The following is a 270493-nucleotide window of genomic DNA, read 5'->3' on the forward strand; positions in this document are numbered from 1 at the left end:
GACCGCCGGCTTTCGGGAAGGGCACACCTCCGAGTTCAGACTGAGGAAGCCACCTTGTCACCTCCCAGTGGTGAAGCTTATCCTGTCCTCTAAGGCCGCCGGCCTCCTCCTACAGGTTAACTCCTCATGCTGTTTCAAGGGGAGACCACACAGATGGGACAGTGTGGTCCCTGCTCCAAAGACTAACATTTCGCCTTCATCGTCCTGGAGAGCGAGACGACACACATCAAACCAGCCCGTTTCCTTCCCTATGCGGGGCTCAACCCCACACTGACCCACTTTCTCCCCGATTCTAGCACATCCCAGGTCTCCACCAGGAGCACACGGAGCCGGCAAACGCACTCTCGCCCTCACCTGGGCCATCCTGGGGTGTCCAAGCCGCAGCCCCTGAAGGAGGGAGGTGAGCTGGTGGAGGGCTACTCCCCCTGGAGCTTCCCGTTGTCTCCACGTCCTTTTCATCCTTCCTGGGGCCGAGACTCCACTGCTGGGTGAAGGAAAGGTTAAACCAGTTGGGCAGCACCCCCATGCCCAACGGACTCTGAAACTGGGAAGCTTGGTGGCGGGAACAAAGCGGGTGTTTGTTGGGCTTTTCCCCTGCCTGGGAGGCTGATCTCAACCACGGCATTCCTGGGCTGGACAGACTCGGCTCAGAGCAGCCTCCCCACCGCTGCCAGCCGCTGCAAAAGCCACTGCCTCTCCACACGCCGTGCTTAGGGGACAGGTGGGGACATCCAGGCACTCCAGCCCAGCCTGAGCTCAGTGCAGAGGCATTAAAAATAAAGTCAAGCTCAAGAAGAGCTGGTTCTTAAACAGAGGAAGGGCTAGAGTCAGGTGTAAGATAGCGTGTCATGAACACTCGGCAAATAAATCAGACCAGACTGTCCGCCTGGGACCAGAACAGCTGCTTATCTGCAGACCATCTTTCCCCATGTGTCTCCTCCAGCTGTGGAGAGGAGCTAATCGGCAAGGAAGGTTTAGGGGAACATGTGATTGGTGAGGACAGAGCTGGAAATTAGGGATGGAAACACAGGTGCTCGGTGGGGGCAGGTCTGGGTGGGAACAGGACCCAGCAGCCCACAGCCACGAGGCAGGGACTCAGCACTCGGGCCTCAGCTCCAAGTGGTGCCCCACAGCCGATGAGGAAATGGACAAGTCAGAGTGGCATTTGTTTTTATTAGAAAACCCCATTTGGTAAGCACGTCCCTCACCCAGAACAGAGACTGGGTCCCCTCCAAGAGTCCCACAGCTTTCGTTTTACCTCCCCCCTCTCCTGAGGGGAGGGCAGGCGATGGGGCTGGTGTCAGGCAGTCCCCAGCACCCCCTCCTGCGCCCCTGGGAGCGTCACACTGCCGGCAGCACCCCCACAGCACCTCAGGGGCACGCCTGAAGGCCCTGCTGGCTCAAGGCTGTTGCCAACGGCAGTCCTGCTTGTATGGCTTCAGGAGGGGACCGAGCGGCTCTGGACTCCTGGGCCTGGCCCTTCACTCTGGTTGACAGCAGGGTGGGATCCAGGAGGCGGCCAGGCTGAGGGAGAGAGCTGCATCTGAGGTACCCTCTGGAGTCTAGAAAGCACCTGGATTTCTCGGGAAGGGAGGGCTGTGGGCGTTGCACTCAGTTCTTCTTGGCTTTGGGGGTGTCGTATTTCCGCTTGCTGGAGTACCACAGCAGCAGGGGGACTCCGATGGAGGGCAGGGTCATGACCCCGAAGGCTGCCCAGTCCAGCTGCGGAAGACAAAAGGCCTGTTTAGGGTCGGGGGCATGGCGCAGGGGGGCCAGGAGGCAGGCGCCAGACCAGAAAGGGAGCAGCCTGGCCCCAGATTCATGCAGAACCTCGGCGGGAGGCTCCGCTCCGACCACCCGATAGAGAATGGCTCTCTGAAGACCAACCCACCTCTGAAGCCGCGACGCCAAGGCCTCACCTGACCCAACCGGGACCAGAAGAGCAGCTTTTCCCTCCCAGGCGAGCTCTGAGGAGGGAGATGGCCAGGAGCTGCCCTGACAGTCAAGCCTGTGCTCTAACCCCACTTCTGCCTCTGCCCCGCCCCCATTCCTCCGCCTCACCGTCATGCTCTGGCCACATTAGACTACCTGCCATTCCTGGACTGTGCCGGGCTTTTTGTCGCTCGGAGCTGCTGCTCTGACTGGTTAAACATCACCTCCTCTAGAAAGGCCCCACACTGAGACCAGGCCAGATGTCCTGCCCCAGGACACCTCCCACGCCTTGTATATGATCTGTCACGCTCTTCCCCCTGACTTGTTCTGAGCCCCAAAGGTATTTAATGGAAGGGACTGTGTCTCGGTCACCACTTCCCGAAGCAAAGCACGGCACTGAGCACACAATTCGGACCTTCATAATATTCACTCAATGACTGAAGAAATGAATTTCCTCGTTCAGTGTGTTAGGCCAATCCTCAAAAAAGTCTTTCCTAGACCATGGCCAAGTTCCTTCCTCACCTTCCCAATGCTCTATGACTCTGAATCTAAGCAGATAGTCTTTTAAATCTCAAAATAGACCCAGGAATCCAAGGTGAGGCTCTACCCGAGGCTGAGAGAGAAATAGGGCAGTGTTTTGGTTCTGACAATTGTGATCTCATCACCAAAGCTCTCTAATCACGGTTAAATCAGGGTATCTGATGGCTGTATCACACACCAAAAAACAGATATGGCAAGAACCAACCAAGGACACAAATCTTCTAAGGAGGCTAAGAAGTCCCAGAAGCAGAAGGGTGTTCTAATCCCAGGGGGATGATAAGAGAACACTGTTCGGCTTACAAAGTGGGGCGAGAATCTTCGGTCAAACTCTCGCTGAGCCAGGATTCCTCCCTGCCCGGGGGCGCTGGTGAAGCCGATCTAGAAAGAAGAAAAAAAGGGCGTCAGGGCAAGTCCCACATTTTCTCATCTGAGAAGGGGCAGTCCCAGCCAGCCTACTTCAAACATTTGATTCTTAGAGCTTCAAAAGGAGGAAAAGCTTCTGAACGAGACGGAGCGGATGTTTCCTAGTGTGCTGTAAGGAGGAGAAAGTTTGGAGCCAGGAGACCTGATAAACACATCACGAGCATTTACTAAACAAGGCAGGCCAGGTATGCAGCCGGAATCCAAACCAAATCCTTCCCTGCCAGCCTCAGACTCTGGAAAGACTTGTTCACCACCTCTGCAGGGCCAAGTGTGGAATGGAATGGCTTGCATTTGGCAGTCATTGCATATCCGTCAAGTGGAAATACTCTTCTCGGATGAAATGAGAAGGATTCTGAAACGTAGAAAGCCCGATCGAAACGCACATTACTAGTGCACGGCTGAGTCTGGCCCACATTCCTTTGTCGTGGAGAAGCCAAGACTCGGAGGCCACAGCAAACAACTTTGCTCTAAAGTGGCAGCTGAGCCTTTGATTTCGTGTCTTTTAACCCATCAAATACCAGGTAGAAACAAAGAGCCCTAAAGTTGGTTCTGAAAGCAGAAATGATTCAAGTGTGAAAATGTCACTAGGCTGACAAAAATACAGTTCCACAAGGCTTATAAAAAAAGAACATTCAGAAAGTGCACTGAATGTGAGTGAATCTTCCATTTCTCTTAGTGGTTTAGTGGTTGACTGCTAAGTCCCTTCCCTGCTGGCACTCCCCAAGGAGCCTACAGCCCATTTGTATGGGGTCAGAGGGCGTTATACACTCATGACCTAAGCTTTTTGAGGGCTGGCACAGTGTCTCAAGCTTCTGGGTATTCCCTAGAGTCTAGCACATTGCAGGGGCTCAAGAAACGTCTGTTGACTTTACATCAATCAAAAAACTGCTTATTAGTGTGTTTCTATTATATACGGGGAATGGAGAGAAATCTAAGACACGGTCCCTGGCCTCGAGGAGTTTATAATTAAATTGGGAGGTGGGGGTGGGAGAGAGCTACACACAAGAAAGAAAACTACTGAGGACAGGAAATAATTAACGGTTCAAGTGGCATAGACTCTAAGCTGCAGAAGTTCAGACGCCCTCCATGGATGGTGATTGAGAGAACGAGGAGGAAAGAGCGGTATGAACTGTAAAAGGAGCCAGAGGAGCCAGAAACACGGAGTTGCAGCTCACAGCTGGGTCTCGAGAAGGCCTCGGATAATGACGTGAAGGAGGGAGTACTTCAAACAGAGAACAAGGGGGAAAGAACAGCACTGGGGGCGGAGAGCAGGAAGGGGTTTGGCCTTGTTAGGACGGAGGGTCTTTTCAAGTGGCAGAGAACAGCTGGACATTGGAGGGTCCGCAATGACAGGCAGAAAAGCTCGGCCTTGATGCAATAAGCAAGAGCATTCTAAGCAAGGGAAAGATGCAGAAACAGAGAAGACGGGGAATAACGTGAAAGCAACACAGAAGACGAATTGGAAGGGCAAGAACAGCAGTACACTGGGCAGTAAAAGACACATTCGATGAAAAGCAAAGCAGAAGGAACGGAGAGGAAGGGGTTCCCGCAGTACTCCCCTCCCGTCCATTTCAACTGCTTCATTCTAGGGCCCAACCACACTTCCTTCCTAAGGACAATGGCCCCAGTTTCTGGTCCTTCTTATCTTCCGCAGAGTTTAGTGGCTGCTTTGATAATTTTCTGCAAGAGGTTTCAAAGGAGAGCAGACCTGAGCGCTGTCAACTCACCACAACGGGCCCGTCCTCCTGGGCCAGGTAAGTAATGGTTGCTGAGGTGAAGTTGAAATAGCCAGCCTTGAGGGGACGCAGGACCACAGTGTGAGACACGTTGCTAGCACTGGCCCGAGACTTAAGGAAGGGAAACAGATGGAGCTCAAGTTGCAACAGCCTTTCAACCTGTGGACCAGATGCACCATTCACAAAAAGAGCTGCTGACCCATGTGGTGGTATCACACTTGGGTTACTCTGCAAGAATTATAAACGAAGACTTTTTTTAAGCCTAAAGTGCGGGGTACAATATGACGTCTTTCTAGCCAAGTTTTAAGGCTCTACGATGTACTCAGTATCGAGATTTTTGAAGTAAACTTTCAAAGCAATATTGTGTTATGGATGAAAAATTAATCATTTAAACTCACAGAAAATCTAAATATGTGCCGGCCCAGTGGCGCAGGCGGTTGGAGCACGGTGCTCCTAACACCCAAGGCTACTGGTTCGATTCCCACATAGGCCAGTAGGCTGCGCCCTCTGCAGCTGGGACTGTGAACAACAGCTCTCCCTGGACCTGGGCTGCCCTGAGCAGCTGGAGGTTGGCGTGAGCTGCAGCGGCCTGCTATGTGCTGCCATGAATGGCCGGTGGGCAGCAGCCAGCGTGAGCGGCTGTGAGCTGCTGTGAGCGGTTGACCGACGACTGGTGACTGACTGCCTCAGCAGGGGGGAGCGTAAGGCTCATAATACCAGCATGGGCCAGGGAGCTGTGTCCTACACAACTAGACTGAGAAACAACGGCTTGAAACGGAGTGTGTGGGGGGGGAGGCAGGAGAAGGGGGGAGGGGAAAAATCTAAATATACTTCCATTCACAGGGGGGTGGGGGGGAATCCTAATTCAAAACACTCAGGAAATAACTAACAGATCACAACGAGAGACTCACTGACCTAAGTAAAGAGATTTTAGAAGGTCACCCCTTAGCATCCAACTGAATTTCCTTTGAAAGCACCTTATATACCCTTGCCCAGCCAAACATCTTTCTAAGTGCCTACACCTTCCCAAGAGAGTATGCTTTGGGACCTTAGAACCTGAACTCCAGTAACCTCCTTCCTCAGGACTACCTAGATGGCGATCATACAACTGTCACCAGGCTCTCGTGCCCCGTCTTATCCACAGAGGTGACAGAAGAACAGCCACGCCCACCTGAACTATTTGAAGGGAGCCTGCGGCTTTGCTGGCCATGTCCCCTCCCCCGCTGCCAGCCTTCGTCACCCAGTGTGAAGAGGATACGGGGCAATCCGGTCCCATTTGACGTTGAGCATTCCAGACACGATGCCGAAGTCCTCTGGGGGGAAGGAGTCGTCGGATAATTCCACGTCTAACGCAGCACTAGAAGACGGAGGCAACAGGAAAGATCAGAAAGCTGTGGACGTGAAATTGAAGCCACCAGCAATCAAGTCTGCCTGCACGCCCTAAAAATTCAGAAGTACAAAAGACAGATTGAGACACACAGTAGCTTGGGTTGGTTGCACTGAAGAATCCAGGTCAAGAGCTGGATTCTATGTCCCCAAGACACCAAAATACTCAGGTATGTAGGAAAGAATGGGCTCAAACTCATTCCTGCCCCCGTTTCTGTGTGTGTGTGTGTGTGTGTGTGTGTGTGTGTGTAAGGAGAGAAGGACCCAAATGCATATGACAGAGAAAATTAAAGGGAACGAAATAAAGAAAAGGCAACCAAAATGCGTACAGGCTAATGAGACAAAGGAAGCAGACGCGCTGACCCAGGATGTGACAAAGGACCACACATTTTCTGCCTTCTCCTTTTCCTGTCCCTGTTTCAGCATGATTCTTGCAGCTCAGGTGAGAATGTCCTCCTCTTCCAAAATCAGGTCCAGCAGTATATTCATTCGCTCATGACATCTGTCAGTGGACGTCTCCCAAAGATAAACCCCTATTGGTCCCTGATCCCACCGGGGACATCTAAGAACCCTGAAAAGGGCCCCACCTGTAGCCCAGAGGCTCCTTACCTGGAGCCAACATTGTAGATGTTGTACTGCAAGGTCAGGTCTCTGCCCTCCACCGCGTATCTGTTCAGCAGTGACTTGGAGGCCAAAAGCCTGGCTCCTTCCTCTGCTTGAGTGACAGCAAATAGTGCCAAGGCCACAAATGCCAGCAGCCTCATCTGTGCAGAAAAAACGCCAAGTGAGCAGTCGATCCAAGCGTGTAAAATCACCAAAACCTCCTGACACTCCTCCAGGACAACGTCTATCAAAGCAGCAGCCCCTTCCACAGAGCAGTGCAGAGGCCACAGCGCCAGCATATCCGCCACCCTCTTTCTGCCAGGAGCCCGGGGTGCTCCCTAACTGGTGGGGTCTCCTGAGATGGATGACACCACGTGGCCAGAGCAGGGCTTTCTTCTGGTGGCCGATCTCGGACCTGCAGCCGCCTCCAGCTGTCCTTTACACAGGAGGCCCCTCGGCTGCTGCCGTCCCGCTGCCCTCTCGTCTTCTGCCCAGCTCCACTGGGACCCCCACCGCGCGCTCGCGGGGTCCTCCCTCCCACATCCCTTTCTGGGTCCCTCCGGGGGCTCAATCCGCTCTGCCCCTCCCCCCTCCCGCCAAGATGACACGTCCTCCCGCGGCGCCCTCTGCCCTGCCCGCCCGCCCCGAGCTGACCCTCAGCCGCTAACTGACGTGCGGACACGAGACTCTTCTCCCTCCGGCGAACACTCCTAAAACCTCGGGACTCACCGTGTTCAGCCCCAAAAGCCTTTCCGGAGCCACCAAGACCGGAAGCAAGCGTCAGCACCCGAAAGACCGGAAATAGGCTCTGGCCGGAAACTGGTACTCCGTCAGATGCCTTCTGGGAGTTGTAGTTCTGGGGCAAGCCCCACCTTTCCCTTTGTAGGGCCCGCCCGCCTCGGGAACGCGAGGCGCCTGGGACAGGCTTGGGTGTGCGTGCTCCTCGCTCTTGTTACTCGGCCCTCTTCAGTGGCCTTCGAAGCTGGCTCGCCCTTACGGTGTGTGACCAGCCCCTGAGGAGGTGCTCTGTGGCACTGCCACACCTAGAGGTTTGGATCTAGAATGTCGAATGTACTGTCGAACTAGGAATTAGAGAAAAGCTCTTTCTCTCAGGGCTGCCAGCCTTCTTCCTATTTCCAGGTGAGACACGTCGTCATCCCCTACACCCAGTAAGTCACCAAGCCGTGAGCTTTATTCAGAAGCCCTTTGAGGTGCCAAAAACGTAAATCTTTTCTTACTCGTTACTGTATGGTGTTTTTACTACAGTAGTTTTCTTATCTGATGTCTTTCTTTTTTTAAAAAAAGAAAAAAAGATTTTATTGGGGAAGGGGAACAGGACTTTATTGGGGAACAGTGTGTACTTAAAATCCCCTCTCTTCCGTTCTCTCCGCTTTCTTCCTCCCCAGTTTGGACAGGCTCTATCTAGCTGAGACACTTGGGTGAAGGGATAGATGGGATGGAAAACCAGTTCTAACTTCTCCACTATTCCTTCAACAAACACGTACTGATCACTGTCCCATGTGCCAGACACTATCCTAGGCCCTAGGGCCATAGCAGTGGCCGAAACAGACAAACCTCCCTTTCATTCGAAGGCAGTACCGCCCACCAGAACTTTCGGTGATGATGGAAACGTCCTGTAATACCTCCGCTGTCCAGTGCAGTAGCCACCAGCCACATGTAGCTGTTGAGCACGTGAATTGTGACTGGTGAGACTGGGGAACGGACTTTCTTAGTTCTATTTCATTTTAACTAATTTCAGCTTAAGCTGGAAGAGCCATAGGTGGCTATTGTATTGGACAGTACAGTTCTTGTATATTCTGACACATCTCTGGACTTGGGCTTTGAAATCCCAAAGCCCAGGGTTTCATAGCCAGAAAGACTTTTCTCTGCTTTTCTTCTGGAACAACACTTCTCTCCGTCACTGGGAGATGGATGAAGTGTTGTTCCAGAAGAAAAGCAGAGAAAAGGCACAGCTCCCAGCCAGTCCCCAGGAAATGCCGGCATCTTGGCTGACTCCACTGAATGCCTGAACCCAGGGAAGATACCTTCCTGGTGGCAGGTGCAGCTGGGGGTAGAAAGCACAGGGGATTCACCTTCTCCCTATCAAGTTTCCTGACTCATTAATGGGGAAGGAAGCTGAAATCCCCGTTGGAGGCCTCAAAGACATCCCACAGTAGGAGAGTGCGGTATGAAGGCCCTGGGTCCCCCTCAGCCCCTTCACCCTTTTGTTCCTCCCGACCCTCATCTCTAGTGACGAGGAGCTACGTTAGCAAACCAGCACAGCATCTTTGTGCTGGAGAGGCTGTCTCTATGAGCAAGAGAGCGCCTTGCTGGTTGGTTGGTTTGTAGGTGCCACTCTGAAGAAGACAAATCAGAAACAGTGATCACCCCGCCTCACCACAAGGGGCAGCAGCAGGAACAAGAGCCCAGTGGTGGGAAAGGGAAGGGTCCTTTGTGAGAAGGGACTTCAAGTGTCTACTCCAGGCTGACTCCAGAAGGCAACCTTTCGGAGGAAGTGAGCACGTGTACGTCTCCCTTCCCAGTCAAGGAGTCTGTGCATTAATAGCCAGCTCCTCATGGGTCTGTTTTCTTCCAGATACCCAGCTGTGCCCACCTGCTCATTCTTCCAGACACAAGGGGACACCTGGCAGTGTCGTCGTGCCCCTGCCATGTGTTCCCACACGGCCACCACACCCACCACACTGTAGTGAGATGACTTGTTGCCACCTCTGTCCCTTCACTGGATTGCGAGCATCTAGAGGGCGGGGACACACCCAAAGTTTGTGTCAGTTTGAGTGGCTACCCTAGAAATAAATACTCACAGGACAGAACTAAGCTGGGGCAGGAGGAGAAAATCATTGCTGCCGACCACGTAGTAGTCAGGTTTGGCTGGAAACAGGACAGGCTGGAAAAGAAGGCCGGGCTACAGAGCCCAGAACACTGCCGAGCACAGTAGGTGCTCAATCACTGCCCCCACACACATGACTGTTTTATTTTGGAAAACTTCAAACCTATAGAAACTTTAAAGAACGGTTCAATTAATAGCTGTCTACCTTTTACCTCGATTTGGCAGTTGCTCACATCTTGCCCATTTGCTTTCTCTCTATGTATAAATTACTGCATGTATGGATGTTATATACAGAGGGTGCCCAAAAAATGTATACACATTTTAAGAAAGGAAAAACTGTATTAAAATTGTAATATTCAATATGTACTGATCACAAAAGACGAATACAAGTCACCTTTGACTTCTGCAATTACAAGAGGTGCTCAAAGTGGTTGCCATCCGCATAATTTTAATACAGTGTTTTCCTTTAAAATGTGTATACATTTTTTGGCATCCTCTGTACATTATACCCATGTACAAACACTACACATTCACACATATATTTTGAACCATTTGATTGTAAGCTGCACATCACGACACTTCACCCCTGTGAGCTTCAGCACGTATGTCCCAGGTACGAGGACGTTCTCAGAACCGTAGTGACAATGCCACGCCCAGGAAGTATGACATTGCTCTGATGCTATTATCTAACATACGGCCCATATTCAACGTCCCCCCCCCCCCAAATGCCCTTGCTGACTCAAAAACAAACCTAGGACGCTGTCAGGATCATGCATTGTAGCTCGCATTAGATCGATACATGTGTGCAGGCCAGACCAAAGAAGCTTCGCCGGGGAGGCGTGGAGGGAAAAGAGCGATGCATGGAAGATGGACTCTTGGCTGCTGCCTCCCCACACGGAGCGGATGGGAGGCTCAGGCAGAGAGCTCCGGTTCGTGAAACGGACAGGGAAGGGTCCCCTCTAAGCCCGGGATCCCTTGAAGTCTCAGACAGACCCAGCCACCGGAACTGGATGCTGGACTATTTTGTGCTTCCTGCTGAATCTCTCTCCCGCACATGCGCATTCCCAGGTGGATGCTGAAATCTCCATCTGCTATGTCCTGAGGCCCTTTAGGGTTTTGGTCCCATTTTCAAAATTTGACCAATCTCTGTTCTTAAGCCCCATCTTCTTCCTATTTGCCCTGATGGCGGTTGAGGGGAGGGGGTTGAGCATATCCAGCCTCCTCTTTCTGAAAAATGAAACAGGTGTGCGTGTGCGCGCATGCGCGCGCGCTCTCCCATCCTTCACAGGAGCCTTTCTTGAACCCATGATCCTGGGACCCCACCCTCCCTATCGCTATGACAACCACTTCTGTGAGGACATGGGGGTTAGAGTGTGTGGTGAGGGAGGGCAGGGACACGCCAGAGTCTCATCGCACTGGTGATCCCAGAACCTTAGGATAATGATAAGGAAGGAGAATGTGTCTTCATCTTCCACTCTCAGGGTAAGAGGGCAGGATGGGACGCCGGCAGGAGCAGGGGCAGGGTGGTTCCGCTCCTGTGACCTGCGCTGCTCTTCACTGACCTCTCCCTCTGCTCCCCCTTAGGACACCAAAGAAGCCTGGGGAGGCTCAGGGACAAAAAGTGCCTCCTCTAGCAACTTGGATGTATCCTTGACGTCCATCCATAGCGTCGCTGATGACCCGGGCTACCAAGCGAGCCTGGAACTGACCAGTGTGAGTAGCCTGCTCCACACCCCTTCCTCCGCGTGCCCTACACCCATGTGGGCATTTTAGCTCACTGAGCTCCCCTAAGGTGTCCTGTGGCAATCTTCCGTATCTTCTCTACATCCTTCCAATTCACTGCTTTACTAAACATGGCTCAAATTTACTGCTTCCAGAAAAAAAGAATACCAGCAGTAATAGCAATCCCAACTTACCTTTATCGAGTACTCACTACATGCCACTTTACAAGAATTTCTCTCTCATTTGAACCTCATTACAACCCTATAAAGTAGATACTGTCATTCTCCCCATTTTTCAGATGAAGAAACTGAGGCACAGGCAAGTTAAGTAACTCTCCCAAGAGCATTTAAGAACGAAGCAAACACGCTAGTCTGAGCTGTTTGTCTGATTCAAGATCTCACGCACAGAGATAGCTACCCCAGTTATTACCACATTTTTATTAGTCCCCCGTGGTATTCTTTCAACATTTATATGCTGTTAAGCACACTTGATGTATAAACTCTTTGTTTGTTTATTTGGAGGAGGGTTGAAATGCTAGCCACGTTTTTTGTTATTGAGCTATAATTGACACACAATAAACCTCACATATTTAAAGTGTACTATTCGCTGTTTCGACATATGTGTGTATATATTTGTGAAGCCATTGCCACAATCAAGATAATAAACATATCTATCTCCCCCAAATATGAACAACAAGGATTTCTAGAACTGGTAAGTTAGAGGGTTATTATCTGCCGTCTAAAGTGAGTATTGAATCAAAGTATCTGCATCAGAACCCTTTCAAAATAATGAGCTCTCTTCTACGGCATTCAGAATATGCCTCTGTCCTTTGCAGACACCGCTTTGTAACTTCTCTTTAGTAATTTTAAATGAATATCTACTTCAAGCGGCACAGTCTTCGGTTATCTGTGCTTCCCACCCGTATGCACACGCGGGTGGGTGCTCGCCTTAAGTTCTCCTTCCCATCTGCCCCCCTCCGCCTCACTCCCCCACCCCACCGCTAGAAGTCCGGTGTGTCATGGGACGGGTCAATGGAGAGTAACTTCATTCCTCGCTCTTGCATTCCCCAAGGAAGAAGATGCCGGCCTTGCTCAGTCCAAGAGGCAGAAGCGGAACAAGGTTGTCGTTTTCCAGATGGGGAGAAGAAAAAAGAGGAAGGAGGAACACCAGGATGACACAGATGATGAGGACGAGAACTCCAAGGGGGCCCCGACCTCTTTGCAATCGCCTAGGATGAGCCAGAAGCCACACCTATACTCAAGGACGCGCCCACGGAGGCCCAGGGAGCACATGAGCGTCTTGGAAAGTAGCTTGAGCGAACCCACCTCCAAGACCCAGCCATGCCCCTGGAGTTTGGCCTGGTTCTGCCAATACCTGTGTAGCTGCTGCCACAGGAGGCATAAGTCGGTGGAGGGAAACGAGGCATTGGACTCCATAGGAAGGAGGGCTCTGGATGAGCGTGGCATGGTCCCAGGCTCCGTTTGTGAGCAAAGGTCGCAATGGGCCCCTGGGGAGACTCCAAGGGCAGGTCTGGGCAGAAGCCAGAACAGAGCGCGTCATCGTTCAGCGTGTACATAAAGCACATTTCGTTTTTGTGGATGGCATGTACGCGCCTGATGCTTCCAGGTTGTTTTCTTTCCTGCCTTTTGTTTTTGTAGATGTATCCACTTTCTTCCTACCCTTCTCCCTCTTTCTCTCTCTGAGCATCTTCTCATCTTGTCTAGCTCGGTATGAATTTCCATCTCTAAGACGCGGGGTTAGCCTGTGGGTGGCTGAGACCTTGAGAGGGAGGTTTGAGGCGGCTTTTTCAACCCTTGAGGCCTGGAACTCTGAGAAGCCCCCTGAAGAGAAAGAGTCTTGAAGTCACTAAGGGAAGAGGCTTCAGGCTTAATTTTTCAGGTTTTCAACTCCAGAGTTGTGTCATTTTCTTCCTAATGACTCTCAGCTCTAAAATAAAGCCTTTGAGCTTCTAATTGTATCAAACAGTAAGACAGGAACAAAGACTGTTTGCCCAAAGTGAATGCAGAAGCCATTTTTAAGGTTGTGATTGCCCCTAGCAACAAGAAGAGGGGCCTTTCTCCTCCTCCCCCCTCCCCCCTCCCCCACGCTAATAATTCCGAAGGAATGTCAGAGATCAGGGACTGTGGCCGTCTGAGGTCATGTTCCCAAGAAGCTGAGCCTGAGAGGGAGGGCCCTGTGCAGGTGAATTATTGAGAGAAGGCCCTGAGGAGGGAAGACAGTGAGGGAGCTGGGGAGGGTAGGGGACAAACTAAGCAAGAATGTGGTCTCTGAGTCCACCTTGGCCTGACCCCAGGGAACTCTGCAGCATGAGTTACACCTCTAAACTGGTCACACTTTTGAGGCAAACGTTTGGCCTTTTGTAAGCCCCTGTCCATCACTCACTGTGGGCTGCCCAAGGTTGGGTGGCGAAAAGTCTCCAGCAAGGCGGCCACCCTGTTGACTGAGGGTGGTTTTTGGGTGAAGAGGCTATCTGTGAGCGGTTAGCAATCACCCCAACAGCAGGGGGGAAGGGACGTATGGCCCAGTAAAGAGAATCTGGGCAGAGCACCGTGTGGGCAACTGTTATAAGTCATTGGGATGTATTGCATTTTGTAGTCTGTGGTTAATTTTTATAAATGTCCCATGTGTGCTTAAAAAGTGTATTATAATAAAGTGATAAAAATAAACCTACAAATGGGGGACAAAGGATGGCTCTTCCTTACAGAACTGCAACCAACAAATATGGAAGGAATGAAGTAAATAGAAAAGCACTATTAAAACACCAGTCACAATTATCGCAGCTAGACCCAACAATGGATGCTGAAAGTAGGGAGTGAACATTTGAGGAGAAACAGGATATTTGCATAGTCTCAAAGTATCTCCTTCAAGGTATTTGTTAAGTACAGAGGTAAAGGTAATAACCTTACAGAGGGGAAACCAGACACCACACCCTTTTAACCGAGTGGTCGAGGTGAGCATTACCTGTGTACCCTGATATCACATGCCGAAAAGGCACACCACTTCTGGGACATGCTTGTCAAAATGCAAAATCCATCTGAGCATGAGAAAACATCAGCCAAACCCACATTCGGGGATTTCATACTCATATCTCCACCTCCAATACATTACTACATATGTCATTCTAGCCTCACCCCCTTGCTTACCTGTGAACTCCAACAGTGAGACACCTGGCTCCCACCACCGACTCAATTGTTCAGTTCTAGTGTCCACGTAGAGTAACAGCTGTTAACAGTACATCCATGGGGCATGTACCTACTAGGCCATGTGCAGTTTCTCTTGCCTTTAGTCTTGCAAATTCCGCTCATTTCCGTTACTGAGGCCAGCACCCCCTCTTTCTCCCTTTGGTGACATTGTTTCATACCCTTGTGATACAGATTCTTTGGCTACCTTCTTCATTCCATCCTGGGATCTCCTCCCAAACGACATATTTTTTCAGTTTGCATATATTAAGAGTTATCCTCTGAGTTGTATGCTCCTTTGAACATAACTGTCTTTATTCTCTACTTGCTTTAAAACATTTTCCCTTTGCTTTTGGCGGAGTGCAAGTTCATTTTGACTCATTAGGCTTCCTGAATCTGTCAATTGATGGTTTTCATCAAGCCTAGATAATCCTGCCATTATTTCTTCCGATTGCTTCTTCCCTTCTCTCCTCTCCTGGGATGCCAATTAAACGTGAGCCCAACTTGGTCTTTTCTGTATTTCCCAGCCTCGTTATTATTCCAAGTTTCATTCTGTGTAGCTCTTCTGACCTATTTCTAGAACCCACCAATTCCTCCTTCAGTCATGTCTAATCTGCTGTTAAACTCATCTACCGTGTTTCCCCCAAAATAAGACCTAGCCAGACAATCAGCTCCAATGTGTTCTTTGGAGCAAAAATTACTATAAAACCTGGTCTTATATTAATTTTTGCTCCAAAAGACTCATTAGAACTGATTGTCCGGCTAGGTTTTATTTTCGGGGAAATATGGTATTGAGACCTTACTTTATTTTTCTAGCTACAATTCCTATTTGGTCCTTTTCTAACTGTGCTCTGTCCGTTTTTGTAGTTTCAGATAGCTGCTGAAATTTCCAAGCGTGGCTTTTATTTTGTTGAAACACTAAGCATCAGTGTTTTCATTTCTGCACAATTCCTATATATGGAATTGCCGTGGGTCTCCTTACTGTCATTTGTTTGCTTTCACTTATATTGCCTTATCTCTTTAAATGCTTCATTAATTTTTATTGTGGTTGATGCTGTAGTTGAAAAATTATTTATCACAATATTTTTGAGGTCTAGGTTGATGTTACAGTCAAGATTTCTACAAAGCATCTGGGATCCTCTGACTCCAAGTTTGAGGCTTGAGAACTACTGGACCCCCCAGAATGGTGGGAGACTAGGAGGCAGAATGGAATTGGCTGTTCCCTGATTCATCCTCTTTACTAGCATCCCCATCTTTAGCTGTCCTCAGATTCCAATTTTTTGTTCCTCTAGCTTCATCATTTGAGGCCCTTGAAACCCTCTCAGCAACATTTTCCCAGTGAGCCAAAGCCCCCAGGTCAAAGGCAGCCTATAGGTTTCTCTCTCTGGATTTCAAGCCAATCTTGGCCCTTTGATGCTTTTCAGATTTTTTTTTTCCTTTTTAAGTATGTCACCAGTTTTTAGAACTTGTAGCACGAGTTGGTCTGAAACACCCAGTCTACCATGATCTCTAGTGGAACCTTTTACCCACGGATCATTCATTATCACAGAACTCCAGCACACGACCTTACTGTACAACGGATAAAACCTCAGACATGAAGACTTCCTCAAATCCACACAGTCAGTGGTAGCAACAGGTTTAGTCTCAGGGCTCAAGACCAAGAATGACTAAACTCACCTGCATACGTTCTGGATGCAAAGGTTCGTTTTGCTCCTTTTGCTTGAGGGAAGGAGAGGACAGTCTTGCCCAAAGATCAGAGGATGGAAGTAATGACCTAGGAATATTCCCAACACCTTCATAGATTCCTCTCCCAGGCTGACCAATGGGGACGGGACTGGAAGAGCGCAATCCTTCCCATTCCTAAATCAGGAGCTATAGCCATCCCATGACCGCTTAGCCCTTAACCCTCAATGTTTCCTAGCACCGGTGGTAACTGAACCCAACTTCACATTCCCCTAGACCTACTTTATGAAAACCCTCTAGAACCAAGTCCTCTTCAGCCAGCCTCCTCCCACGCAAAACAAATACAAAGACACCCTCACAACAAAGACCACACCATTTATTTACAAAGGCCAGTGTGGGGGCTGAAGGAGGGAGGGAAGCCACGCAGACATCCTCTCTGGATTGCTTGGGACCCTTTCCCATGGGGAGGAAATTCTGTTCCTCGGGCCTCCATATTCTCAGCCGCGGGTCCTAACAGCCCTAACAGCCGGGCTAAGCAGCAGTGGAGGTGAAACAAGCCTCCTGTGCCCCAACAGAGCAATATCCAAATCCAGATCAAAGGCGCCACTGCCACCCTCTCCTTTCCTTGCTCAAACAGCACTTTCTGGCCTGGGGGAAACAGTGAAGAACTCAAAGGGCAGGGGCTCTGGAGGGAAAGACCCTCTACCATTCCCCGAAAGCAGTGAATGTAAGGGAGCTGGTCACAGCCCTGGCAGCTTCAGACGGGATATCCATACTATCCTTGGGTTACGCCACATCCAGGGGCCAAAGGGCCGAGCTCTCCGGGTGGTATGTATTATTGCCCGAGACTGGCCCTTCCGCCTACTTCTCTGGTGGGGGAGCTCTGAAGCAGACATCACCTAAGAATCCACCCTCCCACTTAACTCCCACACACGTGTGTGCATGCATGCACCACCAACCCCACACACACCCCAATCCACTTCATGTCTTTTGTGGGGGGCTCAAATCACTGGTACCTGAGGACACAGACAGGCCCTGGCTTCACGGAAATGTGTGTCAGATTGTACACGGCACATGTGTTTGAGGAAATGGAGCCAGTATGACCCCTTGTGAGCCACATGGTTTAGCTTCATTGAGCCCCTTTCAACTCCAGTTCCATAAGCATCTATCTCTAAGTGTCCTCTGCCAGGACTCTCCCGCCTGAAAGAGTAACTGGTGCTTCCGCTCCGTCAGTTCCGGCTGTTTTGCCCATTCCCTTCCTCCAAAAACCTCATGGCCTCTTCTGCACCAGCCTCCCCTGGGCTGGCCCAGGGCTTGTTAACTCCTGTTTGCAGGGCTGTCTTTATTTCCCTCTTCAGACAGGGAGACCAGGCATCTACCCTTGGGAGTCCCAACAGACCCCCTGAAAACGTGCTGACCAGACTAAGGGTGAGGAAGAACACCCCAGCCTGTTCCACCCGGCCCTCCTTCCGAGTATGACATCCTAGCGCTGGTTAGGCTGGGGCAGGGAGGGGCCGGGGAGAGAAAGAAGAGTTACCAGAAGTAAACACAAGAAGCAAACTCTAGTGATCCAGACAGAAGACCCTGTTCCAGTAAACCAGAGCGTGAGTCCCTCCTTCAACTCTGCACGGCCACTGAGAAGTTCAAAGACTGCAGGAGGCAGTTGTGGGGCCCATCAGCAAAAGTGTGAAAACCGTTTAAACAGCTCTGCTCAGGCAGAAGCAGGAGAGGAGAGTCTGTAAGAGAATGCAGAAGTAGAACCGAAGTTCTCAGAGCTACGGGGTCGGGGCCCACCGACGCCTCTAAAGCCACCCTGCTGTCTGGAAGGGACAGGGGAGAAGATGGAAGGGATAACGGGCTGAAGAGGGGAGGGAGGGGCTGACAGGAACCACTGGCTGGCATCCAGGCAGGGAGACCAGGAGGCAGGCCGCAGGATTAGGACAGCTGAGAGCCCAGGAGTCTCTCGATGGCCGCGTTGATGTCCCCTCCTGTGGCAATCAGGGCCTGTAGGTTGGCCTCGCGGTTGATGAAGCCCATGGCATTCAGTTGCTCGAGCTGCTGCTGGAATCTCACTTCTGGCGTCTGCACCTGCAGGGGACAGGCTTCGTGAAGTGGGCGCAAGACCGAGCGGGGCCTATTGGCAGCTGGGGGCTTCTGATGGAGAGAAGACAACCAGTAGGTCTTCTCGAACATCCTGAGTCAACCAGTGGGGCAGGGAGGCGTGGGTTGCAGACGGGCCAAGGAGCCCTGTGCCCCAAGTCACTAAACAACTGTGTAATAATAAGGCAGGGGTATCTTTGTTAAAATTTCAAAGTAACAGATAGGCCTCGATCAGCCTGTCTTCTTAATGGCTTTCCATCAACAGTCTGGAGGTTTTAACAGACACCCCAAAAGCTAAATGCTCTGCAGTCGATAAGGTGCATGCTGAACCCCTCCTGGCCACCATCACACATGCAGCCATCGGAAAGGCCAGGGAAGGGCCCCAGGAAAGACAGAACCTGTGTAATTTTAGCCAATCAACAAGCACAGTTATTAACAAAAAGAGAAGATTTTTCCTGTCTGACGCTCCTGTGAACGTCTCCTGGAAGTGTTTTCTGGGATGCTGAGGGAGGGCTAGCCCAGAGGACAGAAGACCCTCAGAGCTGGAAGGAGCTCAGACATCACAGGCCAGGTGGCCACTGACAGGAGAGTGCACTCCAGGGAGGGAAAGGACCTGCTGAGGGTCACAGAGGCCCTCTGACACAGAACAGAAGCGCCGTCCGGCCCTTTGTGCACCTTCTCAGTGCCATCCAAGGATTTAAGCCAGCTTAAACCCAGTCAGGCCTTGGCGATCACTTGGCCTGGCCCTAGCACAGACTGCCTCGCCCTGAGCTGGGCACACATTTCTGCCGAAAGGCTTTTCCCAGATGAGTCATGGAGGCCGGAGAAAGGTTAAGGGGCTCACCAAGGTCACCCTCACTCCTTCCCCATACACCTGGCCTTCACTTTGTGGCCCAGGGCTCTAGTCAGCTCACCTTCCAGAATCCTCCTCTCTAGTCTCAGGGATGGAGGCTGCTCTAATTAGCAAAAGAATCCTTTGATAGAAGCAGAAGTGGTATAAGACAGTGGTTAAAGTATAAATTCTGGAGCCGGCCTGCCTCGGTTTGAATCTTGGCTCCATTACGTACGTACCAGCGAGGAGCAAGCCACTGCACCTCTCTGGGCCTTCGTTTTCCCCTTTTGTAACCCAGAAATTATCACGAGGCAGTTGTGAGGAATAAAGGAATGAGAGCTTCTCCGTAAGCACATGGGAAGGGCTATTAGGATTCTCACCTCCATTTTACAGCTGTGGGAATGGAAGAGCCCCACCGGCAACTTGTCTAGGGCCGGAAAGTGCAGGCCAGGAGCTAACACCAGGTCTGGCTGACCAAAGCCTGCTCTCTATTGTGTCTCTGTTCTGCTGCGACCCCTGACACCGCCAGGCTGGAAGTGGCAGTCAGCCCCTGCCCCATGCCCTGTGTACCTGTGAGTTTCCACTTCCTGCCAAAAGCTGGATCATCTGCTGCATGAGCTGCTGCTGGGCGCTGGGAGCCCCAGCTGGAGAGGATGTGGCCGGCGGGGCTGGCGAGGAGGTGGGGGCCTCAGGCACAGGCCCCACGGTGCTGCCTGCCGAGGGCGCGGGCGTCCGGGACATCCCGAAGGAGCCGAGGCTGCGGGCAGGAGAGACCAAGAGGTGGGAGGTGGCCTCTGAGAAAGGGATGGGAACATGAGGTCCAGAAGGAAAAGCAGTTAGAGGAAACAGGAAAACGGACCCTCAGAGACACAATGGCTGGTCTGAGTGGTGGAGGGAGGGGTCGAGGGGAGCCGTGGCCAGAACCTCACTGCCCACCTGCCCCCACCCTCACCTGGGTACCAGCCCGGGGGCCTCGGTCTGCAAGGTCTGCAGCCCCTGCTGGATTTGCAGCAACGCCTGCATGGCACGGGGGTTGGTGAGGATGGAGAGAGACTCCGGGTTCTGCATCTAGTGGGGAAGGAGCAGAGAGGCAGTAGTGGGCAGGGGGCAGCCGCACCCTGAGGGCCCCCTGCAGGCCCACCCTCTGGGCTCAGGCGCCTCACTCACCTGCTGCAGGAAGACGGGGAGCTGCAGGCGGAGCTGCTCCTGCAGCTGGGGGTTCCCCGCAAACAGTGGCACGTTCACCATCATCTGCCAGGGTCAAGGTAGTCAGGGGAGGCCGGGGCCTACCCACCCTGGGAATTCCCCCACAGCCTCGCCTCGCTCAGCACCATTACCCCTGCAGGAGATCTGGCCAGACCCCTAAGTGTCCTGACAACCTAAGTGGGACAGTGAGAGGGAACAGAACACTCCAGGCAATGATGAGTGTCAGGAGCCAGGTTGCTCAGCCCTGCGTGTGATGATGACGAGGGCTGACAACCCCAAGGGCCCGGTGCCTACCCTGTGCCACGCTCAAAGCACTTCCTATGCACTGACTCCCATAATCCTCACCGGTCTATGAGGAACTGCTGCTATTACCAGTTTACAGACAAGGAAACTGGGAGGTTCCACGACTTGCTTAGCTCACACAGCTGGGAAGCAGGGGAGCCTGACCTACAGACACAGGCAGGCTGTGTCGGGGGTGTTTTGGCCCCGAGTAACCACACCCAATGCACACACACACCCCACCACCCCACCACCCCGGGGCCAGGTCCGTACCTGAGCGGCAAAGTCGGGGTTCTGGGCGAGCGTCTGCACCATGCTGCGCATGTAGGGGGCGGAGACCACGTTCTGCATCAGCTGGGGGTTCTCTGAGATCTGCTGCAGCAGGGCCTGCATTTCCGGGCTGTTGAACATCCCTACCCCAAGCAGGAAAAGAGAAACCAAACAGGAGAAAAGGGGTCCCGATGGAAACCAGCGGCCTCGCATCGGTCTACCTTCCTTTACACACTGAGTGGTGGCAAGACTCAGAAGGACAACGGTACAATGGCCACCCAGGTACCAGGCGTGGGCCAGGGCTCTCCTGACTCCAAGGTCCTCTCGCCCTGCTTTGGCCTGGCCCCTTTCCCATCTACCCTGCTAAGGCCGAGCCACTTGGAAACTGGGTCTGATTCCTGCCCCTCTGGATTGTTGCTGCCACGATAACATCCGACTCACAAAGGATCTGACGAAAATCACCAAGATCAATGGTTTTCGAACTTGTCTTAGTGGCAAAGACCCTTTCCTCAAACCAAATCCCACTCAGAAACCAAGTAAGTCAATGGTCTGGTTGGAGCCGGAGAAGGCCTGGAGCCTCTCTCACTTGGTCCTCCCTCATCCTGGAGATGGCCCAGACCCCCTGGGACTCAGGAGCACAGTTTGGAACCCAGGATCAGGTTCAAGTCCCCTATTTTATAAAAAAGGGAAGTGATGCACATAGAGGGAAAGGGACTTTCCCAACCGAGATGAGGTGTCCCCCAGGGTAGAGAAATCAGGGCATCTACCAAACACATCCCCAGGGTCATATGTAGAGTTCAGATAAATGGGGCAGGCCTCAGGGTTGAGCAGTGTGTAACCTGCACCTCTGTACAGGGCAGCCTACATATCCCTCTGCCCCAGCCTCACATGACCCCAGGTCTGCCCTGATTCCTCTCCCACACCCCCATTTCCCGTCATGCTGAAAGAGCTTAGGTGGGGTCTGGTTTATTCACGAGTCACTCCCGGGGTCACTCTGACTTAGGTCACTCCCGGGGACATCAGGACATGGCCAGAACCAACCGTCACCCTCTCAGGGGTGGGGCCATGACCCCAGGCTGCAGAGCCCGCTCTGTGGCTTCAATACAGTCTCACCTCTGTCTTCAATATTCTGGAGCACTGTGAACCCCATTCAGTCCTGGGCCTGAGGGACAGCCATGGGGACCCCACTAAGCTCCTTCCACCCCAGGACATACCTGACCCCAGGCTAGCCGCATTGATCCCAAAGGGGTTCGAGACTGTCGGGTGCACCTGGCTGGTCCCCGATCCTCCGGTGCCCTCCCCACCGGACCCGGGGGCCTGGGAGGTGGGGGGCGAGGGGCTCCAGGGGTTAGGGAGGGGCTCTCGATTCTCAGTCCGCAGAGGCTGGGAGGACGAGCTGTCGGAGTTCCCGGCCAGGGAAGAGAAGGGATTGTTGCCAAACTGGGAGGAGGGAAAGGTTTCGGGTTAAGGACTGAAACAAACCAGGGGCAAGGGCTCTGCCCTTTCTTTCCTCTCACCTGACAGCCTCCCCTTCCCCAGGAAAGGGAGAGAGATCTAAGAGCTCCGAGGCCCTCAGCTGGATGGGGAGCCCACAATGGGCAGCACCAGCCCCGTCCTGCAGGGTGGGAGCTGGCTGCTGCTAACGACTGACCCCTCCCGTCTTCCCAGTGGCTCTCAGCACGTGGTCTGCAGTCCCGTGTGCTCCAAAGGGCTTCACACCCACTCCCAGTGTGCAGGAGACCCTGGTCTTCCTCAGCTCCTCAGGGCTGGAGACAACGTGGGGCTCACCTTTGCACCCCGTTCCTGACACTCTAGGTGCTCAATGAGTAACTGTTGGCTTTTACATTAACCCTGAATTGCCCCAGCTTCCCCGTCCCCGACCACCTTGGTCCAATGGGACTCCCCAGAGCCTCTCCCTGAATGCCTGGGTCCCCTAGTGGGCTGCCCCTCCAGGGGCAAAATGGCACACATCCCCGGCTGAGCACGCCCTCCCTGGGTCTCCAATCTCCTCCTTCCCCTCCCTCCACGGCCTACCTCCCCGGACAGGCGGCTTCAGCTAAAGTCCCCCTCAGCACCAGCTCCCACTGTGTCACTCAGGGTCTGCACCCATCATATGGCGTGCTGTCCAAGGTGGCCCCTGGACCTCCCCTCCGGACCCGCCAGCTCCCAGGAAAGAAATCTGTCTAAGGGACGTCCCAGGCCCGTTTCCCCTCTCCTGAGTCCCCAGGTGGTCAGGACCTAAGCAGGTCTCTGAGCTGCCTCAGCGCCTCCCCACCATGGGGTTTCACATCCAGTCACGTTCCCTGTGTATTCAGAGTGGGTCACGGGAACCAGGGCTGATCAAGGATTGCCCTGCTCTGAGCTTGGTTCCTTTACCTCAGCAGATGCCAGGGTCTGGGCACCATAGCTTCAGTCTGTCCATTTCCAATTTCCTGTTCTGCTCACCGGCCTGGCACCCAACCCCTCCTAGTCCTGGGCCCTGTGTTCCTTCTCCTGGTGCACCCTAAGGACCAAATCTCTTCCTGAACTGCCTGTCGGCGTAACCGCTGCCATTTATTGAGCACCTACTATGTGCCTGCTACATTCATTTGAATGTTTACAGTATCCCTCTAATACACCAGTTCTCCAAGTGTGGTCCTAGGACCCCTGCAAGGTTCACAACTGTTTTTATAATTCCAAGATGTTATTTGCCATTTGCACTTTCCTCCTCCTGTGAGTACTGACTGGAGTTTTCCAAAAGCTATATAACGTGTGACAGCGCAACAGGGTGAATGCAGCATACCTGAGAATCCAGCTGTCTTATAGCTGCAAAAATGTAACGCAAGGTCCCTCTTTCCTCCGTAAAGTTATTTTCAAAAGAAAATGCTATTTATGTTCACATACAACGGATTTATTATTTTTAAATGAATTAATAGATATTTGTAAAATCTCTTCATTTTAATTTCAGACACAGTGAATACCAAAGCTCTCCGGGACCCGCAGTAATTCTTAAGAGTATAAAGGGACCCTGAGACGGAAATGACTGAGAACCACGGCTATAACATCCAGGCGCTGAGGCCCAGATCGGTAGGTCAGGCAACGCGCTCAGAATCCCATCACCAGGAAACGGTACCACAGGCATCTGAAGCCAGGTTTGCTGATGCCAAATGCTAAACCAGTTCTGTGCACTAAACCAGTGGTTCTCACACCTTAGGGTCCCTCAGAATTAGCTGGAGCGCTTGTTATAAGCCTCTCTCTCAATTACTTGCTTTTTTTTTTTTTTTTTTTTAGCTAGGTGAATGGGTTACTCTGATGTATATTTATTTTTAATTACTTAAATAGAATTTAAAATAAACCCAAAAAATCCTTTAAAAATTCAGAGTTGATCCCTACAAACAGTAATTTGAAAGAGCAATGCCAAAAGTAACGAAGATGCTATTGAAGATGATGGTGGGGTGGGTTTCATGCCACCGGGTGCCCAGGCTTATTAAGACGTGGTATCACTGCACCAACAGACAGACAGCCCAGTGGGGCTGAGTAGAGTCAGCAAGAAACATACTCATCTGTGGAGACCTGGTGCAGGACAGAGACAGCATGGGAATAGCATGGGCCACCCAAGACATGGTGTTTTTTCCTTTCCACAGCAAAAGAAATAACGTGAGCTGCCACCTTCCCACCTGAGTGCTGGTTAGGGGGTGTTCAGTTTGTGAAAATCCATCAAGCTGTATACTTATGATATGTGTATTTTCTGTCGCTGTTTTATCCTTCAATTAAATGTTTTTAAAACATTTAAACAGCAAATTAAAAATTATACGGGCAGCATGATACTATGTCTATAAGGTAGAAAAATATGCAAAACAATGCTATCGAGTATTTACAGCTACATGCATAGGTAATAAAAGAATCAAAATGACAAGCACCAACTCCGGGGTGGTAGTTAGCTGTGGAGGGAAAGAGAGCCGGACAATGGGAGAGGGCTAGGTGAAGGCTGCAATGCCATCTGTAGTGTCTTTTTTGCAAATATTAAATACGGCTAGGAAAATGTCCACAATAGCAACATTCATGACTTCTCAGGTAGGACAGAGGTGGTTGGTATATGAAAACAGAAGGTCTCTCTTGTATACTTTGAGCTCGTATACCTTTCCTTACTTTTAAAATAGCCTTTTGTTTCCACACACCTTTCAATTTTGAAACATGTAAGTGCATAAAGTATTCAGTGTAAAGTAAACTTTAAAAATAAAGAACCAAAAAAGGCCCTGAATCTATTAATACATATGGCAACACGGATACAGGGAAGGCTATTTTTATCTACATTGGTTATGCATTTGGAAAGAATTGATAAAGCATTTTTAAAAGCGCATATTCTCAGAGGCTGATTCCAGAGCTGGGGCTGGTAGGTAGCTCCAAGGTGAGGACCAGGAATCTCATCCTCAATAAGCTCTCCAGGTGACCCACCGCAGGTGACTCGGGGACCACACTTGAGACACTGTGCGAGGGTCAGCTGTTTGACCCCAAGCCCGCCCCACAACCTGTGAGCCTCTGGTGCAAGAGGTCTGTCAGGCCCATGGCAAATGCCCTGGGCTCTACACCTCACCCACTTCCCTGCGCAACGAACTCTGCTACCTTCAGCCCTTGTGCCTCAGCCCTGGACGACTTGGGACCATCCCTGGCTGTCACTGTGAGAACTGTTTTGGAGCCAAGGCCCACCCTTGGGGGGCTAGGGAAAGAAAGAGGAGTGGATAGCCCCCAGGCTCGCCTGTGTCAGGGGTAGGGAGTATGGAGCCCGATGCCCCTCACCACGCCCACCCCTACTTCCAGCCCCACCTGCTCCCGGGCGGCACTGAACATGGGCTCCTGGATATCCGTGTACATGCGGCGGAGAGCGTTGTAGCCCCCAGGTATGCTCTCCAGGTTGCTGAGGGCCCGGTCCTGGTTCCGCATCATCTCCTGCATCATGGCTGGATTCCGAGCAAGCTCCATCGTCTGGGGGAGAAGCGAGACAGAGGGCCCTGGAACCAGGAGTGTCGAGCCCACGAGGCCTGCATCAGGCGGGCGGGCCCAGCGCCTGCCTGAGGAACTTCTTCCCTGTGGGCATTCTGCTTGGCTTTTCCTAGCGAGGACAGTGATCCCAGAAGGGGTGAGGGCAGCAGCTGTCCTCCTGCAGGTCCAGGGGGTCCACAGAGTATTAGGGAGCACAAGAAAACTAAGCAAGAAGGGATCTGAGAAAGGGGAGGCTCAAGTGGGAATTCACATCCATCGAGCACCTATGATACACAGGCACTGCGTAAGTAATTTACAGAATTCAAGTCATTTAATGCCCACAATAACCATCCCAGGTAGATATTTATCTCCCTGTGTTGCAGATGAGAAAACAGGTTCAGTGACTCACTGCTGGGGACACACAGCCAGTCAGTGGTGGAGCCAGGTCTGTCCAACCAAGGCCATCCTGTGCTTCCGGTCAGTGACAGATTGGAGAGGGAAAGGGTTCACGCTAGGACAAAGCTACTAACACCCTCTCATCCCACCCCCAGGGCTCTGGCCTGACTAAAGACTGAGAAACAGGATGGAGGTTTTCTCTTTAGAGCCAATGGCTCACTCTCGATAAGGGGTGGTCTGTGTCAACTCCGGGGGACAGCAGTGCAGGAGAGAAAATGAGCATGACTTCTTCTTGTTCCCATGCAACTTGGAATGCCTTCCCTGTCCTTCTTCCCAAATTTGCTCCACACTTGCCTCTTCTAAGCACCCTACGTCTAAGATGAGACTCTGACTCGTAGTCCAGAAGCAGCCATCTGGAAGCATCCACTGAGTGACTGCCGGGACCCAGGCACTGTCCTGGACAGTGAAGAGGATACTTGCAAATCTCTGCCCTTATGGAACTTACCTTCTGCTGCGTCCAGCACGGTGTCTACAACTCAGCTGAGATAGTCTTTCCTTGTCCCCTGCTGGGCTGGGCCATGAGACGGAGCTCCCAGAGACCGACACAAAACTGCGTCCCCTGGGCCTCCCCTCCCCACCCAGCCCTGGGCAGCCACAGCACTCCCGGGACACTCTGTGATCTTTCACCCCCAGGCCTTTACACGTGCTGTCCCTCAGCCCTGGACACTCTTCTCTTTTTCTTCCTCTGGTTTATTCTTCCTTCTTTGGGTCTCAGCTTGGGTGACACTTCCTCTAGGAGGCTCCCTTGGAGCCCCAGGGTAGGATTAGGACCCCCCATGTGCTCCTCAGGGATCCCGTGACCAGCTCTGCGGTCGTGGCGACCACACTGTATTATAACTGCCTGCTGACTCGTCCCACTTCCTTTGACACCAGCAGCTCCTGCAAGGCCAGGCCGGTGTCTGCATCACTGGACTCCCAGTGTGCTACGGAACGCCTGCACACCCAGGTCAAGGCAGGACACGGTGGGACCAGGCCGGGCAGGCCCCGGAGTGCCGGACCCCCTGCCCCGCCGACGCCACACACGCACCCACCTGCCTCATGAGCTCGGGGTTATTGAGCATGTGGCTGATTTCGGGGTTGCGCTCCATCAGCTGCTGCATCTGGGGGTTGGCCATGATCATGTGACGCATCAGGTCGGGGTTGGACATCATGTCCTGGACCAGCGGGTTCTCCATGATCTGTGACAGCATCTCGGGGTTCGACATCAGCTGCCTCTGCATCTGCTGCTGCAGCTCCATGAAGTTGGCGGAGCCCAGGCCCAGGCTACCCAGGCCCAGGATGCCCCCAAAGCCAGCTGCGGGGAGGGCGGGGTCACAGTCGGCCACAGGAGCCCTGCCCCCACCTGGCCAGAGCCACCGAGTTCAGGTCTCCGGGATCCCCCCCCCCACCCCCCGCTTCTTGGTCTCCCTTTTCTAATCATCCCTGCTGCCCAGCCCAGACCCGCTGCTGGCAGAGATGTCAGCCTAGCGGGCTGAGCCCTCTGGTGGCAGAGGCTGGGAGCCAGGCACAGTCCTGACCACCGACGGCCTTCTGAGTGCCCCTAACTCCAATATGCTCACCCAGGGTCCCCCACATCCCCAGCGCTATTTCTCCCCTCACTCTGAACACTTAGCCATGCTTCCCTCCTCTGGGAAGCTCTCAGAGGCTAGCTTTCCTCCTCCATGTGGCTCAAGTACCCTCTCCCGATCAGACCCCTTGGTTGTCCCCCAACCCCCCAACAGGACAGTGTCCTCCTTCCTGAGGGCTTACAGAGTATGGATGCAGTAGCACTGGGAGGGCCCTCCCCAGTCCCTGGGGAGGGCCCCCCTCCACTGCTCCTCCGGCTTGCACTGCCAGCATCCGAAGTGGCACTGCCAGAGGTGGAGGGCTGGGCAGGGGTGGCAGGTGAGGCGGGTGTGGTGGAGGGTGCTGAGGCAGGGTCTGGAGTGGAGGGGGGAGAAGCAGTGGTGGCAGCCGGATCTTGAGCCCTGAGGACAGAGAAAGAAGATCCAAGCTTCCATGAAGGCGGGAAGAGGGAAGGCAACCCTCTCCGTGTTTGCTGTGCAGCTACTGCCCAAACCCACGCTGTGTCCTAAGCAACCCCGAGGCTGGGGTGGGGTGATGCCGGGGGGGCAGTTGTAAATCGGACAGAGGGAAGGAGCCAGCACCGGGTGTCTTCAGGGCATTCTGGGAGACCTAAGTCCCCTGCAGGTGAGATCACAGGCCTGCCTGGCAACCCACCCAGGAGCCACCTTCCACCGGCAGAGCTGAGTGATGGGCGAGAAAGTATCAGATGGGGCAAGGTGGGCCAATGAGAAGCTCGGCCTGCTCCTCTGCTGAACTTACTTCTGAGGGGTCTTGATGACCAGATGGACAGTGAGCCCATCCTTGATCCCGTGCTGGTCCAGTGTGTCCCCATCCTTGAGGATCTTGCCTGCGAAGATCAGGACCAGCTGATCCTGCTGGGCCTTAAACCTCCGTGAGATTTCCTCTTTGAACTGTGATCAAGAGGCAGAGGTCACTGTGGAGGCTGCCTGGGCTCCACCCATCAAGAGCCTCTGCCTTCTTCTGCTGCCACCTCTAGGTGTGGGCGGTCCACTCGCAGTCTTCACTCCATCTCTCCAACTGCCATAAGCAGCTCCTTTGTTAACCAAGGCGATGGACCAATGAGAGGCTCCTCCCTTAATCAGCCCAGGGCTTCCCACCCCAGGAAGCCCTTCTGCTACCTGTCCGTCCCCCCCAGTCCCTCTGCCCAGGTCCCTGAGGGTACTGCCTGGGCAGCACTCTTCAGCAGCCTTGGACCCAGGCCCAGTCTCCCTCAGCCTTCTCTTCTCAAACCCCCAGTTTCTCTTCCCTCTTCATTCCCAAAGTGCTTGTAACAACTACAACACAAGGAGCCCAGTTATTATACCGGCACCAACTATTCACGAGTTAAGAGTCTAGGTCCTATGAGATACACATTAGTCACCATCTCCATTAGGAAGACGAGGAAACTGAACAGCTGGGCAGGTAGGTGACTTGCACGCCCGCAGACCGGACTCAAGTCTCCACACCAAAGCCCAGGTTCTTAACCAAACACACTGCCTCTCAATTACAGCTGATTTCAAATCCAGCTTTGCAGGGAAAAGGATTTAAATTACGGAATATGGCCTTTTTATAAGGTTGGGGGTGGGGCGTGGGCAGCGAGGGTACTAAAGGCTGGCTTGGGAAGAGTTAGACGCCCAAATCTATCAGCGCCCCCAAACCAAACCTGCGCTCCAAAACCAGTGCACTTGCTAAGCCAGGCAGCTTCCAGATCCCTCCCTTCCAACCAGATGGCCTATCTTAAGCCCCGCCCATGTGAATTTCTGGAGCAGCCACAGGGGGGTGGCGAACCCAGGCAACGCTCCCTCATCGGATACGTTTTTATTGAGCACCTACTGCACACTGTGTAAATCCCGGAGGGCTGAGAACCAAACGTAACCACCTGGATTGGAAAGCGCAGGAAGGATCTGGGCAGAGGGAAATCCTCCCCCCACTGCCGGGGCGCCGAAGAAGGCGGGACGTCCTCCCAGGCGCACAGTAGGCGCCCGAGGTCTCCGCGGCGTCCCCCGCGCGCTCTCCCGGCTCAGCACCATGCCCGGCCCCCACTCTGCCTCGGCGCCCCGAACCCCTATAAGTAACACGGCGCAAGCCCAGGGTCCTTGCCCCTTCCCTGCGCAAGGTGTCCCCCTCCCCTCTCTCCACCACGCCCCCAGTCCAGGCCACAAGGCAAACCCCGGCCTCCCTTCCCCAACACGCGTGCCACGCTCCTCCAACTTACCCTCGCAGGACGCCCCTGACCCGCCTCTCCTCCCTTCTCGCTCCTCCGAGGGCCGCCTGGGCCCCCGCCCTCCTCTCCCAGGCCCTTCTTTGCGCCCGGCCGTCCCGAGCCACCCCCCTCTCTTCGCGGACCCCTCCTCCGCGCTCCCCCCGACGACCGTAGTACCTCCTTGACCGAGGCTCGATCGCAGATCACAATTTCCTCCTTGTCCTTGGGGGTCTTGACGGTGACCCGAATGGGGGGCCTCGTCTCAGCCCCGCTCGGCTCCGCCATGCCGCCGCCGCCACCCGGCCGCCCGCCAGCCCGCTCCGGCTCCTCCTCCTCCCCGCCCGCCCCGCCGGCCCGGCTAGGCTCCGGCGCCTCCAACACTCCCCTCTCCTCCCTCCCCTCCCCAAGGCTTCACCGCCCCCTCCGGACCAGCCGCAGCCACAGCGCCCCGGGCGGACTGGGGGGGCCACTGCAGCAGGGTCCGCCCAGGGCCGAGCCTGGGGTCCCGCAGCCTGGTCTGGGCCTCGCTGGGCGGCGGCCCCTGGGGCGCTCGGGACGGGGACGAGGCGAGTCCCTCACTGCTGGGGTGAGGGGCGAGCGCCCCACGGGAGACCACGGCCCATCCGAGCGGGCCAGAGCTGAGCCGAGGTCCCCTCCGGCCCAAAGCATCCCCTGCCCCCACCGCGGGTCACTCCCGCTCCGGGACAAAGGACTCTCTGTGTCGCCGCTTTATCTCCGTCCCCTGCGATAGCTGGTCTTTCTCGAGAAGCCCAAATCCTTCTCAGGCCTGGGGCCTCTGCCGACTGGGAGGATGCATTTTCCCACTTCTGGACGTCCACCTAAAATCTCATCTCTAGAACTGATTTCATTCCCCCGAGGATCGTGGCCTGAATGAACTCTATTAGGTACTGTTCCAGCGACCTGGGTTTTGCCTGCATGGCCTTCCCGAGCCTTGGTTTCCTCAATAGTATCTATGGCTTCATCTCACAGAATTGTGCATAATGTAGAAAATTGCTTTGAAAAGCAACCAAAGGTGTGCCTAACAAACACAGGGATTTTATTTTTCATTTTTTAAATTACTGAGTCGTGGATTGTCAAGCGGACATGACTTTTCTCTCCCCGAGGGGGTTAAATGTCCTTCCAATACCGCCAATGTCCTTTCACTCCCGCTCTTTTCCCCCACAACCGCGTGGTCTCAGTGGAAAGGCGAACTATCGTTCCCAGGATGCCTCACGAGGCCTCAAGGAACTACAATTCCCAGTCCCCTCCGCGGTGGAGCGGGGTTGAGTCACAAACTACGAAGTCAGGCGGAGAAACTACAACTCCCAGGGCGTTCCGGAGCAGCAGGTCAGCTGAGCCACCGGAAGGGGCCGGCGGAGGCCCGCAGGAGGCAACTCGGAGGTCTGGGTGCAAAAACCCAGGTTTGGGAGCTGCAGGCATGCTACGTCCCAAGGCTTTGACCCAGGTGCTGAGCCAAGCCAACACTGGAGGTGTCCAGAGCACCCTGTGAGTGCGGACCGAGGACCCGAGCGACGAGCACTGGAGTCGGGCAGCGCGCGGCTCTCCGAGGGAGGGGTGGGGACACATCTCCGGGAAGGGAGGAGGCAGAGTGGGCAGCCGCCTTGGAGGGCCCCTCTCGACAAGGGAAAGCGACGTGCTGGGTGCTCTGGGCACGTTCTAGGACACACTCAACCTAGACCCTTGCTTTCTAGAAGCGCCAGTGGCGGGAGCTGGGATGGGAACCCAGGACTCTTACTCCCCATCCTGAGCACGTCGCTGCCCCTTCCGGTTCCTCGCCAGGCTGCTGAATAACGAGGGATCTCTGCTGGCCTACTCTGGTTACGGGGACACTGACGCCCGGGTCACCGCCGCCATCGCCAGTAACATCTGGGCCGCCTACGACCGGAACGGGAACCAAGCGTTTAATGAAGACAATCTCAAATTCATCCTCATGGACTGCATGGTATGGAGAGGGAAGCCACTTCCTCTGTCCCCCAAGGGGATCCCCGGTCCCGGCTGGTTGGAGGGGCAGGATCTCGGGAAGAGTGCTAAGAGTTGGCCCGCAGCACCATTTATGATAGGCAGAAATCACAGTGGTGAGGAAGGAGCCCTGGACCCCGGGTCTGCCTGGGGTTCTGGTCTCAGCCAGCCACTTACCGTCTGTGGAACCTTGGGTAAGTTACTTAACCTCTCTGAGCTTCCTTATCTCCTCTCTGAGGTGGAAACAATAACCCCCAGTCCCCACCTCACAGGGCTGTTGTGAAGATGAACTAAAAGAGTGGGTATAAACTGTAGAGTGAGGTACACACAAAGTGCTGTCATGCCGGATTCACTGACTCACAGAACTATGAGAGTCTCCAGACCCTTGTTTAATCCCTTGAGGAAGAAAAAAATATGTCAGTTTAAAAAAATAAGATGTTAGTTTTCTAAAAACGCAATGGAGAAAAATAAAGCAAGGAAGTGAGATAAGGGTGGCACGCGCCAGGGACAATCTCACTGAAAAGGTGACATTTCATCACAGATTTAAGGAAGTTGGCAAGCCGTGTGGCTGTCTGGGGCATAAACATTTCTGATGGAGGGAACAGCAAGTGCAAAGGCCCTGAGGCAGAATGGTGCCTGGCCACAGATCAACAAGGTAGATGTGGCTGGAGTGGCATGAGAATGGGGGAAGGATCATAGGTGATGCCGGAGAGACAGCACAGGGTTCCTAACACACACTGGATACCTAGTGAAAGTTTGCTGAACTGAATGGAGAAGGCCGCAAGAATGAAGGGTTTCCACTGTAACTCAGCTACCTGCCCCTTCCTTGCCCCCAGCCCAGCCAAGGATGCATTCCAGCTCAACTCATTACTCCTGGGTGCCCAGCTCAGACCTAGTGCTATAGGGCAATAGCTTTCAAACATTTGACCACAACCCAGCCATAAGAAACACACGTGATGCCGGAGCCCAATACACACAATCACCCACTCAAACAAGTTCCCTTACTGCATGCAACGCACTTCTCTTCATTTCTCTTCTTTTCCTTCCTTTTTTCTTTTGATGCTAATCAACCTTCTTAATTAGTCTCCTAACCCGGACGTCAAGTGTACAGTTTGAAACACATTGCCATTGGAAAAGAGGACTAGGAGTGGGGTTTCTGCTCTCAAGCCCCTTATAGTGTCTTTGAGGTGAACCCATAATAATAACATCGCCCATTAGAATAGCCCAGAATTCCTTCCCGTGTGCTAGTACCCTCAGCAACTGGGATGAGGTAGGGGTTACAGAAAGAGAACCGAGTTTCTGGGAGATTGAGTTTTCTGGGGTGACTTGGTTCGTGGCTGTGCTGAGGCTGGAATCTGGGCACAGGACCCCATGTCCAGGGCTGCGGCCAAAGCCCCCAGCTGAAGCTCCCACCCTGCCCGGGGCGTGGAAGGAAGACAGTCTGTCTCACGAGGAGCCCGTAGGGAAAGGGGGCTCAGGGTGCCAAGCAGAGCCTCCCATCCCACGATGTCACCCCCACCAGGAGGGCCGTGTAGCCATCACGCGAGTGGCCAACCTACTGCTGTGTATGTATGCCAAGGAGACCGTCGGCTTCGGGATGCTCAAGGCCAAGGTCTGTGTGCTCATGGCTCCGCCACCTGGGCCCGGCCCCCGTGCTCCGTCAGTGTCCACTCCCGTCCCCACCGCCTTCCTGGGTCCTCATGTCACCCAGTCCCTGTCCACTGGGGCTGGGGGCTGGGTGCTCGGTATTGGGAGTCGACCTGGATTTGGGGTCCCTTTCGTGGCAGGCCACATGTGGGACGATTTCTCCTCCCCGTCCCGCAGGCCCAAGCCTTGGTGCAGTACCTGGAAGAACCCCTTACCCAGGTAGCAGCGTCGTAAGGGGCACTGGTGGAAGCTGGGGTCAGACAAGAGAGATGACCATTGGAGGGGCAGGGCCCCCTGGGGAATCCTTCCTGGAATGTGGGGGGAGGGGATGGACTTTGTTTTTTCCAAGAATAAATTTCAGTCCTGTCTTACGTCTTGGTTGCTTTCTTGGCTGGGAGGAGTCGGGATGGAAAGGAGCAGGACTGGCTTACAGGTTTCTTCATGTCCTGCTCCCCCACCAGGGTCTCCAGTGGAGTGGCCTCACCTGGCCCTCGCCACTCAGAATCTCACCCACCTGGTTGGCAAAATCTTGGAAGTGAGCTCCGAGGAACAGGGCCAGTGGGCGTCATATTGAACAAAGAGCATATAGAGCCAGGGAGTTCAGTGTCCGTAGGTCCCGACTTTGGCAGGGTTGCCTTTCCTACTCTTGGGGTTGGGAGCGGGCCACCCCTTTCCTCTCCAAGGCCTTCACATTCTGACGCGTACCTCCAGCTCTCAAAGCCCTCTGCAGACACCATTGCTTTCCGGCGATGCCTCAGGTCCTGGGCAGGGATCTGAAGAAACCAGAAGGCCTCTCAGGCCTTCGTCTCCGCACCCTGGCCCTACACTCGCACCCCTCACCCCACCTGGCTGTTTCTGTCCAGGTCTCCCCCTACCTGTGTCCTTAGAGCAGGTGTGGGTGGGAAGCTGCCAGCCCCTTTCCCAGTGCTGTAGAAAGGGACCCATTGCAGGGAAGCCTGTAGGTTGCAAGTTCCAGCTCCACCCAGGGTGAGAAACGCTGCCCCTCCCAGGCCCAGAGCTGTCTGGGAGGGGCAGGAGTTGCCGGGCCCAAGATGCAACTCCCAGAGCTCTGCGCACAGATGGGTGACTGCCACCCCATCAGCCCTTCCTCTGGGGCCCCCAGTAACCACCCACCAGAGGCTCTAAAGGAAAAGCAGGAGGCCAAGCCGGCTTCTGCTCCCTGAGGGGCCTTGTCACTTACTGGCGGCTGGGCCCCCCTGGGCTGCAGGTGCTACGAGCCTAGCGCCATGCACTCGGTCCTCAGCTGTCTCTCGGAAGGTCCTGTCTGCCCCAGCTTCCCCACTACCACCCCCTGGAGCCTGCTCACCTCATTGCGGGAGCCTAGGCTGAGAGCAGACACCCAACCTGTCTAACCTGTCTGACGTCATCGTCTCCACCCACCTGGGCCCCAGGTCTCCAGTGCCCTGCTCTTCCTGTTCTCAGCTTCCGTCCTCTCAGCTTCCTTACAGCACCCCTACCTGCCAGAGCGGAGCGTCCCCAGGCCTGGCCTGGCCTGACATAGGCCCTCAGTTCCTCTGGCTGCCCGGAAGTTCCTTTACCCCCAATGAGAGGAGGGGTGGATCCAGGTCTCAAGAGCTGAAGGTTGAAGGCACTGAGCCAACGCAGAGACAGTCACCTGTGTCCCGAAGACACTTGTACCCTCTTATGTGGAGCCGAGATGGGGAACGGGACCGAGGAAGATTATAACTTTGTCTTCAAGGGTGAGTTGGGGTTCGGAAAGAAAGAGGAGGCCAGAGAAACCCAGAAAGAGACCAACAGAGCCAGAGGCATAGCCTCCTATTTTGTTTTTAATCTCTAACCAGGAATCCACCCTCTTCCCCCCGCCCCCCACCCCCTGGGCTCATCTTTTGGATAAGAAAGAAAGCTGCAGGGAGCTGGGAAGGTCTGGTGTCTGGGGTGGCCCGAATGCTCTACTGTTGTAAATAATGTGTTCCTCTGTCCCTAATAGTGCCCGTGAGGCTCCTCTGCCCCGTTCCTAATGCCACATCCCTAGGAATAGTCAGCCACTGCAGCAGAAGGGGTGGAGGTCAGACTTCAGAGAGGACTTCCCTCAGGCAGACTTAAGGGGAGGAAAGTCATTTTTCTGGACAGATATACAGAAAAGGAGACAAAGGAGGGTCCCGCTCTGTCTGTCATGGGGCGAGGTGAAGATATAGGGAAGAGGTGGTGAATTGGGAGCAGGGGCTGACAGAACCCCGAGGGCTCCTGGGGCCGTGGCCTCCTCGGTCTGTCCCTTGGGACGTAATGCCAGGCACTGGGTTCAGCGTGGCTGTCCCTGAAAGTGTGCACGTGTCTTTCCTGCTCTTTATCTCAGCCTGCGTCCCGTCCCCCCCTCCCCCGTTGTTCGCCACCCCCACCTCCTCACCTCCTTCAGGGCAGGGGGGCTGGCGGGGCTCTGGTTCCCTGTCCAGCCACCCCACCCCACTGCCTCTCCCAGCCTCAGCCCCGCCCTCACTGGGGACTCAGGCAACTTGAGGTTGGGGAACCTGTACTCCCAGCATCTTTCCCAGGAAGAGAGACAGGGTAAAGGTTAGCAATAGTCTAGGACGATCACACTGTTTCCCCGAAAGTAAGACCTAGCGGGACAATCAGCTCTGATGTGTCTTTTGGAGCAAACGTTAATATAAGACTCAGTCTTATTTTACTATAAGACTGGGTCTTGTAATAATGTAATATAACTAATAAATATAATGTATTAATGTAATATAATGTATAATAATATAATAAATATAGCATAATAGCAGGTTTTATATTAATGTTTGCTCCAAAAGACTCAGTAGAGGTGATTGTCCAGCTAGGTCTTATTTTCGGGGAAACACGATAGTAACTACTGTTTATTGAACCCTTACCGTGTGGTAGCCACTGGCTCATTAGTCACCACAACAGCCCCCAAAGTTCTCTTTCATTTTGAAAGCGTAATGGTCAGGAGGCAGACTGCCTTCCGATTTCAGCCCTGCCACTTAATACCTACTGCAGGTTGGGGTCTCCAGAAGTTTGGGATGCAAGATGCTTATTACGGATCAACTCCAGTGAAAAGAAGGGGGAGGGAACAGGATTGGGCAGAGAGGGAAGTGAAAATGCAAGACAGGGTCACCAAGCCTTGGCCAATGGGCCGGGAGCCCCGTAATACCTTTGCCTTGCTGGGGCCCTGGATGCAGGCTGCCCAGGGGGCGTGACCTCAGGTGAGGCAGCTGTCTGCACGATGCAGGAGGAGGCAGGTGCTGGAGGAGCGGGCAGCTGGAGGCTGCCTGCTGACTGCACTCCCTGGGCTGGGGCAAGTCCTTCCTGGAGGACACATCTGGGCAGCACGCCTGTGTTTTTACCGCACTAGCTATGTTATCTTGCTCAAGTCATTTAACCCCCCCAAGCGCCTCCTTCCTTTGTCTGTAAAAATGCAGTGGTGGAACTAATGGTACTTGCCTGTGGCACTGTTGCGAGGATGAAGTGACTTCATATGTGGAAAGCCTCTGAGATAAATGTTAACAACTAGATCTCCATTTCACAGATGCAGATGAGAGACAGGTTATGTAGCTTACAAAAGGTCACACGGCATCACAAGCCCTAGTCTGTCTGACACCAAAGGCCTGAGGATAAGGCTAAGTGTTCACCCACTGGCCAGATGAGTGGGGATGAGCTTCCCGGCAGGGGAGAGGCAAGAACACACAGACACACAGACACACACACAGACACACACACACACACACACACACACACACACACACACACACACACACAGCCATACTGTTCCCAGCTCTTTCCTGCCTTACACAAATAAGTAATGCCTTAAGTTGGAGGCGGGTGCCTTTCTAGGTTTTATAAACAAGGAAACAAACCCAGAAAAGGTGAGCCACTTGCTCAAGGTCACGTAGCTAGTCAGAGGCCGAGTGGGAACCAGTCCCTGGGCACCAGCCTGCCTTCCCAGAACCACCCCGGGTGACTTCTTCTAGTCCTGCTGCTCAGCTCAGTGCCGGGCAGTGTGTGGGTCATGCTTACATCAGCACCCACTCAACCCCAGCGGCTCCCTGCCCCTGAAAACCTGAGGGTAACCGCACTGACCCACCAACCACAGTCATAGCAGTAACGGTTTTGCACGCTCACCACATCCTGGCAATGTCTCATTTACTTCTTGCAACAACCCACAAGACGGGTACTAGTGTTATTCCCATTTTTCGGATGAAAAAGGTCAGAGAGGTTAAATAACTTGCTGAGGGACACACACAGGTGGTGTAACACCCAGCCCCAGGGTCTTCACCTTGCAAGACTGACCCTGCTAGGGGACAACGGGATCATAGCTTCTTACACATTCACCTCCGGACGTGCCATGTGCCAAACTTGCTCCTCACCCACATTCCTAGTCACACCTCTGCTCCTGTGCAAACACACACCCCAGCCTCTCACTTGTGCTCCCAGCTCATGTACAGAGAAACAAGCACAACAACGTGTCCCCTAGCCGGGAATGTGCACCCTCCCCCAGGCCTGCCATCCCTGTGCAGTCACAGACCTCCCCACGCAACACCCACGAGCAGCCCCCAGACATCACTCAGCCCGGAACCCCAGGCTGACTGCAGCCTTGTCTCAATGGACAGACCTGGGAACTTGAAAGCACCAGACCCTTAGCCGCGTCCAGCTCCCAGCCCTTCTGCCTCGATGGACTCAGCAAGCCCAGCAGTGAGGAGCCCCAGCTCCCTCCTTGGTCTTCTGAACTCAGCTCCCCTTTGCTGGCGGGCAGACCCCGGGGCTCAGGCAGGCTTGGGCCATCTGCCCAGCTCAGCCCTTCTCTCTCCATTCTTCAGTGGTGCTGATCGGAGAGTCTGGCGTGGGCAAGACCAACCTGCTGTCCCGCTTCACGCGCAATGAGTTCAGCCACGACAGCCGCACCACCATCGGGGTGGAGTTCTCCACGCGCACTGTCATGTTGGGTACTGCTGCCATCAAGGCTCAGATCTGGGACACGGCTGGCCTGGAGCGGTACCGAGCCATCACCTCGGCGTGAGCCCCGGGCTGGGGGTGCTGGGGAGGTCAGGGGACACCTCCGGAGGACAGGTGGGGCACAGGAAGCAGGGCACACAGCCATGTGCTCCCTGCAGGGACCGCAGGTCGCCACAGCCCTGGCTGAGGACACACCAGTACTGTGAGCCACACAGAGTCTGAGGCCAGATCTAGTGATTCTGACCACTGGGACCCAAAACAAGAGTCGTTGCCACCACAGCCTCTGCTGTGTGCCCAGAAAGGCGCAGGCACCTCACATTGGGCATTTTATGCCATCCTCTGGGTACCATGGCCGTGAGGGGCTGCCATTACGAGGCCCAAGCCCGTGAATCCAGGTGGAGCTGGGATGGGGCAGGTCCGGGGACTGAGAGCGCCCTCACAAAGCACTGCAACCCTCACGGTCTAACCACCAAGGTGAAGGGCTGGACCCTCCACTGCATTTTACAAAGACTCAGAGGACACACCGGAAGTGTGTCCTGACAGACACCACAAGGAGAGTATCTCCCAGCCACTGTCAGACCACATGTGAGAAGGGGGGTCTGTGTGTGTGTGGTGGGGCAGCGCCTGCCAGGGGCTCTTAAGGGGTCGCTCACCTGACCTCTATGAGCCTCAGTGGACTGAGTCTTCAGTAAAATGGGAGCAGTTAGATGTCACCATCAGAAGAAGCTCCCGCTGGCTCGAGGACCCGGGCTAGGTGCTTGTGAGGACATGTCCAGTCAGGGCTACTGCTCGAGGGCAGTGTTTAGCTGGCCCTAGAAGGACGGCCACAGGAGCAGACGGGCCTGTGGGTCAGGCAGCCACGTGAGGCAGACCTTGGAGGTGGAGCATCCAGGAGCCCAGGTCCGTGCTGGTGGATGGCAGGGGCTAAGGTCAGAGCCAAGGACCTGAGGAGGCAGAGGGGCCGTGAGGAAGGAGGGAGCCAGTGGTTGTAGGGCAGGGAGGGGAGTCTTCAGAGGCTCCAAGACCCGTGTTCTGAAGGCTCCCAGTGTCAGACATGGGGTGGGCGTGGGGCCTCCGGCTGCCCTGTCCCGTGTTGGGTCTCTGGACCTCAGTTTTCTATTTCCCAGTCTCTGGTACTCATCTGTGGCTTTGCTTTGAGGGCTGTGCTCGGGCTGGGCCCAACCACCTGCCCTGGCGTCTGTCTACCCCTGTACCCCACACAGGTATTACCGTGGTGCTGTGGGGGCCCTCCTAGTGTTTGACCTAACCAAGCATCAGACCTACACTGTGCTGGAACGCTGGCTGAAGGAGCTCTACGACCACGCAGAGGCCACCATCGTCGTCATGCTGGTGGGCAACAAGAGTGACCTCAGCCAGGCTCGGGAGGTGCCCACCGACGAGGCCCGCATGTTTGCTGGTGAGGGCCTGCCGGGCCCCAGGCTGACCCCTCCCCCCGCCCGCCCAGCCCCCGGGCTGGCCTGCCCTTCCTCCATGTCCTGTTCCACAGGGCTTCCCAGCCCTTCCCCTGGTGACCCTGTGTCCCTCGCGCTGTCTCACCACTTGCCTGGAGATTGGTGTGATGGGCACTTCTTTATTTTAAGACAGTGCTCAGAGCTCAAATGTAGCATCAGCCATCTCCCATCACATTTCCCCCTGGAGTCCTCTGAGGTTTAGAGGCAGCAAGATACAGTGGTTAAGGGCACAGGCCGGGAGGCCCATGGCCCTGCCTGATGACGCTTGTCCAGTTACTAGACATAGGACACCAAGCAAGGTCTTTGTCATCCTCTGTGTTTCTGGGCCGCGGTTTCCTCCTCTAGAAAACGGGATAGTGTACAAACCTACCTCACAGGTGGTTTTATGAATTAAAGGAGCGTCACACGCCAAGGCTTAGCACACAGTGAACAGCAAGTGTCATTCCCTTCGCTTTTGACCCCACAATTACTGGTGTGTTTCCTTTCCTGACAGAAAACAATGGACTGTTGTTCCTGGAGACCTCAGCCCTGGACTCCACGAATGTGGAGCTGGCCTTCGAGACGGTCCTCAAAGGTCAGAGCCCCTGCCTCCATTGGGCACCCCATCGCACCCCTGAGGCCTCCATGGGCAGTGGAGGAACGCAGATGCCCAGCCTCGCCGCCCCCACTGCCTCCTCAGTCCCTCTGTGGACCCCCAGCCTCCTCAGAGCCTCCCTAGCACCCCCGGCCCCCCAGCCTGGAGCTTAGGGAAGGAACCAGAAGGCCATACTTCCTGGGGAGCCATCTTAGGCCCTCCCCACCCAGACAAGGGACGCGAACTCCACTGCCTTCGGGCAAAGCCTCCTCCAGGTGTGGCCAACCTGTACTCAGAACGTGGCATGTGGTGTGTGTACAGGACAGGGAGCACGGGCTCCACACCTTCTGACCTGACCCTTGCCCTCTGCGCCCTCAGAGATTTTTGCAAAGGTGTCCAAGCAGAGGCAGAACAGCATGCGGCCCAACGCCATCACCCTGGGCAGTGCCCAGGCTGGGCAGGAGCTCGGCCTTGGCGAGAAGAGATCCTGTTGCATCAACCTCTGACCTTCACCCCGGCCCCCAACCCCACTCCAGCTGCAGGACCTTCGCTGCCCTGTGGTTCCAGATGCCAGCCTGGCCAGTTCCCTGTTCACAGCCCTGCAGAGTTCTAAGCTCTTCACACCCCCATCTCTCTATTATCTGCCCTCCAACATGCAGACTAGGGCCCTCAAATAAACTGTTTTGTACCAACGCCTGGCTATGCTGCCTCCCTCAACTCTGGCCCCTCCCTCCCGCCTCACCCTCCTTCCATCTTCCCCACCATCCCCACTGCCCCCCAGGGCCAGCTGCCTCTGGAGTCCTGTGGTCTGGGGACAGTGCCAAAGGGGTGGGAGGTGCTCACCCTTCCCTCTGCCAACCCTCAGGGCAGGTGGGGGAGGGAGGACAGCATGGCACAGAGGGGGTATCTGGAAGGCGAGACAAAGGAAACCATCGGCGGGCACCATCTGGTGCCCAGGGCCCTGGTGCCAAGAACTGAGGTCACACCAATGCCAGGGGTGAGGGGAGGAGGCAGGGGAGACGTAAGAGAGAAGGGGGTGTCAGAGCCAGCCCAGTTTGTGTGTTGGGGTAAGAAGGGGGTTAAGCCTGGGCGGTGGGCGATCCAAGTCCTCCATCCAGTTTTCTGCCAGACCCAGAGAAGAGGGGGAGTGATGTGTAGAGAGGACTGAATCTGGTGGGAGTGAGTGGGGAGGGTCTGTCTGTCTCGGGCCCCTTCTCCAGTAAGCCCAGGAGCTGGCTGTCCAGGCAGGGTGTCGGGCACCCTGCCTTGCCTTCCCGTTTTGCAGGGTCTCGTGGAAGGGGGTCTGACTGCATCCCCAAGAAATAGAAGGGGTAAGTGGGGACTTGTGGAGAACAGACAAGAGGAGCCATCCATGGCCTCCGGGGTGAGCAGAGGCACCCAGGATTAGCCTGCAGAGAACCCCCAGCTACAATGCCCACATGCAGAGAGAAAAGCCAGAGCCTTAAGTAATAATACTTTTAATAAAATTAAGTTCTTAATAGCACATTTAATACATTAACCCTCCCCTTCTTGGTTTCTCTGCATTTTGTGCAACATCACTTTGACTCGGTTATTCATGGGTCCGTTGTTTCCCGCCTTTATTTTGCTTTTGAACTATTTTTCCTTGGTGGATTTGTATGTGTCCTCACTAGATGCCTCAGAATAAGTCTGACCACAATCCTACTCTACTTTCTACAGTGGAGAGACCATCCCCCCTGCCCCAGGGCTGTCTCCACCCACCCACCCTACCCCACCCGCACCCTCGAGTGGTGAAGGGGAGGCCCTCCCCACCCCAGACGCTACCTTCCCAAACTAGCGGGGTTTCTAGGACAAAAAGAGCAGGGGATAACCTGTCCGAGATGGGGCGAGAAGAGTACATTGGGGAGAGGGAGATGTTTGGGGTGTAGGGCCAGTCGGGGCTTGACAGTCATTGGTGTATTGGGGTAGGCTCTTCCTGCTGAAAGGAGAGCGGCCCCCTGCCCCCCTTGGATAGCCTCGAAGGCGGGGCCTGACATGATTGCAAGCTGGGGTTGGTAGAAGGCAAGTGCTTACAAAATTAGTTGATTTCTCACATGCAAAAGCCAAGCTCCCCAATTTTTGATGGGTGGGTGGTGTTCCCTCGAACCAGGGCTCGGTGGATGACCCCTCCCTGAACACTGACAGATGGAGGTGGAGGTCACCCAAAGTCTGTGCTGCCCCCACCCCTGCCTCTGCACCCCTGGCGGCCCCTTTTCCCAGGCCTTCAAGGACAGCGTCTCCACCTACCCCCTGTGGAAGTCCTTCTTGGAATCTTAACTCCTATGGGACAGTACAGCTTTTAAAGGGGAACAATTGAGATTCTTACTCCCACTGCTGCCAAAAGCCGAGTGGAATACTGGTGGGAACAGGGATGGGGGACAGACTCCCCCAGTGCCCTCCAAACTCTGAGGTGAGAAGTGTGTGCTTCCCGCCCGTGGCATGACCTGCCAGGCTCTTGAATTCATCCGTAGTGAAGTGGATTGAGGTCACACTTCAAGAAGGACTTCGTGTTAGGCCCGGGAGGTGGCTCAGGCGCATTGGAGCTGGCCAGTCTCCATCCTCCCAGAGAGCCCCAAGACTGGACATGTCACTTTGGAGTAAGGGCTGCCCAGCAGAAACAGGATAGCCAGGATGGCCCGCCCCCAGCTACTGGGGTGCGGGTGACGTGCTCTCCCCCTCGGCTGCCCCCATCTGGTTGAGATGAGCAACGTCCATCCTTTCAAAGACCCTGGGAACTGAGCCCCTCATGTTTGTCCCACAAGTTAAAAACCCAAGGATTCTCAGAACCAACCCCAGCAGACCGGAAGCTCCCACCCTGATATCTGAAGATGGGGTGACTCAGGGTGGGTCAGACACTTCCCTCCTCTATTTTCCTTTCCTTACTTTTATACATTCTACTGGACCCAGGGGCCCGCAATGCTACTAAACTTTAAGCTATCTGAATATCATCTACTAAGTAACTAGTAATTCTTTCTCTTTTTCTCTAGGATTATATGAAATAAATTTGAATTATTATTATTATTATTAATAATTATTATTTTGTAGTATTCTTTTCTTTTAAACCCCTCGGTTTCTTTCTTTTTCTTCTCTCTCATTTTTGGTTAAAAACAAAAACAAAAACAATTTCTCTGAAATCTCACACCTCTGAGGGTCCCGTAGACCTGCTAGGCCTGTTCTGGACTTGCCCTCCTCACTTGCCCCTGGGACAGGGCAGGGGAAGGGGGGGCACCCCAGGATCCTGTCCTCAGTCCTCCAGCTTCTTCCTTTCTTGTTAATCCCTTTCTTTGTTTGGCTCTGCCGGCTCCCCCGAGGGGGAGGGGGAGAGGGGAGGGGAGCCTGCGGAGTGAAATCCAATCCACTTACAGGGCCCCAGAGGGACCCGGCTCCCCTCGCCGGTCTCCACCATCCATCCCAGGATGCTCCCCCCGGAAAAGCAAATGACATTCCTCCCCAAAAAAAAGTGGGGGGAAAAAGGAACGTAAACCCGAACATATATTAAAAACACTTTTTTTTTTTAAGATTTAACTCTGAATACAAATGTATTTTTTTCTCTCCCTACATATATTCTAAACCTTCTAAAGTTTTTTTATTTTTTTTTAAGGATCACTTTATCATAAAATAAAATATCCTTTTCATATAATAAATTACCTAATAAAAAGTCTTTTTTTTTCATATTAGCCCAGGTTCTTTGCTACATTTATACGGTAATAAACGCCTTTATTAAAATAGAATATTAAATTATAAAGAACTGCTTTTTTTTTTTTTTTGCTAGTTTTGTTTTCTCTCCTTTGTGTTGGTCACCTATCTGGCTCCCTCTCACGCTCTCTTTCTCTCCTCTATTTTGTCTCTCACTATGTATGTTTTTTGTTGTTTCTAGGTTTGGCTCAATGAGTAAGGGTGGGATTAAGTTTTCCGAGCCCCCTAGTGTAACAGTCTTCTGCCTTTGTGGATAAGGAGTGGAGAGGGGGAGGGGGATCGACAGACATCCCATCCCCGCCCCCCCTCCCGCACGACCGAGGGTGCCCATTTGGTTTGGTTTCTATTGTACAGACATCTCAGGATGGCTCACATTGGCGGGAAGGAGGGAAGTTGTCACAGGCCAGTTCTCCTGGCTGTGACCTCCTTCCTCTCCCCTCCCTGGCTGGTGGTCTGGAGGGGAAGGCTGAGGAGAGGTAAGTGAATTCACAACAGGATGAAGGAGAGGAAATCCCCTCTGTACCCCCATCCCTGCACCCCCTCTCCATCCAGGAAGAATGGGACTCCAGAGCTTAAGTGCTCACGGATCACCTACAATAGTCCCACCCACTATATACAAGAATCTCCTGGGACCCCCAGGGACTCTCATCCCCCATCCTCTCCTGGCCCGGCCAGCGGAACCAGGAGGGTGGGAGGCTGGTGGCAGACCCAACTGAGCAGTAGGGAAGCAGCAAAGGGGATGTGAGGCCTATAACCCAAGGTTCTCCGAATGGGCCCTGCACTGACCCCTCTGCAGACCTGGCTTCTGTCCTCAGTCACAGTGGGTAGGGCAGAGACTCCATGATTTGCTCACTGATAAAGGTCAGGTCCAGGAAGTGGGGTGCTGCAGGGGAGGAGAGCCCTGCCCTCCAGCAGCTTCTCTCCTGCCTCAGGCCCTTCCTGCTCCTTGAAACAGCAGACCCACTACCCTGCTCTGCCCCTCCCACCGCCAGGGAATCCAGCCCAAGAACTGCTCCCTAAATGTAATGCCCAAAGATGATGAAGGTGGAGGGTTGGCCCTTTATGTACCCCAGTACTAGCCCCTCCTCAAATTTTCACTGAGCATGGGGATACATTCCATCAAGAATTCGAGGTGTTTCTTTGGAGGAGTTGGGGAGAGGGCGTCCAGATGACAGAAAATTAGGAGGACCACCAAAATGTCCCTCCCCTACTTCTCCCCAGGGGGATGGTATCCCCAAAGCTGGGCTGGAAGAGGCAGGAGGTAGGGGGGGAAGGAAAAAAGACAAAGAGCAAGACAGGGTGGGAGTGACAGCCGCCAAGGGGAAGCAAAGAGAAGAGCTCCGGAAAGAGCAAAAGAGAAAGGAAGAACCCAAACGGAGGAAAGATGGGGAGAGTGGAGGGAAAAGCTGAAGGGGCAGAGGGAGGCCCCTCCAGATTCCTCTAGCCCAGCTTTGTGGGGACAGACAAGTCTGAGCCCTTTATTGATTGGCATGCTTCCCCCACCCCCCACAATCTCTGTAGGCTTCTGAAAGGGCCCCAACCTCCTCCCCCTGTTGGAAACCCAGGAAGAATTCCCAAACAGGATATGGCAGCGGAGGGTCGAGGGTCACATTAGGAGGTCTGAGGTCAGGACCAGAGGGCTTGGGGATTAGAGCACCTCTAGATACACATGGTAATTCTCCCTCTCCCTCCCCTCCACAGAGGGAGGGGTAGTGTGACACACACCGGGAGGTGGACAGAGGGAGTCAGGATGCCTTAGCTGCCACCTCTGGCAAAACAAAAGTTTTTTAGCTGCTTCCAGATTGAAGGGTGTGTTGAGGTATCAGAGTTGTAACTCTAGTAAATTTTCGGTCTGGCCTCCTCCCAACCTTTCCAGGACAGACAGGGTGACCAGAGGCTCTGAAAGTGGCCCACCCTCCAGCCACCATCGCCTCCCTTTCCCCCTCCCCAGCGGCGAGTATCTCTAAGCACCTTGCCCTTCGAATTACTGATTTCCAAAAGGCCCTAGTGGAAAACAGCTCGGGGGGCGGGCCCCTGGGGAGTGGCCCCAGGAGGCACGGGGTGGGGGGGGCTTAGGAGAATATTCGGATGGCTTGTGTGGCTGTGATGTGGCAGACCGGACACTCCGGGTCCGTCCTCTCGCAGATGCGGACTGCACACTCCATGCAGAACAGGTTGTGTCCGCAGGGCACGAGGGCGGCAGTCACCTCACTCTCGAAGCACACCATGCAATCCCGCCCGCCGCCGGGGCTCCGCAGGCCGCCCCCACCGAGTTTGGAGAAGCCCTGCAGCGGCTCTCCGGGCGGGCGTCTCGGGAGTCCCGCCAGCTCGGAGGAGGTAGCGGGAGAGCGATGCGCTCCGGGAGGCCCGGCGCGCGCCTTGGCGGAAGCGGAAGAGGAGGAGGAGGCGGAGGAGAAGAGCACCGAGGTGGGCGTGGCGTTCTCCTGGCCCGCCCAGAGCGGGGGGCTGGTCTCGGCCACCCCGTAGTACACGTCCTGCTTGCCCACGCCGTAGCCAGGAAACAGGTACCCTCCGTAGCCAAAGTCCCCGCCCTGCTCGCCCAGGCGCGGGGCCTCAAAACCAGAGTCCACTGCGCACTCGCCGATGCAGCCCAGGCTGTTCTGGCGGAAGGTGGAGAGCGGCTTGCAGCCGGGCGGGTGCACCCGCCAGGCCTCGGAGTAGCGGCTGTCCAGCGCGGCGTCGGGGCTCCCCGCCAGAAAGTCGTTTTCATTGTTGTACTCGAGGATCTTGCCGGTGCGCACGGCGATGTGTGTCTCGATCTCCTCGCGCGCGCGCTCCACGTTGCCCGGGGCGCCCGTGATCTCGAACACCGGGTCGCGGTCGCGGCTTGGCGTGATAATGTACGTGTTGGTCTGCTGCTGGATTCGCTTAATGGTTGCCCCCTTGGGGCCCACCACCAGCCCCACCACGCGGTAGGGCACCCGCACGCGGATGGTCACCTGGCCCGGCAGGGCAGGCGCCACGCCAAAGGCGGCGCCCGACTTGTTGCGCGACGCGCGTATCATAGAGAAGTGCTCAGCTGCTGAGATGATTTCCCGTCGGGCTGTGGCGACGTCCTCCCGCCGCCCGGTCACCATGAACACTGGCTCCTCGCCCCGCACCGGAGTCTTGATGTAGGTGTTGGTCTTGGCCCTCAGGGCCTTAATCTTGCAGCCTGGGGTAGGTAGGGAAGGGGGTTGAGAAAGGAGCTCACGGTACAGGAAGGTTTGTGCTCCCACCCCCACCCCCCCAACCTCTCCATCTACCCTTTGAACCCCCCCCCATTTGAACAATCCACGCATCGTACCTCAGATGTACCCAACGCCTATCAACTACATTTCCAGATGTACCAGCTTTCCCTCGAATTCCGTTGAGGACCCTCCAAATTCATTCACTCCTTGAAACCCAGAAATAATCACCGAACCTCCCAGACAAGCTGCTAACCTCAAATCTATGCACTACCGTGTTTCCCCGAAAATAGACCTAGCCGGACAATCAGCTCTAATGCGTCCTTTGGAGCAAAAATTAATATAAGACCCGGTCTTATGTAATATAACACCGGGTCTTATATTAATTTTTGCTCCAAAAGACGCATTAGAGCTGATTGTCCTGCTAAGTTTTATTTTCGGGGAAACAGGGTAATTCCTTTCCAACCACGTGCAATTCCCTATATTTCTTTACTGATTCCTGGTTACTCACAAGCTTCCAAACCATTTAATCCCCCCCATCTGTCACTGACCCTGATCTTTCCACAGAACCCCAATGCACTCAGTAACCCCGCAATCTATACTCCTCACTTGACCTCCATTCATTAAAAGTGTCCTCCAAGTTAATCAGGGACTACTGACCCCCACCTGCTCTAGGACAGACAACCCCCCCACCCCTTCCACCCACTAGTGTTTCTCAAATTCAGCAACTTTGCAGCAAGTAGTGGCGTACGGGAGGCTGGGAAGGGCCTGAGAATCAGTTTCAAGAGGGAAAAGAGTATGAAGCTAATGACTCGTGAGGGAGAGCGCCAGGCCCCAGGGATACTTCTGCCACCCTGTCTCCTGGGAGCAGGAGAGCTGAGAGGGGCTGGCGGCTGATACGGGGAGGTAGAAGGTATTCTGGACCCACACTCCTGCTTTGAAGTAGGAGTGGGTTCAAGCTGGGAGACTGGGGAGAGAGGCAGGAAGAGAAAGAAAAAAGCCGAGACAAAGAGACAAAGAGGGAGAAGGGGAGAGAGAAGAGTGAGGGAGGCTGGGCGGGCCACACCATCTCCCAAGGTTGTAGACCTCGATGGCTGACTGGACAAGCCTCTCTCCTCTCCCACGTCCCCGTTCCCTGCCCCGAGCTTTGCACAGAGCCTCTCAGGCTTTCTCGCAGCACACATGCCACGTGTGTGAGTTTGCACACACACGGGCCTGAGCGTCATGCACTGTGTACCTTTCTCTAAACAATACTGGTGGGGCACTTGCACACACGCCTCACACTCACAGGCGGACTGCTTCTTCAACCTTCCCTCCACCCCGGGACTCCTCCACCCCTCCCCGCCCCAGCACAAACAGCACAGCCCATACCCGCCCCACAACTTTCACCCCATTCTCATATGGAGGGTTCGCACCCCTCTGCAGGTACAGACTCACCATCGCCTTGCTCACTCCCCGCCACACTACCCACCTATCCCCCCAAAACCAGGGCCACTAGGCCTCAGTGTTTGATTCTGCCCCAACGCTCCAGCCACAGGCCTGAAGGGAGCTCATTTTCTTTCTCTCCTTCCTCCACTCCAGATGGCTGCTCCAACCCTAGCACACTGGCCGATGTGACAACAGAGTGGGTTGGGGGCAGCTCCTCCTCCCCTTCAGGAGACCTCAGGAAGGAGAATTTGCTCCTCCCTTTTTGTCTTCAAACCTCTTGGCAGTTGAGAAGTCCTACCTGTTGTCGAGCTCACATCCTTGCTGCTTTAATGCCAGTAAGTGATTGTTCTATTTGTGAGGCATGGAGTATAGAGGACCAGTGACGTCCCCTCTCCTACAACTTCTACTCACATGGTGTCTGATAGCCACCTGGGTTCTGGCTTGAAGTTTTGGGAGAGCTGAGAGCCAGGTGCTTTTGGGGGGTGGGGTTGGGGTGAGGAGGACAGGCCAGGGCCTAAGAGGAAGGAGGAGAGCTGGCAGCCTGGAGGTGCAGAGTTGGTGGGGACCTCACCCTGGCTTTCGAAAGACGGAAGAAGCATCTCTTGAAGGGAAGACCCACTGGGCTTCACCTTCCTAGAGGTCAAATAGAGGAGCACTCACTGCAGGAGAAGGGAGTTTACACAACAGGGAGGATTTGAATATACTCAAGGAATGAGGGGGAAGCTTGTCCTCTCTGAGCAGGAGAAACCCCCCTACTTTTATGAGAGGCAGGCCCATCTGATGCGGAGGCAGAAGAGGGAAGAATGACTCCATGAAATTCCGGGGCCTCCCAAGACCACCCCCACACCCAAGAAAAGACATCAGTGTCCCCACCCAACTCCAGGGCTCTGGGTCCCCAGTTTCTGGCAACAAGAGGAAATCCAACTTTTTAAATCAGAAAGCTCAAGAGATGGAGTGCCCTGGGGGGACGAGGGCTGTGCAGGCCAGTGGCATCTATCTGCCCCTCCTCCACTCTGGGTCTCCCTGCAAAATCCCCCCCACCCCAGCACTCCAGGGGTACGAGGTGGGATGAGGGTTAGGGCCCCCTGGCTCTCCTCCCCTCTTCCCCTGCCAGCAGCCGGCCTCCTCCCTCACTCCCGGCCGGAATGCAGCTCCTCTATTGTTCCCCACTGTGGGACAGCTCCTCCCCTGCTCCTCCCCCACCCCACCTCCCCAGCCCGGCCCCCTAGCAATTTCCAAATCCCGCCCCCCCACTCCCCTTTGGGAAACCGGGAGAGGGAAGGGTCCCCAAGATCCCGTCTGCTCAATCTGGACCCTCACCAACACTCCCACCCCCACCCGCCCAGGGATGCTGGAGCGGAGGAGGGTGTGGTATCAGACAGACTACACTGGATTAATTCTACACCCCCACCAAAGGCACCCAGACAGGCCCTGCACCAAATGTCCAACTGAAGGTTTCTCGCCCCCCAGCATGCTCCCTCGAGCCCTGTCCCACTCTCTCACGACCAGAGACCCCTCTCCAGGCCTCTGGCCCCTGGCCGTGGCCAGCCCAGAACAAAAGCCTGAGGGAGGAGGAGAGGTCCACACCAGGACGTGGCACTTCGCTGGAGGCACCCCTTCCAAAACCCCACAGACCGTCCAACTTTGGTATGTGGGTGACCACAGGATCCCCTCCTCCCAAGAGCCCCCTCCCCATCTCCTCCCAAGGCTGGGACCCTCCCATGAGCCACACCCCCTTCCATTCCTACACTCAGCCCAACAAAGAGACAGATACTCAGTCTGGCTCCCTGGGCCAGGTCTCCCCCCAAAGTCTGTAACTCCAGGCGGCTGGGGGTCCCAGGGGTACCCCCTCCCCAGCCCACTAGCAGATGCCAGAGTAGGGGCTCTGAGTAACTCTTTGCACATTCCTCCAGTTTTTCTGGCTTTGAGTGGACACCCCCTCAGGACAGCCTCCCTGGTTTGGGAGTCCGATCCCCCTCCCTTTTCCCTCTCTCTAAGAGAGGATATTTCTTTGTCTAAGGGCAGGGCCCAGGGGGAGGAAGGATCTGGAGAACAGTCCCGACTGGGGGTAGCAGGGAACTTTGTGGCACTTGGAAATCAGGGTAGGGGGCGGGTCCCCCTTTGTGGGGAAGGGACAGAGCCAGAGGCGGACAAGGAGAGAGGAAATGAACTTTCCGCGCTAGGGATGGGGTGCCCCCATCCAGCCCCTCTCCGCGATGCCGCCTCCCGCTTACCTTGCCTGCCCACGATCTCGGCCACGTGCTCGGACGTGGGCACGGGTACACACTCCGTGGTGTTACTGCTGCCCTTCAGGCGCAGCTCGGCCTCTTTGTAGAGCACGCAGAGCTTGGCGTCGCTGGCCCCTTTGGGGGCGGTGGGGGGCTGGGGCGTCTGCGCCGCGGGGGCCGCCGTCGGGGCGGCCGGGGGCGCCGCGGGCGGCGGCGGCGGGGCCGGCTGCGGGGGGGCGGCCGGCTGCGCAGGGGCGCCGCCCCCCCCACCTCCCCCGTCCTCACCTGCCGTGGGGGCGGGGGGCTCCCCCAAACCCAGGAGGCAGAGTTGATCGAGAGCCAGCTGAAGGGCGCGCTCGTCTTCCAGCAGCCCTCGGTCCTTAGCGCTTCCCCCGAAACACCCTAGTTCTCCAAAGCCCCCATTTCTTTCCATTATTCCAGATACCACTAGACTAGGCATGGCGAAACAAAAGCTGGGGGAGAGAGAGAGAGGGAGAGAGAGAGAGGTGGTGGAAGGGAAAAGAGGAGAGAGGAGGGGAGGGGAGAGAGGAGAGGAGGGGGTGTGTGGGGAGGGGGGAACAAAGAACTGGGGAGGGGGGAAGAAAGCGAGATAGAAAGATAGACCCTCCCCCTAAGCCCCCCTCCCCAAACACCCTGTAACCCGACTCCCCTCGCCCCAGCCCCCGGGGTGGGGGTGGGGGGAAAGAGAAGCAAAACCAAGAAAGCAGATCTCCTCTCCTCTCCGGGGGTGACGGGGGGCGGGGGGCTGCGGGATCTCTGCCCCCACCCCTCCCGCCTCGGACCCGGGAGTCTCTAGACCCCGCCGTCCAGACGCCCCCCGTAGGCTCCCGCACCGAGCCCCAGTCCAGGAGCGTCGCTCAGTGGCCCCCAATAGAGCCCAGCCCCTTCCAGCGCTCAAACTCTTTTGTTTTAAATGAACTGGATGGAGCAGCATGGAACTGACGGGAGGGGGGCGCGCCGGGGGCGCCCGCGGCATGCCGGGAGTTGTAGTTTCCCGCCCTCGGGGGCGCGGGGACGAATTCCTTGACCCGAGGAGGATAGGGAATTGCCTTCGGTCTTTACCCGCGGCTCGGAGGCGAAGCTGGGGGTGGGATGAAAGCCTAGGTCCCTAATTTTTCCCAGGGGCGGGCGCGGGGAGAGGACTTAGTGTACAGAAACGCAACGGTTGAAAAAAGGCTAATGGAGGGCGTCCCCCTCCCAAGACGGGCTCCCTCGCGATCCCGGCCGGTCTCGGGTCCCTCTTTCTTATGGTAATGAGGGGGGACGAGAGGGCGGGGAGCGGTCCCGCCTGGGTCACTGCGGCTTTCTCGCTCCCCTCTCCCCCTCCCCGGCGCGCTCCCTCTCCGCTCCCCCTCCCGCGCTCCCAGAGTCGATCCGGCTCCGGGCCGCGGGGAGAGGCTCTCCGCAGAGCAGACAAAGCCCGCAGCCGTGATGCGGAGAGGACCCGGCTCTGCGCGCAGTGGGGGCCAGGATGGGGTGCCGGGCTGGAGGGTGGGACCCCCAGGCAAAGGACGGGGTCCCCTCATCCCCAAGCGGCAAGCCATCTCCCCTCATCCCCACCCGCCCCCCAGTCTCGGAGATCTGAGAGGCGCCGACTGGGAGGTGAGTTAGTTCACGGCCTTCTGATCAGTGGAGGGGAGCCGGGAGGACTGTAGAGTGATTGAGGTGAGAAGGATGAAAGGGTGGGGGGAGAGGAGAGAAGTGGGGGACAGAGTGGGGCGGCTGGGAAAGTCTTAAGGGCGTCATGTGACTGAACAGTTTGGGGTGAGAGCCATGAGCTTTGGGTGCCACAGAAGGAGGAAGGAGAGACCGGATTGACTGGGGACCCAGACTTCCTTCAGGCCTGGGCCATGCATACAACTTGAGGGCCATCTGTTCGTTAGCCCCCACCATCATTCCACTCCCCCATTGAAAACCCATTAATTCAGCTCCGACTCTGGAAATTTGGTGCAAGTAAAAATAAGTTTTGAAGGCATGAATTGGACACTTGGGCACTTTTGGAGGGAGTTTGGGGAAGTTGAAATGTAGTGCAAGCTTTTCTTCTCCCCTCCCCCCGTACCCTCACCATTTCTTTTGTCACCTTTTTATGCCTGAGTCTTTCCCAAGAGGAGAAAGGATGGGATTGTAGCCTAAGGGCTGGAGGTCAGACTTGAAGAACTTCGCACAAGAGTTTTATAAGAACGGGTGGGTGAGCTGCACTGGTAAGGTGTGCTTTTCTGGAGCGCTTGGAAACAAAAAATCTGAACTAGTTTGTGAGGTAAAGTCCTGCTTGGATGTGGGGGAACAGATGAGATGACCTCAGACCTGGCACGTTTGCGAAGCCCAGTTCCCTAAACTGCTTCTCGGAGAGAGTAAATTTGCACACCAATGGCAGGGTGGGAGCCAAAGGATCTCAGGAGGGCCTGGGGGTGCACGCTGCGGGGCTCTTGCTCCTTCGCTAGGCAGAAGATTTGGGGGGGGGGGAGCCATGACTGATGAAACACGGAAGGCCCCTGACTTGGGAAGGGTGCCCCCTGGATCAGGGATTTAACGTAAGATTCACGACAAACCTTATTGTGGGATTGGGTTCTTCCTACCACCTCCACGCAAGAGTGGGAGAGGAAGAAATGGAGAGACAAGGCCCGGTGGGAGTGGGCTGTTCCCTACTCTTATCCCCTCTCCTTCTGCCCCAGGACCCTGGATTGGGGGAGCTGTGGTACTGGGGCCAAGGGGCTCTCACTAGGGGAACGTTCTTACTTTGTGGACCAGGTGACTGTTTTTTCACATTAATAGAAATAGCAAACAGTGGCATAGGACTTACTGTGTGCCAGGCATTTTTTGTCACCAGCTGGTCTGAGCCTTCCTGTCCCCACCCAAATGAGATTTCCCCCTAGACACCCACCCCTGAATTTGCCCTGCTTCCACTTTCCTCCCCGCTAAGCTAATTAAAGCAGGAGGTTAATGACCAAAGAAGCCTTGGGGATTTGGCCAGGGTGGAAAACAAAGGACAGAAACAAGTGTGTAAGAGTGGGGAGGGGGCAGCTGCTGGCTAGGAAGGGGTAGACAAAGGCATGGGGTAGGGGAGATGGCGGTCCCTGCTGGGCCCACCTCATTGGTCCACAAGGACAAATCAGCCCCCTGGGTGCATTCATGCTCCCTGCTAGAGATCCAAGGCAGAGGCCACTCTGAACCCGAGTGGGAGTGTGGGACCTGTGTGAGCGAGCTTAGGTCTGTGGCTGTGGCACGGGTATACACGTGGGAGTGTGTGCCTGCAGACGGTGTGGGGCATGTCCACCCCCAACAGGGACCACCAGAGCGTCCAAGCAGCAGAGGAGCCCAAAGGTGGGCACCTTGAGGGGCCAGGTTCGGGGGCAGGGTTTTGATGAGTCCTTTCCTTGCTCCCACAGGCTGCTGGCCTCCTTTGTTCAGGGGACTCCCCTTCTCCACTCTCTGCCTTATGACCAGAAAGGTGTGTAGGTGACATATCTCTCCCCCTCAGGACCTTAGAGAACAGGACCGTGTCTCTCATGTTTGTCATTGTCCTGGCCCCCCAGTGCCCAGCCAGCACACAGCCCTGCCCACAGCAGAAGCTCAGTAAGCATGTGTTGACTGTAACAGTGTATTTGAAGCTTCGTGGTGTAAGAGGAAGGGGCAGGCCTCGAGCCAGACATGCTGCCTGTGGCTTCTACCCCTTGGGCAGTTATTTACTGCCGAGCCTCAATTTCCTCATCTCTAAAATGGAAATCATAAACTGAATGCCTGGCCTGATGCATGGCTCTCTTAGGTGTTTGATCAATGTTAGTTTCCTGGCCCTGGTTGCCCTCCCCTTACAGTTGGCTTTGGCTAGACTGTGGTCTTCATTAATTAATATTCATTCATTCATTCATTCATTCATTCAGCAAACTACTTCCTGTTGAGCTTTTACAATGTGCCAGGCACTGGAGGAGATCCTGACCCACCGTGAGTCTCTTGCAGTCAGTTCTAGATAGACTTGCAGTAATAAGACCATTTCAGACAAACAGCAGTAATCCCCAAAATAATTCCTATTGAGCACTGGAGTACAGGCAAACTCTGACACACACACACACACACACACACACACACACAGGGCTCCTGGCCTCAGGCCTGAGGAACAAAGGACGCTGTGGTGTTGTTCAGTTGGCTGTATGTGTGTCATTGTGCAAGGGTACGCGTGTGCACGCACAGGCCTGGTTGCAGGGCAGGAGTGGGGTGGGTGATCCAGACTGCTTGTCTGTGAAGAGCTGTGTCCCTTCTATTTTCTGAGCAAAACTGGGTGCCTAATATCTCCGAATAGACACCAGGTACCAAGTGAAGGGGGCACACACCTGATACTGCCCCTCCCTGCCCTATTCTAGGGAAGAAGAGAGGGAGGGAGACACAGGAGGCTGCCACCAAGTGCCCTACCAAGCTGGCTGGCCCTTCTAGAGGTTCTGTTACCCATGTCCATGTGTCCTAGTCAGCTGAACCTCCCCTCTTCTGCTTCATGGGGCTTCCATCTTCTTTTCTTAAATGCCCCCCTCCCTTACAGGATGTCCACTTTGCTCCTGAGAGTGCAGCCAGTTCTGTTGTTGGTACACACTCAGCTCATTCATTTCAATCAATGAGAATATATTGGAAATTCTGTAGGATGCACAAAAGAAATACCAAACCTGGTCTCTGCCCTCGGCAGGACAGAAACAAGTCTACCTGGCTCAGTGATCATGGGAGTCAATGTGAGAGCCAGATGGTCTTTGGGACTCGGAGGGCTACAGCAGTTGGAGGAGAGAGGAGATCACTGCCGGTCCTTCTGTTGTTACGGACCTGACCTCCAAGGGTTTCAAAGCCCAGCCTGAGCTTTGGACCTGGACAGACAAACACCTCTGCTCCTCCCCTGGGATCCCTCCAGCTCCCCCTACCAGGTCTCCTGCACTCTCTAATTTCCCCCGGGAGAGCAGCTCAGAGGGGTTGGGGCCAAGCTAGGGTCCCGCAGGACAGCTGGCTGACAGGAACTCTCTGGGACTCAGGGCTGGACCCAGGCGTCCCGGAGGCAGGTGATACCGGAGCTGTGACAGTTGGTCCCCAGATTCCTCACCCAGTGGCGCCAGCTCTGGTTTCGGGCTGGGGCGAGGGAGGGGGAGAGGCTCCTGCTGCCAGCCAGAGCAGGGTGCTGTCTTGGGGCAGGGAGGGGGAGGCAGTATACATGCCCTTGGTGGGTTGTTGTATATATAGTGCCTTCTCTGCTAGGCACTAACAGGAAACTGAGGCATGAGGCACAGCCTGGCACAGGTGAATTAACAGATATAAAAGACACACTCACTGTATACACTGTCTTAGGTGGACTCGAAGTTGAATGAATGAATGAATGAATGAGTTCATCAGTTACCTAATAGCCCAGAGGACCCTAGTCCTGTGACTCCTCTTTTGTGCCTTCTGTTCCATCATACTTCCTTTTTCAGGAAAGGAAAGAAGTCAGAGTGGGGCGGGAAGGGACTTGCCATTTCCTGAGTGCCTGCTCACTGCCAGGCTCTCTGGGCCTCCATAGCTTTGATCTCATTTAATCCTTGTCACAACTGTGAGGCTGGAATCGCCATCTTTGCTGAATACCAGAGACCTAAGGCTCAGAAAGGTTAAGTACCTTGCTCAGGTCACACAGCTGGGAAGTGGACACTCCAGTGTTCGAAGCCAGATCTGTCTGACTCCAGAGCCTAGGACCCCAGAGGTAAACAGTGACAGCCAGTGAATTTCTGGAGACCGACGAGGGAGTGGTCACTGATGCTGGAGCAGTTTGGAGAGGCTTCCTGGGTGAGGTAGGTCTGGAGTCCCTGAAGGATGAGTGAGGTTCACGCGAAGGGAAAGCACTGGTGGGATGAGTGGAGGTTGCCAGAGGTGCCCAGGGGGGCTTGCTGGTTGGGCGGGTGTCCCCTTTGCCTGGACCCTAAGAAACGGGACAGTTGGAGAAAAAAGTGCATTTGAACCTTGGCCACGAGGTGGCGCTGCAGGCCAACTGCTGGGAGCGGCTCCAGTCTAGGCTGCCACTCTGGGGCCCAGGTGCTTCTCTCCTGCCCAGCGAGGGCTCCCTGCCCAGCCCAGCCTCCTCAGGTGTCCTCTCAAGCTCCACTTTGCCCTTTTCTGGCAGGTCATCCAATATGTGGGAGACATCGAGGCTACCAGTCTACTCCTGACTCAGGATAAAAACCCAGGTGGCTGAGACCTGGACGTCCCCACGGTCTGACCAGCTCCCCAGGTTATCCTGAGCCCCCTCCAGCTGCCTAACGCTGGCTTCGCGTCCAGCTGCCCTCCTGAGTCCCCAGGAGACACTGTTCAAGGGACAGGCTAAGGAAACAGGCATTGAGTCCCACTACCTGAGTCTGAAGGGGAATAATAATAATACCTACCTAATCCACAGTTAAAATCTTTATCCAATAAATACTATATATTGAACACTTGCTGTGTTGGGCGATACACCACTGAACGAAACAGAAGGGAGGGGACAATAAAGAAGGAGATCATGTGACTTCTGGTAGTGGAAATCGCTATGGAGAAAAATAAAGCAGGACATGGGGGTAGAAAGGTGTGAGGTGGCGAATTTAGAAAGGTTACTCATATTGTGAGACTCTAACCAGACCTGTATAAAGCGCAGCGTGTCGGCTGTTGTTACCATTATTTTGTGCCCTTGGCTTCTGCCCCGTCCACTGCCGTGTCCCCTCTCCTCTGACCCACTTTCTCCATGCCTTCTCCCAGCGGTCCCCATGGGGAAGGCAGATGCTGGCTTGGTACCAGGAGTTTTTAGTCCCGGTGCTGCCACAACACTCCAGACCTGCTCTTCCCCCATTTCCGGTAAAGGATCTCCATCCACATGGGTGCTCGAGCCAGCAGTCAGGAGCCATCCATGATTCCTGCCTTTCCCCTCACTTCCTCCCATCCTGTCCATTAACCAGTCCGCTCCACTACACCTCAAAACACTTCCCAAGTCCAACAACTTCTCGCCTGCCCTGCTATCCCACACCACCATCATCTGCTGTCTGCAGTAGCCTCTAACTGGTCTCCCTCCTCTTCTCTCATCTCTCCTGCCCCCTCAAATCCATTCTCCACACAGTGGCCGGAGAGATCATTTGACAAAAAAATCTGACCATGAAACTCTCTCCCTTAAAACCTTGTGCCCTTAGATTCAAGCCCAAATGCCTTCGTGTGGTTTAGAATGTCCGTCACGTTCTGGCCCCAGCACACCTGTCCAGCTGACCCTGCCCTCCCTCCCATTCTCCACTCCAGTCACATGGGCCTTTTTTTTTTTTAGGGCTTTGAGCACACCGCGGCAATTAAAGGGCACCAGGTCCCAGAACTGGGTACAAGAGATAATTGGAGGTGCTGGGGAGGTAATGAGAGTGGGGAGCAGCTTAACCTCCGAGCCACAGGCTCCTGGGAGGGGCCTTGTACGAGAATATTGGACCTAGAAAGTGCCTTGGAGGCCCTCTGGCCCAAGCCACCCACCTGCAGTGGTGAGCTAGAGGTGCCTTACCCGTGCTGGTGAGAGCCCATGGTCCAACTTGAAACCAGCCATGGTGAGAGAATTTGCACCATCGAAATTGGCAATTGCCGCAAACCAGGGCTTTCCCCACAGGTTATTAAGCACATAGACGCACATCACTGTTCCACACTGTCCTGCCCCCACTTTACAGAGGAGGAAACTGAGGCCCAACGATGGGGAGTGATTTGTTCAGTATCACACGGTAATTTCCTTTTATTCATTCAGTTAATCCACACACATTTTTATGGAGTGCCTCCCCTCTGCCAGGCTGTGGAGAGACACTTCCCTTGTCCTGGGGGGCTTTCAGTGAGTGGGTTATAGCTCGCAGAAAGTGGACACTGGCTTTGACAGCACTGTGGGCTAGGTGCTTGTGGAGGGTAAATGCTGGCTGCCACAGCGGACTCAGGAGGGCCACGGAGGGCCGTTGCGTGGTCAGGTCGCCTAAGCTCAGCTCTGGAGGATGAGTGGGGGACAGCCAAGATGAGGGGGCAGAGAGGGTCCCTGGCAGGGAGAACAGTGCCTGAAGGCCTGTGGGTGGAGGGGCCCTGGCCGGAGCACTTGACCCGCGTATCTAGACTCCCCTGCCCTCTCAAGGAAGGGCATGCTACTGCCAAGGCTCCGTGATTCAGGGGAGGGGTTCACCCGCTGGCAGATCCCTCCTGAGCCACACCAGTCAGAAGTCCTGCCAGTGAATTCGCACCAGTACTGCGTTCCTGCCACGTATGGGTTCAGGCTGGGTGCTGGAGAGAGGACACTATGACCGGTGCCGCTTACTGCCTATTCCCTAGAAGTACCCCCATACCGCCCCCGGGGGTAACTGCGCATCTCCCTGGCCGCCTTCGCAGACTTCAAGGTCTGTTGTTTGGCCCAAGCCCTGACCTCAGACCTGTGTAAAGGGACCAGCTACTCCCAGTTTCTGGGCCTAGCCTTCTTCCCACACTGACCAGGGCCTTCTCAGAGCTGGGGCTGCGACCGATCTCAGGTTTCATCCGGCTTGATCTCTGACCCTGCTGGTCCCTCCCACTTCCAAACTCTATTCGCTCCCTGGCGTTTCTCCTCCCTCCCTGGGCGCTTCTTTCCGGCGCCTTTGCCCTAGTCCCTGTGCCCAGGCTCCGAGCTTTCCATGTCTGCGGTTTCCTCCGCCGGATCACGCGTGCCCCTCCCTTACCGTGGGAGTGTGGATTCCTCCAAACCTGGGCCGCAGGTGAGCGGGCGGCGCCTGTGCGGATCACTTACTGTCTCTGAACCTGTTCTCCCGTCTGTAACACGAAGATAATAGGAGCAGTTACCTCATGGGGTTGTGTGGTTAGTGGGAAGAGGCATGTAAGTGCTGACATGGCACCTAGTACACAGAAAGCGCTTAATAAATGTTGGTTTTATTATTCAGGGCTTAGGCATCCCGCCCCCGGGGAGGCCGCTGCAAACCCGCAGCCTGGGTCGGGTGCCTGGTCCTCTGCCATCCTCCCCCGCCCCCAGCTGCCCCTTTTGGAGGCACTCGTGATTTAATTGCTGGTTCCATGAGGACACACAGATGGTGAATATCTGTGATTGAACGGATGAACAAATGGTGTGGATGGCTGTCCCCTGAGAGGACACAGAGCCAGGGCCTTCTGCCACTCTGGACTAGTCTGGACACGGCCACCGTTAAGGGGGGGGGGGGCGGTCCCCCCGGCCAGCAGGTGGCGCCAGCGCCCGCCGGTCTCTGCCCGCGGCCACCTCCCTTGCCCTGGCCGGTCTCACAGCCTCGGGCTGCGTTTGAGCGGGCGGGTGAGCTGGCTGGGCTCCTGACCGGCAGCCAGGCTGCCGCGCTCACCGCCCCTGCCCCTGGACAGATGTTTTCCTAAGGGGGTGCCCTGCCTAACTTGACAGCGAAGGGAGTGGGGGCCCTGGCTCAGGGGCTGGGGGCACAGACCACGGAGTGGGGACAGGCTGACAGTATCTTAGGGACCTGAAACGAGAAGCGGTTCAATCAATGAGTCAAAAGCTGAGATCTAGGAACCAGACACAGCGTGGGGGACAATGTGGTGAAATCAATCAGCGGAGGAGGCCCGGTTTCTATGACAATGGTAGTGTTTGTGGCAAGCCGGGGACTCCTGGGTCCCCAGGGCCTGTGAACAGTGATTCACCACAGGAAAGGGAAGGCTGCTGCAGAGGGACTGGGTAATGGGTGCTGGGTGCCCGGGACCGGATGCCCTGTGGTTCCTGGGTGCTCAGCCACACTCCCCCAAGCCCAGCCCCGGAGCCCGTACCCTGCCAGGTGTAGGACGGAACTGGGTTCTCTGCCCTCTCACTGTGCATGCATCTCACTTATTGTTCCCGACGACCCTGCTGGGTTACTGTCACCCCATTTTATAGACGAGGCCCAGGGTGACAGGTAGGACATGAGTGGCAGAGGCAGGATTAGAACCCAGGCTCGCCTGACGCTAACCATGCTTGTGAAGACTCACAGAGCAGGAAAGGAAGAACAAAGGCATGGAAGTTAGAGTGTGGCCAAGACCCAGCTCCCCACGCCTCCCTGCTGGCCCAACACTGGCGGGTCGGAGGCTGCCAGAATGCGTGGCCTGATGTGGGCCAGAACTGTGACCCAGCCCAGCTCTCACTCTCCTCCACCCTCCCCCGTAGTTTTCTTTGTGTTCCGGCCCTGGAGGCAGGAGTGTGTGTGTGTGTGTGATGTCTGTCCTGCAACTCCCCCGCTAGAGCCTGGGAGTTGCCATCCTCCAGGCCAGGGAGTTGCCTGGCCTCCCCCAGTTGCCGTCAGGATGGTTTCATTCTTGTTGAGCTATGGGGCCCCCAACTTTCAGTATGAAAGGGGTATCCCCATCCTCCCCCCCCAGGCCCTGATGGCATGCAGGAGGAAAGCCCAGCCCTCACCAGCTCTGCCCTTGTAGCAGAGGGTGGAAGCAGGAAGGGCCGTGGAAATCTTCCCGTCCAGTCCACTTGTTCTGTAGATGGAGAAACTGAGGCCCATCGGCGGGAAACAGTCTCTCCAGGGCTACAGAGTAAATTCGTGCTTACTCCCAGGGCCCTCCCACCGAGCCCGTCTCCTGGCTTTTGAATTTGGCCCTGGGTTCTCCGGAACAGTCAGGCAGGTGAACAGAAGGAGACAGCAGGTTACAAGGGACAACCTAGCATAGTGGAGCAGTTCGTTTACCTGCCGTGTTACATCGGGAATAACGGAGGTGCCATCAACCGATTTATCCCATATGTACATCAAGGGTACGAGATCTGGGGTCAAAGTGGACTCTGATTTCGGGCAAATCACTTGCTGTCCCTGAGCCCCAGTGATGATGAGGGGTACCCTACCTCCAGGGTTGTGGGTAGTGGGGATGGGATGGTGGCCAAGTACTTGTGAATTATGAGGTGATGCGAATGCTCTTGTCTAGGGGCCTAGGAGACTGAGCTGCCCTGCAGTGCGGGTGGGGGACAAACAGGTGCTTGGCCCTTGACCCTTGGGAGAGCAAAGAAAGAATGTGAACTGGGACAATGTCAATACAAGTAGCAGTTCTGTTCCCTGGGGGAGGGGAAGGTGGGCAGCAGGTGCCTGGAGATCGCAGTGGAGGGGAGCCCAGAGGCCAAGGAAGCTGAGCACTATTCTCTTGCTCCCTAATTGGGCTTAATTGCCTCTTTGTCATCAGCAATTAGGAGGCTGCATCAATTAGCTCAGGGAGGGTGACAGCTCAGCTGGGGCTGGTCAGGGCTCCCCTACAGGAGGGGAGGGAGGCAGGCCAGTGAAGGGTGACCCTGGGGAGAAGGTGCCCGCTGCCCAGCCCCACACCACTCAGCCCCTTCAGGAGCCTCCAGGCCTCCCACTTGGACCATGGCATCTCTGACCTCAGTTTACCCACTCTCACTGGCTTCCGGACTTTTCTGCCCAGACATATGGGATCAGGCCTGGCTCTCCCACTAGCTGCTTGGCGACTTTGGAGTTGACAGCTGTGGGGTCAAGGTTGGGAGTGTGGGTTCCAAAGCCAGGTCTCTGGGGTTTGAATCCCAGCTCCGCCACTTACTGGTCGTGTGACCTTGGACCCACTGGGCTTTGTTTTCTCACCGTAGCATGGAGCCGGCAGTAAGTGGCTTCAGTGCAGCGTCCTGGTGAGGGTCGGGTGGATAACATACCTGCAATACCTAGAACAGTGTGGCATCGTGCGTGGTTAGCTGTTATCATAATTCTCACTCCAAGCCTCAGCTGCTTCATCTATAAGATGACAGACTGAAGTGGTGGGTACCGAAAATGCCCAGGTCCCACCCCAGACCAATTACTGAATCAACATATCTGAGCTTTGGGCGCTGGCAGTTTGGAAAGCCCCCTCCCCCAAGTGGTGTTGATGCCCAGTGAGGGTTGAGACCACTGGATGTGTGGTCTCTGAGGTTCCCCCCAGCCCTGACCCCTGAAAACTCTCCAGTAACCCCCTTCCCCAGCCCCCAGCACAGCGGCCCCCTGTCCTGGACCACACAGGACCCTCTGCACAGCCCTGGAGGTGCCACAGTTTGAATGAGATCCCATTACTACCTGTGTGGCCCGAAGCAGGTCCCTCCCACTCACCTGGACTAAGTCCTCTATAAAACGAGAATATTGACCTAGCTATGCTTACTCCAGGGCTGCCTGGAGATAATGTTTCAGTAGTGATACAACCTGCTATAAAGGCAGACAATTGTACTGTTCCTTCCCTCAATAAACATTCATTAAGGGCCTAACCTATGCCCATCTCCTCCTGTACACGCAATGGCTGCAGGGTTTCGGCCTCCTGGACAGGTCTGTCCTGATCCCTCAGACAAGTCAGGTTCTCCGGCCAAGCTCTCTTGTTAGCTCCTGCTCTAGGTATCAAATGAGCCATGAATGGAAAGAACCTAGAGCAAGCCACGACACATAGTGTGTGCTGTATAAACAGTAGCTGTTGTCACCGCTGGTGGGACCGTGTGCCCCAGGCTGGGTGTGGAGACATGTGGAGTCAGGGCACATGTACTGCTCTGATGAAGGCAAACAGTGAGGGCCGTGTGGAGGAAACGGACACTCGCATCAGGCGCTGAAGAGTGGGGTGTGGAATAAGTGGAGGGAGAAGCTGAGCACTTTGAGGGTGCTGATTCATGATGGAGGCATGGTGACATGGTCAACACAAGCATGACCAGAGCCCCTCCTGTGTCCCAGGCGCTGTGCTGGGGGCTGGGAAGACAGAAGCGGGCCAGACGCCCCAACCTCCACCCTCAGGGCGCTCCCCTAATGGGGGAATCAGAGGTGTACAGACAGCGTCACTACAGGATGACGAAGGGTGTTGGCTTAAGGGCAACACTGGTCCAGTCTTGGTGGCACCTGTAGCTGCGCCTGGGGCATGAGGAGGAGTTGGTCAGCAGTAAAGTGTGCGGCGTTAGCTTAGACGTAAGGCGAGAGGTGGTGCTTGCTGCCATCCGCAGGCTGAGGGCGGAGGCCGGAGACGGCACGGCCGGTCGTGGAGGGCTTGACAAGCCCACTCACGGATCCGGACCCCGTCCCGAATACAGTGGGATGCTCTGTTAGTCTGAAGTCTGGTGGAAACATGCCGAGGGTGACATTTTGGAAAGATGGCTGTGGTTCAGGGTGGAGAAGGGATTGGAGCGGAGGCAGGGAAGAGGCAGGGAGGCGCCTGCTGTCACCCAGGGGTTCTGGTGAGCGGACGGGAGCTGGAGGCAGTGTGCAGAATGGAGACAGATTGTGGAGGTAGACCCCGCAGGACTTGGGGACTCACTGGCCTAGGGAGCTGGAGGGAGAGGCTAAGGAAGGAGGAGCAGAGGGGGCGGGGGGCTGGGGAGGCCTGGAGACTCCATCTTGGACACCCAAGCAAGGATGACGAGTATGGAAGCTCTGGAATCACCCCTGGGAATGCCTGGAGTCCTGTTCCAGGAACTCTGGAGTGGAAGGGCCACTCGTCCTGGCCCAGTCCCCCTCTGAGGGACAAGCTGGGAATTCTTGGCCCAGAGACACCCTGTCGGGTGGGACACTCCCTGGTTCAAAGGAACGGGTGTGCCCTTGCCTGTTCCACAAAAGTCTGGGGGCTGGGGGGAGCAGTGGAGATGGCTGAGTTCAGAGAGCTCCCCACACCACCCCCTCCCAGCCCCGGGCTCAGTGGCAGCCCTGGGTGGGGTTCCAAAGAGGAGGCCAGAAGGCCAGCTCTTGTCCTGGCATGTGGTGGCCATCCCAGTTTCGGTGGTACTGGTGTGAGTGGAGTCTACTCCCACCCTTCACTTGGGCTGGTGTTTGGAAGTTGAATGCCCCCCCCCAGGTGACCACAGGGGACAATCCCTGCAGCCTTGTGTGCCCTGCCCAGCACACTTCTCCATCTCCGGCCCCTCCCTTGGCGCCTCTCAACCTCCTTCTGCTGCTCTTTTCCCTCCCTCATTAAGCTTGGTCTGTGAGAATATGATTTGAATTAACTCGGGAGAAAAAATCACAGAAACCAGGAAAGGGGGGCCATGGGGAGGGGGCAGTGAGTCATGTTTCCATGTATATTTTTCAAACTTTCCGATGAGAGTTTGGAAAACAACACTCTTGTGGTTGCCAGCTTGGACCTGGCTCTCCAGGGGTCCCTCGTTCTGTCACTAGAGGTCTTCCTTACCTGCTGTGCCCTGGCCCACCCTTCAGGTCTGCTCTGGGGTGCCCCACCCCTCTGGCCTGGCTCATGTTGTTATGGGATCCTGGAGAAGTCCCTCTTCTGGTGTCGCTTCACAGTGACAGCCCTCTGTCTGCCCCCATTCAGGGTGGCAGCCACTCTGGCCAACCCTTCGACCTTTGAGAACCCCCATCAGCACCGGGGAGCCTGGGCTCCAGGACCCTCCTCTCAGCCCCAGCAGCTTCCGCTCTGTGCCTTCCCATTTCTGTGCCCCAATTTCCAGAGGGCCTGTGGCAGAGGGTGAGAACCTGTGGACCCCCAGGGAGAAGCCCTGCAGAGCAGAGACTTACCCTGAGGAGGTGGGTAAGGAAGGGGACCTGTGAGTCCCCCCTGTGTGACGGACACATCTTGGGCCCTAGGAAGGGGTGTCTTTCTGCACATGGAAATGGAGGCTGTGCCAGGGGAATGGATGGGAACCTGAAGGCTGGTTGGGGAGGGCAGCCCATGCCCCTGCCAGCCCCCCTCGCAGGCGCTGAGCCCTTCCAGCCTCCCCAAAGCTCCCATCTGCTTCCTTGGGGGTCCTGGACTAGTTCTCCTCCCCCTCCCAGCTTCTGACTAATCCTTCCTGGCAGCTCAGCCTGCCCACTGTGCCCATGCCAAAGACAGCCCATGTCACATGGGCCACATCTGGCTCCATCAGAGCACACCCTCCTCTCCTCTGCCCCTCCCCCTCCTCTGCCCAGGGGCCAGGGCAGGGAGTGCCCCTGCGGACCCCTCTTCTCTGGGCCCATCAGCCCCCCACCTGCTCCTTCACTGCCTCTGATGGACTCCCGCCTTTCCGCCACCTCATCCGCTCTTCCATTCTCCGTCTCCTGGACATCTTGACTCCCTCCTTCAGCATCTCTTTCCTCACTGTATCCTGATTCTTTGGACCTTTCCACCCCCACTGACCAGCGGATTGGGAAGTGGGTGTTTTGCCAAGAGCTGTCCTGGGGGTGGGGGGGAAACGCCTGGCAGCCCAGGGATTAAATCCCACCTAGCCCAGCCTTCTGGCCTGTTGGGTGGGTAGAGGTGACCCCAAGATACATGAAGAGACATAGCTGAGCCGACCGGGCCAGTACGGATGGTTCACTCAGCCTCCAAGCTTTCTCTTGTGAGGGATGGGGAGGAGCCTCCAAGGCCTCCAGCTACTGGCCTCCCTCCTCCTTCCTCCCTGCTTAGCAACCGTTGCCAGGTAAATATTTGCCCCACCAGGATCTGGGGCTGGAGCGCTGGTGTCTGTCCGGGCAGCTGCCCCTCTCCTCAATTCCTGGGCCTCCCCTCTGCCCAGCTCCCCACTCTCTGGCCCCCTGGCTTAGACTCCAGATGTGATTCCAAACCCCTTCAAAACTCAGTTCTTCCTCCTTCGTGGTATTATCTCCCCAATCTCCTCCCTTTACCCACCCTTATCTCTCCCTTCATCCCACTTTCCCGCTGCGTTCTACCCTTCATGGTTCATCCTCCACCCAGAGCCACTAAGGTGCCTGAGTGAGACCCCACCCCTGAGCCAGACAGGTCCCCTGCCTCTCCCCGACCCCATCCCACTGGGAGCCCAGCCTGGTTATCACTCCTGGCAATCGTTGGTGCTCAGAGCCCCAGGACCTCACCTCTGCCCCAACAGGAAATATACCTCCACCCCTAAGCTTTAGCTCAGCTCCCTGGAGCGGCAGGGGAGACAGGTGAGGTAATGTGGGATGTTTTGATGGACATGGTATTGGTCCTCCTTCCCAGGCCAGGAAGCTCTGCTTCAGGAAGCCAGCACCATTTTCATCTCCGCTGGGGGTAGGATGGAGGGAACCTTGGCCAAGAGGAAACAGATGCCCCCTGGGCCCCTCCCGGGGCCTGTGCATCCTGTCCTTTCCAGCCAGGCCCCGCTGCCCCACCCGTTTTCCCATTACCTGTCCCTGTCATAAAGAGCCCCTCAGCGGTCAAGAGCCAAAGTGAGGTGGATTCTCAGAGTGCCCTGTAAACTTTGGACTGACGGGGCAAAGAGGAATCTGGGAGTTGGGCTGAGTCAGGTCGCGAAGTGAAGGGCTGGCCTGCAGGATGCCGCAAGACTCCTCCTAGCGCCGAAGTTCTGGCTTCCCCGCAACGCATGAAGCGCTGGCGCTGGGCAGTCCCTTCCCCATCCCACAGTCCCTCCCTCCAGGCGCTCCTGATGGGGCAGAGCCCCTGCCTAGCCACCTGCCACCCGCCACTTCTCCAGAAAGTGCCCCTTGCTCCGCCCCACCCCTCCGGACGTCTGCTTCACCACCACCCTCCCGTAAGAGTTCTTTCCCAGTTGACTCCTGTGGCCTGAGGAGCTTGGGGATTGCAGGGGCTGGGGACGGGCATATTCATTAGGAAGCGAAGGCGGGTGAAGCTGCAGAGCCCCCACTGCACAGGCCCTTCCAGGACCCAGTGAGAAGCCTGCCCTGCCACGTTGCCATGTGCCCCTGTAAAATTTGTAAAAGATAGCCTCATATTTTTAAAAGAGGGCCTCCCCACAGAAACTGGACGGACTCCTGGGGAGACCAACTGTCCCGGCTGGTCGGGGACTGGCCCGGTTTTAGCACAGAAAGGCCTTGTACCTGGGAACTCCCCAGGGCTCGGCAAACCCGGACAGCTGACCACTCTGGTTTCAGGCCCCACAAACGTTTGCCCGGCACCTGGATGTGGGGAGGGTGAAAGGGGAACCTCTCTGCCTCACTTCCTGGAAGTGTGCAGGGACAAGGGGTTTGGGGACCCGTTCCTCCAGCCACTTGCCTGGAGTTGTGGCGCTTCTGTTTGTTTCCTTGGCAACAGGGAGAGGAAACCCCCATTTAGGAGTCCAGGGAGGCCCCAGCAACCACACACACACACAGAAACACATGCAGACTCGCAGGCGGCCGCCCACACGCGGCGCCTGCGTCAGCACCCTCCGGCAGCGCTGCCCGCCTCCAGGACGACAGCTCCCACTGCTGTGCGGGAGGGGGATGGGGGGAAGGGGGCGGTGCGGCGCGTCCACATGGCCCCGCCCACGGCCCCGCTGCCCCGCCCCTTCCCACCCCTACCTGCCCTCCCCCACCGCCACCAGGTCGGGCGGGGCCAAAGCTGGGGGATGGAGAGGAGAGAAGGGGATGTCACTGCTGCCTCTCTGTTCCACTGGCTCTGCTCTGGTGTGTATTGTGGCAGGACTGCGTTCTGTAGTGTGCATTGTGACCGTTCTGAGCATGAGACTCACGGGAGGGGGGCGCGGTCGTGGGCCAACTGGTTATCAGGTAACACTGATAACAGCAGGGGGGAGGGGTTGGAATGTTGGGAAGGAGCTACTGGCCTCCAGGATTTTGCTGCTGGGTTGGTCTTCTTGGGGTCTGGGCAGAAGAGAGGTGGGTGTAGCAGGCAGACGTGGAGTTTCGGGCCTGCTTCTGTCACTTGTCAGCTGTGTGACATTGAGAAAGGGGCCCAGCCTCAGTGTCCTCATGTGTACTAGGGGGGTCACAGTGCTCGCTCTGTGCACCTCAGAGAGACTTGAGAGGATTAAGTTAGTGATCTTGACTGTGAAAGGGTCGCCAGGGAGAGACCTGCCAGGCGCCAGCCAGGTGTTATCCAGCCGTTTCCGGCCGGCTGGAGCAGTGAGGGAAGACAACCACTCTGGCTGATGGCCCATCCTAGTAACGTTCATCCTAGTAACTCCTAGTAACCTTCATGCGGGTTGCTTAAGATGGGCTAGCCCCTTCAGATCTGCCCACAGTGATGTCTCTTGTGACAGTGTGACATGTGGTCAGAGTGCTATTTGGGGGGTTCTGGGCAGGCCCGGCTGTGTGACCTTGGGCAGGTCTTTTCTCCTCTGGCCTCAGAAGCCCACTTGTAAAGAGAGGGGCTTCTTTCCCAGAGCCCTGGAGGCCTCCTGCATGGCAGGCAGGGGCCCCCAAACCTCCCTACTAGAGAGACTTGACCTCTGTCATTTAGTACGTTGGGCTTTACGGGTGAGATGAGGGGTTCTCTGGCTTTACAAATGGCTTTTGATCACCCGCTCCTTCTAAGAGCCTTCCCCACTGAGCTAAACTGAGCTAATCGCTCTGAACCTGCATGATTCCTCCTTGCTGAATCTGGGTGGGAAGAAGGCAGTCTACTCCGCTGTGCAACCTCATGCCAACCACTCAACCTCTCGGAGCTTTGGGTTCTTGGCATCTAAAATGCAGACAATCCTACGTACCTCATAAGTAAGGCTGAGGTGAAAATGAAATAGGATCCCCTACAGGCAGCCCCTAGCCCGGTGCCTGGTACATGGCAGCCACCTAAAGGACAGGCAAGTCCTTCCACTTTCAAGGTTATGACCATCACCTGTGCATGGGGCATGAGTGACTCAGCACTTTAACAGTTGTTTTGTCCCGACCCTGTGATCAAAGGATGAACAAGACAGGGACCCTCCCTCAAGAACTAAGTCACAGTAAAGGCATTCCCAAACCATGGCCTTGACTGTCCAAATCACCCCACTCCCTAGACCCGCCTCCAAAAGTCACCCCTTGCCAGCCCTATGGGGGAGTAGAACTGGCTCCCCAATGGCCTAGGACCCATTTGAGGTCTCCCTCCCACCCCACCTGTCCAGGATTACAGCCTGTGGGTACCATCTGGGCATTCAGTCAGGACAGCCTGTGTTAAAATTCCAGTTCTGCTCTCAACCATGGGACCTTAGACAAGTGGTTCTCAACTGGGGGAGATTTGGCCTCCCAGGGGACACTTGGCAATGTCTGAAGACATATTTGATTGTCATGAGGGGCAGAGGTGCTACTGGCATCTAGTGGGTAGAGACCAGGGATGCTGCAAAGCATCCCCCTGTGCACAGACCGTCCCCCCACCAAAGAATTATCTGGTATCAATAGCGCCAGAGTAGAGAGACCCTGCCTTAAAAGAACGCGTTTCCTCGTCGGTCATATGGGGCTAATGCGGGCTAATGCGGTATGTACGTTGTAGAGCTGTTGTGTAGGGTCAACAAGTTAACGCGGATCCCATTTGCCTGATAACAGGGCTAACAGGTCCTCATACCTACTCCCTGCATGAGTCAGGCTGCCTCTGGAATCCCTCCTGGTCTCATCCTTCTGCTAAGCCCGCTCCGTTGGCCTTGCCTCTTGCCAGGCCAGCGCCTCTGCGTCCTTGCTTGTTGGTCTCCATGCCCCCCTTCTCTCCTTCCTGACCCCAGCCTTCTCAAGCAGCCAGAATCTTACCCTCAGACCCCGTCGCATGCAGCCCCAGCTCCTGCCTCTCCATGTCTCCCGGCCTGCCCTTCCCACACTGCCCCGCCTCACCTCTGCTGGCTGCCCAGCCTCTGCCCAGCCTGTGTCCAGACTTCCTCTGGGCCCCAGTCCACCCCAGCACCTCCCACGCCTCCCGCCAAAGTGGCATGAGATAGTGAAGCACATCTTGGATTTGGACCAGGCTGCCTGGTCCAAGTCTGAGCTTGGCCTATTACTTACTGTCTAGTCTTGGGAAAGTCAGCCTCACCTGTAAAACGGGGACATCCGCTCCGACCCATGAGGTAGTTTTGGGGACCAACCTGAGAATGTAGGTGAAAGCATATAGGTCCTGCTTTATATTTTTATTTTCGTAGTGCTTACCACCTTCTAACAAACTGTAATGTTGTCTATTTATTGCCTATCTCCCTCCATTAGAATGTCACCTCCAAGAGGACAGGGATTTTTGTCTGTTTTATTCACTATTGTATGCTAGTGTCTAGAGCAGTGGGTGGCACATAGTAGGCGTTCAATAAATATTTGTTGGATGAGTGAATTCTCTGTCTCTCTATAAGGCACTTCTATAAAGTCCCTCACTCTACCTCTTCTAAGGACCCTCCTTTCAAATGCTTGTAACTTAATCATTGCAGTATCCCCATTTTATAGATAAGGAAACTGAGGCTGAAAGAAATGCAGTAACTTGCCCAGAGTCACTCTCCTGAAAGTGGCAGGGCCAGATGCATTTGTTCATTTCAAAACACTGAGCACCTCCTGTGCGCCAGGCGTTGGGCCAGTTGTTGGGGACACAGATAACCAAGACTTGGCCCCTTCTGTCCCCACAGCACTTTTGGGAGGAAGGGTCCTCGAGGGAGGCCCAGGATGCTGTGGAAACATTGGAGGGCCCCCCTCCAAGGTCACTGGTCTTCAAGACAAGAGCTCCTTCACTGCCCAAACCATCCCTTGGACTCACCCACTATGTTCTGATTATGCTCCAGCTCCCAGGCTTCTGGAACCCATTTAGAATTCATTTGGCAGGTCAGGGTCCTATACTGCCCTTTAGCCACTGTGCTTGGTCCTGCCTTTTCCTGTGTTTTTCCCACCAGCGAGCAACTGCCTTGAGACCAAGCAGAGTAGCCACTCTGGCCAGATGAGGAAACTGAAGCCCAGAGAAGTCAGTAGCAGATGTATTATCTGTCACATAGTAGGTGAGCGGCAGGACTGGGACCTGGGGTCCACCCAGTCCCAACTTGCCACGCTCCCCCCAGCAGGCTCCGTCCTCTGAACTGGCCTCTTCCACTTTCTCCTGCTTCTCTGGGACTGGGGACCTGTACCCTGGCAGGGGGAGAGCAGACGTGGGATCCAGAGTTAGGACTGAGTATTCAGGAGAAAGGCCAGCTTTGAAGCTCAGATTTAGGATTGAGGTCATTTTCGTGGTGGTGAGGCCCGGGACTCTGGAAAGGGCCTAGAGTGAAATTTGGGGTGGGGTTCCTCCCACCTCTCTTCTGCCTCTTTACCCCAAAGATGAGGAGGTCCGGGATAGGAAAAGTTAAGTGTGGTTTTGCTTCCCCAGCCAAGAGGGGAAGCCAGACCAGGGGGGGGGGGGCCGGGCGGGGGGGGGGGCGGGCGCGCTGTGAGTGTGGTGGGGGCTGAGGCAGTGGGACTGCAGGAGCCCTGCCCCTCACATTTCACTGGCTCTCCCACCCCCTCCTCCACTCCTGGTTTGGGAAACAGAAGAGGGAGAAGCAGAACAAGACTGTTTTGTCTGGGGAGCCCAGGGTGGGTGCCACACCCTGGGAGAGAGGTAACTGAGTCCTGGGTCCCTCACATGGGTGCATCCTGGATGCTCTGCACTGCGCAGGACCCTCCTAGAGCTGGGAACCTGAGCATCCCCGCCCTTCCTGAGGCCCCTCCCTAAACACTCAGAGCCCTTGCCTTAAGCCCACTGCAGCCCCTCTCGTCCATCTGAGGCCAGCTCCAGAACCCACAACAGAGGGCCTGACCAACTCTGCTTCCTTTGCATATTACAGAAACCCTGGTTCCTCATCAGAATAAGTTGTGGGTTGCCAGGGGCAGGGCACCCATGGCTTCCAGAGCCTCAGCTCTGCCACCTCTTAGAAAAGATAATGTGGCTGGTGGGGCCAGACCCAGGATTAGGGGACGAGAGTGGAAGACTGACCAAAGGGGTCCTTGGTGAGGACCAAGGATGGAGGCTGTGGAGCCTGGGGTGCGGGCCTGGGGACCTGGGTGATCCTGTTTTGTGCGAGGGCCTGGCCCCTCCCCAGAGCCAGCTGTGAAGTAGACCTGGCTGGGCAGGAATGTAGATAAGTGCAGTGCTGGCCTTTGCATCCAGCAAGGTTGTGGGGGCTTTGCTGTCCCTGTTCCCCACTAACCCCTTTCTGGATGAAACCAGGATGGAAACTCACCACTGGCCATCCAGCCCCCTGCTCTGCTCCCATTTTCAGGCCCCTTTAGGAACCACAAAAATCTAGGACCTGATGTCCTGGCAACGTGATGAGTGCACACACAGCTCTGGTATCTGTTTTAAATTATCCATTAAAATAAGTACAGTCCTGGAAAAAGAAAAAAAATCAGTACAGCCCTGGATTTGGCAGGGTGGGGTAAGCGGTAGGAGGGACTGAAGGGGGAGGGTCCTACACAGCCTCTTTTCCCAATTGCTTGGGTCCAAAGGAAGGTGGTCAGGGGATGGACCTCAGAATCTGGAACTTCGCTGTGTGCCCCCAGGGATTCCTTCCCCACCCCACCCTGGCATTCTGAGATGGCAGCTTTGAATGGGCTGCCCACGTGTGTGTGGGGGGGTAGGGGTGACTCACTATTACTATGGGGAGGAAAGGGGGAGCTGGTGGTGGAAGAGTGAGTCACCCCGATGGGCACCAGCCTCAGCCCTCCCCCCCCCTTTCCTGGATCTGTCTGCCTAGCGCCCTCCCTTGCTTTACATCCACTTTCCCTCTCCCTCCACCCCCACCTTTCGCCCACCCACTCTCGCCCCTTGGCTCTGCCCTTTACCCCCAAGGCCTGGGGCAGTGGGGGCAGGCTTGCAGCCGGGAGCGCTGAGCAAGCGGGAACCAAAACGCGAGCTTCAGCGAAGCCCCGGGCAGACTGAGGTGCGAGGGAGAGGGTGGGGCTCCCCTCCGCCCGGGCTGGGCTGTCCTCTGCTCTGCTCGCCACTCCCGCCCCAACCCCATGGGTATGCGACGGCTCCTTTAAGAGCAGTGGCCCCTCCTCCCATTCCCAGGACCTATTAGAGCCTTTGCCCAGACGCCGGTGACTCAGTGTTCGCGGGAGCGCCGCAGCCACTGCAGCCAACCCGGATCCCACGTCAGACAGCGCCGGGCCCAGATCCCCACGCCTGCCAGGAGCAAGCTGAGAGCCTGCCGGCCGGCGCGCTCCGACCCCGACCCCGGCCCCGGCCCCGGCCCGCCTCTGTCCTTCGTCCCGAGCCCCGCGCCCTTCCCGGGATCCCTGCCCCGCGGGCAGCACTGCCACCCTGCCGGCCATGGAGACTCCGTCCCAGCGGCGCGCCACCCGCAGCGGGGCGCAGGCCAGCTCCACCCCGCTGTCGCCTACCCGCATCACGCGGCTGCAGGAGAAGGAGGACCTGCAGGAGCTCAATGACCGCCTGGCCGTCTACATCGACCGCGTGCGCTCGCTGGAGACGGAGAACGCAGGTCTGCGCCTTCGCATCACCGAGTCGGAGGAGGTGGTCAGCCGCGAGGTGTCCGGCATCAAGGCCGCGTACGAGGCCGAGCTCGGTGATGCCCGCAAGACCCTCGACTCGGTGGCCAAGGAGCGCGCCCGCCTGCAGCTGGAGCTGAGCAAAGTGCGCGAGGAGTTCAAGGAGCTTAAAGCGCGGTGAGTGGGACCAGGTGGCCGCACGCCCAGGTGGTGGTGTGTGGGCGGACTGGTCACCCCTGCCCGGCCCCAGGAGGCTGATAACTTTGCCATATAGTCTCCTCCCTCCCCGGAACTGCCCCTAGCGGGTGACTGGCAGTGCCAAGGGAAATCGGCAGGACAGGACAGAGAAGGGAGGGGTCTCTGGGAGATGGGTATCCAAGCGTGAGGGCATCAGGGCCAAGGAGGGGTTGGTGGTAGGCCCGTTCAGTCAGGGGAAGGTTTGCCAGCCATTTGGAGCGGCGGGGAGGGACTTGAGCAAAGCAGAACTGACCCCACCAAGTCTAAGAAGTCTGGGCACCGCAGGACACATTGCAGTGGGTGAAAGGGTCCAGTTAGAACTTTCTTGGCACGCTTGGCACAGTGCCAGTTTTGCCCAGCCTGGGTCTGAATACATGAGGTCCACTAAGACAAACTCCCAAGTTGGCAGATGTCCACTGGTGCTGGAGAGAGGTCACCAAGTCAGGGTGACAACCCCCACACACACACCGCAGGGGCATGGAGGTGGCCCCGTTGGCCCGGCCCTATCTGGGTTCTTTCTAAGACCTGGGAAACTCTCCTTCACTCGCTGCATTTCTGGGACCTTCCCTGGACTGACAGCACCCCCAAACAGCTCCAGGAGAGTGGATCCCAGCTCAGGCTCCCCCGCAGCTCCCACAGCCCTTGGCCTGCTTGGCCCAGGAATGCAAGGGAGGGAGGCAGAGGCTCCCACTCAGGAAGTTGTGTTGTGCCCAGGTCTGGCTGCCCGGGCGGGCAGCTTCCCCGCCCTCTGCCTGGTGTCTTGGAGGGTTTAGGGCTCTGTCCCTCTCGGTCTCCCCCTCTTGGGGTGAGCCACTTTCATTTTCCCAGCCAGGCCCAACCGCTTTTCCTCTGTCCCATCCTCTCAGTCTGACTTTTTTGGTCTTGGCCTTAATAAACCGGGAATACAGTGACATTTTTGAAATCCAGCCGTTGGAAGCTTTAGGCCACTCCTCCCTCACCCATCCCGGCCCGGCCCCACCCTACCCCACCCTACTTGACTCCACCCTCTTCTAAAAAGACCTTTGGAGCCTGGAAGTTTAGCCCCTCTACAGCCCCCCAGGAATTTGGTTTCCTCCTGTCTGCTGCCCTTTTCGCCATGAAGACCTAACCCAAAGAGAACTAATGGTGCTTGCAGACCCGCGGTTGTGGGGGCCCTATGGTTTGACTTCCCCTTATCTTCTCCAAACTTTTGCTCTTAGCTCTCTAGACACCCCTTCACCAGCCCCCAGCCCAGGGGGCGTGTGGCGGATCCATGTCTTGTAAAGAGTAGTGAGTTGCTAGTTGTGTGGGGAGATGGGCTTTTATTCCTGTTGAAAGGGGTCGCTCCTGTCTTTTTCACTAGTGATGTGGACAATTTAGTTAGTAGGACAGACAGGAGGTAAGCTGGGGGAGTCCCACAGAGTGTCAGTGTTCGAAACCTGTCCACTCAACCACCTTCGCAGAGCCCGGCGAAGGGCTTTCCTGGCTGATGGGGGAAGCTAAGCCAGCCACAGCAGTCTGTCTCCCCTGCCTTCTGGTGCAGCTGTCCAGGCCTGGGACACCAGGCGGGGGTGTGCGCACGTGGGGTAGGGGCGGGGGTGGCGTGTGTACATGTTATATTTAGCCACCTGCCTCTCTTCTCCCCCACTGATCCTGGCTGGGGAGGCTGGGCTTCCGGCAAAGGGGGGTGGATTTGCACACCTGGATCCTAGGCTGATGGGCGGCGGCAGGGTGGAGACAAAGAGGGCTCAGACTGGGGTGACAGTCACCTTCTGTGTTCCCAGTGGGAGGAGCTAGGATTTGTTGCTCCCTTTCGCATCTGCTGTGCTCAGGGTGAGGTGGAGAAGAGTAGAATGAAGAATTTGGAAGAGGAGGAGAGGCCTGTCTTGTCCCAATTTCTCCCATTAAAACCTGGAGAGAAGGTGTTTAATTAGAGCTCCAAGTTCAGGGCAAGGTTTGTGTTGGGATACAGAGCTGTCTGTAAGCTCCTGTGGTCCGGCCTGGGTACCTCGACCACACCCAGGGGTTTGGGATGCCCTCTTATTGAGCTGGATTGTGGGCTCCAAGCAGCACCACTCCCCCCACAAACACACATACGCACATTCTTTCTATCCTGGAGCCGAAGTGTAGGGAGAACTGGGAAGGCCTGCCTGGGGTCCAGGCTTGGAGCAGGGCCCCACCCCAGGCAAGACAGCTGGGTGGGTGACTCAGCCTGCCCCCCTCCCTCCTGCCCTGGTGGCTTTACAAGAGACAGCAGATGTCTCAGAGGGAGGGATGGGGGCTTGAATATCTGCATCCCCGCCCTTCCCCCTGCTCCCCACTCCCCACAGTGATGTCCTGGGATCCTTTCCTGTCTCCTTCCTTGGGACCTCTGTGGTGGTCTGGAGCCAGGACTCCGGACGGGCAGTGTGCACAAGTGTCCTAGAGCTGAGGCCAGAGTTACGGGCTTGGGCTGCAGGACGGTGCCTGGCTCTTCCCGTGCGGAACTGGTGGAGGAAGGGTGAGTCAGAAGTGGGGAGCTCCCAGGCCCACAAAGCAGAAGCACCTCTTCCCACCGGACGAGGCCCCCGTGCTTGACAACTTCCTGGATTGCCCACCTCAGGCAACAGCCTGGTGGGGACAGGCAGTGGGCACAGGCCCAGGTCCATCCACACTCTCTCATCAGGGTATGAACAGAGAGGTGCAGAGACTTGTTCTATGTCACACAGCAAGGGAGTGACAAGTGAAGACTGGAGCCCAGGTCCACGTCTGACTTCCAGTTGAGTGCTCATACCATTAAACCTACCCCTCTCACTTGGGGAACAGGTTGCAGGGTCGGGAGGGTGGAGTGGGGTGGCTGAGGCTCCCTCCTGCTCTGGACCAGTGACGCCTCAGCGCTCTGCCATCGTTCTGCCAGGGCTTGTTAACACTTGGTCAGCGGCTTTTGTACCTGGAAAGACCCAGGATCCCGTCAGGCCATGGATCTGAAAACAGAGCTCTGGGAGGGGAGCCTGGTGATTCCCAGCTTGGGACTTGTCCGCACAATTGTCTGCTTGGGTCTGAAAGAGGCTGTGCCTTTGATGGAGGCCTTTGAGGATACCTGGGCCCCAGTCCTCACCTGAGGGAGCCTCCTGATGTCATCTCTGCCCCCCCGCCCTGCTCCCCCAAGTCCACATTCCGATTCAAAGGGCAAGAAGAAGGTGAGCTAAATCCGGGGCTGAGCAGTACTTCAGGAGCCCAAGAGAAGCAAGAGATAATAATTCCTCCGAGGGCCCCGACAGCCTTCCCGTGATCAGGACCCCTGGGTAGCACTTCCCTGGCCTCCAGGAAGTCTGAGACTCACTCTTGTTTGGGATGTGTCCATTGTCCCCATTCCCAGTCCCACCCCCAGTGATTCAGTAGCTCAGTGTCAGGGCTGAAGCCAGGGACAGCTGGGAGAACAACTGGTAGAGACGACTTCACCTACCAACAGTGCCCTCTTCTGTCCTCTGCCTCACCCCCTCCTCCCCCAGCCCCTTGCCACCTCCAGCAGCTGCAGCAGCCAAGACCAGGTCTAGCTCAGAGGCCCAGACACCAGCATAGCTCATCTGATTCCTACCTGCCTGGGCCCCAGTATACTGATGGGGACACAGGCCAAGCTCTAATACCTTGGAGCTATCCATAGAGAGGCTAGGGGAGGTTTTAGGGTCTCACCCCTGAATGAGGTTGGTCACCAACCAAATGACAGGTAGTGTGAGGCAGTGGAAACAGCCCTGGCCCTGGGTGGCCTTCATTCTAGGCTCGGCCCTGCCACTAAATTGCTGTGTGACCTTGAGCAAATCACCTCCCCTCTCTGGGTTTCCTTAGCAATAAAAGGAAGGGGATAGAGCAGGTCTCCAGAGATCCCTCAGCTTCCAAAGTAGTACCGTGGCCCCCAAAGTGAACAAACAGTCCTCTAACATGCCAGGCTATAAATATTAAAATCAAAAGTAATGCATGTGAATATAATTAACAGCCAATGCTATTGTCAATAGAAATATTTCCCACAAGCTATGGGATTAAAAGTACTAAGGCTCTCTCTGTCTCTAAGAAAGTTTATTAGAAATGGTTAGTTATGCTATTACACTCTTGGCTTAGACTTTGCTTTTATTGCTTGTAGCAAAGGACAGTTCAGGGCAGTGCGAAGGGCTGTTTCACGAAGGAGAAAGAATGTCCCATTGACCTGTCTTGGGAAGGGAGGGAGGCCCTGGGAAAGGCAGGGCTGTTAGCTTACCGCCGGCCAGAATTAGACAGCATGTTTCTGGAGTCGGACGAGGGGCGGCATGACCTTGAGCTGCCCACCTCCAGCCCTCGCTGCACCCATGCTGTGGCTGGGCTGTGTGAGGAGGTCTCGGCCCTTACCAATCCCTCAAGGAGGACAGTTTGGGAAGGAGGCGGGCCTGGGGGCCTCCCCGTCCCTTTGTGGGAGAGGAAGCCCAAATCCTGCCTGTGGAAGCCAGGAATACTTCTGGCTGGGATCCCAGGCCCAGCCCAGGGGCTGAGTCACGGTATAGGGCAGAGTGGGGAGCGAACAGGAGACCCGGAGCTTGTTCAGTCCAAGAAAATGAAAGGGTGGCCTTTTCTTGAAACTAGGGTGGGTGTTCTTGCTGAAGGGATGAGGGTGTAAGTCAGACGGGGGACACATGGAGGGGGGCCAGGACATATGAGTCCCTTTGGGGCTGGCTTAGGGGAACTGGAGACCCTTGGTTTCGAGGGGCCTGGTTCTGGGCAGTGGAGAGGAGGCAGCTCAGGATTGCCGAGGCCCCCTCCCCCCCCCACTTTCCCCTTTCTCTGACACGCTAAGCTGCCACCCTCTGCCGGCTGGGGAGAGAGCTGCAGCTTCCTAGGCTGGAGCTGGAAGGAGCTGGAATGCAGTGAGACCAGAACTCCTACATCCGCCCTCCCCCACCTCCGTCCTTGATCTTGGGGTGCAGCCCATCCCCTCCCACTGCAGTCAGCGTTCATAACCAGGAGCCACCAGATGGAGGGTTAATATGTCCTGAGAAGGGACTGCCGAGTCGCCTTCTTGTGGGTGTACCCTAAGTGTCCCTGCCTTTGGCCAGTGGGCCCCCCACGGGGCGGCCATCCCGCCCCACTCCATGGCCCCACTTTTGGTCTGTCCCCAGGCCTCACCCCTGCATTTTTGTGACAACACAGGAGTGCTTTCTGGAGAGAAGGGCCAAGAAGAAGGAAAGTGGTGTTTGGCAGGGGACCCTGAGGGAGCGGGTGGTCAGGACGCCAGCCGCCTGTTGCCCATAACCCTGGTTTCTTGGCCGGTGGCTGCAGGCAGCTCCCACCTCTGTACCCTGCCACATTGGTATCCCCAGCAGCTATGCCTCAGGCCGGGCCCCCTGCCAGGCCCCGCGTTTGCACTTGTCACCAGACCCCTGTCCCCCTTCTCAGCACCCATACCCCCATTCCAACCCTCCCTCTGCTTGGATTAAGACCCAGTTTTGTCTGAGGAGAGGACAGCTGAGAGCCTGGTGGCTCTGAAAGGGGATCAGATGGGCCTCAGGCCCCGACCATGTGTAGCGGCTGTCACACCCAAGAGAGGCGTGTGGAAGCAGGGCCATGGCTGCTGTGGGTGCGTGTGCTCGAGTGCGGAGGTCGGCAGTGGGGGGGGGTCCGTGGGGGGCTACCATATACTTTCTGGGTGTAAGACATTCGGACCCTCACAGGGTGGAGTTCAGGGGGGGCTCGAGGTCCTAGAACACCTGCCCTCACTTCCTCTTTTTAAGAACTCCTTTCCAGGGAGGGAAGGTGCCTTGAATACCAGAGCTGAACGGGGAAGCCAGATGTCCCAGGCTTCCCACATCCGGCCCTGACCTGAAAGTGAGGGCAGACCCACAGACCAGCCAAGAAACCAAGCCGTGGTTCCTTTTGGGGATGGGGGACGTCAGACCTCATGGCTTTGTTGTGGGAGTGTGTTTGAGGCTGGCTTCTCTGGGCCTCTGTGACACTCTCACTGGGGTGTCTCAGTCAGCAAGGCAGAGGTCGCCGCCACGTGTCCCAGCCTCTCTTCCTGGGTGTCTCCGCGCCACCCTCTTCGCCCTGTCCGTGTTCTGTCCTGTGTGCTGTGAGTGTCCGGAGGTGACTGGGTGGGCAGGTTTTTCATGTCAGAGCCTGCCCTTCTCCAGGCCTCGGTTTCCCCATCTATAAATGTGCAGGACTTGGCCCAGGAGGAGGTCCCTCTAGAGGCCTTGAGCATATGAACCTCCTGGTGTCAGGGCATCAGGGGACAGACAGAAAAAGCCCCAGAGACACAATGTAACTGCAAACAATAAGCCAGTAGATAAAACAACACTTGACTGCTTGGGGAAGGGGAGCCAGGGGGCTGGCTGAGGGGGTATTTGGATAAATGGAGGGAGGGTGGGAGGGGCGGAGGGAAGGGAGATATATTCCAAGGGAGCAGTGGCTGGACCCTGCAGGAGGCTTGGGGTGGCCACAGGAGCTGCCCCATCACCAGGCAGGAAGTCAGCCTGGCCAGAGGTCTAGAGGCTGGGGATAGGGGAGAGCTGTCCCTCAGCCAGCGACCCACCGAGCCAGCCCAGCCACAGGGGGCGCCCTTTCCTGTGAGGCAGGGATGCAGGGCTCAGACCTGTGCTCTCCTGCCCCCTGGGGACCACCTCTTGCCCAGGGTCTGCGAGCAGCCATGGGGAACTCCGTTGGTCTGGTGGTCGGTGAGGCCGAGGGCCAGAGGTGTGGCCTGCAAGGGAACTGGGATGGGTCTGAGGGAGCCCCCTTGGCCATTTTCCCCTCCACTTCTTATTTTAGCCCCTTTATCTCTGCTCCCCTGTCTCTTCCTCAGCCCAGGCAGGAAATGGGGGCCCTCCCTGGGGCCTAGCAAGTTGCTCCCAGCCACTGGGCCCAAACAAGCCTGCTGAGGCTCTGGCTTCCATATCTGGCATCGAGCTGGGCTGAGGAGTGTGACTCAGCGGGCGGGCCAGTGCCTGGCCCGGTGCCCATCCAGCCCCTTTGCTGCGCTGGGCGCCTTTCTTCCCCAAAAGCAGCCCCCAGAGTGCTGGCCTGCAGAGGCCTGGAGCCGGGCTTCCCCGTCCCGCCAGCCTCAGCCCCGCAGGCCCCCGGCTCCCCTGTCTACCCTATTCTTGTCCTCACAGCTGCCTTGCCCTCCACCCCCCCCCCACTGTCTTCCCTCCTTCAGAGATCAGATCTGCCAGCTGTGGGAAGAGTTAGCAACAGGATGCCCAGCCCTTCTTGTCTCATGGGGTGGTAGGGATGGGCCAGTCCTGTGCTTGAGGAACCTGCAGACGACAGGGAAAGAGTGGCCCCCCTCGCCACCCCCCCACCGGCATGGCACGGGGCCTGGGGCAGGACGTGGGCAAAGCCAGCGTCTCCCCTGTGGACACTAGAGGATTTCCCGACCCCTGCCCGGCTATTGTCGGCCTGGGGATGACTCACCTGTGGGGCCCGTTTCCCACCCTGCCCAGCTCCCCTCGCCTGCCCCACCCAGTCAGCACGTGCCCAGCTCTCCCACCGCCAACCCCCAGAGGACTCCGGCCCAGCCAGGCAGCACCACCACCCTGGGCGGAAACCCTGGCCGATGTGTGTGGGGTCCTGGCTGGGTCTGAAGACCCCAGCTAGGGAGGGGCTGGGCGGGCGAGCCCGAGGAGGATGTAGGGGAGCCATCTCGGGGAGTGCGTGTGGCTCGCTGGCCACAGAGCGCCCGAGGTCTGAGTCATAAGCCATGAATGATAGTGGCTTCTTCCCCCACAGACGGGAGCTCCCCACATCTGGCCAAGAAAACCGCAGAGGCTGTTCTCGCTCCTCTGTGCTCATCGTCTCCCTGTGTGTGAGCCTGTGTCTCAGCCCTGGAACGGCCCCCAGGCGGGAGAGCAAAGCAGCCCCCTTAATTTCTTCGGAGACCATTATAGCGTGACAGGTGCTGAAGCAGCACTTGGTCCCAGTGGGGTCCCGACTTGCTGCCGGACACAGCTCTCCCTGCCTCATTTTCCCCAACCACATAGCAATAGCCTCTGTCTTGTAGGGAGGCTGTGAAGACCACGTTAACAGTGTAAGGTTTAGGGCAGCACCTGGTACCTGTATATGTGTTCACCGTTTTATTATTATTAATGATCATTATTATTACCACCACCCAACCTTTGGGAGCAGCAGGAAGGGAAGAGATTAGACAGTCCTGTACCCGTTCGACTGTAAGCTCCCGGAGGGCAGGGAGCGTGCACCTCTGTTCCCCGCGCGCGCTCGCTGTCAGCCTGGCACAGCCACGGAAGGGGTGTGTCCAAGCAGGACTCCCGGAGTTCCCCTTCTGGTGTCTGGGGAGGCAGGACTGGGGAAGAGACGCCCTTGGGCTGCCTCCTGAAAGCCTCGCTTTTCCTGCTTCTCCCAGCTCAGGCTGGCTCTGCCTCTCTCTAGACCTGTGGCTCAGGAAGCAGTGAAGTGGGGGGGGGGGGAGTCCTGGTCAGCAGCCAGAATTGACCATGCCCCTGTCCCTGTCATGCCTGACACGGGGCCCTTTACCTTTCTCCTCCGTGCCTCAGTGTCCTCATCTGAGGAAGGAGGGGGTGGCGCTGAACCCTCTCCAAGCTGCTTCCAGTTCTCTAAATTCTGGGAGCCCCTGTACTGCCGGCTGCGGTGGTTAGCCTGCAGGGCGGAGGGGCTGCCTCTGGGAGCCCTTGCCGGCTGGGAATCAACCCAAGGAGCTCAGGGTCCATGCCTGCCGCATCGCTTCCCTTTACCAGAGGTTTTTCTTCTTTCTCCTCCTCCCCCTGCAGCTGCCTCAGCTTCGGAAAAGTTCTGAAGTCATGGAAAGTTGGGGCTGTGCTCCCAGCCAGGCGCGGGCCGGATGGCAGCCAAAACCTGAGCTGGGTTTTGACTTTATTTTTAGCTTTTCTGGCTGAGCCGGAGGAGGGGAAACGTCCTCCAGTTCTGGAAGGGCCTCTTTTTTACAGGAGACAGACCCTGTTGCATTAAACAGCTTGTTCTGAGGTGTGGCCAGAGGCCTGGACAGGAACAGGCATGCCAGCTGGGGCAGCCTGTCTGACGTCACTCTGTCCCCTCCCAGTGGAGACCGGCCGAAGGGGAGGTGGCTCCTGTCTGAAGCCTCCTCAGGTGGCAGAGCACGGCTTCAGTCTTGGCCTGGCCTGAGCGTCCAAGTCTGTCCTCCCGCCTGCTCCACAGTGAATCGTTAGGTCTCCTGGAGCTTAGCAGTCCTGCGGCAGCAGAAGCATGTTGGCAGCGCCACTTTTCTCCTTTCCAGGATAGAATTTTTCCCCTGCCCACGTTTGGTTTTCCTTTCCCCCCATCTGCTGTGGTGGGCTTGCACTGAAGGACTGATGTGTTACAGATGGCAGCTGGGACCAGGCCCCACGGCTCTCCCCCCACCCTCTGGGTCTCCCGCTTTCCCTCACCAGACACTGGCGAAGGGATCGTCACATCTGGAGAGTTCTTAGGTTCTTCAGAGGTTTTTAAGAAAATAGGCCCCCTCTGTTTCTCCAGTTCACTATTCAGCAAAAATAATCAGAGGCCCAGAAACGGGGGGAGTGGCAGAGGCAGCCCCGGTTCGCTGGGTTCTAGCTAAGGCTTTACCCTGTTTGAGGGGTGAGGAGGTTCAAGGCTGGGGTGCAGGTGGGCCAGGAGGTGTGGGGGCTGTATCTGCAGCCAGATGCTGAGGCTTGTGGTGGACGGGTGGGGCTCGGCATTCTCTGGGCTCTGATGAAGTCCAGATGGGGGATGGGGGAGGCTGGAAGCCCTGTGCCCCACCCAGAATAGGAGACCCAGACTGTATCTGAGAAAGGGAAGGCTCCATGCCACGCCTGGTTACCCTCATCCCAGGTCTCTCTGACCTCTCACCAGACTCTCCCGCCCCACAGTCCCGAGAGTGTAAAAGGGACTAGGAGAGGTGACTGACACCGTTGGGGCTCAAACTGAGAAGCGGTAGGGACACATAGACCCCAGGGCTGGGAACCTGGCTGTCTGGATCTCTGCTGGGACGGAGGCTTGGCTGAATAAAAAGCGGGTGGAGTCTGGGAGGAGAAGGTTCAGGCCCTGTGTGGGAAGGGGCAGGAGACAAAGGTGGCCCTGTCTCTTTGGGAAGGAATGGGAGGGGAGAGGGAAAAGCATTCATCTCACGGGACCAAGCTTTGCCCTTGGCCCCAGGCACGTTCCTGAGCACTGAGTCATGGGAAGGGTGGAGAAGCAGGAAAGGGGTTTGGGGGACCTTGGGGAAAGTGGGAGTCCAGCCCCAGAGGCTGGCAGATGCAGACAAATCCAAACCCAGGACGCCCTCTGCTGGCAGTTGGAGGCACAGCAGAGCTGACCGGCCTCTCCCTGGGGAACCTGGCTCTCTACGGACACAGACTCCTCCCCTTCAACCCGCTCTTCCCTTGCTTCTTTAGCAATACAAAGAAGGAGGGAGACCTGCTGGCTGCCCAGGCCCGGCTCAAGGACCTGGAGGCTTTGCTCAACTCCAAGGAGGCCGCACTGAGCACCGCCCTCAGCGAGAAGCGCACGCTGGAGAATGAGCTTCATGACCTGCGGGGCCAAGTGGCCAAGGTGAGGCCACCTCCCCAGGCGCCGCCGGGACCCCGCCTGACACCCAGCACCACCACCACACACATGCATACTCACTCTGCTTCCCCAGTTGCTCTCAGGAGGTGCCTGGTCTGACCTGTCCCCGGGTCTCAGAGCCATTCACCGGCCCTCGCATCACTGCACCTCTCCAGACCACACTCTTTCTGCCTAGCACACTGAAGTTAAAATAATCCACAAGCCATTTCCATTTAACTGCAATGATTTGTGCCTGGCCCTGGATGCCTCCCGGGCCACCCTCATAGAGAGCAGTGACCTCGCTGGGGGCAGGAGAGGAGCGTGGGCCATCCACAGAGACCCGCCGGGAGCTGGCGGTACATCACAGGCGGGACACACGTTCTTAATGCTTGGCGTGTGTATGGTGGTCTTTACTTTCAAAACACTCTGCTGTCTATTCTATCCTCTAACCTCTCATGTCCCAAGCTGGGGACCAGAATCAAAGCTGCTGGCTTGTTCCCAGTTTCACAGCCTTCTGTGCACAGAGCCGGGCCAGCACTAGTCAACTGCCCAGCTTCCGTCCTGGGCTCTCTGCCCTCCCAGGCTCTGCCACCACAATACACCATGGACAGACCGTTAGATGCCAGCAGGTTGACTACAGAACCAAGCCTGGGCCGTTCTCTTCCGAGTCCTTGCCTCTGGTTCCACCCTGCCCCCAGCCCTTCCCAGCAGTACTGGCCAGCCTGTGCTTTCTAGATGAAGATCTAAGAAGGGGCCCCCCCGTGCTCAAACTCCAAAGGGTCTTTTCAGGGCACATAAGGGCGCACCTCTTCATGATCCAGCCCGACCACATCCTTCAGGCGTCAGCGGGACTGCCCCTCCTGAAGACCCCAAAGGGCACGTGTCCCTTCAGACCTCCGTGCCTTTGCCCCTGTTCTCTTCTGCCCTGCAGTCACGGCAGTGTCCCTCCCCAGGTCCCACTCACCTGTCCTTCAGGTCTCAGCCTCTTGGAGCCCTTCCCAAACCCTCCTCTACTGTCCCAGGCACACTTTGGTTCTGGACTTCGGACATACCTCCTTTATGGCAACTGCTGTGGTATGCCAGAGAGAGCAGATGCTATCTCCCCTCTGAGCGCAGTACCTCCCGGAGTGGCTGCTGCGAGTGAGGACACAGCACTACCTCTGTGGGCATCCAAGGCTCTCTCTCCTCTGTCACACATAGAAAGGGATGCACTGGGGGCAGCCCACTTCTCGGCCTCCTTCCAGCTCTGATGTCCTCTGACCCCTCTGCCCGACCTCTGTCCCCTCCTCTCAGCTTGAAGCAGCCCTGGGTGAGGCCAAGAAGCAGCTTCAGGACGAGATGCTGCGGCGGGTCGATGCTGAGAACAGGCTGCAGACTCTGAAGGAGGAACTGGACTTCCAGAAGAACATCTACAGCGAGGTGGGTCCTGCAGGCCCCACGTTCGGGGCTGGGGGCTCAGTATGTGCAGGGCTCGTGCCAGTGGGTGAGTGTGGAGGCAGCTAGCACCCAGCTCCCCGGTCACAGTGGGGCAGACTGGGTGGGGGGCTTGGCCACCTGGGTCCTAGCCTCCGAGCCTACTTCTGACTTTGGTTCCAGGAGCTCCGTGAGACCAAGCGCCGCCATGAGACCCGGCTGGTGGAGATTGATAACGGGAAGCAGCGTGAGTTTGAGAGCCGGCTGTCGGACGCCCTGCAGGAGCTGCGGGCCCAGCATGAAGAGCAGGTGGACCAGTACAAGAAGGAGCTGGAGAAGACCTACTCTGCCAAGGTGCCGCCCCGCCCACCGGGGCTGGGGGGGGGGGCAGGGTGCCCAGGCCTCTGCAGCCCTAACCCAGTGCCCTGCCCTCCAGCTGGATAACGCCAGGCAGTCGGCTGAGAGGAACAGCAACCTGGTGGGGGCAGCCCACGAGGAGCTGCAGCAGTCCCGCATTCGCATCGACAGCCTGTCGGCCCAGCTCAGCCAGCTGCAGAAGCAGGTGCCGCCCCGCCTCACCCCTTCCCCAGTGGGCCAATAGTCTGGGCAGGATGTAGGCAGGGAGGGGAGAGGGACAGAGGGGAGGGGAGAGGGACAGAACGCAGCCCCCTCGGCAGACGGAGAAAGGGCCTAGGATTTGCACTCAGGTGACCTGTTTGCTGTTCCTCCTCTTATCTCACCTGTGTGACCTTCACTGCTCAGAGCCTCGGTTTCCCATTTCAATATGGAGATCATTGTTGTCCTCCCAAACTCATAGTCCCCCCACCAGACTCAGTGCGAGGCATAAAAAGCATCATTAGTCTGGCTGGCTGTGCCATTTGTGACAGGAAGAAATAGATTTTAGCCTCAGAACAAGACATTTCTGTTAGATTTTGGGGAGGCTTCCAGTCGCCAGCCCAGGCCACGTTAGAGCCAGTGATAGGCCCTTATGTGGCCCTGGAGATCCTGGGGACAGGCGGTGGCTGGGTGTCCCCCCTCCCTCTGCATACTCGGGGCCCTTGGGAGCTCACCAGCGCCCCCCTGTCCGCCGCACCCAGCTGACAGCCAAGGAGGCGAAGCTGCGGGACCTGGAGGATTCGCTGTCCAGGGAGCGGGACACCAGCCGGCGGCTGCTGGCTGAGAAGGAGCGGGAGATGGCGGACATGCGGGCAAGGATGCAGCAGCAGCTGGACGAGTACCAGGAGCTGCTGGACATCAAGCTGGCGCTGGACATGGAGATCCACGCCTACCGCAAGCTGCTGGAGGGCGAGGAGGAGAGGTGGGTTGCGGAGGCCTCGGGTGCTCCCAGCCGCCTGTGGCCCGCCCGCCGCTGTGGCCCTGACGAGCCCCCCACTTTGTCTCCTGCCCCCAGGCTCCGCCTGTCCCCCAGCCCCACCTCGCAGCGCAGCCGTGGCCGTGCCTCCTCCCACTCATCCCAGACGCAGGGTGGGAGCAGCGTCACCAAGAAGCGCAAGCTGGAGACCGAGAGCCGCAGCAGCTTCTCGCAGCACGCGCGCACCAGCGGGCGCGTGGCGGTGGAGGAGGTGGACGAGGATGGCAAGTTCGTGCGCCTGCGCAATAAGTCCAACGAGGTAGGTGGTGCGCCCGCCGGGTGGGAGGGCCTGGCAGCTGCGAGTGGGGAACCCCGTGGGAGGGGGGAGCCTTGCTGACAGGCTGACCCGGGTGAGCGTGCGTACCTCCCACACACTGCAGCCCTGAAGTTATTTCATACCTCGAGTACCAACCAGTCTCCACGGCTGTGAAATGGGGGTGAACAGTAGTCCCCAACTCCTTGTGGGGGAGTGTACCCCGCACAGCAGGGGTGTCACAGGATGCGGCTGGGGGGCAAGGGCAGTGCAGGGCTGGGGGCAGTGCCTCCGACTGTGCCTGCCTGCACCCTTGAGCCAGAGGAAGCCCGGGGCCGGGACCAGCATCCCCCACCTTCCCCTTCTGTCCCCTCCCGGCAGGACCAGGCCATGGGCAACTGGCAGATCAAGCGCCAGAACGGAGATGAGCCCTTGCTGACCTACCGTTTCCCACCAAAGTTCACCCTAAAGGCTGGCCAGGTGGTGACGGTAAGTGGTGGGCTGTTTGGACTCGGGGTGGCCTGAGGTGGGGCGGGGTGGCCTGACGATGGTGCGCTGGACTGAACGCCCTTCTGGATCCCTCCGTCCCCAGATCTGGGCTGCAGGAGCTGGGGCCACTCACAGCCCCCCCACCGACTTGGTGTGGAAGGCGCAGAACACCTGGGGCTGCGGGAACAGCCTGCGCACGGCGCTCATCAGCTCCAGTGGGGAGGTGAGTATGCTGCGGCCGGCCTATCGTGGGCACTGGGCGAGGCCACCCCTGGTGACCACAGCCCCTCACCCAGGGACACCAATTCAGGGCTACTTTCTCCCAGCTCTGTGGTGCAGGCCCTGGGCCCCAAACTCTCCCCCCAGTGGGCAAACCAGAAGATGCGCCCCCAGCTGCCTGAGGGTGGGGGTTAGACAGGGGGATTGTTCCAGGCGGGACCGCAGTCATACCCACCCCATTTGGCGGTGTCCCTCTGGCTCCAGCAGCACAGAGGACAAGTAAGTGCAGGATGGACTAGGGGCAGGCCACAGGCCAGGCCTAGCGGTCCCTGTGAGTGGATACACTGCACGCCCCCCGGCCCACCCCTGACCCTTGGGCCTGGTCCTCGTCCCCGGCAGGAGGTGGCCATGCGCAAGCTGGTGCGCTCAGTGACTGTGGTCGACGATGACGACGAGGATGAGGATGGCGATGACCTGATCCATCACCACCACGTGAGTGGCAGCCGCCGCTGAGGCCGAGCCCACACTGGGCTCCCAGCCAGGCCAGGGGGCAGCCTCTCCCCGGCCTCCCCATGCCAAAAGTATTTTCATTAAAGAATGTTTTGGAACTTCACTTGCTGCCCTGGCTTTTCTTCTCTCTCCTCCCCATACCTTGAACAGGGAACCCAGGTGTCTGGGTGCCCTACTCTGGTAAGGACGGGAGTGGGAACTCTCTGATGCCATAGATGATTCTGTGGGAGCAGTGGACAAGGGTCTGGATCAGTCTCGGGACTGGGACGGGAGGACAGACGTGGGGCGCACAGCCCTGCCTCTCTCCCCCCATTTCTGTTGCATGCGTTGCCGTTCTTGGTCCTCCCAATTCCTGTGGCATGCCTGTCCTCTCTTCCCCCATTCTTGCAAGAACTTTCTCTGTCCGTCCCCACCTCCCCAGTTGATTTGGCACACCTGCGGCCCTCCAAGCTTGCTCGTTCTCCTTCCGCTCTTAAGCTTAGAATAGCTGGGCAGAATCAAAGCCACCATCTCAGTTCCCTTCCCCACGTCTTCCTGGCCCTTCTCCCTTTCACGTCCTCCTGTCCCATCCTCCCAGCCCAGCCTCCCAAACCCTGCCGCCCTCCCTCGGGTCCCTTGAGCACAGAGCCCCACCTTCCTGTCTGGTGGAGGCTGCCGGAGCCCTGTGTGAGGCCTGGGCGGTCAGTCTCGCCTTAGCCGTGTCTCCCTCCTCAGGGCTCCCACTGCAGCGGCTCGGGGGACCCGGCCGAGTACAACCTGCGCTCACGCACTGTACTGTGCGGGACGTGCGGGCAGCCCGCCGACAAGGCGTCTGCCAGCAGCTCAGGAGCCCAGGTGGGCGGATCCATCTCCTCTGGCTCTTCTGCCTCCAGTGTCACAGTCACTCGCAGCTACCGCAGTGTGGGGGGCAGTGGGGGTGGCAGCTTCGGGGACAACCTGGTCACCCGCTCCTACCTCCTGGGCAACTCCAGTCCCCGAAACCAGGTGAGTTGTCCCTTTGCCTCCACACCACACTCTGGTCCTTGAGGGTTAGGACACGGTGGCCCGGTGAGGGGGACAGCCTTCTCTTCCGCACCCCGGTGGAGTGGGAGCCTCCCCCATGCAGCCCGAGATCCCAGACAGTCCACTCCTGCGTCTTGCCCCTCCTGTCTGAGCCCCAGACAGGAGGGCAGGCAGGGGCAGGGCTGAGGGTTGGGGGTGAGGGTAGAGGGCCAGGCACTGCAGCTCACACCTCCCTCTCCTCTCTTCTCTCTTAGAGCCCCCAGAACTGCAGCATCATGTAATCTGGGACCTGCCAGGCAGAGGTGGGGGTGGAGGCCCCCTGCTTCCTCCTCACCTCTTGCCCACCCCCTCCCTGCTCGTCATGGGATGGGGGTTGAAGCCAAAGAAAAATACCCCTTTGGTTTTTTTTCTTCTATGTTTTTTTTTTTCTAAGAGAGGTTATTTTCTACAGTGATTTTATACTGAAGGAAAAACACAAGCAAAAAAAAAAAAAGCATCTATCTCAATGCACTCTTCCTTTACCTTCTTCCGTGAAACTCCATATCTGCCTTAAAAACCAAAGAGGGCTTCTTCCAGGAGCCAAGGGACAGGGGTGCTTTTGCAGAGCCGAGTTTCTGCTTTTCTGCCCTGCCTGCTGCCTTCCTCCCACCCCCGCCCCCCGGGACCCCAAGAACATGGTGCCTGAGAGGCAGGTGTGGAGTCTTTTTAAGCCAGCCTCCAAGGGAGAAGGGCTGAGCCAGGTCCCTGGGCCGCCCCATCGGTCCAGCGCTCGTGGCTGAGGCCCTTCTGCCTGCCTTTCCTTCCCCCCAGTCTCACCCCTGCCCCAGCCCCGGGGGGCTTGATTCTCCCAGATACCAGCTGTGCTTGCTTTTTCTGTATTTTATATAGACAAGAGATGGGGATGAGGTGGGGGTGAATGGAGCGGGGAGAAACGTGAGTTTGAGCCTGCTTTCACCCAGCTTTAGAGCCAGATGAGTTCTGCCCAGTCACTGGAGGTCGAGGTCAAGTGGGTGCAGGAAAGGAGGGACAAGGAGACTTACTGGAAGGGGTGGGAGCCTGCGGGGCCACACCCCTGAGAGGAAGGTGAGCAGTGGTGGAGGGTGAGTGGCAGTGGTTTTTGGCAAACACTAAGGATCCCCTTGCCTCCACATTTCCCATCTGCACCCTTTATCTTCGCCCCGAAAAAATACACTAGTTGTTTTTACCCCTGGCTGCTGTGGTGTCTTTGTTGGTGGGCGTCACCGTGTGTTCTGAGGGACAGACATACAAGTTTGCGGTCACCCACGTGCGGATGCTTGCTGCTGCCCAGCCTCACCCCTGCTCTAGGGGGACAAGATGCAGCTTTCTGAGCACCTCTGGGTACATATCTGTGGTGACTGGTGGGAAGAGGCTGTGACGGAAGCAATGTCCACCCATGTGGGGGCTCTCCCTGTGGAATCCCTCAAAGGTGGAGCCCGTAGGAGGCCCTTTCCTTCCTAACTTCCTCCCACCAGCACACGCTGGATCCTGAGCTCAGCACGAGTACGCTATGGACCCAGTCTGAGCATGGTGCCATCTGGGGGAGTAGAAACTAGTTGAGGGCCATGGGGAAGGAGTGGGGCTGACTGCAAACAAGTAGACGATGTCCCTCTGCCACTCTGCTCAGCTAGGGGGTAGGAGATGAACAAGACAACATGATGGGTGTCCTCAGGGAACTTACAGTCCGGAAAACGTGGACTGCTGTAGACCAGGGTGTGTCAGGCGGAGCAGGAGCCTGGCGTGGGGTGGGCGTTATAATCTTGGGGAAATGAGCCCGGACTGAAGGAAAGGGCCCCAGACGGGGGAAAAGCTGCGGTGCCAACCTTTCTGTGGCCCTTTATAGATTGTAAAGCTTCTGCACTGTCCCTTTGCCCTTCGTACTGTCCTGTCCCCTTTGCCCCTGGAACTGGGGCTCAGTTAACTTGCCCAAGGCCACACAGCTAGTAGGTGGCAGAGATCCCACGGGTTCTGGCTGCAGACTCGTGCTCCAGTGACGTCATACTCCCCCTCTGAACAAAAAGTCGTGATGATAAAATAGTTTACAGTCCCTGGGGCAGAGGAGTTGAGCCAGCAGTCACGTCAGTGAGAAAAAGCATGCCTGAGATTATGGGAAAGCAGATTGGAAAAAGCAAAATGAATGAGAGGAGAAGAACCTCTGAAGTCATGCTGGAAACACCTGACCCCCCACGGGCTGGGAAAGGGGTCCCTGCCTGAGGTGGGCAGCATTAAAGAAGGAAACGCTCTCCCAGCCCTGGGCGCATCAGCAAAGGGAGAGAGTTCCACCTGAGGGCGTCTACATGCACTTCCCGGTCCGGGCACCTGGGGGCGCCAGAGCCTCACCCACGGCCCGCCAGGCGTCCGCGCATCCCGGGCACCGCGGTGCGGACCCCGGGCTGGGGAGCACCCGGACCGCGGGAGAGGTCCCGGCTCTTGAGGAGGGCGGAAGGACTAAGCAAGTCCGCAGAAACTGCTGCGAGCTGGTCACGTGGCGCAGCTGGGGCGTCTGCACACGTGGTCACCTCACAGGACACTCACGACGCAACTCAGCACTCAGCAGACTACATGTGATTATTTAAAAAAAATTTTTTTGGAGGGTGGGGGTTAGAATACAACACATACTCTGTAGTAAGATTGAGAAAAAAGTCATCCCTTTTCAATCGCCCAGAGGCAACCACTGATGGCTTTGCTTCCAGGCATTTTTTCCCTGAGATCTCACTGTGGCTGAAATTTGGATTCTCAGTTAACATGCCTCAGGACTTTCCAGTGTTATTTCAAAGTTTATAAATATGGCTTTAAAAATAACTCTTTTTTTTTCTCTTTCGTGTAAGGAATACTTTGCTATTACAGAGAGGGTAGAAAAGGGCAAGAAAAAATAATAGCCATCTGTACTTCCACTACTCAGCCATAACCTCCCTCCTTTCAGTAGGAGGCTTCGAGAATTTTTTTATTTTTTTCAATTTTCAAATGTATGCATACATTTACAATTTTCTCCTGGGTGTTACAAATAACTTCCTGGAATGTACATGTTTGCATGTATCTCTGGGAATTTCTGTGAAATACATTCCAAGAAGGGGACTGGCTGAGTCAAAGGTATACACTGATAAAGGCCATTAATAATATTGCTGAGAATCATCCAAGTGACAAGTGGACTCTTGTCACTGTCACGGCAGCAGGGCTCACTTCCCTCCATACTCCTCCCAATACAAGTTTTGTCAGTTTTAATCTTTGCCAATTTGATAGGAAAACAATGATCTTTCATGATCGTTTCAAATTACATTTCTCTGAAGAGAAGTTGACTTTTTCCCCCCATTAATGGGTTTTGCTTATTTGCATTTATTCTAGTGTAACATGTTTCTATTCCTTTTGCTCATTTTTTAATTGGCAAGATTATCTTCATGTGGGTTCTTAAGATCATGTTTTGCCAATATTCCATAAAGGATGTTTATGATAGAAACGTACTTTTTCATGGCTGAATGTTTATACAACACCCCGTTTAACCAATCCCCTTGGGACAGTTCACTGACTCTCAGTTTTATGTAAATAACACTGCAGTGAATACTTTTTCTTTAAATATCTCAGGTAATAGGATGGAATCCTGATTATTCCCCTGCCAAACAGTCTTGCTTTAAATTCACAGCCTGCTACTCCGGTCCCTAGCCCCATGTCCCCTTGCTTCAGGTGACTGTTTCCCACCTTCTCTTCTCTCTTCACACTTCCCTTCCTCACTCTCACTATTGATCTGCTTCCTTCATTCCACAGAGACTGCTTTTGTCAAGGTCCCCAAGCCCTGCACTGCTGGCCCAGTGGTGACTTCCTCACCTTTCTTGACCTTGTGTGACCTTGTGTGTGTTCTTCCTCTTCTCCCTGACCTCTGACAGATGGTGTGCCCCTGGGCTCCACTGTCCTCTTCTCTGTCTCCACTGGGCCCTGAGAGACTCCCTCCAGGCTTATGGCTTTAAATACTGTCCGTGCAGTACTTGGGACTCCCAAGTTTACAGTCCAGCCCATTCCTTTGTCCTGAACTCCAGACACAAATACCTACTTAATAGTCTAATGGCATCCCGAAGGAACATGTCCGAAACCGGCATCCTGAGTTCTCCCCACCCGCACCGCCTGAATCTTCTCTGCCTGTACTCTCCCCCCCAGTGCAGTACCCGACAACATAGTAGGCCCTTTATACGTACTGTTAAGGCATAGACTCGGAATCACTCGGCCAGAATGGAACCTGAGTGAGTGAGACCTGTTGTCCCGTCGCTTCCAGAGATGGAGCCAATTCGACCACTAGGGGGCGAGCTCACCTTTTAAGTGAGGCGGCTGGGACCTGCCGGTGGTGGCATCCAGGACCCCTGACTGCCAGGCGATACTGTGGCGACTCAGAATACTGTGGGAGGACCCAGGAGCGCTTTACGGAGGAAGGGGTTCTTTGGGGGTGGGTATGAAAGGACGGGAAGAGTTCTATCGGGTAGAAATGAGAGGAAATATTCCAGGCAGGAGACATAAACTGAAACTTGCGGACAGGCAGGGTCCGGGTGGACTGGGGAAGAGCCTTCCATGCTGAAGAGATGGGTGGGGGCCAAGGAGTTGGGGATGAATGCCTGCCGTGGGCACCGGGGAGCCAGCGGGGACCTTAAGCCATGGAGTGATGAGAACTGAAGTTTTCTGAGGCTTGCTGTCCGTCTGTCTGCTGTCGTTTGGGTTCCATTTCTCTGTCTCTCTCCTTAGGAAACAAGGCTTGGAGAGGCCCTCGGGAGGTGCCTCCGCTCCTATGCCCGCGAGGGGCTCTGAGGTGCTGGTCTCCCTTCCCCCTCTGGGGCCAGGCCTCAGGGCCTTAAAATCCGTGGGCTAATTCTCCCTGCGCAGTACCAGTCAGTGCCAGCTGGCAGCTCTCACTGGAGCCTGAGGTGGCAGGAATATGGGGGAGGGGGAGGAAGTGGGCAGGGGCCCAAGGGGAATAGGGGCCAGGATCCCAGGAGGTGGTAGTGAGAAGCTGGGTGGCCAACGTGGGGCTCACATGGGATGAGGAAAAGGCTAGACTGAGGAGTCTGGGGCGTAGAAGAGGCATCATACCCCCCACTCTGGCCCTCCTGCCTCTGGCAAACCTAATCCTCTCCCCACCACCCACTTTCCTCTGTACCCACCCCCTTAAACTGCCCCTTGCTAATTCATCTTGGTCCCTTTAAGAGCTGCCTGGGAACTGGGGCACCGGAGGGGGCTGGCAAGAGGGGGCTGGCAGGGCCCCCACTGCTCCCCCTGACATGCCCGCCTCTGCTCCGCCCCCCACCCCTACTGACTCTGCTGGAAGTCTTGGACACCAGGGTTAGGGTCTCCACCGCTGGGCTGGGGGTAAGGCTTGAAGGTGGTGGGGAAGGGGGGCTGTGGTCCCTGGGTTGGGAGGGGGGCTGCGGGATGCCAGGTTCCTAGCACTGTGGATATGGGGTGTCTGCGTGCCACCTTCCGCGGATAATGTGGGGGCCCTGGCTGGGTGGTCCTCTGGCCTCAGACTGGGGGAAGGAGGGAGAACTTTGAGGGACAGAACCTAGGGACACAGGATGTGTGGGTCCCCTCACCCTGCACTCCCCCATCTCATTTTCCTGGGACCCTCATTTGCTAAACTTCATCAGCCACTTCCTGCCCCTCCCACAATAAAAGACAGAGGGCTCCCACACCTCATCTTCCCACAGGTGGGGAAACTGAGGCTCAGCAAAGCAGAGGAAATGGAATTGAGTGTGAGGCCGCAACAGAAACAGGGATTAGACGACAGAAAGGTGCCGTGTCCTCCCCCCCAGAGAACTGGACACAGGGGACCTGGGTGTCTAGCTCCCCCCAGCAAGTTTCTCACGACAGCCACAGCTACCACCCAGCCTAGGTGGCCACTCCCTCAGCAGGACAGCTTAGAGCCTTCCAAGGTCAAGGCCCAGAGAGGCTCCCAGAAGCCCAGCTGGGTAACCTGGGGTGACGTGGAGCCAGGGGAAGCCTGGAGGCCGCCTTACTTTACTGCCTTGGATTATTCAGAAATGCAGCCTCTCCCAAGTCTGCCACAGACACAGGGTCCAATCCCCTACAGGGAGGGAAGGCGGTGGGGGTGGGGCCAAGGGCTTCCCAGGATGTGAAGTCTATCTGCAGTCATTCCTTCCCGACAACTCTAGTTCGCTTTTCCTCTACCCATCCCCCCACCCCCATCCCCCCACCCCCGCTGACCTTGATTCCAAACGCTTCCTTCCCCTCCTACCCTGTGTCCCAATCCTGGGGGGAGGGGGGAAGGGGTCTGAACAAGCAGGCCCAAAGGCGTAGGGGATGAAGGCAGAGAGGATGGAGTCAGGAGCGGTGGCGGATGTGACTTCAGAGTTCAGTTCTGCTTTCAGTACATGCCTTGCCCTCTTTGCTCAACCCCCACCCCACCCCAGACCTAAAAGGGAACCAGACGGTGGCCTGCGAAACCCTCTGCCCAGGGCTGGCACCAGCACACTAACTTCTTCCCCAAATACTATTGAGTCTAGAGATGAGCCATGTGGCTCCCAGGTGGGCTGCAAAGAGATTCTTCTACCTATGTGAATCAGAGACGGCAAGTACCCTGCCCAGGATCACACAGCAAGTTACAGATAGCCCGTCCTGGGATCCGGACCTCTTGCTTCCCAGCCCCTTTTTCACAAACTTCTCATACGTGGGGAGAGGCCAAACTGGAAGGGGTTTTTTCAACTCCTCTTGTTACCAGTGAAGAAGTTAAGAGTCCAGCGAGGACAGGAGAGGCTGGGGCAGCTCAGGGTAGGGCTGGGAGAGGATGCAAGGCCCAGCTCCCAGAGCTCCCAGACAGATCCCTGCCCTCCTCTGCTCCCTCACGGATGGGAAAGGACCCAGCTCAGACTTGTCTCTTGTTTTATCCCTCTCTGGTCTAGACCTTTGGAGTCTGCCCTCCATCCCTCTTTTATTTTGGCCCAAACATTCCCCTCCCAATAGGTCTCAGAGCATTTGTGAAAGAAGGCTTCTGGAGAAGCCATGTTCTTGGGAAGGCAGCCGAGGAACGAACGGCAGGATGGGAACCTGACCCCCCACACAGAAGTCAGGTTACTGTTACCAGAAGAGGGCTTAGGCTTCTGGACAGAGAAGAGACCATGTCTCTTGGCTTATTTGCATAGATATTTATGTGTTCGTTTGCTTCCTTTCTGGCAAACTCAGTTTGCATGGTGTCAGGCTGGCTGGCTTCCAGGTGTGACCACCCTACATAGATGCAGGGAAAAGGGAAGCCCAGAGGAACCAACCAGAAGGGGAATTGGCCCCAGCTGACCCTGAGCCCAGCTGGGGGACATGGAGCTGTGGTGCCCGCCTACTGGTGGGTGAGGGAGCTGAACAATGGCCCCCAGGGGCTAGGGTGGCCCTCCTGCCTCCTCCACGTCAGGAGCCCCACCGCCTCCACATGTGGATCCAGGAGTCACAAGAGGTGGGGCGCAGGGGGACACGGGTAGGAGGAGGAAGAATATGGGGAGATTCTAGTCCCTCCCACTTAGAGATGCAGTTGCCATGGCAACTGAGGACCAGTGAGGCGGGATGGGGTTGGGGATGGGGGCGGGGGTGTGGCGGGATGAAGCACCAGGAGACCCAAAGCCTGGCATTCCAGGGGGAGGGAACCGCGGCGGCACCCCCACGCTCCAGGTAAGGGAGCAGGAGAGCTGACAGTGCTGAAAGGAGAGGGAGGGCCATTGTCTGGCGCTGGCTTTGCCCTGAGGAGGGGGCAGACAGACGGGGTCGGGCTATTGTGTGTGGTAGTCAGCTCAGCCTTCCAGCACTAGTCAGACTGGAGGAGGAAGCCTGGGAGACGCTGGGTAAGGGGTTGGGGGATTGGGCTGGGCGGGCGGCGAGAAGGCGGGGAGACCGCGGGGTGGGGGGTGCCGGGGGAGTAGAGGCTTGGGAACATCCCTAGTGCCTTGCACACAGTGGGCACTTAATAAATATAAGTTGCTTTGACTTGCTTGTGACCATAAAAGGAGGGCAACGAGGGGCAGAGCAGGTGGGACTGGCGAAGGGGAGCCGGGAAGCTGAGTTTCCCAGGACTGAGCTCTCTGGGGCTGCCCCTGAGGCTGGAAGGGAGAGGAGATAGGGAACATGGGCCTGCTGGGTCATCGGTGAAGCCTGGAGTGGCTTCTCTCCTGGCTCCAGGAGCCCCTCCCTCAGTGAGGTACCCAGGTTCCCTGGGGCGAGCATGGGGGAGGGTTGGAGACTGATGTGGCCATCTCCCCTCCCACCCCTACCCCCACATCTGAACCCCTACCCTGGGCCAGAAAGCCTGGAAGGAAGGGGCCAGGTCTGTTGTGGTCTAGGGGCCTTGGGGGCGGCGTCCCCCAGCAGGGGGACCTTGGAGCAGGGGGCGGGGTTGGAGCCAGCAGTGTTGTCACGAGGATGCCCTCGCTGGGCTCCAGGGCGTGGGGACAAAGGAGCTGGGAAGCCCCCACAACATCTGACCCCTTCCCACCCCCAGGTCACCTGAACCAAACAAGACACTTCCCCTCCCTGGCCTTGTTTCCTCATTTGTACCGTGAGGAGATGGGACCCCACTGCTCAGAGCTAGTGCGCTGTGGCCACGACCTGCCATAGCATTTGTGCAGTCCAGTGCATGATGAAAACATGGGGCCCTTGTTCAAAAGGATCCAGACAGTCGCAGTGGAGCGTTAGACGCAGCGTGGGCCCTCCTGAGCGCAGGGCCTTGTGTGGCTGCTCAGGACATGTGCCCATGAAGCCAGCCCTGGCTGTGGGCTCTGCCAGCTCAAGGGAGGGCGGCAGTGCGACTTTGGGTCTGACTCCAGAGGCTCTGATGCAAGAGGAGCAGTGGGTAGGGGGCAGGGGGCTGGACCAGGAGGTCCCGTGGAGGCCGGGGGGTGGTACCCGGGAAGGCTCCGGTGCCTGATGGATGCCCTTTACCCACAGAGGTTTCTGTTCCCTCTTGAGTCAGGAATCACCCCAGAGATACTGTTTCTCAGCCCAGAGGACCTAGAGCTTTCCGCCCTCCGCCCTCCACAATTGCCTTCTCCATCCAAGAGGCTACATGGCCTGGACTAGGGCAGGAGCGGGACTCCAGAGAAGCAGTGTAGCTAAGGGGCGAGCTCGGAATGAGGCCCAAATCACATTCCTCACCTGTGAAATGGGAGCCTGGTGGTACCTACCTGCTAAAGGAGCTGGGCAGACCAGAGCCTGATAATCCTGACAATTCATTGGCTGGAAGGCTGGGGCCAGGAGAATCCCTGGGTCTCTGCAGAAGGAGGAACTAGGGGCAGGGCCTTCATCCAACACTTTCAGAGCTGGAACAGGGAGCAGGGCGTGAGGCTTCCTCCTCACCCCCCAACACAACTCCTCCCAGCGACCCAGATAAGCCAATCGTTCAAGCAGAGAGGCCCAGGGGCAGGGTAGGTCCCCAAATGTGAGCTGGGGCTGGGGACACACAGAAGGTGGGGTCCTGGTGGGAGTGTCCCTCGACTCTGAGAGTCAGGAAGACTTTCCCTGGGGGGCGTGTCCCTGGCTTCTCCCCAGGACCTGGCAATCAGCCTCTGCCAGAGTCTGGGGGAGTCTTAGGCAAGTCTTGACAGAAACAGTTGTCAGGAGGGGTCTGGCTGAGACCACCCCCAGGGAAATGGAAGAAAAGTGGCAGCAGAGGGAGAAGGACAGGAGGCTGAGCAGCCTTGGACAAGGAATTCTTCTCAGGCACAGCCGGGCGGTCACATAGCCCTGCAGGCTGATGCTGAGGCAAGAGGGACGGACGTCACACTACAGAAAGGACTTCTTGGCAATGAGGGCTGTACCTTTAAGAAGGAGGTGGGTGATTTATTAGAGTCAGATCCGCCCTGGGATGGCTGTGCCCTTTGAGCCCCAGTCTCAGTCTCGCAGGTCGGGCTGAGTGGGAGCAAACTACCCCCTTTGTAGGTCACGGAGCCCTGGGTGCTAGAGGCCTCATTAACCCTGCTTTATGAGGTGCCCCCTGGAGCTTCAGCGGGGGCTGAGCAGCCACCACTGGGGGTTGGGTGCCTCAGAAGCATGTTCCACAAGTGTGAGCTCGGGTGGGAAATTTTCTGGGCCTCCCACTGGCCTGATGCTGCCCTAGAGTGATGGAGGCCAGACCACAGGGGGACTCCCTCCGCAAGCCGTAAATAAGAGCCTAACGCAATTAGACGATGGCCCCACTGGAGGGGGAAGTTTGAAGGTTACACCAGTGCAGGGACTTTCAAGCAGGTAGGAGTGGAAAGACCCCACCTTGTGGTTGAGTGAAAAGAGGAATATGAAAGACCGTGTCATCTCCTGCCTGGGAATCTTCATTAAGAGGAGAAACCTTACTAGTTAGACGGGATGTGACATGACAGAACAAGGGAATGGTTGAAATGACCTAGAAACTTTCTGTCCTTTAAAACTTTCGGGAAAGAGGGAGGTGAGAAGAGGGGGAAAGAGAGGCGTGTCTCCTTGTATTCCCCTCCCAGTCTGCCAACTTCCGCCAAGCCTGGGATTTGTCAGAACTCGAGAGGTGGAAAATCTGGTTTCCCTTTCCCTAGAGCTCCCAGTGCTGGCTTTGGCATGATGGGTACCTGGAGGGTCTCACTCTCGGCCCAGCCGGGCTGAGCCTCTGTCCCCGGCCTCCTCCGGGGTCTGGGAACCCCCTCTCACTTTCGTTCTCGGATGGCACCTCCGCCCGAGTCCAGACACCTGGGTTCTGCACTCTGGCTCGCTCGAGGGTATGTGTGAGATGACCTGGGTGGCTGGAGGCTGGCGGTCCGAGGGAAGAGAGACCAGGGAGAGGGTGGGCAGCTGCAGAGGCTGGGAGACAGCCAGTCACTCCATGCCCTGGGCCACTCCCTGGGCAATGCTGTGAGCTAGCCTGGCGGGCTAGACACTCATGGCCTCCCTGCCAGAAGAGGGCCAGGTAGGCCTGAGTGTCCATGACCGGAGCCCAGCTGGGGCTGGGGCCAGGTCAGACCAGCTGAAGCACACCTGATCTGCCTGCCTAGGTCAGCAAAGGGCAGGGGTGAGTATGAAGGTCAGGGTGTCAACAGACCTGAAAGTGCCGGGAGTGGCGGGTCTGAGGAATCCACACTTTGAGTGTGAGGAGCAGAACTCCCGGGAAGCCCCCTGCCTGGGCGCGGGCAGTGGTTTGGGCTCTGGGCTATGGGAGGAAGGAAGGCAAAGGGTAGGAAGCCAGAAGGACTTCTGTGAGTGAAGTGCGAAAGGCAGAGAGGGGCTGTGTGTAAAAAGAGACCAGAGGGCAGGATGGGTCTCAAGGGACTCCTACCCAGAGGGGAGGGGAAGGCTGCAGCCTGTACTGACATGGAAGTGAGACTCCCTGATGGGAGGAAACCAGCCCTCCCCAGCACCTCCCTACAACACTTCTGCTGCCTGGGGCTCTCCGATTGGTCCCCAGGGGGGATGTGGTAAGGACCTTGCCCAGAGAGTGTTATTTCTTCAGGGCCATCTGGTGACAGTGTCTGGCTCAGCATGGCACTTCCAGCCCTGGGCCTGGACCCGTGGAGTCTCCTGGGCCTTTTCCTCTTCCAACTACTCCTGCTGCTGCTGCCGCCGTCCCCTGCAGGGGCAGGTGGGCAGGGGCCCGTACCCAGGCTCAGATACTACGCAGGTAAGTGTTTGATGGCCAGGAAGTATGGGGATGTCATCAGCCGAGGGGTGTGGAGGAAGGAGAGAGGAATGGTGGGAGGGGACAAAAACAGACGTGGAGAAGTCGAGAGATATGCCAGGGAGAGAGGGTCTCAGACAGAGACACAGCCAGAAAGAGAAGGTTGGATTGAGATAGGAGTGAGAGACCAAACCACGTGGGACAAAGACTGAGCACAGAGAGGAGAGGGGCCAGGGGCACCGTTCCTTCTGGTTCTCCAAAATTGCTGATTTTCATTTCCCTCCTTAAATGTCACGGATATCAAGTGGCACCTCAAACCCGTAACTGCTTTCACAGCCCCAGGTGCCCCCAAAGCCAAGGCCCATGCCACAAGGTCATCTGTGGACCTGCTGGCCCAGAACACAGCGGGCCCATGCCATCCACACAGACCATGCTGGACACACAGACTATGTCCAGTACTGTGGACACCAGCGATACAAGAACTTAGGGTGGCCTGGCTGGGGGACAGGCCCCAGGACCCTGGAGGCACAGCTTGGCTGGTTTCTTACTGAGGCTATGGGGCCCTCTCGCCTCCAGGGAGAAGATTCAGAAGGACACGGGTCCTATAGGAGTTGTAGGGGAGGGGCTCCTGGCACCGCTGTGTCTGTAGCATCTTCCAGGGGCAACGTGGTAAAGGCAATGCATGTCACCCCTGGATGGGGAGGCCCGTCTGTGTTGGGTGCTGGGATTACGGATGTGAACAGGACTCGGCCCCTGCCCTCAACCTGCTCAGAGCCCCAAGGGGAAGCAGATGGGCAGTCAGTCATGCTGCAGGGTGATCAATTCCGTAACGGGGGTTTATACAGTTCTGGGGGTCTGTCCCTTCTGGCCCCTTGCCACACACGATCCCCCAGCCCCCGTCTCGGTCCTAAGACTCTGAGCCTCCAGAGGTTGCAGCCTGGCAGCATTCTAACTAATGCAAATAAGCAGATGTGCCCAGGAGAGAGGAGTTGAGGGGCTCCCTGCCCCTTGCTGATAGTGGGACGGGAGCACCCCCATCACTACACCAAGGTGATGGAGAGGAACTAGATGAGTCATCGGGGCTCCCCTCCCCTCGCAGGCATGGCCACTGGACCTTTGAGGAAAAATGTTTCCTTTCTGATCAGCCTGTGGCAGTCAGTGTAGTAGTGGAAATTTCCTACAGGGGAGGGGAAGGGAGTGGGGTTGGTGAGTGGGACCCGATAACCCACCCACAGTGACGCTGACTCACAGTCCTATCTGTCTGTGTCCGCTTTCCTGTCTGTGGCTGCCAACACCTTCTTATCTATCTGCCTTCAGCTCCCCCCCCATCAGGGACCAGCGTGTCCTCACCCAGCACAGCCCCCACCCCCTCAGCATCCATTGAGCCTCACTCTATTTCTGGTCCCTTTGTCTACCTCCTGGGTGTGGGCTGCTCTCCCCCAGCCCCAGGCTGTCATTGCCCTGTCTCTGGCTCCCTCTCCTCTCTGCGGTGGGCTCAACACACAAAGCTATGGCTGCCAGCGGGGTGGGGTGAGGGGGGGAGCTGCTGATCAAGAGTGGGTCCAGCGGCCAAGGCCTGGGGAGCACACTCGTCCAGGCCTTCCCTTCCCCCCACTGTCACCTCAGAAATCAGCTGCCTGCCCACCAGTTCCTCATCACTCACCCCTTCTCGCCGCCTCCCAACAGGTGACGGACGCAGGGTTCTTAGCCTCTTCCAACAGAAGGGCCTCCAGGATTTTGACACTCTGCTGTTGAGTGCTGATGAAGACACTCTCTATGTGGGGGTCCGAGAGGCCATTCTGGCCTTGGACATCCAGGATCCAGGGGTGCCAAGGCTGAAGAAAATGGTGAGGAGGCCGGGGGTCAAAGGCGTGGGCTGGGAGTGAGGAGGGGCCAGCAGCTGCCCCCACGCCTGGGTGGCCTCAGGGTGAATCACCACACGTTGCGGTTATCCACCCAGTGACCTTTGAACAACATGAGTGTGAACCCTGCAGGTCCACTTATACGCAGATTTTTTTCAATAAACATACAGTTGGCCCTCTGTATCCCTGGAGTTCCCATCCACGATTCAACCAACCATGGGTGCGGGGGGCCAACTGTAAACATTGTTTTTCCCTCTTTTATAAGAGAGACTGGGGCATCCACGGGGGTCCTGGGATCAATCCCCCGTGGATACCGAGGGACGACTGTAGTTAAGTTTTGGGGAGTCAAAAGTTATACGTGGATTTTCAACTGCTTAGGTGGTTGGTGCCCCCAACGCCAATGTTATTCGATTGTCAACTGTCTTCAGCGATAACCATCAATGCTGGTTATATATAGCTGGTCTGTGTAACACAGGACGTACTATAGCGGCCTCACTGCTCATTGGTATGAGTACTGGTTGACTAATGCCAGTTGCTAAAACGGCTGATATGGACCCATGAGAGACGCATCGACTCAAATTGTGTTAATAATGTGCTATCCACCCACTGGAGAAATCCGTGGGGCTTCTGTGTTCAAGTATAGTCGCCCTACTAATGGCAATCACGTGAGGGAAAAGGAAGAGGAAGGAAAAAGGGGAGGGGGGAGCTAGCAATTCTGGAGCATCATGGAGATACGGGTTAAAAATGCAAATGCTGATTCCCTAAAGCGTGGCCCAGAAACTGACACGTTTAAGAATTTCCCCAGGAAATACGTGGTTTGACAACTCTGCTGCTTGTATGCCACGCCTTGCCTTAGGTGATCTGCCTATGCCCCTGGGTTGTGCCCTCCAGAAGCCTGTGAAATTGATCTTGGTCTCTCAGCCAGTAAGTGCCTGAGCCTAGACGCAAACTCAGGTCTGATTCCACAGGCCACATTCTAGCAGCACGGAGCTGTGTCCTAATGAATATCAGTATCATCAGAGTAAGAGCCCTCGTCACCAAGTGATGTCATTCTAGCCCATCAGCCAGTCACCAGCCACCATGCCTCCTGGTGATCTCACAGCAGAGCCAGGGAGGGGGTGGTAGGTCAAAACTAGAGCTGAACACCTCATGTCCTTTCCTCTCTCCCCTCCCAACTCCCCACTTCAGATATCCTGGCCGGCCAGTGATAGAAAAAAGAATGACTGTGCCTTGAAGAGGAAAAGCAATGAGGTAAGCTGAGGTGGGGTACAGGGGCTTGTGTCCCAAGACCATCACTGAGGTCCCCAGACCTCAGGCAGGGCAGGCAGCAGAGATGATGTATGGTTCCAATCTTCATCCTGTCCTCTGAAGACACACAGGGACCACATCAGCAATGCCCAGCCCTTCTCCACACTAGGAAGTGAGGGGGCAGACTCTGGGGGCCCAGGAGTTTGGGGCAAGTGGCCTGGAGGCCTGAATTCTCTGTCTCCCCTAGACACAGTGTTTCAACTTCATTCGTGTCCTGGTCCCCCTCAATGGCACTCACCTCTACGCCTGCGGCACCTTCGCCTTCAGCCCTGCCTGTGTCTTCATTGTGAGTTCCCTGGCACCCACCTTGCTCGGGCCCCACGCTTCCGCCCTTATACCTACTCCCAGCCCATCCTCTGCTGCTCTGGAAACCTCTGGCCTTCCAGATGCAGAACCCTTGGGCGCTTCCTGGCCCTGGACCAACTTCCCCTACGTCCCTTTCCTTTCTTCCCTCACACCCCTAATTTCCCACACGTGAGACTCTGGTGTTCTAGCCCCCCAACTTCCCGCCCCCCCAGGAACTCCGAGATTCCGACCTGTTGCCCATCTCTGAGGACAAGGTTGTGGAGGGGAAAGGCCAAAGCCCCTTTGACCCCGCCCACAAGCACACAGCTGTCTTGGTAGGTGAGTATCACGTTCCCTGGTCCATCCCAACACCTGCTTTCCCAGGTCACTCTGTGACATGGAATCTGACAGAGGCAGGGGAAGCCAGGAGCCTCAGACATAAGGTCAGAGGGAGAATCGGGCACCCCAACCACTAGCTCCTGCTGAAGCTGCCACAAAGGAGGCGGAGAGAGATGGATGTGGAGAGATACACAGCGGCAGGAGGGCCTGGGAGGGCAGAGAAGAGGCCAGGCCTGAGATGCAGCCATCAGTTCAACAAATAGGCGTTGTGTGAATACCTCCTGGTGCTCAGGCCTTGTGCTAAGAACTGTGGGGTTACAGAGAAGTCACGGCCCCGTGCCCTCCCGGCACAAACCGTTAGACTTCCCACCCTGGCTTCTTGGAGGAGGTAACCTTTGGCTTTTGAATGGGACCTTGAAACACAGGGAGATGGATAGGAAAGGTGTGCCAGGGAGAGAAGGGGAGGACCCAAATATGGAAGCAGAAAACACAGCTGCCTCCTGGGAACAATGAGTGATTCTACTTGGCAAGCTGTTCAGCTGGGTGTGTGGGGGAGCAGCCAGAACCAGGCTGGACAAGGCCAAGACGGCTGGCCATTTGCTGCCAGCAGAGGACCTAAGACGCGTGCTCAGTGGGGGGCTGTGATCTGGACTTTGGGCTCCACAGGAAGGCGAAGAACAAATGAAGAAGGCCAGAGATTAGTGAGAATGCTGCCCTCCTCCCCCAGGCAGGTCTGAGGCGGGCAGGGCACCCTCCACCTGATAAGGTCTCCCTGCTCTCCCCCCATCTAGACGGAACGCTCTATTCGGGCACCATGAACAACTTCCTGGGCAGTGAGCCCATCCTGATGCGCACGCTGGGATCCCAGCCTGTCCTCAAGACCGACAATTTCCTGCGCTGGCTGCAACGTAAGGACCTGAGCCCCAGCCAGCACTGGTCTGGCCCCCTGCCCCGAGTCCCGTCGGCTCTCATTTGTTGAGGGCATACTATGTTCACGGCACCGGGGTACAGCCGGGAAAAACACGAAGCTCCCATCCTCGTGAAACTTTCGCCTTTCATAAATATAAAAGTACCAGCCCGCATGGCTACCCTCGACCGGCGGGGGACCCGAGGCACCCTGTCTCCGGCCTCCAGAGCCAACCCCAGGGTTTTCACCGAGGGGAGCCCAGAGCATCCAGGGGTTTCATCCCTAAGCCTGCCTGCCCCTCCCCTGCAGCGGACGCCTCCTTCGTGGCAGCCTTCCCTTCGACCCAGGTCGTCTACTTCTTCTTCGAGGAGACAGCCAGCGAGTTCGAGTTCTTCTACAAGCTCCACACATCGCGGGTGGCCAGAGTCTGCAAGGTCGGTCTCCTGGGCGGGAGGCGGGGCTGGCCGTGAAGCCAATGGGAGAAGGGGAAGGCGTGTCAGGGGGCGGGGACACGCCCGCAGGTCTGGGGTGGCCCTTGACTCAGCCGGTGCCCCTAGAACGATATGGGCGGGGACAAGTTGCTGCAGAAGAAGTGGACCACCTTCCTGAAGGCCCAGCTGCTCTGTGCCGAGCCCGGGCAGCTGCCCTTCAACATCATCCGCCACGCTGTCCTGGTGCCGGGCGATTCCTCCACTGCTGCCCACGTCTATGCAGTCTTCAGCTCTCAGTGGTGAGCGGCGGGGCGGGAACGCAGGGGGGGCGGCTGGATGCAGCATCTGGGGCCAGCACCTGTGCTGTCCTGGTTCGACGAACACACACCACGCACTTCACATAGGAAGGCATTCGATGCGTGCCCTTCATGTAGATGGGAAAAATAAAGTTCAGAAAGGGTCTTATTAGTTTATATCCTGCCTGCTTCCGAAAAAGATAGGAGGCCGCTTACAAAAGGCAACCCTTAAAAGAAAAGAAAATCAATAAGGAAAGGGGAATAAAAGGAGAACAAGAGAAGCCAAGGATAAGATCAGCCCATTACAAATAGTTGTCATTTATACAGTCTCTGGCTGCTGGTCACAAATTTAGCTCTGAGCTTCCTAATGGCCAGAGCAAAGAGGGAAACACATCATAAGATAAAAAAAATGTAGCCATTGCTTGGAGGCTAAGAAAGGTTAACTGGTTTGCTGTGATCTGGCCCCATGGTGTTTTAGATACCTGCTGACAGCATGTCAGGTACCAAAGATACCTGGTGTAAGCAGGGTCTGGTATCTTTGGCATCCAGAACTGACAACTTCGTGTGCCACGGTCAGCTTAAAGAGAAAAAGAAAGACAGACCTTCTGTTTCCACAGACCAGGGCTGAGGAATAAAAACAGTCTTGTCGTCAGGCTCTGGTTGGTTCTCCCTTAGGTCCCGTAAAGGACCAGGACTCCACGGGACCTAAGGCAGGAGGGCCTCATCGGGAGCCTGTCAGGGGCTGGTCACACTGCCCCTCCCATGGGTCCTGAGCCCCAGTTAATTCTCATTAAGGATGGTCACACTTCAAATCCTTAGAGGGGTCAGAGTCTGGGGCCCTCCAGCCCTATTACCATAGCTGGGGGGAGGAGAGGCGGCTGGAGGCTGGCCCATCCCTCCACGCTCCTGCCCTCCTGGGGTTTTTCACCAAGGGTGGGCCAGGGATGGGGCATGCAGCAGAGGAGATCCAGACAATGTCCATTCTGGCTGTCCCCAGGCAGATCGGCGGAACCAGCAGCTCCGCAGTCTGTGCCTTTTCTCTCAAGGACATCGAGGATGTCTTTGAAGGGAAATACAAGGAGTTGAACAAAGAGACTTCACGCTGGACCACTGATGGGTTTGCCGATGGGATCAGTCCGCGGCCGGGCAGCGTGAGTACCACTCCCCACACTGAGCAAAGCCCCGCCTCCACAGAGACACACACAGAGTGAGCTTGTCAAAGCACCTATGGTGGCGTCCTAAGTGCCCAATAAATGTTAGTGCTACCTCTCAGTCCCTTCTTCTCAGATATACACCGAGTCCAGCTGCCCACATTCCACAGGTGTGCAGCCCCACCCCCACCCCACCTAAGTACACACCTAACACCTGGGTGTCTCACTGAGGGAACAAGGGAGAAAGACCGTGTGGGGCCTCTTTCCCTGCATGTCTTATTTCACTTTTGTCTTGGGTCAGAGTTGTGTATTTACACCCTAAAGAATCACGTGCTTCTACATGGTTGGTTACAAAAAAAACAGCTCCATTCTGCGCCCTCCGCTTTTTCCTCTCTAGGGACAACCATTTTCAACTCGCTTGGCTGGTTCTTTTGGTATTTATCTCCAAATGTCTAAATAATATACTTTTATTGCTACTTCTGGACGTTTCCGTTTCAGGCAGTATCTATTGAATTCCCATTCAGGAAGGTGAGGCTTTAACTTTGCTCCCCGGCCTCCACCCCTCTCCCCAGGGGTGTTCTGGAGCTGGCTTGTAGCAACTAGCAAGAACTCTCCTTGCACAGTTCTCTCCAAATTCATGTCCAGTGATATTCATTACATCGGTAGGTTGAAATCGGCCACGGTGGGAAGTCCACAAAGACTACAAATCAGGGTCCCCCCAGCGCCCGCCCCAGAGCTGCCTGTCAGCACACCAGTGCACCCAGCCCTCATCTCCAGCACAGTTTTATAGTAATTTCGGTTAGAGCAATATTTATATTAGGACTCATTATTCACAGGTCAGCCAAGTAGTGAGCCAGGCCATAATTACTTCTGCTTTTGCATAATTTTTTATTTTCTCTGGGGTTAGGAATTATCTTGATTTTTTTTTTTGCTTGCTTTGTTTTCTAAGCTCTTATCTTCCCCCCCCCTTTTCTTCCACCCACTCCCCCCCACTCCGGTTCAAGCTGTTGTTTCTTAGTCTAGTTGTGTAGGACACAGCTCCCTGGCCCACGCTGGTTTTATGAGCCTTGCGCTCCCCTCGACTGAGGCAGTCGGTCACCAGTGGTCGGTTGGCCGTAAGCTCTTATCTTTAATTTAACCCCAAACTCTTCTCAATTATCTGAATCTCCTCTGAGACAGACCCGGTAGGTATTCTAATGGTTTCCTCTTCCTGGAGACCCTGCCTGCCTGCCACAGTCTGGCCCGGGCTCCCTGCATCCGGGCACCGCTGCCGTCCTAGACTCTCTGTCATCATTCTGGACATTCCCTTTGCATCTTCTTTGTGATGATGTTTCTTGCATCCCTTGGCTGCTGCTGCTGCTTCTTCTTTTATTTTCTGTCTTAAAGCCTCCGTAGATTCCTGGAAAGGGATATATCATGGTAAAATCCTTTGAGACCGTGAATGTCTGAAAATGTCTGTATTCTGCTTTCACATTTAACAGTTTGGCTCGGTACATGTCAGTCCAGACTAGAAATACTCTTCCCTCAAAACTTTGAAGGCTTGTCTACCATTTTCTGGCTTCCAGCCCTGCTGTTGAAAAGTCCAAAGCTATCTTTTTACATCTGTATTAAACCTATGGGGGTGACATTGCTTGTTAGTCCAAACCTATTCTGATCCCTGACTCTTTGAATGTCACCTGTTTGGTTGTGGGTTTTTTTCCTCACTGGAATCTTGTAATGCCTTTTCTTGGTCCCCGGCTGCTCTAAAATTTCACAATCTGGTGCGTTGGTGGGGCTCTGTCCATATACTGTACTGCATGTTCAGTCTGCCCTTTCAGCATGGAAGTTTACTTCCTTCGGTTCTAAGAAGTGTTCTCAAACTACTTCCTCCTATTTCCTTTTCATTCAACAAATATTTTTTGAGGTTACATGCCACTGCTCTAGGTACTGGGTACACAGCTGTGAACAAAACAGACCAAAGTCCCTCAAGGAGCTGACATGCCAGAGTTAGAATGTTTTCTCACTGCTTTCTGGACCTCCTAGATTGGTTCTCTAACTTTTTAAATCTTTTCCTATTTTCCAAGGCTTTGGTTTTGTTGTGCTTTTTGGGAGAGTGTCTCAATTTTATCTTCTGATCCTCCTATCAGATTTTTAATTTCTGCTAAAATATGTAATTTCCTACCTTTTTTGAGCTTTAAATATCTCTTGTAAAAATTTTCTATGATGGAGAATTTCAATATACAAAGTAGACAGAAGAGCATACTGGATCTCCATAGAGCCATCAGCCAGCTTCAACTCACAGCCAATCAAACCTGTTTCATCTATACCCCACCCACTTCCTCCCTTGCTATTTTGAAGCAAATTCTGGACTCATATAATCGCACCTGTAGCTTCCCAGGGCTGCCGTAACAAATGACAAACTTGGTGGCTGAAACCAACAGAAATTTATTCTAGATTTCTGGAGGTCAGGCATTCAAATTCAAGGTGTCAGCAGGGCTGGCTCCTTCTAGAATCTTGAGGAAAAATCTGTTCCAGGCCTCTGTCCTAGCTCCTGGTTGGCTGCTGGCCGTCCTAGCTATTGCTTGGCTGGTAGATGCATCATCACTCCACTCTCTGCTTCTGTCGTCACTTTAGCTTTTCCTGTGTGTGTCTCTTCCGCTTCTCTTAGACACTTATCATTTGATTTAGAGCCCATAGTAGTCCAGAATGAGCTGATCTCGAGATTTTAAATTGTATCTGCAGAGACCCTTTTTGCAAATCAAGTCACATTCACAGGTTTTAGATGGACGTTTTTTGGGGGGTAGGGCACCATTCAACCCATTATATCACCGATAAATATTGTAGCATGTGTCTCCAAAAGATAAGGGTTTAAAAAATACCCATAGTACCGTTATCACACCCAAAAAGTAACTCCTTAGTAACTCCTTAACCTAATATGCATTTCTAACAGCCTCATAGATGTCATAAGAGTATTTTTTAGTTTGTTTATTTGAATCAAAATCCAAATAAGATCGATAAATTTGGATCGGTTGTTCTTTTAAGTTTCTTTTCATTTAGCTGTTCCCTTTCTAGCTTCTTTTTGTCTCTTGCAATTGATTTGTCATGTAGAATTTTCCACCATCTGGATCTTGATTTTGCATGGCGGTGCTGGAGTTTAAGTGTGTTTTGTAAATCGGTACTTGGATCTAGAAACTTGATCAGTTTGGTTTCAGAGGCCAGGCTACTTTGTCGTCCTGGGTCCTTTCTTTAGGACGTACGTATGTCCAGCTGCCCTCGTGAAGTCAGAACCCCTGTTCTGTAGCTTTCTGGTCTTGTCTCATCGTTCCACCATCTTCACTTCTCTCTCTTAAGATAGTAATGATACTTGGCTGGAAGTTTCTTGTTCTCTGAAACAGTTCTGTTTTCTCTTAGATTTTTGTTTGTTCATTTTTTCTGTTTCCTTTGTCCTCTTTCTTGATCCTGGTTCATGCCTTTAAAACAATCCCTTTGGGAGGGAAGTGAGAGCAGGTGCATGAGCCGATTCTGGCATCAGAACGAGACACACATTATTACCTCACTCTACAAATGAGGAAATTGCAGCTCATGGGGTGAGGTAACTCGTCTGAGGACACAGCGTAGGTGACAGAGTTGGGGCCGGTCCTAAGACAGCGCTCGCGCATGTGGAGGGCAAGGGTGCTGACCAAAGAGCGGGACACAGGTGTCACAGGGCCGCAGCATGCTGGTGTTGGCAGGGCCTTTAGAGAACAGCCGGTTCAACCCCTCTTTTTGTGGGTGAGATGAAGGAGGCCCAGGGGGAGGAGACTCTCCCCGAGTCACGCAGCAAGTCCGTGCAAAATCGTGATGAGACACGCTCCCTGCCGCAGCACCCCCTTCTGTGACATCTTTTATTCAGTCATGACTCAGCAGACATGTATTGCATGCCAGCTGTGTGCCAGGTCCTGTGCTGAGCCGGGGCTGCAGACGTGAGTAAAACATGGTGCTGGCCTGCAAAGTCATCGTCGTCGTCGTCCCCTCACTTCCTACTTTCTGTCACAACTCCTCCTCCGTGAAGGTGAGAAGGAGGAAGGTCAGAACAGCGGACATTTACTGAGCCCTTAATTCACTCAATCACTGTTCCAGTGACTTTTCGTGTGTTTTCCATTTCGTCCTCACGGCAGGCCTGACATGGGTTGGCAGTGTGCCCATGTCACTGTTCAGGACCCTCGGGCATGCAGAGGCTGGAATTCCAGGCCAGGCAGCTCTGGAGTCCCACCTTTAACCACCATTTGGAGATGAGGGCTGCCATGAAGGAGGGCAGCAGAGGAGATTAGCAGAGGAGGGAGGAGAGAGAGAAGAGGTAATGGGGGAGCTTCAGGGACGGAGAAGCTGACCCGACCTGTCTCCTTCCCCCTTCAGTGCTCGGTGGGCCCGTCCTCTGATAAAGCCTTGACCTTCATGAAGGACCATTTCCTGATGGATGGGCAGGTGGTGGCGAAGCCCCTGCTAGTGAAGTCCGGGGTGGAGTACACACGACTTGCGGTGGAGACAGCCCAGGGCCTCGATGGGCACACCTACCTGGTCATGTACCTGGGCACCAGTGAGTAAATGCTCCAGGACACCCCCCAGGGGACGAGGGCAGGAGCTGCAACTCCGGTTGAGGGGGAAACCTTTGAGTTCATTCACTCATACGTTCATTCAACAAGTGTTTTCTGAGCACCTACTATGTGCCTGGCACCCTGCTGGGCTCTGAAAATACAGTGGGGAGACAAAACAATACAGTCCCAGTGCTTTCTGGTTGGGGAGGGACACACAAGGCCTTTGGTGGCCTTAGCCAGGGCTGTTTATCTTCTGGGGGAAGAGGTGGACAGTGAGAGATAGAGGAGCTGCACACAGCAAGTCCACAGGTGACTCTTCCGGAAGCTTGGCTGAAGGGGGCACCTGGTGGATGGCATGGGGTTCAAACAGCATTCTCTTCTTAAACATGGGACAGCTTGTCACAAGGGGCTAGTTGGCAGGGGAAGTTGCAGAGGGAGCAGGAAGCCAGAGTTCAGGGACTGGCCCAAACAGGAGAGCCACGTCCCTGCTGGGGTGGGCGAGCAGGGGTGAGACGGGTGGGCAGGAAGCAGAGGGCACCTCATGTGAAGGCCTTTGTGTTCTCTCTGAAGGAGGGATGAGCTGGGAATGAGGGGCAGACAAGGCAGGAGGTTTGAGGAGAGCAGTGGATTCAAATGGTCATTGTGGGCAGGGGGACGGAGCACAGCGGGGACGTGGAAGATTGCCGAGCGTGCATTTGGAGGGCCTGGTGAGGTGGTGACCTTGACCTTAGTGGAGGAAACGTACCAGGTTCATTCATTCTTTTAGGATCTTTACAAGGCATCCTATGTGCCTATGTAGGATATACACAGACAGAAAGCTTCACCTTGTGGAGTGCCTGGAGACAGGAAACTCACTGACTCAGTGACGTAGGATGTGATGCGATTAGAAACCCAGTCCAGCTTCGGGGCAGGGGTGGAGGGATTGGCACTGCCAGTCAGGGAACAATCCCTGGAATACCTTTGAGTAGAAATACTTGGTGGAGGTGAGGGAGGCTGGTGATGGGATTTTCCACAGAAGCGCTCAACTGACCACGGCCCTGTGTCCACCGAGATCGTGGACAGTTGGGTCGCCAATGGTGTTCCATCTTCATGGCACAGAGGGAAACGGTCTGGCAGATCTGTGTCCAGTGGACATGGAACTTCAGAAAGACCTTTCTGACAGCTGAGAGGCCATCTGTGGTCGTGGAGGGGGAAGAGGGGTGTGTAGTTGAGGTGAGGCAAGTTCAGCGCTCTGTCTCCACAGCCACAGGGTCCCTGCACAAGGCTGTGGTGAGTGGGGACGGCAGGGCCCATCTGGTGGAGGAGATCCAGCTGTTTCCTGACCCTGAACCTGTTCGCAACCTGCAGCTGGCCCCCACCCAGGTGGGAAGGGACCCAATGGGGCGGGCGTGGGGTGCTGGGTCCTGGCCTGGCCTGGCCGGAGCGCCCTGACACTCTCCATCTCTCTTCCAGGGTGCACTGTTTGCAGGCTTCTCAGGAGGCGTCTTGAGGATTCCCCGAGCCAACTGTAGTGTCTACAAGAGCTGTATGGACTGTGTCCTTGCCCGGGACCCCCACTGCGCCTGGGACCCTGAGTCCCGAATGTGCCGCCTCCTGCCCACCTCCGTCCCGTGAGTGCCAGTCCTGGATGGCGCTGGGCCCTTTCTGCCCAGCCTGGGTTCCTGTCCCTCCAAGTCCCTGCTCCTGTGGGGGGCTCCTCCAGAGGTGGGGTTGCGCCCAGCAGTTGTGAAGCTGTTCCAGCGTCCTGGGTTTCTCTCCTCTCTGTCCTACCTGTGTTCCCACCATCCCCTTCTTTCCCACTCCGCCTTCCCTCCTCTTCTCACTTTGTCTGTTTCAATGGGTGATTGTGGTTTCCCTGCCTTCTCAGGAAGTCCTGGGGCCAGGACATGGAGCAAGGGAATCCACAGTGGCTGTGTGCCAGCGGCCCCATAGGCAGGAGCCTGCGGTCTCAGAGCCGCCCCCAGATCAGTAAGTGTGGCACCAGGGGCAATGCCAGGGCTCGGGAGGACTTCCGGGCAGCGGTGGGCGTTCTCGCCTCAGTTTCCTCGCCCAGCATCTGCCTGGCTTGAGCTCCTGGAGGTGGGATGGATTCAGTACCTGGCTGTAGGCAGAGGGGACAGGAATGCTATACTGGGATTCAGGATGGCGGGTAAAGTGGGTTTTGGTGTCAGAGCTGGAGTCGGATGGGCTGGAGGTTAGTTTGGGCTCCAGACTGGAGATAGGGATGGGGTCAGAGTTGAGTTTGAGAGTCGAGATGGCAGTTGGAGACGAGAGTTGGGAATCCGTGTGTAGGGCAGACGCTCTCCGGCCTTGCTTCTCCCCCACCACCCTTAACCTTTGTCCCTTTTCCTTCACCTGCAGTTAAAGAAGTTCTTGCTGCCCCCAACTCCATCCTGGAGCTGCCCTGCCCCCGCCTCTCCGCCCTGGCCTCTTACCGCTGGAGTCGGGGGACAGCTATGGACCTGGGAGCCTCTTCTGTGGTCTATAATGGCTCCCTCCTGCTGGTACTGCACGACGGGGTGGGGGGCCTCTATCAGTGCTGGGCCACCGAGAATGGCTTCTCATACCCCGTGGTCTCCTACTGGGTGGGCCTCCAGGACCAGCCCCCGGCCCTGGATCCTGAACTGGCGGGCATCCCCCGGGAGCGCGTGGAGACCCCGCTGACCAAGGTCAGGGGCGGGGCCACCCTGGCTGCCCAGCGTTCCTACTGGCCCCACTTCCTCACCGTCACCGTGCTGCTCACCTTAGTGCTTTCAGGAGCCCTCATCTTCCTCCTCTCTTCCCCACTGGGGGCACTCCGCGCCCGGGGCAAGGTCCAGGGCTGTGGGACCCTGCCCCCCGGGGAGAAGGCCCCATTGAGCAGGGAGCAGCTCCAACCTCCCAAGGAATGCAGGACCTCTGCCAGTGACATGGATACGAACAACTGCCTGGGCACCGAGGTGGCTTAACCTCTAGGCATAGGCTGGGCTGTGCAGTCGGGCATGGCGCCTGGCCGTGCTGACGGGGCGGCCTGAGGCAGTGCACACCTGACTGGGATGGGACTTGTACAACACACCACCTTCCTCCCACAAGAGGAGCCCCTCCACCCTGAGCCACCAACGGCACTCAGCGGCTGGGCACAGAGGCTGGCTCCCCGTGGGACTCCCTTCTGCCAAGCACATGAGCTCTCCAAGGGGGGCTGCCCGGACCTGGACCTGGGCTGTGACAGGAGGCGCTGGAGAGCATCCTTCGGTTCTGGCCATTCCAGGACCCTCTGCAAACTTATGCTCCAGGAAACCCTAGAACGTCTGATTGTTGCAGGACCCAGTGACAATCAACACCAGACATCTGAACAACCACAAGACAGCATGTCGCACCTGGGGACTCCACTCGGATGGCAGCGCCACCTCAGACACCAAACTCCCCTCTCCCAGGGTTCTTCAGGGAGATGTCCCCTCCTGCTCCCATTTTCAGCTGTGCACCACTGACTCCCGGGAAGTCCTTCCTGGAGTCTGAGCACCTTTCTTCTTGCTTCAGTTGGGGGAGCTTGTGATCCATTCTAGCCTGGCTAGAATGGCAGGAGTATCTGAGCCTTGTTCACACTGATCCTTTGACCTCTCTCCTCTCCCCTCTCCTTTGTTTTGGGATTCCAAAAACTACTTCTCACAGACAGTTTATTTTTTATTAAAAATACAAAGTTTACGACCGGTGCTGTTCTTGTTGAAGCAGAATGCTCCAGCAGAGGACTGCGAGATGGAAGGAGACCAGTATCTGAGCACATCAGTGGGAAGAGGGCTAGGTTGGCGGGGTGCTTGTCCCCTAAACTTCTGCCCTGCTAGCTCCCCTTAAAACCAGAGGAAGTGCCCTTCCCCCACTCCGGCCACTGCTAGAGTGGTCAGACTGCCTTTCGCACTAACATCTGTGCTGACCAGCTTCAGCTTGTGTCTGCTGGCCAGGCGACACCTCATCCATCGCTGGGTGATGGTTTGGCAGGTGTCCTCACAGTTGCTGTCCCCAGCTCTCCCACATTTCTCGTGATTCTAACTCAACCCCCCTTCTCCACTCCAGCTGTTGGTTCCAACTCCTGGTGGATTAATTTATAGAAAGCCCATGCAGCCTCCCCCACCTGGCCTGGCCACATCCTTCTCGGTAGCTGACAATCAGTGTGCTGTCCACACCCCCACACCACCTTCCCCCCTCCCTCCTGTCACAAAGGCACATGTGCCTCTTCCCACCCAAGCCGAGCAGTGCCTTTGCCTCCTGCTCTCCGCAGAGAGCCCAGCATTTTCCCCTCAGTTCACCACTCCCTCTGCTTAATCTCCCCTCTCCTACCCTCAGGCGGACTCTGTAGGAAAATACGCAAACAATAACCTCCCCAACTCCACCCTTTCAATCTACCCCCCATCCTGCTCTTTCCTGTGACCACCAAACACCAGAGAGGGTCCGTGCTGGCTGCCTCCCCACCCCCTACCCCTACCCCCAATCCCCCCAAACCCCCCACACACACACCACAGTGTCAACCTCACCCTCGTGTATCTACTGTGGTCTGGTTGTTTTCCCCACCTCTGCTCAGACGACTCTCCCCAATTACCCATAAGCCCCTGACCACCATGATTTCTATGTAGCCTGTACACCTTAGCCACCCTAATCTCACAAGTCTCTGATACTGTGGCTTTTTTTTTTTTTAGTTTTTAAAAAAGTTTGAATTGTGGTAAGAAGCACATACTATAAATGTATCCTCTTGGCCATTTGAAAGTGTACAGTTCATAGTGTTAAGTGTAGTCACTTTGTTGCGCAACAGTTCTCTAGAAGGTCTCCATCCTGCAGAACTGAAAGTCTGTACCCACCAGACAGCAGCTCCCAGTCCCCTCCCCCAGCCCTGGCAACCGCCATGCCATGCTGCTCCCTGTGACGTGAGGTCCCTCATGTCAGTGGAATCACGCAGTATCCGTTCTTCTGTGACTGGCCTGTTCCACTCAGCATAATGTCCTCAAGGTTTAGCTACGTTGTAGCCTGTGACAGGCTTTCCTTCCTTTTTGGAGGCTGAATAATACTCCATGGTGTGCAGAGACCCCAGTTTCTTTACCCACGCCCCTGCTGTCGGACATGTAGGTTGTTTCTTGTCTTGGCAGTTGTGGATATGCCACAGTGGGCGTGAGGCACATGTGTCTTCCAGAGCCTGTCTGCCGTGGCTCCTTGATTGGAGTTCCTCGGCTTTTCTAGTTTTCTCCCCTGCTGGCCCCTTTGTCTCTGCCCATTACCCACTACACTTTCACCCCAAGGCCTGGCTTTTGTTTTCCAAGCCCCCTTTCCAAACTTCCTTTCTGGTGTCTCCCCGATGACCGAGAAGGCCAGGGGCTATGGGGCAGCGTGGGGCAGTGGAAAGGGCACCGGCCCAGGGCTCCTAGGGCCTTCCCGGCCGTTAGCCTTTCCAGTCTGCACCTCGTTTGTTCACCTGTCAGAAGAAAGGAACACAGGAAGCTTTCTGCTTTAAGCACTGCGGACCCTTCCCTGCCCTCCCCTTCTCCACCTCCCCCAGCGACTCTGCAGCGCTGCTCCCTGTCACATACAATTCAGAGGTGCTCTCCTCCGCACCTCTCTCCAGCCTGCCCCAGACTGGCTGATGACTCTGCCCAGTTTCCCCAGCACTCACTGGCGGTGTCACTCAGGAGGAATTTAGTCCCAATCATAATGGTACACGTGCTTCCCCGGCTGGACTGTCCCCACCCTGGGAACAGGAGGTATCCTGACCCCATCACTGTGAGGGAGGCAGGCGCTACAGTGACAGGGGCCCCTGTAAATGCCTGCCATTCATGACAGAAAAGCCTCGGTCAGTCTCTCCCTATGCAACCTCTCTGCAGCCTTTGACCTTGGTGACAGTTCCGTCAGGTACCACCTGTCCTTTTGACTCTGGTTGCAGTGCTCTTGCTTCCCTTCCTACCTCACTGGCCACTGCTTCTGTCTCCTCCAAGTGCGTCTTCTCTTGTCCCCCTTAAAAGTCCCCTTGGACATGTCCTCTATGCCTGTTGCCCCCTGCACACACACCATCACCACACCTGTTAGCCAAGGATGTCTGTCCGTTCATTCAGCAGACACTCAGTACCTGTGATGGTTCCAGACCTGACCTAGAGAGCTGGGGAGACACCTGAATAAGACCTGCTTCCGGCCCTGGCAGGGCTTGCCTTCCAGCCATAGGGACGGGCTGACAACAGTCAGAGCCCAGCTGGGCTGGTGGGGAGGCACTGGGGACAGTGTACCCCTGGCTCAGGCTTCTTGCCTCCCTCTCTAGCACACCCCAATGGCCTGCCTCACCTCCAGCTCCTCCCTGCACACCTTGGCACCACTGCAGTCTCTGTGCCCTCCATGCAGTATCACGGAAACCTTTCCTGGGTGCCCAGCATTATCCCAGGCCTCGGTGACACAGACATGAATAACCATCTCTCCTCAGGAGCTAATAGTGAGGCCCCTTTGGGCGTGCTACTTCTTCCACCTGGAACGTGGTCCCCTGTGCATTCCTCTCTAACCTCCCACACCACACGGAGTCAGTGCCCTGTGCACGCCTCAGTGTAACCCTCTGTATACAGTGTTGCCGTGTCATTGTGTGTCTGTGTGCCTCGCATTCTGAGTATTGTGATTCGAAAGTAGCAGAAGCAAGAGTGGAGCAAAGAAGCCAGTGACAAAGCTACTGGAACAATCCAGGTGAGAGATAATGGTGGCTGGGACCGAGGTGGTCGTATGGAGGTAGTGGGAAGTGGTCAAGCTCTGGACATATTGTTAAGTTAAGGCCAATGGTATTTGATTATGGGTTGCATGGGACATGTGAGAAAAAGAGAACATTGAAGGATGGCTCCCAGGTTTTTGGTCTGGGCAAATGGAAGGGATGGAGTTGCCAATGAACTGAAATGAGGAAGACAGCGGGTAGGTGAGACTTGGGGGAAGAACAGGCATTCCATTTTTGACATGCTAATTATCTGCCAGGGTTCTCCAGTATATATCCTTCAAGGAATTGGTTATGCCATTGTGGAGGCTGGCACATCTGAACTTTGTAGGGCAGGTGTGCTGTCTGGAAATTCTGGGGGCAGGAGCTGATACTGAAGTCTTGATGCAGAATTTCCTCCTCAGCGAAACCTCAATTTTGCCCTAAAGACCTCTCGACTAATTAGATGAAACCCATCTACCTTAACAAGCTAATCTCTTTTACTTGAAGTCAACTGATTGTACATGTCAACCACACCTACAAAGTACCTTCACCGCAAGGATAGGTATTAGTGTTTGATTGAATAACTAGGTATGCTAGCCTGGTGAGACTGACACGAAACTAACCATTACACCAAATTCGAAATATCCACTAGATGTTTTGAAGCAGTGTAAACACAAATCAGCAGGGATCTATCCCAGAGGTATCATTTTTTCCCCCAATTTTTTTTATTGTAGTAAAACACACATAACATTTGCTATTAGTGATGTTTAGTCATTCACAATATTGTACAATCATCACCACTCTGTAGCTCCAGAATATTTTCATCACCCCCAAATGAAACTCTTTACTAATTAAGCAGTCATTCCGCATTCTTTGTCTCTCCCCCCACCCCAGTGCCTCGCAATCACTAATCTGCTTTCTGTCTCTATAGATTTGTCTATTCTGCGTATTTCATATAAATGGAATCACACAATATGTGACTTGTGTCTGGATTACTTAGCATAATGGTTTCAAGGTTCATCCATGTTGTAGGTGTGTCAGTACTTCATTCCTTTTTATTACTGAATAATATTCCCTTGTGTGGGTGTGTACCACCACCTGTTTCTTTTTGGCGACTGCGAATAGCGCTGTTATAAACATTCGTGTACAGCTGGGGTTTGAACACTTGTTTTCAGTTCTTTGGGGGTATATATTCAGAGTGAAATTGCCTGGTTATATGGTAATTTTGTTTGCTTTATTGAGGAACCACTAATCTAGTTTCCAGCACGGCTGCACGATTTGCGGCTGCACCATTTTCATTCCCACAAGCAATGTCTGAGGGCTCCATTTTCTCCACATCCTCGTTGACACTTGCTGTTTCCTGGGTTTCTGTTTGTTTTAATTTCAGCCGTCCTCATGGGTGTGAAGTGGAGCTCATTACGGTTTTGATTTGCATTTCCCTAATGACTAATGATACTGAGTACCTTTTCATGTGTTTGTCGGCCATTTGTACATGTTTTTTGGAGAAATGTCTATTCAAGTCCTTTGCCCATTTTTAAATTGGGTCGTTTGTCTTTCTGCTGTTGAGTTGCAGAAATACCTGTTTTGAAATGAATTGACTCCACTCCAGGTCTCCCAGTCCCTCATTTAAAGAGCTCTTCCTCTTGTTTTAAACCCATGTACAGGCAAATCGCTTCAGAGTTGAAAGAGACTCTAAATGTCACTTACTCCACTTCCAGGGTGTCCCCTATTCCTGCCATTTCTTGAGTTCCCAAGACTCCAAATTGGTTGTCTGCCCTTAGTTCCCCCTGCAGCGCATCGGCCTCTACTATTTGGGGGTCATAGATGAGAAAAGTTACACGAAAATTACAGATTAAATTTGAACCTAAGGATTCTAACAGACCCCAAACACAAGGTGACCCGTTTAGAACTGGATCGTCAAGAAGCACCGGGTGACTCGCTTGTCGCGCATTAGAAGGACACGCACGCGCCGTAGAGCGGAGGGCACGGCGAAGCGAATGGAGGCGTGGCCTATGCCCGGACTCAAGATGGCCGCCAGGACCATCTACCCCAGCTCCCGGGCCGGGAGGAGAGGCTCAAAAGCTCAGACGCTATTGGTGCAGTTGCCCACCGTTCATCCTCGGGGGGCGGGAGTGATTGCGCCCCAACTTCCGGTTCCGGCAGTGCCCGGAGTCCTGCCGAGATGGAGGAAGATGCGACCCGAGGCCGGCAGTCTCTGGGAGCAGAGGCTAGAGTGGGAGTTGCGGCCTAGAGGCCTGGGCTGGGAGTTCGCCTCAGACGCGGCGGGACCGCCCTGATCTGAGAAGGTGAGAAACCACTGGTTTGGGGTGCCTGAGGACTAAGGTCTCCGAGGACCTGGACCTGTCAAGGGGGCGACGTGCGGCTGCAGTGTCCCGCTGCAGTTCCGCGGGAGCCTGCCACGCAGTTGTGGGGATGAAGGACGACTGTAACGAGGCATCTCTTCCTGGCGGAGGCGCATGAGGTTCGCCGAAGCTGGCGATTGGCATGTCCGAGGACCCAGAGGCTGTGCGGGGCAGGACAGACGTTGTATGAAGGGGGGTGTCCTGTGGAGTAGGTGGAGAGGATTGTCATGTGGTGCCTGTGATGAGGCGTCACGTGGGTACCTACTGAGCACCAGAGCAAGGCTGGTTGGGAATGTCACCGAATCCCAGGAGGGCGGTATCCCCAGGGACCTCCCCTAAGGAAATGCGTGTTCATTAGACAGGGGGGCAAGCGTGTAAATGTATTCACAATCATGTCGGTAGCTCCAGAATGCAGAGCGCTGCTGCACATGTCCTAGGGAGAACAGAGGAACAGGAGGAGGAAGCAAAGATCTCGTCTGCAGCTGAGAAATGGGGCCCAATCCCCAGGGGTGTCTTGTTGGGAGTTACAGAAGGTGACGTAGTTTGGTAGGGGTGGTTGACTGTGATCTGCATGAGTCCAGTCGTCATCCCTGGGCCCAGCACTGGTGACCAGTCAGGGTGGAGTCAGGGCTCCTAACCCAGTCATAACGGTCCTGGACTTGCAGGGTGGTTGTTATCATTGTTACAATACTGACCGTCCTTCATATTTAAAGCAGTGCTTCCTAAACTGATACACATGGTAATCGCTCCGGATCTTGTTAAAATGCTGGCTCGTATTCAGCAGATGAGCGTGCGTTCTGAAATTCTGCATTTCTCGCCCATGCTGCCGGTCTGTGCAGCAGGCTGAGTAGCGAGGATGTGGAGCAGCTGTGTAGGAGAGCTTGCTGCAGTGCCGGCTCTCTGCTGCTAACGAGGGCTTCCACACACGTTAGCTCACATGAGTTGCACCACACTGCTCTACAGTCGTGCACTGCATGTTTCTGTCAACAACGGACTGCATGTATGACGGGGCTCCCATAAGACTGTCCTGGAGCTGGAAACTTCCTGTCGCCCAGTGACCGCGTACCTGTCCTGACACGTGCCTGGTGACGCTGTGCAGACAAACCTACGCGCTGCCCGTTGTATAAAGTACAGCACACACAGTCATGTACAGCACGTACTACTTGGTAATGAACAAGTGTTACTGGTTTATGTGTTTACTACACTATACTTTTTAATCGTTTTAGACTGTACTCTTTCTACTTATAGAAAAGAAAGTTTGCAGAAACAGCGTGCTGTGTCACGCCAGCAGCAGCCTCACACATCACGTGTTGTTTTGTAAATGTAGTGTAGCCTGTGTACCGTGTGGGTACAGTCTGCAGTAGTTACAGTCGGCCCAGGCCGTCACACCCACTCCCCACTCCCTCACTGACCCCCAGAGCAGCTTCCGTTCCTGCAGGCTCCATCCGTGGGGAGTGCCCTGTCCAGGTGTGCCGTTCTATTGTATAACGTAGCTTTACTGTAGCTTTTCTACGCTTAGACACACAACTACTCACCATTGTGTTCCGCTTGCCTATAGTATTAGTACAGTGACCTGCTGTACAGGCTTGTAGCCCGGGAGCAATAGGCCACACCGCGGGCATGGCCTGGGTGTGCAGCAGGTTACGCCACCTGGGTGTGTGTGAGGGCCTCTGATGTTCGCACGGTGACCAAAGCGCCCAATGACACATTTCTCAGAGTGTATCCTTCTCGTTAAGGGGTGTGTGACTGTAGAGCTGTAGCAGGCTTTATTAGCCCCATCTCACAGATGAGGAAACAATGTCACTGACGTAACTTGGTTCTAGTCGTACCAGTAAGTGATGGAACTGGAACTCAAACCTGAGTGTCCTGATTACTCTTGTTCCTTCCACTGCGTGACCTTGCCTTCGAGGTGACACTGCCTTGTCTGAACCAGAATCTTATCTCAAAACCTGGTAAATAGTCGAGTGTGACTTTTCTGGTACAAAGTGGAAGAAGAGCAGCGGTGTCCCGGGCCCACCGCTTGTGTCCCTTTGCACGTGTGGGCTTGGTAGTGGGGTTCTGCCTCTGACATCCCATTTGATGACCTGAGGCCATCGTAGGTCGTGTCGGGCCCCCATAGGCAGCACTTCAGCCTTTGTGCCCCATTAGTGTTAAAAGATGGGGGTAGCTCAGGACTGCAGCCAGGCACACAAACGGGGGTCTGGGAAGAGCCGTGATGAGGTGGCCTGATCGAGTTGGGAGGGCAGGCTAGAGGAAGTCTGCAACACGTGTCTGCAAGGAGGGCTTTCCCGAAGGTCAGACAGGAGCTGGTGGTGATAGTTCAGCAGGAGCGTTGGGGGTCACATAACAACAAAGAGCAGGTTGAGATCCCCCCTTCTAGGAGCAGCCCCACCTTTTGAAGGGATAGCGGGGTGGTGGTGGTGGATGCTATGCCCTCTTCTCCTTCACTAGAGGCTTATCCCTCTGAAGCATGCTCCTTAGTGGCTTCTCCTGTCACCATGGCAATGGCGGGAGATCCCTGCCCCAGCCTTGGAGAGTCCCCCCTTTCTTCTGGGAATTTAAAATAAGATTGGCACATGTCAGAGACGGAGCAAAGTGGGCACTGGCTCCTGCCTTAGGATTTCTCATCCGGAGATGTCGGTGCTGCGTGATTCAGCTTGACAAGTTGAGGTGGTGCCCCCGAAACCGGTCCTGGAACAGAACCCTTTGTTCTGTCTCTGCATGCTGCTTAGCACACGGTTTGCATGAGCCCTGCAGGAGGCCGTCCTGCCTGGGCCCTGTGGTATTTGTCTTGTGCAACAGTGTGCCTGCCCAGGCGCTCAGCTCGCTCACTCCACAAGCACAGAGAAAGCAGAGGCAGCTCTTGATGTTTCTGGAACAAAGCTGAGAGAACTCCCTGGGCACCGGAGGGGCCAGGAGGTTGTCTTATCCCTGGGTGACCAGCAGTCATGAGGGCATGCATTCTGCCTCCCGTGTGGGAACGGCAGCTTTAGAGCGAGCAGTGACTGGTGCTGGAGCTGCCCAACTCCCAGGGTAGAAGGTGGAGTAGAGAATTCTTGGCTCTGATCCTGCCTCCACCACTGACCAGCTGCGTGACCTTGGGCCTGTTCCTGTTAATGTATCTGACCTTCCATTTCCTCGTTTAGCAGAAGTGTCTAACTACACAGGTTAAGTTGTGAGCATCACAGGAGGTAATAGGTACGTGCTCAGTAAATCCTAGTCTTGCTGCATCTCAGTTGGAACTGGATGACAGTCACTGGGGGCAGGGGAGACAGTGACCACCTGCTCTTGAAGGTCCTTAAAGGACACATTGCCCCACTGGACTTGGTGGATGGCCAATGCTGAGGCTGGGGAGGAAGGGCCACCTCTGCCCACAGCAAGTGGCACATGAGTGTTCCAGGGATTCTCCTGGAACCCCGCCTCTAGCTCATTTTCCACAGCCTAGATTCTCCATCCTGGCCAACCCACTTGTTCCAAGCCATTGTTCTTTTCCTTTCACTGTCTGCATGCATTCCCCACTTCATTCAGACTGCTTCGTCCTCCTCCAGGAAGCCTGACTTGGTTACACCTACCTCACATGCCTCAGCGTGCACTGCAGGTCTCCTGTCCTTTCATGAATGTGATAGTCCAGCTCAGGGAATTCTAGAACGCTAACCGTGCTTCCCCCACTGACTTCCATGGTAAATGGTAAACCAAGAAGCTACTCCGGCTAGCTGAGACCTTTGGCTGGGGAAGGTGGTTGAAGATGGACTCTGATGAAACACTTGACATGAGGTTTGTCAAGTCACTGTCACCAGGACTGCTTGTGGAGAATGTCTCGGCCCTCTAGAGGTGTCCCTGTGATGCGGCCACCTCCCTTCCCAGCCCTTGGGGATTTCTCTGAAAGCCTGGGGAGTCCCTGACTTTTCACTTCTTGGAATTGAACTTCCCACCTTTCCCCTTCTGGCTGAGAATGTCCAGTGTCCTATACAGGAGCACATTCCATTGTTACCGAGTATGTACGATACAGGACGTCCTCTCGTGGGACAGCTCCCGGCTTGGTAGTTATTATGTTAGAAAACATAACCGTTTGTTTAACACACGACAGGAGGGCCACATGTACAGGGTCACATGTACGTTCATTTACCCTGGTTTCTCTGGAGCTGAAATCCAGTCCCCAGAGGGATAGTGTGTCTCCTGGAACAGACTGTGAGTTTCTCGAAGGCAGAGTGTGTCCTCTGTGTTACGTGACTCTCCCTTCGTGTGTGGGACTGAGGTTATTATGATTTACCTCCTTAGGGATGAAAGGGACCAAGGTGTTCTCTACCCTGTAGTTCTCAAGACCCATCAGGTGGTTCTGTCCTTTCTAGAGTGAGTTATCTAATAACCAAAGAGGACTCTGACCTTTGCCTCATTCCTAATGTTCTAACTCCTTTCATTGGAGGGAGGGGAGGTGTATGTGTGTAGTGTGCGCGCGCATGCGTGACCCCCGTGGTGTGAAAGCCCCACTTAATTTCTTCCCCACACTTTCTCCTGAAGCGGACAGGAGAAAATGTAAGTGTGTGGTGCGTGTGGGCTGGGGGGCTCAGAGGGGCCAGCTGGAAACCAGAAGTCAGGTCAGGCGAGTCAGCTGGGAAGGTGCCGAGAGGCGCCCGCTGAGGGTGCAGGGCCAGAGGCAGGGCCTCCTCATTGGCCTGGAGCCTCAAACGTGGAGCGCTTCCTCCTCGATGCCACTGGTGACACCCCCTCGGCCTGCTGACCGGCCTCGCATCCTGCCAGGCAGTCGGTCTGTGCGCAGGACCCTGCGCGCTGCCTGGCAGGCGGGGGCCATGACGCCAGGAGCCGGGCAGAGGCCGACACCGCAATGATGGGGAAGGGAGCCGAGGCGCCAGTGGGGGCCGGGGAGTCACAGGTGAGGAGCGGCTTCTGGACTTAGAAGGACGGATAGCGGGAGGGCGGGGGCCGCGCAGCCAGGCCCGTGTCCCGGCGCTGAGCCCGGCTCTCACCCGCCCCATCCCAGGGCCCCGGCGCCATGGAGGACAAGCGCAACATCCCGATCATCGAGTGGGAGCACCTGGACAAGCGGAAGTTCTACGTGCTGGGCGTGGCCATGACCATGGCCATCCGCGTGAGCGTGTACCCCTTCACCCTCATCCGCACGCGGCTGCAGGTGCAGAAGGGCCGCAGCCTGTACCAGGGCACGGCGGACGCCTTCATCAAGATCCTGCGCGCGGACGGCGTGGCCGGCCTGTACCGGGGCTTCCTGGTCAACACCTTCACCCTCATCTCCGGCCAGTGCTACGTCACCACCTACGAGCTCACCCGGAAGTTTGTGGCCGACTACAGCCAGAGCAACACGGTCAAGTCGCTGGTGGCCGGGGGCTCGGCCTCGCTGGTGGCCCAGAGCATCACGGTGCCCATCGACGTGGTGTCGCAGCACCTCATGATGCAGCGCCAGGGCGAGACCGCGGGCCGCTTCCAGGTGCGGGGCAGCGCCCAGGGACACGGCGTGATCGCCTTCGGCCAAACCAAGGACATCATCAGGCAGATCCTGCGGGCCGACGGGCTCCGGGGCTTCTACCGCGGCTACGTGGCGTCCCTGCTCACCTACATCCCCAACAGCGCCGTCTGGTGGCCCTTCTATCACTTCTACGCAGGTGCGCGGGGCCAGGGGGGGCCGGAGGGCGCGCCCACTCGTGGTGCGAGGTGCGGTGGGAGGCCGACTGGGAGCAGGGGCGGTTCACTCACAAACAGCCGACCCCAGAGGCATCCAGGATGACCAGGACCCGGGCCTTGCCGTGGAGGAGCTTATGTTAGAGTCGGGGCATCAGACAAGCAGAGCCGGGCATCTTAAGGCAGCGGTAACACTTGCCTTGGAGTGATTCGTGTGGGCCTTAGCGCTGTAAATAAAAGGGGAAAGGCCTTTTATTTTTTAACGCGTATTTTTCCAGCTCTGCTGAGAGAGAATTGACGCGAAAGGTTCTTGGAAGGGGGAGGAAACTAACATCTGTTGCATACCCACGATGTGCCAGGCTGTGACCACTGTGTGTCTCGGTCTGGGGAGGCAAAGTGCTCAGTAAGTGTTTGCTGAGTGAGTAGACTGGTTCTCATCACTCCCTTTGGTTAAAATACACCCATGCTGACGTATGGGCCTTTAGAATAAGATCGAATGCGTCCCACAGAGCACAGGTGTAGACGATCCGTCTGCTTCTCCAGCCCCATCTCGTGCTGCTCTCCCTTCCCTCACTCTGGGCCACTGTCACTGTCTCTCTCTCGGTGCCTGAAGCTCACCAAGCTCTGTTCGCACCTCAGAGCCTTTGCAGACAGGGCTCCTCCTCCTGGAATACGTTTCCCGGTTCTTGCTCTCGTGGCTGGGTCCTTGTCAGGCCTCCGGCCTTAGCTTCCATGCCACCTTTGCAAAGAGGGCTTTTTTAACTCCCCAGCTGGAAAGAGGACAGTTTCTGTTTTCTGTTTCAGCACCTTACTACTTCACAGCACTTGTCATGACTGGTATTTACTTCATTCCCACTCCCAGCTCCTTAATTAGACTCTTAAGTTCCATGAAGGCATTTCCCATCTATTTCTGTTTTATATCTAGTGCTTATCTCAGTGGCTGGCATTAGGAAGCATTAAATAAATATTGATTTTTATGGCTTGTCCAAAGTCATTTAGCCAGGAGGGACTTAAGTCAGATAGTAGGTGCCCAGTAAACATTTGTTAAATAAATACTGGAGAAAGACAGACCTCCGTTCCCCACCTTCTTGCCTTCGGTCTTTCCATCCTCTCCTAAGCCCCAGGAAGGTGGCCTGTGTGCGTGACTAGACTTGGAGTCTGGATCCTGCTGCAGCTCGCAGGCCTGGGGCCAGTGCAGACAGGCCCACGGAGGCTGGCAGTGCCAGGCCAGACTCTACCCTTTAATGGTTGCAAAGTGCTTGCTTTTAAGAGAAACAGGATGCCCGTGAGGTGGAGCCACCAATTCACTTTGTTTGTATGCTGCCCCTGGGGAGAAAGTGATTACAGATCTGGGAAGGGAAGAGCCACTGCCACGTGGCTCACTTCTGCCCTGCCAACCCCCACCATACTATTTGTCTTTGGTTGCTTGACTACAAATTACCCAAACATGAGAGAAGTCTTAAAGGTATTATGGCAGCTGAAGTGTAGAGAGAGAGGAATCCTTGAGCGTAAAAGCCCGAGTCCTTGCGATGGCCTCAGGGTCCTAAGTGGCAAGCCTCTTTGAGCTCATCCACTATTCTGCTCTCTCACATTCTGCTCCAGGCACACTGGCCTTGCTGCTCCTGGAAGACTTCAGCTGTGCACCTCAGGGCCTTTGCACAGGATAGTCTCTGCTTGGAAAGTTCTTTCCCCAGAGCCATATGGCCTGCACTCTCCTTCGGGTCTTTGCTCAAGCTGCACCTTCTTGAGAGGCTTCCATGACAACCTTATTTAACATGGCAGCCCTTTCATCCCCTATCCTTGCCATTTCCTGTCTCCCTTTCTGGCTCTGTTTTCATCTATAGCTAGCACACGTCACCTTCTGCTATAGCTATGTATTTTGCTTGCTTATGTATTGCCTGTCTGTAAACTTCATAGGAAGGTGGGATTTGAGGCTCTTTCATTCACTGTTACACTCTCAGAACCCAGGGGCACTGGCTTATGGTCGCCTCTCAGTCTGTCTTTGTTGAATGAGTGAACGAACTTGTCTTTCGCCTCCGGAGAGTGAAGCAAAACACTCAACTGCAGGTGAACTTCCTAGTGGTACTGGGACGGGTGAACCTGGGAACTATCCCGTCTTCACCAGCATTCTGGAAAATGATTTTTTCTTTCTTAATAAAAGCTAGAGAAAAGTCCTCCCTATAGGATATGACTTTCCCTTGTAATTGTTGTTATTGGTAAAATCATTCACGTGGATTCAAAGCTGAAAAGGTAGGAAAACGTATGTCATGAAAAGGCTCCTCCTCCACCAGTCACCCAGCTCCCTTCCTTAGGGACAGTCAGGGTCACCGCTTTTTAATGTGTCCTATCAGTTACTCAGTGCAGGTAGTAGAAAATAATGTAGTGTGTGCTTTTCCAGCCTAGGAGTCGGGAGGAGTAGAGCAACTGTGTAGGATTTTCCCATCAGGGAGGATTTCTGTCCATGGGATATGAAGGGAGTCAGCAAGCAAAGAGGTTTTTGTTTTTGATTTTTTGAAAAACTTTTCTTTATTTTAAGTGTGTTTTTCCAGGCCCCATCAGCTCCAAGTCGAGTAGTTGTTTCAGTCTAGTTGTGGAGGGTGCAGCTCACGGTGGCCCATGTGGGATGGAGCCGGCAACCTTGTTGTAAGAGCACCGCACTCTAACCAACTGAGCTAACGGGCCGTCCCCCAGCAAAGAGGTTTTGAAATCCCTCCTCCAGAGGAATTTTGTCCAGAATCAGTGATATAACCAGTACTGGAAGAGGCCTGAGATTTAAAATTTCTCTTGGTTCAGAAGGAAGCAAAGAGGAAAAGAGATGGGAGTTACTGCGGGTGGGACGTCTTAGGTGGCTAAGGCGGAAGGCTTGCCCTCGTTGGCAGCAGCAGTGTGAGGACCGACAGGCTGGGGCCCCATGTCTTAAGGCGCTGTCTTCCCTCCCTCCAGAGCAGCTCTCGTGCCTCTGCCCTAAGGAGTGTCCTCACATTGTCTTTCAAGCCATCTCAGGCCCCCTGGCTGCCGCCACTGCTTCCATCCTCACCAATCCCATGGACGTCATCCGAACCCGAGTGCAGGTAAGACCAGCCTCCTCCTCCCACGCGGGCCGTTAGCAGCGTGATATTCAGGCCCGGCCTCCTCGCCCTGACCTCTGTGTCCTGGTCGTCCAGGCCCCTTCTGTGTGTTACGATGTACCATCTAGAGACCAGCCGAGCACTCTGAGGGACCTCGCGTGTTTCTCTCATCCTGTCTGCTGCCTTGCAGGCCGCTGGGAATTCTTACTGCTTCCAGCCTTTCATTCCGTTAGCATAGCCTGTCAGCCCCCTTTTCCGGTCTTGCAGATTTGTGGTGGTGATTAGAAATACCGACTTCAGTTAACTTCCTAAGTCTGTCTGGTTTCTCCGTGGGGCTATGAGCTTTCTACAGTGACAGTGACTGTTCTGGAACAGGTTTCACAGATGGTACTGTGCGCACGCAGCAGGAACGCTGACGAGCCCTTGGTGGTGGTGTCCAGAAGTTACAGTCCGTCTTCAGTTAGCTCAAAAACACTTTCACAGCACCTAGTGTGAGGAAATGGAATCTGAACGATGCTATGTAATATATGCATTTTATATTTTAATATACAGCAGCTTTTGCTGAATAAAGCTTTAGGTCAAGAGAATGGGGGGTTTTAATGTCTGATTTGGGTAGCTGAAGAGGAAAGCTGTCCAGGAGAGGGGGGTCATTTGGTTATGATGAGGAACGGAGGGAAGGAAAACGACCTTAGCAGGTTGGGGGCAGTCAGTTTCTATGATACACAGTGTGGGGGTGGAGGCGGCGGGTAAATCGAGGTATTTTTGCCTCTGGAAGAGAGTGCCCTCTCTCCTACCACACACATTTGAAAATGAATAAATTGGCATCTGATTGGTTTGCAAGTACCAAAGTGCGCAGGTTCCGTCCTCATTCTCTCCTGAGCCCTGTTCTGGGTGTCCCCAAGGAGATCAGAGAAAGGACAGGTCTCTACGTGGAGGTGCTCCCAGGCCACAGGAGACAGGGCGTAGCTAGAGGGCCCTTGCGAGGCCGTGGATCCGTGGGAAGCCAGGGCAGCAGGGTGGTCAGATGAAAGGACTGAGAGGCCGAGGGAGCGTGGAGTGGGCAGGTGCTGAGCCTGGATGGGGTCACCTGTGACGCTCACAGCACAGGGGACGGGACGGGCTCTCCTGCCTTGGCTGAGGGCTGGAGCGTGGGGTCTAAAGGTGGAGTTTGGTGGCAGGGCGTGAGGGATGGGGAAGGTTGAGAAGAGGAGTTCTCTGCCTCAGCAAGGCTCTCACTGTGACAGTGAAGACAGGTGCTTGGGGGCCGACAGTGTCGGAGGGGAGGGCTCTAGCCATGGGGGTTCGAGGGATTGAGGTGACCAGTCAAAATCAGACTGGCGGAGGATCTTAGCTGCAGGTGACTGAATCCAGCCTCCCCGAGGTGGGAGGGAAACACCCAGTCCACACTTACAAGTATTCTTTTGTTTACCGCTCAGAACAGCCACACGGCATAGGAACGACCATCACTGCTTTACAGGTGCAGAGTTAAGGAAGTAAATCACCTGAGGTTATGCTGCTAGTAAACTAAATGACTGTGCTCGGAAGCACAGGCAAGCCCCAACTCCCAAGTGCCGTTTCCCCGACTCCTGCCTAAGGCAGGGGAGACCCAGCAGGGGCTCTGACTGCAGACTGTGACCTCTGCTGTGTTGATGGTTCCAGGTCGAGGGCAAGAACTCCATCATCCTGACCTTCCGACAGCTCATGGCAGAAGAGGGACCCTGGGGCCTCATGAAGGGCCTCTCAGCCAGAATCATCTCAGCCACGCCCTCCACCATTGTCATTGTGGTGGGCTACGAGAGCCTCAAGAAGCTCAGCCTGCGACCCGAGCTGGTGGACTCCAGACACTGGTAACCGCGGTGAGAGAGAAGCCTGCTGCCCTCCACACTGCCCCGGGCTGGGGCAGAGGACGGGGGGCATCTTCTCCAAGTGCCCCCCACACAGCTAGCCCTGCCCGGGGCCAGGTACCCTTCCGGGACAGGCACGGAAGCTGAGCTGCTCTGGCTGGAGAGGCGCCCACCTGGTTCTTTTTCATTTTTTTTGCCAAATGGCTCCCTCCCTCAGTCCCTGTACTCGTTCTTGCCCTAAGGAAACCTGCCCTCCTCACCAGCCCCACTTCACGCCTGCCCTGCCGACCCTTCGTCTGACTCTCCCCGTGTCCCTGACATCGTGAGTGGAGCTGTACGTGGGGCTTGCTCACTCCCACTGGTTCTTCCCCCTGGGCCTCCAGCCCCGGTTCTAAGCAGTTGCCGCCAGCCCTTTCCTGCTTCATCTTGTAGGTGTGCTTGTTTGTATTTTGGGCCTGAGCTGCCCACCAGACGACTCTGCTTTTCCCTGCCACTAGGGGACAAGGTACGCTTGTGCAGGGAGTAACAGCCGCAAAAAACCTCTGGTTCGCCAGAGCTCTCGTCCTCTCTGTGGAGAGTTACTAGGTTGGGGAGAAATGTCGATACTTTATTTTGTGTGTATATATTTTTTTAACATCTGTGAACTAGGCTATTGTCTTTGTCCTGCTAAACACCCATCCTGCAGTCAGAGCCCACCCCCTCCTCAGACAGGTGGAAAATGTAATGTAGCTTTTCCCTCCGGCCCAGTTCCCTGTGCCTTCCATGTCCCTCGCGTCCCAGCAGTCCCAGGACACATGAGCTGGGGCTTCCCCTGGCCCAGATGGCTGCTGTGCTGGGCGCAGTTCTCAGTAGGGCAGGCTATCTGGGGCACACAGGGCTTGGAGCACTGCCCTGAAGTCAGGTTGAGAGGAGCTGGTTTGGAAAGCAACAAGAGGGTCTGTGTGCCCAGCCCTGCTGGGCCAGGCCTAGGAGAGGGCATGGGTCCTCAAGCCCAGGCAGTCATGACATGACAGACATACACCCCAGTCACTTGGACTCATGGAAACGGACGTTGTCTCCGGATGGGAATTTCTGGGATGTGGAACTGCTTGTTTTTCTTCTCCCCGATGTGAAGTCTTCCTGGGCACCGTACCCGCTAGAAGGCCACTTGGAAGATGGTACAGAGGGGGTCAGCAAGTCACCTAACACCAGGACCACTGCGTTTACCAGCCTGATACTGCCGAGATTACCTGTCGAGCTCAGGAGCTAGGGGATGAGCACTCCTCTGTCCTCACCCGCCCACCTCAGCTGCCAAGCCTGTGTTGCAGGTAGAGGTGCTGCGTAAGGGATGAGAAGGCCTATCAACGCCTGCACTTCTCCTTGAGACATTTGACCTGGATGACCTTCCAGACCTTACTGGTCCCACCCCCTGGGAAAGGCCATGGTGCCCATGTGAAAGGTGCTAGCTACCTGAAGCCTTGCCATTTCTTATGGCTGTCCCATTCTGTCACCCTGGCCACATCAGAATCTGAAAACCACATTTCTCTACCTTCAACCACCACCACTGCCCGTCTTGGTATTTTATCTTTGAGGGTTATTTTCCCTTTAACTTATTTTTGTCTGTCTCTTATTGCACTTTATCAAGAGTCCTCCCATTTCTGTCCATAAATGGTCATCCAAAGGGTTGGGCCCACAGATCACTCGGCATCTTCCTGCCCCTGTCACCCCTTTACCCTAAGAACCACCAACATATGGAAGCCAAGGACCCCTCCTTTCTTGAAGCTCACTCTACTGATACATTTGGAGATTGGTTTTCTCAGCACCTTCCCCTCCCTAGAGACTTGTCTTCAGTCCTTCCCCACTTTGGCCTAGTGGGTACAGAGTCAGGGGCAGCAGGTCGTCTCCTGCCTCTCGCGTAGGATGTTTCTGCCTCTCAGACGCCTTTCCTTCTGTTTTCTCACAGTATTTCAGTCTTTCACTCACTTTCTGTGTGCCTCCCTCCCTCCCCCTCACACGCAGTTTGAGAGGATAGTCTGCGTATAGTGACAGACCCCTGGCCCCTACTTGCCCATGGAACACTAGTGGACGGGATTGGTTGCAATGACAGTGCCGTAGTGGGGATGGGACAGTGGGCTTCCGTTTCCCCAGGACCACAGACCAGACCAGCTGGAAGCTGTGATATATTATATTGGCCAAAACTCCAAGAGACTTGGGAGACCGGGCAAGACAGGAAAGCTGCTAGGAGTATCCAGGGACGGGAATGGAAATGCCGAGGCGGTGAACATTTGATCAAATGGACTCTTGTGAATATTAACAGTGAACATTCACTGTTACACTGTACGAAGTCTCTGAAGTGTAATTAAACGTTTTTATTGAGCCCCTGAGCTTTGGCGCGCGCTTCCTTCGCCGGCCTGCCAGACGGTACTTAAGCTCTATCACAGCTCTCCTCCCACCTGTGCACAGCCCTCCGCCGCCGGCACTTTCCCCTCCCCGTCGGTGGCTCGGTGATGGACATTCCGCTGCTTCCAATCGGGGGCGTCCAGCGCCGGGAGCAGCCAATCGGGGACTCCGGTGGGCGGGGCGGCCGGGCCAGTTCGATTTGGCGGTTCACTTCAACATGGCGGAAGCGAGTGATGTTAATGTAGGCGGCGGCTGTGAGGAGAAAGGGCCCGAGGGGTCGTCCCCGGAATCGGTGCCCCCCGACATGACCATTTCGAGGGTGAAGCTCCTCGACACCACGGTGGACACTTTCCTGCAGAAGCTGGTCGCCGCAGGCAGGTAAGGTGGAGGAAGTGAGGCTGCGAGCAAGTCTCCCAGCGGGACCGGCCAAGAGGAGCGGGTTTGGCCCGCCGGCGTGGAAATCCCGCGAGACCAGGGCGGTAACCCGACCGGCAGCCCAGTCACGTGGGACGCGGTGTCCGAGGGTTGGGCGGCCGGCTGACGGCGCGCTGTCCGTCCCGGAGCCTCCGGGACTCACGTGACGTGTGCCCAGGTATGGCGTGTGGCCAGGTAAGGCCGCCCACCTGGACCGCCCACCTGCCTGCCCTGTGCGCAGCCGGGAGGAGAGACGCGGGCTCTGGAGTGAGGTCAGGGGTCAGCTCACGGCGCAGCGTCACGTGAGCAGGGCTCCCGCTCTGCGCCCGGCCCCTCAGCAGTGAGACGGCAACAGGAGGACCCTTCTCCGAGGGTGGATTTGAGAATCACAATAAATGAGTAGATCCGCGGGGAGCGCTTAGGACAGGGCCTGCAACTAGAGTTTGATTTCTCCTGGGAGGAACCCCTTCCCTGCGTGGTTGTGGGGCCTAAATGTGTTACCGTAGAGACACTTTCCTGCCTTGGTTTTTATTTTATACAACAGTGTTATAACGGTATCGGGCGCTTCAGAGGAACAGTTTTGCCCGTGGTCCCAGCGCCGAGCGCTTTAATGCCGAAACACACATGAGAACGTCCAGGGTTTGGCCGCCGCCTTTTCCCCATCGGCCCCGAAGTTCTGTCCTTCGACCTCATCAAGACGCCCATCTCCTCTGGGTTTCTTCCCGCCCTCCTTTCCTCCTGAGCCCTTACGATCCATTTCTTCACGCATTAATTCCCTCAGCATATGTCTCAGTGCCTCGTCCGCTGGGCACCTGGTCAGGCGCCGGGCGCTGGCTCAGCAGACAGGCCCCGACTCGGAGCTTACATTCAATGGCTAGAGACGTGCAATGAATACAACAGTCAGAGCTTGGTGAGGCCGTTAGCAGGTGATGTGCCGGCAACTTGGCAGAAAGGAGAACACTAGGATGGTTAGGGGAGCCTACGCTGAGGACATGGAGCTGAAACTTGAAGAACCAGAGAAAGAACTAGAGAAAACGCATCTCGGCAAGGGGACAGCTTGTGCCGAGGCCCTGGGAGCGTCAGGGCATCTGGAAACCGCAGAGGCAGTGGCCACAGCATAGTGCTCAGAGGGAGAGTGAAATCAGAGGAGGCTGGACAGGCAGGTAACAGCCTTACCCTGCAGGGCCTAGTTTCCATATAATGAATTTGAGAAAAGAACGCATTCTTTTTATGGACCATTCATGACACATTATTACGTCAAGGTACGTTCCCTCCCTTGATTGGTTGATTCTTCCCTACGCGTTCTTGCCCTCCTCTTCCCTCCTCGACACCCGGCTTTCTGTTGGCTGTATGTCCTCCATTTATTCACTTGTTCACGTACCCATATTTATCGACCATCTGCAATGTCCCAGGCTCTGTTCTAGGAGCTGGACATGGAGCAGTGATCAAGACAGAAAGGTCCCTGCCTTCGGGGTGTAGAGAAAAATCAGGGTAAGGAAATAGGGAGCAGTGGGGAGAGGCTCCGGGTTAGGGTGAGTGCAAGGAAGTGACATTTGAATGTTTCTGTGTAAAATATGTTGTTTTGTCGTATATGTTTTAAGTTTATATGAAAGATGATTGTGCTGTCTTTTTTCACTCCACACCATTATTTTTTTTAAAGAAGATCTAACCATACCCTGTAAGCGCATGTAGATCAGAGCTTCTCAGGACCTGCCATCCGTGATAAGCACGCAGCACTCACCCACTACCTCTCGTGGACGCCTAGTTATGCCAGGGTGAATACCCTTGTACATCCCCTCTCGAACGAGTGCTAGAATTTCTGTGAGGTCGGGAACGGAGAGGGCTGTGTTTCGTCAGACTGCTCTCCAGAAAAGCTGTTCCTCTCTCCAGCATCCTCGCCATCTCTGGGCATCTGCCATTCTAACCCCTGCTGCTTTGAAGGTGTGAAACGGTATCTGTTATTTGAATTGGCATGTTATTGGTTTGGGTATTTCCTGTTGTACTTGGTAGTCAGTTGGTTTCCTCTTCTGTGAACTGCCTACTCATTTCCTCCAGCTTTTTTTTTTCAGACCCCCCTCCTTTTTTTTTTCAGTTGGCGTTTTTATCTTGATTTCCTGGAATTCCTGGTATAGTCTAGAAATCAATCGCTTGTCAGTTTTAGACTGAAGATTTCTTTCTGTCTATGAGGTGTTAACTTTGTCTGTAATGTCCTCTAAGGAACAGAAATCTTCATTCAGGTAAAAAAAAAACAAAACAACAGATTGTGTAGTTGTTTGCACTTTACACCAGGAGGATAAAGCAGAAAGAGAAAAGCGGTCATCCTGGGGACCCCCCCCCAGTCTGGATGGATCCCCATGACGCTCCTTTCTCAGCCTCCAGACTAACTCAGCATTCCTCAGTGATAATAAATTAAGTATCGCCTAATAATTTATTTTTTAAGCCCTTCCTTTTCATGTAATTATACTTTTCCCCTATGGTTTGTGCTTTTGGGATCTTGCTTATAGAGGCTTTCCCCACACCTAGATCACAGAGAGAATCTCTCATGTTTTCTTCTGTTGGCTATTTATCATCTTACTCTCTACTGAAAATCTTTCATCTGCCTGGATTAAGGTGTAAGGGGGTGGTCTCGGCCAGTCTCATTTTTCTAGCTTTCCCAGTCACTGTCACCTAAACAGTTCATCCGTCCTCATTGCTCTCCGGAGCCCCCATCTGTCGGATGGCTGGGCCTCTCTTCTGCCCCACTGAGCCCTTTGCCTGTCTTTGTGCCGGTCACTGGGTTCTTACCACCAGGCCTTTGGAACAAACCTTAAGTGTGGTTGTCGTGCAGGGCGGCCTGCGGGGTCTCTGGTCCCGCTCCCCACATAAGAACGCAGGACACGGTGAGGCCAAAAATGAACACCCACGGAGCCACAAGTAGGGGAGTCATATCACTATATGCTCGCTGGCGGCATCTGCCTCTCTGCAATCCGCTCTTACTAGCTCAGCCACCATCTTCTTGCTAGCCCCCCATTTTCCTGCTAGCGTAGCCACAGCAGTTAGTGGCCAATGGCTCACTGGTTACAGCTGACAGCCAACTAGCCACAGCTGATGGCCATCCAATCACAGTTGATGGCCATTTACTACCTGAGCCAACACCTTTCTATGTGAGGCCGAGAGCCTGGAAACTGCTTTCTGGGGCTCTGCCCCCACATTCCACCCCTATAGGCTCTCGCCTCACAATCTACGCGACAAGCGTCTTCCGCGAGGAGCCCTGTGCGAGGAGCCTGGAGGTGAATGCAGTATCCTGGACACAGCCAGGGCACTCAGGGCACTGCCACTCTCTCTGGGCCCCTCAGGGTACCCTGCTGGAACAACAGCGGCTCACAGTCAAGGTGCTTACATAGTCTCGATGGCGGCCAGTCAAGACACAAAAGCAAACCTCCGCCAGTTCCACCACATGGTGGTATGTTCCCAATCAAACAATCAAGCTGTCCATTAAATTGGGGATAGAAGGCAATTCCCCATAGTCCATAGTCATTCGCCAGGGCTGTCCTAGGGGTGAGGGACGACCTTGACCCTCACCCTCAGCTCCCACAGAGGACTCAGCAAGCGTTTCCTCCTGGGACTACAAGTCCTGCATCCAGGCTGCCTCAGCAAGCACTTCCCAGCCCGCAGGGCCGCAACAACCTTAGCTTTCTCCGGCCTATGCTGGTTGGGGAACCGTCCATGTCTTCCCACCTCTCCACGGGGGTCCAGCTCTCCAGCAGCTGCTCCTCCTCGTCTTTCTGAGACTGAGTGTTCATACGCACAAACTGCTCCCCCACCCTTCGGGGAGCTTTGGCTGGCACCGTACCCTGCTCGTTGCGCCATTTGTCGTGCAGGGTGCCAGGCGGGGTCTCTGCTCCCGCTCCCCACATAAGAACGCAGGACACAGTGAGGCCAAAAAGGAACACCCACGGAGCCATAAGTAGGGGAGTCATATCACTATATTCTCGCTGGTGGCATCTGCCTCTGCAATCCGCTCTTGTTAGCTCAGCCACCATCTTGCTAGCCCCCATTTTTCTGCTAGCGTAGCCACAGCAGTTATATTAGTGGCCAATGGCTCACTGGTTACAGCTGACAGCCAACTAGCCACAGCTGATGGCCATCCAATCACAGTTGATGGCCATTTACTACCTGAGCCAACACCTGTCTATGTGAGGCCAAGAGCCTGGAAACTGCTTTTTGGGGTTCTGTCCCCACACTCCACCCCTACAGGCTCTCGCCTCACAATCTACGCGACAAGCATCTTCCGCGAGGGGCCCTGTGCGAGGAGCCTGGAGGTGAATGCAATATCCTGGACACAGCCAGGCTCTCTGGGCACAGCCAGGGTTTCTCAGGGCACCACCAGTCCTTCTGGGCACAGCCAGACTTCCTGGGCTTCTTAGGGTACCACCAGTCTCCCCGGACACAGCCAGGGTTTCTCAGGGCACCACCAGTCCTTCTGGGCACAGCCAGACTTCCTGGGCTTCTTAGGGTACCACCAGTCTCCCCGGACAGCCAGGGTTTCTCAGGGCACCACCAGTCCTTCTGGGCACAGCCAGACTTCCTGGACTTCTTAGGGTACCACCAGTCTCCCCGGACACAACCAGGATTTCTCAGGGCACCGTCACTCTCGGCTCAGCCAGACTTTCTGGGCTCAGCCAGGGCACTCAGGGCACTGCCACCCTCTCTGGGCCTCTCAGGGTACCCTGCTGGAACAACAGCGGCTCACAATCAAGGTGCTTACATATTCTCGATGGTGGCCGGTCAAGACACAAAAGCAAATATCCCCCAGTTCCACTACATGGTGGTATGTTCCCAAGCAAACAGTCAAGCTGTCCATTAAATTAGGGATAGAAGGCAATTCCCCATAGTCCATAGTCATTCGCCAGGGCTGTCCTGGGGGTGAGGGATGACCTTGACCTCACCCTCAGCTCCCATGGAGGACTCAGCAAGCCTTTCCTCCTGGGACTACAAGTTCTGCATCCAGGCTGCCTCAGCAAGCACTTCGCAGCCCACAGGGCCACAATGACCTTTGCTTTCTCCGGCCTATGCTGGTTGGGGAACCGTCCATGTCTTCCCACCTCTCCACGGGGGTCCGTCCAGCTCTCGGGCAGCTGCTCCTCCTGGTCTTCCTGAGACTGAGTGTTCATACACACAAACTGCTCCACCGTCCTTTGGAGAGCTTTGGCTGGCACCGTACCCTGCTCGCTGCGCCATTTGTCGTGCAGGGTGCCAGGCAGGGTCTCAGCTCCCGCTCCCCACATAAGAACGCAGGACATGGTGAGGCGAAAAAGGAACACCCACGGAGCCAAAGGCAGGGGAGTCATATCACTATATTCTCGCTGGTGGCATCCGCCTCTCTGCAGTCCGCGCTTGCTAGCTCAGCCACCATCTTGCTAGCCCCCATTTTCCTGCTAGCGTAGCCACAGCAGTTATATTAGTGGCCAATGGCTCACTGGTTACAGCTGACGGCCAACTAGCCACAGCTGATGGCCATCCAATCACAGTTGATGGCCATTTACTAGCTGAGCCAGCACCTTTCAGCGTGAGGCCGAGAGCCTGGAAACTGCTTTCTGGGGCTCTGTCCCCACAGTGGTACAAACGAACCCCCCTCTTCCCCAGCTGTTTGGATACCTTGGTTTCCTTTTTATTTTTTTTTAAAGATTTTATTGGGGAACAGTATGTACTTCCAGTACTTTACCAGATCCAGTTGTCCTTTCAATCTTAGTTGTGGAGGGCGCAGCTCAGCTCCAGGTCCAGTTGCCGTTGCTAGTTGCAGGGGGCTCAGCCCACCATCCCTTGCGGGAGTCGAACCGGCAACCCTGTTGTTAAGAGCTCCCACTCCAACCAACTGAGCCACCAGGCCGCCCCCAAGCTTTTGTCTAGATCTCAATTTCTCTGCCCCATTTCTTTATTGGGACGGAAGCGCCAGTCCCCGTCTGCCCTCTAGTGGACAGTGTGTGAAATAGGCGTTCAGTTGGGCCAGAAGCCCGTTCCTATGGTGAGGAGGGCAAGCCTTGCTCCTTTAGCCCAGCCATGCTGGCTCCTGTTTACTGGTCCAGCCTCCCACCTTTCCGTGCCTGCAGTCTGTCTGCACATAAACCGCTGGACTGACAAATCAACAAATCACCAGAGCTCAATCTGGGCTCGATTTTTTTTTTTAAGTTTTATTAGGGAATACTTGGGGACAGTGTGTTTCTCTAGGGCCCATCAATTTAGTTGTGGAGGGCGCAGCTCAGCTCCAAGTCCACTTACTGTTTTCAATCTTTAGTTGCAGAGGGCACAGCCCATCCCACGCAGGAACTGAACCGGCAACCTTGTTGAGAGCTCGCGCTCTAACCAGCTGAGCCATCTGGCGGCCCTTCCCGAAGCTCAGCTGCAGCTCGTTGTCTTCAGTCTAGTTGTGGAGGGCGAGCTCACTGGCCCATGCGGGAATCGAACCGGCACCCCTGTTAAGAGCTCCCCCTCCAACCAACTGAGCCATCCAGCCGCCCCTGGGCTCGATATTTTGAAGTCATTTTTTTTTTTTTAAGTTATGTGATAATTCACAGTGAGTTTTTAGTGCAGGAAATGAAATGTTTTATCACTGAGTTCAAAACCAGTGAGGGTGTGTCAGCGCATAATAAGTATTCAAGAGAAAACAATTGGTTTAAATCAGTTGATGTAGTCATCTTGGTTTTGAAACTTGGTAACTGCAGTTTTTAAAAGCTGCTTTTAATGAATGATAAATGTAGCATGGTGAGCGAGGGGCACACTCCAGCAGGAGCCAGTGCGTTCTTCCTGCAGCTGGGGCCTGTTCTGCACACGTGACTGTCCCCAAGGTGCCTTTTACCGAGCACTTGCCTTCCGCAGGGGAGGACACGTCTCAAGTGTGGGGCGCCCCGGGCCTGAGCGCCCTGCACTTCCGAGGGGCAGGGCTCTGAAGCTGGCGAGAGCAGCGGCAGCCCCGGGCGTTCAGCGCCCCTGCCCCGGGCGTGTGCGAAGCGCTTCCGTAACCTCATTTACTCCTCACGAGGCTCATGATTTACACAGCAGATGAGGGACTGGGGCTTGTAGGGGGAAAGAAAGTGGCCAGGGCCCCTCAGCTGATGAGGGGTGTGGTGAACTAAACTTCTAGCAGTAAGCGTCTCACAGTCCGTGGAAGTCAGGTCACTGTGCTGGGCGCCTGTGACATAGGTGCCCGCTGCTGGGGCTCCACATCCACAAACACTGGGGGGAAGGTGAGGAATCGCTTTGCTTCCCCGGTGCTCCCTGGCGCTGGCCTCGGCTGGCCGCCTGCCCTCCTTGTCTTTGCAGCATGTGGCCCTTCACTTTCACTGCATCCTCAGACCCCACGGGGGACAGCAGAGTTCCTGAGCAGCACTGGTGGCGGTTTGCCTCCCCCCCCCCCCGCCCTGGGCCGTGAGCGGCCCGCTGCCCAAACTGAACTGAGAGGTGCCCAGCTCAGACCCCTTGCCTGTCATGTGGGCTGGGAGGAGGGACAGGATCTTCCACGTCCAAGCCAAACCATTTCAAGCCACAATTACCCGGTTTCGACTTCAGCCGCACTTGCTCAGGCGTCACGCGTCCTCCCATGTCCTTCCATGCAGCCACAGACTGCCTGGCTGCTGGGCCAGCAGCAGAACAAGACGTCTGGGGCTCTGCTGAGGGTGAAAGGCCCATTGTCTGTTCTTTGTATTGTCCTTTGGGGCCTCGGTTTAGCCTCCAGGGTGGACTCAGATCAAATCTGTACCATCCAAGGTGAGCGACTGTCACCCTCTCCCAGAGGCGTGCTGCTGAAGGCTTGCGAGCAGCTCTCCACGAATAAAGCCAGCCCCTCAGCTTAAAGATGACCCATGGTTCAGTCTCGGCCCCGTAACCCCCAGCAGCAGCCTCCACAAGTGTCATCACCGCATTCACGCGAGGGTCTCTGCCTGCTGCCATGTCTACAGCAGCGCTGGGGGCCGTGCCACCCCCTGCCTGGTGGGTGACACGGGTACTCAGTGGGCGATCGTGGAAGGGCAGGGCGTGAGAGACAGAGAAGCGTGTGAGCAAAGGGGAGGAGGAAGAGAAGACGGCTGGGAGAGTCATTAACTTCCAGGATTCTTTGTCCAGCAACAGCCATTGGGAGTGTGCTGGGTACCCTTTGACTTTTCCAGCTACCAGGGACGTGTCAGTCAAGTGCTCTCGGCTGCCATGACAGACGCCTGATTTGAAATGGCGTGAACAATGAGGAAATCCGTTACCTCACTAGCAAGACGATGTCTTTGGAGACCCCCAATACTTGCCTCTTTCTGCTCTGCCTCCTCCTGAGGGATAAACTATGCCAGGCCAGGGCCCGCAGCCGCTGGGCGCTGGAGGCATCCCCTGGGTACGGTCCCGTCCCAGGGAAAGGGCACGTTCCTTCTGGGGCTCTTTGTAGGAGCAAGGAAACCTCACAGAGGCCACATACCCATCCTAGTCCAGGCCTGCAAGGCGCCTGGGGTGCCTGAGGGCGTCACAGTGTGGTACCCAGACCAGCAGCGCCCAGGAGCTTGTTAGAGACGGGTCGGGCCCAGGGATCTGTGTTTTAACAGGCCCTGCTGCTGGTTCAATGGTCAGTGAAGTTCAAGCATCAGAAATGTGGCTGCATTAATGGTCACCTGAACTCGGCTGGGACTCTGCGGAGGGAACGCGGGGGCCTGGTAGGCGGGAGCCGTCCCCTGTGACTGGCTGGTGTTGCAGATGAGACGCGTTGCGTCCCTGCGTCCACCCGGGACGATGCCAGCCGAGACCCTATGATGAGAGCCGGGGTGCCCAAGCATGAGCGCTGCCTGGTGACTGGCCGCCTTTGACTCCCCGCTTTGTCTCCCCCGCTCCAGCTACCAGAGATTCACCGACTGTTACAAGCGCTTCTACCAGTTGCAGCCGGAGGTCACACGGCGCATCTACGACAAGTTGGTAACCCAGTTGCAGACATCTATCCAGGTGAGTGGCAAGAAGCCCAGCGGGTACTGTTGGCTTGCGTCCTGCCGCCAGCCTGCCAGCCCCCTGAAGGCAGGGCCTCTACCGTCCGCCCTCGGGGTCCTGCTGTCCCTAGAAGTGTCCTTCGTGTCCAGCAGGCTGCAGTGACAGATGTCCCTTCAAATGACTGGGTGTCTTCAGTGACCTTTCTGTCATTGTCCTGGATGGGAATTGAGTGTTGACATGTTGTGTGCCCACCAGCCCTGTGAGGTCAGCGAGGGCACGGGAGTCACTCTTCTTGTGTCTCCAGTGCCTGGTGCCTGACCCAGAGGGGCGTTTCGCTAGTTGTTGAATTCATGGGACTGTGCACTAGAGGGGACCCAGAAAGGATCTGTGTCCCTTGGTCCCAGAGGAGAGTGAAACCCCTGCTGTCACACTCCAGGATGGGTCCGTGTGGTCGGGACGCAGTGCCCGGTGAGGGTGGCACCGAGGCCCACTGCAGACGCTCTAAGTGTTGTCATCTTCGCCTTTATGCTGTGAAGTCACACGTGGGCAGGTGGGTGTTTGTCTGAGGACACAGCAGCACTGAGCTGGCTCCGACCTGGCCGCGCGCTGTTGGCAGTTTCGCATGTTTCCGCTCGGGGCTTGTGGGCACCATTCCGCTTCCTCCTCGCCCTTCAGGAGGAGGTCTCTGACATCAAAGCGGAGGGGAACCTGGAGGCTGTCCTGAACGCCCTGGATACCATTGTGGAAGAAGGCCGAGGCCGCAAGGAGCCGGCCTGGTGAGAACAGTGACACCACGGTGCCCTCTGGGGAGGGGAGCCCCAGCAAGCGCGCATCGTCCAGGGCTTTGAGGTGGGCTGAGGCGGCCTTCCTGGGGAGGCTGCTGCCGGACCCCTCTGGCCCGTGGAGAAGGGGCAGGGAGGGCGGGAGGAGGCTGAAGAGCGGGCGTGGGGTTGCGTCCATGAGGCTGGCCCGGGCCGCTGGCTGCTCTGCCAAGTGTCAGCCATGACGACACACAAAGGCCCCCTGTCCTGCTGGAGTTGGAGGCAGAATCCTCACCGATGCGCCCTGCCCCCTCCAGGCGCCCCAGTGGCATCCCGGACAAGGACCTGTGCAGTGTCACCGTGCCCTGCCTCCTGCGTCAGCGGGACGCCCTGCAGCGCCGGCTGCAGAGACAGGAGGCCGAGAACAGGCAGCTGGCGGACGCCGTCCTGGCTGGGCGACGGCAGGTGCAGGAGCTACAGCTACAGGGCCAGGCCCGGTGGCAGGCCTGGCAGGTGGGTGTCCCAGCCCTGCCCTCAGGCACTGTCCCCTGGTGCAGCAGAGGAGACAGCAGGCCCGGAGAGAACAAGTGACTTGCCCAAGGGGCCGGCAGCTCCGTGTCTAGTTCCTTCACCACACATGCAATGTGGTGGCCTCGGGGGCTTCCCATTGAAAACGTCCTGCATGCAACATGCGTCCTTTCAGGGTGGACTGAAGTTTTGAAAGCGGCCAAGGTCACTTGGGGCCAAGTTGGTGAGTAAGGGGAAGAGGGTGCTCAGGCCGCTGGCAGACGGCAGGTGTGGCCGCAGTGTGTGACATGCGTTTGCTTCCTGGCTCACAGTGCGGTTCCAGAAGACGGTTTCTAGGAGGGCCTGAGCAGCGGCACCCCTCTCGGTTCACCCCTCATCTCACGTCTAGCTTACAGCCATTCGATGGCTCCCTTCCTGGGGCAGACCCTCCTGTTCCCAGGGGGATGGGCCCCAAATCCACAGCTCTTGGATTCCTTGGGCATCTCTTCCAAGGCCCGGCAGCTGAGCCTCAGGACCCCATCCCGGCCTCAGCAGGGCCCCGAGGCTTGGGCAGCGGCAGGAGGCTCACTCTGCCCTTCTCGTCCCCATATCACAGACCGGCCCTGGGGGCCTGAGTGGCAGCAGCAAGACGACCAAAGCCCTCAGCCTGGTGCTGTCTTGTGGGGTGGCTCCCGCAGCTCAGAGTTGTGTCTTGGGCATTTGTGGGGCCACCCCGCTGAGTCCCCTGGCCAGATGCTGCTATGCCATTGCTATTCCGTCACCATGAGACCCCAGTCACTCCTGTCTGGGCCCTGGCTTCCAAGTTGGCCAAATGATGACGCACAGGGCCCTGGCCGCTCAGCCCCCTGCTCTCAGGGCCGCCCTTGCCATGGCAGCTCCAGGCCCATCGGCTGATGGCTGCAGAGAGCACTTCTACGCCAGTACCTGTGTCTGGCCCAGCAGAAGTCCACTCACTGCACTCGAGACGTTCCTGTTAGATAGTGTGGTGGGCGCCGAGACGGAAGGAGACACTTTGGGGGCCCTGGGGAGGCCCTGGCTGGGTGGCCAAGGCACCGGCCTGCCGTAGACACCTGCTGAGTGGGGGACTTGTCAGTGCCTGCTGGGCCTGGGGAAGTGGCCCTGGAGGGGAGGCCGTGCAGGGGAAGGCTGTGGGGCATCTCCCTCCCAGCCTGTCTCTCCGCTCCCATTGATGGCAGGCTCTACACAAAGGACGCAAGGAGCTGGTGGCCGTGCTGAAGGAGCCCGAGTGAGAGCCGCGGGGACCCGGAGAAAAAGGCGCCTCTGAGATCAGCTGAAACGGTGCCCGGTCCCTAAGCAGTGATGGAATAAGTTGGGGGACCAGCCTGCGCAGGCCCCAGTGCCTTGGGGCTCCTGGGGGGTCACACATGCGCTACCTTCAGATCCCATCCTGTCGTCTTCTAATGGGGCGATCAGCTCCCAGCCTGGGAAGCCGGCCCCTGCCTCGCTCCTCTGGGTCCCCCTCCCCCTGTTCCCGAGCCTTCCCTCCGGCCTGGCCTGGGGAATCTGCCACTGATTGCCCCCTTGCCGGCCAGCCCCAGGCCCCTGGCCGTGCTCTGCCCACATCCTCACATCCTTAAATAAACTTCCTCCACTCACTACACTGTAATCTGTGGACGCTGCTTCCGCCGGGGCCTTGCGGCCGCGGCCCCTCCTGGGCTCCCCGGGGTCTCGGCTGCAGTCCAGAGCCTCCAGGCTCAGTGGGGTGGTGGGGGTGAAGCCCCTTGGCACAGAAACCAGAACCCCGGGGTTCCCTGAGGTGAGGACCAGCTTCCAGGTGGTGTCCCTGTTCAACCCAGACCCCCCTTCAATTTGATGGTTTGAGTTAATTCTGAGGAGAGCTCCAAGGGGGGCCTCGGTGTTCACAGAGCAGATGGGCTTCTGGTTTCCCAGGCAGCCTGGGCCAGCGGGTATGGGGGTTCAGCAAAGGTGGGAAAAGTGCTTCCTCCAGACCAGCGGGCAGAGGGGACGGGAGGGGAGGCGTGGGGCAAAACGTTCTTCCCTCGTGAGGCTCTCCCCCTAACTGGAAACAGGCTTCGTTGGGTCTGTGGGAGCCCTGGGGACACTCAGAATTCAGGTGGCCCCTGCTCACCACCCCCACCTGGCCCCCTGCATCGAGCCCATGGCTCTCCTCTGCCCTGCAGCTACAGCATCCACACATCCAGCTGCCCCCTCGCCCCCCACAGGCCCTGGGGTGGGATGGCGGGTGCTGTCAGGTGAGTAGGTGGGGAGAGGTCACCCTGCCTCCTCTCCAGGCTCAGCTGTGGGACAGGCTTTTTCAGGCTGGATGTTTCCCCTGGAGGACAGGTCCCCAAGGTTGTTCCCACCAGGATCGGGGGTCAGGAGCCCTCAAAGGCCCTGGGAGGGGCATGGGATGGGGGTCCCCATCACACTGACCCCCTTGCCTGCCCCAGACTCAGGCTGTCCTTATCTCTTGCTGGCCCCACCTCTGTTGGCTTTGGGCTACCCAGCCCTTCCTCCTGGCTTGACAGACCAGCCGCCCCCACGGGCCCCGCCAGGCCTGCGGCCGGTCTCGCAGGGTGAACGAGGACACGGCCGGCACTCCCTCCCTGGGGTTTGGCTCCTGCCCACGGCTGACAGTGGAAATCACAGTATGCTGCAATCTGTTAGGCCTCTAGGGCCCCACACCCGTCCCCTGCTGAGGGAGTGGGGGGCTGGGCACCCAGAGGCTGGCTGCCCGCCCACCCTGCGCCCTCACTTCCCCGGGGCCTGCCCTAACTCCAACCACAACATCCTTTGGGGTTTGGCCTGTAGAGCCGGGCGGATGACCCCCAAATAGCCCTGGCAGAGTCCCCTGTGACCCGCCTGCACCGTGGTCAGCCCCCCGCCCAGCCTTTGGGGTCCAGCCCGGAGGGTATAAATGGAGCTGGAGGCTGCGGACGCAGGCCAGCTGAATCCCAGCAGCCGCCGCCGAGACACCATGAGGCCCCTGATGACCCTCGCCTTGCTGGCCCTGGCCGTACTCTGCCTCGCTGGCCAGGCAGGTGAGTGTCCCCCACTCTGCCTGGCCGAGGAGGAGGGGGGCTGCGAGGGGAGAGTGCCTGGCCTCCCCAATAGCCCTCCCTCAGGCTCAGCCCCATGCTAGAGGCAGGAGAGGGCCTGGGCGTGAGCAGGGCTGAACCAGGCTGCTTTCCTTTGCAGGTGCAAAGCCGAGCCGTGCAGAGTCCAGCCGAGGAGCAGGTAGGATGCAGGCCTGAAAATGGCCGTGTGCCCGTCACCCAATGGGGCTGCCCACCCCGGTCCCCAGCCGCAGCCCTCCTGCCAGGCTTTCAGCCTGCTCCCCACCTTGTGCCCCCAAACTGACAGCCGCCCGACCCCTGGCCTCTCTCCGCAGCCTTCGTGTCCAGGCAGGAGGGCAGTGAGGTGGTCAAGAGACTCCGTCGCTACGTGGACCAGGGGCTGGGGTGAGAGGAAGAGCTGGGAGTATTGGGAGGGGAGGAGGGCCTTCTGGGGGGGGGGGCGGGGGGCTGATGCCGCTGTGTGGGACTCTCAGAGCCCCAGGCCCCTACCCGGACCCCCTGGAGCCCAAGAGGGAGGTGTGCGAGCTCAACCCCGACTGCGACGAGCTGGCAGACCACATCGGCTTCCAGGAGGCTTACGCGCGTTTCTACGGAACCGCCTAGAGCTGCCGCCCGCCCCGCCGCCTGCCCACGGGCACCCGCTGCCTCCCCTCACCCTCACCTCACCCCTGCCCTACCAGTGTGGGGTCCCCACCGGCCCAGCTACTCTAGAATAAATCCAGAAGAGGAACTGGGGGGCTCCGCCTCTTTGTGCGTCTTAGGGTGGTGCCGGGAGGACGGCGCCGCCGCGGGTTGTACGTCCTCAGTCCGAGTGCTTCCCAAAGCGCTGGGTGTTTTTATTTGTACCTGCCTCGCTCCAGAAGCATTGAAGGTGGCTTTCTAAAGTTTAGGGTCCCCGCTCTAGCCCAGCACCCTCCCCCCCACCTCAGCCCACTGCACTGTCGGTGACACACCAGAAGGTCTGCACGCCCTGCGCTCACGGCCCTGCGCTCACTGCCGTGACCAGGACAGACTCGGGGCCCAGGCAAAGAGCTGCCAGCAGGCGGCACTGCCTGGTTGGGGGCGGGGGCGACAGTGGGCCCCTCACCCCAGTTAGCAGCGATCAGGGCAGGCCTGGGTTAGTTGTGTTAGTTCGTCCCTGGAGCAGCAGACAGGGGACCCGATGCAAGCCCCCACACCTGCCCGTCCCAGTGTCGGGGGGCTCCTGCCTGGACACACGACGTCCCCTCTCAGACCCTCAGCACTTGCCCAGCACCACCAAGCGCACCTCACTGACCCTCCTGCTCTCTGCGCCCCCTCTCCCGTCCTCTGCACTCTCCTCAGTCACTCGGTTCCAGGCCCAGAGGCGCCCCCACATTTCAGGTCTGGGTCTGGGCTCCTCCCCGGCACCAGGGCCTGGCCCCTGCCTCCCTCCAGGGCAGCCTCAGAGATGGGCTCACTGTTGCTTGGCCTTCGTGCCCCCCTCCAGCGGGGCACCCTGCAGCAGGGGACAGGTGCTGGGGGCCCGGAACAGAGAGGCTGAGAAGGCCGCGATGATGAGCAGGTTCCCGGCCACCGCCAAGCCCAGCGTGGCGACGGTGCCCGCCAGGCCCAGCGGGGGGTCCTGCGTGGCCAGCCAGGCTCGGCGAGACCCCATGTCAGCCAGCACGGCCTCCAGCTGGAAGTGGGTGCCCAGCACCGCACAGACGTGGAAGAGCTGGTGGCTGTGGCCTGTGGGAGGGTGGGCACGTCAGGGCACACACCCCATGCCCCAGGCAGCCCCTCCTCTGGGCCTGCTACTACCCCAACATTAGGAAGAAGGAAGCCTGACTCCCAGTTACCGGGAGGAGAGAATGAGCGGACAGGCGTGAAACACAAAACCCCTGGCACCCAGGCTACTAGTTTTGCCGTCATGCACAAAGTGGAGGGTGGGCCTGGACCCCGAGGTCCCCCAGGATGTCCTCTGGCCATAGTGGCCTCTCTGCTCTGGGGAGCTGTCTCCCCGCGCCCCCTCCCAGGCCGGGCCTGCTCTCACCAATGAAGTCAAAGCGTCCAGGTGCCAGCCGCTCGGGCAGGTGGGAGGTGAAGAGGAAGCCGGTGAGCAGAGCACACACAAGGTGGTAGCCGTGGCTGGAGCTCAGCGCCTCCTGCCCACAGCTGTGGCCCCCGCCCCAGCACAGTCCCAGCTGCCGAAGGAAAGGCCGGGCTGAGCAGGAGGGGCTGGGGCAGTGGCCGTGGTGAGGGGGGCAGCAGGGATCCAGGGACCTTACCCGGTAGAAGAGTGGGAGGTTGTCGAACAGGAAGGGATAGGCGAAGGCGCCCGTGCGGAGGACCTTACTGAGCCCAGGGCTCTCCAGCTCGGGGAACCTGGGGAGCAGGAGGTAAAGCTGGTCACCACGCTGCTGCTGGGGTGCGGTCAGAGGAAGAGGGAACGCCAACGGAGCTCAGTGGCTCTGCCAGCCCTTCATGAGCAGCTGCACTTGAGCTACGTAAATGACCACACCTGTGAAGGGGCTAAAGCCGTCCGCCCCTTAGGTGGCTGGGAGAACGGAAGGAGACAGTGCAGATACGGTGCTAGCGCCAGGCTCGCGCTGGCTGGCCGGCTTGGGCGATCCCCGGGGCCCTGTCCTGTCCCTTCGCCCTCCCCTTCACCGCTGGCCAAGAACCCACCGGGAGTAACAGGAGAGGCCAGTGCACAGGAAGGAGTTGAGTGCGGCGGCGGGCACAAACAGCTGGTGCAGGCGGCCGTGCAGCCAGGAGGCCGGCATGGAGTAGGCGGCATAGGGGAAGGCGCAGCCTGGGGAGCAGGGGGCGGGGCCGGAGCTGAAGCCCGAAGGGCGCACCCTTCCCCGCACCCCGTGCCGCCCGCCCGCGCGCGGCCGCCCCCGCCCCGCCGCCCGCGGGGCTCACCCAGGCTGTAGAGGCTGAGCGCGCCATAGTCCAGGAAGTAGCAGATGTGGCGCGCGCGGGGCGACATGGAGCTGAAGGTGTGCGCGCAGCACGACGCGAAAGGGTAGAGGCAGGTGGGCAGCAGGAAGACGAGCAGCGGCCAGTGGTAGGGCTCCGCCCGGAAGCCCGGGCCCCCCGCGAGCGCCAGTAGGCGCCACAGGAAGTACCTGCGGCGGCGGCACGTGCTCAGCTCGCGCCGCAGCCCGTCTGAGCACCCTCTGAGCGGGGACAGCCTCCCTCACCAGGTGGGCAGGAAGTGAGTCCAGATGTTGACCGTCTCGTTGGTCATCTGGAAGGAGCTGAGGACACAGTCCAAGGCCGAGCTGGTGGGGCGGCGGTAGCCAGATATGATGCCGTCTTCCCAGAACACCTGGGGCAGTGGTGGGCGGGAGAGGGGGTCACTGTGTACTGTGCCGGGCCCTCCCTCCGCGAGCGCTGGGGGAGCCGGCCTGAGGACAGTGGGCGGGAGGTCACAGGGGCCCCAAAGCCGACTGCCATCTTAGCACAGGGTCCGGCACCCAGAGAGCAGATGAGGAGCAAGAGCCAGCGCAGGGGCCCACATAGGATGGCGGCCTGAGCGGGCACAGGCCGGGCGCTCTGGGAAGGGGCTCTGAGGAGCAGTCTGGCCTGGGGGGCGGGTCAGCAGCCGGCTCCCCGGGCGCAGAGGCAGCTCTCACTGCCATGGGAGGGATAGGAGTCAGCCTGCAGGAGGGGCTTCCCTCGGTGCTAAGAGGGCCTCTGCCCCAGTCAGTCCCTGGGGCAGTCGGTGTTGGAGGGTGTAGCCCCTCACCCGGGGGACCTGGTGGACTCGAAGGAGCTGGGGTAGCTTGAGGCTGAGCATGGTGGCCCGGCACCTCCACGTTGACCTAGAGACAGAGTGAAGGGGTGCGGACCAGGATCAGGTATCTGCTCCCATCCACAGGCCCCTTATCACCAGGTCCAGGCGCGGCCTGACCAGTACCAGGGTGGGCTGTGCGCGCATGCGTGCGTGCGTGTGGTAGCTGGCCACCAAGCTGCTTCCTTCAGGCCAGGGGAGGCTGGCCCAGCTTCCTGACCCCTCCCCATCCTAGCCTGGGGGCATCCGGTCACCCTCAGTGAGTAACCCCGGACCCCGGGTCCGGGACCCCATCCCCCAGTTCTGTCTCAGAAGCCTGCCTCTCCGAGGTCCGCACTGAGCGCTTAAGCCCACCCACCACCAGCGGAAAGCCCTCGGTCCACGGTGCGCGGGGAGAGTTCCCGGGGACGCCAGATGCCCGCCCGTGGGGCACGGAATTAGGGGGACGCCTGGCTCTTTGGGGACTACCCTTGTGCCCCCCCTGACCCCATGGCCCTCTCAGCCCCAGACCTGTGTGCTGCGTCCGGTGGCTGCGGCCGCTCAGGCCCTCTCCCAGGCACATTCCTTGGCACAAGTGGAGGGGCGGGGCCCGCTAGGCAGGGAGCCGCCGGCGGACAAGGGACTAGGACACGCCCCCACCTCCCGGGGCCAGAACTTCCAAGCAACTCTGCGGCCTAGCCCCGCCCCTCTTCCTGCCGCCAGTCGGTCCCCTGAGCCTCTGCTCCTGTCATTCTACAGTTCGGGGACCCTCTGCGCGAGGTGGGTGCTGGGGGCCTGGCTGGGAACAAGACAGACTCACCCGGTCCCTAGTCCTTGCACCCCGGCTGAGCTTTAAGACAGATAGGGCCTCGAAAGGTATCCCCCTGCCCTTCCCAGGAGCAGGATGGGGGCGCTCCCACCCGTGCGGAGTGCTGCCCAGCGACCTGGGGAAGGGCGGGCAGGATGCTGGCTGGGCTCTAGCCCCCCCTCAGGGTCCCTTCCCTTAGCTTAAGGCCTCTAGACTAGAATGTGTAGTCTCCCATCTGCTGTAGCCTTGCAGATGGGGGAGGGGCTGCCCCAGCTTGTTCCCCCGCAACGGGGGCAGAGCCCCAGGTGAGCTTCCTTACCCAGAGCTTGGCTGACGCTCCTAAGCTGGTGGGTCAGCAGGCCCGGGGTGCTCCAGCCGCCAGGCCAGCAGCAGGGAGAGGAAAGTGGCAGGCCAGCCGGCCAGGCCTGGGCGGGGTGTGGGAGACAAAGGGGAGCCAGGGAACAATCCCAGCCTTGTGCAGCCTCCAGGGAGCAGCGCGGGGTGGCCCAGGCCCATTAGCAGGCAGCTCACTCGGCCGCCTCCACACAGCAGCCCCTCCAGCCTGACCCAAGCGGAGATCAGACTGGCCGGCACAGGCTGGGGCGCTAGCCAGGGCCCGGGCTCCCCCAGACCGGGCTGTCCCCGTCCAGCATTCCCAGTTGGGGGTGTCTGCCTGTGGCTGGGTGGACAATTCCCAATCCCGGCCTTGGACTTCAGAAACCACCCGTCCCTCTGCTTCACTGCCTCTGTCCAGGGCAAAGGCCTCTAGCGTGTTGATTGTGCCTCAAGGGACCTGCCAGGTTCACTGTGATACACTCAAGGTGCCAGGCCTTGCAGAAGGACAGGCTGAGGATTTGGGCTGGCTTTGAGGCCCACCCCGTATCCCCCGGAGGCCGTTCTGATTCCATCGACCCAGCTGGAGACTGCAGAACGGCCCCTGGTAGCTCCGAGGCCTCAAAGCCCTGTTCTCACCGTCACCTGAAGGCACCGGCTCAACACACACGGCCAAGGGGCTCGACAGGCTGTCACAAAACCACCTCTGGGTGGTTCGCTGCAATCGCCAACTTGCAGCTTCAATGGGCCCCTCATAGGAACCTTTCCAAAGGCCGCTCTAGCAGGCCGTTCCCACCCCCGAGACTGGACAGACACCAGGACACACAGTGGGCTTCGGGGTCTTTTATTATAAAGTGATGCTTGTCTCAGTCCCTGCCAGCTTGTCCCAGGCGCCGTCTCGGAGGAAGGAGGCAGGAAGCCTGCTCCTGAGAACCTGGGAAGCTGGACTAGCGCTGGGGGTGGGGACAGAGCTGAGACCCCCAGCCCAGCCCAGCCCAAGGGGGGGCCCAGGCAATCCTGGCCCAAGTGCCACCCACAGCCCTGCCCACTGCCCTGAGCCACTCGTGCTCTGCTCCCCAGTCACCTCCCTTCCGGAAGCGAGCCCACGCTCAGCTCCACCGCGGGGCTGGGGAAGCCCAAGTAGGGGAGCCCCCTGACCGGCCACTTCCAGGGGCCTCTCCTTGATCCTGTCGGGGTGGTGGCCTCACTGCACCCCCTCTCCTCTCACTGGCACCCCCCGTCCCAGCACAGCAGCCAAGAGCACAAAGCGGTGACTGGGACTGTTGGGCACAGGACTCGAGCACACAGGCCAGTCTGCCCGCGGCCCTTGCTGGGGCCGCCCCCTGCCCTGGGAGCGAGACGGGGGCAGAGGCAGAGGGGGGCGACTGCTATTGGTGCAGCCAGCTCCAGGTCCCTCTCCCTCAAGGGTCCCCAAGGCCCCAGAGCTGCCCAGCCCCTGCAGGGAAGTGGGGACAGGTGGTCTTTCAGGGAAGGGTCTGCAGAGCCACCCAGCTATGTGGGGTTACCCACTTCTCCCCCAGGGCTGGTGGCTGCAAACTCCTAGTCCCAACCACCTCGTGTCCTGGGGGAGGGAGGAGGCCCCTTTGCTGTCCCTTCCCCTCAGAGGTCCGAGAACCCTTCCAATGACACGTAGACACCCATGCCTGCCACCTGCCCCTGGGGACTGCAGGGGGTTGAGGCAGGAAGGCTGACTAGGACCCACAGGCCTCTCCTGCCCCAAGCACCTTCCTCAGTTCCTGACATCATCTTGGCAACCGGGGACCGCACCCCCCCGGAGCCCTCCCTCAGCCTGCGTGCTGCGGGGCTTCCCTCCTTAGTGCGTGCTGAGTCTGCGTGCGGTGGGGTGACTACAGGTGGCGGTCCTGGCTGCCAGGGAGGGCAGGAAAGATCTGGAGTCAGCCCCACTGCAGGGCCTGGGGGTCAGTCTCAACCAATCTCCTTCCACTGCTTGTAGAAGTCCAGAACGTTCTTGATGTCCACACTGGCGTGTGCAGCGGCCTGCAAAGCTGCCTGTGCACAGGGGTGGGACAGATGGGGACAGTCTGAGCTCCTGTCCTTGCGGGCAGGCTGGGGAAAAGGGGCATGACAGAGGAAGGGGTCCCCTCCTCCGTGACCCACCTGCATCGGGCCTGACAGCGCGCTGGGGTTGTCCAGTGGAAGGCCAGTGACAATGGTCACCATGCCACTTGGGTCCTCCTCCCCGGCCCCCTGGGCCAGAGTCAGCTGTTTGCAGCTGTCCAGGATCTTATAGAGGGCCCTGGTGGGGAGAGGAGGGAGGCCAGTCGGCATGAGCTCGGCCGAAACGCCAGGCCTCCCAGGACAGAAGCTGGGGACAGGAACGGGGAGGGCACCAACTGAGTGACAGAAACCAGGCAGCCAGGGCTGCAGCGGGTCAAGCCAGCACCGGAGATGGGCTGTGGGGAGCGGGCTGGCAAGAGCCCAAGCACCTCCGGGCCCTGGGCGGGTCAGCCACCAGTTTCAGAATTCGCTGGCCCTGTCCCCCTGTCCTGTCCCCTATGTGTGTGTGTGGTGGGGGGGAAGGCAGAGAGGCGGGGCTAAAACTACCAGGCATCTGCATCCTGCCTCTTCAGCTTGTGCCGCTCAAAGCTCTTCCCCACCTCCTTCTGGCAGCGAATGTACCTGCAAAGGACACGGGGGAGTGAAGATGGGGGGCAGAGGAGGGCGGGCGCCCCACACAAAGCGGACCATTGTGGCTCAGAGGCCTGGTTTTAGGGGGCGGGAGGGGGCACGTCTCTCCCATCACTGGGAGCCATTTCGCAGTTTGCTGGCCTCTGAGCCCAGCTCGCTTTCCTCCGATAACATCGAGTCCTGGCTCCTCCCGGGGGAGGGGCTGGGAGCCAGGAGCAGATGCTTTCCAAGCCACGCTTCTGGGGACAAGGCCCAGACAAGCGGGCTTTGTGCAGCTTCCTGGCCAGGCAAGGCCGGTGGCTGGTGGGGGGTCAGCCAGCAGGGAGGCCAGAAGGAAAGGCCTGAGTGGGGCCCTCAGCTCACGGTGGGGGGTGGGAAGCCCCCACAGCCCCAGGAAGGCACGCCTGCCCACCCTGCAGACCTGACCGTGTCTGCGTCCCAACCCTAACGCCAGAGAAACCCCTGTAAAGGTGCCCACGGGATGGGCAGGGGGGGTGTCCGCTCCCCTGCCCTCCCCGCAGTGAGGCAGAGGGACAGTAGGTCAGAGACCCCACAGGGTTCCTGGCTCTTCAGGTCACTTCTTTTTCAGCACCTAAGACCTGGACTTCTAATTATATCTTTGGTTCCCCCCCAGGCAGTAAACAAACCTTGAGCAGGGACCTACCTACAGCTAGTGTGTGTCACGCACAGGTAACAAGGAACACACAGCACCCGTGGTCTGGGAGCCGGTCGGGACTCAGCAGGCCTACACTCACCTGTTTCCTTTTTTAAACTCTGCCTCCAGGTATCGGATGCCATCTCGTGCGCCCGGGTGCTCCTTCTTCAGCAAATCCAGGCCGTCGATCACTGGTGGGCAAGGCGGGGCGGGGAAGGACAGGACAGGGAGCTCAGACTGCGGTGGCCGGGGCTCTGCTGGGGACCTGCACTCGCCCAGCCCTGCGGGACGAGAGGGCCGCTGCCTCCCCCAGGGCGCCCGGTCCTTCCACAGTGACCTGCCCGCCACGTGCTGGGCAGTTTCCCAAGTGCTTTCTTTCCCTGAGATGTGCCATGTTTCTCCAACCATCCTGAGTCGGGGACTGAGCGAGGCTCAGCAGACCGTCGTGCCATTTCATGGATGAAGGGGCTGAGCTTCAGAGGAGCAAGGACTCGACCAAGGCCGCTGTGTGAACGGCCCAGAGAAGGGTCCCAGCCCAAGCCCAGAGTGTCCCCCACATCCCCAACACGCTCACCTGTCCGTGGGATGATGACAATGAAACGGCCGCTGGCGGCCAGCTGGCGGATGACAGGCAGGTGCTGGCACAGGGCCTGGGTGTCGGGGACGAGGTAGGGGGACATGGCTGACTGCGCCTCGGGCTGCTGCAGGCTCCCCTCCAGCTGAGACACCTCGAGCTGGTGAGAGAAGGCAGCAGATGGAGCAGCCGGCAGGGAGGGCGGGGCTCAAGGGGGCTCTTATGGGGGCGCTTCCTGCTGCCAAAGGGCACAGGGGGCTCCTCCTGCCAGTGGCCTTGGAGGGAAGTAGAAACAAGGCTTAAGGGAACAAGATGAGGAAGAGAGACGTGGAGGCAGCAAGAGGATCCACGGAGAAGGGGCGTAGGGACCAGGCTCTGAGAGGCCAGGAGGGGGCGGGTCTGAGCCGGGGGGGCGGGGCTCCACCGGGCCTTTGGGCAATGAAGGTAAGAAGAGCAGGAGCAGCATCTGGGTCTGCCACCGTCCTACCTGAAGTCGTCCTACCTGAAGTCGTAGCTGGGCCATGTCTCTCATCAGCCTGTTCCTCCGAGCTTCCTCCTGTGCCTATGAGGGGAAAATCAGCGCTGAGCTCAGGCTGGGCCAACTTCCTGGGGTCACACTCCTTTCTCCAGCAATCAAGACGGAGAGGAATTCTGGGACTGAAGTAGACTTGGCCCTATTCAGCCAGCTCTCTAGCGGCCTGGTGTCTAGCACGCCCACCCTCAGCCCTGCGCTGCTTTTCCTCGGTCTCTGGATGAGGCTGAATTCCTTAACACAGTGGACAGGGAGGGCTTCCAGGTGGGGACGTACCCTACAGGACGTGGGGGGCCACTGCAGGCTCTGTGACGAGTGACTGGCGTCATCGGGGTGGTGCTTTAAAATGAGAACGTGGGAGTGCCACCTCGTTCTGAGCATGAGGCCACCAAGCAGAGTCCCTCTGAGGGACCCTACAGAATAACTGACTAATACTCTTCGGAGAGACCAAGGGACTTTCACGGGCTGAGGGACACTAACTAAGGGCACACACAGCCAGAGGCAGGCGGGACTCTGGCAGAGGAAACAGCCAGCAGTGGGGAAACCAGTGCGACGCCCTGCCGTCCCTCCTCACTGGTTCTCACACTCACACACCGGCTGTGCAAGGTTCACCCCATCCTGCACACTGCCGTGTCCCCTTCAGGCATCCTGGCCACAGCCCCCAGGAGGCCCACTGCCCCACAGCCCTGGGCAGACCAGCGAGGATGTGCGGTGCCCTCTCCTCCCTGCATAAAGCCAGCCCGGAAATCTTCCTTTTCAGCTGGAATTGGAGTCCTGACCCCGTGTTCCAGAGAGGGGCTGGGGCACTAGGGTAAGTCCCCCAGAGACCCACGCAGGTGCGTGGGGTCCACCTGGGCCCAGGAGCAGCAGCTGCTACCCAGGCTCTGCTACCGCTGGCCCCGCAGTTAGAGACGTGGGCCAGCGCGCTCCTTGGGGACCCCGAGGTCTTGCAGGGGAGAGACGCTGGAGCCCCAAGCAGGAGCAGCGGCCTCGGGCGCCCACCTGCCCTGCTGAGCCCTCTCCTCTGTCACCCTGCACTTCCTCGTCTATAAAACGAGGGTGTCAGCACCACCTCACAGGGCTGCTGCAACGGTGAAATGACATGTCCGTGCCAACCAGGCTTGGCACACAGAACTCTTGGTAAGTGACAGATGAGCAGGAACGGCCCCAGCCGGCCACGGCCACGGCCAGCTTGGCCTGTGCTGTCCAGCACCACACGGGAGGGCTTCGCACGTACCCCTGCCCCCCAGGAGGAGTCAAGAACTTAGGCTGGGGGAACGCCTACAAAACCTCTTGCACTTTTGCAGCCCTGTGATTAACTTCCCCGTAATGATTTTTGTAACCCCCTGTGTTTTCCCCTACAAAACAATAAAGGCCTTAACACAAAAGGTTTTTTAACAAAATGTCCTTGCTTTTAAGACAGCCAGGAAGGGGGTTTCTGGGGAGACGGTGCCCTCCCAGCCCAACAGACCACCCGCGGGAAGGGGTGCTCAGAGAGGGGGGCCCCAGGAAGAACACAGGAGGGGACTGGCTTGGGGTGAAGACGAGCCTGGGGCTTGCCGAGCTGCATGTGCTGTGCCTCCGGGTCAGACACCCCCAACACATCGGTGCCAGCTGCGCCCAGGGCTGTGCCAACCCCACTGTGGAAGCCAGGCTGCTGCCGCCAAGTGTTGGCCTCAGAGAGAAAGGCCCGTCTTGTTCGCTCTGCAGCCCCAGCGCCTGGGGTACAGCCGGGTCTGAGCAGGGCAGACGTGCAGTGAGTGTGAACGGAGGACTTACTGAGTGTACAGGAGCGAGCACAGGCCACACCCTCCTCGCGGGCCTCTGTGGGACGGACACCAGTGCCCCTCCACTGCATTCCAGCTTGTCTCCGCCCCTCTGAGCACACACCCGAGATCACGTGCCAGGCACTCACTCACTCTATCATCACGACAGTCCCTAAAGCTGATTCTAATGTAGCTGAGCAAGGTAGGTGACTCCTCCATGCACAGACCAGGAAGTGACAGACGGCCCTCAGCCCCAGCAGTGGACACAGGTCCGGTGCCAGGCTGCCAGGCTGCTTTGCTCCCAGCCCCCCCCCCAGTGCCCGGCCACATCACACTCCCAAGCCTGGCCCGGCTCCTCGGTGCACACGGTGGGTGTGTCACGGTGACTCACCATGCGGAGCTGGGCCTGCGCTTGCTGCAGCAGGCCATCCTGCTCAGACGGGGCTGCACTCACGAAGATGCCCACGGCCGGGCTGAACTGTAGGACGCTGCCCTGCAGGCGGGCGACGAAGTGGCCGAAGCTGCGGATGCAGCAGACGCGCACAACCGCCTGTGGGGACATGCGAGCCGGCCGCTGAGCGGGTGCCACTGCCAGGGCCCCTGCCACCTGCCTCCCTGCCCCTCAGCGAGTGGCGCTCCTCGGGAAGGCTGGTGGCCTGCGGTGGGCATGGAGATGCCGAGGCCCAGAGCCGGGCACCGGGCTGGAGGGGGGTACCTGGCTCCTGCTGCCACCTCCCCACATCTGTTCCTCATGTGCAAAATGGGGGACAAGACGGTATCAACCCCTCCATCTTAGTCAGTAGACCCCTTCTTCCCCATCAGCTGCAACCCTATGCAGAACCCTCATATGTTAACCAGACTACAGCCAAGCTGCTCTGGCTGGAAAGGAGGCCGGGGGGGCCTGCTTGCCTCTCCAGCTGCCCCCAGATGGCCCATGTGCTGACAGACTCAAGGGTGAAAGTCACTGGACCAAGTCGGCAGCACGTTCCCTTCCAGCTCTAACTTTGCTGCTTCCCACTCAGCTCAGAGGAGGCTGGGCCCACAGCAGAAAAGATGGAAGATTTCAAAGCCCTAATAACCCACGTGCTCTGGTCCCCACAAAAGGGGCCTAAAGAGCGAGGCTTGTTCTACAACAGCAGACCCGTGCAGGGCAGCCACCCTGCCAAGAAGGAAGGCAGCTCAGACGGCTCCGTGAGTGAAAGGACGCACAGCCTGCAGCCCGAGGGGGGGCCGCCTGAGCCGGCTCTGCTGCCGTGGACTGATAGCAGCGCCTGGCCCGACACACCAGGGCCTCACCTCCTCTAAGGTGCTGAGCAGCGGCCGTTCCGAGCCAAAGTGAAAGCGCCGGTGCGCAGCCCGCAGGGGAGGCAGGTTCCGAAGGGCCGTGTCCTCTGGGAGCAGCAGGCTGGAGGGGGCGTCAGGCAGGTCACAGCCCTCAAGGAAATCCTGGACCTCGGGACACAGGGCCAGGCCTGGGGAGAAAGAGGACCCTTGAGACCACGCCCTGGGGGAGGCCCCAGGCTGATGAGACAGAATGGGGAGGGATGGAGGGAGGAAAGGAAAGAGAGACACATGGGGCCGCCAGGCGGAGCTCGGGAAGCGTGGAGCAGGAAGGCCGGGGGAGCAAGGCAGGTGGGGGGACCAGGACTGGGAAGGCCCCCGACTGCAGGGCAAGCACATTGGATGGGAGTGAGGAGGGGCCTCAGACAGAGGAACGAACAGCCCTGGCAGAAGGTGCTGGGACGGGAGGTTTCCAGCTCGAGATCAAGAACGGTTCCCCACGAGCAGGGCACCAGCGCGGCACCAGCGCCCGGGGCTGGCTTTCAGGCCGCTGCTCTGCCCTGCCACTGCCTCCCCTGGGAGCACCCCCACAGGCCAGGCCACCTGCCCACGTGGGGCGGTGTTGGGGTGAGAAACCCGAGAGGCCAAGGCCACAATGACCGCTGTGTGTGGCAGGCTGGGTGGTGAATGCCATTAACCTCCTTACCCCAAGGGCTGGGTCACCAGGAAGGGGGACAGGCTCCGTGGGGCCAATGAGGGCAGGGAGGAGAGCAGTGCCACGGCCGCACTCACTCACCAGACTCCTGGAGCTCGCCAGCCGCTGGTAACAGGTTCAGCAACACAGACAGGCGGTTCCACAGACTCTGAGAGCTCTGGGGGGGGGAGGGGACAGCGTGGGGTGACGGTGAGCCAGAGCACTACACTTGGGGGCCTGGGGCCCTGGTCACCAGCCTGGAGGGACTGATAAGAAGTGAACAATAGAGGCCCGGGGGCAGTGGGGAACCTGGGAACAGGGGGCCGGTCCAGTGAGGAAGGAGGGCAGCCTTCAGCGTCAGCAGAAGGCCTCCCAGGAAGAGGAGGCGTGGCCACAGCAGGGACTATCCTGACCTTGGTGGTGGCCTCTCCCCACCGAGCCCCGTTTTCCCTCCGCCCTCCATGCCCACGGCTCTGTCTTAGCACGCTCCCCAATGACTAAGTGCATGAGTAACTAGACTGTCACCACCATGAGCACACACCCAGGGTGTGCCTGGCCCTGAGCACTGTCACCTGGGGAAGGGGACGACCCGCCGGGAGAAGGGACCTCCGCACAGGGCAGGTGTGCTCCTGGAGGAGAAACACTGAAACCAGCCTCCAGGCGCCAGGGGCTCCCCCCGGAAACTCCGGACCCGGGGAGAAGGCTGCCATCGCCCCAACCAGTGGCTCAGGCTGTGGGCGAGGCACCTCCACAACGGACTGGAAGCCCCAATGCTCCCCAGACCGGTCACTGCCGTCAGTGCTCAGCGTCCCCTCCTTTCTCGGGACTGAACACACAACACATGGTCAGCACGACTCCTAATGGCAGGTGCTACGCCTGGCGCTGGGGGTACAGAGCAGGCCATGCAGCTCCCCTTCCCACCCACACAATTTGCATCGCAGGCCACAGGCTCCTCCAGGGCAGAGGTCAAGCCTGCTCTTCCTGGAGAGGGGGAACCCAGCGCAGAGCAGTGTGGCCGGAACTGCCATCCTGGCCAGACCATCCCTGCTGCCGCGCCCCCGCTGGCACCTGCCCAAGGGCAGGGGCCGGAGCGACCCACCTGCGCACACACGATGATGAGGTCGGGGTTGGTCCGCAGCCAGTCCAGGAAGACTTTGACGGCGGGGAGCAGGCCTTCGGCCACGAGCACCTGCAGCTTCTCCCGGACGCTGTGCTCATTTCGACAGGAGCGCCCGCTGGACTCACTGCCCTCGGACTCAGAGCTGTCCTCCGAGGCTGGGGTGGGGACAGGGCACCAGGCTAAGCGACCAAGGGCACATGGTGACAGCTCAGCTGTGCGCGGGGAGCATGCCCGCCCTGACCCGACTGCTGAGCTCTCGGGGGGAAGATGAGATCCCCTCAGACCCTGGCCCCGTTTCTCCAGGCCCACTAGCGTCTAACTGGTGACTTAAGCGAAGAGCCTGGCGCCGTTCTCAAACACGATTCTCTTAGACGCGTGCTGACGTGTGAGGCTGCCCTACAGCTGTGCTTCCCGGGGCGGGAGGCAGGGCAGGCGGGAGGGGCCGCAGCGGCAGGAGGGGGCAACAGGCACAGGAGCCACTTCCAGCTCCCGGCTCCTGTTCCACGGCTCAGAACACAGCAGGCCGCCCCACCTCCGAGCACCAGCGTCATTTCTTCTATTCATTCACTATTTCCTAAGTGCCCCACTCCCTATGCCAGGCGCTGAGGCCAAAACAGGCTGTCCTGCTCTCAAGAGGCTCTCAGGCTAGCTGGGGAGACAGACAAGTCACAAGTTCACGTGACTGGGAAAGGGCTGGAAGCTGTGAGGTGCAGAGGCTATGGGAGCCCACAGGAAGGGACAGTCACCTCGCCCTGGAAGTCCCAGACAAAGTGACTTTTCAGCTAAAATTTACAGGGCAAGTAAGAATCAGCAAGCGGCAGGCTCGGAGCGAGAGAAGTGTGACCAGGGCAGTGCCAGGCACAGTGGCGAGCGACAAGGCCACCAAGAGGCTCCGCCAATGCTGGCTGCCGGCGACAGGTGTCCCCTCCACAGGGAAGACCCTCAGAGAGGAGTCTTACTCCAACCCACCTGCCCTGGTTGCTGCTGGCTTTTCTAGCTCAGGAGCTGTGGGACCTGGGATGGCCCCGGGGAGGAAGTCATGTGGGGAGGCCGCCCCACACCCACTGGGCAGGGTGCAGGGGGAGGAACGAAACCAGGAGAGCAGGACGGCTGGGAGCTGGGGAGGACAGCGGGGTCGGAGGTCCCCCGAGGCCCCGTACCTGGGTCTGTGGGCTTGTCCACATCCCCGTTGACACAGGGCGAGCGGGGCTCGGAGGGCGGAAGCCCCAGGGAGCTGAAGCTGGGCGCCAGCCGGAAGCAGCGCTTGGGCTGGAACATCTGTGTGGACATGGCTCGCAGGCTGCTGGCGATGCTCGCCTCGCTGGGGCCCACAGGGCCGTTCACGGCCTCGGGAGCCTCGGGCCTGGCCCGCGGGGGCTCCAGGGCTGGGGACCGTGTCCCCTCCTCGTCCCCCATGTCTTCTAGGTCCGATCGGGACTCCTGGCTGTTCATTTCCGAGTCTGTCTCGGCATCAAAGGCCGTGCCCCCGCCTTCAAGGCTCTTGTCCGAGCCACTGTCGGAGCCCTCGCTGGCCCGGGCTGAGTCGCGGCTCGAGTCCGAGTCAAAGCCCTCACTCAGGTCACTGTCGTCCCCGGCTTTGGGCAGATGGCGGCGGCGACGGAGGCAGGACAGGCGGGAGAATTTCCGGCTCCTTCTGAGCTCGCCTGCTTGAGGTGCTGCGGGAGGGGGCTCGGCCCCTGGGCCGTCTTCCTTCTCCAAGGGCTCCTTGCCCTCCGGCTCGTCTGTGTTTGAAACAGGCTAGTCAGGAAGCTGGAAGGTGTCCCAGACCCTGCTCCCATGCGCCCACCCCGCCCGGCCCCCGCCCCGCCCCTCACCGCGCCCCCCACACCTGGGCCATCACTCTGCAAAGCCGGGACGGGGTTCTCGCCGTCCTCCAGCTCCGCCTGCAGCCGCATGTTCACATGGTTGACCAGGTGGGAGAAGAGGGCCAGCGTGAAAGCGATGGCCGCGCTGTACTGCTTGGACCCTAGAGCCAGGGGAGCAGGCGTCAGGGCCCAGCCTGAGGACGTCGCACCCTCAGCGTTAAGGCCACACCCTGTCCCAGCTCTGCCATCATCCTGCTCTCGACGTGCCAGCTCGCGGTGCTTCCTCAGCGCCCTCCCGGCCCGTCTCATCTGCCCTGGCTTTGACACGGGCCCCTCCCAAAACCCAGCACCTCCACATCCAACTGGCTCCACACACACCCGCCAGCGGGGTTCTGCAGAGCAGACGCTTGTATCTGCCCGGGCCGGCCTGGCCGTGCATTTGTGGGAGGGTGAGGAGGGGACGCAGGGGGCCGCTGCCTTTGTTCACTCACAGGCAGCTCACTCGTGGCGAGGGCCCTGGGCCCGGGCCCTGCCTGCCCACAGCCAGCGGGGCCGCAGCAGCGAGGCTCCCAGAGGCACCGGGAGAGGTACCTGCTCTCTTGAGGCTGTGCACGCCCATAAGGCAGATGAGCACCATCTGAAAGATGAGAAGGTCCGGGAGGAACGCATATCCACTCTCGTGCTCCTCGTCCTCCTCACTGGCCAGGCTGAGGTTGGGTGAGGAGGGCAGGTAGAAGAGACAGAGGTTGAAGTCCTCCAGGACCGACTGGCAAAGCGACGTCAGCTCCGAGTCCACAGAGCTAGGGAGGGGTGGGAGTAACAGGGGGTCAGTGATGGCGGCAGGGGCGGGCGAGAAGAGGGGGGTACGGGATTCAGACACAAGACTGCGGGGTCCTGCGGGGAGACCAGAGAGCGCAGCAGGGGGACGCAGGGCTGGGCTGATCCCCAAGCACACAGGACAGCACGGGGAGGGCAGGCGCGGAGGGGGCTGCCGTGCTCCTCCCGCTCAGACGCTCCTTCCACGTCCAGGGAGAGCCCACTCTGCGCCAGAGGAGAGCTGCCCAGAGAGCGGGCACAGAACCCTTGGGCGAGACGGGGAGGGGTGTCAAGACAGGCTAACTGGCTGGAAGAGGTGTGCCCCAGAAACAGAAGCTGGCACCCCGTCTCGGCTCAGCCCATGGCCCACAGATGGTGGCTGACGCCCCGCCCCCCACTCACCTGCTCTGGGGCTGCAGCAGGCTTTGCAGATACATAAAGCTCACCAGCAACCGCTTAATGTCTTTGCATCTGAAATGAGGAGCCCAGGGGACGGTGAGTGGCCTGAGTCCCCGGGTCCCACAGCACCAACTGCAGAAGGGGGGCTGCTCCCTCCCACAGCCTCACCGCTTCCTGCTGGGGGACAGCTTCCGGGTCTCGCACTTCTTCAGCTGGTGGTACATTTTGGCAGCTTTGTCATACAGCCGCTTGAGGTTCCCACAGGCCCCCTCAAAGGACACTTCCGACTGGATGCTGAAGGAGACAGAGGCGGGCTGCTGAGTCTTGGCAGGGCAGACGGGGGAGGGGAAATGTCGGTGGCCCTACCAGGGCTCTAGGGAACAGGGCTGCGGTAGGTAGGGCTGCCCCAGCCGCCCCTTCCACACACACTCGGGTGGAAGCCCTCTCCCAAGAAAACACACACAGTAACCTCCGGATTCATCAGTGAGGATGACGCCTACATCTCCTGTGCATCTAGGAAGGAGACAAGCAATCCTACTCTGTTACAAACTTAACTTAGTTACCAGCCCTGAAATACACTCTTCTTTTTTAAGCATCTAGCACTTAGGAGGTAGCGTTTAACAAGCACCTCCTCTCTGCAAGGACATATACATACACTATTTCAGCTGAGCCTCACAACGGTCATTCAAACGCAAATATATACTGAGCACCCACTATGTGTCAGGCGCTGCACCCCACTACTGTCCACATACACAGATGAGGAAACGGGGCCCGGGAGAGCGAGCATTGTCCGGGTGACACAGCTAACACAGGGCAGAGCCGGGCCGCCCCCCCAAGTCTGGCTCCACCGTAACAGTGCGCTGTACATTTAAACCTTTTTTCTCTTCAACAACTTTTTAATTATGAAAAGCAAGGTACAGAAAAGAAGAAATACGTCTGTGGTGAATTAAAGGTAGCCACAAATTCTTGGCTACTCCTTCCACTGAGAGTGGGCTGTCTCCTGGGACCATGAAATCTTGGGCAGGGGGCTGGGAGGGCCACACAACTGCTTTGACCAGCAGGATATTGAACAAGTGACTGGCAGATTCTACTCCCCAGGCTCCCGGGTTGCTATGCACTGGGGGGTGGGGTGGGGTGGTGTGTGTGTGTGTGTCTCTGTCACCATGTCAGAAGGCCGTCTGCCCTGAGGAAGAGGCCACAGGGGGAGATTGAGACCAGTGACAGGGTCCAGCTGAGACCTCCAGGGCTGCTGAGCCCCAGTGACTAACCTCAGGCTGTGCCACCAAGAGAGCGGCCCCACGGAGCCCTGCCAGACGCCTGAACCCCAGACCACGAGACAGGTGAGTTAGGGCGCAGGGTAGGACTTATGCATAGCGGGTACCCCCCGAATGGGGATATGCTGGGCTCTTTGGAAGTGACTCACCCTAAATCATGGTGTGAATGTGATGGGGGGGGGGGGGGTCCAGGACAAGCCAATGAGTGGTGGGAAAGAGGCAACAGAAGGTAAAAAGCCTGGTAACTGGACTGAGAGGTAAATACAGCGGCACGAGGGGCCAGTCTGTACTGATCAGAAAAGAAGGGGCACCCTGGGAGCGAACACCCCACTCGTACAGGGACCAGGTTTCCTGACCAGGTGAGCCCAGGATCGTGGAATCCTGGTCAGAACCCAGCGTTTCTCATTCCGCTCTGACCACCTGCGCTATGAAGACCACATCGTCCCTTTGCTCTGAAGTCCAACTCACGACACAACCTCTTCTGAGAATGACGTGGTCCTCACGTAGGCATGAGCCCTCATCAGGGGGCCAGAGTGCGTCTCCCAGCTCCCTGGCCGTTCTTAGTCACAATCAACAGCACCCCGGTTCACCTGTCAGTCTCATGTGCATGTGGGGATGGGGACTCAGTGCCCTGAGCCTAATCAACTTCGGGCGCCCTGAAAAGAATGCTTCTTCTCCCCAGAGCTGAGTGTCAGACTGGGGAAGCTGTGACCCGCCTGCTGTTATGCTGGCCCCCCAAACTGTCATCCCCTCGAGACACTCAAGCTCTACAATCCGAGGTTCTGGTCAGAGGCTACTCTGGTAACATGTTCTCAACTCTCAAACTGACTTCCTCCTTCAACACAGCCGTCCCGTATTTTGCATGAGGTAGCGGACGGCAGTGTCGGCTGCCCACGCCTACAAATGCAGGTGGCTGTGTAAACAGCAGCAGGGCTGTGTGGGGAAGGACCCCGCAATCTTAGCCTTCCCCTCCCTACTTCAGCCAGGAGCTAGCGGAGGGAGGGAGGGAGGAGAGAAAGGAGTCGGGGCGCGAGCGCAGGGCTGGGGCGAGCCAAGCACCCCGTTCTCACCAGCGCAGGTAGCAGTACATGGCTTCCACGCTGTAGTACTTGCTGCCGGCAAGCGTGCCCAGCTGGTTGAAGGGCATTCCTGGAGAGAAAGAGAAGCCCCACGCCTGGAGCCATAGACACATGCGAAGCTGCCTGGCCCGACCACAGCGCGGCATCAGAGAACCCGTGGGAGCAGAGCTGGGGCTGCGGCCACAGACTCCCCTCCGATCAGTCTGTTCCTGCCCGGCCTGCAGCTCTGACGGGCACCATTCCTTCAGCGGCAGCTGTGGCTCCCCCAAGGCTGACAGCTGCACGGGGCCATCCTGCCCCCCAGCCTGGTCCCTCACTCTGAGCTCTCCTTCCTACACGCCGCTCCCATCTGTCCCTGCGACAGAGCCCAGTCCCTTCTCTCCCTCAGCCTCCTGTGGGCAGATGACACTGTCTCCCCTTTCTATACAGACCTCAGCGACAGGGACGCCACCTCTCCCTTCCTTCCCTTCTGCCTCCCTCCTTCTCAGTTCAGGACTTTCCCCTTTCTCTTCCCCTTCTACCATCTTCCAAGGGTGCGTTACAAGGCAGAGGATGCACCACAAGCGACCAGGGGAGTCAGGACGGCCTGCCTGCCACCTCAATGGCGTCGTCCTCCTCCTGGAAAATGCTGCTGGGCTGGGAGGCCCCAGAGGGGCTGCACTTACCAATCTGGGGGGCTACCGACAGGGCTTGGTAGTAAAACCTCTCAGCCAGCAGCTCAGTGTCCACGCCAGCCAGTTCATTCTGATACCGGGCTGCAGGGGACAGAGGAGGAAGACACATGGCCCACGTTTCAGGAGAACCTCCCCTCACCTGGGCGTCCACTCCGAGGAGCTGTAACAGGAGCCCGGGCAGGAGACACCTGAGCCAGGAAGCAGGCTGCTTGGGCCTCTGGCACAGCCTTAAATCTGCATGGCTGCTGTTCAACTCTCTCCCTCGTGCTAAGTTTGAGACATAGAGTATTTAGTGTTTGGGAAGTAAATAGGCCCTTCTTAGTGATGTCCTCCTGGTGAAGGGGGCCGCAGGAGCACGTCACGGCTAAGGGCACCGGGGGGTGGCTGAGGGAAGCACTGTCTGCGCTCACTGCCTGGGGGCCCGCAGGAGCTGGGGCGGGAGGGGACGGAGGCCAGCACCCAGCCCGAGGACCATGCTTGTCTGTCAGGACTGCGACCTGGGGCCATGGAGAGCGGGAGAAGGTGCTTTTCCACTGAGAAACATTGTCAGGCAGGAAGTCCTCCCTGAGGCCTGCTCTCACTTCCTCTAGGAGTCCATGGAGAGAACAGAAAACCCCAAAGGAGGAGAAACTGGTATCTTCCCAAACCACTACTAAGACGGAGTTATCACCCTGACTTTCCCAAAGCTCGGACACTTTCCTGCTTCCTGTACTCACTGATTCTCTCCAGCTCACGGAAGAGCAATGAAAAGGAGGGAACTCTGCTTCAGCAGATGAAATGGAAAGTTCTCAGAGGCCAAACCACGCCTCCTGCTCCCCAGCCCCGTGAAGGGTGGCACCTACAATGGAAGCAGCTGGGGCCTGTCCTGCAGCCCCGACAACAGAGAGAACGGAAGGTGGAGACTTACACAAATCGCCCAGGTACACCAGACATCGGTGGCATGCCATCTGTGCCCAGTCCATCTCCTTCCCGGAGGCAGACACTGGCTTCTTGCATCCTGAGAGAGAGGGGGACAGATCCGTGAGCCCACGCCTGGCCCCCTACCTGCGGGGAGACACCTTTCCTGGGTGGAGAAAGGAACAAGCCAGGGTTGGTCTTGGAACAGCATCTTATGAGACAGAGCAGACTCCTTCACGGTACAGGAAGGAACTGGACGGGAAGGGCTGGGGTCCTCAACCCAGGACGGTTCCCTGGGGGAAAGTCACACGGACGTCATCATAGGGAGGCTTCTAGAAAGAAAGAGGACCTGAGGCCCAAGTGTCAGGACAGTCGCAGGTGCGGGGGCAGAAGCTCCCACATAAGGAGGAAGGTCAGGGTGAGGACGGGATGTGAAGGAAGCCCTGCTCCAGGGACGAGGACCGCAGAGGACACCACGGCCGCTGCCTGGAGCTTGCCCGTGACGGAGACAAGGCGTGCTGGCCATGCCCGAGGATGGGGTGCCTGGGTTCACACCTCCGTGTAAGTTCAGTCAGAGGAGTATTGGGGGGCAGCTCCCGTGTGCTGGGCCCTGCCTCGTGTCTTCCAGTGTCACCCTGGCTGGGCCTCGCAGCGACCCCGCGAGGTGGCCCTTCACTGTCCCTCTCACCCACTCCCACTGTACAGCTGAGGAAATCGGTCACACAGCAGGGAAGGTCCAAGGGCAGCCTGGCTCTGGAGACAACCCTCGATTCTACCCCACCTCGCAGCCGCTTTCCTGGGTGTGCAGCCCCCATTTGAGTGTTTGCTAGAGAGACACCTCTTAGCTGGCCGAATGGAGAAAACAACAGAAGGACAAAAACTGGAGATCCGGGGAATCAACCTTTGAAGTAAGTAAGGGCCCTTAATCCTTTTTTAGGTGCTGGATCCTCGAGCCATCTGGTATAAAGCCTACGAACGCTGTCTCTGATGAATGCTGTTTTGTTTGAAATGCACAAAATGCAGTGTTGTGCTTCTGTCCAGAGACTGCGTCCAGGCCGTGCAAGGACACAACCCGGCCTCTGAGCTGCATCCATGTCCGGGTGAGGGCGGGGCGTGGGGCTGAGGGGGGAGTGGGGCTGAGGGGGCGTGGCGTGGCTGGGGCAGGGCGTGCAGAGCAGGAGTTGGAGGAGGGGAGGAACCCTAAAGGGTGGCCGAGCACCCCTAAAGCACCTCCATCTCTGACGCAGTGTCTATGCCCTGGTGAGGGCTGGGCCTGGAGCTGGCGTGTGGGGCGCAGGGCCTGGAGAGCAAGGGTTGGGAGAAGGGGAGGGGATCTAAAGGGTGGCACAGCTTAAGGAAAGCCCCCAACCAGAAGCGGAGGCCGAGTACGGCTGCCAGCACAACGGTCAGGTGGCTGGAGAGACTACCCTATGTTGGAAGAGTGTCCACAATGTCAATGTCAATACTTTCATCAAACCCTGGGAAACAACCTCTGAAGTTAAAGGAACAGTGCCAGCCAAATCCAACTGGGAGAAGAAACAAATGCCTAGTGCCAGACCTAGTCTTGTTCATTCCATCCGTCCCGACTCCGCATCCGCCTGCAATCCCAGATCAACGCAGGCCTGTCTCCCCTTAAGACCTTCACCCGAATGCATACGCTTGTTTGCATAAACCCAAACCGCACGACATCTGTAAGTCTTGCGAGAATCCTGCCCTCCTGGCGGGTCCCAAGCTGCAGGGCCGAGCTGAGGGCCGAGAGGACGGAGTGGAGGCCCAGGTGCTGGCTGCTCCAGCCCCCCTGCGAGACGTCACTGACCTATGAGGGGGTCGGTCACGTGGGTCCAGTCAATGCAGCACTGCAGCTCCAGCTGGTAGTGGGACTGGATATAGAGGAGGAGATGCTGGTAGAAGCCGATCCCTGCGACCAGGTGTGTCCTGTAGGCACATTCCAAGGTGCTCCGGCTGTGGATATGCTGGGACAGGAGGGGAAGGCGTGGCTGACGACAAGCTCGGGGGACCGTTCCCCCTCCCTAACCCTTTTCATCTCACGAGGAAATGAACTTCTCTTCTTGGCTCTGGCACTCGCCCCCTGTCCCCTCCTCCCTCCCAGGAATCACGTCGCACCCTTAGGTCTCCCCATCTGGGTTCGGCATCCCTCCTTCCGCAACCCGAATTCCGCCAGATGCCGCCATCTCTTCCTGGGCCCCATCTCCAGCCACGCACGCGCTGGCCCTTCCTTCCTTAGCTGCCCCTCGCCGAGCCCTGGCCTCGCCCACCTTCTTGTTGGTCTTGATGAGCTGGATGACCTCGTAGTACACCTTCCTCCACAGCAGCTCCTCGGCCTTCCTCCCATAGTCCACCGGGTGCAGGAACATCAGCTTGACGCACAGCTCACGCAGCCTGCAGGGGCGCAGCAGGCTGAGGGGCTGCCCAGGCCTCGCGGGGCACCTGCCAACACCCGCCACACACACTCCCCGGCCTCCCCAGAGACAGGCAGGGTCAGTCAGTGTGACCGGACGCAGCAGTCCCGGCAGGCACGAGGCACCCCAAAACATAGACGGGAGCAGTGAGAATGATAATTAAGGACCTGCACTTTCTCCCCTGCAGCCTACCCTCCTTTTGTCTCTGCCTTTGTATCCCCTCCTTCTTTCCTTTCATTATCAGTATGGCCGCTTCCCCAACTCAAATGGCACCAGTCTACCAATGTGTAAGCTGCACACAGAGGGAGGGACCCCGCCTCCTCCTAGGAGGGCCAGAGACGTCCTAGCCCCTCACTGTACACGGGGTCGGGAGGTGAGAGAACGCGTGTTCACAGGTGACAGCGTTTCTAGAGGCCAGGAGGTATGGGAACACGCGTCCACAGGTGCCAGGGTTCCTTTCGGGGGAAGAGAGGTAGGGGAGCTGTAAGGGCCTGTGGTTCGTGTCCAGCTCACTTGTTCCGCAGGCTAATGCTCTCTGCTTTGAACACGTCTTGATAAGCGGTTTTGTTGCAAAGGATGAGATCAAGTCGATGCACGGCGTCCACCACAGCCCTGCAGGGAGACACAGGCCGCTGAGCCGCGAGCACGGCCCACCCAGGACGCTGATGCTGAACCCAGAGCAACGGCGCACGAATCAGGCTGGGGACAAGAAGGCAGCAGGCCGAGCTCTGCACCAAACAGGATGAACCGTCTCCATCCTCATGCAGCAGCCGCCCCCAGGGGACAGCTGGCCACGAGGGAGACATTTCCGATGGTCACAACTGGGACGCGAGTGGTAAGGGGGAGGAGTGGCTGGCGGCATTTAGTGGGTGCGCCAGACACCCCACAGTACTCGGGACAGCCCACCACAGTACCTACCCCGCCCAAAACATCGACAGTGCCAAGGACGAGGAACCCTGCGACACGGGAAGTGGACTCTCCCAGGGGAAAAAGCACAGGCAGAAAATCTAGGGTTGGAGCCCTGGCTGTGCCTCCCTAACTCTGTAACTTGGGGCAAATTACTCTTTAAGCCTTAGTTACCACACCCACAGCACTGGAGATAATAATATATGCAGTTACTGCAGAGGCTGTCGTGAGGATTAAATAATCTATAGACAACACTGGTATATGGCGGGCAGTCAACTAGTGAAGGAATGAATGAATGATTACGGAAGGGCTTCTTATCTCTGACATAAAGGAGTGGCATTCCTAGTGTGGAGTTCTGCTTTGGAATAGTGGGTCTGGGAAAGCGGGGTGGGGGTTCCTGAGCTGCTTCATCATAAGGGCTCCTGGATTCTGCTGAACGAACTATTGGTTTAGTACAGAGTGTAGGCTCTGGCTCTAATTCTCACCAGCTACGTGGTCCTGGGCAAAATAGCTATCTAACTTCCTTATGCCTCAGTTCTTCCATCTATAAAATGGGAATAACGTTATCATCTATTTTGTGGGGATTAAAGTGGCTAATGCAGAAAGCACTCATGACAGTGGCCCATACATAGCAAGTGCCCAGTAAGTCTGACCTTCACCCTTCTTGTTATAAAGCTGAGGAGGAGAGACCAGACGCTAAGCGAAAAGGCCAAGGAAATTCGGTGGATGGCTAAGACGTTCCAGAGGTAGGTGTCATCTCTGGAGGGTAAAATCCAGAGGGTGACAGCAGCTGTGACAACACGTGAATCAGGCACAGCTCTGGACACAAAAGCAACCAGTACCCAGGGAGTGATGATTCCCAGAACAGTCCGGATCGTTCCAGAAGACTGAAACGTGCTGCTGGACTGGGGAAAGTGGGCCACAGCAGGCGGGCGCCCTGTGGGGGCTCAGGGCGTACAGTACTAAAAGCTGCCCTATACAGGGCAGAGTGACAGTGAGTGGAATGGCAATCAGGCCTTCTCACAAGCAGTCCTGAGAGCTCAGCACTTCTCCAACCAGGCTGGGCTGCCCAGAGGTGGGAGCCAAGCCCTGTAGCCAGCCTGACCCTGGATGCCAGGGGCACAGGCAGTCGTCAGGGATTTATTCTATGCCAGCTGAGTCCCCAGGGCAGGGCTTTTAACTTCAGTGTCTGTAGACAGATGTGGGCGGGTGTGTGTGTGTGTTTCTGGACAGGCTCCAGAGTGCTCCCTCCATTCTAAAGGTTAATAACCACTATTCTGGGAAGTTCTAACTGCAAATTCTTAAACCTGCGAGGATGCAGCACTGTTTGCTCCATTCCCCATCAGGCCATAAGCTCCTCCACTCGACTGTAATCTCCTGTAGAACAAAATCCACGAAAACTGTCTTGTGTCTCATTCACTACTGTACTCCCAGGCCTAGAACAGTGTCAAAAAAGAAAACTGTTTTTAAAAACCAGTTCGTTGGCCTAGTTAATTGGTGCTTGTGTCCCTTTCAGCATCCCTTCTCCAGCTGCCTGTCTTCTGAGGAGCTGAAAACATTTCAGAATTTCATTTCTGTAAGCCGTTAGATTGTGGGAAAGTCCCAAATTTACTGAAGCTCAGAGTGAAACAGTTCCAGTCTCACAACACACACTTATGTGGGGCAGAGACACAAGACCTCCCTCCCCCAGTTCCTTCTCCACCCACCCGTGCTATAATAAATTATAAAAACAGAGACCCGCTGCCTCCAATTCCCACCCTGCTCAAAGCCGACAACACACGACTGCAGGCAGACTGCCACGAGCACACATGTCAGCCACACATCGGCTTAAGCCAATCAGTCCTGTGCAGGTAGTGGCTTGAAGAAAATACTAGATTTGAGAGTGATCAGGATGATCAGAGCCTTTACCAAAGCTGGAGACAAGCAAGGCATCTTGCAGACACTGCCCACGCTGTCTGACAGGCAGCTCTGACACACGTGCCACCTGGGGGCAGCCCGCAGTGGGAGCCCAGGGGCTGCGGGGCTGGATCACTTTTCTATTTTGGGCGCAGCCCACTCAAAGGAGGAAAAGACAACATGCTCTTGACTCTTTCACTGCCAAGACAGGGCCTAGGCTCCGAAGGTCGATCTCTCGTGCAAACACTTCTGTTCAACAGAGCCTGAGCCGAAGGAAACCGCAATCCTTACTCTGCACCAGAAAGGAGAAAACCCAACCGGAGTCTCTATGCTTCATTCTATTTCCATCCAGTGCTAGAGCCCATGTTCCAGCTGCCCAACACAAAATATCCTTGACCCAGGGTGGGAAGAACGCATCCTGGCCGGCTCCCAACAGAGGACTGAAGGGCTACAGACGCCGAGGAGGAGCGTGAGGTGCACTGCGGAAACCAGAAGCCAAGACTGGAGGTGGCCTGGCAAAGGACTAGAGTCATGAGGCTCGGGGGAAGGCAGAAGTCGAGTCCCCAGGTGCCCTGAAATGGGCTCCCGGGAACTGAGGACACTGGACTGCAAGTCCTGCAGGGCCCTTTCAGTGCAACAGTCTTCCAGCCTCTTTCCTTCCATTCAGAATCCCAAAACTTTGGGCCATCAGGGACTTCAGGGCGTAGCAAACCCAAACCTCTCCTTTTAAGGACGAGGAAGCCCAGGCCCAAGGTCACACCGTGAGAGGCGGCAAGGAAGGACCTGCCCTGGCTCTCGGTTTCAGTCCTCGGGCTTCCGAGGGCTCATCCCTTCCGGGTTTCCCTCCACCTCTGGCTCCACCCTCACCTCCCCAACCCCTGCAGCCCTCAAGCGCCCCCCTTTGTTGACCCCCAAACCGCAGAGCTCGGTGCCCGCCCCAAGTTCCCCGCTGTGGGGATCCCTCCCTCCACGTGCTTCCTTCCCAACCTCCCACCCACCCAATCGCTTCGTTCAGCTCCGTCCCGGTTTACGGGGCCCCCCACCCGCTCCCTCCAAAACTGCACCCTCCTCCACCGCCCGCGCCCCAGCCCGGCACCCGGGCCCCGCCCGCCTGGAGGCCCCGCCCCTCGCTGTCCCCCCACTTCCCTGCGCGACTGCACTCACGCCGCGGCCCCTCTCACCGGTAAAGCCGCTTGGTGTGGAGGACCTTTGCTTCGGGCTCGCTGCTCTCCCCTGGGGGGGGGCCTTGGCTCATGGTGCCCGGGCCCGGGGGCGGCTTCCGGTCACAGGCCCCCGCCGCCCACCGCTACCTCCACCACTGCCGTCTCCGGCCGTAGCCGCAGCCGCCACCGCCGCCGGCCCTGCTCGGCCGCCATCGCTGAGGCGGCTGCCCGCGACTCCGCCCCCGCCTGCCAAGTCTCGCGATAGCAGCTGCGCAGCGGCGGGCCAGTGGCCTGCTGCCCCCAAATCTCGCGAAACTCGCTTTCCCTCCCGGGAAGTTGCCAGAACTAACTCTGGGCAGCATGGCCTCTTTCCGGCTTCTTCAAGCCCTTGCGAAAAACTTTATTGACAAAGCTGCTAGAGAACGGACAGTGGGCCCAGCGAGAAGGGTGAAGCTAAGCTCAATGGGGCAAATGGGCTCATGCTTAGGAGCCGGGAGCGGATTCTGCTTTGTCCTACGGTGGTCATTTATAATCCATCCTTCTGCCCCTTCACCTCCCCTCACTCCATTTGAGTCGAGTCTCTTTCAGACTACGGTCAGAATTTTTTAGAAAAAAAAATTTCACGAAACTCAAATGCCTTTAGTGGTGAGGTCCCGCAGGAATGAGAAGCCACTCTCTCACTCACGTTTCTGCCCCCTGGTCGACCCATTGAAAAGGTCACCTTGGATTCCTATTGCTCTCTTGGTAAAAAGCAAGGTATTTGGGGGTGGGGGGCTGTGTACACGTTGAAATGGGAACATCTGCCCCTGTGCTGCTGGTTCCAGCCACCGTCCTTCTTTCTGTTTCTGAAACTGCCAGTCTTTCTCGCTCTGGCCTTTCACTTGCTGTTCCACTGCCTGCAACACTCACCCTCCTCATTCCCTTCATTTCTCAGCTCAAAAGGCACCTTGGCAGAGGTTTTCCCTATTGAAATTGTCTCATTTACTGAGTCGCTAGGCTTCTTTATTATCTGTGACCCCAAGAGAACGAGCCCCTCAAGGACCGAGCCCTTGCCTGTTATCTTGTTGTCTCTGGAGTCTGTGCCTAGACCAGTGCCTGGCTAATAACAGGTGCTCAGTAAATGTGAATAAAGTGTAGAAATTCCATCTCTTTTCTGGGTGTTCCAACCTACTCCAAGCAGCCTGTGATGCACAAACCCCATGGTCCCCCTCTGTTTTCCTGAGCAGGGAACCCCTACACATGCCATTTGCCTAGAACACACGCTCACTCCCATGCCCAGCTGCACCCCCACTTTCAGAAAGGATGGCAGGCGACCTCTAAGGCTTTTTCTGTCGGCAGATTTAGCAGGGCGGGGCCTGCCCCTTTAAGCTGGGCCCCACCTGCTCCGGTCAGACTGGTTTGGAGACACAGGTAAAGGGAGGGAGACCAGAGGGATACTTGCAGAGCCAGCAGGGAGCTGGGCAGCTCCTTCCCGGACACTGTGGGGACTGGGGACCCTGCGTCTCTCTCCAGATGGAAAGTAAGAGGGTGTCGGGCCCAAATGGCAAGGGGTAGGGAGCCATTGTGGAGGTGGAGGGAGGGGGTGAGCCCCATCAAGAAGCCGAGAGACGGAGAACGGACGGGACGGCAGGGAAGGGAGACACTGGAGAGGAGGCATGGGGAACAGCCATGATAGGACCGAGAAGTCAGAATGGACAGACCCAGGCCCTCTGCAGATGGATGAGGTGGGCTAGTGAGGAGTTTGGCAACTGCCCGTGTACCCAGACTGGAGACGAAAGAACAGGCTGCACTGCTATGCCAGTTCCTCAGGACAGATTTGTTGGCAAATGCCTGGGATCGGTTACCAGGAGGGTTCCAAGCAGGAATCTGCAGGGAAAGCGAGGTTTGAAGGTGAGGGGGCAGCTTCTCTGTCCACAAGGAGGTCCTTAGTGGGAAGGCAGCTCTTGGCAAAATTCTAGGCACCTCCTCTCCCTCCCATTCCTGCACGAAGGTGGCCATGACCCCAGGGGTTTTGGTGGAGGGGAGCAGAAGGCGTGGGTGGGGACTGGCTGAGGCCACAGCTGCCAAGACCTATGCCCCCTGACTCACCCGCTCCTGCTGGCTGGCGTTTGATGTCGGAAGGGTGTCTCCATTTCAGCTGCTCACGTCTCTCCTTCCTCACTGTTTCAACACCTTCCTGCATGCCATGTTCTCCCCAAGGTCCCAGAAGGGGCTCAAGCCCATGGTGCCAACTGCCCTGGACAGTTCCAGCTCTGTCAACCCATCCTAAGGGCCAGAGGACGGAGCTTCTGACAGAGCTTTCCTGTTAACCTCCAGGGTGACATGACCTCACGGTAGACCCCAGAACTGAGGTCCCAGGATGACAGAGCCCGAGACCCTGGCCCTGCTGGAAGTGAAGGGGCCAGAGGCCCAGGAGAAGAGCTCACCCCAAGCCTTGGTCCCCAATGGCCGGCAGCCAGAAGGGGAAAGTGGGGCCGAGCCCCCCGGCGCTGAGCCCTCCAGCGTGGGATCTTCAGCTGGGTCTCCCACAGCTGGAGAGGGGACAGAGGATGGTCTGGACAGCACAGTAAGCGAGGCTGCCACCTTGCCCTGGGGGACTGGCCCCCAGGCCACTGCCCCGTTCCCGGACCCCCCCGGTTGGCGGGACATGGGGCCTGAGCTCCTGGAGTCTGAGCCGCCTGGCAAACCAGAGGAGCTGCGTGACGATGACGTAGACCTGCTGCCTGGGAAGGCGCCACGGGCCTTTGTGCCCATTGACCTGCAGTGCATCGAGCGGCGGCCCCAGGAGGACCTCGCTGTGCGCTGTGAGGCCGGCGCGGCAGAGCGCCGCCGGAACTTCCTGCCCACCCGAGCCACCCCTCCGGAGCCCTCAGAGCGCAAGTGGGCCGAGGCTGTGGTGAGGCCGCCCAGCCGCTCCTGTGGGGGCTGCGGGGGCCACGAGGGGCTGCGGGCTGTGGCCTCCGTGGCAGCCGCCCTGGTCCTCTTCCCCTGCCTGCTGTACGGGGCGTACGCCTTCCTGCCCTTCGATGCCCCTCGGCTGCCCACCATGAGTTCCCGCCTCGTCTACACACTACGCTGCGGGGTCTTCGCCACCTTCCCCATTGTGCTGGGTGAGACTGGGCCCTGTGAGAAGGAAGGGGCATCTGGGAGCTGGACTCGAGGGCAAGGCCTGCCTGGCTGGGGAGCAGAAGTTTCCCTTTACTGAGGCTGGACCCTCGGGGCCTGGCTCGCTCTGCCACCCTGTGTGCCTGCCCCTCCCAGGACCCCAAGCCCCACTGTGGAGACCCATGCCCATGAGCTCTCCACCATGCACCCTGCCCCCGCTGCCTGCCTCGTGCTCTCTGACCCTGCGTCTCCACCCCTGCCAGGCCTCCTGGTGTACGGGCTGAGTCTGCTGTGCTTTTCTGCCCTGCGGCCCTTTGGGGAGCCCCGGCGGGAGGTGGAGATCCACCGGCAGTACGTGGCCCAGTCGGTCCAGCTCTTCATCCTCTACTTCTTCAACCTGGCCGTGCTGTCCACCTACCTGCCCCAGGACACCCTCAAACTGCTCCCTCTGCTCACTGGCCTCTTCGCCATCTCCCGGTGAGCTGGGGCTGGGGGTGGGGCACAGGGGAGGTAATGGCGCTAGAGGGACCCAGGTGAGTGAATGTGCGGAGAGCCGGGGTCCGGGAGCTGTCTGGATCCTGCGCTGGCCCAAACGTGCGCCCTGGAAAGGTGAGTCCACTTTCTCCCTTGCACCTTCCCTCACCTGGTAGCAGGTGATCAGCTCAAACCTCTTCCCACAGGAAACCGATTTCGGAGACTCATATACCATCTAGAACTGGAAGGGCTTCCAGGTGTCATTGCAGCCACCCACCGGTGACACTCTGGTCAGGTAGCCGTTGGCCTCTAGTTGAACACCCCCTGTGACCAAGGGCTCAGTTCTTTATCTGGCAGTCTGTTTCGTTTTTCAAAGGTCCTCGTTATTAGGAAGTTCTTTGTGTTGTGCTAAAGACCGCTGCCCTGACCCTGATCTCTGGAATTGCCTAGGACTAATTCGGATATTTGACAACAGCTGTTCCCCCACTCCAGCACCCTGCTCCCCGTGTTTACTTTCCTAAGTGGCCCTGCCCCCTTCACCATCCTTCCCTAGGGCAGGAAATTCTCCTGCTGGTCAAATGGGGTGAGGGTGGGGGGCTGGTGAAGGGTATTGGCCTTCGGCTCATACAAGCCAAGGCCACGTTAGCTCTCACGGCAGCCTCATTACTCTCCTTTCATTTCGAATTTAGTCCCATGAAATCCTTAGGGGTGTTTCCATGGGAACTACTGTTAACCCAGAAGGCACCTATGAATTTCTGAAGCCAAATAAACACAGGTCTTTCCATTTTTGCCCCTAATACATTTCCTTTTGTCACTATCCATATACAATTCCCGGTAGCTTTAACTGCTAAAAACGTCTTCCTATCGAGCTAACATTTGTCTTCCTGTTACTTCTGACTGTAGTCTAGTCGTCCTCTGTCCCCTCAGCCTCCTCACCATCACACAGCCCTGTATTTTCTCCCAGGAGATGTTTCCCGAGATAAATGTTCCTCCACCTTTTGTAACTCCACCTCCCTCTCTGGGAGTGCTGGTGTCAGGTAGAAGTTGGCTTAGGCGGTTAAGACTCATCAGGGAGCTAAAGACTCAGCGACTGTCTGGTCCATCTGACCCATTTGCTAGAGAGGAAACGACAGACTGGGGGAATCACAGGGCAGGACTAGAATCCAGTTCCCTTCCTTCCCTCATCCAAGGTGCTTTCTACTCTACCACGGGCAAGTTCCTTAAGCATTTTGTGTCTCCATTTCATCATCTCTGAACTGGAGTTGTGAGGATTAAATGAGTTAATTCTTGTAGAGTGCGTACAACAGTTTGGCGCTTGGTAAGGGTTTGCTGTGAACTTTTACTGTTATTACAACTCGCTGCCTCCTGGGGCAGTAGGGATGCAGCAGTTACTCTTTCCTCTGTTTAACAGGCAGAAACGGAGGGACACCTCAACTTTGTAACAGTGGTCCTTCACCTATTAGAGGAAGCTACTGCCCCCCCTCCCCGGGAAGGGGTGTGTATTTTGAGTGGATCTTCCAAGAGGAGACATTTTGCTGTGGGTGACCTGTCCCTGTCGGCTTCAAGCCCTATGGAAGCTGGCTTCCTTACTCTCTTCTTTCCCTCTGCCTGTCTGAAATGGCAGGAGAGGATGTGAGGATTAGGGTGGGCTCAAATTAGGCTTTTCCTATTTCCCAGATGGGTGACCTTGGACCAGTCTTAACCCCTTTGGGATCTTAGTTTCTTAATCTGCAAAATGGGACATAAATACAGAGGAATGTGCTGCAGCTGTAGAAGAATGAGAGCTGTTTATAGATCAATAAAAATAACCTCCACGATATGTTAAATGGGGGAAACGTCAATGTGCAGAACAGTCTAAAGCGAATGCTACCAAGCTTCAAAAAAGGGGCAAAGGAAAACATACATCTTTTTTGCTCCTATACGCATCAAAAAAAATCACTCGCTGCACAAGATACCATAACATTGGATCTGGGGTGGGAGAGTGGAGCGGTGAGGGAAGAGAGCAGGGTGGCTGGGGGTCAGCAGAGGGAAGGCGACCCTTTACTACCCGCAGCAGCATCGTATTTTGAGCCATGCGACTGTACCTTGCCTCCTCAAAATGTTTAATTAAAATTTGCAAGATAAACAAATAAAAGACGGAGGGGAACGATAAACTCACTTCAGAGCGATGCGGGGAGTGTCAATGAAACAGTGCCGCAGAGTAACTAGCAAGTGGCTTTAGAAGTAGCGGTCGCGCCCCCCCCCCACCTCCGCCTCCCGCCCGCTAGCTGCCCTCTTCTCCCCGGCAGGCTGATATACTGGCTGACCTTCGCCGTGGGCCGCTCCTTCCGAGGCTTTGGCTACGGCCTGACGTTCCTGCCCCTGGTGTCCATGCTGGTGTGGAACCTCTACTACATGTTCGTGGTGGAGCCGGAACGCATGTTCACCGCCACCGAGAGCCGCCTGGATTACCCCGACCACGCCCGCTCCGACTACAGGCCCCGCCCCTGGGGCTGAGCCGCCCCGCCCCCTCGCCCCCAGCCTGGAACCTCCGCGGGACAAACCCGCTGCTACCCCGACAGGGTCCCATCCAGTGAGCTTGGACTGTCCCCCCCGTCTCCACGTGGCGCCGCCCTTCGCCTTTGGAGCCCGGGATAATCCTGAGGGAGGGACGCGGGGAAGGAGTGGACAGCCATGTCCCTTAAGGATGCTGAGGTCACAGGGCTCCGACCGCGGCCACTAGGGCCCACCAGTGCCTGGCTCTGCTCCTCTCCAGCCTCCTGCGAGGCAGACGCACAGCCCAAACCCTGACCATATCCGTGCGGGGCCTTAAGGAGACTGGCAGTACTGCGCATGCCCAGAGAGAAAGGCCGGGCCGGCACATCAAATAGGACTTGCTCGCTGGGTAAAAACCTGCTGGGGGCCGGGGTTCACGACCCTCTAACGACGGACCCTCAAGGCCCTTTAGCCTCAGACAAGACTATTACAGCTGCCCCAGCTCAGAGCTGCTGCCTCCTCCCTTCCAACCCTGTAACGCCCCCCTCCACACTGCCCGGAAGAGGAGAGGAACCACCCCCCAAGGGTATATGAATGTGTGTGTGTGTCCGTGTGTGTGTATGTCCACGCATGTGGTGGCTGGCAGGAGCTGGAAGGCACAGTGGCTAGTATTCACCCCATGTGAATATGTGTGTGTAACAATAAATGAGTACCACAGTCTTACTTGGCTCTTTCTTTGTGCTTGCACCCCCACCTCAAGTGTCCCTTGTTTGATTGATGCTGCACCAGAACCTCCCTGCCCCCTGTGATGGGGAGAGGCTGGTGGGAGCCTCTGTCCCACGTCAAGACAGAGAACTGGGCCTGGTGAGGAAGTGGGGCGGTACACAGAAACCTGCCTTCCAGGTCCAGCCCTCAGCCCTCTCAGTCCCTGGGACCAGCCCAACGACACTCACACAGAGACCAGCCCTGTGGAAGAAATAAGTCTATTTCAAGTCCCCCCCAGACAGACAGCCAGTCAGAAGGCCTTCCATTTCAGCCTGCGAGTCCCATCCAAGGGAAATGGGGGCTGAGGAGCAAGGAGGCAACTCCAAGGGCACCCTCCCTCTAGCAATAACCCTGCGCCTGGTCCCTCTCCAGAGTATGAAAGAAGCCCCACCTGGTGGTCTCAGGATTTGAGGCTGATCGCTGAGGTTCTGCAGAAAAGCATGATGGGAGGAGGGAATACCTGGCTAGGAACACTGACCCTCAAACTTGCAGAGGTTTGAGGCACAGCAAGGCAGGTCCAGTAATGTCCTTCTCTCCAGAGAGTGAGCCTCAATTTATGGGTTGATATTCTGAGTACCGCTTGGGGCCCAGCAGCAGAAACAGGCCCCCTGCCAGCAGCACGAGCCCTGGAGCCCCCAGGGCCACCGCCATGATGCCCAGGACTAGCGGGGACAAGGCATCCATGGGAGGGAAACCCACACCCAGGAGCATCGACCTAGAACAAGCAGAGTGAGAAAGAGACGCAGGCTTAGGAGGGGAGGCTGACAGGGCCCAGCGTCCTCCACTTCATCCCCGACCCAGCCCAGGCCCGACTCTCACCAGCTGAGGTAGTGTTGGTCCCAGTAGCCAGGACCTGCAGAAGTCCCAAATGTCAGGTTAAAGGCACAGAAGTTGTTCTGGGACCCAAAGAAGGCTCGGACAATGGGTGACTGGGGAAGGTATGCCAAGGTGGGGTAAAGAGGGGAAACTTGGCAGGGCAGGGATGATTCTCGGCCCCCCTGCTTCTGGGAGAAAGCCACTGGCCGCCACTGCATGAAGCCTGATGGGAGGGAGCCCCAGAGCAGCTGGTCCAACTGGGGAGAAAGGAGACAAGGCAGGGTGAGGAGGACCAACTGTGCCGCCCAACTCTGTCCACCTTCCCCCCTTCCCAGACCCCATCTGTCACCACTCGTTCTGAGCCCAAGCCTGGTTCTAGAATTCACGGGCTATTTGCATTGGGACCTCAATCTTTCCTCTGTAGGGAGGGCAGTCGGACTGGATGGCACTGAGTGTATTTCCAGCCCTGATACTTGGCAACCTCCACTCAGCTCCCTCCTCTGGGCCCCTCGGCCCTGGCACGTGCCATCTGCCAGAGCACCGACTCACACTGCATGGCTGCCTTCGCCCTCCGTCCTCTCCACTGAGGGGGCAGGGACGGGGCCAGGGTCATGAGCATGGCGCCCAGCCCGTGAAAAGGCTGAACAGTGTTGCTAAATGTAAGTGGCTGAAGACTGTCTGAGGTCCCCATGGGGGTCCCACCTGCATCCCCACCGTCTGCCGCCCCCTGGGAGCCTGACCTGGAAGACGGCAGGCGCGTATTCATCATCAATGGAGTGCTGCTCCCGCATGGAGGGGCAGTCAGGGCCCTGGCCCAGGGTGGCTACCTCCAGCCGGAACAGGGAGCGGTTTCCGCGGGGAACGGCCCCGACCAGGGCCACCTCTAGCTGGCAGGTGTCCGCCGTGTGCAGGAGGCGAGGGGGCTGGGCCGGACGGCCAGATCTGGAGAAGGCTTGCACCTAGGATGGAAAAGGCCCTGGGTGGCATAGGCAGACGGACGCCTGTGCTGGAAGGCTGCCCCCTCAGCGACTGGCAGCATCCTAAGCCAGCCTTTCGAGTTCTGGTTCCCCCACACTCTTACCCTGAAAGCCAGGCTGCCATTGGCAAAAGCCCCGGTGGGGTCATGAATGGGGTGGCCTCGAAATGTGGCGCTCAGGGTGGCAGGATCCAGTGAGTCAGTGACGTTGTTCCAGGACCACTCGGCCAAGCAGTAAGGGGGGTACGGTTTTCCTGGAGGCTCGGCCGCCTCCTCGGACGTGTTGGTGCTGTCAAACTCAAACAGCTGGCAGGTGGGGTCAGATGGGGGGGCGTGCTGCAGGCCAGCTTTCTCCTGAGTCACCCCCACACTCACTGACCCCACCCCCAGACTCTTCCCCCACCCAGCCGTCAGCTCCTCCCTCTAATATGAGAACCACTCTCCTGTCCCCCTTGGTTCTGCCCAACTGGCTCACCCTGGTAAAAACAAGGGCAGAAGAAAACCGGACGCTGTTCTCGGGGAGCACCACCAGGCCCCCGGCGGGCTCAGGGGACAGCAGGCGGCTCCAGTTGACACTCAGGGCGCTGTGGGGGGTGTTGGTGGCCACCAGGACCACTGCTGGGGGCCCCAGGCTGCTCCACACATAGTGCAGGGTGGAGTTGGAGCCCACTGCCCGGATATGAAGCAGGTTCTCGGGGGGCCCCGTAGGGTCGGGAATGACCTCCAGAGACACCTGGAGCATGGAGCAGTGGAGGGTCAAGACAACAGGGTGAGAGAGGGACACGGGGCAAAGGAGAGGCTTGGGGGTAGGGGCAGGGGACTTGGGAAAGCTGGGGACAGGGTGGGACCTCAGGGGTGCAGACAAGAGAAATCGGGTGGGAGCTCAGGGAATCGTGGTGTCGGGGTGCAGGAACCGGGACAGCCCGGGCTGGCCCGACCCTGGGCAGAGCTGAGGGAAGAAAACGGAGGTACGCGGGGACCTGGGTCTCTCAGGGCTGAGTCGGGGCCCAGCCCTCATCAGAGGGCGGGAAGCCCCCACACCGCACTGCTCCACAATCCACCCCGGGACCCCAGGCTGCCCCCACCCCCAGGGTGAGGAACTCGTCTCTGTGCAGCCCCCACCCCCGCCCCTGGGTGGCCTTAGATTCCAACCAGCCTCGGAAGGCAGCGCTTCCTGAAACCTCCACGCTCTCGCCCCTCACCTGGCGGGTCTCCTCCCCGCGCAGGCCAAGCGGGGCTGCAGCCAGAAGAAGACTCAGGAGGAGCACGGGGCTGGGGGCACAGCGCCCCCAACCCCTGCGCGGCCCCTCACAGCTGCACATGCAGCCCCAGCTTCAGACGGCGGAAGACACCGAGTCATGTGACTGACACTCAGCTGACATCTTTAGAGGGCGGGGCCATCACACCAGTTCTTAAAGAGACCGGCTCCTTTAACCCAGACTTGGGCTTGAGCGAGGATGGAATCGGATCGTGGGGAGGTCCTCACCCCCAGCTGGGCTGGCAAGCGACACCCCAGACTAGACAGACATGCAGACACCCTGCCAACCTCTCCTACCCGACTGGTCGCACTCAACAGTCCGTCGCCTGTAAGTGGGCATGACGTCTAGAGTCCAGCTCCAGATGGATCCCAATAAAATGACTGATGGGGAAGGAGCCGCGAGGAATCGGAAGGAATTCTGTGAGGGAGATAGCACACCCGAGAAGGTGCTTTTGTTTTTGTCAATAATTGGTATTTATTGAGCCCCCAGGTAGAGCTCAGACCTCAGAAAACAGGGTATGAGAGCAAAACATGTTGTCAAAAGCATCTCACGTCGGGCTGAATGAACAGTGTTGTTCTTGGGCTTTTTTGCTTATTAAAATTATCTTCACTAATAAATGCACGTGGTACAAAATTCTTGAGGTGCCACAGGGTGCCCATTGTCCAGCAACTTGGTCCCTTCCCCGAGACAACCGTCATTGTGCTGTGCCCTAAGGTACTCTGCGTGTTCAGGAATGTTAAGTGCGCCGCACACGTAGGCGGCCTGCGGGCCGATGCCCTGGGAGCTGTGCGCTCTGCGTAGCACTTGGGTGCAGAAGGTGCTGGGTGTTTGGCCAGAACCTTGAGTTTCAACATTCAGGGATGCGGGAAGGCCACCCCTGTATGCACAGCTTTTCGTATCTATTTGCAACCGAATCCATGGGATAAACACCCAGCAGTGGAACTGCCAGGCCACACTTCTCCGAGGCTCTTCAATTGCAGCTCACACCGCGTGTCTGAGCGCCCACTCCCACAGCCTCCGAGTGTCTGCCAGACTTCATTTGCATTTCCCCGGGAATACGGGGAAGCATCTCTCCACGACGTGTATTTTTGTTTCTCTGGAGCTATTTATACCCTTTGCCTATTTTTCTGCAGGCCCTATCTCTTGACTGCCAAGTTCTTTCAGGAAATTAACTCTTGTGTTGTTGAAACATCCTCCCTCTCCAGTTTGTGCCCTTTTTGCCACACAAAATTTTTAATGTAGTTGCATTTATTATTTTTCCCCACTGATATTATTTTTAAATCTCATGTTTTCTTCTAGTACTCATGGTTTCACTTTCTTACATTTCAGTCTTTCCGCTGCCCAGAATTAATTTTGATGGAATGAAGTAAGAATCCAATTTCATGCCTGTCCCCAAGTGACTACTCTAGGATGAACTCAAGTTCCCTCAAAAATTTTCCTTTTTCTTGAGAGAAAAAAGCAGTACTTCTGTCCTCCAAAGAGTCAACTCTGGGACCTCATAAGGGGGACTAAAGACAAGCCTTGGCTGAGTACAGAGGGTCTGAGTAGACTTCTGCCATTTGCTTTTTCACTTGTATGTTGAAGACTTTTGTGTCAATGGGGGAAAGCGGAATTTGGCCGAACCTAGGAGTTTATCAGTAGGCAGAGCCATGAGCAAAGTCGAGGAGGTGGCAAGCTGTACTCACGGGGTCCCCAAGGTCAGTGATCAGGGCTCAGGCACAGCTTGGGTGGCTTCTAATCAGTGTTCCAGTCAGGCTTTGGGCAGCACAGGGGCTCTGAAAGCTTGCCTGGAGTACAGACTGACCTAACACAGCAGGAGAGGCCACACGGGTTCGGGGACAGCGCAGGTGAACTCCTATGTTACAGGGAGCCCCACGTACATTACCCAAGTGCCTGGCTGTGGAGTTGAAACCTGAATGGCCCTAGAGGAGGAAGGAACTAATGGCAAGGGGGAATCCACAGGGTGACTGGCTTCCTCCCTCCCTCATTTCTCAGGTCTTATCAACACCATTTCTTCAACATCTGTTCTACTTATCTCAGAATTACCCTACTAATCGTAGGTTTAAAACTGAGGGAATCATTAACACTGCAAGTGGAGAGGCAGGATTTCAGCACAAGTGGGCAGGCTTACCTCAGAGAAGCTGTCTTCACACTGGGCAAAGCAGGATGCGAAGCACAGGCATGACCAGCACGGCCCGAGGCCCTCACGCCTTTTCCGCCTCACAGCTCGGTCCAGCCAGCACAGCCAGGCTGCCTGCCACTTACCAGCTCCGTGGCCGTAGGTCCCCAGCCCACGGGGGTGTGTGAGGGGAGCTAATGTACAGTGAGCAGAAGTGTCTATTACACAGTTGGCACCATGGGCTATTATTACTATTCGACCTAATATTCAACTTAACACTGAGCGCCATGATCAGGAGGAGCTCGAGGCCGACCCCGTGAATCACAAGGACAGGACGGCCCATGAGCCCACAGGGCACTGAAGACATCAAAGGCACCCCGCCTAGCCTCCCACAGCCCAGGGCCACTCCTCAGGTTTTCCCTTGATGAAAACAAAGCGCAGAATGCGACCTGCCAGCAGGGAGGGAAGAGGCCCTCCTGTACCAGCAGCAGCCCTGACAACAGGCCGCCAAGCCAGGAGGCTGGAATCAGGCGATACAGGAAGGACTCGGAGCTACAGGACACGGGATGACAGCCACACGTCTGGGCGCAGCAGGGGCTGGGTGTTGGCTGCACACACACACAGACGGGGAACACCCCGGGTTTGGACAGGTTCCTCCTGTTCTGAGGTGAGTGCAAAGAGGTGCTGCTCGAAGCCTCCCAGTAAGTACCGTCCTGTGAACCCCAGCTCATCCCACCCAGCCGCTGCTCAGAAGGCTGACGCAGTGACCTCATTCCCAGCTCCCTTCCTCCCCAGCAAGGTGTCCTGCTTCCGCCCTCTTTGCCAGCAGGCAGAGATATGACCCAAGACTGAAAAACACATAACAACTGTCTCAAATGACTCAGATTTAATCATCGGAAGCAAACTAAATGGAAAGCTTACAATAGAGAAGAATTACATATCAGTGCCTTTTGCAAACCGAGCTGGGACAGGGGGCCTGGGGCTGCCCCGCCACCTGACCCCTTCCAAACAAAGACGCCCACAGTGTCCAGCAGTCTGGCGGGGAGGGGGTTGCTGGCTCTGGGCTGAGGCCACGGGCCCACCCCTCACTCCTGGCCGGCGTCAGGAGCCCCGCCTTGCTGGCCCTGGTTGTCGCCCTTCTTTTTGTGGCCTGAGACGATGTCATCAATCCGCAGCAGCAGGACTGCCGTCTAGGAGGAAAACCACAGCCCCGATCGGTCAGCAGAGACGGGGACGACATTGTTTCCTCTTACACATCACCCCCTAGCTCCTCCCACGTAACTGCCATTTTATCAGAAAGCTGCCCTTTTGGAGTCTCAAATGGATTATAAAATGCAGACTCCCTACGCGAGGAGCGCAGCTGGTGCTGCTACCCTGCCCTGCTCGTTCCGGCTGGAGGTGAGGAGGGTGGGCTGCTCGGCAGGCCTCTGGGGGATACTCTGCCTTCTGTACCCACCCTTCAGGGAGGGACCGACCACTCGGGTCGCTGGGCGTCTGGAAACAGACCGCACAACAAGCGCCGGGCGGGCCTCACCTCCACTGCCGTCTTGTACGTCTGTAGCTTCACAGCCAGTGGCTCCCAGATGCCCAGCTCCTTCATATCCACCAAAGTGCCCGTCTCACCATTGACACCCCAGGTCTCACAGTTCTCCTGGGTGTGCTTGGCCTGTCATCGGAACAAGAGCGAGGCGTAAGTTAAAAGGGGAAATACTGGGAACAAGCAAGCTGGCAGGGAACGTTAGGTAAAAGCGAAACCAAAAATCCTGGCTTGGTAAGAAAGAGGTAAGAGCAAATGACAATCAGAGCAAACAAGTCAAAAATTAGGAGAAGCGCTACCAAGGCACAAGCCTTAAAGGAGAACCCAGACAGACAGACGTGAACCGTCTCTTAGGCTGAACCCAAGGGGACAGCAGGGCAGGAACTCACCCGAAGGGAGGTAAGTAGGCGGATGGTGCTGGCCCCACAGTTCTGGATGAGGGTCCGAGGGATGACCTCCAGGGCCTGAGCGACAGCCCTGTACGGCCACTGCTCCACCCCAGTCATGGCCTTGGACTTTTCTGTCAAGGCGTGGGCCACCGCCATCTCACAGGCCCCGCCCCCCGGTACCAGCTGCGGGTCCAGGAGGACATTGCGGCACACTTGCATGGCGTCCTGCAGGTTGCGCTCCACTTCCTGGGGAAAGCAGACAGAGGGATGAGCCAGTGTGATGACCCGGGACAGAGCGGAGGCACAGGGGAGCTCCTGACTGCCAAGTGCAGCGAACCACCAAGGAGGGCAACTAAGAAAGGCCCGTGGAATCGATCCCTCCTGGGCCAGGCAGGTGCTATCACCTGGACAGGCACAGCACTACGACCGCAGCTGGGCTGGGCTGCGGCAGGACGTGTCACTCGTGGTCAGGCTTCTTACCAGCTGTGACTTTCGTAAGTTACTTAAACTCGCTGAGGAAAAAGTATTTATAACATCAACTTAAAAACTCCGGAGGCAGTGGCTGCTGGGGGCTGGGGAATGACGAGTCACTGTCCCATGGATACAGTGTCTCAGTTTTGCAAGGTGAGAAAGTTCCGGACATCTGCCGCACAATAGTGTAAACCTACTCAAAAAAGCAAGCAGGAGACGCAGACGTTTGGGGCTACGGATCAAAATAACGCTACATGGGCCACAGCGTAGCTTTAGGCCCGTTGGGAAACTCCAGAAAGCATGAGCTCGTCCCGTCAGCCCCACTTCCAAGGCCGACTCACCGAGAGAATCTCCTTGCTGGCCCCCCGGAGGAGAATGGTACAGGCCTTGGGGTCTTTGCACTCAGTGATGAATGTGAAGTACTCATCTCCGATTTTCTTTATTTCCAACAGGCCCGCTCCTGTCCCAACATCATCTTCTCGCAGTTCCTCAGGTCGGCTGACTATCCTGGCCCCACAGGCTCTATTGATTGGGGGGGGGGGGAGGGAGAACTGCATGATTTCAGATACTTTTATCCATCTCTCTAGTCTCTGGTGTCTGTGGCTGGGTAGAGGGCAAAAGTGGATTGCTAGAAACGCTGCTACATAACTCAAGAGGTCCTGGCTGCCTGGTGAAATAGATTTATAAACACATGACGTTTCGTTAAGTATGGCTTTATGAATAAAAGTGCACATACCTAAAACACCTACTATGACCAGATACAGTTCAATTCAAAGTATATTTGTGAATATTAAATGGACAAATGAGTTCCTATGCATATCTAATGTGTACATCCCACAATGGTCATTTCTAGATAGAATTCATCTTGTCCCACCCAGTTAGAGCTGAAGGCCAATCACAGGACTGTACTAAAGAAAATGCCAAGGCCAGCAAGGAAGAAGGTGACTGAGCACGTACGTCTAGTCGGACCCAATTTTAATGTAGGACTAATTTCTTACCCGCCACTCTTACCCCCACTCATGGGCACAGTCCACTCTGCATATACATACACACGTGCCCAAAGCCATTTCACAGCAAGCAGACAAATCAAACTGGATTAGATCTACATTATGTGACGTTGGGGTAGACTTACCTTTTTAAAAATATAAACTTGCATTCAAAGTGATTGGTACCGAGCTGAAGTCATGAATGCAATCTAAAGCTGCACTAACGGCAGCTGTTCTGAGCTGTTCCAGCTAAAAGCAGACTCCTCTGTAAGGCACCCCTACGCCAAGGCAGCGCTCGCAGATTTCCAAGCATGAGCTGGTCACTACTGGTTAGGAGCAGTACAGAGGGACGCGTGCAGGACGAGTGTTGGACTAGGGATAAGATTTCTGCAGACGGCAGACACTAAACCCAGGTTACTTCCACTGTAACTGCTTTGGCTGACTGTCTCCTCCCTCATCACCTCTCAGGTAACGACGCCATCGTGAAGCCCCGTGCGCAGGAAGAATCTTGGTGTCACCGGCCTACTCACCTCGCGATGCGATTATTGTCCGTCTTCCGGACTCTGCGGATGGCTGTGATGTTGGCTCGCATGAGGTAGTGCTGAGCTAAATCTGCAAACCCGAGAATGGAGGTGGCGGCTCAAAGCCAGGACGCCAGTCCGGACCCAATTCCTCCTCATGTCCTCAGCGCACACCCCCCGGCCCCCCTCTGTGCTGTGTCCCTGTGCCGACAGGCAAGGAAACAAAGCCCCCTCGCCCACCTCCACGGTGGGCTGGACAAGGAGCGGGCCCCACCTGAGATGCCCTTTTCTGTGATGACCACGTCGGGCTTCAGACGGATGATGTCTTCACAGAGCTGCTGGATGTACTCTTCTTCCATTTGGAGGATTCGGGTGAAGTCTTCCTCTCGCGTGATCTCAATGTCAGTCTGTGGTGAAGACAAGTCACTCTGAACAACCCTGGACTGGCGAAGCTCTTCAGGAACTCCTCCACCCCCCACGCAGCCCTCACCCGTGTCCCGAAAGCGTGAGAGAGAATAAGGTTAAAGCCATGACCCCACACCTCTGGAGGCCAATGGAGTTCTAGCAGTCACCCAGTTTAACTCCTCCGTTTCATTATAAAGCAACTGGAGTTCAAAATCACTAGGCAATTAGTGGAGTTGGGGCCTCAGTCTCTGGCCACTCGGCTCAGTGTCATGTCTAGCCTGTCAGTACGCACAGCAATTCTGGGTCTGACCTCTCCCACCAACCCACCGAGTCTTGTTCCCAATCCTTGTTTAATAAGCTCCCATCACTTCGTTTTAACCAAGGGTGACGGAGCCCCGTGAGCCTCCTGCTCTCTGGAACTTCTCCTATAGCCCTTCGAAGAGACATTAACCCCTCCTCTCTGTCTGAATGAGGCATTAGGAAAGGTGGCATGGGAGTGTGGAACGGGCGCCAAACACAGCTGGGTTCAAACCCTGACTCGGTCGGTACCAGCTGTGTTCCTCAAGCGATTAACCTAACTTCTCTGACTGTCAGACTCCTCCTCTGTGAAATGGAAGTCACGATCAACAGTTTAAAAGGCTGATGTAAGAATCGGAGATCGCACGTCAAGGTCAGTAACCGACGGAGCAGACACGTGCGGCAACAAGCACACACAAGGCGCGGCCTCCCGTCAGCGCCAGCCGGCGGGGCCCTTACCTGGCTCTCCCCCTTCTTGTACTCCAGAGACGAGTCCAGCAGCACGATGCGCGGGTTCCTGATGTGGCGCCGCATCCGCGCGTGGGTCACGTCTTTGTTAATCATGACGCCACGTAAGACACACGAGTCTTCAATGATGCCCCCGGGGATCTGAGCAAAGACCCACTTCAATCCACAACCGGCAGGAGACAATTTCTCAGCTCCTTTCCCAGATGCTCATCCTTCCCAAAGGACCACTATTTCGGGTTTCTAAAGTATCTGCCTTTCATGAACCTCAAAAAACAAGTGCTGCTGCAATCACGTTTTCTCCCTCTACAAAGTACACCAATCTTGGGCCATGACACCTAATTTGAAGGTCAGCTGAGACTCCCAGTTCAGCAGCTGACAAAGGTTTAATAAAGGGGCTCAGATCTCTTCTACTTCCTGAAAGATCTTCCCACAGAATTTTAGGCATGGGCTCCATCTACTGGCCACAAGGTATTAATGCTGTTTTTTGACCTTAAATTAGCAAGGAGGTGGAGGAACTTTCTGGGGTTTATTAACAGTATTCCCTAGAACCCTTTTTATATCCTGACCAAACACACAGACACCAATAGCCTTTCCCTTGCCCCTGGAAGCCTTGTGTAGGGACAACAGTGACAGTAACAGAATTACTGCAGGAATAACCCCCTTCTCAAGCTTTTGCTTTCCAGGCAGCAAATATTCTTCTTTCTAGTTCTGACTACAAACATACCTTGCTCTGATTTAAACCTATTTCCTCCACAAGTGGGATGACTCACGCAAGGAAACAATTTGTCCCCAAGTAGTTACCTTTTCCACCCTTGCATATTTTTTGATGTCAATCTCCTTCCGGCCGTTCTCCTCAAACTGCACAGTTTTGACAGCGTCCAGGGCGATGCTGCAGGCCAGAGAGGACCACCGACTGATGGCTTTGGTGGTGATGGAGCTCTTGATTATGTTCAGCATCGTATCGCGGTTGTTGGTGTCGACAGGGGTACTGGAGAAAAGAAAAATGAGTGCTATGCTCAGCGGGAGCTTGGACATTTAAGGAAGTCCCTTGTCTCTATCTCAGAGACTATCACGGCCCAACAGACAGAACCAGGGCAATCTTCCTTTGCAGGAAAGTGAGAGTGACATCAAAAAGTAATCTGGTCGGGGCAGCGGGTTAGCTCAGTTGGTCAGAGTGCAGTGCTCGTAACACCAACATTGCGGGTCCGATCCCCACATGGGCCACTGAGAGCTGCACCCTCCACAACTAGGTTGAAACAACTACTTGCCTTGGAGCTGATGGGTCCTAGAAAAACACACTTGAATAAATAAAAGTTAAAAAATGAAAAGAGCACAGACTTAAAAAAAAAAGGTAGTAATCTGGTCCATCCCTCTGCCTTTTGGCAAGATTACAGCTAACCCACCCCTGGGAGGTGTCTCAAATCCCCAGTAATGTGTTCCCAAGCCTGACAACCCTCCACACGTATACACACACCTGACGGTAAAATAATGTTCTTTACCTTCAGCTTCAACCAAATAAACACTCCAACTTGACAACTTGCTCAAGACACGTTTGGTCCTTGAGCCTTACCTACCAAATTCTGAGCTCCTCAATCATTAGCACCGGTCTGTACCGTCCTTGGACACCTGGTTCTACTCCTTCTGGCATCTTAAAACTACACGGTGCACCAGTGTGTACTGTTTTTATGTGTCAGTCTCCCCTAACAAAATGATAAATTTGTCCATGGTGAGACTATTGAGAACCATAAAATGAAATTACAAAAGTTCTTGGATGCCATCTTGTCCCCATTTTCATACTGCTGAACTCCCTCTGGTAACAGTGTAAAGCACATAATAAACCATCATTAAATATCGTTGAATTGCATTTTAGGGACGAAGCAACAACTCCAAAAGTACTATCTAAGCCATGCAGGCAGTTATTGCTCGATAAAAAGAAAAACTTTCTACCAATTCAGCGCCTTACACTCAATAAATCCTACGGTTATCACGACCTTCGTACAGAGCCTACTTCATAGAGCTGATTTAAATCAAATACCTCACTCCCGAGAGTACCAGATACAGCCATTATCGTACACTGTTTATTAACAGCAGACAATACAACACAAAACTCACCAAATTACTACTTATGTATCCAATGCCCCAACCACATAAAAAGGTAGAACATTATAAGCTTTACTTTCTAGAGAAAAATTTTTAAAGAAAGTTGCGTGAAATCATGCATTTCGGCATTCCTTCCATTACCCTGTCAACGCTCAGCAAACAGACTAACAGCAAGTCCTTCGATTACTACATGGGATTCAAGCAGCACTTTCAGTCTCAGTCTTTCCGCTTCTAACCGCAAACTGCGGGCCACCGCCCCCCCACAGCACTGTATCAGAATTAGAATCCCACGTGATGGCAGGGTATCTTAAGTCCTGAATTACGGCCATCCAAGTCCTTCCCTTGTCCTTCCCACTAGAATCTCAGCGCTTCTGGGCTGCCATAGGCTACCGTGTGCTGCTATGTGCTGCCATGAGCGGCTGGTGGCCTGCGTGAGTGGCCATCCAATGACCGTCGACCGACTGCCTCAGCCCGGGGAGCTCAAGGCTCATAATACCAGCATGGGCCAGGGAGCTGTGTCTTACACAACTAGACTGAGAAACAACCGCTTGAACCGGACTGGGGGGCAGAAGAAGAGAAAAACAATCTCAGCTCTTGAAAGGCAGGCCGATCTTACTCACTACACATTTCCCATGGCAGCGCCTAACATGAAACCAAGAAGACAGCATGTAACCAAAGTGTTCTGAACAATTAAATCCAGCTCCTCTGTCTGCTTTGTATCCTTTGCCATTTTCTGAAGCTTTTACTTCCCTTCTCCTTCTCTTCCCTTACTCTCCCATTTCTCCTTCTCACAAAATGACGCAGGGTAAAACCACTGCGTGTGTGACGTGCCTGGTCTTCCTTCACCATCGAAGAACAGACCAGTCTTCCAGGCCCCCCATATCTGACAGTCGCCGCTCTGCCTTCCTGCCCCCCAGTACCTGATTTTCTTAAGGGTGCTGAGCATGTCATCCAAGGCCTTCCGGTAAGCACTGATCACGACCGTCGGGTGCATCTGCTGCTCCAGGAAGTGCTCCGCCACGGACAGCATCTCCCCCGCTGAAAGACAGCACACACCACAATGATGTCTTAGGAAGTACCTGGGTCTCAAGGCAACTTCATCACACTTCTAAAGATACTTTTCTTCCTAAAATAAAATCTCCTCAAACACAGGCCAGTTGGCTGTTTATACTATTCCCAATTTTATACTCTGTACAAGCCAATTCATAAAGAAAACATCCTCACTGCACGTATTTTAAATGATCAAAGATTGAACCTAGGGTTTACTTATTCTCTTGATCTAACTATTTACCAGTTTTCTATACAAAAGGAAAACATTTTTCCAAAGACTACAATAGAAAAACACGTAACAAAAAACAGGTGGTTGTTATATCTAATGTGTAGAAACTAACTCAAAAAGTCAAAAAAAAAACAACACCAAAAAACTGACTTATTATCTCAACAGCTAACATGCAAACTGCTGGTACTGAAAACAAACAAAACACACAAAACCTTCCACCTGGAAGAACACCCACAAAAATGTACATTAATTTACCCTCTGGTTGAGGGATTATTGGTAAAATGTCCCCTTCTTTTAAAATTTGTCTTTACTTTGTAATTCACACACACACACACACACACACACTAACACATATATAGATGCACACATGGAAACGACTGTTTCTAAACAAAAAAAACAAAAAAAAAACACCCTGAAGTTTAACGAGAGAAATGTGATTTTTTGGTCACAGAAAGCCTTTTGCACAGATTGCTTGTACTACTTGACCACGAGCACTAATTTTAAAATTTACACATATGTGCCAAAGTTCACATGTATACTTTGACATGTGCCCAAATGTTTGAATTCAATACTTTATACCAACTCCTAACTGACCATCATGTATATTAAAAGAAAATCAAATAAAAAAGAGCTTGAATAAGTTAACTTAGGAAGGATGTGCCCAGTTAAAGAATAGTCAGAACAGGAACAGGGAAGAAAGGTGTCTAAGTGATAGTAGTTTTTTTCTTTTAAAAAAGAAACTTATACCGGAGACGCCCAGACTCATGGATACTTAACCTATCTAGTATCTCCAGGAGATTCAACTAAAACTACAGCTAGAAAATTTTACCTGATCTCTAAAGCTCATTTTCTACCAAAAAAAGTGAGAAAGCATATGAAGTGTTTCCTCCCTCTTTCATCCTCCAAGTTTTTTTTTCAAACTACAGAAATGGCCATATGTAATTCTCAATCCTCAAAAGAATTCAATCTAAAGAGGTGATTAGTTGGTGGTGACTCATGCGAATTTCCCACCCAACTCACCATTCTCAAAATGCAGCACAAGAGCATTCTAGAATGAAAATGTCACTTTAAAAAGTTCATGTAATAGGGCAGCCAGCTGGCTCTGTTGGTTAGAGCGCAGTGCTCATAACACCAAGGTCGCCAGTTCGAGTCCCACATGGGAGAGCTGCGCCCTCCACAACTAGACTGAAAACAACGACTTGACTTGGAGCTGATGGGTCCTGGAAAAACACTGTTCCCCAATAAAAACTATTTTTTTAAAAAATTCATATAATAATTTTATTGTAGAACTCTTATGTTTTAGGCACGTTGGCCAACACTATAAATTGGCACCCTAAAATATGGTGGTTTTCTCATATCCTAACAACATGTTGTTGCAATCAGATTTTTAAAAGTGCATGTTTCGATTTTAGAAATTTCACCAACTTAAAATGCATACAACAAATAAAAGCAATATACCAAGTTTTCAGAAGTGACCCTTTATGATCCTATAGGAAGTGGAAAGATTAGTCATTAAAACTTGTGGTCCAGACTCATTCTCAAGCGTCCAAGTGTCACTCTGACTACTTGCTTAGTTATTTGTAACCCCACGTAGGTATCTGCACATATCGTGGTCAGACAAGTGCAGATGAAACATGTGAGTCGCCCAAGGAACACATTCCCAGCTGCGGCTAAACAAGACAACACTCGGCCTTGCTACAGCTCTCACTATAATCAAGGCTCCTTTATGTGGTACATTTAGTACCATGTTTTCACATTTTTGATCATCTTGTTGGTGAGTTCACTGTTTAAAATGGCCCCCAAGTGTAGCGCTAAAGTGTGGTCTAGTTTTCCTAAATGGAACAAGGCTGTGATGTGCCTTACAGAGAAAACATTAGATGAGCTTGTTTCAGGCACGAGTTGCAGTGCTACTGCCCATGAGCTCAGTATTAATGAACCAACATTGTTATTAGATAAAAATGTGTTTAAAACAAAACACATAAAATAAGGTATTTCTCAGTTGAAGAATGCGACCCGAGGCTCTCAGGAACCTACCCCATTATTTCCCCTAAGAGCGATGGTTTAGCATTCGCTAACTCAATTTGTGGTGACTTCATAGAATAAAACTTACTGAGACTAACGAAAATCAACTGTATTTTATTCAACCAGATTTACAGAGCTCCTTCTATACTACTGATGAATGTTTTATTCTCAGTTGGAGAGAACACACAGATAATTAGCAGCAAGTTATTTAGTATCTGTGATTAGTGGATTGGTAACAATTTCCTTCTTAAAATATGACACGGACGTTATTTCTAGCAAAAATCTTCAAGTTTCAATCAAATTTTCTTTATTATCCTTCCATTCTCCTCTTACCAAGAATAATTACTGATGTGGTCCCATCTCCAACCTCTTCATCCTGTGTCCGGCTAATTTCAATCATGGACTTGGCTGCTGGATGCTGAACTTGAATCTGAAAAGAAACATGTAGCTTGCCACTAGAATCAACACTATTCAAAGCCCGCTTCACATTCCGCTTGGCCCTAACCTTAAGGTTCTCGCTTTCATACTTATTCCCTTTTCCCTTGTTTTACCACAGCTTGAAAGATTAAAAGTGGCCCCCAAAATATCTAAGTAAACCACCTTTCCAAGTCCCTTTCCTTTTGGGGAAAATGTATTAGGCCAACTGACCTATTACAGTTTTTCTGACAACAGAACAGTATCTTTTATTTACTGGGGGCACCACTGTGGTGGTTGAGTTGTGTCCTCCAAAAGGACATGCTGAAGTCCTACCCGCTGCAAACTACAAATGTGACTATATTTGGAAATAGGCTCACTGACGATGTAATCAAGTTAAGATGAGGTCATATGGAATGAGTGTAGGCCCCAACTCCAACCACTGGTGTCCTTATAGTAAGAGGCACAGGAGACTTCCACATGACAAATGAGAAGGAGACCGAGTTCACAAGCCAAGGAAGGCCAAGGATAAGGTCAGCCTTCAGAAGCTAGAAAGATCCTGCCATAGAGCCTTCAGGAGCACGGCTCTGCTGACACCTTGATTTCAGATTTGTAGCCTCCAGTCTAAAGAACACATTTCTGTTGTTTAAAGCTCCGTAGTGTGTGGTCATTTGTTCCAGCAGCCCTAAGAAACTAGTCATCATCAATACATCTTTCTGGATCCTTTATAAAGGTGTGAAATCATAACGAAAAGTCAGTCACACCTCTCGAAGAATGGCATTGCCATCATTGGTCATCACAATGCCTCCCATCGGGTCCAGAAGCATCTAGGACACAAGCAAAAGTTATATTTAAGTCTTCCAGGTACCAGAAAGGGAAACTCTGTAGTCGAAGGCTTTCAGTAAGAGAGGAGCCTACCTTCATCATGGACTTGGGTCCCAAACATGTTCGGATGATATCTGCAATGGTCTAGTGGAAAGAAAATATAAACACATGAGCACAAGTCAGAGGACAGGGTGAGTGTCTGTGTTAGGAAAGGGGCACGATGGACCCACAGAGCCGGTGGGCAAGCAACACCCCCACCCAGAGCAGGGTTGGTGAGCATCTTAGATGCTGCACGCTGTGTGGCTGCTTCTGTTCTGTTTTCCCTTTTGGGAATGCTTTCAGGGTGGAGGTAGAAAGAAATGACTTTTCACAAGAAAAAAGGGGACACGCTTCCCAGATCTTCAGTTTCCCAGCAGTCCAGATAAATGCATGTCCATGTCTTAGGATTTCTTCCATCACAGTAACCGCCACACCATGCTAAATCAGACCCAGTGAGGGCTTTTTATGCCAAAGATACTGGGTACTACCTGGGATCTACAGTGGGCACAAGGAATACAAGAGGGGATACACAATCCTTCCCCACAGGGAACTTAGTCTAGTAGACAGACACAAATAGGATATTATTGTAAAATACACAGCGATGGCATTATGTCAGTATGAGAAGATGCTTAGGCCTAATGCACAGAGAAAGGGCTTCCTTCTCTCTACCACTATCAAGGAAATGACCTAAAAGAAGGGAAGTCAACCTTTCCTCTGCCTAACTGCAAACAGATACAGAAATACTAGGGAAGGCACCTGGAGGAAAACCACCACACTGTAAACAATTTCACGGATAGGCTACCTTGGCAGCATTGATGTTTCCAGATTGGACTTTTCTTCCAGATTCACGCTTTGTGTTCTGGCCTAAAATAGATAAGACAACAGTGTGGGATTGTCCCATTATATATAAACTATTTACTCCCCGCCTTCTGAAAATAGAAACAAATATACAGGTTCCATAGGTGTATACACAGATCAAAGCTTATCAAGTTGTACACTTTAAATACGTGCAGCTTATGGTATGATTACACCTCAAAAAAGTGTTAGAAACGACCCATGATGCTTCCACTTTGGAATCTTGGTCATCACTTTCCCTCTAACCAAACACCCATGTATTTACAGCTGGATTCATAATCTGAGATTCACGAGTGGGCCTCTGTGGCAAAGCGAAAATCCCTGAGATTATATGAGAAAATGGGGGTTTCGTCTGGGAAAAGGATCTATAGCCTCTCATCGGAGTCTCAAAAGGCCGGTGACCCTAAAAGAAGCACAAATCACTGCTTTATGTAAAAGGGAGTCTAGGGTTCATCTTTCCCTATTTGGAGAGGGAGAATCATTCTCTTGATAGACTGGGCATAATTACTGAGAGAGCCCCCACAGTGCTGTGGGATGAGCACACACTCTTCAAGTGTGTCCCCGTTTGCAAGCTAGTCCCTCCAGGCTTGGCTGTAGTAAGATTGCCTCAGTCACCCACGTACCATCAGTGAGAGCTGTTACCTATTCTAACAGGGAGCCCAGTGGGTTATAGCCACTAAGGCCAGGGATGAATGCACCCCTCACCCCAGGGTCCCCTCAGTGCAGACAAGCCCGTGGTCCATAACCAAACCGACACACGCTTATTTCCTTCCTCTCTCCAAATTATACATTTTCCTGCCAACAATTTAAATCTGAAAAATGTCCAATCCCGTCTCATCACATCTAAACATTCACAATTCTCACGCTTTAGATGCCTATTTCAGGCCCTGGTGAGTAAAACCCTGCATGAACCTTTCTGACGGCTTCATCCCAAGAACAGGCATTTTTCTGGTTAAGTGATTTTCCCCCCCCTAACAATAGTTATTTCCTAGGCGTACGGGAAATGGTTCAAATCTCCGAACGGCCTTCTGTAGACAGAAGATACTATGCCTAGTTGGGGTATTAGGTGGTCTTGCAGATGGCACACAGAAGCGACACACAGGATGGAAACAAACCAGGGAAGACGATGGGCGAGGTGCTCGTCAGTCAGAAAGAAACGTGGGATGTTTTGAAGGGTAAAGAGAACCCGTTAAGAAATTTGGGAAAACTCAAGTCGGTTCGTGGGAAGGATTACAACGCAGGGGACGCGGAGGGAACAATTACATCTCAGACAGACAGACAGACCAGTGAGGGAAGCGGAGTGACTTCGGGAACAGGGACGGGCTGCTGGGCGGAAATTCAAGGGAAAAGTGACAAGGACACCCCTCGCTGTCTGCCAGCCCCTCTTTTCAGCTGTTCCCCTACGTATCTCGTTTGATCCTCACGGTTCTACGGGGATCTACTGTGAACCCCAACAAGACAGATGGAAACACCTAAGCAATTCGGCCGAGGACAACCGCTACTAAGAGACTGACCAAGCTTACGAAGCTGGGCCAAACCAAAAACCACTATCCATTCACCTCCACGCCGAAAACCACGCAGGGGGCGAACGCAAGGCCGACTGGGCAGGGGCTCCCGGGGCGAGCAGCCGTGAGGACAGGTCAGTTTGCCTTAGTGAAGGCAGCGGAATGGGCTACGGGGTGGCAGGAGAGCGGGAGAAAGGGCTTCCGAAACGAGGATGACTGGAGGCTCAGGGGCCGGACCATGGCGGGACTGGGCTGGGGCCACCCTGAAAAGTGCAGCCCGACGGGGAGCGAAACGGGGGTCCCTCCATCGGCTTCCCCACAACTCACTGAGCACGAGCACGGGACGATGGCCCATCATGGCGGCGCGATGCGGAGCCCGGTACCCAGAGCTGGGGGAACCGGCAGAAGCTTCTGGAGAGAGAACCTGAGAGAAGCCCAGAAAACGCTGCCTCCTCAGGGCTTACACCTAAACCCGCTATCTTCCGGGTCGCCGCCAATCAGCGCGCCCACCTCTCTGACCGGCACAAAAATAAGCCAATTGGTACTCCTAGCCCCGCCCCCTACGCAAGAACGGCAGGGCAAGCTAGATAGAGAGAGCACGAGGATGGAAACGGCGCTTGCGCAATAGGGTGGCCGCTCCCGGCCGCGTGCGGCGCGAGCTTCGGCGCAAGCGCAAAGGCTCGGGCAGTTGGCCGGAGGTCGCTGCGCGTGTGTTTCAGCCAGCAGGGTGGACGCTGGGGTTGTGGCTTTCAGTTAACACCGCAGGTGATGGCACTAGACTGGCTTGCACCTCAGCTCCTCTCAGGCCGCGAAGGTCAAGAAAGGAGGGACAGTTTCCGTCACTCTTTCGATGCAGCCTTAGCTACGGGGAGGAAAAGAAGGGCGGGACTTCAACCGGCAGTTAAGGGAAGACCTGGCGGGGTGGCTGCGGGGTGACGTGGGAGTTGTAGTCCTGTCGGGCACGCTGGGAGTTGTGGTTTATTTCCTCTGGACGCGTTGCTGTGCGGGAACCTCACCATTCTTAGGCAAATGCTTTCTGCCGACCGAGGCTGTGAGCGGCGCCAGAGGGTGATGGCTTCCTTCCCACCCACCCCCCACAACCACCCCCCGTTATTCTATCCAAAACATTTTCTCAAGGGCTCCACGTAGGGCTTTGAGACTTTTTCTCCACGCCCGTTGCCTCCCCTGCCCTCTTGACATCCACTCAACTGCTAGTCCATTAGAGGTGACTGAGCCAGAGCTTTTCAATGACCTTAACAGGAAAGGAAAAGGGCTGACACGGAAATTAAACGTGGAGAGAACACAGAGAGTAATTGCCCGTTCGTAGGAGACTCTTAAGGTTTGGGTTTGGTTGCATTACTATTTTGTCCAGAAAAAAAAAAAGGAAGCAATAATAATGGAAACATCTGGATTCCAAACTAGTGCAGGGACCACGAGAGAACAAACAATCCGTGAAGAGTCACTTAACATTTGGCCATAAAATAGAAGAGTACCCCCTTTCCCACTTTTTCCTCCCCAAATTGGAACAGCCTGAGATCTGCGGGAGAGAACTTAGAAAATTGTCAACAGTAAAATAATAGCATGGTTGTTGATCACGTGACCCTATGTTTCTTTCCAGGCATCTGGAAACACATCTGTTGGTGCTCAGATGGAGCACCGGACAGGTCATCCTGCTAACAAGAAAGGTGTGTGCCGGAGGCTCCCCTGCCCTTAAAAGCCAGGCCTTAATTGCTCCACATTTGGGAAAATGATTCTAGTTGTATATGTTTTTTCCTGTTACTAGGCTAATTGGGAAGTATTTGTCTTTGTTCTGCATCCCACGTAACGGGAACATTGCTGTATTCCCAGTGCCTAGAACGGGACCTGTTAAATTATCGATGCTCAATAATTAAGTGTTGAATGAATATAATATTCTTCCTTTGTATCTCCTCTTAATACTTACAAGACTTTGTGTACAGGGGTCGCAGGAGACATAGTGTCGACTAGAGTGAACAGATAACTCAGGTTGAGCAGGGCAGCCCCACTGGTGGCCAGGGACGTGCCCAAGGCCGTCTGTCTAGCCACTTAACTGCAGGTGGAGCAGAGTACTTGATTTGAGAGTCCTGCTATGTCATACCTTGGACATCAGTGAACTAGCTCTTTCCACAGAGCGTATGGTGCAGTGGTAAAGAGCATGACTCTGGAATTGACAGGCCTGGATTTAATTCCAGCACTGCCACAAGTTAATTGTGGAATCTGGAGTGAATTTCCTAACTTCAGTTTCCTCAAATAAAATATGGCTAAAGCTACCGACTTACTAAGGTCATTGTGACAAATATATGAGATAAGGTGTGGAAAGCACCTTTTGTCATTGTTTTTATTGTTATTCTGTCCTGCCTCCTTTTGCTTCTCCCCAGCCTCATCTTCTGTTGTCTAATCAGAAATCCAGAGGCTGCTGCAGTTGGGAGGGAGGCTGAGATAGTCACAGAACAGGAAGAAGAGCTGCAAAAACCAGGGCCCCGGGCACTGGAACGGGGGTGCAGTGCCTGAGGGTCTCTGTCTGTCTGTCCATCTCCCTCCTGGTTTCTCATCTCTTACTTGTCCCTGCGTCTCTGACATGATGGCCAAATTCCGTAGCTTTCATTGGCCCCAGCTTTACATCTCCGCAGCATCTCAGAAGCAAGCAAGCTTCTCTGACACAGAGTCCAGATGTCACCCCAGGGAATGACTCGGGCTCAGCTTGCCTCCCATGCCCGCCCCTTGGATCAATCACAGTTGCCAAGGAGGACAGGATACCACGATTGGGTCACATGCCTTTTTCTGTTGGGGAAAGGGGCCTGATACAGTCCCACCAGTGTGGCCTGGAATCCGGGGACAGAATAGTTTCCTAAGGAAGGGTTGCTCAGTGGACAAAAAGAGCATACATCTAATAGGAGTCATCATCTTTTTCCAACAAATCAATTTTTCCTTCTAACTTAACTATTTTTGCCAAAGGTTATCTATTTTCCCATTTGAGAACTTCTTCCAATGTCCAACCCATTTGAATACCTATAGATTAATTCAAATTCAATTTTAGTCGTGCTTTCTAATCCTAAACAGTTCAAAGCCTTTCCACTGCATTCAAGCAAAAGTCTAAAATATCCGATTCGCTATTGCAGTGGGTCTGGCATGGCCCATCCCACCTTCCTTACCCCTAGCTCTGGCCAGTTTCCCAGGGCTCGTCAGTCCGGCGATATTCTTCCTTCCCTTTGCTCTTGCAATCCTTTTCTCTCCCACTTGAAATACCTTTTCCACTCATCAGAAGGTTCCTGTTTCCAAGGTCCAATAAATACCCTCCTCCTGCCTGGAGACCTCTCTGTTGTACTGTTGATCTCTTCCCCCGTTTCCAAAGCACTCATTTTCACATTTACTCACATACTGGGTACAACTAAAAGATGAAAGGCCTTACTTCCACCCTGGACTGTCAGACTCATTGTGTTTATGTCACCATCTCCTCAGCATCGGGGTTGTGTCGCTCCCCAGATACTAAGCACCTAGGAAACTGTGTATGTCGTACACTGGTGAATGTGGAGCACAGGTAGTAAGAATTTGTAAAAGGGAAGCTGGTGAGATTATAGCTTATCCCACCTCTGCTCGGTTGCCCTTAGCCCCACTTTGGTCTCGCTGTTGTGTGTCTTATGGAACTTTCCTTGAAGCGACTCAGGGCAGAGCCTCAGCCCCCGCGTGGATAGACCAGCGGCAGGCATCTAACTGGAAAGGCCATGCCTTGCTGGGATGAGCTCTGAGTAATTGCCTCTGATTTTGTTCCAGCCCAAGAGGAAGGTGATGCTCTGCCTCTTTGTCGCGCCAAACCCTCCCCCAGCTTTATTAATCTCCAAGCCAGTGCCCCACCAGCTACTTTCCTGAACATCCAGGCGACCAAGCTGCACTCAGGTAAGGGTGCAGGGAGGGTTTCCCAGGTGGACTCAGCCGGGTGGGGCCAAGCATAGAGGGGTGGCCTGAGCTGTCTCCCACTGGCCTGGAGCCAGCTTGGAGTCCGGGCACCTCTAGGTGTTTCATTGGGCGCTTACTGATTACTCGGTTCTACGGATTTCTTCCTGACTCTACTGATTGTGCTGTTTCCTGGTTAGCACCGTGACTAGACTAGGCAGGACTGAAATGAAAATTCTACTGCTTGCTAGTAATGTTAAACGGTGGCCAGGGAAGGAAACAGTAACTATTAGCGCAGTTTCTTTGAATGTCTATTATTCTTCCCCCCATGGTGATATCAGTGGGTACTTAGCATACCCATGGGCAGCCTAACGGGGCACTACACAGTCATGACCCCTATTTTTGAGGACCTCAGAGTTTAAGGACCTCAGAAGTCAAGACCAATAAATACACAAACCGTAGGTAATGTAACTACCAAGATGAATAAAGAGCTGGCTGCCTTTAATGTAGCTGAAAACATTAGGGGGGAAATGTGCTGATGCAGCAAGGTTGGTTGAGGTTAGACAGCAGGCAGAGCTTCAGGTCACTGCTAATGAGACACTATGTGAGGTGGGAGGAGAAGGCTGAGCACCCCCTGAGCTCGTGAAAAGGAAGGTAGGCCCCATTCCCAGCCCATTTCATCCACTCATCGAGGGTTTGTTGACGACTTACCTGCCAGGCACTCACCCAGGTGCTGGGGACACAGCAGTGAACAAATGAGACAAACTCCCTGCCTTCCTGGAGCTTACGTTCCAGAAAGGGGGCTTAGACAACTATTAAATAAGTAATTACAAAATAGGACGCATCACCATTAATACTGTGGGGACAATACGTGCAGCAAGGGAGAAGGGTAAGAAATTCCAGCGACTGGTTTCCAGTTAAAATCGGGTGGCCAGGCAGGCCTCACTGAAAAGGAGCCGGCTGAGCAAAGGTGTCTGGGTTGAGCTGCGCCTGGAAAGGTTAGAGGCGCCATCTGGGAGCCCCGCCCGCAGTCACAAGTCTCTCTCTTGTCCCCTTTGGTCCTGCACTGCGCTTCCTGCAGGAGCTGACCACAAGCCTAAGGAATGCCTAGGACTCCTGGAATGTATGTACACCAATCTCCTGCTCCAGACCCAGCTGGCCCAGAAACAGATGACTATTCTGGAACATTTACAAGCATCCATAACACGACTGGCTCCTGGGAGGGAAAGCAAGGACTCTTCACTCCCAGCCTGAGCTCGTGGTCTGCGTGCATCAGCTGCCCCAGTTCAGTGAATGAATTATGAAACAAAGTTATTGCGTGTGTACTTTCCCACATTCTTATCTTATATCCCACGTGGTTGCTTAGGTCACAAGTTCACAGTAAGTGCAGAGCTCTGTACAAGGTATCTAGAGATCCACGTTACAGACGAGAAGTTTGGGGGGATTTGCTGTCTGATAACACAGAATTCATTGCAAAATTTAGTGGTACTCTAGGGCAGTACATTGAGGGGGACAGTAATGGGGAGGGTGAGAGATAGAGGTTACTAGGGTACATCTGGACCAATCTTGGAATCTTGCTGGAGGAAGTGGCTTTCTGATGCCACTTCATGAAGGGGCAGGATTGTGTGGCATGGACAGATGAAGTAAGGTAGCTTCATGTCAGTTGGGAAGCTTGGACAAAGACCGAGAGATAGGAGAATAAGTCATCAGAAATTAGGAGAAGAGGTTTGCCACCCGCCCCCCAGAATAGGGTACAGTGCACAGCAGCTGACAACAGAGGAGGCAGCTTTCTCCAGGAACTATTCTGACGGCAACCCTTAGAAACTCTGTATCTGAAGCCCTAGAGAGCCACAGGAAGCGTCACATCATGCCGAGGCACACAGAAAATAGTGGCAACACCGTGGGCAACGCATTTTGGGTGGAGGGAGAATGGAAGTTGAGCGACCTGTATAAGTTAATAACAGTAATCTGATGTGAATCCACCATGGTCTGGATTAAGGATTTGGAAATGAAGATGTGCAGTGGGTAAATCTGAGCTATGTTGCAGAGAAGGACCAGTTTTGAGCCTGGAACACCAAGAGAGAAAGACAAGCATCTGGAAATTTCCAACTGGGAAGTCAGTTTAGCTTTAGTGAGGAGCCAAGTCTAGCCGCAAGTTTTTCAGTATTTGAGAGGAGCACAGCTGACGGTGGCTTAGCCATTGGAGCCACATTAGGTCACCGCTTTCTCTTACACATTGGCTTGGACCAAGGTGGCAGCCATGGAGGTGGTGACAAGTGTTGGGGATCTGAATATATTTTGAAGGTATGGCTCTCGGGATTCGGTGATGGATGGATGTGATGTGTGAAAGAAAGGGACGTCAAGGATGACTCCGATTTTTTACTTGAACATCTGCCATGATAAGAGTCTTCACTTATGAGATGGAGAAGCCTGGGGGAGGGAGCGGTAGGGGCGGGATACAGAAACTCGGCTTAGACTGTTAGGTTTGCGATGCCCATTAGTTATTTAAGTGGAAATGTCCACCGGGCAGTTACATACATGACTTGAAGTCAGTGGGGAGGTCTGGGGAGCAGACAAGATGGCCATCTTCTCACGGTGTCCTCATGTGGCAGAGAGAGACAGGAAGCTCTCTGGTGTCTCTTCTTACAAGGGCACTTATCCCACACGAAGGCCCCACCTTCATCACCTCGTCTAACCCTCATCACCTCCCAAAGGCCGTCTCCAAATGCCATCCCACTGGGGCTGGAGGCTTCAACACACAGTTCCGTCCATCACAAGGAAAGGACATCTGTCCTTTCTCTCTTATCCCAGGCCCAGCCCTTCAGTGAACCCTGTCGGTTCTCCCTTCCAAGTCCTGCCAGGAACTGACTGCTTCCTGCTTTCTCCACGGTCACCCACCACCACTCTTGCCTGGATTGTCCTAGCGGCCCGGCCGCTGGCCGCCTGCTTCCACTTAGCCCTGGGTCCCTGCTCCCCAGGCAGCCGGAGAAATCCTTTGAAATAATTACTCAGACAGCATTACCCATCTTGACCCCTTACTGGCTCCCACAATCCTTCCGGTAAAGCCCCAACTCGCTCCCAGGGCCTTGAGCCCTGCACGTGCTCAGCTCACTCTGGCCAGACGGCCCTCCCGGTCCATGCCTGTCTTCTCGGGGTTGAAAGCAGGGCCTGCTTGACCTTGCAACGCATGGTTCAATAAGTAACTATGAAATGAAGAGCTGAACGGGTGGGCGGGCGCGTGCTGAACCACACTGAGCTCTCACGTGTCCCGTGTCTCAGGGCCTGGCATGGCCGCCGGAGGGCGACCTGGAGCCGACTGGCCATGTCCCCAGACACGCACTAGAGGGAGCCCAGTCCTGTCCCTTTCTGCATCCTGAGCTGCTCAGAGCCTAAGGACCCACATCACCACCTTTCCTCCGGCCCCTCCCACCCTGCCGTGCCGGGTCCCTTCCCAGGTCCTGGGCAGAGGACATGTGCTTCCATCCTTCACAAACACTGTCCTCAGTCAGATGTGAAGGACATTTCTGCTCGGCGGCTCCCTTTCCGGAGAAAACAGGTGTTCATCAAAAAGTGTCCCTTGTGGGGCTGCCGGGTGGCTCAGCTGGTTAGAGCGTGAGCTCTTAACAACAAGGTTGCCAGTTCAATTCCCACATGGGATGGTGGGCTGCGCCCCCTGCAACTAAGATTGAAAACTGCGACTGACTGGACTTGGAGCTGAGCTGCATCCTCCACAACTAGACTGAAGGACAATGACTTGGAGCTGATGGGCCCTGGAGAAACACACTGTTCCCCAATATTCCCCAATTTAAAAAAAAGTGTCCCTTGTGTTTCAGGGGGCAGGGAGGGAGCCAGGGCCAATCCTATGATGCCTGCACAACAGCTCCTGGCAGAGGGAGAGGCAGAAGGACATGGGGCAGCCATCTGTCTGTCCAGGGCTCAGTGGCGGAATCCTTGAGACAACTGGAGAAGAGACGGCAGGTGGGCAGGTGGCTTCTTGGGCCCCTCTCCCTGTGACTGCAGCCACCTCCATGTGACCCGGTCCTAGAAGCAAGCCCAGCACCTTGGATCCCCTCCTGGCCTTTTCTCAGAAGGGGCCCCACGCGGGCTCTTGAGAGCTAACCGAACACACTTCTTTATTTTCCAAAGCTAAGGACTGAGGGCCAGTTGTCCCATTCCCAGCAGTTAACAAAGTTCCCCAAAGGCTGGTAACAGGAAGAATGGAAGGGAAAGAACGCAATGGCCACAGCATTTATTACAAGGCTCCTTCTTAGTAGCAGGAATAACCGTGACCGTCCTGCACGCCACGGGCTGTGTGGACGTGAACCCTCGCGGGGCCTGTGGGAGAGGCACTGCTACCATGTCCGTGTGGCAGACGAGGAAACTGAAGTTCAAGGCACCAGAAGGATTTCCCCTCAGGTCGGATAAATCTCTCAGCTTTTACAAAATTGCTCTTGGACAGCTGGGACTCTGACCTATCACCCATTCCTTTTGAGAGCACACTCTTACCTTCTGCACTTGGCTGTTTCAAATCTTTTCCTGGTCAGGAATTGACCACACACCCTGAAAGGACGGGCAAGAGTTGTACCACGGAAGCAGGGCGCCATCAGGCCTCAGGAACTGAGACCACGTCTCACCCAGCTCTGTTCCACGTGGTGGTGACAGATGGCGCACTGAGGACAGCCCCCCAGAATCCAGCACGGCACCTGGCATGGAAAAGGAGTGCAAACAGAACGTGGTAAGTGAATGATAAAAACGTTGGTTTGAGGTCACTGCCTCCTGACAAACTCTTTTTCAAGGTACTGGCTTTTTTTTTTTTTTTTTTTTTTTTTAACATAGGTAATCTGATTCCGACAAATTTTTACGTGGAGTCTAATATGGTGAGCCCTTGGGGGAAGAAAAGCCATATTTAATTTTCACCAGGCCAAATAAACACAATATTTTGCACCGTGCTGCAGTGGCTGTGGTTTTTAGGAGAAACTGAGGTCTGGGGTTTATCCACTGCCACAAAATGGGCACGGAGGAACTCTCTAACACAGTCTCTTTTCTATTTTCACACCAGAGTGTCAGACGAAAAGGAATCCCTTCCTCCATGCCAGTTGTGAAATTAGGCCAGGTCTCAATGCCGGCACCACTTCTTCTGAGAAGCCTTCACTGACCACCTCCATCGCGGGGTGCAACCCCACAGGACCGGTCTCCCCCATGTGGCCCTCTGCCTATTCATTTACGTTCCCCCAGAGCGTGCCCCCGCCCAGGGCTGGGGCTTTACCTTGTGCCCCTGGGTGTCCAGCACACGCCACAGTGCCTGGCACACAGGAGGTGCTCAATATATATTTGTTGAATGGAGGAAGGCTCTGCCTTTCCCAATCTCCTCTATTCAAGAGTTGCTATATCACTGGGGCTGCTGGCCTGATGACCCTTCTGAGTGTGCTATCCTAAGCCCCTGGCCCCTGCTGCCCAACTCCTCCAGCCGATAACGGGAGGACGCACTGAGACTGTGTCTGTCCCCCTCCATCCGTCTGTCCTCAGAGGCAGGCGTCCACAGTGTGTTCCAGTCGGCCACCCATTTGTCCTGTCTGCTCAGCCAATTAGAAGAGTAACAATTATCACATCCGTTGAAAGCGTGTGAAAATGCTAGCACTCGCCATCAATTATCTGCCATAGCTGTAACAATCCCACAAAGGGAATAGCATTCCTCCTCTGGATGAAGAAACAGACTCAAAGAGGGCTCAGTGACGTGCCAAGGTTATCCAGTAGAAATGCGGAATGAATGAGTGAATGACGAATGTCTCAATGACTCGGATGCTTCGCTACTTCTCTTTTTGTTCCCCATAAAACTGGAGATGGCTCAGTGGACCCAAAGGAGCCAAGTGGCTTGGGGGATTCCTGAGCCCAGAGAGCAGGGAGTAGTGGGGAGGTGACCCTGATAAAGAGCAGCACCAAGCAACCCCAGGTTACTCAGTAACCCGAGCCCTGGTTCCCATGCACGGCCTGGCCAGGCTGGGCCAGGGCAGGCAGCAGACACCGGTTCCCTTGGCCACCCTTCAGGTGCTCTGCTGGTCACAGCTGGAAACTGGAGATGGAAGGTCAAAGACTGGACAGACCCCAAGCTAGGCAGGATGGGAGCTGGTGACAGAGTCAGGGGCCCCTAAGAAGAGATCGGGGCAGGGGGAGGAGTGGGAGATGAGGCCCCCAATTCCATGAGAGCTTTCAGGGCCAGAGGAGGCGGGAGGGAGAGCCTAGGACCTGCCATCACGAGCTCATCCAAAAGAACACTATGAGCTGAGCCTCTCCATGCGGGTGGTGGGCCAAAGAGCCCTCAGAGCGGGAGGGTGGGCCAGGGGGCCTTCAAACATGGAGGACTGTCAGGGTCTGGCTCTCTGCTGGCCTCAGAGCAATACCAGCTGGTATCCGCTAGTTGTTAAAATATCAACATCCTCCAATACAGGTTGGTAAAGATCTGTGGCCCAAAGGTCTCCAAGTGTCCCCTCAGAGGCTGGCCCAGCTATCCTGGCCCTTTCAGGGGCTCCCTCTAGACCTCACCACTATCCAGCAAATAAAGGGTTAACGCTGGCCAGGACTGGGGACCTCCAGGACCCAGGCCTCTTACAAGTGAGGGTGAGAACCTCAGGTCACTGCTCCAGGACCTGGCCCAGGATTAGCACTAAACGACTAGTTGTTGACTGAATGGATGAGCCACAGAGGAGAGGGAAAATCAGAGAGCCCAAGGAAGTTAGAGAGACTAAGAGAGTCAACAGGTAAGATAGAGGTGGAAGAGGCTGGGATCAGGGAGGGGGGCCCCCAGAAGAGGCTGCCAAGGCCCGGCCGCCTGGCCCTTGCTCTCCATGGTCCTGTAGCTCTTGAGGGCGCTTTGCCTCAGCGGGCCTGTCCAGAGCCTGCCTGGGCAACCCCCACACCAAACCGGGCTCCAGAAGCAGGCTGCGTCGCTGGGGCCGAACAGTGAGCCTGGGGGGATACCCAGATGCTGAATGATCCAAGAATCATTACCCAAGCACTTGACCAGACACCCACTGCCCCCACCACTCCCCAGAAGGAGCAGGAAATCAGCTGTCCTGCTGACCAAGTAGAGACAGCCTGTGGGCCAGGGGCCAGGGGCCAGCGCTTGGCCTGCTGGGAGCCAGCACTACCAGAGGCCGACCCACGCCTGCCCATGCCTCGCTGGCTGGGCCCCTAGGTCAGGAAGCTGGGCAGCTGAGTGCAGCTGACCCCAGAGCCCACGCTGGGCTGGAGCTCAAGCCCATGAGGGGAGGAGGTGAACTGGGGAAAGGACAGAAGGGAAAGCAAGGTGGAGGCAGGGTCACCTCGGGCCCTGCGCGTTCCTGAGAAGGAGCCCCACTCTGCACCTGCTCTGGGGAGTGGCCGGCCCCTCTGAGCCTGGACCACGTCTCCTGGGAACGGCAGCTCTCCCCTCAAGCAGGGGCCTGGGACATCTTTGCAAACACCCCCAAGCCCCTCCCACATCACAGCCCCCTCTGACAGAGGCAGCAATGTAGAGACTGGCCTTTAGCTTTTCTCCTCTAAGCGCCTGTGGTCTGCGGGTGGCAGGACCAGCTGTGCCAGGCCCTCAGGTGGTCCAGCAGCCTCTAGGTCAGGCCATGTGCCTCAGCAGGGTCTCCAAGGCCCTTCTAGCCCCAGTTCTGAGTGCACTGGACACTCACTCACACAGCCAGGCTTCCCTTCTTGAAAGGCCCCTCTTCTTTCTTCACTTGCCCAATTCCAGGGGTGCCCTCCTAGATCGCCTGTAGACATGACCTCACAGGAAGCAATGCTCCATCTCCGTCCCTCCGCCATCCCCACTCCTGTGGGTTCTGCAGCCTCTCTCCTGGGCCCCCACAGCCTGTGGACTTACCCCAGTGGTAATTCAATTCCCTCCTAACTGTGTGTCTCCCAACTGGACAGAGGCTCCTGGAGGGAGGGCTCTCTGGGCTCATGTCCCAAGCTCAGCTCACAGGAAGTGCCTCCTGGCGCCTGTCCACCAAGACTCGGGGGATGCAGATCTTACTACGTGACAAGGGACTCGACCCCAAGTGAGAAGACCCTCCTCCCACCCCGCCTCCCTTCTTTCCAGCTGCTGGGGCAGCGCAAGCCCTCATAACCACAGTGGGCGGCGCAGGGACCCCGGCGGTCAGCACAGCCCCTGCCCGGCCTTCCGTACTGTGGTGGGGTGCAGGCTGGGGGTGGGGAGGCTGAGCAGGCCTGGCGCGGGGTGCAGCTGGACTGCTGAGGCTCAGACCTCCGGAGGCGGCCGCCCGCCCTGGGGCCGGGTTAACCATCAACGCCTGGAGAGCCGCCTCTTTATCTCCATCCTCCATCTCGCTTTTCAGCTGGGAAAAGGTTGAGTAACTCCTCAACTCTCTCTTGCGTTAACCCTGGAGGGGCCAGGCCGGGCCTTTAAGGGCCGCGTATTCCTTGGGAAACACACTCTAAACTAACACCATTTCTTGGGGGAGGGGCAGGTCGACTCCCTTGGTCTCCTCCACCGACCAGGTCGCCGCTGTGCCTCAGCAGGCAGAACACGGGGTGCCTTTCCAGGGTCATTCCCAAGGAGCGGGACCAACCGGAACAGGGTCAGCTGGGCCAAGAGAGACAGGACCCGGGTGTCCGAGCGCCCCCGACCCTCCCCGTCCTTGCCCCACCTGAGGTCTCGGGCCCTCTTCCCGGGCTGGAGCTGGGAGCAGCGGAGGTCATCCCCGCGTGGGTGTGGCCTCTGCGTGGGTGTGGCCTCCACGTGGGTGGGGCCCGCGTGGGCGGGGCCTGGCTCCGGTGAAACCTGCTGCGCCCGCCCCGGAGTGTCTGCCGCGTGCCACGAGCCCAGAGCCGGAGCCCGAGACTCGTAGCCTCTGTCCCATGGCCGGGTCCCCACGCCGCGCCGCGGGCCGGCGACTGCTGCTGCCCCTGCTGTGCCTCCTCGTCCAGGTCGCCACCGCCATCCTCTTTGCGGTTTTTGTCCGCTACAACCACGAAACCGACGCTGCCCTCTGGCACTGGGGCAACCACAGTAACGCGGACAATGAATTTTACTTTCGCTACCCAAGTGAGTGCGGGTGAGGGCGCTCGGGGAGCAAAGACCCCAAGCTCCCCGGTGTCTTGGGAGGGAGCGTTTGGGTGCCCAGATCTAGCCCTCGGTGGTTAACCCTCTCGCTCTGAGATGAAGGTGCACCAGACTTATTATAACACGCTTTCAGTGTCTGCCATGGTCCAGGCATTGTGCTGAGGGCGGCACATGCGTTCTCTCATTTAGTCTCTGAAGAAGACAAAGGTGGGGAAACTGAGACTCGGAGATGTTAAGTGGCTGGTTCAAGGAGCTGGGGTTCAAACCCAGATTGGAAGCCTCAGTCCAGCTTTAACTGCTCCCTTGCCCCACCTCCCAGTTGGCCTAATTGGGCTTTGCTGGGCTGTTCCGGAGACTTGACTTTACCTGGGGAGGTACTTTTCCTGCACCCTGACCACAGGAAAGAGAATGGGGGTTAGGGAGTGGGGTCCAGCAGGCCTTAATGGCAGGTATTAGCGAAGAAGGCAGCCGAGACCAGCGGGGCTCAGGCATCACTTCCCCAGTCCTCCAACACCACCCGCCCTCCCAGAGTCAGAGAGAAAATGATTCACCTACCTACCAGTCAACCACAGAGCAGCAACCCCTAGCTCTGAGAAGGAGGCATGGCAAAGTCATCAGCCCATTTCACAGGGGAGGAAGCTGAGGCTCAAAGGGGTTGTGACTTGCTCCTGATCACCCGTTTCCTGAGTGGCAGAGCTGGAATTGGGACTCAGGCATCAAACTCCTTGCCCCACAATTCACCTGCCTGCTGATAAGGCCCTGCAGGGGACAGAGCCTCTCCTTCTAGGTTGGGGACCCAACATTGTGGCTCAGGCCCCGTGCAGCTGGGGCCAAGGACTCCAGATCTCCCATACTTTATCACAAACGTTTGGCAGGTCTTCTCTAAGCCTCAGTTTTCCCCATCTGGGCAATGGGGAGAAGGATGCCTCAGTTTAAAGAATATACATTCAAACAAGGCCCAGAGTGTAAGAGTCGCATGTAAAAAAAAATCCCAGGCCATTATTACCCTACTTTCTGTATGCAGAGCTGGCGGCAGGCTGTCCCCTGTCCCAGCCCCAGCCTGACAAAAGGAAGCTAACAGTGCTGAGGACCTAGAGGGTGAGATGGAGGTTTGGACATGGGCATGAAGCATCAGACCCCCAGCCATCCTGGGCAGAGTGAGCGACAGCACCTCCCTCCCCATCTCTTACCCCAGCCCCGGCTGGACAAGGTGAGCCGTGGAAGCTGGGATGGCAGGCTCATGGGGTCGTGCTTTGTCCAGAGACATAGGGAGTTGGAACAGTCCACAGGCTGAGAGAAGTAAGCTCCTCTCCAAGGGCCTGACCTGGCTGCCTGCCACGAACCCCCACTTGCTTCTCCCCTGGGTCTCAGGCAAGGCCTCCAAACCTTGCTTGTTTCAAAGTCTCCCTGCAACCTGCCAGCCTCTCACCCCTCTGCCGCAGTGGTGGGCTTGCCTTGGACACAGCTGCCCTCCCTGGATTGCAGTAAGAGGAATGGCGGTGGGAGTCCTCCCTCGTTTTCTGCCCTAGGTTTCCACCTCTGTGGACTTGGGACCCTGGTGTGGGGGAAGGTCGGGGAGGATGGAGGGGTGAGGTCCCGGGAGCCTTTGATGACCTGCGTCTTCACCTGTCCCTGTGCCCAGGGGAAGGGATCGGGGCCAAAGTGGGTGTAGCGGCACCCTTTGATTCGGGAGATGAAAGGCAGCTCGGCATCTGCTGCTGTGCTGGGGCACTAGCCCGTGCCAAGGGCATGGCTGCTCTGAGGGCCTGTCATGTCGTTATGTAGGAAGGGCCCTCAGCCCATCCGGTCTGCTCCTCTCAGATGTGCAGAGAGCCAGAGAGGGCATGTGATGGCCCAAGATCACACAGCAAGTTAGCCAGGCTGGAACCAGGTCTCTTGACCTATCTGCGGCCTTTCCCTCACATGCAAGCTTCCTACCCCATGAGGCGAGTAATGGAAAATAAGAAGGAAGGGAAAAGCCCAGGGTCACAGGGGCCATAAGAGGAAACATGAGAAAGGGTTCTAAGAAGAAAAGTATGAGCAGGTCCTTTTATTATTTTTTTTAAATTGGGGAACAGTGTGTTTTTCCAGGACCCATCAGCGCCATGTCAAGCCATTGTTTTCAATCTAGCTGTGTGTGTGTGTGGGGGGGGGGGGCGCAGCTCACTGGCCCATGTGGGACTCGAACTGGCAACCTTGGTGTTATGAGCACTGTGCTCTAACCACTGAGCCACCTGGCTGCCCAGCATGTCCTTTTCTATACACCTTACTGGCCAGGAGAGGGTTTTAGGACAGACAGAATCGGGATCTTCTCGGAACAGGTGAGGAAGGGGGATGTGGCCAGGATCAGGGTGGCTTGTGACCTCTCCCAGGAGAACACAGCCCCATCTGTCCCCCATGGGCTTCCGGAGAGCCCATGGAGAGTGCCTGTATGGAACGTTCCCCAGGGGGAGAGGTTTTCTGATGTTTAGACTCCAGTTGAAAGACCAAGGGATTGAGTTTTGAGTCCGAACAAACCCAGGTGGGTTTCGGCAAGTAGTGGGCATGAAGCCCTGTGACCCGGCCCCCTGTGTTATCTTGCTGTCCTTGGGCAAAAGAACAGACATGGCACGCCTTTTATTAGTTGCACAAGGAGAAAGGAAGTCAGGCAGTGAGGCCTAAAAGAACGTAGGCTGTGGGCTAACTTCTAAGTGATGCTTCTTTTCTATTGGGTTTTAAGATCTGGGAGCCCAGGGCTTTGATGAGCCGCGGCTTCACCTGTCCCTGTGCCCAGGGGATGGGATCAGGGCCAGAGTGGGCATAGCTGCTGCCCTCTGATCAGGAAGAGAAGTCTGGGTGGTGTGGGTAGAGGGCAAGGCTGAAGAAGTGGCAGTGTTGGGGACATTTAGGGAGGCCAGTGGGCCGCTAGAGCCTCTCTGCCCTTGGCTGCTGTGAGCTGCAGACCTCCAGTTCCAGCACGCACCCAACCCTCTGCCAGGGACTTGCAAACTCATTCCATACACAGCACTAAAAAGCATAAAAGTTTGCTTCTCTCCAAGTTACTGATTATGTGCTAAAGTTCAATAATATAATAACTTTTCGGCTTGTGGGTGCTTCTTCAGGTTAAACAAAAAATGATGACCATAATTTTGTTTCCTTTATGACCTGCCTCTTTCTACAAGAGATCTGAGGTCATTTACAACCAAAAACACATGTATAAGGAAAGGAAAGCAGAGAAGCAGAACATAAGGAATGACCACAGTAAGGGCCTGCAATTGAGATTCCAGTGCAGCTCTGAGCTTCCAAGCAGCCAAGGAAAAAAGGAAATGATCATTTTTGTGTTTTCATCAGAACCAAGGAAGCCTCACATATGCAATCTTTGCTTCTTTGATGTGTGTCTTCCATGCCCTCCCCGTGAGGGCAGGGACTGTGGCTACTTGATGACAGCTACATTCCCAGAGCCTGATGTACCAGTGTTTAGTAAACATCTGTCACATGAGTGCGGGAAAGCAGACCGGTTCCTCGGGGGAAGTGACATTTCCTAGCACTTTGTTCCAAGAGAAATTGCTTGTGTGCAGCTCTACAGGGGACACGTTTCGGGTCATCGATGGCCCTGTTTCTCAATAACTTATTTACAACAAATGCAGGAAGTGCCCTCGTCGTCCTCTTTCTTTGGTGTTTTCGGTTACAGCAAAGATACATATATAACACGCGGTACTTCCTACATACAGACCCAAGTGTGGGCCGAATAGCACCGAGGCTGTTTCAAGCCCTATTTACAAGTAGGTGGGGAGGGGACAGAACCACACTGAAGCAAACCATTTGTATTTATCACATCGTCAATATTACTGTACATTATTTTTGTTTGCTTACGTTGTTGTTTTTTTCCCCGCACAGTGGCACAGAATAGAAAGCAAACGGAAAAGACCCCAAATCTCCCTGCCCAGAAATCCCACTGACACTTGAAAAAATTCAAGTAATTCACCTATAAAATTTAAAAAGTCAAACTATAGAAGGAAAGAGACTAAGAAGTGAAACCCTCCTTCCCAGAGGTGCCATGTTGCATAACTCCAAGGGCGTCATTTGCCCTGGAGTGTTTGTGGGTGTGGGTGTGGGGGGGGGAGCAGGCCTGCCCCTCCCTCCAATTCCTTCTCCCTGAGGTCATTTCTGCTAACAAATTAAAGCTAGTCCGTGAATTATTTTCTTTAAATGTAAAATCCTCCAAATGGAGAGGTATAGATTCTGAAGTGTGAGGAATGGAGGTCAGACACAAAGAAGGACTTTCCAGCCGCAAGGGAAAATGGAAGAGAGGCCTGGAGGGGAAGAGAATTCTGAGCAGGGCAGGACAGGGCCTGCAGGAGGAGAGACACAGGTTGGACTTCTCCCCAGGATAGGGCAAGTGAGGGCGCCAGCGCAGAGAACAGAAGGCCCTACTCCCTTGCTCTGCCGTGGGGACAGCGGGGATGGTCTGGGTCCCACTGCCCCGAGCTGGCCAGCTCTGCACAGGTGGCCCCGGCTGGGAGGCCCCGCCACGCCTGGGGAGATTGACAGGCTGGGCTCCAGCCTGAAGGCGGCCCTGGCTGGTGAGAGCGGGGCCGTGCAGGGTGGCTGCTGGGCTGGTGGCGGTGCCCAGAGCAGCTGCCGTGCCCGCAGGCTTCCAGGACGTGCACACCATGGTGTTCGTGGGCTTCGGCTTCCTCATGGCCTTCCTGCAGCGCTACGGCTTCAGCAGCGTGGGCTTCACCTTCCTCCTGGCCGCCTTGGCCCTGCAGTGGTCCACGCTCGTCCAGGGCTTCCTGCACTCATTCCACGATGGCCACATCCATGTAGGCGTGGACAGGTGGGCAGCAGCGCCCCCTCCGCCCCGCCCCGGGTCTAGTTGGGAGGCCGCTGCCTGCAGGACCCAGCCTAAGGCCTGCCCTTCACGTCTGCTCCTGGCACAGGCTTCCCAGCCGGCAGTTACTTCTCGTAGGTGCCCTGCCCATTCTTGCCCGACCGACCGCACACTCAGCCACACCTCCCCATCTTCAGGCCCCTGTTACTCACCAGCTCTTGGGAGGGTAGACAGCTTCATGGGAGGGGCAAGATCTGGGGAGCTCCCGGTTCAAGACCGGTTGTTCCACCTGCCATGGGCTTCGTTCCCCACTTCCCAGAACCTCCCAGACACTGGGTTTTCTGTCTACAAAAGGCGAGGTGACCCTTCCTGCCTACCAGGGAGGTGTTTAGGCAGGTGGGGGGCTCCCTGGCTCCTCCCCTGACCCCCCAGGGCCCCCCTGTCTTGACCCCCCTCTCATCCCCCCCACTGCCCCCCCAGCATGATCAATGCTGACTTCTGTGCGGGCGCCGTGCTCATCTCTTTTGGGGCTGTCCTGGGCAAGACGGGGCCCGCCCAGCTGCTGCTCATGGCACTGCTGGAGGTGGTACTGTTTGGCCTCAACGAGTTTGTGCTGCTTAGTCTCCTGGGGGTGAGTCCAGAGGGGGATGGGACGAGGGCTGGGGGAGGCCAGGCCCAGGCCCTGGGGGGCTGCCCCTGCACCTCCGCTCTGGGCCCCCAGGTGAGGGATGCAGGAGGCTCCATGACCATCCACACCTTCGGCGCCTACTTCGGGCTGGTCCTGTCACGGGTCCTCTACAGGCCGCAGCTGGAGAAGAGCAAACATCGCCAGAGCTCCATCTACCATTCCGATCTCTTTGCCATGATTGGTGAGGCCTCCAAGGTGGGGCGGGCTGGGGGCCGGTCCCAGGCCCCCCTGAGGTGGGCTATCTCCAAGCCAGGTCCCAGGGTGCTGCCTGCGGTCCCCGGGCTTCCGGTGGGGAGCACCTTTCCCATGTGGACTCTCCTGTGAGAGCCCGGACCTGTGCTCCTTCTCAACAGCTTTAGACAGGTTCTTAGATGTCAGCCCTGGGTATGCACAGGCCCGAGACCCATCCCCAGGGGCCATCCCCGCTCAAAACCCTCCAGGGCCCACCACAAGTGAGAAAGCAGGCTCCTAGCCTGCCATACTCACCCTCCTCTCCTCCCTCCCACTTGCTCTCAGCTGCTCCCATCGCTTACCCCCAGGCCTTTGTCACCATGCTTCCTCCCAGGCCCTTTTCCCAGAAGCCCCTGCACCGGGGTTGGGGGTGGAGGTCGTGGTTGCCCAGGGAGCAGTAGGGTGTGACCAGCACCACCAGCTGTTTCTGCTAAGCACCTACCTGCAGCCTGGCCTCTGTTCCCCTCTCTACCTTCGCAAACAGGAAACAGGTGATTGATTTTTTCATGGGCAGTACTGAAAACGACCGAGGGCCTGTTCTTACACTAAAAAGAGAGGCTGGTTTTGTATTTCTTGCTCCGCGCTTGCTGTGAAATAGAGCGCACGGAACCCTAGGGCAGCTGAGGCCTCCTTGCCCTTTGAGACCCAGATAAGTTTGGCTTCGAGTCCAAAGGCTTCCCCAAGATTCCTGCATTCTCAGCTCTCCTCTGCCTCCCAGCACCTTCCCGCAGGACACCGGCCTTTCCTGGATCCCTCCCAAGCCCTCCCGTCAGAGCACGGGTGTGAGTGTGTGGGTTCTACTGCAGAGCAGATGGCGGGGTGCAGGAGAAGTTCCGTGGCACACCAAGGACCGTCAGGACGAAGGGGCTGCCCCTCCAGCCCCCTTGCCATGCTGCCCCACGCTACAGGGTGCCAGCCCGCCCCTCACCTTGTGTGCTGGCTGCTCCTCCCTCTCCCTCCAGGATTGACCCGGGTACCTCACATGGGCAGGAGGGCCCACGGAGCCCCCACTTCTTACCCCTGGCGCATCCGGGGCTCGCAGACAGAGCCTTCTCCTGCACACTGCAGGGTCCACCCTCTCAGAGGTCGGCGAGGTGCTAAAACCAATTCCTCTCCTGACACAGACGTCAAGTACCCCGCTGAGGACCTGCCATGCCGTGCACTTGGCCTTTTTCTTCTTTCCTTTCCTGATACTTAGACTCTCAGCCTCTGTGGCTTCCAATCTCTAGCTCCATTTTGTGCCAGGGCTGCTAGTGCGACTGTTTGTAGAGCACTTACTATGCTCGGCCTTGGGCTACGTACGTACGTCACCTGCAACCCCTCCTTCAGTCCTCCCTTTATGAAGGAGGTGTTACTATCCCCACTTTACAGACGAGGACACTGAGGCCGCTGAGAGGAGATGACTTGCCCGCAGTTACACGGCTGGTAGCTCGTGGGGGAGCCACTCACTTCCTCTCACTCTGCCTGCCTGCCCGCCATCTAGGGACCATCTTCCTGTGGATCTTCTGGCCTAGTTTCAACTCTGCACCCACCACGCTGGGGGACGGGCAGCACCGCACGGCCCTCAACACGTACTACTCCCTGAGCGCCAGCACCCTCAGCACCTTCGCCCTGTCAGCCCTTGTCGGGGGGGATGGGCGGCTGGACATGGTATGGGCCATGGCAGAACAGAGGGAGGCCCCGGGAGGGGGGAGAGCTCCGACACCCCGCCAGGCCCATTCTCCAGGGGAACAGGTAAGGGCTCAGGCACGTGGAGGCGGGGTCCCAGTGAGAGGCAATGATGCGACAGCGGGAAAGTTAGAGGCTAGATGGTGGAGAGGCTTCCGGGAGCGTGGTGCCCACTGTGCTGGGTTAGGTGTGGGTGTGACAACGTGGAAGGGCCACCAATGCCTTGCTCTCCCCTGCTCCCTTAGGTCCATATCCAGAATGCAGCACTGGCCGGAGGGGTTGTGGTGGGGACATCAAGTGAAATGATGCTGACACCCTTTGGGGCTCTGGCAGCTGGCTTCCTGGCTGGCACTGTCTCCACGCTGGGGTACAAGTTCTTCACGGTACAGCTGCCTCTCTAGCCCTGGGCAAAATGGGTCTTCAGGGCCTTTTCTCTCACCTTCCCAGCAGGCCCGGGGGGGGGGGGCACGTGAGACTTTATTATTCTCCTTACTCCAGCCCGTCCTTGAGTCAAAATTCAAAATTCAAGACACGTGTGGCGTCCATAACCTCCATGGGATGCCTGGGGTCCTGGGAGCCCTTCTGGGGGTCCTTGTGGCTGGGCTGGCCACCCATGAAGCTTACGGAGATGGGTGAGTTCCCCCACCCCCACCCTGAAGTCACTGTCCCCTGGAGTGAGCCCCCCACAGTGTCTCCCCGTTTTGTGCACCACCAACCAAAGCAGTGTCTCTCTTCACTCATTTATCCATATTGTTACTAAGGGTCAGTAAGAGATAATGACCCTTACGATCCATGTTTGCACATCAGGGCTCAGGAGAAGGCAGGCAAAAGGGACCCTCAAACTGAGCCTTGAAAAGTGTGTGGGTGTCTGCTGTCCCACGAGGGTGGGAGGGGGTTCCAGGCTGTGGACCTGACTGGAGCAAAGGCCCAGGGACGAGACTCAGCCTGGTGGGCTCCCCTGAGATCCCTGAGGCCACTGTGTCAGCTCCACGTGCCACCCCTATGTCCCCACAACCTCCCTGCAGCCTACAGAGCGTGTTTCCACTCGTAGCTGAGGTCCAGCGCAGTGCCAGATCTCAGGCCATGTACCAGCTCTTCGGGCTGTTTGTCACACTGATGTTTGCCTCTGTGGGTGGGAGCCTCGGAGGTAAGTGACTTTGACGGGGGTCGGGGGCTGGCAGGAGCTCCAGGGAGGGCAGAAGACAGGAAGAGGTTCTCCAGAGGAAGGGCCATGGGACCCCACTCCCTGGCATTCCTTTACTCAGTTATTTATCGAGCGCCTACTTGGTGCCTGTGCAGGGTGGGGTTGTAGGGCTCAGGGTAACGGACTCCAGGTGGGGAGGACCAGGGGGGCACTCGCTCCCTCCTGGCGCCAAACGCAAGGGGGAGCCCGCTGGGGGCTGAGGCGTCCCTGCGCTGCTCCCTCCACCCACTAGAGGGCAGTCCAACCTCAGGCTGAGGCCCTGAACAGGTGCAGAGCTATCTGTCTTTGGTGGGGACAGGGGCAGGGAGCCAAGGGGCCTGGCTCACCACTAGACTGCAGAATGAAACCTTCAACTGAGGCAGACTGCCCACTGCTCAGTGCTGCCTGCTGTCTGGTCTTAGTCCTTTTCGCCTTCAAAATAAAACCTGTGGTTGTCTTCACCCCCTTGTCCTCAACGTGACGTTGTCATTCCCAAACAGGGTTCTGTTTGTTCATTTATCTAAGTACTTATTCATTCAATAAACACTTTCTGCACCCCTCCTGGATAGGAGGCTGCAGAGAGCTCGGTGGCTGTGGTTCATGACGGAATCACTCTTTGGTGTATTACCAGCTGTGCAAACTTGAGTGTGTTACTTAACTTCTCTGAGCCCTAGTTCCTTCTCTGTAATGTGGGAGTCAGTTCACCTTCAGGGTCGCTGTGATTACTCCAGAAGGCAATGCTTGTCAAGCGCATTGCACAGGGCTGGGGACACAGTCGGTGCTAGACAAATACAGCTGTGACTTGCCGGGGCTAGGGATCACACTGACCCCAGGCTTGCCAAGCCCCTCTGCGCCCTGTGGCACGGGGTGGCCAAAAGCCTCACACACCCTCCCTTCCCACCCACTGCCAGGGCTCCTCCTGAGGCTGCCCTTCCTGGATGCCCCCCCAGACTCCCAGTGTTACGAGGACCAGATGTACTGGGAGGTGAGACCCTGCTGCAGCCCCTCAGGCCCTCAGGGCCCCTCGTCTTCCCTGCCTCACCTGCTATGACCCAGCTGCCTCTTCCCTTCCTTGCTTGCTCATGGTCCTGTGGGGTTCACCCCTGAGCTGTGGCTCCCAGCGCCCTGGACCTAGCCTTCCACCTACTCTCCCACCCTGCCCTCCAGGTGCCCCAGGAGGAAGAGGATGAAGCCCAGGGACCTCTGAGGACAGAGGAACTGGACACTCAGGCCTAACTTGCTTCCAGCCCTGGAGAGGACGCTCCCCTTTTAAAAGATGAACACTGGCGACCATTGGGAATCCCTTTTCTAGTTCCCATCCCTCCTGCTGCGGGAAGAAGTCACCAGCCAGAAGGAGCCTCCGTTCCACATGCAGCTCTGGGAGAAGCTGGCAGAGCAGGGCTGTAACTGGCCTGGGGGGGGACCTCCCAGCAGCCTCACTGCCACTCACCCCCACCCCCACACCCCATTTACAAGTGAGGCACCCAGTGACGGCTGACCCCTGGTCCAATGTCACACAGCCACGGGGAGAGCCAGGGCGATAAACCCCACTGTCACCAAGGACTCTGCCTTTGTGTGTGTGTGCGTGCTGGGAACTTGGGACGTTCCTCTCACCCTCTAACTCACCGGTGTTAGAACCTCAGGGTGGGGACGTCCCTCCTCCCTGGGTCCGTGGAGCTCTCGCATGGATGCTGTGTTCTACCAGGTAGGTTACTAGCCTGGGCTCGCCTGCCTGGAGACAGGGAGCTCACTCTCTCCCAGAAAGCCTGTGTCTGTTATGGGACAGCTTGGGCTGTTGCAAAGTTCTTCCTATTCCAGAGCCACTGTCGTTCTGACCCTCAACTTGGGTGGCTTCTAAGCAGAGTGGGAAGAGGGCCCCCGCAGGACCTGAGTGGCATAAGGAGTTCTTTGCCACTGATTCCTCAGAGGCTGGAAGCAGCCAGCGCCCCGGCACCACCTTTTATCCCTGTCCCGAGTCTGAGGCGTGGACCAGCCCCCGAAAGTTAGCTCCGAAAAAGATGAGGGAAGGACAGGCCCAGGGCCTCCAACGGCCTCAAGTCATCTGGCCACCAGAGGGCACTCTAGACCCAGCAGAGGGAGATGTGGCTTTCCTGTGGCTCCAGCCTCTATCAAGAATGGAAGTCCTTCCTATAGCCTAACCGCCTTCCCATCTGCCTCAGCTCTGGTCCTCACCATTCGTGCCACCACTACATGTCAGGTGGGCACTAGGAGCTTCAGATCTCACGCAACAGAGACTCGTCCCTCCAGGAGGCTGGAGCCTCTTTGCCAGGGAAGGAGTGGGACCCCGCCCTGCCCTCTCCCGCCCTTCCCCCAGGTTTCTGGCAGGAGTTGAGCGTGACCACAGAACTTTCTCCCTCAAGACCAAAACCCATTCAGACCTAGGAACCTAAGGAGGCAGTGGAGGGATTTCCCAGGCTTGGCCCTGGGATGGAGACAGAAGGTGCCCCATCAGGCCCCACTCTCACTGTGCTTGGAGGGACTGAGTTCGGTTGGCAAAGAGGCCAAGCACAAGTGCTGAGTGGGAACCACCCCTGCCCAGAGCCCCACTATGCCCCTCCCACCCTAGTGCTCTCCTTCCTCCGCAGCCTCCGGCCCAGTGCTGGCTGGGTTGGATGTCAGGGACATCCTGGTGCTGAGGCAGAAGGCTGACTGTGGATATTGCAAAGAGGGTTCCTGTCCGAGCTCCCCTGCTGGGAGGGAGGGAGTTTGGGAGAGCTGATGCCCCAGCTCTATTCAACCTTCTGGGGCCTCAGCTCCAGTCCTGCTGACCTGCTCCGCCCCAGAGCCCCCCACGCACCTTCAAGAGGAGATTCCAGGACAGGATGAGACCCTGCCTGCCCCAACTCATTCTGCCCTGGAAAGCTGAGAAGATTCACTTGCTCATTCACCCACCGTTTCCCTGACCTGACCCTCTCCACTGTTGGTTCCTCCTTCACCACAACCAAACCGCCTCCTACAGGCCTGAAAAAATGGGCTGCTCCAGCCCAGGCTGCTCAAGTCTGAATCCAGGGGGGCTTCCTGGAGAAGGGACAACTGAGCCCTGAGGGGGGCACAGTTCCCAGGACAGCCCACCAAGAGGTCCCTGAGAAAGGACAGACCAGATGGTCTTCCATCTCCTGTAGCCAAGTAGTTCCAAGCTCTGTCACCCACAGGAGTCCTCCTGTGACTTGGGAGAAGTTGCTGAGCTCTGGCCCCCACGGCTCAGGGGACTGTCTGTCCAGAGCTGAACTCTCCTAAAACAGGCCCTTGGTTTTTCACTCTGCATTTCCTTCTCTCCCTCCCCCAACTTTACCTCGAATGCCAGCACCCTGGTATGCTGTTCATACACGGTTCTGTGAATTGCACTGAGCCATCATTTGTGGCCTGGGTATGGGGTGCTCACCCCATGATTGCTTTCAACCAGGGAGCCTAGAGGGCAGGAAACACAGGTACCCTTGGAGCCTTCTGTGAACCAGGACCGAGCTCCTCCCTGGTCTTCTCCGTAGTTCCTGACTCAGCACCATTGGTCCCCAACATGGTGGCCCATCCATTCAGGCTGGGTCAACAGGGTGACAATGGCTCCTTCCTCACCCCTCAGGGACAGCCCCTCCGATCACCACCATTATTCCTCTCAATTCAGGACAATCGGCCACTCGGCCACTCATGAACTCTCTGTCCAGCCCCAATGCCTGAGCTCTGCGGACAATGATGGACAAGCACACGGGGCCCCACTGATGGGGGGAGACGGGCTGCACTGGGGTCAGTGTGAAGCCCGCAGAGCCAGAGGCACTGAGAGCAGGGTTCTGGAAGCGGCCAGTGTCCTGGCTTGGCACGAGTGTGTGTGAGCAACAGGACCTGCCCAGACAGCTGGACGAGGGGCACCCCAGGGGCCTCAGGTTGCTTCTGTGCCTGTGTGGCCAGAGCCCCCTTGGCGAGCAGCTAGGAGCTGCTCCTGTGACCTCTGGAGGACCGGCGCTCCGCTCGGAGCCCTGGCGCCTGGGAAAAGGCCTGAGATCCACCCCCACCATTGGGATTCACATCACGGCTGGAGGCGGCCCCAGCGGGAGGAGGAATTAGACACGGCGTGGGTGTCCGAAGTGGGGGGCGGTGGCCATCCCCGGCAGACAAACCCGGCAGCCGCGTCCCCCCACCTCACCCCGATATTTCTCTCCCACTGTCAGGGTCTCCCCACCCGCCGCCTCCGGCTCTGCGCCCCTCTCCTTTGTCTGGCCCGCCCGCCTGCAGCCGGGTCCCGCGCTGTCCCGCGTCCCGGCCCATGCGCCCGGCCGGGAACCTCAGGGAACAATGCGGGCCAATGTCTCCCGGCGGCGAGCCGGCTATGCAAATGCCAACGGCCTGTGAGAATCCCCGCCGCCGCCGCCCGGCCTCCACCGCCTGAAAGGGGCTGACGGCCCGGCGGGGTGGGGGAGGCGGTCACCGCCTCGGGATGAGCGGCCGGCCAAGCGCCCGCCCGCCGGGACAGAGCGCCATTGTCTCGCACCGTCTGACTGCCAGTGCAGTCCGCTGGCCCGGGGAGGGAGGCAAAGGTGACCCAAACCAGGCCTTAGGGCCCACGAGGACTGGTCACCTGTCCCCTCCATAGCTACTCTCCCCAAAGAGCTTTGACGTGGGGGTCAGACCGTGGTGGGCTCCCAGCTTGCCCCGACGCACACGCCAGTTCCTTTCTCAGAGGCTCTGTCTCTGACCCACAGCGGGTGCTGTTCCCACGCTCCCTACCTGTTAACCACGCCCCTCCCCAATCACCGTCCATTTTTGCATAGCACATTCAGCCAATGGACTCCCACCGGTGTCTCTGGAGCAGTTCCCTTCCAGAGCCCTGAGGGAAGTACTCCTGTTTTCCCCAGAGTTACCAGACAGACATCTTAGGGATTCTCTCTGATTTCTGAGCCCAAGCCCAGGCCAGGCCTCCCTGCCTGCCCTTGGGTCCACCACCAATTAAGGAGCCTGGCATTTTACTAGGAGAAAGGCCAGCCCTGGCAGGACTGAAATAAATGTGCCCAATGATGTAAAGTGTGTAGGGGGGAGCCACATGACATCCCCTCCCACAAGTGAAAGCCTGGCATCCCTCTACCCTCGGCCCAGAGCCTGTGTCCACTGGACAGGTGGTACTGGTCCAACCCTGGAGGAGGATAGCCGGACAGTGGGCAATGCAGCTCTGTGCTGGAGCAGAGTCCCTTCCGGCTGGGAACTTGGGCTCTGATCTCGGAGGCTACAGGCTGAGCTCCAGGAAATGGACTTGAGAGCCCACACAGTGAGGGAGCCGAGTGAGGCCCTTTTTCCTAAACGCCCATGAGAACGTAGGTCAAGGGCTGATGCCACTCCAGTGACAAGCTGTTTTGGAGATGGTGCAGGGATGCCCAGAGCTCACCATGGGGGGGCGGGGGGGGGGCAAGGGCAGAGTCAATCGGGGCATCAGGAAAGTGAGGACGTTCAGGTCTGTGGTCCCAGGGAGGAGGGAGGAGGTGCTGGGGGCCGGCCGTCCTCCAGGAGGCAGCGGTCCCAGCTGCCTCCCAGGCCTTTCATTTCTGGGCTGGCCCAGCTTTCCACCAACATGGCACACTTCCCCTCTCTCCCTCCTGGCCTTCATGAGGGAGTTGAGGTGGGGTGGGGCAGTGGAAATTGGCTTCCTGGGATAGCATTTGGGAGACTATCAGGTGAGAGGAAAGTTGGTGTCAGGGGACACAGGCTGAGGCATTAACAGCAGGAGCCCCGACAACCCTCACTCCCCACCCTTGGGGGAGGGGGGCCTCCTGCTGCTCCTCACCGACTGCTGTCTTGTCCAGGTCTCTGAGGCAAAGCATTGTGACCTCGGACCACCCAGCCTCCCATGAACTCACCCAGAGACCCCGAGAGCCGCCTCAGAAAGAAGACAAACCCACATCCTCACAGGTCTCCACACAGGGCCTGAACCCCAGAGTACAACCCCTCCCGTCCTCCCCAAGGGCACTGGCTCTGGTCAGTCCATAGAGGAGGGTGGGCCAGAGCTCCCTGCCCTGGAGGCGGTCCTCTCTCTTTGGCCTGGATTTTCAGGGCCCCCTAAGTCTGCTCTGGCTTGTCTCCGGGTCTCTAAGCAGGACCCGGGCAGGCCTAGTGCGGCTCTGAGGCTGAGAGAGGAAGTAGGCTTTGTTGGGCCTGGCATGGTCTAAACTCACTTTCCCACCCTGCTGTTCAAAGCGGCAGAGCCCTCAGCTGGAGAAGCTCCCCGCCCCCTGGCGCGGTCCAGGGTCCCCTCCTTCCCAGCTCAGCACCATCCATCTCCGTCTCCTTAGAGCAAGGAATGTGTACCCAGGACACTGTGGGCTTGTTCCCAATCCCCTTCTAGCTCATTTCACTCTGGCTTTCACAGACCCGCCATCGTCCCACGGGCTGCAGTCTGAGTTCTGACTCTGAGGCTCAGACAGAGGTGTCCCCCCACCCTACCTCCCCGCCCCACAATTTCTCACGCCTCATTTTGTCCCAACACCATATGAGGTGGCTGCATCGTGGGGGGTCAAGGAACCCTGGTGTGGGAGCCGTTGGGGGAAGGGTGCTCCTTCTACCCATCTCCGCAGCCACTCGGGCTGGCCTCTGCTGCAGCCAGACCCAGCATTGTACAGGGTCTGCAAGCCCTCCATCCCATGTCCACCCTTCCTTCCACGCCCGGCAAGCCTCCATCATTGCTGGAATTAACACTGGGCTTCTTGTTGGCAGTTGCTAATTAAGACCATTAATAAACTTGGTTATTGATGCTATAGCAGGTTGCAACCGGCAGTAGCTAATATCGTCCAGGTGCTGGCTGGGGGGGCGGGGCTTCTGCCTGACTCCATCTTGGGAAGGGCCAGCCCCGCCTGGTCTCAGGCCCTCAGAGGGAAGAGGTTTAGCTGAGGCTTCTGGAGAAGTGGAGGGGCAGCCTTCACTCCAGCAGCCCCAAATTGGAACCAGGGAAGTCAGAGAGTGCGTGAGACGGACAGTGTGAGCCAGTGGTTCTGGTATCCGTCCCCAGAAGGTGCAGGGCGGGGCGGATGGAAGCCATGAAGACCGGAGAGAGCTCATGTGCACCTTTGCTTTCCAGCGCCCAGAGCTCTCGGGGCCTCCACAGGCCCGCTTTGCCTTTAGCCAGGTAGTAGAGTGTTCAAGTTTGTCCTGTGATGAGGGAACCATTTCAGTGAGGCTTGAGACTCCGTAAAGGGGATGATGCTTCCTCGTGGAACGGACAGCGTGCCTCACAATTACTGAGAACCTACCAGGTGTGAGGCTCTCAGAAACAAAAGGGGGTTCTCTCTTCCAGGGGATTAATCCCTCCACACTGGAGTAGGTCTCCCTCCTCTGCAGACCCTCTTACCCCTTTCACATTCCAGCCTACCTCACAGGGCGATGTAAGGAGATGTTGTTATCTGCTCACCCAACCAGACCGTGCACTGCTCCAGGCCAGCGGCTGGCTGTGCATAGAGCAGGTCGGGCTTTGTGGTTGTGGCCTTTCCTGTCTCGCTGTCCCCTCCCTGACCGCCACCCTCAGGGCACTGAGTGACAAGGTGCCCTTTGGCCCAGCTTGACTCAGTTGGACCTAGTCGGGGACAGGAGAGGCTGCAGACTCAGGAGGTTCTAGGTGGCCTGACAGGCAGGGCTGGGCCCTAAGGGGCCTTCCAAGGGAGCCCCACTCTCAGCAGGACTGTCTGGGCCTCCCCTCCGGCCCAGCCTGGCCTCTGCACCCCTCTCCTACCCACCCCTGCCCAACTCTGCCCCTGAAGTGGTCCAAGGCGGCCCAGGAGAGCTTGGAAAGGGACGGTCCCCCACACACCTGCTTTCCCCCCATTTTTCTCCATCCCGACTTCAATGGCTTGACTTTTTTCTGCAGCTTTTGAAGGAAGGATCCACCAACCCAGGGAAAAAGAGAAAAAAAGTCCTGAAAACAAACCCTACTAGAACCTTAAAGTAGGAGAAAGTGCTGGAAGGCTTTAATCCCTTAATCCCTCTCAGATGGGCCTTGAGACGCTAATGATTTTCCTAATTATTCCCTCCCATTTTCCCATCGCTCTGTAAGGACTTGGAGAGGAGTGAAATTCCGGAGTGAGAGTGAGTGGGGGTGGGATGAATGGCGGCCCAGCTCCCCCCACTGGGAGCCCTGCGTTCAGGGGTTTGGAGAGGAGGGGGACGCCAGGAGAGCTCCAGCTGGGGCCGGCCTTCCGGCCACCAACACCCCTCTGCAAGGCGGGCCTGGGCCAATGGGAGGCGGCGGCTGCCTGAGAGGGCCAGGTGTAGGGCTGGGGTCCCTCTGCGTGAATGGCCCATTATCCTGCTGAGAGGACTGGAGCTGAGGGTCTCTTTGTGTCCCCAGGAAAGGCCCCTCTGGGTGATAGTCAGCCTGGGAGGTGGTGATAAGAACCTTTATAGGGGCCAAGCCTCCTCAGAGAACACTTGGCCATTCAGGCCTCTGGCCCTGCACTTGTCTTCAGCAGCCTGGGACCCGTGGGCCACCCATGGGGGTGGGGGTGAGGGGTGGGCCAGCAAACATGGCTATGCTCTGGGCTCAGGCCCCCTCCCCATCACTGGGGCCTGCTAGACTGAGTTCAGGAAACCAACCCCAGACCCCCTTTCTAACCCCCACCTAGTCTCTGTTTCGAAGGGCCTTGCCAAGTCACTGAGTTTCTCTGGGACCAGACCTGCCTGTGAGGAGACACCAACCCTGCCCATTGCCCTCCTTTTATGAAACTCTCGCAGGGGATCTCACTCCACCCCTGAAAACGCCACATCACACAGAAGACAAAATTGCCGTTCAGAGCAGTTAAGAGGCCCGTGGAAGGTTGCACAGCCAGGAGGGGCCAAGCTGAGGTGACAGCCTGCTCCTCCAGACAGCCGCACGAGGCTTTTGCATTTTCTGTGCCTCTGCCTGGAATGCTGGCCTCCCTGGTGGCCACGGAGGTGGGAGAGTCCTTGGAAGTGTGGGTGAAACAAGACTGGCAGTGTTGGAGCCCGGTGGCGGCGGTGGGGCTTGATTATACTAGTCTGCTCGTTTTTGTGTCTATTTCAAATTTTCCACGAGAGAAGTTGAACAGAATCTGGTCCTTCCTAAGCACCTTACTTTAAAATGCAGTGCCCCACCCGCCCCCAGCCCTCCAGGTCCCTTTCCCCGCCCGGTGTTTGTTTCGCCAGGTCGTTCATCGCCACCTGACACTCGGTGGATTGCACTTGTTTGTTTGGATTCTTGCCCATCTCCTGCACGAGCCTCCTGAAGCCCTTGGTCCCGGGGTCTGTGGGTGCAGGCCGGTGCCCCACACGCAGACCTGCACCTGGCACTCAGAGACGCTCAGTGCCTGTTAGCGAAGGCCGGAGGCCGGGGTGACCTGGGTTTGCATCTAAAGGCTCTTGGTGGCACCACATTAAAGCAGGGAAAGGGTGGCCTGTCTGCCTGGGGCTCTGGCCTATGGGCCCCTCAGCACCTGGAGCCACAGCCTTCCCAGCACCCCCGAGGCAGGGCTAAGCCCCTAAGTGTCCCATTATGCACCATTCACTTCTCACTTTGTCGGGCCCATCCACAGGCACAGTCCTTTTGTCAGAGGGCCTGTGAGTGGGAGCAGCTATTACCACAAGGCCTCATTATTCCCAGCCTGAGCCATAATGAGGAGCAGGCCCCAGGCTAGTGCAATCTGCAGGGTCCCTCCCATTTAATAACTATAATAACAGCCACCATTTACAAGCCCCGCTTCACGCCCGTGTGCGCCAAGCACTTCACGTACATTAGCTCATGTGATTCCCCCAACAGCTCTGGCACATAGCTAACAGCTGTGCCCCCATTTCTCAGATGAGAACGCTACCACCGGATGAGCAGAACTCCTTTATCTTCAGCTTGGCTGTGGGCATAGGATGGGCAGGAGGCAGCCATGACCCAGATGGGACTCTGATGGGCAGAGAGGGTCGTGGCCTGTAGGACAACACGCAGCAGGTGATCAGGGACCGGCCAGGCAAGCAGGGCAAGCAGTGGTCCCCACGCTCTCCTGGCAGCGCTCACAACGGCCTCAGCTGCAGTAGGGGAGCGGCCGGACCATCACTGTCTCCCTCCCAGGGCAGATGCTGGCTCAAGGAGCACCCCAGACTCGCCCACCTGCACAGGGCAAGCGAGAATCCCAGAATCCAGGGGCTGTGCTCACAACACCAGCTGGATAGGGAGGGGTGCTTCCCTCTCGGGCCAATCTGCCAATCCCGACAGGCCAGGCGTGGAGCACCTGGGAGGAGAGTGGGGCTCAGTTCCCAGCCCCGGGGCCTGGGAGGAGGCAGGAGCAGATGAGGGACTGGAGGACAGAGGGAAGGGACTGGAATTTCACTGTTTCCTCCCACAGGAGGTGTGGGGACAGAGCCCCAGAAAGCAGTTTCCAGGCTCTCGGCCTCACGTGGAAAGCTGCTGGCTCAGGTAGTAAATGGCCATGAACTGTGATTGGATGGCCATCAGCTGTGGCTGGTTGGCCGTCAGCTGTAACCAGTGAGCCATTGGCCACTAATATAACTGCTGTGGCTACGCTAGCAGAAGATGGGGGCTAGCAAGATGGTGGCTGAGCCTGCAAGCAGCGCAGCGAGGGTTGAGAGTTGTGCGGCTCCTGTTTCCTGTTTCTCCAACCCAGCCACCAGTGAGACTATAGTGGTATGACTCCCCTATCTATGGCTCTGTGGGTGTTCCATTTTGGCCTAGCCACATCCTGCGTTCTTATGTGGGGAGCGGGAGCAGAGACCCCGCCTGGCACCCTGCACGACAAATGGCACAGCGAGCAGGGTACGGTGCCGGTGCCTGCCAAAGCTCCCCGAAGGGCGGTGGAGCAGTTTGTGCGTATGAACACTCAGTCTCAGGAAGACCAGGAGGAGCAGCTGCTGGAGACCTGGACCCCCGTGGAGGGGTGGGAAGACGTGGACATTTTGCCAACCAGCATAGGCCAGAGAAAGCGAAGGTCGTTGCAGCCCTTTGGGCTGGGAAGTGTTTGCTGAGGCAGCCCGGATGCAGGACTTGTCCCAGGAGGAAACACTTGCTGAGTCCTCTGTGGGAGCTGAGGGTGAGGTCAAGGTCGTCCCTCGCCCCCAGGATAGCCCTGGCGAATGACTGTGGACTATGGGGAATTGCCTTCCATCCCTAATTTAATGGACCCTTGACTGTTTGGGAATACACTGCCATGCAGTAGAACTGGTGGATGTTTGCCTTTCTGTTTTGACCGGCCGCCATTGAGAATATGTAAGCACCTTGACTGTGAGCCACTGTTGTTCCAGCACGGTGCCCTGAGAGGCCCAGAGAGAATGACAGTGCCCTGAGAACCGTGGCTGAGTCCAGGAAGCGTGGCTGTGCCCGGGGAGACTGGTGGTACCCTAAGAAGCCCAGGAAGTCTGGCTGTGCCCAGAAGGACTGGTGGTGCCCTGAGAAACCCTGGCTGTGTCCGGGAAGACTGGTGGTACCCTAAGAAGCCCAGGAAGTCTGGCTGTGCCCAGAAGGACTGGTGGTGCCCTGAGAAACCCTGGCTGTGTCCGGGAAGACTGGTGGTACCCTAAGAAGCCCAGGAAGTCTGGCTGTGCCCAGAAGGACTGGTGGTGCCCTGAGAAACCCTGGCTGTGCCCAGAGAGCCTGGCTGTGTCCAGGATATTGCATTTACCTCCAGGCTCCTCGCACAGGGACCCTCGCGGAAGATGCTTGTCGCGTAGATTGTGAGGCGAGAGCCTGTAGGGGTGGAATGTGGGGACAGAGCCCCCAGAAAGCAGTTTCCAGGCTCTCACGTGGACAGGTGCTGGCTCAGGTAGTAAATGGCCATCAACTGTGATTGGATGGTCATCAACTGCGGCTGGTTGGCTGTCAGCTGTAACCAGTGAGCCATTGGCCACTAATATAACTGCTGTGGCTATGCTAGCAGAAAATGGGGGCTAGCAAGAAGATGGTGGCTGAGCCTGCAAGCAGCACAGCGAGGGTTGAGAATTGTGTGGCTCCTGTTTCGTGTTTCTCCAACCCAGCCACCAGCAAGAATATAGTGGGTCTTCCATTTTTGCTTAGCCACATCCTGCGTTCTTGTGTGGGGAGCGGGAGCAGAGACCCCGCAGGCCATCCTGCATGACAGGAGGGGTCTTTGGGGTTAAACACTGTCCTTCCCCAGCCTTTAAAGAGGAGTAATCATTACTGTTTAATTACATTTCTTTCGGAGTAATGCCTTCACTCCAAAGGCACAAAGGGTGTGCTACAGCACTAGTGACTAGCTCCCCCCCTGCCGGGGTCTGCATGCGTAGTTCCCATTGCAGACACCACCAGAGCTCCCAAATGGGTGGAAAGCACCCTCTCAGCTAGGCTCTGGGTGGCCAGAGAGAACTGTCAGCTCTCAGGGGAGCCCCGGGGACACAGGGGAGCGAAAGTCCTCTCAGAGCAGAACATGAGGGAGGGATGGCTTTCCAAGGAGAGCCAGCGTGTGCAGAGGTGTGACCCACGTGTATCTCTTCCTAGGGTGCTTCCTGCCTGAGAGGCAGGAGAGGGGGCTGTACCACCCTGGTGAGGCTGGACTTCCACAGCAGGAGGCCTTTGACCCTGAGCCTGAGGTCTCTGAGTCTAGACAGGGTTTGGCCACCTGTCCCTTCCTCAAAAGAAGGAAGGGTCTGAAAGGAGCCACGCCTGGTCAGTGGGACCCCTGGCATCTGCTCAGCGAGGGGGCTGGGCCCTCTAGAGATGGGTAACTCCCCCTCAGTCTAGTCCTGAGGGGGGGGGGGCTCCTTTACAGTGTCTTGTGAGGGTTAAACAAGTGAGTCGGGGGGTTTGTACAGTGCTCGACTCGGTGCCCTTTTGACGAATGATGGCTGTTCTAATTATTCAAGGACACCCTGAGCACCCCATCTCAATGTCTCCTCTCTGGGGGCTCCTAAGCCTTCTCAGTCCTGGCCCCCCAAATTCCTCTCCAGGCCCCGAAACTCCGTTATGCAGCAGCCTTCATCTTGGCCTCTGGGGAGGGTACTAGGGGAGCCTCTCCCAGCAGGTGACCCTGTGAGCTGGGGTGTTCAAAGTGAAGGAGACTTCCCCTCCAGCCCCTCAACTCCGCCTCCTTTGATAAAGCCCCCCCACCACCATTAGGAGCCCAGCAGCCAGGCCCCCGAGGGAAGCCCTGCCTAAGGCCCCAATTAGATCGTTAGCACCAGCCCACCTGCTTGGTCCCTCAAACACGTTTTAATTATAATCTCTTAATCTCCCTCAGATGGCAGGCTAGCTCCTGGGCTTTTGCCCCAAACAGTCCCTTCCCTCCCTCTCCTTCCCCAATTAAGGGGTCCTCTCAGCAGAGAGCCCGGTTCCCAGCTAAGGGCCTCCCAGCCCTGGAGGAACAAGCTCACGTAGATGACGACCAGCCCACCTGAAGTTCCCATAGGTGTAGCTGAAAGCCCTCGGGCTGTGTGCCTCCCGCTCACCTGCCCCCCAGGCTTGAGCTAAGGTGCCTGGGACACTTGTCTCTCTTCTTCGTCCCCTCTTTTCCTGGTTTCTCTGTGTTCTCTGGGAAGCATGTCCCCCTGGCCCTTTCACAGTGACTTCTAGTTTTCTGTCCACCCACCCATGCCACCCCATCCAGGCCAGCTGTCTCCTCAGCACTTCCAGTCAGTAGCTGCCAGGTTCTCTTACAGGTGGAACTGAGGCAGGGCTCTTGGCGGCTGTTCTTCTGGTGGCGGTCTGGTAGTGACCTCTAGCTGACCCCAACAGAGCGTAGCCTTGCCCTCCACTTCTCATGCCCACTCAGGCCTATGGCACTGTCAGGCTTACAGGGGCTGGCAGAACACGGGGGCCGGACTCCGGCCTCTGTCCCTGGGCAGAGGCAGGAGGAGGGACGAGATGACCCAGCATGCGGCCCTGTCTGAAGCCAAGCCTGGATGAAGCTCTTTCCTGGGAAAGTTCTGTCACTAATTGACTTGCAAATGCCTTGTTTGTCCCCAGATTCATAATTAGTGCTAAGGATTTCTAGGGCCCCATCCTGGAGGGGCTTTTTGGGGGCAGCCCATTCCTCTCCCCTCTCTGAGGTCGGCAGGGCTGGGGGTGGGCAGAGCCGGGCACCGGTGCCCAGCTGCCGTCCAGCGTTCCCACGACTCTGGTGCCAGGCTGTGAAAGGCGCCATCCTTCAGCCGGGACCAGGGCCAAAGCCCTGAGGCTCCAGGAAATGACAGTGCCGGGGGGCGGGCAGTGGCAGCGGTGGGGGCCGCTGGCACCCCCAGGAAGGAGAGCCCTGCCAGTACTGGGCTGGCATCGCTGAGCCGCCCGCGCGATGAATGGGCCAACAAGGGGCCTGTCTTCCCCACGGCTTCCCCACAAAGGTCTTGGCTGCACCACTGGACGTGGGGGGCCGGGGGCCACTGGAGGAAGAGGAGAGGCCATTCTCAAAGACACCCCCACTCCCAAGCTCTGTGCTCCCAGGAAGGGGCCCAGTGCCTTGGGTTCAGGCCCAGCTTGGACTTGGAGCTACTGAGCGATCTCCCTGGGCCTCAGTTTCCCCCACTGTACTATCCCTGGCATGCTTCCCAGCCCTGATTTCTGTCCACTCAGCTACCCCCAATAGCCCCACCACACGGGCCACCACCAGTCCTCGGCCCTCTGCAGGCCCATCTGGGTGCATCAGTGCCCCCACCCCGGCAGCCCCCCAACCCCTGACACCTTCACCTCCCTTTGGGTCAGGAGGAGCCGGTCCAGTTTCTCTGTGTGCCAGGAAGGCGTAGGGAGGACCTCAGCTGTGGCTGCCTGCCATGATGTCATCAGGCCAGGCCCTGCCATTGCACATGGTGTGACCTGGGCTGTCGGGGCCTCACCTGCGAAAGGCCTCACAGGTTATCACTGGGACCCAAGGGACGCTGAGTGGAAGGCACCCCATGTGGGGCTTGGCACAGAGCAGATGCCCAATCGAAGTCTTTTCCTGCCTCCCTCGTGAAGCTTCGGTCAGTCTGCCTCTGTTTCCGGGTGACTGAGACGTTCTTTCACGGTCCACCCCCATCGTTTTTGCTTGACTCTCCCAGCAGCCCCTCTATTCCCCATTTCCTTCCCACAACTGGCCATTTTCCTTTGGAAAGTCCTTCTGAAGTCTAACCTATTGCCTGCTTCCCTGCCCCAGGCCTGGCCTCCTTCTCCCAGGCTGCCCTGCAGCTGGGGCCCTGAAGGAAGGGGGTGGACGTGGGTTCTATGGTAACCCTGAGAAGAGAATGCCCTCTCTCCTCATCTGCATACAGACGGTCTCATTTACATACAGACAGGCCTCATCTGCATACGCTCAGTGGGACTCTCAGCACATTCCAAGGTGTCCGTCCTGGACCCTCCTACCCCAGTCCCAGCATGCCTGCCGAGGGAGGGGCCCCTGCCCCTGCTGCCTGTCTGGGTCTGGGGCTTTCTGTTTCCCAAAGGCAGCCCACGCTCTGTGGCTCCTCTCCCACCTGCGGTGGCCGGTGCCTTGCTTTCCTTTCCTGCTCCGAGGAGTTCTTCCTCCCACCTCCTCGGGCCTGTCAGACTCCTTCACCAGGAGCCCCCTTCCAGCCAGGAGGCCACCAGAGGAGGCCGAGGCTGGCCCGTCACTCTGCCTCTCCCATGCACAGGACCCCAACACCCAGAGCGTTAGGAGGCCCCAAAGATTGCTGCTGGGACCCAAACACAAGCAGGCGGACCTGGGCAACTTCCTTCAGCTGACCTCAGGCCAGACCCTGTCTCCAGTCGTGCCCCCCCACCTCCCCAGGGAACAGCGGCCCCTGGGTCCCTGCAAGGTCGGGTAGCAGGAAGCGTCTGAGGGCTGAGAACCTCCCTCTGACGTGCTGCCTGGCCGGGCTCACCCCGTAGGTGTGCCAGGCTTTCATGCACATGGTGTTGCCTCTTCCGGGTCAGCCCTCCGAGACCCCGTCCTTGTGGGGGGCCCTGGGAATCTCCTCCTGACAGGCTGGGGCCCCTGCACGTAGCCCTCCCCCTCTGGCCTCATTTCCTCTGCAAAGCGAGGAGCTGGGCTACACCAGGTGCTCCAATGTGCCCCTCCTGCCTGGGGGCAGGGCCCAGGTGCCGAGCCAGCATTCTGTGTGCCCTCTCAGCAGGTGCAAGGGCTCCTGGGGCTCAACTTGACCTCGAGCTAGGAGTCCTGCTCTAGAGGAGCTAAAAATGCTGTGCTCAGTATTTAAATGGCAGCCGGTATAGACGCAGGTGCTTGGAGGACACAGGTACTAGTGGTGGCCTCGTGGGACAGGAGGCAGGTGGCTGCGGACAGTGGTGAGGAGACACACCTTCCCTTTTGTGCTGTTAGAATTGTACCAAATGTGTTACCATCAGTCTTTTTGTTTAGAAAAATGCCAGGATTCAGACTAGAATTCCATGGTGGGGTTATGATTGCAGGAGGAAGAGGACGGTGAGAGCTGCAAAGTTTGGCCTCTGCGAACTTTCCAGCAGCCGCTCCAGAGCGAGGGGCCTGTCTCTGGGGGGAGCATGTTGGATACAGATGTGTTACAGGGAAAAGGGGTCAGAGCAGCCCCTGCCCCTTCTTGCCCTGGTTCCCAAGGCTCATTGGGAAGTCCTACCTGCTCTCTAACCTGAATCCCTCTTGCTAGGCATATTCATTCCCATGTCTCCACTGAGGGAGAAAGCAGGAGTGGGTGCCCCTGTGGGGCAGGGGTGCTCTCTTTGGGGTCTGTTCAAACCCAGGAGGGCATTTCTGAGGACGGTCCCTTCGTGGACGAGACAGAAGGCCACCCAGGGACCTCCCTGCAGGCAGCATGGGGAGCAACCTGCCCCCTCCCGTTCTCTTGGTCCTTGGGATGGTACCGAGCGGCCTCCCGGGCTGGGAGCACCAGCCATCGCTCTGAGGGGACTGACCAGATAGTGACTCCAGGAGCCTTGGGGTGGCTGAGGGATGGAGGGAACCAGGGAGCTCTTTCCCCCACCCCCCACCCCATGGGAGTTCTGTTCTCACGAAGGTCTCCTTGGCCCCTTCTGTGGCTATGGTGGCTTCTAGCTTTGGTCTCTCAGAGGGAGCCCAGGTCGCCGTCCACTCATTCAGCCCTTCCCCTCCCAACCCTGCACAGCCACACCCACTACCACCAGCACTGCTGTTCAGTGGACAACAGTCTTTATTAGACAGGAGATGGCACTTCCATCTCAGAGGAATCTCAGCTCAGACAACAGGGGGGACCAGGCTGGGCCGGGACGGGCAGCTTGTGGCCCCGGGAGCAATGGTGAGGCCTCGTCTTATCCCAGGTGGCTCCAGGCGTAGGGGCTGCTTCTATCCTGCACAAGGGCTTCTTGGAGGAGGTGTCAGCTTGCTGGACATTAGCCTCACCCTTCAGTTGATCCAGGAAAGCTCAGAGGAAACCCAGGACAACTGCGTGAAGAAGGTTCTTCTTTTTGGTCTGAAAAGAAAAATGTTGAGGTGTCTCGAGTGAAAAAGTTCTCCCGATGGAGCCCTCCGTAGGAGGCAGAGGAGACTTCCAAGGGGAGCATCCAGCAGAGGGCTTGGGGACAGCCCATGCCAAAGGGGCCACCATGACAGGGGCTGAGTCTTGGTACCTCCTCTGGGCGTTGTACCCAGGGCCACGGGGTGGGGACAGGCCTGGGGCACAGACTCATGCCATGCCGGTGAGAGACGTGGTGGCCTGAAGGACCTGCTTCAGGAAGGCAGGAAGCACGCTTCCCTGGGCCAGGGACCAGCCTGGGCGGATTTGGGGCACTTCCCAGCTCCTGTGGCCTCTTCCCAGCCCTGTCTTCAGCCTGCAAGGCCTGTGTTAGCATCCCTCAGACTTCACCCTGCACCTGAGAAGCACGGCCTGTTCCTCCTCTCAGCCCCTCCCGCCGGAAGTCAGCGTCGGGGAGGGAGGGAGCATGTGCTCAGGGATCCCAGAACCCCATTTGAAGCTCAGCCCGACTTAGGAGTCCTGTGATTCTGACAACATGTCTTTCTTGGGGCTGACTCCACCTTTGTAAAGTGGGGACAGCCCCGCCCAGTTTTCAGGACTGTTGGAAGATTAATGGAAATAAGGACTTCCCCCACAAGGCTTGTCGTTGGTCCTTCCCTCCTGGGGTGGGGGCGCTGTGCCCAGCAGAGACGGGGCAGATCAGGGGCTGCACAGTAACCGGCTTCCAAGCACAGCTGTGGTTCCTGCCCCATGTGGGGCTGGGAGCCAGCAGTTCTGGAAGCCCCTCAAGTTCACCTGAGCTGACGTCTCTAAGAGCTTTAAAACGTGAGACCCAGAGAGAGGCGAGCCCGTGCGCCTGCAAGGGACAGCTCCGCTGGGATCGTCACCTCCCTCTTACCCTGACCCTCCTCACTTTCCAGATTTACCTCGTGCCTTCCTGCCTCACCTCTGCCTTCCCCTACGTCACCCTCACCCCCACCTCTGCCAGGTTCCAACCTTGACTCTGAAGGTGCTATGGAGAGATGGGGATGGGAGGTCTGCTTCACCCATCCTACTGGAAGCTCCCCAAACGTAAGGACTCGGTCTCCCTCAAGCCTGGGCTCCCCTCTGCCCCTCCTCCCCGCCTGGGCTGGCTCCCGAGTCTTGGAGCTGAGGCGCTACTCCTCAGCGCCCCGATGCCGGGCCCTCCACGGCCCCTTCCGGGGGGTCCCTCGCTCCAGTCCTCAGCCTGCCTGGGAGCCCTCCTAGCCCAGGCTGGCTGGGCTCAGAGAAGAAGCAGACTGTCTGTCAGGCCTCCCCTGGGTGGGGAAGGAGGCGGCCAGATGGAACAGTCTCCCTGTTCCACCCACCCAGCACGAAGGAGCCAGCATCTCCTAGCAACGGTACACAGTAGCAGGGGGCTGGGACAGGGGGGCGGGGAACAATGACATCATAAATTATCGCCAGCCCCTCCCTGCCAGCCCACGCTTCCTCAGTTAAGAATGGCCTTTCTGTCTCCACCTGCTCCTTATTCTGGATTCCCCCAGCAGAGCTGGCCCCTGCTCACTGCCCCTTGTAGAAGCCCTCTAGGTCAAGGTGACCATTCTATGCCTTCTGAGTCCCCAGGGACAGAATTCCTACCATCCCAGGATTCCCCAAAGACACGAGTAGGAGTCTGCCTTCCACGGCCCCCAAGAGCCCGGAGACGCCCTTTCCAAGGGTCTCTGGCACCTGCCTCTTTCTTTGGCTGAGATGGGGATAAGAAGGGGGAACGTCCGTCTGAGCATTTGGTGACAATGATTCCCCTTCTCTAAACGAAAGGCTTTAGGCTTGGGCCCCCCAAGTCTTTAAGGGACACTGGGGCATCTCGCCAAGCCAGCCACATCTCAGTTTCCTGAGCCCAACAGCTACAGTCCAGGAAGCCCAAACAAGTGATGAAAGCTGTGGCAGTTCCATCCTCACCTCTCAGATCAGCCATGTCAGGCCAAGGTCAAGGACGGGACACTGAGGTGGTACAGAGGTCGGTCAGACATCGGGAAGGACTTCCCCAGGCAGGAAGAAGCAAGACTGTGGAAGTTCCTGGGTGGAGAGAGGAAAAGTCTGTCACAGAAACAGGACACGGGTGGGAACCTCTTAAATGTGGCCTCATTAATGCTTTCTTAGCTACATTAGCTAACACGTGGAGAGTATTTACATGGAACCTGACATACAGGAAGCCTCCACTGGGCTACTTTTAAAAATCATACATTAATAGTGATCGTTATTGGCTGGAGATCAGGAGGAAGGGACAAATCGCTGGAGACCTGCCTCCCATCCTCCAGGAACCCCCCGGGAAAATCCAGATACGAAGTAGTGCCCTGAGCACAAGATGGCAGCCAATTGCCATGGCAACAGCAGAAGGAGTCTGGTTGGTTGCAGGGCAGCGCGGGGAAGCCAGCTGGTGCCAGATGGACGAACCCAGCAGAAGGGAGCCCCAGCCGGGCGAAGCTCATGCCCCCTGTGCCCAGGGCTCTCCCTCCATATGCCAGCCTCCACCCACCTCTTCCCTGCAGACCTGAGGTTGCACTGCTATTTGTGGGGCATGAAGCCAAAAGCATCCCGCCTCCGACTCCTGCTTGTACAAGGAATGACCGCAGAGGCCCGAGACTGTCCTGGGCAGCCTCCCTGGACCATGGGCTGAGGCCCCTAACTGAGTGCATTTAGCTCACTGCTGACAACACCACGGGGAACCATGAGGTCGGGGGCTCGAGCACCACGTTGCCCATGTTCAGCGGAGGCCACCAGGCCTGGCTAGTGTCCCTGGGGAGACCTGAGATGTGGCCGTGGGAAGGGGGGAGCAGAGTGGCTGGGGCATGGGGAACTGAGCTTTGCTGTCCCTGCCCCATCCGTCTGTCCGTCCATCCGGGAGTGCTGGCCGGTATTCACGCAGACCCAGCTAGGAGTTATTCCTGAGGAAGACGGAAGAAGCTGTGGTCATGGAGCCCACCACCCAGCTGGAAACGTGCCTCCCAAACCAGTGTCAGGAGGGTGGTCGCCCTGAGCCTACAGCAGCTCCAGCCATTGGCGGGCCCAGCGCTGCAGCAGGAACTTCACAGGGTCCCTTCACTGTCCTCCCCAATCTCCAACACCTTCCCCGATTGTGTCCACCTCCCTGCAGTGGCCCGTGTGACTGGGTCACCCAGCATCTAGAATGTCACTGGACATCTGCACATGGCCTTACAAACTTGCATTCAAACCAGTGCATTTGACCCTCAGAACCGTGGAAGGAAGTTATGACAGTAGGTGACTTGCCTAAGGTCACTTGCTGCTAAGGGAGAGACGCCAGAATGTGCATCGGGCCAGCCTGTCTGATTCGACTCAAAAACCCATATCTCCTTGTTTGGTTGTGCTTCCTGTGGACAGAGCCACCTGCAAGCTGAGCTTGTGTCCACCGTCTTACTGGGGCTCCCAGGGTTCCCAACACAAACACTAACGGGGGAGGAGGCCTGTCCATACTGCTGATTAGCGATCTGTGACACGGAGGCCAGGCCAGGGCAGACCATTCCCCGGGAGGACGAGACTGGCTGTGGAAACTGAGGTGGCCTGGGGACCCCTTCCTAGCTCTGGCCAGTCTTGTCTCCCAATACAGCCCTCTGTGGGGGAGGAAGCTGTGCAGGAGATGGATGGGGACTCGGGGAGAGGAGAGGTGAGGCTCAGACGGAGCCCGCCCCAGAAGCAGGGCTGGGCTGGCGGGACTGGGAGATGCAGCTGGGAAGAAACGGGGCAGGGACGGGGGAGCCTTGTACTGGGGACCTGGGTTCTGACTGGATCAGAGAGGAGCCTGTCCTGGGAATTGCTTCAGCACAGCCTTCCTGTGAGACCCTGGCCAAGGGGCAGCTTCCGCCCTTCCTGGACCTGGTTAAAGCCTGAGGCCACCCCTCAGCTCTGCCCTCCTCCAACCCCGCCCCACCCCCATGGGCCATGGGGAGCTAAGTCCCCTCACCTGACAGGACCAAACCATGGCCTCTCACAGAGAGGTCTTTGTGCAGGAGCTGGGGTCGGGGCAGACAGCAGCTGACACCCCCCACTTACTTTCCAACCCAGTGGCCAGTCTCTCCAGCCTCTTACTCTCCTCTAGGAAGACTCCCCTCAGAGCCTTGGGCCACCCCTGGCCACCCCCTTACTGCTTCCATCACCCCCTCTTCCATAAGTTCCTAGGACTGAAGCTGTTTCTCTGCTCTTCCCTCCAGTGGACCGTCTCTCCTAACCTCAGGGCACTCGCTGTGCTGGGAACCCAGCCTGGCTTCTCCACACCTCTCCCCCCCATGTGGGGCGGGGAGAGGGCGATGGGGGCGATCCCAGAGGGGGGAGCAGCAGAGACCCTGCCCCAGGCGGCCTCGGGCTCTTGGGTTCCTTCATCTGCTCACAACTAGCCAAGCGCCAGTGAAGTGTCTGGTCTGCTTGGGTGCTGGGTTCCAGGGGCAGCTAGATGTGGTGTCCTCGTGCCTCCTGGGGGTGCTTACATGCTGCTCCCCAACACTGCATCCTGCGTCCTCGATGCTGTCAGCTAACTTCCAGGGACCCCGTGGAATCCAGCCCACGGAAGAGCACACAAGCGCTTAATGAGCAGGCTTGTACCTCCTCGGCCAGGCCCCCTTGCTGGATGCTCTGGTGCCCTCACACCAGGCCCTTCCCTACCTGCTGGTGTCCACTCTCTACCTGGTGTCCACTCTCCACCACCCACTGCCTCCAACTCCTCAGCCTGACTGACCAGTGGTCACTTCCAGCCCCTTTAGCTTTCATCACTTCTCCTTTTCCCTCCAGGAGGCCTTCAGGAAAGGTGGCAGAAGTGACAGAAGTGAATGAGAGTGAGAAGAAAGCGGGGAGCTCATAGGTGACCCTTGGGGAGAACTTCTGCCTGGAGAACTGGGTGAACAGAACCCAGAAGGAACAATCAGGGATATAACAGAAGAGCCAAAGGCCAAAGGAGGACACAGGATTGCTATCAGTAGGAAATGTCCCAGACGTCACCAGGACTGAACAAGGGCTGTTGGGTCCAGTTAAGGAGGGTGAGTGGCCCGAGAAGGCGCAATTTCACCAGAGTTATGAAGGTGGAAGCCAGACGACTTGGAGCTTCACTTCAAGTACACAGCGGCCCTACACAGGCCCGAGACCCTCAAACTGGCAGGTGACCCTGCCTAGCCCCCTTCCTGCTGATACTTCCTCTTTCTGCCAATGTTTCCCCTTCCTGCAGATGCTCCCACTTCGGGTTCCTCCAGCAGTTTTTACATCACCACAGTCCTCCAAGACCCCTGACCGCCGGAGCTCAGCTTACACGCAAGGTCTGGAACTAACCAGCGGAGGCCTCGCCTACCACCCTGCTCCTTTCCATGGGGCTGCCATCCTTACCCTCCTTCCTTCTCTCCCCATCTTCTCTTCCCAGTTGCACCCGTGGGAAGACTCAACAGAGTTCCCCATCAGCCAGAAAGTCCTTCTCCTGATCTCGCCTCCCTCCATGTCCACCAAGCAGGGCTGGCTCTCGGCCCAGACCTGCCACTGGCGCCATTTTACAGGCGCCAGCTACCTAAGATGGCGGCCTCCCTCTCCCTCGGCTTCCGTTCCCACAGCCTTGCCTCCTACCCTGCCTCTTTCTTTCTGAAGCCTAAGCCCAACAAAGTGGGGGGCCAAGCTGGGGAGCCAAGGCCGGAGGAAGCAAGACAAAAAAAGGACAGAAAAGCTGGCCCCTTGGCACCTCTCTTTGGCATCTGAGTCCAGCTCAGGGAGGGAGGGCAGAAGGGAAGAAAGGAAGTAGTGTGAGTTTTTATTTCTGTCCTCTTCCTGCCACCTCCCCCCACCACACACACACTTTGATGAAAACAAAATCTCTCCCCTTTTCTCTCTTCTTCAACCCCCCCTCCCCTTTATTCCTGGCTCCTACCACGAGCCTCCTGGAATGCAAATGAGTTGTATTATGCAAATGTATGCAAATAAGGCTTAACGAGCGGAAGGAGGGGCAGAATGCTTAATGAGTAATGGTGGAGGGGTGCAGATGGAGGAGGCAGGAATGACCCCCGCCTCTCCATTCCCACAGCCTGCAGGCTGGAGGGGAGTACTGGGGTTTCCCTCACTTCTGGGAAAGAGTAGGTCAAGGCCTCATTGCTTCAGCTGAAAAGGCCTGGGATGGCCTTGGCTGTAGGTGAGGTACAGGAGAGGGTGAGGGGAGAGAGGGTTAAGTACAAGGGACTCAGCTTACGCACAAGGCCTTGGCCAGAGCCTCTGGCTGCACCACCCTCCTTCTCAGGGGACTGAAAAGAGGGTGATGCTTGTGCAGCCATGGCTTGTGCAGCAGAAAGAGGATTCCCAAGGGAAGATTCCCAACCAGACCCAGGTTCTTCCTGGGAGGGGGGTGGTGGTGAAAGCTGTCTCTCTTTGTGCTTTGGAAGGTGGGGGTTGGGGTGGTTACCATGGCAACATAGCATGGAACACCCACCTCCCCAACATCTAGCCCCAGAAGACCTAAGAGTTGGGGGGGATAATAGATTGACACCCCCTGATGCCCCCACCACCTGGCACTGCCAGCCGGAGATGGCGGCATCCAATCCTAGAGAGAATGGCCCCTTTGTTTCTAGGCTCACGGTGATGGGGAAGCAGGCCGGGGCACAGAAGGGCCTTTCCCAGGCCCTATTCCAGCTTGCTCCGGTTTGTGTGACTCTTGCTAGCCTCTGGAGACTCCTTGTGGCCATCCACTGGCCTCTGTTCCCTGGCAGATGGTTGCCTCCTTGCCTTTTCTCCCATGAGTTTGCCAGCTACTGCTAGGTATGCCTTTCCACGTGCTTCTCCCGGAGGAGGCCTCCCCTCCAACCCCCTCAGACAGAGAGGACAGCCAGTCCCACCCCTTCCTGGCTTGTGTGGCCCTCACATTCAGACATGCATCCTGTCCTTGTTTTGTAAGGAAGGGGCAGCCAGTGAACTTTCATACCAGCTTCCAGCCTGCTCTGCCCAGCTCAGGCAGGGAGATGCTTAAAGGTGGCCAGGCTGGAATTCAGGAGCCTGGATTGGCAGGGTTGTCATTTCCACTAACCAGCTGAGTGACACTGGTCATACCTCTTCCACTCTTGGGATCTGTAAAATGAGGGATATAGGGCTGATGACATGTAAGGCTCATTTTAGCTCTACCTGATCCATTTACTCTGTATCTTACATGAACTCAGGTGAAATCCTTTCTGCAAGCAACCCTCACCCTGCTGACTGCCGGAGCAGCCCCTCTCACTCAGACTCCCCGATGTGGACAAACCCAATTTCCTGAAGACGGAATGCCAACTGCCCTCAGCCTTTCCCTCTCCCTGAGACTCCACAGCTGCGTGCAAACAATGCCCACAGATGTAAAAATCTAGAGTCTTTGATATCTGCCCGTGCAGACCGGAGGACCCCCTCCTACCGTCCCCAAGGGCGTCAGCACAGCCCTCACTCACCGCTGGGAGCTGTCCGTGGTGCTGGCAGCGGCTCGGACGCACGTGTGGAGGAAGGAGGGCGGGAGGGTGGTGAAGCAGCCACCCGCCCACCCACCCCGGGGTGAGAGCTAAAGGGAAGAAGCAGAAACGTTTGGAAACAGTAAGCAAAGGGGCAGGTGTGTGCGGCTGTGTTCCTGAAGAAAGTTTTTCCTCTCTGAAGATCTGCAAATGGCCAATACTATCATACTTTGGGGGAAGAGCATAAAAGTCCCCCCGGAGTTCTGACCGTCCCACCCCGTCATCCTAATGACTCCAGTGTCCCGGATTCGCTCAACCCTCACCCGGACCCTGTTTAGAAATCCACAGGGAGATGGAGTCAGAACTCCTGCCCTGGGGGAAGAGCTCAGGGCGCGACCTTGACAGGTACAGACCTCTCAATTCTAAGGCTCCTACAAGGACTTTAGGTAATAAAGATGAGGGAGCTACACAGGTGAAAACACACAATGACAGATATCGGGAGCTTGGGAGGAAAGGTAGGAAAAGTGTGTGTGTGCACCTACGTGCACATGCCCAGGTGTACGTGCAGGTGTGTGTCCCAGGCAGAGAGAGATTAGCCTCCTCGGTGGCTCTTAACCCTCGCTGCACATTAGAGACACAGAGGGAGCTTTTAAATGCTCCTGAGCCTCGGCCTCATTCCCAGATACTCTGATTTCATTGGGCCCAAACATCAGTATTTTTTTTTAAAGCTCCCCAGGTGATTTTAGTACGTAATCAAGTTGAGAATCACTGGCCTGGAAGGGAGCAGATATAAAAATTGCAGGGGTCACGCCTGACCAGGTGGAGGAAGAGACAAAGCTGGGGCCCCTGAAGAAGGGGGTGCACAGGGAAGGGGACAGCGTGTGACCTGTCTCCTCCAGCTCCCCACGGCTCGGGGCTGGCCTGGAGACCCACTCGGGTGGTGGGCTTGTCTTTTCTGTGCTGTGAAAGCTTGAACCACCCCAAGGCACGAGATGAGCTGCCTCCCCAGCTCAATCCCTCCTGCAGTGAAGGGATGGGTGCAACGACCTGAGGGCCTGCGGCTCCCCTTCACCCACAAGGTCCCCAGGGAGGCAGTTGTGGAAGGTAAACAGCAACAATGGTCTCTTTCAGTGTCCAGATTCCAACCCTTCAGCCCAATTAGTAGACACAGCAAACAGCAATTCAGCTGCCTTCAGCCGCTGTCATAACAAACTCAGAGCAGCCTTAATGGGGGATTAGGGCAGGAGGAGGGGGTGTCACTCCGAGCCCTGAGAGAGCCCAGTAGCGAGGAAGGGCTCCCTTTCTCTCTCACCTCTCGCCTATCTCAGTAAGCCCCCACACCCCTTACCTCCCACAGCCCTACTCCTCATTCTCCCCAAAGCTCCGAGAACATTTTTATAGTTTTGTCTCCTCGTTCCCTCCAGTGATTTTAAAGCATTAACCTAAACTCACTTCTCTCTGCTTTTGGATGAGACAGTGCCATGACCCCAAGATGTCTGAGGTCTCAACAGCAAGGGAAGGGAGGTGGAAAGGTCAGCCTGTCCCCAGAACATGGGGTTGTATCCGTAGTCCGACTCCCAGACCTTGGGAAGTGCAGACTTCCAGACATAGAAAAATGCAGAGGGGCTGGTGCTTTTCTGTTGGGTGAGCAATCTTGGGACCGTTGGGGGTTGGGGAGGCAAGAGGAGAGAAAACACCCCTTCTCAAAGTCACTCGTGGATGAAGAAAAGTCTGCACACGGTTAGGCAGGTCTCTATTTGGTTTGTTAATTATACCCACTACCTCGTCCTTTAATGGAATAAACTGTTTTTAGTAACTCTAGATGCTCAATGGAATAAACTTGGAATTATCACTTACACTTGCCGTAGCTCTATCTACATAAGTCCGCTTACCAGTCCTAAGTACTCTGACCAACAAGCGTTAAGATCCATTAAGGAGAAAGAGACAATGGCCATTCTGCCATGTGGACTCCAGTCTCTTCCCTGAACAGGCTTCCCAAGGATGTTCCCTCCTCTCCCCCGGCTCAGACACTGTCTACCCAGGTCCCAAAGCGGAAAAGCAGGAAGAACTTCCTCAAGTTTAAATGTCTTGAGCGCCTCTGTTGAGAATACGCTTTCTGCATTCTGAGATCAATCACTTGAAAGTTATTCCAAACCGGAGCCTTTCGCCCGCCCGTCTGCAACCTGAGCGTGACCCTCTCCCCACGGGTCTCACGGCATACTGGACCTTCCAGAGGGAGTGCTTCATTTGCTCCATGTAACAACCCCAAGGATATACGTTCTTATCCCCATTACACAACGACCTAAGCTGAGGCTCAGAGATTATAGCCCCTGAACACAAACCTGGTTCCGTCACATCTGCTCTGCTGATGTTCATCTCGGGTTTGCTGACTGGGGAGACTGTTACTCCTGGAAGGACATTTCAACAAGACCCTTCCTATGCAGCGATAATGCAGAACCTGAGTCAGATAGTTAGGGGGAAATTGCCTTGGAACTCCTGGATTCAGAATTCAACAGGAGGGTATGGGGGTGAGAGGCTGAGGACAGAAATAGATAAAGAAACCAGCTTAGATTTTGGTTTCCTGTAGGGAAAGGTGGGTATTGGCAAGATCTGAAGAACAGAACTAAAAATTCTTGGATGCAGGCACAGCGTGCTGATACAAAGGAAGAAATTTCCTAACTGGTAAGTGGTGGGGCCCTTTTCAGCCCCTTTCAACCCAGCTTCCCCTGCACCCCCATTCTGTCAGTTCTCTTGGGTTTAGCTGGAGAGGGTGCTACTTTAAAGGTTGAGGGAGGGGGCAGGCAGCACTGGGTCACTGTCATGTCTGCATTTGGTAAAAACCCCAGATCCCAGAGTGGCTGTTCCTCAGGTGGATTTACACCTGTGTGTAGCCGGGGAGCCCTAAGCTCATGGCCGAGCTTCCTGCTCCATGGATCACACATCCAAACTCACAGGAGGCTACACACCACTGTCTCACCCTCCTCCAGACACGCAGCTTACGAGCACAGTCACCCATCATTCCCCTGACAAGCCCACCCACACACCCACAGGCGCAGGCAGACACACCCTCACCCCCACATCCCTCCTGGCCTCTGTTCCCACTTCCCACTGCAACGCGTGTTTTGTAGAATGTAAACCCTCAACCTACCACCAGTTCCCTCAGGCCCTCTCTTCTTTGGAGATTCTAAGCTCCAATGTACTAACGGACACGGCAAGCAACATGAATCCATTGTGCTTTTAATGTCACTTCTAAGTCTCCCTCAGATGAGCCACAGCAGATCCCAAGGACACATTTCCAACCAGTGACCCAAGTGCCCAAAAGGCTTATCTTTCTCAGTGCGTGTCTTTCTCAGATGCCAAGTCCCCTCAGCCTGTGGTCACCACCAGGCCTCCCCTTTCCTCGTGCACTCACTGCTCCACCCCCTCTTCCCTCCCTCCTTCCTGCTCATCACCTCACCTTCTCCAGACCCTGTGGCAAGCAAGTGGAGAGCAGTGGAAGAAGCAATGGGTTTGAAACCAACGAGTGACATTAGCAACTCATTTGAGTCTGTAAAATGGGGTTAAAAACAGCTGCCTCACCGTGTTGGAGGGTCAAAGAAAGGCAGGTAGGTGGAGCGTTGTTACCTGACAGTAGGTGTGGTGTTAGGGGTTTAGTCTGGGCCCCAAACCTGCTCCCTTTCTCCCTAAATCCATCTCCAACTGCCTCCCTCCAAATCCCACCCCCAAAGTTCCAAACAGCTGAAAAGACAAGAGGCCCTTAACCTCTCCTTTCTCCAAACTCTGAAGGAAGGAAACATGTACTCCAGGCTCCTCTGAAGCCCAAGTGTCTTAATTTGGGTTCCCCAATATTTCTCCCACATATAATATAATTGAATCATAATCTTCTGGCTATAAGATCAGTTCCTGGGAGGAAAATTTAGATTTACACTGGAAACTGGAGTCGGTACAAAGTCACTTTGCACAGTTCCCCTGCCCTCTTTTCAGCCCCTCCCCTGCCCTGTGTTCTGGAATACCAGGGGCAGGATGTGGGAGACGCAGCAAATATGAGGGGGCTACTTCTAGCTGGGGCCACAGTTACTTTTTTCTACTAAGTGATTGGAAACCGTGCTCCTCTCAATGGCACTGAAACACTCTTTTGCTTGAAGTATTTAGGTCAGGCCAGATAAACGGATTCTTTTAGAAATGGCCCTGATTAATCTCCGATTCTTTGCTTTCTTTGGGCAGCATAAATACTAAGCTGCAAATTCCTTAGTGTTTGAGCTCCTCGAGGCCATTTGCTCGGGAGATGATTGCTGAGGGTGAGGATGGGGTGGGAAGGCAGGGAGTCTGGAAAGACCCCAACACAACCCTTGGGGTCAGTGAAGACAAAAGCTGGCACGAGAAGCTTTTCAAGGCATCAGACTCAGGTCCTGGCTTGTAAGGACAAACACAGGACAACGGAGCAGAGAGAGACAGTCTGCCCATTGCCCCAGAGCCCAGGCGGCGCCCAAAGCTTTCCCAGCCACCCCGTCCACTTTAGGAGCACCCCCCACCCAGGACCTCCAGCCCTCCCTCCACTTATCTCCCCACTTTGCCACTCTCAGCTCCCGAGCAAGCTGGACGGACCTACATGGCTGTAGGGAGCCATCAAAGCAAAGACCAGCGTTCTCAGCTCCCAGCCCTGCAATCGCTGTGGACAGGCTGCAGGGAACTGCGCCAGCGCCCGCGGGAGAGGCCTGGGCGGGGAGCCCCGGGCGCCGGCCCCCAGCACCCTGCAACTACGTGTCAACAGCCCTCCCTGGAGCAGCGACCCCAGTAGTGACCTGGTCCACAGGCTGCCCCGAAAGGCCCCAGCCGAGACGGAGCCACAGGCCGCTTTCTCGCTTCCCCTCAACTCGGCGGGGGAAGATACTGCACCTGGCTAAAGTGGGACAGGACGGCGACTCCCGCCTGTGCGGACCGGGTGGGGAGTGGGGAGGCGTCGCCGATCCCACTCTTGCCTCCCACGGCCGGAGCGGCTCTGGGCTCTCGCTCAGGTCTCGCCCGCCCGCCCGCCCTTGCGGCCGCTTTCCCGGGGCCCCTCTGCGCAGTGTATGGGGTTATTTTTACTTTCGGTTATCTAGCTTTATGAAGACTCCACACCACTCATACAGCTAGATAACCAAAGATAACAACCAACCCCGCCTCCTGGCCGCCGCCGCCTCTTCCACGCAGCCTCTCGGCGCCGCCGCCAGCACCGCCGCGCCTCCAGGTCGCCCGCCGGTGAGGGTTGGGGCAGGGAACACGGGTGGAGATGAGCGGCGGAGAGAGAAACAGAGTCCGAGACCGTAAGACTCAGAGATACGGGGATAGAGACGCGACCGCCGGTGGCGTCGAAGTCCAGAGATCGCCCTTGGACCCGGGCCCGGGCCGGACCCCAGAGCTTCCACGCCGCGTTTCCTGCTCCCCATTCGAGCCGGAAGCGGGAGTTCCGGGGGTCCCAGGGAGGAGGGACTCGCGGGCTTTTCGTGCCACCCGGGAAGACCACCGGCGCCGAGGCGAGGCCTCCCCACCTCGCCGGGTCTGCACTGCCCTCCCCTGGAAGACCCAGAGCTCGCCCGAGAGCTCGCGCCTCAGCCTTCCACGGAGCCCGGGCCTTCGCGCGGGGATCGTAGGGGGACGCGCGGGGTCGGCCCCACCACGACTCCCAACTCGCGAAGGCGGTGGAGGAGGAGCGGAGCTCGTGCTGGGGAAAGGGCTAGATGCAGACGCCGAGTAAAGGGGGAGCGGGCAGCGAAGCCGGGGTGGTAAAACCCCGCAGGCGCCGTGGTAGGAAACAGGGAAATCCCGGCAACCCAGAGAGTGGGAAGCTGATGGGGGTGGGGTGGGAGGCGACCCAGAGACTCCCAAGAGAGGAGAAGGCAAGGACACCCCCCGCCCGGGAAGGGAGCCGGGAAAGCGCCCGCGAGATGGGGTGCGGGATGGAAAGCGGAGGGCGAGCCAGGCAATTGAACCGAGTCCCAGGCCCTGCAGGACTCCCCAGAGAAACGGCTTTGTACCAAGGGCTCCAGAAATCACCCAGGGCGGTGAAAATGGCCGGGGGTCCTAGTCGAGAGGAGCCCAAGGGGTTGGCGGGGGCTCCGATCAAGAACAAGAATCGCCCAGGAGGTCCCGGGAGCCCCGAGGAGGGTGTGGGGCTCGGCCGGCCCCTCGGGGCGCACGCGCAGGCACGCTGGGTTCCCAGGCGCTCGCCCACCTCGGCCCCGAGCCGGCCAGGCCACTTACATCCAGCCCAGGGCGCTCATCCGTGCTCTGCGGCGCGGGCCTCCCGGCCCCTTCCCGCCCACCGAGAGCCACGGCCCTGGGTCCCGGGTGCCAGGGCTCAGCAGGCGCCGGGGCGGAGGCTCCAGCCCGGATCTCAGCCTCCGCCGAGCCGAGCAGGACCGAGAGGGCCTCACCTCCCAGCTCTCTGCTCCGGCTCTGCCGCCGCTCTGGCCCCGGCGCGCTCCGGCTCCGGACTTTTCATTCATCCTTTCACGCTCCCTCCGCAGGCCAGCCTCTGATTGGCTCCGCCAGGCCTGACGTCAACACCTCGTTGCCCCGCCGGCCCCGCCCCTCCCCCTTCCCAGGTTGAGCTGGAGCTCGCAATTGGGGCGCCCCTCCCCCGGAGAATGGGGAGGCAGGGAGGAAGTACTACATCTGTGTGCTGAATCCCAACCTCTCGCTGCCTCGCCCTCTCCAGACACCCGCCTGCCATCTCCAGTCCATCGCCATGCGGGGCTTTGATCCCTAACCTCACCCTTTTTGTAGGTCCTCTCTTTTCCATTTTGGCCCTAGGTAGGTATAGCGCACCAGGACCAGGGCGCACAGATGGCAAAGACAACCAGATGACTGGGGACTCTGGCCCTGACTGCCTCCCGCCTCCTCTCAGGAGGATCTTCTTTGTGCTTCTCGGGCTCTGATTCCTCCCAGACTATGGTTCTAACCTTTTAGGGCGGGCGCGAACCTTTCTTGTTGGTTTTCAACCCAAAACAGTGCGGGAAAGATTGAGGGAGTTTGGAACTCCTACTGAGAGCCGGCGGGGGCAGGGGGGACGAGTTCTGAGCGAGGCTGAGCCTCCTTTTTCGTCTGCAGAAACGGGACTATCTCTTGAACTTGCTCGCTGCACCAAAGTTCTAGGTGGGGGAGGTGGGGGGGGGGATCCCAGCTGGCCTTCGCCCGGGCAACACCCGCAGACTTTGACTCGGACGTGGGGGCTCTCACTAGCTCCTTCCCTTCCTTCCCCCACCGGTGCGCCTCCATCCGCGAGTCCTGCACCCTCACCCCCGTTCCATCTCCGGGTGTCTGCAGAGCTGCGGTAACGCGGCGGACCACCCTCCAGCAAGCTTTCAGGTTCCAGGCTTTCCCGACCTGGCTCCCCATCTGGCCGGGAGAATGAGGGCCGAATAATGCTGCGCCCCAACCCCACGGCCATCCACAGGCAGGATCGGGGTTCTCCAAGCCTGGCCGAGCAAGCAAGCCGCTCGGGCGTCACTGAGCGCTGTGCCTGCCACCCAGCAGTCTGAATGCCGGGTCCCCAACAAACCTGTCTCCCCCGCCCCTACTCTTGGCTCCTTTTCTAAAAAATCCTAGGACTTAGAAACCTAGAGCCTGTCCCTCTGCTTAATATGGGCTGCTCCTACCACCAGGGGTCCTTGAACACTGTGCCAACAGGGGGGCACTGCAGGGTACCCCAGGTTTGGGCATCAGGCCTGGCCAGATTGTTTCATCCGCCCTGGATCGCGCCTCGGCCCTGTCTAGGACAAAACAGAGCCTGAGCTATTGGCCTTGGTTAGATGCAAACTGATGGCCAGCGGGTTTCAGCTGGTGTTCCCCTCAAAGGCTGGAGGACGTCTGAACAATCACTGTGTGGCAGTGAGGTGGGGGACACTCTGAAATAGGGTAAACCCCAGGGGCCCTGTGTCCCTTCCAGAACAACAGTATGGAGCTGAAGCCCCGCTGCTTGAGTGCCCCAGTCTAGGACGTTCTCAGGCCTGGGCTTGGCATGGCTTTTTCCCTGTCAGCCTCCACTGGGTCTCAGGGCCCTTACTCAAGGAAAAAGCTTTCTAGAAGCTTCCATAGTGTCAATTCTTCTCCCTCCCAGAACTGGGAGCACACCAGCCAATGTTGGGGAGGGAAGGAAAGAGACTTTTTTTCCTCCTGCCCCCTCCCAGGTGACCCTACAGCTCAGAATGGAATATGGAGTTCCCTGTTGCTCCAGTCCAGTTGCAGGAAAGCAGAACCCTCCCCAAACACTCCCATAGGTAGATCTACCCCACTGGAGTGCTGCTAAATGCATTCCCCAGGTGTACCGCACACACCAGGGCCCCGGAAGAACTATAGGCCCCCTCTGCCTTTTCTCTTTGTGCTTACAAACCTCAAATATTTCTCAGAACACCACTCACACCCCTTTATAGGACACCCAGTGTCCTCCAGACATTCCAGAAACCCTAAATAGGGCCCACACTTCTCCAGATATACCACCAACTTCCCCTCCAAAGGAAGGGGGAAGATCTTGCCCTCCCACAAGATCTCTTCAAAGCACCTTGAGCAAACCGTTCTCCCCTTCTTCCTCCCCTGACCCAGTGCCTGGAAGGCTGGGGCCAGCTTGTGGGAAAGAGCTGCTGCCCTGCTAGTCAACATTGGCCCCTTTCTTCTCTGTCACCAATTTCCAACCGAGTCTCCTGCCCTCTGTGGGGCCCACGCTGATCTCCACAGCCCCTTACCCTGGCCTGGGCCATCCACACAGCAGAGAAAGAGGCAGCTGGGGCCAGCATGAACTCCCTTGTCTTTCAGCCACTGCTATATTTTTTTGGGGGAGGTGGGAGGACAGAAACGCTTCCTTGCCCAGAGCAGACTCTCACCCCACCCCCCAGTGGCCAAATTCAGACTCAAATGGACTTCCTCAAAACCAAGGTCAAGAGAGAAACGGGTGCATATCTAAATTTTCCAGCTAGCTCAGTAAAGACCTAGATCCCCGCCTCTTACTGTGGCTTTGGGCTCTACAGAGGTACCTCAGCCGAAACAGTGTCCCACCTGAAGGAGGCCCCCCAAAATAAAATGGAGTCTAGCCTAAGGAGCCCTGGTACTACGTGCATAGACTCCCGTGCTCTGTCCGGGCTCCTGATGGTTTTGTCCGGTGGACTTGAGCCCCGCTCTCCCCCCAACTCCTGTTCAGGGATAAAGGGGAGCGGGCATGTGTGCTTATTCCAGTGGAGATGGAGGACATGAAAGAAGCAGAAGGGTGCCCACCATCACCTCTATGGGGTCGGGTCAGATAACTAAGCCACGTTGCTCCAGTTTCACGAAACAAACTACATCAGGGAGCAAATGGGACAGCCCCATAGGGCAGAGGCAATTTCATACACGTTTGAGTTCCCGGTAGGGATCTCGCACACGCCTAAAACGCGGGGTGCTCAGTGATCACCGCATTGATAAAGCTGTGCGTGCACCTGGGCAGGACGCAGATCTGAGCTGCCATCACGGACAAAAGGTGTGGCCGTGGGATCTGTGCCGGGTGCGTGGGAGGGCAGGGGAGCAGGTCTATTGTGTGCAGTGTGTCCGTGACTGCTGGGACGCCCCTTTGAGCCCGAGGGGACCCATCCACTGTCCAGAATGGGATACGGCGGGCCTGTCAGAGGATAACAGCTGCGGCAAATGGCTGCGTTGGTTCCCCTTGTGCTTGGCACCCCCACCCCAATCAGGCAAGGCCTCCGCTGGAGCAGAGCCCGCTGCTTCCAGCGCAGCACAGTCCCCTGCAGTGACCCACAGAGCCAGGGGCTGCAGACCCCACCCCAAGTCCTCCCAGGGAGATTGTGGGGGGCCATGGGAGAGCACACAGTCCTGGGGGTGATCTGCGTCTGTCTGTCTGTCTGTGTCTGCAAGCCCAGGAGCTGCCTTCTCTGCCAGGGGCCGTCCCCACCCCCACCCCACCGGGCCTCATGCCCACCCATTGTCTGTGGGCCTGAAGAGGCCCACGGATGGACCTGGGCCTGAATCACACTCTCGTGCAGCTTTTGGACAGATCTTTAGAATGTAGGTCCTCAAAATATACTTTGGCATTAAGCCACGCTCTTGAAATATTCAGGTAATTACATAAAAAGCCTATTTTTTCTTTGTTTCGGTGCTCCGGCTAACTTGCCTTGAAGACACAGATGAAAGCTGCGTTTGGAGGGGGGTGGGTTCAGGTATTTGTTCTGTCTTATGGGTGCACTGTATACACATCGCCACACATTGTGCTTTGGCTACAGAGCATTTGCATTGTCTACGGGATAGTGACAAATAAAAGTAAGAACTGGCATTAAAGATGCTGAAGCTGTGAAAAATGTATATATATTTAAACCTCCATATGGGCAGGTGAGGTTAGACAGCATGGAGCCACAATCTGGAAGATTCTCTCCCTGGGGACACCAGCCCCACTCCCCACCAGTGTCTCCTCCTATTGGGAGGCAGCCTGGGGACGCCTCAGGCCTGTCTCAGCGCAGCCTCCCCCGCTCTGCTGCCAGTGCTGCCCGGGGTACCCACACACTGCTCACTTGCCTGAGAGCCCTGTGGAGTCGGGGAGGTGACAACAAGGTGACAGGGATGGTAGAGGGTCGGCCATCACGAATGGTCCCCTTGAGGGGCAAAGACGTGAGTGTGAGGCTGGGCCTGCCCACACGCATGCGCTCACACAAACTAGCGACTGAGGCAGACGCGGTGACACCTCCACAGACACTCCAGCAGCACCACGACCCACGCTTACAGGGACACGTCCTGGTACACCCCGCTCACTCGCAGTGGGGTCAGGTCCCCACTCCCCGCTCCCCACACTGCTCTCCTTTCTTGCCTCCGTCAGCCATCAACAGATCCCTGCTGCACAGCCAGCCACCTCCCCCATTAGCTGGCCTGCATCTCTGCCCTCAGGAGCCATGAGAGAAGGGGAACAAGGTCCCTGAACCCCACTGCTTGCCCTTGCTGCCACAGGGCTGGGTACAGCGTGACCTGACCTTTCATTCCTAAGCCACCCCCACCTTGCTGCACCCCGTTATCAAGACTGCACAGGTCTCCCCACAGTGGGAGGAGACCCGAACCAGGGGCTGGAAGCTGGAAGCCACTGGGAGTGGGACAGGGACGTGGAGAACAGGAGCAAACACAGGTGACATGACACAGGGCCACACCCACACCGCCATCAAAAACAAACAAGAAAATAAATACCCCAAAAGCCAAAGGTGGCCACTACGGTGATGCCAGAAACAAACAGCTGCCTCTTCAGGACGCCCAGCTCCTGTCAAGGAGGAGAAAACAAAGGTTAAAGGCCTGTGAATGGCACCAGCCGTGGTCGCCCAACACGCCCAGCCTCCTCGTCTCACGGTGTCAGGACCTAGACAGTGTAGCGCCCCTCCTCAGTCAGCACAGCTCAGGGCTGCACGGGGAGCTGGCCGGGGAGAAAAGCCCCGACAGCGGACATGTGGACATACGAGGAGGGCAGGCCCGGCACAGGCATAGCCTCTCCAGCAACATCTTCCAGCGCCTCCTCCCAACCTCCCTCCACCCTGGTCCGGAAGCTTAGGGCCTAAACCTGCAGGAGTAACCCCCTGCCCAGTGGCCACCCGCTCCTCAGACCCCCGCTGCTCCTGGCCTACCTGACCTGAAAGCATGCTCAGGACAGAAGGAAGGGTCTGGCATCTGGGCAGGTTTTTGTCTGTTTCAATCTGACTGCCTTGTAAACTGTAAAGTGCTGTGCACTTAAGATATGGTCAGTCGTGTTGTCTCCAGCTCCCCTCCCCCATCTGGGTTGTTACCTACCTACCTATCAATTCTCCATGCATCTCACTAAGGATCTATAAAGACGTGTCCTGTAGCTCTCGATTTTTCTCCCTCTTCCTCTCCTCTTGTTCACATACACAAAAGGTGTGGATACAAAGAAGTGGTTTTTTTTTAATTTTTGATGTTGGGTATGGAACCCAGTCTCAATATTTTATAGTCTCACCCTCCCAGTATTTTTCTTTCAGGCTAAATTATGATTTGGAAATAACATGTACACCATAGGCGACCCAGCTCCTAAAATGCTAAGAGGAGTGTGTGTGTGTGTGTGTGTGTGTGTGTGTGTGTTACAGTAAGTTGGTGAATCCTTGCATCTCAAACTCAGTTCCACAACTAATTCTCCTTTTTTTAAAGTTAAGACGATAACCTGCCTGAATTCAGAGGAAATCAGAGAAAAGGGGACTGGGAGCAGGGATAAGCCTTAAATCCAAGCCTGATTTCTAGGAGGGGTGTTTCAAATGCTCCCTCCCCACTTCTAACACCCACTGGACCCCCAGCCTCAGTTCTGCCAGCCCATCCATCCCATAAAGCTTGTACCAAAGGGGGAGCGACCCCACCCCCAACTTGCAGACTGGCTAGAAAGTAGGCGCAGGTACAGGTACACGGGGGCCGGGGGAGGCTCGCGCTCCTTCTGTCACCCAGATCAGAGTCCTGGGGTCCCTGGAGGTTGTACCTCTCCTCACTGATGGTGGTGACAAGGATCACAGCCCAGGAGGCATGGAACGTGTGTGCGTTTTGGTGGCTGGCAGCCTCAGCCTCGCCCACAGATCTGACCTCTGGGGTACCAGAAACAGTCTGCTGGCCTCCAGCCTCCACTGAACCACTATGCTCCCAGCCAGTCCCCCAGAAAGCACCATGGGGGTGGGGTAGAGGCAAGAATAGTGCCTTCTTTCTATTTCCTCCGCTCTTCTTAAAAAACAAGAAATTGAAAACAGAAAACCCACCATCTGATGGGTCTGGCGAGGGCTAGAGCAGGGTTCTCTCCCATTCTAGAACCTAAGCATTAGCCCCCAGTGCCTCACTTTAAGCTAATCCCTCAGCCCCTTTCCCACCTGCCAGCTCATGGGAAAAGCAGGGAAGAAGGAAATGAAATTAATCTAAAGCCTATAAAATGTTGGATTTCCCCCCTAATTCCGGTCTCCACCTTCTAGGAAACACGGCTCCTTTCCTCCCACAGCCCGGTCCCTCAGCCTTGCTTCCCCCCCAAACTGAGGTCTCTGGGCGGCAAGGAACCATTTCCTCTCCCCGCCTCCTCCATCCTGCCTCCCAGCCAGTCCTCTGCTGGCAGCATTAAGATGTTGGCGTGTCTGGTGTGTGGGGGGGGGCAGATTAACAGGATCCGTAGCATCGTGACCCTGAAGCCCCCTGAACCCCACTGACAAACTTAGTGAGCTGACTCTGGGTTGGCGGCTCACGCAGGGATGGGGGGAGGCAGAGGTGCCCCGTAGGTGCTGTAGAGGCTCGAGCTGAAACCCCGGTCCGCCAACTCCCCCTCCACACGTGCCTCCTTCCTTTTGGTCACCCCCTAAACCTTTGATAGCCTTTCCTTCCTGGGGGTATTGCACCCGCCTCCGTTAGTCAGTAGGTGAAGTAGGAAGCTTAGGGCACCTGGCTGATTCGGGGGTCTCTTCCCACCCCCAGCCCATGTGGCCGCTTACCAGGTTTCTGTGAAGAGACGGCTCGGTCGCTGGACTGCTTCCCTCGGCTTCTGCCTCCTGTGGAGGGAGGACGCAGCTCCCGATGGCGATGACGTAGCATCTGTCTCTCCATTCAGGAATTTCGCTCGCCTCTCTTTCTTTTGCTGCTCTCCCTGGAAGGGCAGCAAAAAGGGGGTGCTACCCCTGTCTGGAGACACCACCACCACCAAAATAACATTCCCCTCTGCTGAGCCCTCTCCTTCTTCCTTCCTGTGCCTGCGTGGGGAGGGGTCTTTGTCATCTCCACCGTGTCCCAGCGCCTTTTCTAACCCGAGGCAGGGAGAGGGGCTAAGGCAGGCTATTGTTCCTCAGGCCACCTTCTGTCCAGAGGAAGCAAGAGAAAGGGGGCCACAGAGACCCCCGTCCCCGTCTCCTTGCAGTTCTAATTCCCCTGGAACTTAAGAACAGGACTACATGCTGTGTGTGGCGGTGGAGTGGAGCTGAGTGACGGAAGAGGACGCGTCGAGAGTGCTCCCGGGCCTCCTTCCCAACCCTCCCCTCACTGCCTGTCCTGTCAGCCCAGACAGTCCCAAATCCAGATCTTAGCTGTGAAGGAGAGGTGACAACTGGAAGATGAAGGCTGAGAGCTGGAGGGGGGAGCAAGGTAGGGCCGGTGAGGCCAGCGCTTGTGCGTCCACGAGAGAAGACGAGGGTGGGGCCACAGGTTCAGAGAGCTGAGATAAATTATCTTGTTCTTAGAGGAGGGGAGTGATTTGGGGGTTGGTTTCCAGGGCTGGGGTCCCGATATTTGGTGGAAGCTGGGGCCCAGAATGGTACAATGGTCGGGTCTCTTTTCTGTCGCTCACCCCTACTCTCAGCCCCTCCCTTTTTCTCCCACCCACTCCTCCTGGCCTGCATGGGAACTCAGTCTGAGCTCGACGTGACAGACAGCAGGCCTGCATGCTAATGAAGTTTGTCTCAAGTTCATTGTCAAAGCCCCCCCTTCTCCAAGGCCCCCTCCTCTCCTCTCTCATACACAAATCTCCTTCCAACTTTTGTCCCACAGACCTGAGGCCACTTGAGTCTCTGCCCGCTCCCCTCTCTCACCCTCCCCCCCTGCTTTCAGTCTCCCCTCTCTGTACCACCTCCCTCAGCTGGGGTGGGGGCTGGCTGCTGCCTGGTGCCTTCCCTGCCACCTTCTGGCCTGGCCATCCCTACGCGCTCAAAGGTCAGAGTGTATAGACCTGGCCCTTCTCTCCCCACCCCAGAGTAGGAAGAGTCGGGGTGGTTGTGGGAGAAGGCAACAGACCGCCCCCACTCCGGGCCCCCAGCCCCCCGATCCTCAGCCCTGCACTGGCCCAGTCCCCCAATTCCAGCCTCGCCTTCCCCCTCCCCTCGTCCCTCCCCTCACGATTAGTTTGCTCTCCGTTGATTACATCTGCTTCACTAGCTCAGAAATAAAGATCCTTTGAGACTAATTTTGCACCCCCAGCTCGCCACCCCTTCCCTCCTCCTTCCCTCTAGACCAGGGCTCCCTTTAGCTCCTTTCTCACCGGCTGGAAGACATTGAGCTCCTTGTCTAGGGAAGCTGTGGGGCGATGGGAGGGGGTGCCAGTGGAATGGAGGGGGGGGTCTCTCCAACTCTGGGACGTGTCCAGCAATCCAAACCTGTCCTTCTTTTGTTCCTACAAATCTCTTCATACTGTCACCACCCTCTAGAGTCTGCCTTTCTCCCAGTAACCAGGGGACAGGGGAGGAAGGGGAGGAGGATCCCAACTCACTCCACCCCTCAATTCCAGGGAAGGAGGGGGAGCAAAGGGAGGAAAAAATTAAATCCCCCCTCATTAGCCAGAAAGGAAGCGAAAGGGGATAATTATAATTAAAAGCAGACAGCTGTGGATTGCGTCTTTTATGTTCCTCCAAGCTTCCTCCCCACTTCTGCCACTGTCACCCAAAAATCTGCGCAATTCCACCTGGTCTCCTGAGCATGGGGAGTGTGACTAAGGCACGGCGGTGTCTGGAGCAGGGGAGGCCACTTCCTCTCCTGTAGACAGCAGGACAGCATGTTCTGAAGCACATCAGAGACAGCAGGCCTAGGAGAGGCAGGTGTCCTCGTCCCACCACCCCCAGGCCTGCACCCCAAAGCTGGGCCTGTAGGAGGTGAGGTGTTCAGGTGATAACTAATTTGCTAATTTGGGGAAATCTTTGATTTGCCTAAGAATAGTTATAACTTACTCATAATGATATTAATACTAAGGATTCACCGTAATCGAGCGCATTTTCTCATTCAGGCATCTCCTTCGTCCTCCCTTGGGGTGGCCTTGGAGCCATCGCAGGGGGGCTCCCTGACAGGAAGAGCGGGATCTGGGGCAGGTGTGTTCTAACCAGAGAGGCTCTGGATTTCGAGGGTACAGGAGCCACACTATACTTACTTATATTTACAATTTGGGGGTGCTGTTGCTAGGCCCAGCTCTGCTATCCTATGTATTTATAGAACTTCACCATAGGCCAGAACAGCCGGGTAATTATAGCATCATTAGCATATATGCAAATCAGGTAACCTATATCCGCTGAATGGAAGCAGATTCTTACTTATTTCTCTCCCCTCCCTTTCTGCCAACAGCTCTGGCTCCTCGGAGCTCCGCACCAGCAATTATCTGACATTAGAAGAGGGGCCTGTCCCCTGGCGGAGGGGGCTGAGGGGAGGAGCACAGGAAGACCCTCTGGGGGGGGGTTATTCTCATTTTATTCCCCGTTACTCTGGGAAGAGTGGGGAGGGGCTCAGTAAGGAGCCTCTGAATTAACAAAGGGGCAGGGGTGGGGGGGCGGTGGAGAGACAGCGACCTGAGAACAGAGACAGAGGAAGCCAGAAACGCTGCGAAGCGAAGCGGGAGGGAGATGGGCACAGACAGACACACAGCTCAGGGGGGGCGAGGACTCCCAGACAGACTCACGCAGAGACAGACACACTGAGTCCCGGCCGGTGGGTGGGTCCGCGCACACAGGGGCCTGCTCCATGGGGGCGGGAGCCGGGCCACTGCCCGCCCGGCAGCTCCAGCTTCGCGGGGGCCTGGGCTCCGCGGACGCCCTCACAGCGCGCCTGCTTCTCGGCCTCAGCCTGCTCTTACGCGGGCGTCTTACACCGGAGGCATGAGAAGGACCTGACACTTTTTACTGCTTTGCCTTCCTAAGATTTCCAGGACTTGCCCAACTGAGTTGGTTGGGTACCTCTTCCCCCGCCTGGCCAGTGGCCCTTGGTGGTCACAGACCAGCAACTCACTTAGATGCTCCCCTCCACTCGGAGAGGCCTCCAACCCCAGGTGGCCCAAGGAAGAATTTCCGTTTGGCCACAGAGCCCTTTTTACGTCCCTAGAGATACTTGTAACTTCGTCAAGTTTCAGGTGTCTTTCTCCAGGTTCCGCATGCAGTGTGCCTAACCAGCTGGCTCTGTCTCAGAAAGAGCCTTTGCCCACCTGAGGCCAACTTCAAAGAGGGCAACACTGGGGGCGGGCGGATTGCCCACACTGTGGCAGGGTCCGAGGGCCAAATGCCTGCTCGCGTGTAGTGTCATGAAGAAAGGCTGGGGTTCCTGAGCGAAACAGACACAGAGACAGCAGCCAAGAGGCAGAAAGGAAACCACATTTCAAGGCGGTACTTTGATTTTCACACTGAAGTGAAAATGTCCTGTCACATCAATATATGGACCAGCAAGGAGGGTGAGCTGTATCACCAATGGCATGCTTTGGAACTGACACCGGCTCCTGGGTCTGGCAGGGTTTCTTTGTGGCTGAATACAGAATAGGAAAAGAGCAGAGAGGCAGTGAGAGAGGCCACCAGTGGCCGAGACCCACAGGCGTAAAAGAGAAAGGCGCGGACAGGCAGACACAGAGACTGACAGCCAGCCAGCTCCAGAGGCCCAGGTCTCCCTGCTGTAGCCCACGTCAGACCCCGGGGATGTGGCCCTCACTTCTGCTGGTTTCTCCCCCAGGCTCAGCCTGGAACTGGTGAGTGGACTGGCCATTTCATCAAGCACATCTCTGCACGCAGCTGGAGTCTTGCGACAACCAACCGGTCAAGCCCTCCCCCGGCAGCCCCACCTGCACGCAGCCTGGCACTGCCCTGTGTCCGAGGGGTGCTCACTGGCACTACTCTTTTGAGCTACACACTCTCCTACCCTGTGGCCCCCTGTACAAACAACTGAGCTCCAGACTCATGGAGCTGTGTGTATGCAAATAAATACCTCTCATCTCGTCTCTCCTACAGAATAATCCCCCAGTGTCCTCGTGGACACCTGTAACCACACCAGCAGCCTCTTCCCCGTGCGCTTGTGGGGAGCTGTGTGTGCACGTGGGGAGACCCTAGGTGCGTGTGTGCGTGACGGGAGCGGGTCCGTTTGCATCCAGCACAGCCTGTGTGTACCAACTGACAGCCGCCCGCAGTCAGGCCCCACCATCACCAGGCTTGTCACCGCCTGCACTGCCACACCAACAGCACAGTTCAGCCCCAGGACTTCAGGGGCGCAATCCAGGTAGTCTTTTACCCCAGAGTCCCCCTCACAAAGCGGCCCAAGTCTCCCAGATACACATGGTTCTGTCACAAAGCAGCCTTTCACCCCCCCACAGAGCACCGGTGATGCCAAACAGTCATGTGTGTCCTGGAAGGGAGACCGGCCCTGGCGACAGAGGCCTGGCTGGCGTGCCAGCTTGACGACAGCCCCCACGAGCTGGGGGCTGCATCTCCCTAGGTGTGTGTTGGTCCCTATATCGGGACATTCGTGTTCCTTATTCCTGGCACCACATACAACCCCTCTGCTCGTTTTCACAACAGTAATGGCCTCTCTGTGGGCATCTGGCCAGGCACCAGCTCTGTGTGGCATGTGGCAGAAACACACCCTGGCACACACATCGCATGTCTCCTTCATACTTGAACGCGGAGCCATTTTCTGGCTGCAGCGCCGGTTCTGGCTGCTTCGCAGAAGGCTCTCTAGGTCTGGGGCTCATTTCTGGGGGCCCGGCTCTCAGACCTGGGCTGGATCCCTCCGCTGGTCAAATGTCCCCCGCCTCTGGCGCCCCTACAAGCCTGGTCCGGGTAGACATTGAGGTCGGGGAGGCTGTGTACACGCCCCGGTTGTGCTTGCTGGGGAGAGCAGGCACAGTCCCTTCCCACGCACCGCACCGTGGTCCCCGGAGGGTCACCTTGTACTGGGTTCACAAGCAGAGCGCCGAGATGCCCTGAGCGGCTGAGTTTGTGCAAGTAGGTTTTGTGTCTGTCGTGTTTCTGGTGTGCAGTCACGTTTGGGGGTTGGTGTGTGTGTGCTGTGGTCGCACAGGTGCCCACCTGTCCTCACTCTGAGTGTTGTGTGTGACATTTGCGCATGTGGTGTTTGTCCCTGCGAGCTGTGGGTGCGCTTGCCTTGGCTGTGAGGCTGGCTGTGTGTCCGTGTGATTCGTGGACGTGGTCTGCGGCCCCTGAGGCTCCTGTGTGTGGACTGCAGGTCTGGCCCTGGGCCAGGCCGAAATCACGCGTGGCCCGCCCGCCCGCCCCTCTGGACTCGCCCGGGCAGCGCCCGCTCAGCGCCCGCTTCCCACCAAGTCCCCCGGCGGCGGCGCCAGGGTGTGCGGGCCACGACCGCGGGCGCCCAGGACAGGAGGCGAAGGCCGGGAGGAGCCAGGCGCCGACGACGGAGCAAAAAGGAACAGATAGAATCGGAAACAGCGAAAAGGGAAAAACAAAATGCATCTGAAAAGAAACAAACGTTCAAACAAAAAAGATAAAATAACGCTAAATAAGATTTTAAAAGGAAACATGCCCAAGACATTAAAGATGTTACACTAAATATAGACGAGGCAAGTGCAGAAGAAAAGCTGGAGGCGCAGGAGGGGAAGGGGCCGGGCCGGCGAGGGGCGGGCGCTTCGGGGACCCCGGGCCGCGCCCGCCTGCTCCGCACCCGGCTGGGGCGAAAAGTCCCGCGGGAAGGTCCCCAGGGCCCACTCCCCACGCTGGCGGCGCAGACTCCGAGGCCCCCCGCCGCCCCGCCGCTCCGCCTCCGCTGACCCCGTCCCCAGGGAAACAAAACCCAGCAGATCCTGGACCCGTCACCTCGCAGGGTCAGGGGCTTGGCGGCGAGGCCCTTGCAGACGCCGCTCCTGGGTCCGCGGCGCCCAGCGGGGCCTCGGGAAAGCCCTGGCCCGTGCAGAGCCTGGGGACTGGGGGCGGCGGCGGCCCTACCTGCCCCGGGGGCTGGGAATTAGTAACCAGGAAGCACGGGGCCAACAGGGCAGCATGGCAAGCCCAGGAGAAGGAAGGTGAGACGGAGCAGAGAAGAGGGCGCCCAGGACAGGCGGACAAGAGAGGAGAGAGGCGGGAAAGAAAAATAAAGGGAAGACAGAGACTGGGACAGCAGTGGGACGTCCCCGTCCCTCAGGGAGTTTGGCCACAGGCCTTGATACCCCTGCCCCTTCAAGCCGCTGCTGGGAGCCCTTCCCTCTCTCCCAAAGCTGCCCAGAGCCGCCCCTAGACCCCAGGTTTCCAGGGGCGGGTGGGACACTGGAACATCATAGCCTGTGACAGGCTCCAAAGAATTAGGAAACTGTAGACCTGGGGTTCTGGGCCAGAGGCTCTCAGGTGCAGCGGGTGATGGGAAGCTGTGACCGTCAGGGCACAGAAGAGGTGCCTAAGGGAGGGACACTGCAAGCCCAACTCCCCCAGACGTCGGGCACAGACGTTTCCGGGATGCTGCAATCCCAGCCTCCGAGAGGCGGGCAGGCCCAGAGCAAACCCCAGCTCGGGCTGGGGTCACCGACGTCCTTCCAGTGGAAAGACATCAGAGCTGGAAGGAACGAGACCAGTCAGCTTTGGTGGCCGAGCCGTCTCCTCCCAGAGCATTTTGAATGTCACCAGAAAACACTATTATTTTGGGGCAGGATGTGAGCGGACCTGAGAGGAAGTCATGAGCTGTGGAGGTGGGAGGTGAGGAGCGCGCTGCTTCGAGGGGAGAAACCCAGGAGAACCAGGCACCACAGGGCCTCCCAGGAGGGGCCCTGCCCTGAGGTGGGCTGGGCAGAGCGCAGTCTGCAGCGGCAGCCCCGCCACTTAACTGGCTGTGTGACCCTGCATCTGTTACTTAAGCTCTCTGAGCAGGTGAAATGGAGGAGAGGAAATTGCTTCCCTGGGTTGTGAGCTCAGGGAATGAATGTGCCCAGTGCCTGCCTGGCGCTTCGTACTCAAGGAATAGTGTCTTTTTGCCAACTCAGAACTGTCATGTCAACTTTTTTATTTCCGTATTGGGGGGTTGAAGCAGGGGGATGTCGGGAGCAGGGAATGGCTGTAGCTTGCTGCCTCTCTACTCGGCCTTCCTGTTTTCTGGTCTCCAATCCCTGTGTCAGCCTCAAATTCTCTCAAATAAACAAGTTTATGACGTAAAGTGTCACTCTTTTTAAAAATAATACTAAAATAGAATAAAACGTCCCTTGGTTCACTGAGATAGCCTGAAATAAAACACCGTACACGTCCAGTTCCTCTTGGAACGTCCACCCGCCACCTGCTACACCTTTTACAGTTCAAACTGGAGTCCCTGTTTGGAACTGAGTAATCTACGCTTTCTGGCTGCCCACCCCTCCCCCACTGTCCTTATTTCTGTACTTATTTTCAGAGCACTGCGGTGACGCTATGTACGGGGAATACATGTTTTACTTTTTCATTCCCCAAGTTAATTCTATACATTTGCTACAACCCCAATCAGATTCCTGTTCAAGAATGGTTGCAACAATCAAGTCTTGGAAACAACTTACACGCTGAAATGAATAAACAAGACGTGAGTAGTCAGAAGGAAAGCTGAGACTCGTGCTTGCGAACACAGAGCTCAGCGTGTCTCCGTGCTAACTTTCACTCCTGGCTCTGGCCCCGACTAAACTGGGTGACATTAGGCAAATCACTTACCCTCTAAACCTGCTGGCCACTGTCTCAACCGCCCCCCTCACTCGTTGTTACAAGATCCCAGTGACATTTTGCATCTCAGTTTCTTTATGAACTGCCGAGTGCTGTGTGGCTGCGAGATACCACACGTACCCGCACGACTTAGCCCCAGTGCCCTCCTGCTGCAGGGTCTCTCGGTCTCTCGTAGGAATGCTCTCCCAACTGCCCCCCAACTCAGCCTAGATTCTCCAGATGGAGGGGACCCTGGGCTTGGAGGCACCGGGGCTCTGGGGGTGCAGGTGAGTTAAGAGGATGGAGGGTTGGAGAAACGCTTCATTATCACCTCCCCTCCCCCTTCGTATTTCTCCCTCCTCCTCCTCCACCCCCCAGAGGGTCGGCCCGTGTCCCTCGTCCTGGCTCTTCTGAGCAGGGAGAGGAGAGGGGGTCCTCCTGGGGCTGGGCGCTGCAGTGAGCAACGGATGGAGTTACAGTGGACGGACATAATTTGGGTTCTAAGAAGAATGTTCTGACCCTCCACGGCAGGAGACCCAATATCGTTTGTTCTCAGAGAGAGTCCCCTGAACGCCCTGGGAAAGGG

General features: G+C 56.5%; 17 protein-coding genes, 4 long non-coding RNA genes and 1 other non-coding gene across 51 annotated transcripts; 12 read left to right on the top strand and 10 right to left on the bottom strand.

The window, feature by feature from the left end:
• Positions 1-1153: 1153 nt before the first annotated feature.
• SSR2 (signal sequence receptor subunit 2) lies at positions 1154-7428 on the bottom strand. Of its 2 annotated transcripts, none has more exons than XM_019711127.2 (6): positions 7350-7428; positions 6627-6781; positions 5890-5988; positions 4623-4731; positions 2773-2850; positions 1154-1722 (listed from the first exon to the last, which is right to left on the bottom strand). In XM_019711127.2, exons 2-6 carry the CDS (start codon positions 6779-6781, stop codon positions 1612-1614), a joined length of 552 nt encoding a protein of 183 aa, XP_019566686.1. In that variant the 5' UTR covers positions 7350-7428; the 3' UTR covers positions 1154-1611. The 2 variants fall into 2 exon arrangements, with proteins under 2 accessions (XP_019566686.1, XP_019566687.1); XM_019711128.2 differs by having other exon boundaries at positions 7275-7397.
• Positions 7429-7512: 84 nt separating this feature from the next.
• On the top strand, positions 7513-13885 carry LOC109434300 (uncharacterized). Of its 3 annotated transcripts, XR_012491801.1 has the most exons (4): positions 7513-7760; positions 9217-10397; positions 11053-11181; positions 12262-13885. It is a non-coding gene; the product is annotated as an uncharacterized LOC109434300 (transcript). The 3 variants fall into 3 exon arrangements; XR_002135792.2 differs by lacking the exon at positions 9217-10397 and having other exon boundaries at positions 7529-7760; XR_012491802.1 differs by lacking the exon at positions 9217-10397 and having other exon boundaries at positions 7544-7789.
• Positions 13886-16428: 2543 nt separating this feature from the next.
• On the bottom strand, positions 16429-30338 carry UBQLN4 (ubiquilin 4). Of its 2 annotated transcripts, none has more exons than XM_019711123.2 (11): positions 30122-30336; positions 28501-28652; positions 27925-28142; positions 27207-27469; positions 25564-25722; positions 21975-22200; positions 20764-20903; positions 20173-20256; positions 19958-20073; positions 19576-19762; positions 16429-18161 (listed from the first exon to the last, which is right to left on the bottom strand). In XM_019711123.2, exons 1-11 carry the CDS (start codon positions 30227-30229, stop codon positions 18009-18011), a joined length of 1806 nt encoding a protein of 601 aa, XP_019566682.1. In that variant the 5' UTR covers positions 30230-30336; the 3' UTR covers positions 16429-18008. The 2 variants fall into 2 exon arrangements, 1 of the variants encoding a protein (XP_019566682.1); XR_012491800.1 differs by having other exon boundaries at positions 18025-18161; positions 19576-19799; positions 30122-30338.
• Positions 30339-31271: 933 nt separating this feature from the next.
• LAMTOR2 (late endosomal/lysosomal adaptor, MAPK and MTOR activator 2) lies at positions 31272-33942 on the top strand. Its single transcript, XM_019711126.2, has 4 exons — positions 31272-31450; positions 31745-31907; positions 33447-33536; positions 33749-33942. Exons 1-4 carry the CDS (start codon positions 31383-31385, stop codon positions 33803-33805), a joined length of 378 nt encoding a protein of 125 aa, XP_019566685.1. The 5' UTR covers positions 31272-31382; the 3' UTR covers positions 33806-33942.
• Positions 33943-34086: 144 nt separating this feature from the next.
• Positions 34087-34901, bottom strand: LOC141568625 (uncharacterized). The gene is made up of 3 exons (XR_012491803.1): positions 34773-34901; positions 34447-34498; positions 34087-34344 (listed from the first exon to the last, which is right to left on the bottom strand). It is a non-coding gene; the product is annotated as an uncharacterized LOC141568625 (long non-coding RNA).
• Positions 34341-41260, top strand: RAB25 (RAB25, member RAS oncogene family). Its single transcript, XM_074319022.1, has 5 exons — positions 34341-35292; positions 38386-38581; positions 39745-39938; positions 40487-40567; positions 40946-41260. Exons 1-5 carry the CDS (start codon positions 35250-35252, stop codon positions 41071-41073), a joined length of 642 nt encoding a protein of 213 aa, XP_074175123.1. The 5' UTR covers positions 34341-35249; the 3' UTR covers positions 41074-41260.
• A 1082-nt stretch (positions 41261-42342) lies between these two features.
• MEX3A (mex-3 RNA binding family member A) lies at positions 42343-52066 on the bottom strand. Its single transcript, XM_019711157.2, has 2 exons — positions 51132-52066; positions 42343-47456 (listed from the first exon to the last, which is right to left on the bottom strand). The coding sequence occupies exons 1-2, from the start codon at positions 51583-51585 to the stop codon at positions 46354-46356; spliced, it is 1557 nt and encodes a 518-aa protein (XP_019566716.2). The 5' UTR covers positions 51586-52066; the 3' UTR covers positions 42343-46353.
• Positions 52067-52516: 450 nt separating this feature from the next.
• Positions 52517-91354, top strand: LMNA (lamin A/C). 2 transcript variants are annotated; one of them, XM_019711154.2, is made up of 13 exons: positions 59716-59854; positions 73716-74332; positions 84742-84898; positions 86186-86311; positions 86489-86659; positions 86742-86867; positions 87403-87623; positions 87717-87936; positions 88312-88419; positions 88523-88642; positions 89038-89130; positions 89863-90132; positions 90405-91354. In XM_019711154.2, the coding sequence occupies exons 2-13, from the start codon at positions 73977-73979 to the stop codon at positions 90429-90431; spliced, it is 1995 nt and encodes a 664-aa protein (XP_019566713.2). In that variant the 5' UTR covers positions 59716-59854; positions 73716-73976; the 3' UTR covers positions 90432-91354. The 2 variants fall into 2 exon arrangements, with proteins under 2 accessions (XP_074175240.1, XP_019566713.2); XM_074319139.1 differs by lacking the exons at positions 59716-59854; positions 89863-90132; positions 90405-91354 and adding an exon at positions 52517-52748 and having other exon boundaries at positions 89038-89251.
• On the bottom strand, positions 56752-67387 carry LOC141568660 (uncharacterized). Its single transcript, XR_012491853.1, has 4 exons — positions 67169-67387; positions 62699-62775; positions 59819-59909; positions 56752-57060 (listed from the first exon to the last, which is right to left on the bottom strand). It is a non-coding gene; the product is annotated as an uncharacterized LOC141568660 (long non-coding RNA).
• A 4091-nt stretch (positions 91355-95445) lies between the features above and the next one.
• On the top strand, positions 95446-116580 carry SEMA4A (semaphorin 4A). 4 transcript variants are annotated; one of them, XM_074319138.1, is made up of 15 exons: positions 95446-95511; positions 101603-101770; positions 103454-103614; positions 104818-104880; positions 105125-105223; positions 105456-105561; positions 106353-106469; positions 106778-106902; positions 107026-107198; positions 108193-108346; positions 112721-112901; positions 114143-114261; positions 114352-114509; positions 114767-114867; positions 115261-116580. In XM_074319138.1, the coding sequence occupies exons 2-15, from the start codon at positions 101632-101634 to the stop codon at positions 115845-115847; spliced, it is 2283 nt and encodes a 760-aa protein (XP_074175239.1). In that variant the 5' UTR covers positions 95446-95511; positions 101603-101631; the 3' UTR covers positions 115848-116580. The 4 variants fall into 4 exon arrangements, with proteins under 4 accessions (XP_074175239.1, XP_019566727.2, XP_019566729.2 ...); XM_019711168.2 differs by lacking the exon at positions 95446-95511 and adding an exon at positions 97474-97603; XM_019711170.2 differs by lacking the exon at positions 95446-95511 and adding an exon at positions 97727-97815.
• Positions 116581-121722: 5142 nt separating this feature from the next.
• SLC25A44 (solute carrier family 25 member 44) lies at positions 121723-134868 on the top strand. Of its 2 annotated transcripts, none has more exons than XM_074319141.1 (4): positions 121723-121884; positions 126941-127577; positions 130537-130664; positions 132321-134868. In XM_074319141.1, exons 2-4 carry the CDS (start codon positions 126953-126955, stop codon positions 132510-132512), a joined length of 945 nt encoding a protein of 314 aa, XP_074175242.1. In that variant the 5' UTR covers positions 121723-121884; positions 126941-126952; the 3' UTR covers positions 132513-134868. The 2 variants fall into 2 exon arrangements, with proteins under 2 accessions (XP_074175242.1, XP_019566679.2); XM_019711120.2 differs by lacking the exon at positions 121723-121884 and adding an exon at positions 123780-126832.
• Positions 134869-135036: 168 nt separating this feature from the next.
• Positions 135037-147137, top strand: PMF1 (polyamine modulated factor 1). Of its 2 annotated transcripts, none has more exons than XM_074319142.1 (5): positions 135037-135262; positions 144142-144247; positions 144905-145005; positions 145372-145503; positions 146715-147137. In XM_074319142.1, the coding sequence occupies exons 1-5, from the start codon at positions 135102-135104 to the stop codon at positions 146752-146754; spliced, it is 540 nt and encodes a 179-aa protein (XP_074175243.1). In that variant the 5' UTR covers positions 135037-135101; the 3' UTR covers positions 146755-147137. The 2 variants fall into 2 exon arrangements, with proteins under 2 accessions (XP_074175243.1, XP_019566680.2); XM_019711121.2 differs by having other exon boundaries at positions 135062-135262; positions 145308-145503.
• LOC141568659 (uncharacterized) lies at positions 135487-137725 on the top strand. The gene is made up of 3 exons (XR_012491852.1): positions 135487-136789; positions 136962-137239; positions 137588-137725. It is a non-coding gene; the product is annotated as an uncharacterized LOC141568659 (long non-coding RNA).
• A 940-nt stretch (positions 147138-148077) lies between the features above and the next one.
• On the top strand, positions 148078-149307 carry BGLAP (bone gamma-carboxyglutamate protein). Its single transcript, XM_019711122.2, has 4 exons — positions 148078-148541; positions 148699-148737; positions 148892-148961; positions 149051-149307. The coding sequence occupies exons 1-4, from the start codon at positions 148418-148420 to the stop codon at positions 149178-149180; spliced, it is 363 nt and encodes a 120-aa protein (XP_019566681.1). The 5' UTR covers positions 148078-148417; the 3' UTR covers positions 149181-149307.
• Positions 149308-149383: 76 nt separating this feature from the next.
• Positions 149384-153603, bottom strand: PAQR6 (progestin and adipoQ receptor family member 6). 5 transcript variants are annotated; one of them, XM_019711118.2, is made up of 8 exons: positions 153447-153603; positions 152296-152371; positions 151748-151875; positions 151467-151672; positions 151227-151353; positions 150827-150923; positions 150592-150742; positions 149384-150287 (listed from the first exon to the last, which is right to left on the bottom strand). In XM_019711118.2, exons 2-8 carry the CDS (start codon positions 152344-152346, stop codon positions 150013-150015), a joined length of 1035 nt encoding a protein of 344 aa, XP_019566677.1. In that variant the 5' UTR covers positions 152347-152371; positions 153447-153603; the 3' UTR covers positions 149384-150012. The 5 variants fall into 5 exon arrangements, with proteins under 5 accessions (XP_019566677.1, XP_074175241.1, XP_019566674.1 ...); XM_074319140.1 differs by lacking the exon at positions 153447-153603 and adding an exon at positions 152851-152980; XM_019711115.2 differs by having other exon boundaries at positions 149841-150287; positions 150592-150745.
• A 685-nt stretch (positions 153604-154288) lies between these two features.
• Positions 154289-176354, bottom strand: SMG5 (SMG5 nonsense mediated mRNA decay factor). The gene is made up of 22 exons (XM_074319136.1): positions 176121-176354; positions 172651-172749; positions 171994-172117; positions 171534-171690; positions 169728-169817; positions 168812-168901; positions 168138-168216; positions 165962-166087; positions 165797-165865; positions 165170-165378; positions 164602-164739; positions 163913-164494; positions 162732-162907; positions 161735-161810; positions 160954-161129; positions 160049-160207; positions 157862-157921; positions 157360-157519; positions 156886-156976; positions 156047-156121; positions 155600-155738; positions 154289-155491 (listed from the first exon to the last, which is right to left on the bottom strand). The coding sequence occupies exons 1-22, from the start codon at positions 176192-176194 to the stop codon at positions 155408-155410; spliced, it is 3033 nt and encodes a 1010-aa protein (XP_074175237.1). The 5' UTR covers positions 176195-176354; the 3' UTR covers positions 154289-155407.
• A 1125-nt stretch (positions 176355-177479) lies between these two features.
• Positions 177480-182876, top strand: TMEM79 (transmembrane protein 79). Of its 3 annotated transcripts, none has more exons than XM_074318685.1 (5): positions 177480-177621; positions 178419-179212; positions 179471-179684; positions 179888-179976; positions 181970-182103. In XM_074318685.1, exons 2-5 carry the CDS (start codon positions 178462-178464, stop codon positions 181972-181974), a joined length of 1059 nt encoding a protein of 352 aa, XP_074174786.1. In that variant the 5' UTR covers positions 177480-177621; positions 178419-178461; the 3' UTR covers positions 181975-182103. The 3 variants fall into 3 exon arrangements, with proteins under 3 accessions (XP_074174786.1, XP_074174785.1, XP_019566760.1); XM_074318684.1 differs by lacking the exon at positions 181970-182103 and adding an exon at positions 180058-181945; XM_019711201.2 differs by lacking the exon at positions 179888-179976 and having other exon boundaries at positions 177481-177621; positions 181970-182876.
• Positions 182877-183123: 247 nt separating this feature from the next.
• Positions 183124-186080, bottom strand: GLMP (glycosylated lysosomal membrane protein). 2 transcript variants are annotated; one of them, XM_019711199.2, is made up of 6 exons: positions 185916-186079; positions 185189-185446; positions 184819-185019; positions 184478-184696; positions 183741-183994; positions 183124-183636 (listed from the first exon to the last, which is right to left on the bottom strand). In XM_019711199.2, the coding sequence occupies exons 1-6, from the start codon at positions 186033-186035 to the stop codon at positions 183471-183473; spliced, it is 1218 nt and encodes a 405-aa protein (XP_019566758.2). In that variant the 5' UTR covers positions 186036-186079; the 3' UTR covers positions 183124-183470. The 2 variants fall into 2 exon arrangements, with proteins under 2 accessions (XP_019566758.2, XP_019566759.2); XM_019711200.2 differs by lacking the exon at positions 183741-183994 and having other exon boundaries at positions 185916-186080.
• A 2882-nt stretch (positions 186081-188962) lies between these two features.
• CCT3 (chaperonin containing TCP1 subunit 3) lies at positions 188963-203088 on the bottom strand. The gene is made up of 14 exons (XM_019711151.2): positions 202532-203088; positions 200647-200708; positions 199899-199949; positions 199745-199807; positions 198900-198996; positions 196186-196303; positions 193967-194153; positions 193157-193306; positions 192270-192402; positions 192005-192086; positions 190830-191010; positions 190018-190263; positions 189626-189757; positions 188963-189281 (listed from the first exon to the last, which is right to left on the bottom strand). Exons 1-14 carry the CDS (start codon positions 202560-202562, stop codon positions 189177-189179), a joined length of 1638 nt encoding a protein of 545 aa, XP_019566710.1. The 5' UTR covers positions 202563-203088; the 3' UTR covers positions 188963-189176.
• Positions 202840-207427, top strand: TSACC (TSSK6 activating cochaperone). The gene is made up of 4 exons (XM_019711153.2): positions 202840-202969; positions 203823-203889; positions 205994-206116; positions 207195-207427. The coding sequence occupies exons 2-4, from the start codon at positions 203853-203855 to the stop codon at positions 207365-207367; spliced, it is 333 nt and encodes a 110-aa protein (XP_019566712.1). The 5' UTR covers positions 202840-202969; positions 203823-203852; the 3' UTR covers positions 207368-207427.
• Positions 207428-214896: 7469 nt separating this feature from the next.
• Positions 214897-225329, top strand: RHBG (Rh family B glycoprotein). Its single transcript, XM_019711152.2, has 10 exons — positions 214897-215165; positions 219816-220002; positions 220477-220627; positions 220718-220865; positions 222399-222565; positions 222829-222966; positions 223082-223215; positions 223609-223730; positions 224678-224751; positions 224934-225329. Exons 1-10 carry the CDS (start codon positions 214979-214981, stop codon positions 225000-225002), a joined length of 1377 nt encoding a protein of 458 aa, XP_019566711.2. The 5' UTR covers positions 214897-214978; the 3' UTR covers positions 225003-225329.
• Positions 225330-240815: 15486 nt separating this feature from the next.
• LOC109434316 (uncharacterized) lies at positions 240816-263697 on the bottom strand. 13 transcript variants are annotated; one of them, XR_012491556.1, is made up of 7 exons: positions 263535-263697; positions 262003-262154; positions 259736-259805; positions 248546-248652; positions 248053-248195; positions 243057-243173; positions 240816-241112 (listed from the first exon to the last, which is right to left on the bottom strand). It is a non-coding gene; the product is annotated as an uncharacterized LOC109434316 (long non-coding RNA). The 13 variants fall into 13 exon arrangements; XR_012491557.1 differs by having other exon boundaries at positions 247993-248195; XR_012491558.1 differs by lacking the exon at positions 263535-263697 and adding an exon at positions 263050-263064.
• Between the last annotated feature and the right edge of the window lie 6796 nt (positions 263698-270493).

Source organism: Rhinolophus sinicus, linkage group LG14, assembly GCF_036562045.2.
Source record: "Rhinolophus sinicus isolate RSC01 linkage group LG14, ASM3656204v1, whole genome shotgun sequence".
Lineage (NCBI taxonomy): Eukaryota > Metazoa > Chordata > Mammalia > Chiroptera > Rhinolophidae > Rhinolophus > Rhinolophus sinicus.

Coding starts and splice junctions, on each gene's coding strand:
- PAQR6 (XM_019711115.2), bottom strand. CDS start 152,346: ATGCTCAGCCTCAAGCTACCCCAGCTCCTTCGAGTCCACCAGGTCCCC. Junction 151,876..152,295: donor GAGTCCACCAGGTCCCCCGG/GTGAGGGGCTAC, acceptor CCACTGCCCCAG/GTGTTCTGGGAAGACGGCAT. Junction 150,288..150,591: donor TGGACGCTTTGACTTCATTG/GTGAGAGCAGGC, acceptor ACCCTCCCACAG/GCCACAGCCACCAGCTCTTC.
- SMG5 (XM_074319136.1), bottom strand. CDS start 176,194: ATGAGCCAAGGCCCCCCCCCAGGGGAGAGCAGCGAGCCCGAAGCAAAG. Junction 164,495..164,601: donor TTTGCAGAGTGATGGCCCAG/GTGTGGGGGGCG, acceptor TTTCAAACACAG/ACGAGCCGGAGGGCAAGGAG. Junction 160,208..160,953: donor TGCTCAGCACCTTAGAGGAG/GTGAGGCCCTGG, acceptor ATGTCCCCACAG/GCGGTTGTGCGCGTCTGCTG.
- SEMA4A (XM_074319138.1), top strand. CDS start 101,632: ATGGCACTTCCAGCCCTGGGCCTGGACCCGTGGAGTCTCCTGGGCCTT. Junction 106,470..106,777: donor TTTCCTGCGCTGGCTGCAAC/GTAAGGACCTGA, acceptor CCTCCCCTGCAG/CGGACGCCTCCTTCGTGGCA. Junction 108,347..112,720: donor TCAGTCCGCGGCCGGGCAGC/GTGAGTACCACT, acceptor TTCCCCCTTCAG/TGCTCGGTGGGCCCGTCCTC.
- LAMTOR2 (XM_019711126.2), top strand. CDS start 31,383: ATGCTACGTCCCAAGGCTTTGACCCAGGTGCTGAGCCAAGCCAACACT. Junction 31,908..33,446: donor TCATCCTCATGGACTGCATG/GTATGGAGAGGG, acceptor CACCCCCACCAG/GAGGGCCGTGTAGCCATCAC. Junction 33,537..33,748: donor TCGGGATGCTCAAGGCCAAG/GTCTGTGTGCTC, acceptor CCCGTCCCGCAG/GCCCAAGCCTTGGTGCAGTA.
- RAB25 (XM_074319022.1), top strand. CDS start 35,250: ATGGGGAACGGGACCGAGGAAGATTATAACTTTGTCTTCAAGG. Junction 38,582..39,744: donor TACCGAGCCATCACCTCGGC/GTGAGCCCCGGG, acceptor TACCCCACACAG/GTATTACCGTGGTGCTGTGG. Junction 39,939..40,486: donor CGAGGCCCGCATGTTTGCTG/GTGAGGGCCTGC, acceptor CTTTCCTGACAG/AAAACAATGGACTGTTGTTC.
- CCT3 (XM_019711151.2), bottom strand. CDS start 202,562: ATGATGGGCCATCGTCCCGTGCTCGTGCTCA. Junction 200,709..202,531: donor TCGTCCCGTGCTCGTGCTCA/GTGAGTTGTGGG, acceptor TATCTATTTTAG/GCCAGAACACAAAGCGTGAA. Junction 196,304..198,899: donor CACATCAGTAATTATTCTTG/GTAAGAGGAGAA, acceptor GCTGTCTTTCAG/CGGGGGAGATGCTGTCCGTG.
- SLC25A44 (XM_019711120.2), top strand. CDS start 126,785: ATGATGGGGAAGGGAGCCGAGGCGCCAGTGGGGGCCGGGGAGTCACAG. Junction 126,833..126,940: donor TGGGGGCCGGGGAGTCACAG/GTGAGGAGCGGC, acceptor GCCCCATCCCAG/GGCCCCGGCGCCATGGAGGA. Junction 130,665..132,320: donor TCATCCGAACCCGAGTGCAG/GTAAGACCAGCC, acceptor TGATGGTTCCAG/GTCGAGGGCAAGAACTCCAT.
- TSACC (XM_019711153.2), top strand. CDS start 203,853: ATGGAGCACCGGACAGGTCATCCTGCTAACAAGAAAG. Junction 203,890..205,993: donor TCATCCTGCTAACAAGAAAG/GTGTGTGCCGGA, acceptor ATTTTGTTCCAG/CCCAAGAGGAAGGTGATGCT. Junction 206,117..207,194: donor GGCGACCAAGCTGCACTCAG/GTAAGGGTGCAG, acceptor CGCTTCCTGCAG/GAGCTGACCACAAGCCTAAG.
- SSR2 (XM_019711127.2), bottom strand. CDS start 6,781: ATGAGGCTGCTGGCATTTGTGGCCTTGGCACTATTTGCTGTCACTCAA. Junction 5,989..6,626: donor ATCTACAATGTTGGCTCCAG/GTAAGGAGCCTC, acceptor TCCGTCTTCTAG/TGCTGCGTTAGACGTGGAAT. Junction 4,732..5,889: donor AAATGGGACCGGATTGCCCC/GTATCCTCTTCA, acceptor GTCTCGGGCCAG/TGCTAGCAACGTGTCTCACA.
- MEX3A (XM_019711157.2), bottom strand. CDS start 51,585: ATGCCTAGTCTAGTGGTATCTGGAATAATGGAAAGAAATGGGGGCTTT. Junction 47,457..51,131: donor CGAGATCGTGGGCAGGCAAG/GTAAGCGGGAGG, acceptor TACCTACCCCAG/GCTGCAAGATTAAGGCCCTG.
- TMEM79 (XM_019711201.2), top strand. CDS start 178,462: ATGACAGAGCCCGAGACCCTGGCCCTGCTGGAAGTGAAGGGGCCAGAG. Junction 179,213..179,470: donor CACCTTCCCCATTGTGCTGG/GTGAGACTGGGC, acceptor CACCCCTGCCAG/GCCTCCTGGTGTACGGGCTG. Junction 179,685..181,969: donor GGCCTCTTCGCCATCTCCCG/GTGAGCTGGGGC, acceptor TCTCCCCGGCAG/GCTGATATACTGGCTGACCT.
- BGLAP (XM_019711122.2), top strand. CDS start 148,418: ATGGAGCTGGAGGCTGCGGACGCAGGCCAGCTGAATCCCAGCAGCCGC. Junction 148,542..148,698: donor CTGCCTCGCTGGCCAGGCAG/GTGAGTGTCCCC, acceptor TTTCCTTTGCAG/GTGCAAAGCCGAGCCGTGCA. Junction 148,738..148,891: donor AGAGTCCAGCCGAGGAGCAG/GTAGGATGCAGG, acceptor CTCTCTCCGCAG/CCTTCGTGTCCAGGCAGGAG.
- PMF1 (XM_019711121.2), top strand. CDS start 135,102: ATGGCGGAAGCGAGTGATGTTAATGTAGGCGGCGGCTGTGAGGAGAAA. Junction 135,263..144,141: donor AAGCTGGTCGCCGCAGGCAG/GTAAGGTGGAGG, acceptor CCCCCGCTCCAG/CTACCAGAGATTCACCGACT. Junction 145,504..146,714: donor CCCGGTGGCAGGCCTGGCAG/GTGGGTGTCCCA, acceptor CATTGATGGCAG/GCTCTACACAAAGGACGCAA.
- UBQLN4 (XM_019711123.2), bottom strand. CDS start 30,229: ATGGCGGAGCCGAGCGGGGCTGAGACGAGGCCCCCCATTCGGGTCACC. Junction 20,904..21,974: donor TGCGGCTAGCCTGGGGTCAG/GTATGTCCTGGG, acceptor TGCTTGGGGTAG/GGATGTTCAACAGCCCGGAA. Junction 20,074..20,172: donor TCCCCGTCTTCCTGCAGCAG/GTGAGTGAGGCG, acceptor CTTCCCCACTAG/ATGCAGAACCCGGAGTCTCT.
- RHBG (XM_019711152.2), top strand. CDS start 214,979: ATGGCCGGGTCCCCACGCCGCGCCGCGGGCCGGCGACTGCTGCTGCCC. Junction 223,216..223,608: donor CATGAAGCTTACGGAGATGG/GTGAGTTCCCCC, acceptor ACCTCCCTGCAG/CCTACAGAGCGTGTTTCCAC. Junction 224,752..224,933: donor AGGACCAGATGTACTGGGAG/GTGAGACCCTGC, acceptor CCTGCCCTCCAG/GTGCCCCAGGAGGAAGAGGA.
- LMNA (XM_019711154.2), top strand. CDS start 73,977: ATGGAGACTCCGTCCCAGCGGCGCGCCACCCGCAGCGGGGCGCAGGCC. Junction 86,312..86,488: donor AGAAGAACATCTACAGCGAG/GTGGGTCCTGCA, acceptor CTTTGGTTCCAG/GAGCTCCGTGAGACCAAGCG. Junction 88,643..89,037: donor TCATCAGCTCCAGTGGGGAG/GTGAGTATGCTG, acceptor CGTCCCCGGCAG/GAGGTGGCCATGCGCAAGCT.
- GLMP (XM_019711199.2), bottom strand. CDS start 186,035: ATGTGCAGCTGTGAGGGGCCGCGCAGGGGTTGGGGGCGCTGTGCCCCC. Junction 185,447..185,915: donor GCGGGGAGGAGACCCGCCAG/GTGAGGGGCGAG, acceptor TCCATGCTCCAG/GTGTCTCTGGAGGTCATTCC. Junction 183,995..184,477: donor ACGCGCCTGCCGTCTTCCAG/GTCAGGCTCCCA, acceptor CTTTCTCCCCAG/TTGGACCAGCTGCTCTGGGG.